We start from the raw sequence: 282,203 nt of genomic DNA, 5'->3' as shown, positions 1-282,203 counted from the left end.
TATGCGCAGAATCCCTAGCGATGATCAGGCCGGCGCACTTGTTTTTGGCTTGGAAATACTTCGTAGCCTCTAGGTGCAGCCTGCGAAGGATAGACGCAGTTTAAGGGTGTTATCCAGTGTCGTCCACTGCTGCTCCGTGCGAGTACCGGCGGATCGCTGACGTGCTGCTTTTAAATGCTGCGCTTGGGGGCCTGGCCTGCGCAGACCACTCGATGCGCAGTATCCCTCGGAAATAATCAGGCCGGGCACTTGTTTTTGGCTTGGAAATACTTCCGAACTTCTAGATGCAGCCTGAGAAGGATAGCAGACACAGTTTAAGCGTTTTCTCCAGTGTCGTCTACTGCTGCTGCGTGCGTGTGTTGGCGGATCGCTGACGTGCTGCTTTTAAGTGCTGCGCCTGGGAGCGTGGCCTGCGCAGTCCAATCGATGAGCAGAATCTCTGGGAGATGATCAGGCCGGGCACTTGTTTATGGCTTGGAAATTCTTCGGAACTTCTAGGTGCAGCCTGCGAATGATAGTAGACGACGTTTAAGCGTGTTCTTCAGTGTCGTCTACTGCTGCTGCGTGCGAGTGCCGGAGGATTGCTGACGTGCTGCTTTTAAATGCTGCGCCTGGAAGCCTGGCCTGCGCAGACCACTCGATGAGCAGAATCCCTGGGAGATGATCAGGCCGGGCAATTGTTTTTGGATTGGATATACTTCACAACTTCTAGGTGCAGCCTGCGAATGATAGTAGACGCAGTTTAAGCGAGTTGTCCAGTGCCGTCCACTGCTGATGCGTGCGAGTGCCGGTGGATCGCTGAAGTGCTGCTTTTAAATGCTGCGCCTGGGGGCCTGGCCTGCGCAGACCGCTCGATGCGCAGAATCCCTTGGAGGTGATCAGGCCGGCGCACTTGTTGTTGGCTTGGAAATGCTTCGAAACTTCTAGGTACAGCCTGGGAAGGATAGTAGACGCAGTTTAAGTGTGTTCTCCAGTGTCGTCCACTGCTGCTGGGTGCGAGTGCCGGCAGATCGCTGACGTGCTACTTTTAAATGCTGGGCCTGCGGGCCTGGCCTGCGCAGACCACTCAATGCGCAGAATCCCTTGGAGATGATCAGGCCGGGCACTTGTTTTTCGGCTTGGAAATACTTCGGAACTTCTAGGTGCAGCCTGCGAATTATAGTAGACGCCGTTTAACCGTGTTCTCTAGTGTCGTCCACTGCTGCTGCGTGCGAGTGCCGGCGGATCGCTGACGTGCTGCCTTTAAATGCTGCGCCTGGGTGCCTGGCCTGCGCAGACCACTCGATAAACAGCATTCTTGTGAGATGGTCAGGCCGGCGCACTTGTTTTTCGGTTTGGAAATACTTCGGAACTTCTAGGTGCAGCCTGCGAAGAAGAGTAGACGCTGTTTAAGGGTGTTCTCCAGTGTCGTCCACTGCTGCTACGTGCGAGTGCCGGCGGATCGCAGAAGTGGTGCTTTTAAATGCTGCGCCTGGGGGCCTGGCCTGCGCAGACCACTCTTTGCGCAGAATCCCTGCAGATGATCAGGAGGGCGCACTTGTTTTTGGCTTGGAAATACTTCGGAACTTCAGGTGCAGCCTGCGAAGGATAGTAGACGCAGTTTAGGCGTGTTTTCCAGAGTCGGCCACTGCTGCTGCGTGCGTGTGCCGGCGGATCGCTGAGGTGCTGCTTTTAAATGCTGCGCCTTGTGGCCTGGCCTGCGCAGACCACTCGAAGCGCAGAATACCTTGGAGATGATCAGGCCGGCGCACTTGTTTTTGGCTTGGAAATACTTCGGAACTTCTTGGTACAGCCTGCGAAGGATAGTAGACGCAGTTTAAGTGTGTTCTCCAGTGTCGTCCACTGCTGCTGGGTGCGAGTGCCGGAGGATTGCTGACGTGCTGCTTTTAAATGCTGCGCCTGGAAGCCTGGCCTGCGCAGACCACTCGATGAGCAGAATCCCTGGGAGATGATCAGGCCGGGCAATTGTTTTTGGATTGGAAATACGTCCGAACTTCTAGGTGCAGCCTGAGAAGGATAGCAGACACAGTTTAAGCGTTTTCTCCAGTGTCGTCTACTGCTGCTGCGTGCGTGTGCCGGCGGATAGCTGACGTGCTGCTTTTAAGTGCTGCGCCTGGGAGCGTGGCCTGCGCAGTCCACTCGATGAGCAGAATCTCTGGGAGATGATCAGGCCGGGCACTTGTTTATGGCTTGGAAATTCTTCGGAACTTCTAGGTGCAGCCTGCGAATGATAGTAGACGCAGTTTAAGCGTGTTGTAAAGTGACGTCCACTGCTGATGCGTGCGAGTGCCCGTGGGTCGCTGAAGTGCTGCTTTTAAATGCTGCGCCTGGGGGCCTGGCCTGCGCAGACCACTCGATGCGCAGAATCCCTTGGAGATGATCAGGCCGGGCACTTGTTTTTCGGCTTGGAAATACTTCGGAACTTCTAGGTGCAGCCTGCGAAGGATGGTAGACGCAGTTTAACCGTGTTCTCTAGTGTCGTCCACTGCTGCTGCGTGCGACGGATCACTGACGTGCTGCTTTTAAAGGCTGCCCCTGGGGGCATGGCCTGCGCAGACCACTGTATGCGCAGAGTCCCTAGAGATGATCAGGCCGGCGCACTTGATTTTGGCTTGAAAATACATCGTAACTTCTAGGTGCAGCCTGGGAAGGATAGAAGCAGTTTAAGGGTGTTCTCCAGTATCGTCCACTGCTGCTGCGTGCGAGAGCCGGCGGGTCGCTGAAGTTGTACTCTTAAATGCTGCGCCTGGGTGCCTGGCCTGCACAGACCACTCGATAAACAGCATTCTTGTGATATGGTCAGGCCGGCGCACTTGTTTTTGGCTTGGAAATACTTCAGAACTTCTAGGTGCAGCCTGCGAAGGATAGTAGGCGCAGTTTAAGGGTGTTCTCCAGTGTCGTCCACTGCTGCTACGTGCGAGTGCCGGTGGATTGCTGAAGTGCTGCTTTTTAATGCTGCTCTTGGGGGGCTGGCCTGCGCAGACCACTCGATGTGCAGAATCCCTTGGAGATGATCAGGCCGGCGCACTTGTTGTTGGCTTGGAAATGCTTCGGAACTTCTAGGTACAGCCTGCGAAGGATAGTAGACGCAGTTTAAGTGTGTTCTCCAGTGTCGTCCACTGCTGCTGGGTGCGAGTGCCGGCGGACCGCTGACGTGCTGCTTTTAAATGCTGCGCCTGGGGGCCTGGCCTGCGCAGACCACTCTATGCGCAGAATCCCTAGAGATGATCAGGCCGGCGCACTTGTTTTTGGATTGGAAATACTTCGTAACTTCTAGGTGCAGCCTGCGTAGGGTAGTAACCGCAGTTTAAGGATGTTCTCCAGTATCGTCCACTGCTGCTGCTTGCGAGTGCCGGCGGATCGCTGAAGTGGTACTCTTAAATGGTGCGCCTGGGTGCCTGGCCTGCGCAGACCACTCTATGCGCAGAATCCCTGGAGATGATCAGGCCGGTGCACTTGGTTTTGGCTTGGAAATACTTTGTTACTTCTAGGTGCAGCCTGCGTAGGGTAGTAACCGCAGTTTAAGGGTGTTCTCCAGTATCGTCCACCGCTGCTGCGTGCGAGTGCCGGCGGATCGCTGAAGTGGTGCTTTTAAATGCTGCGCCTGGGGGCCTGGCCTGCGCAGACCACTCTATGTGCGGAATCCCTGGAGATGATCAGGCCGGCGCACTTGTTTTTTGCTTGGAAATACTTCGGAACTTCTAGGTGCAGCCTGCGAAGAAGAGTAGACGCTGTTTAAGGGTATTCTCCAGTGTCGTCCACTGCTGCTACGTGCGAGTGCCGGCGGATCGCAGAAGTGGTGCTTTTAAATGCTGCGCCTGGGGGCCTGGCCTGCGCAGACCACTCTTTGCGTAGAATCCCTGCAGATGATCAGGAGGGCGCACTTGTTTTTGGCTTGGAAATACTTCGGAACTTCAGGTGCAGCCTGCGAAGGATAGTAGACGCAGTTTAAGCGTGTTTTCCAGAGTCGGCCACTGCTGCTGCGTGCGTCTGCCGGCGGATCGCTGAGGTGCTGCTTTTAAATGCTGCGCCTTGTGGCCTGGCCTGCGCAGACCACTCGAAGCGCAGAATACCTTGGAGATGATCATGCCGGCGCACTTGTTTTTGGCTTGGAAATACTTCAGAACTTCTTGGTACAGCCTGCGAAGGATAGTAGACGCAGTTTAAGTGTGTTCTCCAGTGTCGTCCACTGCTGCTGGGTGCGAGTGCCGGAGGATTGCTGACGTGCTGCTTTTAAATGCTGCGCCTGGAAGCCTGGCCTGCGCAGACCACTCGATGAGCAGAATCCCTGGGAGATGATCAGGCCGGGCAATTGTTTTTGGATTGGAAATACTTCCGAACTTCTAGGTGCAGCCTGAGAAGGATAGCAGACACAGTTTAAGCGTTTTCTCCAGTGTCGTCTACTGCTGCTGCGTGCGTGTGTCGGCGGATCGCTGACGTGCTGCTTTTAAGTGCTGCACCTGGGAGCGTGGCCTGCGCAGTCCACTCGATGAGCAGAATCTCTGGGAGATGATCAGGCCGGGCACTTGTTTATGGCTTGGAAATTCTTCGGAACTTCTAGGTGCAGCCTGCGAATGATAGTAGACCCAGTTTAAGCGTGTTCTTCAGTGTCGTCTACTGCTGCTGCGTGCGAGTGCCGGAGGATTGCTGACGTGCTGCTTTTAAATGCTGCGCCTGGAAGCCTGGCCTGCGAAGACCACTCGATGAGCAGAATCCCTGGGAGATGATCAGGCCGGGCAATTGTTTTTGGATTGGATATACTTCACAACTTCTAGGTGCAGCCTGCGAATGATAGTAGACGCAGTTTAAGCGAGTTGTCCAGTGCCGTCCACTGCTGATGCGTGCGAGTGCCGGTGGATCGCTGAAGTGCTGCTTTTAAATACTGCGCCTGGGGGCCTGGCCTGCGCAGACCACTCGATGCGCAGAATCCCTTGGAGGTGATCAGGCCGGCGCACTTGTTGTTTCTTGGAAATGCTTCGGAACTTCTAGGTACAGCCTGGGAAGGATAGAGACGCAGTTTAAGTGTGTTCTCCAGTGTCGTCCACTGCTGCTGGGTGCGAGTGCCGGCAGATCGCTGACGTGCTGCTTTTAAATGCTGGGCCTGCGGGCCTGGCCTGCGCAGACCACTCAATGCGCAGAATCCCTTGGAGATGATCAGGCCGGGCACTTGTTTTTCGGCTTGGAAATACTTCGGAACTTCTAGGTGCAGCCTGCGAAGGATGGTAGACGCAGTTTAACCGTGTTCTCTAGTGTCGTCCACTGCTGCTGCGTGCGAGTGCCGGCGGGTCGCTGAAGTAGTACTCTTAAATGCTGCGCCTGGGTGCCTGGCCTGCGCAGACCACTCGATAAACAGCATTCTTGTGAGATGGTCAGGCCGGCGCACTTGTTTTTGGCTTGGAAATACTTCAGAACTTCTAGGTGCAGCCTGCGAAGGATAGTAGGCGCAGTTTAAGGGTGTTCTCCAGTGTCATCCACTGCTGCTACGTGCGAGTGCCGGCGGATCGCAGTAGTGGTGCTTTTAAATGCTGCGCCTGGGGGCCTGGCCTGCGCAGACCACTCTTTGCGCAGAATCCCTGCAGATGATCAGGAGGGCGCACTTGTTTTTGGCTTGGAAATACTTTGGAACTTCAGGTGCAGCCTGCGAAGGATAGTAGACGCAGTTTAAGCGTGTTTTCCAGAGTCGGCCACTGCTGCTGCGTGCGTGTGCCGGCGGATCGCTGAGGTGCTGCTTTTAAATGCTGCGCCTTGTGGCCTGGCCTGCGCAGACCACTCGAAGCGCAGAATACCTTGGAGATGATCAGGCCGGCGCACTTGTTTTTGGCTTGGAAATACTTCAGAACTTCTTGGTGCAGCCTGCGAAGGATAGTAGACGCAGTTTAAGTGTGTTCTCCAGTGTCGTCCACTGCTGCTGGGTGCGAGTGCCGGAGGATTGCTGACGTGCTGCTTTTAAATGCTGCGCCTGGAAGCCTGGCCTGCGCAGACAACTCGATGAGCAGAATCCCTGGGAGATGATCAGGCCGGACAATTGTTTTTGGATTGGATATACTTCAGAACTTCTAGGTGCAGCCTGCGAATGATAGTAGACGCAGTTTAAGCGTGTTGTAAAGTGACGTCCACTGCTGTTGCGTGCGAGTGCCAGTGGATCGCTGAAGTGCTGCTTTTAAATGCTGCGCCTGGGGGCCTGGCCTGCGCATACCACTCGATGCGCAGAATCCCTTGGAGATGATCAGGCCGGCGCATTTGTTGTTGACTTGGAAATGCTTCGGATCTTCTAGGTACAGCCTGCGAAGGATAGTAGACGCAGTTTAAGTGTGTTCTCCAGTATCGTCCACTGCTGCTACGTGCGAGTGCCGGCGGATCGCTGAAGTGGTGCTTTTAAATGCTGCGCCTGGGGGCCTGGCCTGCGCAGACCACACGATGCGCAGAACCCCTTGGAGATGATCAGGCCGGCGCACTTGTTTTTGGCTTGGAAATACTTCGAAACTTCTAGGTACAGGCTGCGAAGGATAGTAGACGCAGTTTAAGTGTGTTCTCCAGTGTCGTCCACTGCTGCTGGGTGCGAGTGTCGGCGGATCGCTGACGTGCTGCTTTTAAATGCTACGCCTGGGAGCGTGGCCTGCGCAGACCACTCGATGAGCAGAATCTCTGGAAGATGATCAGGCCGGGCAATTGTTTATGGCTTGGAAATACTTCGGAAATTCTAGGTGCAGCCTGCTAATGATAGTAGACGCAGTTTAAGCGTGTTCTCAATTGTCGTCCACAGCTGCTACGTGCGAGTGTCGGCTAATCGCTAACGTGCTGGTTTTAAATGCTGCGCCTGGGGGCCTGGCCTGCGCAGACCACTCTATGCGCAGAATCCCTAGAGATGATCAGGCCGGCGCACTTGTTTTGGCTTGGAAATACTTCGTAACTTCTAGGTGCAGCCTGCGAAGGATAGACGCAGTTTAAGGGTGTTCTCCAGTATCGTCCACTGCTGCTGCGTGCGAGTGCCGGCGGATCGCTGAAGTGGTACTCTTAAATGCTGCGCCTGGGTGCCTGGCCTGCGCAGACCACTCGATAAACAGCATTCTTGTGAGATGGTCAGGCCGGCGCACTTGTTTATGGCTTGTAAATACTTCAGAACTTCTAGGTGCAGCCTGCGAAGGATAGTAGACGCAGTTTAAGGGTGTTCTCCAGTGTCGTCCACTGCTGCTACGTGCGAGTGCCGGCGGATCGCTGACGTGCTGCTTTTAAATGCTGCGCCTGGGGGCCTGGCCTGCGCAGACCACTCGATGCGCAGAATCCCTTGGAGATGATCAGGCCGGCGCACTTGTTGTTGGCTTGGAAATGCTTCAGAACTTCTAGGTACAGCCTGCGAAGGATAGTAGACGCAGTTTAAGTGTGTTCTCCAGTGTCGTCCACTGCTGCTGGGTGCGAGCGCCGGCGGATCGCTGACGTGCTGCTTTTAAATGCTGCGCCTGCGGGCCTGGCCTGCGCAGACCACTCGATGCGCAGAATCCCTTGGAGATGATCAGGCCGGGCACTTGTTTTTCGGCTTGGAAATACTTCGGAACTTCGAGGTGCAGCCTGCGAAGGATGGTAGACGCAGTTTAACCGTGTTCTCTAGTGTCGTCCACTGCTGCTGCGTGCGAGTGCCGGCGGATCGCTGACGTGCTGCTTTTAAATGCTGCGCCTGGGGGCCTGGCCTGCGCAGACCACTCTATGCGCAGAATCCCTAGAGATGATCAGGCCGGCGCACTTGTTTTTGTCTTGAAAACACTTCGTAAATTCTAGGTGCAGCCTGCGAAGGATAGACGCAGTTTAAGGGTGTTCTCCAGTATCTTTCACTTCTGCTGCGTGCGAGTGCCGGCGGATCGCAGTAGTGGTGCTTTTAAATGCTGCGCCTGGGGGCCTGGCCTGCGCAGACCACTCCTTGCGCAGAATCCCTGCAGATGATCAGGAGGGCGCACTTGTTTTTGGCTTGGAAATACTTCGGAACTTCAGGTGCAGCCTGCAAAGGATAGTAGACGCAGTTTAAGCGTGTTTTCCAGAGTCGGCCACTGCTGCTGCGTGCGTGTGCCGGCGGATCGCTGAGGTGCTGCTTTTAAATGCTGCGCCTTGTGGCCTGGCCTGCGCAGACCACTCGAAGCGCAGAATACCTTGGAGATGATCAGGCCGGCGCACTTGTTTTTGGCTTCGAAATACTTCAGAACTTCTTGGTACAGCCTGCGAAGGATAGTAGACGCAGTTTAAGTGTGTTCTCCAGTGTCGTCCACTGCTGCTGGGTGCGAGTGCCGGAGGATTGCTGACGTGCTGCTTTTAAATGCTGCGCCTGGAAGCCTGGCCTGCGCAAACCACTCGATGAGCAGAATCCCTGGGAGATGATCAGGCCGGGCAATTGTTTTTGGATTGGATATACTTCAGAACTTCTAGGTGCAGCCTGCGAATGATAGTAGACGCAGTTTAAGCGTGTTGTAAAGTGACGTCCACTGCTGTTGCGTGCGAGTGCCGGTGGATCGCTGAAGTGCTGCTTTTAAATGCTGCGCCTGGGGGCCTGGCCTGCGCATACCACTCGATGCGCAGAATCCCTTGGAGATGATCAGGCCGCCGCATTTGTTGTTGACCTGGAAATGCTTCGGAACTTCTAGGTACAGCCTGCGAAGGATAGTAGACGCAGTTTAAGTGTGTTCTCCAGTGTCGTCCACTGCTGCTGGGTGCGAGTGCCGGCGGGTCGCTGAAGTGGTACTCTTAAATGCTGCGCCTGGGTGCCTGGCCTGCACAGACCACTCGATAAACAGCATTCTTGTGAGATGGTCAGGCCGGCGCACTTGTTTTTGGCTTGGAAAGACTTCAGAACTTCTAGGTGCAGCCTGCGAAGGATAGTAGGCGCAGTTTAAGGGTGTTCTCCAGTGTCGTCCACTGCTGCTACGTGCGAGTGCCGGCGGATCGCTGAAGTGGTGCTTTTAAATGCTGCGCCTGGGGGCCTGGCCAGCGCAGACCACTCTATACGCAGAATCCCTGGAGATGATCAGGCCCGCGCACTTCTTTTTGGCTTGGAAATACTTCGGAATTTCTAGGTGCAGCCTGCGAAGGATAGTAGACGCAGTTTAAGGGTGTTCTCCAGTATCGTCTACTGCTGCTGCGTGCGAGTGCCTGCGGATCGCTGAAGTGGTTCTTTTAAATGCTGCGCCTGGGGGCCTGGGCTGCGCAGACCACTCTATGCGCAGAATCCCTGGAGATTATCAGGCCGGCGCACTTGTTTTTGGCTTGGAAATACTTCGGAACTTCTAGGTGCAGCCTGCGAAGGATAGACGCAGTTTAAGGGTGTTCTCCAGTATCGTCCACTGCTGCTGCGTGCGAGTGCCGGCGGATCGCTGAAGTGGTACTCTTAAATGCTGCGCCTGGGTGCCTGGCCTGCGCAGACCACTCGATAAACAGCATTCTTGTGAGATGGTCAGGCCGGCGCACTTGTTTATGGCTTGTAAATACTTCAGAACTTCTAGGTGCAGCCTGCGAAGGATAGTAGACGCAGTTTAAGGGTGTTCTCCAGTGTCGTCCACTGCTGCTACGTGCGAGTGCCGGCGGATCGCTGACGTGCTGCTTTTAAATGCTGCGCCTGGGGGCCTGGCCTGCGCAGACCACTCGATGCGCAGAATCCCTTGGAGATGATCAGGCCGGCGCACTTGTTGTTGGCTTGGAAATGCTTCAGAACTTCTAGGTACAGCCTGCGAAGGATAGTAGACGCAGTTTAAGTGTGTTCTCCAGTGTCGTCCACTGCTGCTGGGTGCGAGCGCCGGCGGATCGCTGACGTGCTGCTTTTAAATGCTGCGCCTGCGGGCCTGGCCTGCGCAGACCACTCGATGCGCAGAATCCCTTGGAGATGATCAGGCCGGGCACTTGTTTTTCGGCTTGGAAATACTTCGGAACTTCGAGGTGCAGCCTGCGAAGGATGGTAGACGCAGTTTAACCGTGTTCTCTAGTGTCGTCCACTGCTGCTGCGTGCGAGTGCCGGCGGATCGCTGACGTGCTGCTTTTAAATGCTGCGCCTGGGGGCCTGGCCTGCGCAGACCACTCTATGCGCAGAATCCCTAGAGATGATCAGGCCGGCGCACTTGTTTTTGTCTTGGAAACACTTCGTAACTTCTAGGTGCAGCCTGCGAAGGATAGACGCAGTTTAAGGGTGTTCTCCAGTATCGTCCACTTCTGCTGCGTGCGAGTGCCGGCGGATCGCAGTAGTGGTGCTTTTAAATGCTGCGCCTGGGGGCCTGGCCTGCGCAGACCACTCCTTGCGCAGAATCCCTGCAGATGATCAGGAGGGCGCACTTGTTTTTGGCTTGGAAATACTTCGGAACTTCAGGTGCAGCCTGCAAAGGATAGTAGACGCAGTTTAAGCGTGTTTTCCAGAGTCGGCCACTGCTGCTGCGTGCGTGTGCCGGCGGATCGCTGAGGTGCTGCTTTTAAATGCTGCGCCTTGTGGCCTGGCCTGCGCAGACCACTCGAAGCGCAGAATACCTTGGAGATGATCAGGCCGGCGCACTTGTTTTTGGCTTCGAAATACTTCAGAACTTCTTGGTACAGCCTGCGAAGGATAGTAGACGCAGTTTAAGTGTGTTCTCCAGTGTCGTCCACTGCTGCTGGGTGCGAGTGCCGGAGGATTGCTGACGTGCTGCTTTTAAATGCTGCGCCTGGAAGCCTGGCCTGCGCAAACCACTCGATGAGCAGAATCCCTGGGAGATGATCAGGCCGGGCAATTGTTTTTGGATTGGATATACTTCAGAACTTCTAGGTGCAGCCTGCGAATGATAGTAGACGCAGTTTAAGCGTGTTGTAAAGTGACGTCCACTGCTGTTGCGTGCGAGTGCCGGTGGATCGCTGAAGTGCTGCTTTTAAATGCTGCGCCTGGGGGCCTGGCCTGCGCATACCACTCGATGCGCAGAATCCCTTGGAGATGATCAGGCCGCCGCATTTGTTGTTGACCTGGAAATGCTTCGGAACTTCTAGGTACAGCCTGCGAAGGATAGTAGACGCAGTTTAAGTGTGTTCTCCAGTGTCGTCCACTGCTGCTGGGTGCGAGTGCCGGCGGGTCGCTGAAGTGGTACTCTTAAATGCTGCGCCTGGGTGCCTGGCCTGCACAGACCACTCGATAAACAGCATTCTTGTGAGATGGTCAGGCCGGCGCACTTGTTTTTGGCTTGAAAAGACTTCAGAACTTCTAGGTGCAGCCTGCGAAGGATAGTAGGCGCAGTTTAAGGGTGTTCTCCAGTGTCGTCCACTGCTGCTACGTGCGAGTGCCGGCGGATCGCTGAAGTGGTGCTTTTAAATGCTGCGCCTGGGGGCCTGGCCAGCGCAGACCACTCTATACGCAGAATCCCTGGAGATGATCAGGCCCGCGCACTTGTTTTTGGCTTGGAAATACTTCGGAATTTCTAGGTGCAGCCTGCGAAGGATAGTAGACGCAGTTTAAGGGTGTTCTCCAGTATCGTCTACTGCTGCTGCGTGCGAGTGCCTGCGGATCGCTGAAGTGGTTCTTTTAAATGCTGCGCCTGGGGGCCTGGGCTGCGCAGACCACTCTATGCGCAGAATCCCTGGAGATTATCAGGCCGGCGCACTTGTTTTTGGCTTGGAAATACTTCGGAACTTCTCGGTGCAGCCTGCGAAGGATAGTAGACGCAGTTTAAGGGTGTTCTCAAATGTCGTCCACTGCTGCTACGTGCGAGTGTCGGCGGATCGCTGAAGTGGTGCTTTTAAATGCTGCGCCTGGGGGCCTGGCCTGCGCAGACCAATCTATGCGCAGAATCCCTGGAGATGATCAGGCCGGCGCCCTTGTTTTTGGCATGGAAATACTTCGAAATTTCTAGGTGCAGCCTGCGAAGGATAGTAGACGCAGTTTAAGCGTGTTCTCCAGAGTCGGCCACTGCTGCTGAGTGCGAGTGCCGGCGGATCGCTGACGGGTTGCTTTTAAATGCGGCGCCTGGGGGTACTGGCCTGCGCAGACCACTCGATGCGCAGTATCCCTTGGAAATGATCAGGCCGGGCACTTGTTTCTGGCTTGGAAATACTTCCGAACTTCTAGGTACAGCCTGCGAAGGATAGTACACGCAGTTTAAGGATGTTATCCAGTGTCGTCCACTGCTGCTCCGTGCGAGTACCGGCGGATCGCTGACGTGCTGCTTTCAAATGCTGCGCTTGGGGGCCTGGCCTTCGCAGACCACTCGATGCGCAGTATCCCTTGAAAATGATCAGGCCGGGCACTTGTTTTTGGCTTGGAAATACTTCCGAACTTCTATGTGCAGCCTGAGAAGGATAGCAGACACAGTTTAAGCGTTTTCTCCAGTGTCGTCTACTGCTGCTGCGTGCGTGTGCCAGCGGATCGCTGACGTGCTGCTTTTAAGTGCTGCGCCTGGGAGCGTGGCCTGCGCTGTCCACTCTATACGCAGAATCCCTGGAGATGATCAGGCCCGCGCACTTGTTTTTGGCTTGGAAATACTTCGGAATTTCTAGGTGCAGCCTGCGAAGGATAGTAGACGCAGCTTAAGGGTGTTCTCCAGTATCGTCTACTGCTGCTGCGTGCGAGTGCCTGCGGATCGCTGAAGTGGTTCTTTTAAATGCTGCGCCTGGGGGCCTGGGCTGCGCAGACCACTCTATGCGCAGAATCCCTGGAGATTATCAGGCCGGCGCACTTGTTTTTGGCTTGGAAATACTTCGGAACTTCTCGGTGCAGCCTGCGAAGGATAGTAGACGCAGTTTAAGGGTGTTCTCCAGTGTCGTCCACTGCTGCTACGTGCTGCGCCTGGGGGCCTGGCCTGCGCAGACCACTCTATGCGCAGAATCCCTGGAGATGATCAGGCCGGCGCACTTGTTTTTGGCTTGGAAATACTTCGGAATTTCTAGGTGCAGCCTGCGAAGGATAGTAGACGCAGTTTAAGCGTGTTCTCCAGAGTCGGCCACTGCTGCTGAGTGCGAGTGCCGGCGGATCGCTGATGTGTTGCTTTTAAATGCGGCGCCTGGGGGCCTGGCCTTCGCAGACCACTCGATGCGCCGAATTCCTTGGAGATGATCAGGCTGGCGCACTTGTTTTTGGCTTGTAAATACTTCAGAACTTCTTGGTACAGCCTGCGAAGTATAGTAGGCGCAGTTTAAGCGTGTTCTCAAGTGTCGTCCACAGCTGCTGCGTGCGAGTGTCGGCGGATCGCTGACGTGCTGGTTTTAAATGCTGCGCCTGGGGGTTTGGTCTGCGCAGACCACTCAATGCGCAAAATCCATTGGAGATGATCAGGCCGGCGCACTTGTTTTTGGCTTGGAAATACTTCGGAACTTCTAGGTACAGCCTGCGAAGGATAGTACACGCAGTTTAAGGATGTTATCCAGTGTCGTCCACTGCTGCTGGGTGCGAGTGCCGGAGGATTGCTGACGTGCTGCTTTTAAATGCTGCGCCTGGAAGCCTGGCCTGCGCAGACCACTCGATGAGCAGAATCCCTGGGAGATGATCAGGCCGGGCAATTGTTTTTGGATTGGAAATACTTCCGAACTTCTAGGTGCAGCCTGAGAAGGATAGCAGACACAGTTTAAGCGTTTTCTCCAGTGTCGTCTACTGCTGCTGCGTGCGTGTGTCGGCGGATCGCTGACGTGCTGCTTTTAAGTGCTGCGCCTGGGAGCGTGGCCTGCGCAGTCCACTCGATGAGCAGAATCTCTGGGAGATGATCAGGCCGGGCACTTGTTTATGGCTTGGAAATTCTTCGGAACTTCTAGGTGCAGCCTGCGAATGATAGTAGACCCAGTTTAAGCGTGTTCTTCAGTGTCGTCTACTGCTGCTGCGTGCGAGTGCCGGAGGATTGCTGACGTGCTGCTTTTAAATGCTGCGCCTGGAAGCCTGGCCTGCGCAGACCACTCGATGAGCAGAATCCCTTGGAGGTGATCAGGCCGGCGCACTTGTTGTTGGCTTGGAAATGCTTCAGAACTTCTAGGTACAGCCTGGGAAGGATAGTAGACGCAGTTTAAGCGTGTTCTCCAGTGTCGTCCACTGCTGCTGGGTGCGAGTGCCGGCAGATCGCTGACGTGCTGCTTTTAAATGCTGGGCCTGCGGGCCTGGCCTGCGCAGACCACTCAATGCGCAGAATCCCTTGGAGATGATCAGGCCGGGCACTTGTTTTTCGGCTTGGAAATACTTCGGAACTTCTAGGTGCAGCCTGCGAAGGATGGTAGACGCAGTTTAACCGTGTTCTCTAGTGTCGTCCACTGCTGCTGCGTGCGAGTGCCGGCGGGTCGCTGAAGTAGTACTCTTAAATGCTGCGCCTGGGTGCCTGGCCTGCGCAGACCACTCGATAAACAGCATTCTTGTGAGATGGTCAGGCCCGCGCACTTGTTTTTGGCTTGGAAATACTTCAGAATTTCTAGGTGCAGCCTGCGAAGGATAGTAGACGCAGCTTAAGGGTGTTCTCCAGTATCGTCTACTGCTGCTGCGTGCGAGTGCCTGCGGATCGCTGAAGTGGTTCTTTTAAATGCTGCGCCTGGGGGCCTGGGCTGCGCAGACCACTCTATGCGCAGAATCCCTGGAGATTATCAGGCCGGCGCACTTGTTTTTGGCTTGGAAATACTTCGGAACTTCTCGGTGCAGCCTGCGAAGGATAGTAGACGCAGTTTAAGGGTGTTCTCCAGTGTCGTCCACTGCTGCTACGTGCGAGTGTCGGCGGATCGCTGAAGTGGTGCTTTTAAATGCTGCGCCTGGGGGCCTGGCCTGCGCAGACCAATCTATGCGCAGAATCCCTGGAGATGATCAGGCCGGCGCCCTTGTTTTTGGCATGGAAATACTTCGAAATTTCTAGGTGCAGCCTGCGAAGGATAGTAGACGCAGTTTAAGCGTGTTCTCCAGAGTCGGCCACTGCTGCTGAGTGCGAGTGCCGGCGGATCGCTGACGTGTTGCTTTTAAATGCGGCGCCTGGGGGTACTGGCCTGCGCAGACCACTCGATGCGCAGTATCCCTTGGAAATGATCAGGCCGGGCACTTGTTTCTGGCTTGGAAATACTTCCGAACTTCTAGGTACAGCCTGCGAAGGATAGTACACGCAGTTTAAGGATGTTATCCAGTGTCGTCCACTGCTGCTCCGTGCGAGTACCGGCGGATCGCTGACGTGCTGCTTTTAAATTCTGTGCTTGGGGGCCTGGCCTGCGCAGACCACTCGATGCGCAGTATCCCTTGGAAATGATCAGGCCGGGCACTTGTTTTTGGCTTGGAAATACTTCCGAACTTCTATGTGCAGCCTGAGAAGGATAGCAGACACAGTTTAAGCGTTTTCTCCAGTGTCGTCTACTGCTGCTGCGTGCGTGTGCCAGCGGATCGCTGACGTGCTGCTTTTAAGTGCTGCGCCTGGGAGCGTGGCCTGCGCTGTCCACTCGATGAGCAGAATCTCTGGGAGATGATCAAGCCGGGCACTTGTTTATGGCTTGGCAATTCTTCGGAACTTCTAGGTGCAGCCTGCGAATGATAGTAGACGCAGTTTAAACCTGTTCTTCAGTGTCGTCTACTGCTGCTGCGTGCGAGTGCCGGAGGATTGCTGACGTGCTGCTTTTAAATGCTGCGCCTGGAAGCCTGGCCTGCGCAGACCACTCGATGAGCAGAATCCCTGGGAGGTGATCAGGCCGGGCAATTGTTCTTGGATTGGATATACTTCACAACTTCTAGGTGCAGCCTGCGAATGATAGTAGACGCAGTTTAAGCGTGTTGTCCAGTGACGTCCACTGCTGATGCGTGCGAGTGCGGGTGGATCGCTGAAGTGCTGCTTTTAAATGCTGCGCCTGGGGGCCTGGCCTGCGCAGACCACTCTATGCGCAGAATCCCTGGAGATGATCAGGCCGGCGCACTTGTTTTTGGCTTGGAAATACTTCGGAATTTCTAGGTGCAGCCTGCGAAGGATAGTAGACGCAGTTTAAGCGTGTTCTCCAGAGTCGGCCACTGCTGCTGAGTGCGAGTGCCGGCGGATCGCTGATGTGTTGCTTTTAAATGCGGCGCCTGGGGGCCTGGCCTTCGCAGACCACTCGATGCGCCGAATTCCTTGGAGATGATCAGGCTGGCGCACTTGTTTTTGGCTTGTGAATACTTCAGAACTTCTTGGTACAGCCTGCGAAATATAGTAGGCGCAGTTTAAGCGTGTTCTCAAGTGTCGTCCACAGCTGCTGCGTGCGAGTGTCGGCGGATCGCTGACGTGCTGCTTTTAAATGCTGCGCCTGCGGGCCTGGCCTGCGCAGACCACTCGATGCGCAGAATTCCTTGGAGATGATCAGGCCGGGCACTTGTTTTTCGGCTTGGAAATACTTCGGAACTTCGAGGTGCAGCCTGCGAAGGATGGTAGACGCAGTTTAACCGTGTTCTCTAGTGTCGTCCACTGCTGCTGCGTGCGAGTGCCGGCGGATCGCTGACGTGCTGCTTTTAAATGCTGCGCCTGGGGGCCTGGCCTGCGCAGACCACTCTATGCGCAGAATCCCTAGAGATGATCAGGCCGGCGCACTTGTTTTTGTCTTGGAAACACTTCGTAACTTCTAGGTGCAGCCTGCGAAGGATAGACGCAGTTTAAGGGTGTTCTCCAGTATCGTCCACTGCTGCTGCGTGCGAGTGCCGGCGGATCGCAGTAGTGGTGCTTTTAAATGCTGCGCCTGGGGGCCTGGCCTTCGCAGACCACTCTTTGCGCAGAATCCCTGCAGATGATCAGGAGGGCGTACTTGTTTTTGGCTTGGAAATACTTCGGAACTTCAGGTGCAGCCTGCAAAGGATAGTAGACGCAGTTTAAGCGTGTTTTCCAGAGTCGGCCACTGCTGCTGCGTGCGTGTGCCGGCGGATCGCTGAGGTGCTGCTTTTAAATGCTGCGCCTTGTGGCCTGGCCTGCGCAGACCACTCGAAGCGCAGAATACCTTGGAGATGATCAGGCCGGCGCACTTGTTTTTGGCTTGGAAATACTTCAGAACTTCTTGGTACAGCCTGCGAAGGATAGTAGACGCAGTTTAAGTGTGTTCTCCAGTGTCGTCCACTGCTGCTGGGTGCGAGTGCCGGAGGATTGCTGACGTGCTGCTTTTAAATGCTGCGCCTGGAAGCCTGGCCTGCGCAGACCACTCGATGAGCAGAATCCCTGGGAGATGATCAGGCCGGGCAATTGTTTTTGGATTGGATATACTTCAGAACTTCTAGGTGCAGCCTGCGAATGATAGTAGACGCAGTTTAAGCGTGTTCTAAAGTGACGTCCACTGCTGTTGCGTGCGAGTGCCGGTGGATCGCTGAAGTGCTGCTTTTAAATGCTGCGCCTGGGGGCCTGGCCTGCGCATACCACTCGATGCGCAGAATCTTTTGGAGATGATCAGGCCGGCGCATTTGTTGTTGACCTGGAAATGCTTCGGAACTTCTAGGTACACCCTGCGAAGGATAGTAGACGCAGTTTAAGTGTGTTCTCCAGTGTCGTCCACTGCTGCTGGGTGCGAGTGCCGGCGGGTCGCTGAAGTGGTACTCTTAAATGCTGCGCCTGGGTGCCTGGCCTGCACAGACCACTCGATAAACAGCATTCTTGTGAGATGGTCAGGCCGGCGCACTTGTTTTTGGCTTGGAAATACTTCAGAACTTCTAGGTGCAGCCTGCGAAGGATAGTAGGCGCAGTTTAAGGGTGTTCTCCAGTGTCGTCCACTGCTGCTACGTGCGAGTGCCGGCGGATCGCTGAAGTGGTGCTTTTAAATGCTGCGCCTGGGGGCCTGGCCAGCGCAGACCACTCTATACGCAGAATCCCTGGAGATGATCAGGCCCGCGCACTTGTTTTTGGCTTGGAAATACTTCGGAATTTCTAGGTGCAGCCTGCGAAGGATAGTAGACGCAGCTTAAGGGTGTTCTCCAGTATCGTCTACTGCTGCTGCGTGCGAGTGCCTGCGGATCGCTGAAGTGGTTCTTTTAAATGCTGCGCCTGGGGGCCTGGGCTGCGCAGACCACTCTATGCGCAGAATCCCTGGAGATTATCAGGCCGGCGCACTTGTTTTTGGCTTGGAAATACTTCGGAACTTCTCGGTGCAGCCTGCGAAGGATAGTAGACGCAGTTTAAGGGTGTTCTCCAGTGTCGTCCACTGCTGCTACGTGCGAGTGTCGGCGGATCGCTGAAGTGGTGCTTTTAAATGCTGCGCCTGGGGGCCTGGCCTGCGCAGACCAATCTATGCGCAGAATCCCTGGAGATGATCAGGCCGGCGCCCTTGTTTTTGGCATGGAAATACTTCGAAATTTCTAGGTGCAGCCTGCGAAGGATAGTAGACGCAGTTTAAGCGTGTTCTCCAGAGTCGGCCACTGCTGCTGAGTGCGAGTGCCGGCGGATCGCTGACGTGTTGCTTTTAAATGCGGCGCTTGGGGGTACTGGCCTGCGCAGACCACTCGATGCGCAGTATCCCTTGGAAATGATCAGGCCGGGCACTTGTTTCTGGCTTGGAAATACTTCCGAACTTCTAGGTACAGCCTGCGAAGGATAGTAAACGCAGTTTAAGGATGTTATCCAGTGTCGTCCACTGCTGCTCCGTGCGAGTACCGGCGGATCGCTGACGTGCTGCTTTTAAATGCTGCGCTTGGGGGCCTGGCCTGCGCAGACCACTCGATGCGCAGTATCCCTTGGAAATGATCAGGCCGGGCACTTGTTTTTGGCTTGGAAATACTTCCGAACTTCTATGTGCAGCCTGAGAAGGATAGCAGACACAGTTTAAGCGTTTTCTCCAGTGTCGTCTACTGCTGCTGCGTGCGTGTGCCAGCGGATCGCTGACGTGCTGCTTTTAAGTGCTGCGCCTGGGAGCGTGGCCCGCGCTGTCCACTCGATGAGCAGAATCTCTGGGAGATGATCAAGCCGGGCACTTGTTTATGGCTTGGCAATTCTTCGGAACTTCTAGGTGCAGCCTGCGAATGATAGTAGACGCAGTTTAAACCTGTTCTTCAGTGTCGTCTACTGCTGCTGCGTGCGAGTGCCGGAGGATTGCTGACGTGCTGCTTTTAAATGCTGCGCCTGGAAGCCTGGCCTGCGCAGACCACTCGATGAGCAGAATCCCTGGGAGGTGATCAGGCCGGGCAATTGTTTTTGGATTGGATATACTTCACAACTTCTAGGTGCAGCCTGCGAATGATAGTAGACGCAGTTTAAGCGTGTTGTCCAGTGACGTCCACTGCTGCTCCGTGCGAGTACCGGCGGATCGCTGACGTGCTGCTTTCAAATGCTGCGCTTGGGGGCCTGGCCTTCGCAGACCACTCGATGCGCAGTATCCCTTGAAAATGATCAGGCCGGGCACTTGTTTTTGGCTTGGAAATACTTCCGAACTTCTATGTGCAGCCTGAGAAGGATAGCAGACACAGTTTAAGCGTTTTCTCCAGTGTCGTCTACTGCTGCTGCGTGCGTGTGCCAGCGGATCGCTGACGTGCTGCTTTTAAGTGCTGCGCCTGGGAGCGTGGCCTGCGCTGTCCACTCGATGAGCAGAATCTCTGGGAGATGATCAAGCCGGGCACTTGTTTATGGCTTGGCAATTCTTCGGAACTTCTAGGTGCAGCCTGCGAATGATAGTAGACGCAGTTTAAACCTGTTCTTCAGTGTCGTCTACTGCTGCTGCGTGCGAGTGCCGGAGGATTGCTGACGTGCTGCTTTTAAATGCTGCGCCTGGAAGCCTGGCCTGCGCAGACCACTCGATGAGCAGAATCCCTGGGAGGTGATCAGGCCGGGCAATTGTTTTTGGATTGGATATACTTCACAACTTCTAGGTGCAGCCTGCGAATGATAGTAGACGCAGTTTAAGCGTGTTGTCCAGTGACGTCCACTGCTGATGCGTGCGAGTGTCGGTGGATCGCTGAAGTGCTGCTTTTAAATGCTGCGCCTGGGGGCCTGGCCTGCGCAGACCACTCTATGCGCAGAATCCCTGGAGATGATCAGGCCGGCGCACTTGTTTTTGGCTTGGAAATACTTCGGAATTTCTAGGTGCAGCCTGCGAAGGATAGTAGACGCAGTTTAAGCGTGTTCTCCAGAGTCGGCCACTGCTGCTGAGTGCGAGTGCCGGCGGATCGCTGATGTGTTGCTTTTAAATGCGGCGCCTGGGGGCCTGGCCTTCGCAGACCACTCGATGCGCCGAATTCCTTGGAGATGATCAGGCTGGCGCACTTGTTTTTGGCTTGTAAATACTTCAGAACTTCTTGGTACAGCCTGCGAAGTATAGTAGGCGCAGTTTAAGCGTGTTCTCAAGTGTCGTCCACAGCTGCTGCGTGCGAGTGTCGGCGGATCGCTGACGTGCTGGTTTTAAATGCTGCGCCTGGGGGTTTGGTCTGCGCAGACCACTCAATGCGCAAAATCCATTGGAGATGATCAGGCCGGCGCACTTGTTTTTGGCTTGGAAATACTTCGGAACTTCTAGGTACAGCCTGCGAAGGATAGTACACGCAGTTTAAGGATGTTATCCAGTGTCGTCCACTGCTGCTGGGTGCGAGTGCCGGAGGATTGCTGACGTGCTGCTTTTAAATGCTGCGCCTGGAAGCCTGGCCTGCGCAGACCACTCGATGAGCAGAATCCCTGGGAGATGATCAGGCCGGGCAATTGTTTTTGGATTGGAAATACTTCCGAACTTCTAGGTGCAGCCTGAGAAGGATAGCAGACACAGTTTAAGCGTTTTCTCCAGTGTCGTCTACTGCTGCTGCGTGCGTGTGTCGGCGGATCGCTGACGTGCTGCTTTTAAGTGCTGCGCCTGGGAGCGTGGCCTGCGCAGTCCACTCGATGAGCAGAATCTCTGGGAGATGATCAGGCCGGGCACTTGTTTATGGCTTGGAAATTCTTCGGAACTTCTAGGTGCAGCCTGCGAATGATAGTAGACCCAGTTTAAGCGTGTTCTTCAGTGTCGTCTACTGCTGCTGCGTGCGAGTGCCGGAGGATTGCTGACGTGCTGCTTTTAAATGCTGCGCCTGGAAGCCTGGCCTGCGCAGACCACTCGATGAGCAGAATCCCTTGGAGGTGATCAGGCCGGCGCACTTGTTGTTGGCTTGGAAATGCTTCAGAACTTCTAGGTACAGCCTGGGAAGGATAGTAGACGCAGTTTAAGCGTGTTCTCCAGTGTCGTCCACTGCTGCTGGGTGCGAGTGCCGGCAGATCGCTGACGTGCTGCTTTTAAATGCTGGGCCTGCGGGCCTGGCCTGCGCAGACCACTCAATGCGCAGAATCCCTTGGAGATGATCAGGCCGGGCACTTGTTTTTCGGCTTGGAAATACTTCGGAACTTCTAGGTGCAGCCTGCGAAGGATGGTAGACGCAGTTTAACCGTGTTCTCTAGTGTCGTCCACTGCTGCTGCGTGCGAGTGCCGGCGGGTCGCTGAAGTAGTACTCTTAAATGCTGCGCCTGGGTGCCTGGCCTGCGCAGACCACTCGATAAACAGCATTCTTGTGAGATGGTCAGGCCCGCGCACTTGTTTTTGGCTTGGAAATACTTCAGAATTTCTAGGTGCAGCCTGCGAAGGATAGTAGACGCAGCTTAAGGGTGTTCTCCAGTATCGTCTACTGCTGCTGCGTGCGAGTGCCTGCGGATCGCTGAAGTGGTTCTTTTAAATGCTGCGCCTGGGGGCCTGGGCTGCGCAGACCACTCTATGCGCAGAATCCCTGGAGATTATCAGGCCGGCGCACTTGTTTTTGGCTTGGAAATACTTCGGAACTTCTCGGTGCAGCCTGCGAAGGATAGTAGACGCAGTTTAAGGGTGTTCTCCAGTGTCGTCCACTGCTGCTACGTGCGAGTGTCGGCGGATCGCTGAAGTGGTGCTTTTAAATGCTGCGCCTGGGGGCCTGGCCTGCGCAGACCAATCTATGCGCAGAATCCCTGGAGATGATCAGGCCGGCGCCCTTGTTTTTGGCATGGAAATACTTCGAAATTTCTAGGTGCAGCCTGCGAAGGATAGTAGACGCAGTTTAAGCGTGTTCTCCAGAGTCGGCCACTGCTGCTGAGTGCGAGTGCCGGCGGATCGCTGACGTGTTGCTTTTAAATGCGGCGCCTGGGGGTACTGGCCTGCGCAGACCACTCGATGCGCAGTATCCCTTGGAAATGATCAGGCCGGGCACTTGTTTCTGGCTTGGAAATACTTCCGAACTTCTAGGTACAGCCTGCGAAGGATAGTACACGCAGTTTAAGGATGTTATCCAGTGTCGTCCACTGCTGCTCCGTGCGAGTACCGGCGGATCGCTGACGTGCTGCTTTTAAATTCTGTGCTTGGGGGCCTGGCCTGCGCAGACCACTCGATGCGCAGTATCCCTTGGAAATGATCAGGCCGGGCACTTGTTTTTGGCTTGGAAATACTTCCGAACTTCTATGTGCAGCCTGAGAAGGATAGCAGACACAGTTTAAGCGTTTTCTCCAGTGTCGTCTACTGCTGCTGCGTGCGTGTGCCAGCGGATCGCTGACGTGCTGCTTTTAAGTGCTGCGCCTGGGAGCGTGGCCTGCGCTGTCCACTCGATGAGCAGAATCTCTGGGAGATGATCAAGCCGGGCACTTGTTTATGGCTTGGCAATTCTTCGGAACTTCTAGGTGCAGCCTGCGAATGATAGTAGACGCAGTTTAAACCTGTTCTTCAGTGTCGTCTACTGCTGCTGCGTGCGAGTGCCGGAGGATTGCTGACGTGCTGCTTTTAAATGCTGCGCCTGGAAGCCTGGCCTGCGCAGACCACTCGATGAGCAGAATCCCTGGGAGGTGATCAGGCCGGGCAATTGTTCTTGGATTGGATATACTTCACAACTTCTAGGTGCAGCCTGCGAATGATAGTAGACGCAGTTTAAGCGTGTTGTCCAGTGACGTCCACTGCTGATGCGTGCGAGTGCGGGTGGATCGCTGAAGTGCTGCTTTTAAATGCTGCGCCTGGGGGCCTGGCCTGCGCAGACCACTCTATGCGCAGAATCCCTGGAGATGATCAGGCCGGCGCACTTGTTTTTGGCTTGGAAATACTTCGGAATTTCTAGGTGCAGCCTGCGAAGGATAGTAGACGCAGTTTAAGCGTGTTCTCCAGAGTCGGCCACTGCTGCTGAGTGCGAGTGCCGGCGGATCGCTGATGTGTTGCTTTTAAATGCGGCGCCTGGGGGCCTGGCCTTCGCAGACCACTCGATGCGCCGAATTCCTTGGAGATGATCAGGCTGGCGCACTTGTTTTTGGCTTGTGAATACTTCAGAACTTCTTGGTACAGCCTGCGAAATATAGTAGGCGCAGTTTAAGCGTGTTCTCAAGTGTCGTCCACAGCTGCTGCGTGCGAGTGTCGGCGGATCGCTGACGTGCTGCTTTTAAATGCTGCGCCTGCGGGCCTGGCCTGCGCAGACCACTCGATGCGCAGAATTCCTTGGAGATGATCAGGCCGGGCACTTGTTTTTCGGCTTGGAAATACTTCGGAACTTCGAGGTGCAGCCTGCGAAGGATGGTAGACGCAGTTTAACCGTGTTCTCTAGTGTCGTCCACTGCTGCTGCGTGCGAGTGCCGGCGGATCGCTGACGTGCTGCTTTTAAATGCTGCGCCTGGGGGCCTGGCCTGCGCAGACCACTCTATGCGCAGAATCCCTAGAGATGATCAGGCCGGCGCACTTGTTTTTGTCTTGGAAACACTTCGTAACTTCTAGGTGCAGCCTGCGAAGGATAGACGCAGTTTAAGGGTGTTCTCCAGTATCGTCCACTGCTGCTGCGTGCGAGTGCCGGCGGATCGCAGTAGTGGTGCTTTTAAATGCTGCGCCTGGGGGCCTGGCCTTCGCAGACCACTCTTTGCGCAGAATCCCTGCAGATGATCAGGAGGGCGTACTTGTTTTTGGCTTGGAAATACTTCGGAACTTCAGGTGCAGCCTGCAAAGGATAGTAGACGCAGTTTAAGCGTGTTTTCCAGAGTCGGCCACTGCTGCTGCGTGCGTGTGCCGGCGGATCGCTGAGGTGCTGCTTTTAAATGCTGCGCCTTGTGGCCTGGCCTGCGCAGACCACTCGAAGCGCAGAATACCTTGGAGATGATCAGGCCGGCGCACTTGTTTTTGGCTTGGAAATACTTCAGAACTTCTTGGTACAGCCTGCGAAGGATAGTAGACGCAGTTTAAGTGTGTTCTCCAGTGTCGTCCACTGCTGCTGGGTGCGAGTGCCGGAGGATTGCTGACGTGCTGCTTTTAAATGCTGCGCCTGGAAGCCTGGCCTGCGCAGACCACTCGATGAGCAGAATCCCTGGGAGATGATCAGGCCGGGCAATTGTTTTTGGATTGGATATACTTCAGAACTTCTAGGTGCAGCCTGCGAATGATAGTAGACGCAGTTTAAGCGTGTTCTAAAGTGACGTCCACTGCTGTTGCGTGCGAGTGCCGGTGGATCGCTGAAGTGCTGCTTTTAAATGCTGCGCCTGGGGGCCTGGCCTGCGCATACCACTCGATGCGCAGAATCTTTTGGAGATGATCAGGCCGGCGCATTTGTTGTTGACCTGGAAATGCTTCGGAACTTCTAGGTACACCCTGCGAAGGATAGTAGACGCAGTTTAAGTGTGTTCTCCAGTGTCGTCCACTGCTGCTGGGTGCGAGTGCCGGCGGGTCGCTGAAGTGGTACTCTTAAATGCTGCGCCTGGGTGCCTGGCCTGCACAGACCACTCGATAAACAGCATTCTTGTGAGATGGTCAGGCCGGCGCACTTGTTTTTGGCTTGGAAATACTTCAGAACTTCTAGGTGCAGCCTGCGAAGGATAGTAGGCGCAGTTTAAGGGTGTTCTCCAGTGTCGTCCACTGCTGCTACGTGCGAGTGCCGGCGGATCGCTGAAGTGGTGCTTTTAAATGCTGCGCCTGGGGGCCTGGCCAGCGCAGACCACTCTATACGCAGAATCCCTGGAGATGATCAGGCCCGCGCACTTGTTTTTGGCTTGGAAATACTTCGGAATTTCTAGGTGCAGCCTGCGAAGGATAGTAGACGCAGCTTAAGGGTGTTCTCCAGTATCGTCTACTGCTGCTGCGTGCGAGTGCCTGCGGATCGCTGAAGTGGTTCTTTTAAATGCTGCGCCTGGGGGCCTGGGCTGCGCAGACCACTCTATGCGCAGAATCCCTGGAGATTATCAGGCCGGCGCACTTGTTTTTGGCTTGGAAATACTTCGGAACTTCTCGGTGCAGCCTGCGAAGGATAGTAGACGCAGTTTAAGGGTGTTCTCCAGTGTCGTCCACTGCTGCTACGTGCGAGTGTCGGCGGATCGCTGAAGTGGTGCTTTTAAATGCTGCGCCTGGGGGCCTGGCCTGCGCAGACCAATCTATGCGCAGAATCCCTGGAGATGATCAGGCCGGCGCCCTTGTTTTTGGCATGGAAATACTTCGAAATTTCTAGGTGCAGCCTGCGAAGGATAGTAGACGCAGTTTAAGCGTGTTCTCCAGAGTCGGCCACTGCTGCTGAGTGCGAGTGCCGGCGGATCGCTGACGTGTTGCTTTTAAATGCGGCGCTTGGGGGTACTGGCCTGCGCAGACCACTCGATGCGCAGTATCCCTTGGAAATGATCAGGCCGGGCACTTGTTTCTGGCTTGGAAATACTTCCGAACTTCTAGGTACAGCCTGCGAAGGATAGTAAACGCAGTTTAAGGATGTTATCCAGTGTCGTCCACTGCTGCTCCGTGCGAGTACCGGCGGATCGCTGACGTGCTGCTTTTAAATGCTGCGCTTGGGGGCCTGGCCTGCGCAGACCACTCGATGCGCAGTATCCCTTGGAAATGATCAGGCCGGGCACTTGTTTTTGGCTTGGAAATACTTCCGAACTTCTATGTGCAGCCTGAGAAGGATAGCAGACACAGTTTAAGCGTTTTCTCCAGTGTCGTCTACTGCTGCTGCGTGCGTGTGCCAGCGGATCGCTGACGTGCTGCTTTTAAGTGCTGCGCCTGGGAGCGTGGCCCGCGCTGTCCACTCGATGAGCAGAATCTCTGGGAGATGATCAAGCCGGGCACTTGTTTATGGCTTGGCAATTCTTCGGAACTTCTAGGTGCAGCCTGCGAATGATAGTAGACGCAGTTTAAACCTGTTCTTCAGTGTCGTCTACTGCTGCTGCGTGCGAGTGCCGGAGGATTGCTGACGTGCTGCTTTTAAATGCTGCGCCTGGAAGCCTGGCCTGCGCAGACCACTCGATGAGCAGAATCCCTGGGAGGTGATCAGGCCGGGCAATTGTTTTTGGATTGGATATACTTCACAACTTCTAGGTGCAGCCTGCGAATGATAGTAGACGCAGTTTAAGCGTGTTGTCCAGTGACGTCCACTGCTGATGCGTGCGAGTGCGGGTGGATCGCTGAAGTGCTGCTTTTAAATGCTGCGCCTGGGGGCCTGGCCTGCGCAGACCACTCTATGCGCAGAATCCCTGGAGATGATCAGGCCGGCGCACTTGTTTTTGGCTTGGAAATACTTCGGAATTTCTAGGTGCAGCCTGCGAAGGATAGTAGACGCAGTTTAAGCGTGTTCTCCAGAGTCGGCCACTGCTGCTGAGTGCGAGTGCCGGCGGATCGCTGATGTGTTGCTTTTAAATGCGGCGCCTGGGGGCCTGGCCTTCGCAGACCACTTGATGCGCCGAATTCCTTGGAGATAATCATTCTGGCGCACTTGTTTTTGGCTTGTAAATACTTCAGAACTTCTTGGTACAGCCTGCGAAGTATAGTAGGCGCAGTTTAAGCGTGTTCTCAAGTGTCGTCCACAGCTGCTGCGTGCGAGTGTCGGCGGATCGCTGACGTGCTGGTTTTAAATGCTGCGCCTGGGGGTTTGGTCTGCGCAGACCACTCAATGCGCAAAATCCATTGGAGATGATCAGGCCGGCGCACTTGTTTTTGGCTTGGAAATACTTCGGAACTTCTAGGTACAGCCTGCGAAGGATAGTACACGCAGTTTAAGGATGTTATCCAGTGTCGTCCACTGCTGCTCCATGCGAGTACCGGCGGATCGCTGACGTGCTGCTTTTAAATGCTGCGCTTGGGGGCCTGGCCTGCGCAGACCACTCGATGCGCAGTATCCCTTGGAAATGATCAGGCCGGGTACTTGTTTTTGGCTTGGAAATACTTCCGAACTTCTAGGTGCAGCCTGAGAAGGATAGCAGACACAGTTTAAGCGTTTTCTCCAGTGTCGTCTACTGCTGCTGCGTGCGTGTGCCGGCGGATCGCTGACGTGCTGCCTTTAAGTGCTGCGCCTGGGAGCGTGGCCTGCGCAGTCCACTCGATGAGCAGAATCTCTGGGAGATGATCAAGCCGGGCACTTGTTTATGGCTTGGAAATTCTTCGGAACTTCTAGGTGCAGCCTGCGAATGATAGTAGACGCAGTTTAAACCTGTTCTTCAGTGTCGTCTACTGCTGCTGCGTGCGAGTGCCGGAGGATTGCTGACGTGCTGCTTTTAAATGCTGCGCCTGGAAGCCTGGCCTGCGCAGACCACTCGATGAGCAGAATCCCTGGGAGGTGATCAGGCCGGGCAATTGTTTTTGGATTGGATATACTTCACAACTTCTAGGTGCAGCCTGCGAATGATAGTAGACGCAGTTTAAGCGTGTTGTCCAGTGACGTCCACTGCTGATGCGTGCGAGTGCCGGTGGATCGCTGAAGTGCTGCTTTTAAATGCTGCGCCTGGGGGCCTGGCCTGCGGAGACCACTAGATGCGCAGAATCTCTTGGAGATGATCAGGCCGGCGCACTTGTTGTTGGCTTGGAAATGCTTCGGAACTTCTAGGTACAGCCTGCGTAGGGTAGTAACCGCAGTTTAAGGGTGTTCTCCAGTATCGTCCACCGCTGCTGCGTGCGAGCGCCGGCGGATCACTGAAGTGGTGCTTTTAAATGCTGCGCCTGGGGGCCTGGCCTGCGCAGACCACTCTATGCGCAGAATCCCTGGAGATGATCAGGCCGGTGCACTTAGTTTTGGCTTGGAAATACTTTGTTACTTCTAGGTGCAGCCTGCGTAGGGTAGTAACCGCAGTTTAAGGGTGTTCTCCAGTATCGTCCACCGCTGCTGCGTGCGAGTGCCGGCGGATCACTGAAGTGGTGCTTTTAAATGCTGCGCCTGGGGGCCTGGCCTGCGCAGACCACTCTATGTGCAGAATCCCTGGAGATGATCAGGCCGGCGCACTTGTTTTTTGCTTGGAAATACTTCGGAACTTCTAGGTGCAGCCTGCGAAGAAGAGTAGACGCAGTTTAAGGGTGTTCTCCAGTGTCGTCCACTGCTGCTACGTGCGAGTGCCGGCGGATCGCAGTAGTGGTGCTTTTAAATGCTGCGCCTGGGGGCCTGGCCTGCGCAGACCACTCTTTGCGCAGAATCCCTGCAGATGATCAGGAGGGCGCACTTGTTTTTGGCTTGGAAATACTTCGGAACTTCAGGTGCAGCCTGCAAAGGATAGTAGACGCAGTTTAAGCGTGTTTTCCAGAGTCGGCCACTGCTGCTGCGTGCGTGTGCCGGCGGATCGCTGAGGTGCTGCTTTTAAATGCTGCGCCTGGAAGCCTGGCCTGCGCAGACCACTCGATGAGCAGAATCCCTGGGAGATGATCAGGCCGGCGCATTTGTTGTTGACCTGGAAATGCTTCGGAACTTCTAGGTACAGCCTGCGAAGGACAGTAGACGCAGTTTAAGTGTGTTCTCCAGTGTCGTCCACTGCTGCTGGGTGCGAGTGCCGGCGGGTCGCTGAAGTGGTACTCTTAAATGCTGCGCCTGGGTGCCTGGCCTGCGCAGACCACTCGATAAACAGCATTCTTGTGAGATGGTCAGGCCGGCGCACTTGTTTTTGGCTTGGAAATACTTCAGAACTTCTAGGTGCAGCCTGCGAAGGATAGTAGGCGCAGTTTAAGGGTGTTCTCCAGTGTCGTCCACTGCTGCTACGTGCGAGTGCCGGCGGATCGCTGAAGTGGTGCTTTTAAATGCTGCGCCTGGGGGCCTGGCCAGCGCAGACCACTCTATACGCAGAATCCCTGGAGATGATCAGGCCCGCGCACTTGTTTTTGGCTTGGAAATACTTCGGAATTTCTAGGTGCAGCCTGCGAAGGATAGTAGACGCAGTTTAAGCGTGTTCTCCAGAGTCGGCCACTGCTGCTGAGTGCGAGTGCCGGCGGATCGCTGACGTGTTGCTTTTAAATGCGGCGCCTGGGGGTACTGGCCTGCGCAGACCACTCGATGCGCAGTATCCCTTGGAAATGATCAGGCCGGGCACTTGTTTCTGGCTTGGAAATACTTCCGAACTTCTAGGTACAGCCTTCGAAGGATAGTACACGCAGTTTAAGGATGTTATCCAGTGTCGTCCACTGCTGCTCCGTGCGAGTACCGGCGGATCGCTGAAGTGCTGCTTTTAAATGCTGCGCTTGGGGGCCTGGCCTGCGCAGACCACTCGATGCGCAGTATCCCTTGGAAATGATCAGGCCGGGCACTTGTTTTTGGCTTGGAAATACTTCCGAACTTCTATGTGCAGCCTGAGAAGGATAGCAGACACAGTTTAAGCGTTTTCTCCAGTGTCGTCTACTGCTGCTGCGTGCGTGTGCCAGCGGATAGCTGACGTGCTGCTTTTAAGTGCTGCGCCTGGGAGCGTGGCCTGCGCTGTACACTCGATGAGCAGAATCTCAGGGAGATGATCAAGCCGGGCACTTGTTTATGGCTTGGCAATTCTTCGGAACTTCTAGGTGCAGCCTGCGAATGATAGTAGACGCAGTTTAAGGATGTTCTCCTGTGTCGTCTACTGCTGCTGCGTGCGTGTGCCGGCGGATTGCTGACGTACTGCTTTTAAATGCTGCGCCTGGGGCCTTGCCTGTGCAGACCACTTGATGAGCAGAATCCCTGGGAGATGATCAGGCCGGGCACTTTTTTTGGCTAGGAAATACTTCTGAACTTCTAGGTGCAGCCTGCGAAGGATAGTAGGCGCAGTTTAAGCGTGTTCTGCAATGTCGTCCACTGCTGCTGCGTGCGAGAGCCGGCGGATCGCTGACGTGCTGATTTTAAATGGTTCGCCTGGGGGCCTGGCCTGCGCAGACCACTCGATGCGCAGAATCATTTGGAGATGATCAGGCCGGCGCACATGTTTTCCGGCTTGGAAACACTTCGGGAACTTCTAGGTGCAGCCTGCGAAGGATAGTAGACGCAGTTTAAGCGCGTTCTCCAGTGTCGTCCACTGCTGCTGCGTGCGAGTGCCGACGGATCGCTGAAGTGGTGCTTTTAAATGCTGCACCCGGGGGCCTGGCCGGCGCAGACAACTCTATGCGCAGAATCCCTGGAGGTGATCAGGCCGGCGCACTTGTTTTTGGCTTAAAAATACTTCGCAACTTCTAGGTGCAGCCTGCGAAGGATAGTAGACGGCGTTTACGGGTGTTCTCCTGTGTCGTCTTCTGCTGCTGCGTGCGTGTGCCGGCGCATCGCTGACGTGCTGCTTTTAAATGCTGCGCCTGGAAGCGTGGCCTGCGCAGACCACTCGCTGAGCAGATTTCTTGTGAGATGGTCAGGCCAGAGCACTTGTTTTTGGCTTGGAAATACTTCAGAACATCTAGGTGCAGCCTGCGATGGATAGTAGGCGCAGTTTAAGCGTGTTCTCCAATGTCGTCCACTGCTGCTGCGTGCGAGAGCCGGCAGAACGCTAACGTGCTGATTTTAAATGGTTCGCCTGGGGGCCTGGCCTGCCGCGACCACTCGATGCACAGAATCCTTGTTAGATGATCAGGCCAGCGCACATGTTTTTCGGCTTGAAAATACTTCGGAACTTCTAGGTGCAGCCTGCGAAGGATGTAGTAGACGCCGTTTAACCGTGTTCTCTATTGTCGTCCACTGCTGCTGCGTGCGAGTGCCGGCGGATCGCTGACGTGCTGCTTTTAAATGCTGCGCCTTGGGGCCTGGCCTGCGCAGACCACTCGATGCGCAGAATTCCTTGGAGATGATCAGGCCGGCGCACTTGTTTTTCGCTTTGGAAATACTTCGGAACTGCTAGGTGCAGCCTGCGAAGGATAGTAGACGCAGTTAAACCGTGTTCTCTAGTGTCGTCCACTGCTGCTGCGTGCGAGTGCCGGCGGGTCGCTGACGTGCTGCTTTAAAATGCTGCGCCTGGGGGCCTGGCCTGCGCAGACCACTCCATGCGCAGAATCCTTAGGAGATGATCAGGCCGGCGCACATGTTTTCCGGCTTGGAAACACTTCGGAACTTCTAGGTGCAGCCTGCGAAGGATAGTAGACGCAGTTTAAGCGTGTTCTCCAGTGTCGTCCACTGCTGCTGCGTGCGAGTGCCGTCGGATCGCTGAAGTGGTGCTTTTAAATGCTGCGCCTGGGGCCTGGCCTGCGCAGACCACTCTATGCGCAGAATCCCTGGAGATGATCAGGCCGGCGCACTTGTTTTTGGCTTGGAAATACTTCGGAACTTCTAAGTGCAGCCTGCGAAGGATAGAAGACGCAGTTTAAGGGTGTTCTCCAGTATCGTCCACTGCTGCTGCGTGCGAGTGCCTGCGGATCGCTGAAGTGGTTCTTTTAAATGCTGCGCCTGGGGGCCTGGGCTGCGCAGACCACTCTATGCGCAGAATCCCTGGAGATTATCAGGCCGGCGCACTTGTTTTTGGCTTGGAAATACTTCGGAACTTCACGGTGCAGCCTGCGAAGGATAGTAGACGCAGTTTAAGGGTGTTCTCCAGTGTCGTCCACTGCTGCTACGTGCGAGTGTCGGCGGATCGCTGAAGTGGTGCTTTTAAATGCTGCGCCTGGGGGCCTGGCCTGCGCAGACCAATTTATGCGCAGAATCCCTGGAGATGATCAGGCCGGCGCCCTTGTTTTTGGCATGGAAATACTTCGAAATTTCTAGGTGCAGCCTGCGAAGGATAGTAGACGCAGTTTAAGCGTGTTCTCCAGAGTCGGCCACTGCTGCTGAGTGCGAGTGCCGGCGGATCGCTGACGTGTTGCTTTTAAATGCGGCGCCTGGGGGTACTGGCCTGCGCAGACCACTCGATGCGCAGTATCCCTTGGAAATGATCAGGCCGGGCACTTGTTTCTGGCTTGGAAATACTTCCGAACTTCTAGGTACAGCCTGCGAAGGATAGTACACGCAGTTTAAGGATGTTATCCAGTGTCGTCCACTGCTGCTCCGTGCGAGTACCGGCGGATCGCTGACGTGCTGCTTTTAAATGCTGCGCTTGGGGGCCTGGCCTGCGCAGACCACTCGATGCGCAGTATCCCTTGGAAATGATCAGGCCGGGCACTTGTTTTTGGCTTGGAAATACTTCCGAACTTCTATGTGCAGCCTGAGAAGGATAGCAGACACAGTTTAAGCGTTTTCTCCAGTGTCGTCTACTGCTGCTGCGTGCGTGTGCCAGCGGATCGCTGACGTGCTGCTTTTAAGTGCTGCGCCTGGGAGCGTGGCCTGCGCTGTACACTCGATGAGCAGAATCTCTGGGAGATGATCAAGCCGGGCACTTGTTTATGGCTTGGCAATTCTTCGGAACTTCTAGGTGCAGCCTGCGAATGATAGTAGACGCAGTTTAAGGATATCCTCCTGTGTCGTCTACTGCTGCTGCGTGCGTGTGCCGGCGGATTGCTGACGTACTGCTTTTAAATGCTGCGCCTGGGGCCTTGCCTGTGCAGACCACTTGATGAGCAGAATCCCTGGGAGATGATCAGGCCGGGCACTTTTTTTGGCTAGGAAATACTTCTGAACTTCTAGGTGCAGCCTGCGAAGGATAGTAGGCGCAGTTTAAGCGTGTTCTGCAATGTCGTCCACTGCTGCTGCGTGCGAGAGCCGGCGGATCGCTGACGTGCTGATTTTAAATGGTTCGCCTGGGGGCCTGGCCTGCGCAGACCACTCGATGCGCAGAATCATTTGGAGATGATCAGGCCGGCGCACATGTTTTCCGGCTTGGAAACACTTCGGGAACTTCTAGGTGCAGCCTGCGAAGGATAGTAAACGCAGTTTAAGCGCGTTCTCCAGTGTCGTCCACTGCTGCTGCGTGCGAGTGCCGACGGATCGCTGAAGTGGTGCTTTTAAATGCTGCACCCGGGGGCCTGGCCGGCGCAGACAACTCTATGCGCAGAATCCCTGGAGGTGATCAGGCCGGCGCACTTGTTTTAGGCTTAAAAATACTTCGCAACTTCTAGGTGCAGCCTGCGAAGGATAGTAGACGGCGTTTACGGGTGTTCTCCTGTGTCGTCTTCTGCTGCTGCGTGCGTGTGCCGGCGCATCGCTGACGTGCTGCTTTTAAATGCTGCGCCTGGAAGCGTGGCCTGCGCAGACCACTCGCTGAGCAGATTTCTTGTGAGATGGTCAGGCCGGAGCACTTGTTTTTGGCTTGGAAATACTTCAGAACATCTAGGTGCAGCCTGCGATGGATAGTAGGCGCAGTTTAAGCGTGTTCTCCAATGTCGTCCACTGCTGCTGCGTGCGAGAGCCGGCGGAACGCTAACGTGCTGATTTTAAATGGTTCGCCTGGGGGCCTGGCCTGCCGCGACCACTCGATGCACAGAATCCTTGTTAGATGATCAGGCCAGCGCACATGTTTTTCGGCTTGAAAATACTTCGGAACTTCTAGGTGCAGCCTGCGAAGGATGTAGTAGACGCCGTTTAACCGTGTTCTCTATTGTCGTCCACTGCTGCTGCGTGCGAGTGCCGGCGGATCGCTGACGTGCTGCTTTTAAATGCTGCACCTGGGGGCCTGGCCTGCGCAGACCACTCGATGCGCAGAATTCCTTGGAAATGATCAGGCCGGCGCACTTGTTTTTCGCTTTGGAAATACTTCGGAACTGCTAGGTGCAGCCTGCGAAGGATAGTAGACGCAGTTTAACCGTGTTCTCTAGTGTCGTCCACTGCTGCTGCGTGCGAGTGCCGGCGGGTCGCTGACGTGCTGCTTTAAAATGCTGCGCCTGGGGGCCTGGCCTGCGCAGACCACTCCATGCGCAGAATCCTTAGGAGATGATCAGGCCGGCGCACATGTTTTCCGGCTTGGAAACACTTCGGAACTTCTAGGTGCAGCCTGCGAAGGATAGTAGACGCAGTTTAAGCGTGTTCTCCAGTGTCGTCCACTGCTGCTGCGTGCGAGTGCCGTCGGATCGCTGAAGTGGTGCTTTTAAATGCTGCGCCTGGGGCCTGGCCTGCGCAGACCACTCTATGCGCAGAATCCCTGGAGATGATCAGGCCGGCGCACTTGTTTTTGGCTTGGAAATACTTCGGAACTTCTAAGTGCAGCCTGCGAAGGATAGAAGACGCAGTTTAAGGGTGTTCTCCTGTGTCGTCTACTGATGCTGCGTGCGTGTGCCAGAGATTGCTGAAGTGGTGCTTTTAAATGCTGCACCTGGGGGCCTGGCCGGCGCAGACCAATCTATGAGCAGAATCCTTGGGGATGATCAGGCCGGCGCACTTGATTTTGGCTTGGAAATACTTCGGAACTTCTAGGTGCAGCCTGCGAAGGATAGTAGACGCAGTTTAAGGGTGTTCTCCTGTGTCGTCTACTGCTGCTGCGTGCGTGTGCCGGCGGATTGCTGAAGTGGTGCTTTTAAATGCTGCACCTGGGGGCCTGGCCGGCGCAGACCACTCTATGAACAGAATCCTTGGGGATGATCAGGCCGGCGCACTTGTTTTTGGCTTGGAAATACTTCGGAACTTATAGGTGCGGCCTGCGAAGGATAGTAGACGCAGTTTAAGGGTGTTGTCCTGTGTCGTCTACTGCTGCTGCGTGCGTGTGCCGGCGCATTGCTGACGTGCTTCTTTTAAATGTTGCGCCTGGAAGCGTGGCCTGCGCATACCACTCGATGAGCAAAATCCAAGGGAGATGATCAGGACGAGCACTTATTTTTGGCTTGGATATACTTCAGAACTTCTAGGTGCAGCCTGCGAATGATAGTCGTCGCAGTTTAAGCGTGTTGTCCAGTGACGTCCACTGCTGATGCGTGCGAGTGCCGGCGGATCGCTGAAGTGGTGCTTTTAAAAGCTGCGCCTGGGGCCTGGCCTGCGCAGACCACTCTATGCGCAGATTCCCTGGAGATGATCGGGCCGGCGCACTTGTTTTTGGCTTCGAAATACTTCGGAACTTCTAAGTGCAGCCTGCGAAGGATAGAAGACGCAGTTTAAGGGTGTTATCCTGTGTCGTCTACTGATGCTGCGTGCGTGTGCCGGCGGATTGCTGAAGTGGTGCTTTTAAATGCTGCACCTGGGGGCCTGGCCGGCGCAGACCATTCTATGAGCAGAATCCTTGGGGATGATCAGGCCGGTGCACTTGATTTTGGCTTGGAAATACTTCGGAACTTCTAGGTGCAGCCTGCGAAGGATAGTAGACGCGGTTTAAGGGTGTTCTCCTGTGTCGTCTACTGCTGCTGCGTGCGTGTGCGGGCGGATTGCTGAAGTGGTGCTTTTAAATGCGGCACCTGGGGGCCTGGCCGGCGCAGACCACTCTATGAGCAGAATCCTTGGGGATGATCAGGCCGGCGCACTTGTTTTTGGCTTGGAAATACTTCGGAACTTCTAGGTGCGGCCTGCGAAGGATAGTAGACGCAGTTTAAGGGTGTTGTCCTGTGTCGTCTACGGCTGCTGCGTGCGTGTGCCGGCGCATTGCTGACGTGCTTCTTTTAAATGTTGCGCCTGGAAGCGTGGCCTGCGCATACCACTCGATGAGCAAAATCCAAGGGAGATGATCAGGGCGAGCACTTATTTTTGGCTTGGATATACTTCAGAACTTCTAGGTGCAGCCTGCGAATGATAGTCGTCGCAGTTTAAGCGTGTTGTCCAGTGACGTCCACTGCTGATGCGTGCGAGTGCCGGCGGATCGCTGACGTGCTTCTTTTAAATGCTGCGCCTGGGTGCCTGGCCTGCGCTGACCACTCTATGCGCAGAATCCTTAGGAGATGATCAGGCCGGCGCACATGTTTTCCGGGTTGGAAACACTTCGGAACTTCTAGGTGCAGCCTGCGAAGGATAGTAGACGCAGTTTAAGCGTGTTCTCCAGTGTCGTCCACTGCTGCTGCGTGCGAGTGCCGGCGGATCGCTGAAGTGGTGCTTTTAAAAGCTGCGCCTGGGGCCTGGCCTGCGCAGACCACTCTATGCGCAGAATCCCTGGAGATGATCGGGCCGGCGCACTTGTTTTTGGCTTGGAAATACTTCGGAACTTCTATGTACAGCCTGCGAAGGATAGAAGACGCAGTTTAAGGGTGTTCTCCTGTGTCGTCTACTGCTGCTGCGTGCGTGTGCCGGCGGATTGCTGAAGTGGTGCTTTTAAATGCTGCACCTGGGGGCCTGGCCGGCGCAGACCACTCTATGGGCAGAATCCTTGGAGATGATCAGGCCGGCGCACTTGTTTTTGGCTTGGAAATACTTCGGAACTTCTAAGTGCAGCCTGCGAAGGATAGTAGACGCAGTTTAAGGGTGTTCTCCTGTGTCGTCTACTGCTACTGCGTGCGTGTGCCGGCGCATTGCTGACGTGCTTCTTTTAAATGTTGCGCCTGGAAGCGTGGCCTGCGCAGACCACTCGATGAGCAGAATCCCTGGGAGATGATCAGGGCGAGCACTTGTTTTTGGCTTGGATATACTTCAGAACTTCTAGGTGCAGCCTGCGAATGATAGTCGTCGCAGTTTAAGCGTGTTGTCCAGTGACGTCCACTGCTGATGCGTGCGAGTGCCGGCGGATCGCTGACGTGCTTCTTTTAAATGCTGCGCCTGGGGGCCTGGCCTGCGCTGACCACTCTATGCGCAGAATCCTTAGGAGATGATCAGGCCGGTGCACATAATTTCCGGCTTGGAAACACTTTGGAACTTCTAGGTGCAGCCTGCGAAGGATAGTAGACGCAGTTTAAGCGTGTTCTCCAGTGTCGTCCACTGCGGCTGCGTGCGAGTGCCGGCGGATCGCTGAAGTGGTGCTTTTAAAAGCTGCGCCTGGGGCCTGGCCTGCGCAGACCACTCTATGCGCAGAATCCCTGGAGATGATCGGGCCGGCGCACTTGTTTTTGGCTTGGAAATACTTCGGAACTTCTAAGTGCAGCCTGCGAAGGATAGAAGACGCACTTTAAGGGTGTTCTCCTGTGTCGTCTACTGCTGCTGCGTGCGTGTGCCGGCGGATTGCTGAAGTGGTGCTTTTAAATGCCGCACCTGGGGGCGTGGCCTGCGCAGACCACTCTATGCGCAGAATCCCTGGAGATTATCAGGCCGGCGCACTTGTACCTGGCTTGGAAACACTTGTGAACTTCTAGGTGCAGCCTGCGAAGGATAGTAGACGCAGTTTAAGGATGTTCTCCTGTGTCGTCTACTGCTGCTGCGTGCGTGTGCCGGCGGATTGCTGACGTACTGCTTTTAAATGCTGCGCCTGGGGCCTTGCCTGTGCAGACCACTTGATGAGCAGAATCCCTGGGAGATGATCAGGCCGGGCACTTGTTTTTGGCTAGGAAATACTTCTGAACTTCTAGGTGCAGCCTGCGAAGGATAGTAGGCGCACTTTAAGCGTGTTCTGCAATCTCGTCCACTGCTGCTGCGTGCGAGAGCCGGCGGATAGTTGACGTGCTGATTTTAAATGGTTTGCCTGGGGGGCCTGGCCTGCGCAGACCACTCGATGCGCAGAATCATTTGGAGATGATCAAGCCGGCGCACATGTTTTCCGGCTTGGAAACCCTTCGGGAACTTCTAGGTGCACCCTGCGAAGGATAGTAGACGCAGTTTAAGCGCGTTCTCCAGTGTCGTCCACTGCTGCTGCGTGCGGGTGCCGACGGATCGCTGAAGTGGTGCTTTTAAATGCTGCACCTGGGGGCCTGGCCGGCGCAGACCACTCTATGCGCAGAATCGCTGGAGGTGATCAGGCCGGCGCACTAGTTTTTGGCTTAAAAATACTTCGCAACTTCTAGGTGCAGCCTGCGAAGGATAGTAGACGGCGTTTAAGGGTGTTCTCCTGTGTCGTCTTCTGCTGCTGCGTGCGTGTGCCGGCGCATCGCTGACGTGCTTGTTTTAAATGCTGCGCCTGGAAGCGTGGCCTTCGCAGACCACTCGATGAGCAGTATTCTTGTGAGATAGTCAGGCCGGCGCACTTGTTTTTGGCTTGGAAATACTTCAGAACTTCTAGGTGCAGCCTGCGAAGGATAGTAGACGCAGTTTAAGGGTGTTCTTCAGTATCGTCCACTGCTGCTGCCTGCGAGTCCCGGCGGATAGCTGACGTGCTGCCTTTAAATGCTGGGCCTGGGGGCCTGGCCTGCGCAGACCACTCGATGCGCAGAATCCCTTGGAGATGATCAGGCCGGCGCAGTTGTTTTTCGGCTTGGAAATACTTGGGAACTTCTAGGTGCAGCCTGAGAAGAATAGCAGACACAGTTTAAGCGTTTTCTCCAGTGTCGTCTACTGCTGCTACGTGCGAGTGCCGGTGGATCGCTGAAGTGGTGCTTTTAAATGCTGCGCCTGGGAGCCTGGCCTGCGCAGACCACTCTATGCGCGGAATCCCTGGAGATTATCAGGCCGGCGCACTTGTATTTGGTTTGGAAACACTCGTGAACTTCTAGGTGCATCCTGCGAAGGATAGTAGACGCAGTTTAAGGATGTTCTCCTGTGTCGTCTACTGCTGCTGCGTGCGTGTGCCGGCGGATTGCTGACGTACTGCTTTTAAATGCTGCGCCTGGGGCCTTGCCTGTGCAGACCACTTGATGAGCAGAATCCCTGGGAGATGATCAGGCCGGGCACTTGTTTTTGGCTTGGATATACTTTGTTACTTCTAGGTACTGCCTGCGAAGGATAGTAGACGCAGTTTAAGGGTGTTCTCCAGCGTCGTCCACTTCGGCTGGGTGCGAGTGCCGGCGGATCGCTGACGTGCTGCTTTTAAATGCTGCGCCTGGGGGCCTGGCCTGCGCAACCACTCGATGCGCAGAATCCCTTGGAGATGATCAGGCCGGGCACTTGTTTTTGGCTGGGAAATACTTCAGAACTTCTAGGTGCAGCCTGCGAAGGATAGTAGGCGCAGTTTAAGTGTGTTCTCCAATGTCGTCCACTGCTGCTGCGTGCGAGAGCCGGCGGATCGCTGACATGCTTATTTTAAATGGTGCGCCGGCCGGGGGCCTGGCCTGCCGCGACCACTCGATGCAAAGAACCCTTGTTAGATGATCAGGCTGGCGCACTTGTTTTTCGGCTTGGAAATACTTCTGAACTTCTAGGTGCAGCCTGCGAAGGATAGTAGACGCAGATTAACCGCGTTCTGTAGTGTCGTCCACTGCTGCTGCGTGCGAGTGCCGGTGGATCGCTGACGTGCTGCTTTTAAATGCTGCGCCTGGGGGCCTGGCCTGCGCAGACCACTCAATGCGCAGAGTCATTTGGAGATGATCAGGCCGGCGCACATGTTTTCCGGCTCGGAAACACTTCGGGAACTTCTAGGTGCTGCCTGCGAAGGATAGTAGACGCAGTTTAAGCGCGTTCTCCAGTGTCGTCCACTGCTGCTGCGTGCGAGTGCCGACGGATCGCTGAAGTGGTGCTTTTAAATGCTGCACCTGGGGGCCTGGCCGGCGCAGACCACTCTATGCGCAGAATCCCTGGAGGTGATCAGGCCGGCGCACTTGTTTATGGCTTGGAAATACCTCGGAACTTCTAAGTGCAGCCTGCGAAGGATAGAAGACACAGTTTATGGGTGTTCTCCTGTGTCGTCTACTGCTGCTGCGTGCGTGTGCCGGCGGATTGCTGAAGTGGTGCTTTTAAATGCTGCACCTGGGGGCCTGGCTGGCGCAGACCACTCTATGCGCAGAATCCCTGGAGATGATCAGGCCGGCGCACTTATTTTTGGCTTGGAAATACTTCGGAACTTCTAAGTGCAGCCTTCGAAGGATAGTAGACGCAGTTTAAGGGTGTTCTCCTGTGTCGCATACTGCTGCTGCGTGCTTGTTCCGGCGCATTGCTGACGTGCTTCTTTTAAATGCTGCGCCTGAAAGCGTGGCCTGCGCAGACCACTCGATGAGGAGAATCCCTGGGAGATGATCAGGGCGAGCACTTGTTTTTGGCTTGGAAATACTTCGGAACTTCTAGGTGCAGCCTGCGAAGGATAGTAGACGCAGTTTAACCGTGTTCTCTAGTGTCGTCCACTGCTGCTGCGTGCGAGTGCCGGCGTATCGCTGACGTGCTGCTTTTAAATGCTGCGCCTGGGGGCCTGTCCTGCGCTGACCACTCTATGCGCAGAATCCCTGGAGATGATCAGGCCGGCGCACTTGTTTTTGGCTTGGAAATACTTCAGAACTTCTAGGTGCAGCCTGCGAAGGATAGTAGGCGCAGTTTAAGCGTGTTCTCCAATGTTGTCCACTGCTGCTGCGTGCGAGAGCCGGCGGAACGCTAACGTGCTGATTTTAAATGGTGCGCCTGGGGGCCTGGCCTGCCGCGACCTCTCGATGCACAGAATCCTTGTTAGATGATCAGGCCAGCGCACTTGTTTTTCGGCTTGGAAATGCTTCGGAACTTCTAGGTGCAGCCTGCGAAGGATGTAGTAGACGCCGTTTAACCGTGTTCTCTAGTGTCGTCCACTGCTGCTGCATGCGAGTGCCGGCGGATCGCTGACGTGCTGCTCTTAAATGCTGCGCCTGGGGGCCTGGCCTGCGCAGACCACTCGATGCGCAGAATTCCTTGGAGATGATCAGGCCGGCGCACTTGTTTTTCGCTTTGGAAATACTTCGGAACTTCTAGGTGCAGCCTGCGAAGGATAGTAGACGCAGTTTAACCGTGTTCTCTAGTGTCGTCCACTGCTGCTGCGTGCGAGTGCCGGCGGTTCGCTGACGTGCTGCTTTAAAATGCTGCGCCTGGGGGCCTGGCCTGCGCAGACCACTCCATGCGCAGAATTCTTAGGAGATGATCAAGCCGGCGCACATGTTTTTCGGCTTGGAAACACTTCGGAACTTCTAGGTGCAGCCTGCGAAGGATAGAAGACGCGGTTTAAGCGTGTTCTCCAGTGTCGTCCACTGCTGCTGCGTTCGAGTGCCGGCGGATCGCTGAAGTGCTGCCTTTAAATGCTGCGCCTGGGGGCCTGGCCTGCGCATACCACTCATGCGCAGAATCTCTGGAGATGATCAGGCCGGCGCACTTGTTTTTCGCTTTGGAAATACTTCGGAACTTCTAGGTGCAGCCTGCGAAGGATAGTAGACGCAGTTTAAGGGTGTTCTTCAGTATCGTCCACTGCTGCTGCGTGCGAGTGCCGGCGGATCGCTGAAGTGGTACTCTTAAATGCTGCACCTGGGGGCCTGGCCTGCGCAGACCACTCTATGCGCAGAATCCCTGGAGATGATCAGGCCGGCGCACTTGTTTTTGGCTTGGAAATACTTCGGAACTTCTAAGTGCAGCCTTCGAAGGATAGTAGACGCAGTTTAAGGGTGTTCTCCTGTGTCGTATACTGCTGCTGCGTGCGTGTTCCGGCGCATTGCTGACGTGCTTCTTTTAAATGCTGCGCCTGAAAGCGTGGCCTGCGCAGACCACTCGATGAGGAGAATCCCTGGGAGATGATCAGGGCGAGCACTTGTTTTTGGCTTGGAAATACTTCGGAACTTCTAGGTGCAGCCTGCGAAGGATAGTAGACGCAGTTTAATCGTGTTCTCTAGTGTCGTCCACTGCTGCTGCGTGCGAGTGCCGGCGTATCGCTGACGTGCTGCTTTTAAATGCTGCGCCTGGGGGCCTGTCCTGCGCTGACCACTCTATGCGCAGAATCCCTGGAGATGATCAGGCCGGCGCAATTGTTTTTGGCTTGGAAATACTTCGTAACTTTTAGGTGCAGCCTGCGAAGGATAGTAGACGCAGTTTAAGGGTGTTCTCCAGTATCGTCCACTGCTGCTGCGTGCGAGTGCCGGCGGATCGCTGAAGTGGTACTCTTAAATGCTGCACCTGGGGGCCTGGCCTGCGCAGACCACTCTATGCGCAGAATCTCTGGAGATGATCAAGCCGGCGCACTTGTTTTTGGCTTGGAAATACTTCGGAACTTCTAGGTGCAGCCTGCGAAGGATAGTAGACGCAGTTTAAGCGTGTTCACCAGAGTCGGCCACTGCTGCTGCCTGCGAGTCCCGGCGGATAGCTGACGTGCTGCCTTTAAATGCTGCGCCTGGGGGCCTGGCCTGCGCATACCACTCATGCGCAGAATCTCTGGAGATGATCAGGCCGGCGCACTTGTTTTTCGCTTTGGAAATACTTCGGAACTTCTAGGTGCAGCCTGCGAAGGATAGTAGGCGCAGTTTAAGGATGTTCTCCTGTGTCGTCTACTGCTGCTGCGTGCGTGTGCCGGCGGATTGCTGACGTACTGCTTTTAAATGCTGCGCCTGGGGCCTTGCCTGTGCAGACCACTTGATGAGCAGAATCCCTGGGAAATGATCAGGCCGGGCACTTGTTTTTGGCTAGGAAATACTTCTGAACTTCTAGGTGGAGCCTGCGAAGGATAGTAGGCGCAGTTTAAGCGTGTTCTGCAATCTCGTCCACTGCTGCTGCGTGCGAGAGCCGGCGGATAGTTGACGTGCTGATTTTAAATGGTTTGCCTGGGGGCCTGGCCTGCGCAGACCACTCGATGCGCAGAATCATTTGGAGATGACCAAGCCGGCGCACATGTTTTCCGGCTTGGAAACCCTTCGGGAACTTCTAGGTGCACCCTGCGAAGGATAGTAGACGCAGTTTAAGCGCGTTCTCCAGTGTCGTCCACTGCTGCTGCGTGCGGGTGCCGACGGATCGCTGAAGTGGTGCTTTTAAAAGCTGCACCTGGGGGCCTGGCCGGCGCAGACCACTCTATGCGCAGAATCGCTGGAGGTGATCAGGCCGGCGCACTAGTTTTTGGCTTAAAAATACTTCGCAACTTCTAGGTGCAGCCTGCGAAGGATAGTAGACGGCGTTTAAGGGTGTTCTCCTGTGTCGTCTTCTGCTGCTGCGTGCGTGTGCCGGCGCATCGCTGACGTGCTTGTTTTAAATGCTGCGCCTGGAAGTGTGGCCTGCGCAGACCACTCGATGAGCAGTATTCTTGTGAGATAGTCAGGCCGGCGCACTTGTTTTTGGCTTGGAAATACTTCAGAACTTCTAGGTGCAGCCTGCGAAGGATAGTAGGCGCAGTTTAGGCGTGTTCTCCAATGTCGTCCACTGCTGCTGCGTGCGAGAGCCGGCGGAACGCTAACGTGCTGATTTTCAATGGTGCGCCTAGGGGCCTGGCCTGCCGCGACCACTCGATGCACAGAATCCTTGTTAGATGATCAGGCCGGCGCACTTGTTTTTGGCTTGGAAATACTTCGTAACTTCTAGGTGCAGCCTGCGAAGGATAGTAGACGCAGTTTAAGGGTGTTCTTCAGTATCGTCCACTGCTGCTGCGTGCGAGTGCCGGCGGATCGCTGAAGTGGTACTCTTAAATGCTGCACCTGGGGGCCTGGCCTGCGCAGACCACTCTATGCGCAGAATCCCTGGAGATGATGAGGCCGGCGCACTTGTTTTTGGCTTGGAAATACTTCGGAACTTCTAGGTGCAGCCTGCGAAGGATAGTAGACGCAGTTCAAGGGTGTTCTCCAGTGTCGTCCACTGCTGCTACGTGCGAGTGCCGGCGGATCGCTGAAGTGGTGCTTTTAAATGCTGCGCCTGGGGGCCTGGCCTGCGCAGACCACTCTATGCGCAGAATCCCTCGAGATGATCAAGCAGGCGCACTTGTTTTTGGCTTGGAAATACTTCGGAACTTCTAGGTGCAGCCTGCGAAGGATAGTAGACGCAGTTTAAGCGTGTTCACCAGAGTCGGCCACTGCTGCTGCCTGCGAGTCCCGGCGGATAGCTGACGTGCTGCCTTTAAATGCTGGGCCTGGGGGCCTGGCCTGCGCAGACCACTCGATGCGCAGAATCCCTTGGAGATGATCAGGCCGGCGCAGTTGTTTTTCGGCTTGGAAATACTTGGGAACTTCTAGGTGCAGCCTGAGAAGAATAGCAGACACACTTTAAGCGTTTTCTCCAGTGTCGTCTACTGCTGGTACGTGCGAGTGCTGAAGTGGTGCTTTTAAATGCTGCGCCTGGGAGCCTGGCCTGCGCAGACCACTCTATGCGCGGAATCCCTGGAGATTATCAGGCCGGCGCACTTGTATTTGGTTTGGAAACACTTGTGAACTTCTAGGTGCAGCCTGCGAAGGATAGTAGACGCAGTTTAAGGATGTTCTCCTGTGTCGTCTACTGCTGCTGCGTGCGTGTGCCGGCGGATTGCTGACGTACTGCTTTTAAATGCTGCGCCTGGGGCCTTGCCTGTGCAGACCACTTGATGAGCAGAATCCCTGGGAGATGATCAGGCCGGGCACTTGTTTTTGGCTTGGATATACTTTGTTACTTCTAGGTACTGCCTGCGAAGGATAGTAGACGCAGTTTAAGGGTGTTCTCCAGCGTCGTCCACTGCGGCTGGGTGCGAGTGCCGGCGGATCGCTGACGTGTTGCTTTTAAATGCTGCGCCTGGGGGCCTGGCCTGCGCAACCACTCGATGTGCAGAATCCCTTGGAGATGATCAGGCCGGGCACTTGTTTTTGGGTGGGAAATACTTCAGAACTTCTAGGTGCAGCCTGCGAAGGATAGTAGGCGCAGTTTAAGTGTGTTCTCTAATGTCGTCCACTGCTGCTGCGTGCGAGAGCCGGCGGATCGCTGACATGCTTATTTTAAATGGTGCGCCGGCCGGGGGCCTGGCCTGCCGCGACCACTCGATGCAAAGAACCCTTGTTAGATGATCAGGCTGGCGCACTTGTTTTTCGGCTTGGAAATACTTCTGAACTTCTAGGTGCAGCCTGCGAAGGATAGTAGACGCAGATTAACCGCGTTCTGTAGTGTCGTCCACTGCTGCTGCGTGCGAGTGCCGGTGGATCGCTGACGTGCTGCTTTTAAATGCTGCGCCTGGGGGCCTGGCCTGCGCAGACCACTCAATGCGCAGAGTCATTTGGAGATGATCAGGCCGGCGCACATGTTTTCCGGCTCGGAAACACTTCGGGAACTTCTAGGTGCTGCCTGCGAAGGATAGTAGACGCAGTTTAAGCGCGTTCTCCAGTGTCGTCCACTTCTGCTGCGTGCGAGTGCCGACGGATCGCTGAAGTGGTGCTTTTAAATGCTGCACCTGGGGGCCTGGCCGGCGCAGACCACTTGATGAGCAGAATCCCTGGGAGATGATCAGGCCGGGCACTTGTTTTTGGCTAGGAAATACTTCTGAACTTCTAGGTGCAGCCTGCGAAGGATAGTAGGCGCAGTTTAAGCGTGTTCTGCAATCTCGTCCACTGCTGCTGCGTGCGAGAGCCGGCGGATAGTTGACGTGCTGATTTTAAATGGTTTGCCTGGGGGCCTGGCCTGCGCAGACCACTCGATGCGCAGAATCATTTGGAGATGACCAAGCCGGCGCACATGTTTTCCGGCTTGGAAACCCTTCGGGAACTTCTAGGTGCACCCTGCGAAGGATAGTAGACGCAGTTTAAGCGCGTTCTCCAGTGTCGTCCACTGCTGCTGCGTGCGGGTGCCGACGGATCGCTGAAGTGGTGCTTTTAAATGCTGCACCTGGGGGCCTGGCCGGCGCAGACCACTCTATGCGCAGAATCGCTGGAGGTGATCAGGCCGGCGCACTAGTTTTTGGCTTAAAAATACTTCGCAACTTCTAGGTGCAGCCTGCGAAGGATAGTAGACGGCGTTTAAGGGTGTTCTCCTGTGTCGTCTTCTGCTGCTGCGTGCGTGTGCCGGCGCATCGCTGACGTGCTTGTTTTAAATGCTGCGCCTGGAAGCGTGGCCTGCGCAGACCACTCGATGAGCAGTATTCTTGTGAGATAGTCAGGCCGGCGCACTTGTTTTTGGCTTGGAAATACTTCAGAACTTCTAGGTGCAGCCTGCGAAGGATAGTAGGCGCAGTTTAAGCGTGTTCTCCAATGTCGTCCACTGCTGCTGCGTGCGAGAGCCGGCGGAACGCTAACGTGCTGATTTTCAATGGTGCGCCTAGGGGCCTGGCCTGCCGCGACCACTCGATGCACAGAATCCTTGTTAGATGATCAGGCCGGCGCACTTGTTTTTGGCTTGGAAATACTTCGTAACTTCTAGGTGCAGCCTGCGAAGGATAGTAGACGCAGTTTAAGGGTGTTCTTCAGTATCGTCCACTGCTGCTGCGTGCGAGTGCCGGCGGATCGCTGAAGTGGTACTCTTAAAAGCTGCACCTGGGGGCCTGGCCTGCGCAGACCACTCTATGCGCAGAATCCCTGGAGATGATGAGGCCGGCGCACTTGTTTTTGGCTTGGAAATACTTCGGAACTTCTAGGTGCAGCCTGCGAAGGATAGTAGACGCAGTTCAAGGGTGTTCTCCAGTGTCGTCCACTGCTGCTACGTGCGAGTGCCGGCGGATCGCTGAAGTGGTGCTTTTAAATGCTGCGCCTGGGGGCCTGGCCTGCGCAGACCACTCTATGCGCAGAATCCCTCGAGATGATCAAGCAGGCGCACTTGGTTTTGGCTTGGAAATACTTCGGAGCTTCTAGGTGCAGCCTGCGAAGGATAGTAGACGCAGTTTAAGCGTGTTCACTAGAGTCGGCCACTGCTGCTGCCTGCGAGTCCCGGCGGATAGCTGACGTGCTGCCTTTAAATGCTGGGCCTGGGGGCCTGGCCTGCGCAGACCACTCGATGCGCAGAATCCCTTGGAGCTGATCAGGCCGGCGCAGTTGTTTTTCGGCTTGGAAATACTTGGGAACTTCTAGGTGCAGCCTGAGAAGAATAGCAGACACACTTTAAGCGTTTTCTCCAGTGTCGTCTACTGCTGGTACGTGCGAGTGCTGAAGTGGTGCTTTTAAATGCTGCGCCTGGGAGCCTGGCCTGCGCAGACCACTCTATGCGCGGAATCCCTGGAGATTATCAGGCCGGCGCACTTGTATTTGGTTTGGAAACACTTGTGAACTTCTAGGTGCAGCCTGCGAAGGATAGTAGACGCAGTTTAAGGATGTTCTCCTGTGTCGTCTACTGCTGCTGTGTGCGTGTGCCGGCGGATTGCTGACGTACTGCTTTTAAATGCTGCGCCTGGGGCCTTGCCTGTGCAGACCACTTGATGAGCAGAATCCCTGGGAGATGATCAGGCCGGGCACTTGTTTTTGGCTTGGATATACTTTGTTACTTCTAGGTACTGCCTGCGAAGGATAGTAGACGCAGTTTAAGGGTGTTCTCCAGCGTCGTCCACTGCGGCTGGGTGCGAGTGCCGGCGGATCGCTGACGTGTTGCTTTTAAATGCTGCGCCTGGGGGCCTGGCCTGCGCAACCACTCGATGCGCAGAATTCCTTGGAGATGATCAGGCCGGGCACTTGTTTTTGGGTGGGAAATACTTCAGAACTTCTAGGTGCAGCCTGCGAAGGATAGTAGGCGCAGTTTAAGTGTGTTCTCTAATGTCGTCCACTGCTGCTGCGTGCGAGAGCCGGCGGATCGCTGACATGCTTATTTTAAATGGTGCGCCGGCCGGGGGCCTGGTCTGCCGCGACCACTCGATGCAAAGAACCCTTGTTAGATGATCAGGCTGGCGCACTTGTTTTTCGGCTTGGAAATACTTCTGAACTTCTAGGTGCAGCCTGCGAAGGATAGTAGACGCAGATTAACCGCGTTCTGTAGTGTCGTCCACTGCTGCTGCGTGCGAGTGCCGGTGGATCGCTGACGTGCTGCTTTTAAATGCTGCGCCTGGGGGCCTGGCCTGCGCAGACCACTCAATGCGCAGAGTCATTTGGAGATGATCAGGCCGGCGCACATGTTTTCCGGCTCGGAAACACTTCGGGAACTTCTAGGTGCTGCCTGCGAAGGATAGTAGACGCAGTTTAAGCACGTTCTCCAGTGTCGTCCACTGCTGCTGCGTGCGAGTGCCGACGGATCGCTGAAGTGGTGCTTTTAAATGCTGCACCTGGGGGCCTGGCCGGCGCAGACCACTCTATGCGCAGAATCCCTGGAGGTGATCAGGCCGGCGCACTTATTTATGGCTTGGAAATACTTCGGAACTTCTAAGTGCAGCCTGCGAAGGATAGAAGACACAGTTTAAGGGTGTTCTCCTGTGTCGTCTACTGCTGCTGCGTGCGTGTGCCGGCGGATTGCTGAAGTGGTGCTTTTAAATGCTGCACCTGGGGGCCTGGCTGGCGCAGACCACTCTATGCGCAGAATCCCTGGAGATGATCAGGCCGGCGCACTTGTTTTTGGCTTGGAAATACTTCGGAACTTCTAAGTGCAGCCTTCGAAGGATAGTAGACGCAGTTTAAGGGTGTTCTGTGTCGTATACTGCTGCTGCGTGCTTGTTCCGGCGCATTGCTGACGTGCTTCTTTTAAATGCTGCGCCTGAAAGCGTGGCCTGCGCAGACCACTCGATGAGGAGAATCCCTGGGAGATGATCAGGGCGAGCACTTGTTTTTGGCTTGGAAATACTTCGGAACTTCTAGGTGCAGCCTGCGAAGGATAGTAGACGCAGTTTAACCGTGTTCTCTAGTGTCGTCCACTGCTGCTGCGTGCGAGTGCCGGCGTATCGCTGACGTGCTGCTTTTAAATGCTGCGCCTGGGGGCCTGTCCTGCGCTGACCACTCTATGCGCAGAATCCCTGGAGATGATCAGGCCGGCGCACTTGTTTTTGGCTTGGAAATACTTCAGAACTTCTAGGTGCAGCCTGCGAAGGATAGTATGCGCAGTTTAAGCGTGTTCTCCAATGTCGTCCACTGCTGCTGCGTGCGAGAGCCGGCGGAACGCTAACGTGCTGATTTTAAATGGTGCGCCTGGGGGCCTGGCCTGCCGCGACCTCTCGATGCACAGAATCCTTGTTAGATGATCAGGCCAGCGCACTTGTTTTTCGGCTTGGAAATACTTCGGAACTTCTAGGTGCAGCCTGCGAAGGATGTAGTAGACGCCGTTTAACCGTGTTCTCTAGTGTCGTCCACTGCTGCTGCATGCGAGTGCCGGCGGATCGCTGACGTGCTGCTCTTAAATGCTGCGCCTGGGGGCCTGGCCTGCGCAGACCACTCCATGCGCAGAATCCTTAGGAGATGATCAGGCCGGCACACATGTTTTTCGGCTTGGAAACACTTCGGAACTTCTAGGTGCAGCCTGCGAAGGATAGTAGACGCGGTTTAAGCGTGTTCTCCAGTGTCGTCCACTGCTGCTGCGTGCGAGTGCCGGCGGATCGCTGAAGTGCTGCTTTTAAATGCTGCGCCTGGGGCCTGGCCTGCGCAGACCACTCTATGCGCAGAATCCCTGGAGATGATCAGGCCGGCGCACTTGTTTATGGCTTGGAAATACTTCGGAACTTCTAAGTGCAGCCTGCGAAGGATAGAAGACACAGTTTAAGGGTGTTCTCCTGTGTCGTCTACTGCTGCTGCGTGCGTGTGCCGGCGGATTGCTGAAGTGGTGCTTTTAAATGCTGCACCTCTGGGCCTGGCTGGCGCAGACCACTCTATGCGCAGAATCCCTGGAGATGATCAGGCCGGCGCACTTGTTTTTGGCTTGGAAATACTTCGGAACTTCTAAGTGCAGCCTTCGAAGGATAGTAGACGCAGTTTAAGGGTGTTCTCCTGTGTCGTATACTGCTGCTGCGTGCGTGTTCCGGCGCATTGCTGACGTTCTTCTTTTAAATGCTGCGCCTGAAAGCGTGGCCTGCGCAGACCACTCGATGAGGAGAATCCCTGGGAGATGATCAGGGCGAGCACTTGTTTTTGGCTTGGAAATACTTCGGAACTTCAAGGTGCAGCCTGCGAAGGATAGTAGACGCAGTTTAACCGTGTTCTCTAGTGTCGTCCACTGCTGCTGCGTGCGAGTGCCGGCGTATCGCTGACGTGCTGCTTTTAAATGCTGCGCCTGGGGGCCTGTCCTGCGCTGACCACTCTATGCGCAGAATCCCTGGAGATGATCAGGCCGGCGCACTTGTTTTTGGCTTGGAAATACTTTGTAACTTTTAGGTGCAGCCTGCGAAGGATAGTAGACGCAGTTTAAGGGTGTTCTCCAGTATCGTCCACTGCTGCTGCGTGCGAGTGCCGGCGGATCGCTGAAGTGGTACTCTTAAATGCTGCACCTGGGGGCCTGGCCTGCGCATACCACTCTATGCGCAGAATCTCTGGAGATGATCAAGCCGCCGCACTTGTTTTTGGCTTGGAAATACTTCGTAACTTCTAGGTGCAGCCTGCGAAGGATAGTAGACGCAGTTTAAGCGTGTTCACCAGAGTCGGCCACTGCTGCTGCCTGCGAGTCGCGGCGGATAGCTGACGTGCTGCCTTTAAATGCTGCGCCTGGGGGCCTGGCCTGCGCATACCACTCTATGCGCAGAATCTCTGGAGATGATCATGCCGGCGCACATATTTTTGGCTTGGAAATACTTCTGAACTTCTAGGTGCAGCCTGCGAAGGATAGTAGACGCGGTTTAAGCGTGTTCTCCAGTGTCGTCCAGTGCTGCTGCGTGCGAGTGCGGGCGGATCGCTGAAGTGGTGCTTTTAAATGGTGCGCCTGGGGGCCTGGCCTGCCGCGACGTCTCGATGCACAGAATCCTTGTTAGATGATCAGGCCAGCGCACTTGTTTTTCGGCTTGGAAATACTTCGGAACTTCTAGGTGCGGCCTGCGAAGGATGTAGTAGACGCCGTTTAACCGTGTTCTCTAGTGTCGTCCACTGCTGCTGCATGCGAGTGCCGGCGGATCGCTGACGTGGTGCTTTTAAATGCTGCGCCTGGGGGCCTGGCCTGCGCAGACCACTCGATGCGCAGAATTCCTTGGAGATGATCAGGCCGGCGCACTTGTTTTTCGCTTTGGAAATACTTCGGAACTTCTAGGTGCAGCCTGCGAAGGATAGTAGACGCAGTTTAACCGTGTTCTCTAGTGTAGTCCACTGCTGCTGCGTGCGAGTGCCGGCGGTTCGCTGACGTGCTGCTTTAAAATGCTGCGCCTGGGGGCCTGGCCTGCGCAGACCACTCCATGCGCAGAATCCTTAGGAGATGATCAGGCCGGCGCACATGTTTTTCGGCTTGGAAACACTTCGGAACTTATAGGTGCAGCCTGCGAAGGATAGTAGACGCGGTTTAAGCGTGTTCTCCAGTGTCGTCCACTGCTGCTGCGTGCGAGTGCAGGCGGATCGCTGAAGTGGTGCTTTTAAATGCTGCGCCTGGGGCCTGGCCTGCGCGGACCACTCTATGCGCAGAATCCCTGGAGATGATCAGGCCGGCGCACTTGTTTATGGCTTGGAAATACTTCGGAACTTCTAAGTGCAGCCTGCGAAGGATAGAAGACACAGTTTAAGGGTGTTCTCCTGTGTCGTCTACTGCTGCTGCGTGCGTGTGCCGGCGGATTGCTGAAGTGGTGCTTTTAAATGCTGCACCTGGGGGCCTGGCTGGCGCAGACCACTCTATGCGCAGAATCCCTGGAGATGATCAGGCCGGCGCACTTGTTTTTGGCTTGAAAATACTTCGGAACTTCTAAGTGCAGCCTTCGAAGGATAGTAGACGCAGTTTAATGGTGTTCTCCTGAGTCGTATACTGCTGCTGCGTGCGTGTTCCGGCGCATTGCTGACGTGCTTCTTTTAAATGCTGCGCCTGAAAGCGTGGCCTGCGTAGACCACTCGATGAGGAGAATCCCTGGGAGATGATCAGGGCGAGCACTTGTTTTTGGCTTGGAAATACTTCGGAACTTCTAGGTGCTGCCTGCGAAGGATAGTAGACGCAGTTTAAGCGCGTTCTCCAGTGTCGTCCACTGCTGCTGCGTGCGAGTGCCGACGGATCGCTGAAGTGGTGCTTTTAAACGCTGCACCTGGGGGCCTGGCCGGCGCAGACCACTCTATGCGCAGAATCCCTGGAGGTGATCAGGCCGGCGCACTTGTTTATGGCTTGGAAATACTTCGGAACTTCTAAGTGCAGCCTGCGAAGGATAGAAGACACAGTTTAAGGGTGTTCTCCTGTGTCGTCTACTGCTGCTGCGTGCGTGTGCCGGCGGATTGCTGAAGTGGTGCTTTTAAATGCTGCACCTGGGGGCCTGGCTGGCGCAGACCACTCTATGCGCAGAAACCCTGGAGATGATTAGGCCGGCGCACTTGTTTTTGGCTTGGAAATACTTCGGAACTTTTAGGTGCAGCCTGCGAAGGATAGTAGACGCGGTTTAAGCGTGTTCTCCAGTGTCGTCCAGTGCTGCTGCGTGCGAGTGCGGGCGGATCGCTGAAGTGGTGCTTTTAAATGGTGCGCCTGGGGGCCTGGCCTGCCGCGACGTCTCGATGCACAGAATCCTTGTTAGATGATCAGGCCAGCGCACTTGTTTTTCGGCTTGGAAATACTTCGGAACTTCTAGGTGCGGCCTGCGAAGGATGTAGTAGACGCCGTTTAACCGTGTTCTCTAGTGTCGTCCACTGCTGCTGCATGCGAGTGCCGGCGGATCGCTGACGTGCTGCTTTTAAATGCTGCGCCTGGGGGCCTGGCCTGCGCAGACCACTCGATGCGCAGAATTCCTTGGAGATGATCAGGCCGGCGCACTTGTTTTTCGCTTTGGAAATACTTCGGAACTTCTAGGTGCAGCCTGCGAAGGATAGTAGACGCAGTTTAACCGTGTTCTCTAGTGTAGTCCACTGCTGCTGCGTGCGAGTGCCGGCGGTTCGCTGACGTGCTGCTTTAAAATGCTGCGCCTGGGGGCCTGGCCTGCGCAGACCACTCCATGCGCAGAATCCTTAGGAGATGATCAGGCCGGCGCACATGTTTTTCGGCTTGGAAACACTTCGGAACTTCTAGGTGCAGCCTGCGAAGGATAGTAGACGCGGTTTAAGCGTGTTCTCCAGTGTCGTCCACTGCTGCTGCGTGCGAGTGCAGGCGGATCGCTGAAGTGGTGCTTTTAAATGCTGCGCCTGGGGCCTGGCCTGCGCGGACCACTCTATGCGCAGAATCCCTGGAGATGATCAGGCCGGCGCACTTGTTTATGGCTTGGAAATACTTCGGAACTTCTAAGTGCAGCCTGCGAAGGATAGAAGACACAGTTTAAGGGTGTTCTCCTGTGTCGTCTACTGCTGCTGCGTGCGTGTGCCGGCGGATTGCTGAAGTGGTGCTTTTAAATGCTGCACCTGGGGGCCTGGCTGGCGCAGACCACTCTATGCGCAGAATCCCTGGAGATGATCAGGCCGGCGCACTTGTTTTTGGCTTGGAAATACTTCGGAACTTCTAAGTGCAGCCTTCGAAGGATAGTAGACGCAGTTTAAGGGTGTTCTCCTGTGTCGTATACTGCTGCTGCGTGCTTGTTCCGGCGCATTGCTGACGTGCTTCTTTTAAATGCTGCGCCTGAAAGCGTGGCCTGCGCAGACCACTCGATGAGGAGAATCCCTGGGAGATGATCAGGGCGAGCACTTGTTTTTGGCTTGGAAATACTTCGGAACTTCTAGGTGCAGCCTGCGAAGGATAGTAGACGCAGTTTAACCGTGTTCTCTAGTGTCGTCCACTGCTGCTGCGTGCGAGTGCCGGCGTATCGCTGACGTGCTGCTTTTAAATGCTGCGCCTGGGGGCCTGTCCTGCGCTGACCACTCTATGCTCAGAATCCCTGGAGATGATCGGGCCGGCGCACTTGTTTTTGGCTTGGAAATACTTCGGAACTTCTAAGTGCAGCCTGCGAAGGATAGAAGACGCACTTTAAGGGTGTTCTCCTGTGTCGTCTACTGCTGCTGCGTGCGTGTGCCGGCGGATTGCTGAAGTGGTGCTTTTAAATGCCGCACCTGGGGGCCTGGCCTGCGCAGACCACTCTATGCGCAGAATCCCTGGAGATTATCAGGCCGGCGCACTTGTACCTGGCTTGGAAACACTTGTGAACTTCTAGGTGCAGCCTGCGAAGGATAGTAGACGCAGTTTAAGGATGTTCTCCTGTGTCGTCTACTGCTGCTGCGTGCGTGTGCCGGCGGATTGCTGACGTACTGCTTTTAAATGCTGCGCCTGGGGCCTTGCCTGTGCAGACCACTTGATGAGCAGGATCCCTGGGAGATGATCAGGCCGGGCACTTGTTTTTGGCTAGGAAATACTTCTAAACTTCTAGGTGCAGCCTGCGAAGGATAGTAGGCGCAGTTTAAGCGTGTTCTGCAATCTCGTCCACTGCTGCTGCGTGCGAGAGCCGGCGGATAGTTGACGTGCTGATTTTAAATGGTTTGCCTGGGGGCCTGGCCTGCGCAGCCCACTCGATGCGCAGAATCATTTGGAGATGATCAAGCCGGCGCACATGTTTTCCGGCTTGGAAACCCTTCGGGAACTTCTAGGTGCACCCTGCGAAGGATAGTAGACGCAGTTTAAGCGCGTTCTCCAGTGTCGTCCACTGCTGCTGCGTGCGGGTGCCGACGGATCGCTGAAGTGGTGCTTTTAAATGCTGCACCTGGGGGCCTGGCCGGCGCAGACCACTCTATGCGCAGAATCGCTGGAGGTGATCAGGCCGGCGCACTAGTTTTTGGCTTAAAAATACTTCGCAACTTCTAGGTGCAGCCTGCGAAGGATAGTAGACGGCGTTTAAGGGTGTTCTCCTGTGTCGTCTTCTGCTGCTGCGTGCGTGTGCCGGCGCGTCGCTGACGTGCTTGTTTTAAATGCTGCGCCTGGAAGCGTGGCCTTCGCAGACCACTCGATGAGCAGTATTCTTGTGAGATAGTCAGGCCGGCGCACTTGTTTTTGCCTTGGAAATACTTCAGAACTTCTAGGTGCAGCCTGCGAAGGATAGTAGGCGCAGTTTAAGCGTGTTCTCCAATGTCGTCCACTGCTGCTGCGTGCGAGAGCCGGCGGAACGCTAACGTGCTGATTTTCAATGGTGCGCCTAGGGGCCTGGCCTGCCGCGACCACTCGATGCACAGAATCTTTGTTAGATGATCAGGCCGGCGCACTTGTTTTTGGCTTGGAAATACTTCGTAACTTCTAGGTGCAGCCTGCGAAGGATAGTAGACGCAGTTTAAGGGTGTTCATCAGTATCGTCCACTGCTGCTGCGTGCGAGTGCCGGCGGATCGCTGAAGTGGTACTCTTAAATGCTGCACCTGGGGGCCTGGCCTGCGCAGACCACTCTATGCGCAGAATCCCTGGAGATGATGAGGCCGGCGCACTTGTTTTTGGCTTGGAAATACTTCGGAACTTCTAGGTGCAGCCTGCGAAGGATAGTAGACGCAGTTCAAGGGTGTTCTCCAGTGTCGTCCACTGCTGCTACGTGCGAGTGCCGGCGGATCGCTCAAGTGGTGCTTTTAAATGCTGCGCCTGGGGGCCTGGCCTGCGCAGACCACTCTATGCGCAGAATCCCTCGAGATGATCAAGCAGGCGCACTTGTTTTTGGCTTGGAAATACTTCGGAACTTCTAGGTGCAGCCTGCGAAGGATAGTAGACGCAGTTTAAGCGTGTTCACCAGAGTCGGCCACTGCTGCTGCCTGCGAGTCCCGGCGGATAGCTGACGTGCTGCCTTTAAATGCTGGGCCTGGGGGCCTGGCCTGCGCAGACCACTCGATGCGCAGAATCCCTTGGAGATGATCAGGCCGGCGCAGTTGTTTTTCGGCTTGGAAATACTTGGGAATTTATAGGTGCAGCCTGAGAAGAATAGCAGACACAGTTTAAGCGTTTTCTCCAGTGTCGTCTACTGCTGCTACGTGCGAGTGCCGGTGGATCGCTGAAGTGGTGCTTTTAAATGCTGCGCCTGGGAGCCTGGCCTGCGCAGACCACTCTATGCGCGGAATCCCTGGAGATTATCAGGCCGGCGCACTTGTATTTGGTTTGGAAACACTCGTGAACTTCTAGGTGCAGCCTGCGAAGGATAGTAGACGCAGTTTAAGGATGTTCTCCTGTGTCGTCTACTGCTGCTGCGTGCGTGTGCCGGCGGATCGCTGACGTGCTGCTTTTAAATGCTGCGCCTGGGGGCCTGGCCTGCGCAACCACTCGATGCGCAGAATCCCTTGGAGATGATCAGGCCGGGCACTTGTTTTTGGCTGGGAAATACTTCAGAACTTCTAGGTGCAGCCTGCAAAGGATAGTAGGCGCAGTTTAAGTGTGTTCTCCAATGTCGTCCACTGCTGCTGCGTGCGAGAGCCGGCGGATCGCTGACATGCTTATTTTAAATGGTGCGCCGGCCGGGGGCCTGGCCTGCCGCGACCACTCGATGCAAAGAACCCTTGTTAGATGATCAGGCTGGCGCACTTGTTTTTCGGCTTGGAAATACTTCTGAACTTCTAGGTGCAGCCTGCGAAGGATAGTAGACGCAGATTAACCGCGTTCTGTAGTGTCGTCCACTGCTGCTGCGTGCGAGTGCCGGTGGATCGCTGACGTGCTGCTTTTAAATGCTGCGCCTGGGGGCCTGGCCTGCGCAGACCACTCAATGCGCAGAGTCATTTGGAGATGATCAGGCCGGCGCACATGTTTTCCGGCTCGGAAACACTTCGGGAACTTCTAGGTGCTGCCTGCGAAGGATAGTAGACGCAGTTTAAGCGCGTTCTCCAGTGTCGTCCACTGCTGCTGCGTGCGAGTGCCGACGGATCGCTGAAGTGGTGCTTTTAAATGCTGCACCTGGGGGCCTGGCCGGCGCAGACCACTCTATGCGCAGAATCCCTGGAGGTGATCAGGCCGGCGCACTTGTTTATGGCTTGGAAATACCTCGGAACTTCTAAGTGCAGCCTGCGAAGGATAGAAGACACAGTTTATGGGTGTTCTCCTGTGTCGTCTACTGCTGCTGCGTGCGTGTGCCGGCGGATTGCTGAAGTGGTGCTTTTAAATGCTGCACCTGGGGGCCTGGCTGGCGCAGACCACTCTATGCGCAGAATCCCTGGAGATGATCAGGCCGGCGCACTTATTTTTGGCTTGGAAATACTTCGGAACTTCTAAGTGCAGCCTTCGAAGGATAGTAGACGCAGTTGAAGGGTGTTCTCCTGTGTCGTATACTGCTGCTGCGTGCTTGTTCCGGCGCATTGCTGACGTGCTTCTTTTTAATGCTGCGCCTGAAAGCGTGGCCTGCGCAGACCACTCGATGAGGAGAATCCCTGGGAGATGATCAGGGCGAGCACTTGTTTTTGGCTTGGAAATACTTCGGAACTTCTAGGTGCAGCCTGCGAAGGATAGTAGACGCAGTTTAACCGTGTTCTCTAGTGTCGTCCACTGCTGCTGCGTGCGAGTGCCGGCGTATCGCTGACGTGCTGCTTTTAAATGCTGCGCCTGGGGGCCTGTCCTGCGCTGACCACTCTATGCGCAGAATCCCTGGAGATGATCAGGCCGGCGCACTTGTTTTTGGCTTGGAAATACTTCAGAACTTCTAGGTGCAGCCTGCGAAGGATAGTAGGCGCAGTTTAAGCGTGTTCTCCAATGTTGTCCACTGCTGCTGCGTGCGAGAGCCGGCGGAACGCTAACGTGCTGATTTTAAATGGTGCGCCTGGGGGCCTGGCCTGCCGCGACCTCTCGATGCACAGAATCCTTGTTAGATGATCAGGCCAGCGCACTTGTTTTTCGGCTTGGAAATACTTCGGAACTTCTAGGTGCAGCCTGCGAAGGATGTAGTAGACGCCGTTTAACCGTGTTCTCTAGTGTCGTCCACTGCTGCTGCATGCGAGTGCCGGCGGATCGCTGACGTGCTGCTCTTAAATGCTGCGCCTGGGGGCCTGGCCTGCGCAGACCACTCGATGCGCAGAATTCCTTGGAGATGATCAGGCCGGCGCACTTGTTTTTCGCTTTGGAAATACTTCGGAACTTCTAGGTGCAGCCTGCGAAGGATAGTAGACGCAGTTTAACCGTGTTCTCTAGTGTCGTCCACTGCTGCTGCGTGCGAGTGCCGGCGGTTCGCTGACGTGCTGCTTTAAAATGCTGCGCCTGGGGGCCTGGCTGGCGCAGACCACTCTATGCGCAGAATCCCTGGAGATGATTAGGCCGGCGCACTTGTTTTTGGCTTGGAAATACTTCGGAACTTCGAAGTGCAGCCTTCGAAGGATAGTAGACGCAGTTTAAGGGTGTTCTCCTGTGTCGTATACTGCTGCTGCGTGCTTGTTCCGGCGCATTGCTGACGTGCTTCTTTTAAATGCTGCGCCTGAAAGCGTGGCCTGCGCAGACCACTCGATGAGGAGAATCCCTGGGAGATGATCAGGGCGAGCACTTGTTTTTGGCTTGGAAATACTTCGGAACTTCTAGGTGCAGCCTGCGAAGGATAGTAGACGCAGTTTAACCGTGTTCTCTAGTGTCGTCCACTGCTGCTGCGTGCGAGTGCCGGCGTATCGCTGACGTGCTGCTTTTAAATGCTGCGCCTGGGGGCCTTTCCTGCGCTGACCACTCTATGCGCAGAATCCCTGGAGATGATCGGGCCGGCGCACTTGTTTTTGGCTTGGAAATACTTCGGAACTTCTAAGTGCAGCCTGCGAAGGATAGAAGACGCACTTTAAGGGTGTTCTCCTGTGTCGTCTACTGCTGCTGCGTGCGTGTGCCGGCGGATTGCTGAAGTGGTGCTTTTAAATGCCGCACCTGGGGGCCTGGCCTGCGCAGACCACTCTATGCGCAGAATCCCTGGAGATTATCAGGCCGGCGCACTTGTACCTGGCTTGGAAACACTTGTGAACTTCTAGGTGCAGCCTGCGAAGGATAGTAGACGCAGTTTAAGGATGTTCTCCTGTGTCGTCTACTGCTGCTGCGTGCGTGTGCGGGCGGATTGCTGACGTACTGCTTTTAAATGCTGCGCCTGGGGCCTTGCCTGTGCAGACCACTTGATGAGCAGAATCCCTGGGAGATGATCAGGCCGGGCACTTGTTTTTGGCTAGGAAATACTTCTAAACTTCTAGGTGCAGCCTGCGAAGGATAGTAGGCGCAGTTTAAGCGTGTTCTGCAATCTCGTCCACCGCTGCTGCGTGCGAGAGCCGGCGGATAGTTGACGTGCTGATTTTAAATGGTTTGCCTGGGGGCCTGGCCTGCGCAGACCACTCGATGCGCAGAATCCCTTGGAGATGATCAGGCCGGCGCAGTTGTTTTTCGGCTTGGAAATACTTGGGAACTTCTAGGTGCAGCCTGAGAAGAATAGCAGACACAGTTTAAGCGTTTTCTCCAGTGTCGTCTACTGCTGCTACGTGCGAGTGCCGGTGGATCGCTGAAGTGGTGCTTTTAAATGCTGCGCCTGGGAGCCTGGCCTGCGCAGACCACTCTATGCGCGGAATCCCTGGAGATTATCAGGCCGGCGCACTTGTATTTGGTTTGGAAACACTCGTGAACTTCTAGGTGCAGCCTGCGAAGGATAGTAGACGCAGTTTAAGGATGTTCTCCTGTGTCGTCGACTGCTGCTGCGTGCGTGTGCCGGCGGATCGCTGACGTGCTGCTTTTAAATGCTGCGCCTGGGGGCCTGGCCTGCGCAACCACTCGATGCGCAGAATCCCTTGGAGATGATCAGTCCGGGCACTTGTTTTTGGCTGGGAAATACTTCAGAACTTCTAGGTGCAGCCTGCGAAGGATAGTAGGCGCAGTTTAAGTGTGTTCTCCAATGTCGTCCACTGCTGCTGCGTGCGAGAGCCGGCGGATCGCTGACATGCTTATTTTAAATGGTGCGCCGGCCGGGGGCCTGGCCTGCCGCGACCACTCGATGCAAAGAACCCTTGTTAGATGATCAGGCTGGCGCACTTGTTTTTCGGCTTGGAAATACTTCTGAACTTCTAGGTGCAGCCTGCGAAGGATAGTAGACGCAGATTAACCGCGTTCTGTAGTGTCGTCCACTGCTGCTGCGTGCGAGTGCCGGTGGATCGCTGACGTGCTGCTTTTAAATGCTGCGCCTGGGGGCCTGGCCTGCGCAGACCACTCAATGCGCAGAGTCATTTGGAGATGATCAGGCCGGCGCACATGTTTTCCGGCTCGGAAACACTTCGGGAACTTCTAGGTGCTGCCTGCGAAGGATAGTAGACGCAGTTTAAGCGCGTTCTCCAGTGTCGTCCACTGCTGCTGCGTGCGAGTGCCGACGGATCGCTGAAGTGGTGCTTTTAAATGCTGCACCTGGGGGCCTGGCCGGCGCAGACCACTCTATGCGCAGAATCCCTGGAGGTGATCAGGCCGGCGCACTTGTTTATGGCTTGGAAATACCTCGGAACTTCTAAGTGCAGCCTGCGAAGGATAGAAGACACAGTTTATGGGTGTTCTCCTGTGTCGTCTACTGCTGCTGCGTGCGTGTGCCGGCGGGTTGCTGAAGTGGTGCTTTTAAATGCTGCACCTGGGGGCCTGGCTGGCGCAGACCACTCTATGCGCAGAATCCCTGGAGATGATCAGGCCGGCGCACTTATTTTTGGCTTGGAAATACTTCGGAACTTCTAAGTGCAGCCTTCGAAGGATAGTAGACGCAGTTGAAGGGTGTTCTCCTGTGTCGTATACTGCTGCTGCGTGCTTGTTCCGGCGCATTGCTGACGTGCTTCTTTTAAATGCTGCGCCTGAAAGCGTGGCCTGCGCAGACCACTCGATGAGGAGAATCCCTGGGAGATGATCAGGGCGAGCACTTGTTTTTGGCTTGGAAATACTTCGGAACTTCTAGGTGCAGCCTGCGAAGGATAGTAGACGCAGTTTAACCGTGTTCTCTAGTGTCGTCCACTGCTGCTGCGTGCGAGTGCCGGCGTATCGCTGACGTGCTGCTTTTAAATGCTGCGCCTGGGGGCCTGTCCTGCGCTGACCACTCTATGCGCAGAATGCCTGGAGATGATCAGGCCGGCGCACTTGTTTTTGGCTTGGAAATACTTCAGAACTTCTAGGTGCAGCCTGCGAAGGATAGTAGGCGCAGTTTAAGCGTGTTCTCCAATGTTGTCTACTGCTGCTGCGTGCGAGAGCCGGCGGAACGCTAACGTGCTGATTTTAAATGGTGCGCCTGGGGGCGTGGCCTGCCGCGACCTCTCGATGCACAGAATCCTTGTTAGATGATCAGGCCAGCGCACTTGTTTTTCGGCTTGGAAATACTTCGGAACTTCTAGGTGCAGCCTGCGAAGGATGTAGTAGACGCCGTTTAACCGTGTTCTCTAGTGTCGTCCACTGCTGCTGCATGCGAGTGCCGGCGGATCGCTGACGTGCTGCTCTTAAATGCTGCGCCTGGGGGCCTGGCCTGCGCAGACCACTCGATGCGCAGAATTCCTTGGAGATGATCAGGCCGGCGCACTTGTTTTTCGCTTTGGAAATACTTCGGAACTTCTAGGTGCAGCCTGCGAAGGATAGTAGACGCAGTTTAACCGTGTTCTCTAGTGTCGTCCACTGCTGCTGCGTGCGAGTGCCGGCGGTTCGCTGACGTGCTGCTTTAAAATGCTGCGCCTGGGGGCCTGGCCTGCGCAGACCACTCCATGCGCAGAATCCTTAGGAGATGATCAGGCCGGCGCACATGTTTTTCGGCTTGGAAACACTTCGGAACTTCTAGGTGCAGCCTGCGAAGGATAGAAGACGCGGTTTAAGCGTGTTCTCCAGTGTCGTCCACTGCTGCTGCGTGCGAGTGCCGGCGGATCGCTGAAGTGCTGCTTTTAAATGCTGCGCCTGGGGCCTGGACTGCGCAGACCACTCTATGCGCAGAATCCCTGGAGATGATCAGGCCGGCGCACTTGTTTATGGCTTGGAAATACTTCGGAACTTCTAAGTGCAGCCTGCGAAGGATAGAAGACACAGTTTAAGGGTGTTCTCCTGTGTCGTCTACTGCTGCTGCGTGCGTGTGCCGGCGGATTGCTGAAGTGGTGCTTTTAAATGCTGCACCTGGGGGCCTGGCTGGCGCAGACCACTCTATGCGCAGAATCCCTGGAGATGATCAGGCCGGCGCACTTGTTTTTGGCTTGGAAATACTTCGGAACTTCTAAGTGCAGCCTTCGAAGGATAGTAGACGCAGTTTAAGGGTGTTCTCCTGTGTCGTATACTGCTGCTGCGTGCGTGTTCCGGCGCATTGCTGACGTGCTTCTTTTAAATGCTGCGCCTGAAAGCGTGGCCTGCGCAGACCACTCGATGAGGAGAATCCCTGGGAGATGATCAGGGCGAGCACTTGTTTTTGGCTTGGAAATACTTCGGAACTTCTAGGTGCAGCCTGCGAAGGATAGTAGACGCAGTTTAATCGTGTTCTCTAGTGTCGTCCACTGCTGCTGCGTGCGAGTGCCGGCGTATCGCTGACGTGCTGCTTTTAAATGCTGCGCCTGGGGGCCTGTCCTGCGCTGACCACTCTATGCGCAGAATCCCTGGAGATGATCAGGCCGGCGCACTTGTTTTTGGCTTGGAAATACTTCGTAACTTTTAGGTGCAGCCTGCGAAGGATAGTAGACGCAGTTTAAGGGTGTTCTCCAGTATCGTCCACTGCTGCTGCGTGCGAGTGCCGGCGGATCGCTGAAGTGGTACTCTTAAATGCTGCACCTGGGGGCCTGGCCTGCGCAGACCACTCTATGCGCAGAATCTCTGGAGATGATCAAGCCGCCGCACTTCTTTTTGGCTTGGAAATACTTCGGAACTTCTAGGTGCAGCCTGCGAAGGATAGTAGACGCAGTTTAAGCGTGTTCACCAGAGTCGGCCACTGCTGCTGCCTGCGAGTCCCGGCGGATAGCTGACGTGCTGCCTTTAAATGCTGCGCCTGGGGGCCTGGCCTGCGCATACCACTCATGCGCAGAATCTCTGGAGATGATCAGGCCGGCGCACTTGTTTTTCGCTTTGGAAATACTTCGGAACTTCTAGGTACAGCCTGCGAAGGATAGTAGGCGCAGTTTAAGGATGTTCTCCTGTGTCGTCTACTGCTGCTGCGTGCGTGTGCCGGCGGATTGCTGACGTACTGCTTTTAAATGCTGCGCCTGGGGCCTTGCCTGTGCAGACCACTTGATGAGCAGAATCCCTGGGAGATGATCAGGCCGGGCACTTGTTTTTGGCTAGGAAATACTTCTGAACTTCTAGGTGCAGCCTGCGAAGGATAGTAGGCGCAGTTTAAGCGTGTTCTGCAATCTCGTCCACTGCTGCTGCGTGCGAGAGCCGGCGGATAGTTGACGTGCTGATTTTAAATGGTTTGCCTGGGGGCCTGGCCTGCGCAGACCACTCGATGCGCAGAATCATTTGGAGATGATCAAGCCGGCGAACATGTTTTCCGGCTTGGAAACCCTTCGGGAACTTCTAGGTGCACCCTGCGAAGGATAGTAGACGCAGTTTAAGCGCGTTCTCCAGTGTCGTCCACTGCTGCTGCGTGCGGGTGCCGACGGATCGCTGAAGTGGTGCTTTTAAATGCTGCACCTGGGGGCCTGGCCGGCGCAGACCACTCTATGCGCAGAATCGCTGGAGGTGATCAGGCCGGCGCACTAGTTTTTGGCTTAAAAATACTTCGCAACTTCTAGGTGCAGCCTGCGAAGGATAGTAGACGGCGTTTAAGGGTGTTCTCCTGTGTCGTCTTCTGCTGCTGCGTGCGTGTGCCGGCGCATCGCTGACGTGCTTGTTTTAAATGGTGCGCCTGGAAGCGTGGCCTGCGCAGACCACTCGATGAGCAGTATTCTTGTGAGATAGTCAGGCCGGCGCACTTGTTTTTGGCTTGGAAATACTTCAGAACTTCTAGGTGCAGCCTGCGAAAGATAGTAGGCGCAGTTTAAGCGTGTTCTCCAATGTCGTCCACTGCTGCTGCGTGCGAGAGCCGGCGGAACGCTAACGTGCTGATTTTCAATGGTGCGCCTAGGGGCCTGGCCTGCCGCGACCACTCGATGCACAGAATCCTTGTTAGATGATCAGGCCGGCGCACTTGTTTTTGGCTTGGAAATACTTCGTAACTTCTAGGTGCAGCCTGCGAAGGATAGTAGACGCAGTTTAAGGGTGTTCTTCAGTATCGTCCACTGCTGCTGCGTGCGAGTGCCGGCGGATCGCTGAAGTGGTACTCTTAAATGCTGCACCTGGGGGCCTGGCCTGCGCAGACCACTCTATGCGCAGAATCCCTGGAGATGATGAGGCCGGCGCACTTGTTTTTGGCTTGGAAATACTTCGGAACTTCTAGGTGCAGCCTGCGAAGGATAGTAGACGCAGTTCAAGGGTGTTCTCCAGTGTCGTCCACTGCTGCTACGTGCGAGTGCCGGCGGATCGCTGAAGTGGTGCTTTTAAATGCTGCGCCTGGGGGCCTGGCCTGCGCAGACCACTCTATGCGCAGAATCCCTCGAGATGATCAAGCAGGCGCACTTGTTTTTGGCTTGGAAATACTTCGGAACTTCTAGGTGCAGCCTGCGAAGGATAGTAGACGCAGTTTAGGCGTGTTCACCAGAGTCGGCCACTGCTGCTGCCTGCGAGTCCCGGCGGATAGCTGACGTGCTGCCTTTAAATGCTGGGCCTGGGTGCCTGGCGTGCGCAGACCACTCGATGCGCAGAATCCCTTGGAGATGATCAGGCCGGCGCACATGTTTTCCGGCTCGGAAACACTTCGGGAACTTCTAGGTGCTGCCTGCGAAGGATAGTAGACGCAGTTTAAGCGCGTTCTCCAGTGTCGTCCACTGCTGCTGCGTGCGAGTGCCGACGGATCGCTGAAGTGGTGCTTTTAAATGCTGCACCTGGGGGCCTGGCCGGCGCAGACCACTCTATGCGCAGAATCCCTGGAGGTGATCAGGCCGGCGCACTTGTTTATGGCTTGGAAATACTTCGGAACTTCTAAGTGCAGCCTGCGAAGGATAGAAGACACAGTTTAAGGGTGTTCTCCAGTGTCGTCCACTGCTGCTGCGTGCGAGTGCCGGCGGATCGCTGAAGTGCTGCTTTTAAATGCTGCGCCTGGGGCCTGGCCTGCGCAGACCACTCTATGCGCAGAATCCCTGGAGATGATCAGGCCGGCGCACTTGTTTATGGCTTGGAAATACTTCGGAACTTCTAAGTGCAGCCTGCGAAGGATAGAAGACACAGTTTAAGGGTGTTCTCCTGTGTCGTCTACTGCTGGTGCGTGCGTGTGCCGGCGGATTGCTGAAGTGGTGCTTTTAAATGCTGCACCTCTGGGCCTGGCTGGCGCAGACCACTCTATGCGCAGAATCCCTGGAGATGATCAGGCCGGCGCACTTGTTTTTGGCTTGGAAATACTTCGGAACTTCTAAGTGCAGCCTTCGAAGGATAGTAGACGCAGTTTAAGGGTGTTCTCCTGTGTCGTATACTGCTGCTGCGTGCGTGTTCCGGCGCATTGCTGACGTTCTTCTTTTAAATGCTGCGCCTGAAAGCGTGGCCTGCGCAGACCACTCGATGAGGAGAATCCCTGGGAGATGATCAGGGCGAGCACTTGTTTTTGGCTTGGAAATACTTCGGAACTTCAAGGTGCAGCCTGCGAAGGATAGTAGACGCAGTTTAACCGTGTTCTCTAGTGTCGTCCACTGCTGCTGCGTGCGAGTGCCGGCGTATCGCTGACGTGCTGCTTTTAAATGCTGCGCCTGGGGGCCTGTCCTGCGCTGACCACTCTATGCGCAGAATCCCTGGAGATGATCAGGCCGGCGCACTTGTTTTTGGCTTGGAAATACTTCGTAACTTTTAGGTGCAGCCTGCGAAGGATAGTAGACGCAGTTTAAGGGTGTTCTCCAGTATCGTCCACTGCTGCTGCGTGCGAGTGCCGGCGGATCGCTGAAGTGGTACTCTTAAATGCTGCACCTGGGGGCCTGGCCTGCGCATACCACTCTATGCGCAGAATCTCTGGAGATGATCAAGCCGCCGCACTTGTTTTTGGCTTGGAAATACTTCGTAACTTCTAGGTGCAGCCTGCGAAGGATAGTAGACGCAGTTTAAGCGTGTTCACCAGAGTCGGCCACTGCTGCTGCCTGCGAGTCGCGGCGGATAGCTGACGTGCTGCCTTTAAATGCTGCGCCTGGGGGCCTGGCCTGCGCATACCACTCTATGCGCAGAATCTCTGGAGATGATCATGCCGGCGCACATATTTTTGGCTTGGAAATACTTCGGAACTTCTAAGTGCAGCCTGCGATGGATAGAAGACACAGTTTAAGGGTGTTCTCCTGTGTCGTCTACTGCTGCTGCGTGCGTGTGCCGGCGGATCGCTGAAGCGGGGCTTTTAAATGCTGCGCCTGGGGGCCTGGCCTGCGCAGACCACTCTATGCGCAGAATCCCTCGAGATGATCAAGCAGGCGCACTTGTTTTTGGCTTGGAAATACTTCGGAACTTCTAGGTGCAGCCTGCGAAGGATAGTAGACGCAGTTTAGGCGTGTTCACCAGAGTCGGCCACTGCTGCTGCCTGCGAGTCCCGGCGGATAGCTGACGTGCTGCCTTTAAATGCTGGGCCTGGGTGCCTGGCCTGCGCAGACCACTCGATGCGCAGAATCCCTTGGAGATGATCAGGCCGGCGCACATGTTTTCCGGCTCGGAAACACTTCGGGAACTTCTAGGTGCTGCCTGCGAAGGATAGTAGACGCAGTTTAAGCGCGTTCTCCAGTGTCGTCCACTGCTGCTGCGTGCGAGTGCCGACGGATCGCTGAAGTGGTGCTTTTAAATGCTGCACCTGGGGGCCTGGCCGGCGCAGACCACTCTATGCGCAGAATCCCTGGAGGTGATCAGGCCGGCGCACTTGTTTATGGCTTGGAAATACTTCGGAACTTCTAAGTGCAGCCTGCGAAGGATAGAAGACACAGTTTAAGGGTGTTCTCCAGTGTCGTCCACTGCTGCTGCGTGCGAGTGCCGGCGGATCGCTGAAGTGCTGCTTTTAAATGCTGCGCCTGGGGCCTGGCCTGCGCAGACCACTCTATGCGCAGAATCCCTGGAGATGATCAGGCCGGCGCACTTGTTTATGGCTTGGAAATACTTCGGAACTTCTAAGTGCAGCCTGCGAAGGATAGAAGACACAGTTTAAGGGTGTTCTCCTGTGTCGTCTACTGCTGCTGCGTGCGTGTGCCGGCGGATTGCTGAAGTGGTGCTTTTAAATGCTGCACCTCTGGGCCTGGCTGGCGCAGACCACTCTATGCGCAGAATCCCTGGAGATGATCAGGCCGGCGCACTTGTTTTTGGCTTGGAAATACTTCGGAACTTCTAAGTGCAGCCTTCGAAGGATAGTAGACGCAGTTTAAGGGTGTTCTCCTGTGTCGTATACTGCTGCTGCGTGCGTGTTCCGGCGCATTGCTGACGTTCTTCTTTTAAATGCTGCGCCTGAAAGCGTGGCCTGCGCAGACCACTCGATGAGGAGAATCCCTGGGAGATGATCAGGGCGAGCACTTGTTTTTGGCTTGGAAATACTTCGGAACTTCAAGGTGCAGCCTGCGAAGGATAGTAGACGCAGTTTAACCGTGTTCTCTAGTGTCGTCCACTGCTGCTGCGTGCGAGTGCCGGCGTATCGCTGACGTGCTGCTTTTAAATGCTGCGCCTGGGGGCCTGTCCTGCGCTGACCACTCTATGCGCAGAATCCCTGGAGATGATCAGGCCGGCGCACTTGTTTTTGGCTTGGAAATACTTCGTAACTTTTAGGTGCAGCCTGCGAAGGATAGTAGACGCAGTTTAAGGGTGTTCTCCAGTATCGTCCACTGCTGCTGCGTGCGAGTGCCGGCGGATCGCTGAAGTGGTACTCTTAAATGCTGCACCTGGGGGCCTGGCCTGCGCATACCACTCTATGCGCAGAATCTCTGGAGATGATCAAGCCGCCGCACTTGTTTTTGGCTTGGAAATACTTCGTAACTTCTAGGTGCAGCCTGCGAAGGATAGTAGACGCAGTTTAAGCGTGTTCACCAGAGTCGGCCACTGCTGCTGCCTGCGAGTCGCGGCGGATAGCTGACGTGCTGCCTTTAAATGCTGCGCCTGGGGGCCTGGCCTGCGCATACCACTCTATGCGCAGAATCTCTGGAGATGATCATGCCGGCGCACATATTTTTGGCTTGGAAATACTTCTGAACTTCTAGGTGCAGCCTGCGAAGGATAGTAGACGCGGTTTAAGCGTGTTCTCCAGTGTCGTCCAGTGCTGCTGCGTGCGAGTGCGGGCGGATCGCTGAAGTGGTGCTTTTAAATGGTGCGCCTGGGGGCCTGGCCTGCCGCGACGTCTCGATGCACAGAATCCTTGTTAGATGATCAGGCCAGCGCACTTGTTTTTCGGCTTGGAAATACTTCGGAACTTCTAGGTGCAGCCTGCGAAGGATGTAGTAGACGCCGTTTAACCGTGTTCTCTAGTGTCGTCCACTGCTGCTGCATGCGAGTGCCGGCGGATCGCTGACGTGCTGCTTTTAAATGCTGCGCCTGGGGGCCTGGCCTGCGCAGACCACTCGATGCGCAGAATTCCTTGGAGATGATCAGGCCGGCGCACTTGTTTTTCGCTTTGGAAATACTTGGGAACTTCTAGGTGCAGCCTGCGAAGGATAGTAGACGCAGTTTAACCGTGTTCTCTAGTGTCGTCCACTGCTGCTGCGTGCGAGTGCCGGCGGTTCGCTGACGTGCTGCTTTAAAATGCTGCGCCTGGGGGCCTGGCCTGCGCAGACCACTCCATGCGCAGAATCCTTAGGAGATGATCAGGCCGGCGCACATGTTTTTCGGCTTGGAAACACTTCGGAACTTCTAGGTGCAGCCTGCGAAGGATAGTAGACGCGGTTTAAGCGTGTTCTCCAGTGTCGTCCACTGCTGCTGCGTGCGAGTGCAGGCGGATCGCTGAAGTGGTGCTTTTAAATGCTGCGCCTGGGGCCTGGCCGGCGCAGACCACTCTATGCGCAGAATCCCTGGAGGTGATCAGGCCGGCGCACTTGTTTTTGGCTTGGAAATACTTCGGAACTTCTAAGTGCAGCCTTCGAAGGATAGTAGACGCAGTTTAAGGGTGTTCTCCTGTGTCGTATACTGCTGCTGCGTGCTTGTTCCGGCGCATTGCTGACGTGCTTCTTTTAAATGCTGCGCCTGAAAGCGTGGCCTGCGCAGACCACTCGATGAGGAGAATCCCTGGGAGATGATCAGGGCGAGCACTTGTTTTTGCTTGGAAATACTTCGGAACTTCTAGGTGCAGCCTGCGAAGGATAGTAGACGCAGTTTAACCGTGTTCTCTAGTGTCGTCCACTGCTGCTGCGTGCGAGTGCCGGCGTATCGCTGACGTGCTGCTTTTAAATGCTGCGCCTGGGGGCCTGTCCTGCGCTGACCACTCTATGCGCAGAATCCCTGGAGATGATCAGGCCGGCGCACTTGTTTTTGGCTTGGAAATACTTCAGAACTTCTAGGTGCAGCCTGCGAAGGATAGTAGGCGCAGTTTAAGCGTGTTCTCCAATGTCGTCCACTGCTGCTGCGTGCGAGAGCCGGCGGAACGCTAACGTGCTGATTTTAAATGGTGCGCCTGTGGGCCTGGCCTGCCGCGACCTCTCGATGCACAGAATCCTTGTTAGATGATCAGGCCAGCGCACTTGTTTTTCGGCTTGGAAATACTTCGGAACTTCTAGGTGCAGCCTGCGAAGGATAGTAGACGCAGTTTAACCGTGTTCTCTAGTGTCGTCCACTGCTGCTGCGTGCGAGTGCCGGCGGTTCGCTGACGTGCTGCTTTTAAATGCTGCGCCTGGGGGCCTGGCCTGCGCAGACCACTCGATGCGCAGAATTCCTTGGAGATGATCAGGCCGGCGCACTTGTTTTTCGCTTTGGAAATACTTCGGAACTTCTAGGTGCAGCCTGCGAAGGATAGTAGACGCAGTTTAACCGTGTTCTCTAGTGTCGTCCACTGCTGCTGCGTGCGAGTGCCGGCGGTTCGCTGACGTGCTGCTTTAAAATGCTGCGCCTGGGGGCCTGGCCTGCGCAGACCACTCCATGCGCAGAATCCTTAGGAGATGATCAGGCCGGCGCACATGTTTTTCGGCTTGGAAACACTTCGGAACTTCTAGGTGCAGCCTGCGAAGGATAGTAGACGCGGTTTAAGCGTGTTCTCCTGTGTCGTATACTGCTGCTGCGTGCGTGTTCCGGCGCATTGCTGACGTGCTTCTTTTAAATGCTGCGCCTGAAAGCGTGGCCTGCGTAGACCACTCGATGAGGAGAATCCCTGGGAGATGATCAGGGCGAGCACTTGTTTTTGGCTTGGAAATACTTCGGAACTTCTAGGTGCTGCCTGCGAAGGATAGTAGACGCAGTTTAAGCGCGTTCTCCAGTGTCGTCCACTGCTGCTGCGTGCGAGTGCAGGCGGATCGCTGACGTGCTGCTTTTAAATGCTGCGCCTGGGGGCCTGTCCTGCGCAGACCACTCCATGCGCAGAATCCTTAGGAGATGATCAGGCCGGCGCACATGTTTTTCGGCTTGGAAACACTTCGGAACTTCTAGGTGCAGCCTGCGAAGGATAGTAGACGCGGTTTAAGCGTGTTCTCCAGTGTCGTCCACTGCTGCTGCGTGCGAGTGCAGGCGGATCGCTGACGTGCTGCTTTTAAATGCGGCGCCTGGGGCCTGGCCTGCGCAGACCACTCTATGCGCAGAATCCCTGGAGATGATCAGGCCGGCGCACTTGTTTATGGCTTGGAAATACTTCGGAACTTCTAAGTGCAGCCTGCGATGGATAGAAGACACAGTTTAAGGGTGTTCTCCTGTGTCGTCTACTGCTGCTGCGTGCGTGTGCCGGCGGATCGCTGACGTGCTGCTTTTAAATGCTGCGCCTGGGGCCTGGCCTGCGCGGACCACTCTATGCGCAGAATCCCTGGAGATGATCAGGCCGGCGCACTTGTTTATGGCTTGGAAATACTTCGGAACTTCTAAGTGCAGCCTGCGAAGGATAGAAGACAGTTTAAGGGTGTTCTCCTGTGTCGTCTACTGCTGCTGCGTGCGTGTGCCGGCGGATTGCTGAAGTGGTGCTTTTAAATGCTGCACCTGGGGGCCTGGCTGGCGCAGACCACTCTATGCGCAGAATCCCTGGAGATGATCAGGCCGGCGCACTTGTTTTTGGCTTGGAAATACTTCGGAACTTCTAAGTGCAGCCTTCGAAGGATAGTAGACGCAGTTTAATGGTGTTCTCCTGTGTCGTATACTGCTGCTGCGTGCGTGTTCCGGCGCATTGCTGACGTGCTTCTTTTAAATGCTGCGCCTGAAAGCGTGGCCTGCGTAGACCACTCGATGAGGAGAATCCCTGGGAGATGATCAGGGCGAGCACTTGTTTTTGGCTTGGAAATACTTCGGAACTTCTAGGTGCTGCCTGCGAAGGATAGTAGACGCAGTTTAAGCGCGTTCTCCAGTGTCGTCCACTGCTGCTGCGTGCGAGTGCCGACGGATCGCTGAAGTGGTGCTTTTAAATGCTGCACCTGGGGGCCTGGCCGGCACAGACCACTCTATGCGCAGAATCCCTGGAGGTGATCAGGCCGGCGCACTTGTTTATATCTTGGAAATACTTCGGAACTTCTAAGTGCAGCCTGCGAAGGATAGAAGACACAGTTTAAGGGTGTTCTCCTGTGTCGTCTACTGCTGCTGCGTGCGAGTGCCGGCGTATCGCTGACGTGCTGCTTTTAAATGCTGCGCCTGGGGGCCTGTCCTGCGCTGACCACTCTATGCGCAGAATCCCTGGAGATGATCAGGCCGGCGCACTTGTTTTTGGCTTGGAAATACTTCAGAACTTCTAGGTGCAGCCTGCGAAGGATAGTAGGCGCAGTTTAAGCGTGTTCTCCAATGTCGTCCACTGCTGCTGCGTGCGAGAGCCGGCGGAACGCTAACGTGCTGATTTTAAATGGTGCGCCTGGGGGCCTGGCCTGCCGCGACCTCTCGATGCACAGAATCCTTGTTAGATGATCAGGCCAGCGCACTTGTTTTTCGGCTTGGAAATACTTCGGAACTTCTAGGTGCAGCCTGCGAAGGATGTAGTAGACGCCGTTTAACCGTGTTCTCTAGTGTCGTCCACTGCTGCTGCATGCGAGTGCCGGCGGATCGCTGACGTGCTGCTCTTAAATGCTGCGCCTGGGGGCCTGGCCTGCGCAGACCACTCGATGCGCAGAATTCCTTGGAGATGATCAGGCCGGCGCACTTGTTTTTCGCTTTGGAAATACTTCGGAACTTCTAGGTGCAGCCTGCGAAGGATAGTAGACGCAGTTTAACCGTGTTCTCTAGTGTCGTCCACTGCTGCTGCGTGCGAGTGCCGGCGGTTCGCTGACGTGCTGCTTTAAAATGCTGCGCCTGGGGGCCTGGCCTGCGCAGACCACTCCATGCGCAGAATCCTTAGGAGATGATCAGGCCGGCGCACATGTTTTTCGGCTCGGAAACACTTCGGAACTTCTAGGTGCAGCCTGCGAAGGATAGTAGACGCGGTTTAAGCGTGTTCTCCAGTGTCGTCCACTGCTGCTGCGTGCGAGTGCCGGCGGATCGCTGAAGTGCTGCTTTTAAATGCTGCGCCTGGGGCCTGGACTGCGCAGACCACTCTATGCGCAGAATCCCTGGAGATGATCAGGCCGGCGCACTCGTTTATGGCTTGGAAATACTTCGGAACTTCTAAGTGCAGCCTGCAAAGGATAGAAGACACAGTTTAAGGGTGTTCTCCTGAGTCGTCTACTGCTGCTGCGTGCGTGTGCCGGCGGATTGCTGAAGTGGTGCTTTTAAATGCTGCACCTGGGGGCCTGGCTGGCCCAGACCACTCTATGCGCAGAATCCCTGGAGATGATCAGGCCGGCGCACTTGTTTTTGGCTTGGAAATACATCGGAACTTCTAAGTGCAGCCTTCGAAGGATAGTAGACGCAGTTTAAGGGTGTTCTCCTGTGTCGTATACTGCTGCTGCGTGCGTGTTCCGGCGCATTGCTGACGTGCTTCTTTTAAATGCTGCGCCTGAAAGCGTGGCCTGCGCAGACCACTCGATGAGGAGAATCCCTGGGAGATGATCAGGGCGAGCACTTGTTTTTGGCTTGGAAATACTTCGGAACTTCAAGGTGCAGCCTGCGAAGGATAGTAGACGCAGTTTAACCGTGTTCTCTAGTGTCGTCCACTGCTGCTGCGTGCGAGTGCCGGCGTATCGCTGACGTGCTGCTTTTAAATGCTGCGCCTGGGGGCCTGTCCTGCGCTGACCACTCTATGCGCAGAATCCCTGGAGATGATCAGGCCGGCGCACTTGTTTTTGGCTTGGAAATACTTCAGAACTTCTAGGTGCAGCCTGCGAAGGATAGTAGGCGCAGTTTAAGCGTGTTCTCCAATGTCGTCCACTGCTGCTGCGTGCGAGAGCCGGCGGAACGCTAACGTGCTGATTTTAAATGGTGCGCCTGGGGGCCTGGCCTGCCGCGACCTCTCGATGCACAGAATCCTTGTTAGATGATCAGGCCAGCGCACTTGTTTTTCGGCTTGGAAATACTTCGGAACTTCTAGGTGCAGCCTGCGAAGGATGTAGTAGACGCCGTTTAACCGTGTTCTCTAGTGTCGTCCACTGCTGCTGCATGCGAGTGCCGGCGGATCGCTGACGTGCTGCTCTTAAATGCTGCGCCTGGGGGCCTGGCCTGCGCAGACCACTCGATGCGCAGAATTCCTTGGAGATGATCAGGCCGGCGCACTTGTTTTTCGCTTTGGAAATACTTCGGAACTTCTAGGTGCAGCCTGCGAAGGATAGTAGACGCAGTTTAACCGTGTTCTCTAGTGTCGTCCACTGCTGCTGCGTGCGAGTGCCGGCGGTTCGCTGACGTGCTGCTTTAAAATGCTGCGCCTGGGGGCCTGGCCTGCGCAGACCACTCCATGCGCAGAATCCTTAGGAGATGATCAGGCCGGCGCACATGTTTTTCGGCTCGGAAACACTTCGGAACTTCTAGGTGCAGCCTGCGAAGGATAGTAGACGCGGTTTAAGCGTGTTCTCCAGTGTCGTCCACTGCTGCTGCGTGCGAGTGCCGGCGGATCGCTGAAGTGCTGCTTTTAAATGCTGCGCCTGGGGCCTGGACTGCGCAGACCACTCTATGCGCAGAATCCCTGGAGATGATCAGGCCGGCGCACTCGTTTATGGCTTGGAAATACTTCGGAACTTCTAAGTGCAGCCTGCAAAGGATAGAAGACACAGTTTAAGGGTGTTCTCCTGAGTCGTCTACTGCTGCTGCGTGCGTGTGCCGGCGGATTGCTGAAGTGGTGCTTTTAAATGCTGCACCTGGGGGCCTGGCTGGCCCAGACCACTCTATGCGCAGAATCCCTGGAGATGATCAGGCCGGCGCACTTGTTTTTGGCTTGGAAATACATCGGAACTTCTAAGTGCAGCCTTCGAAGGATAGTAGACGCAGTTTAAGGGTGTTCTCCTGTGTCGTATACTGCTGCTGCGTGCGTGTTCCGGCGCATTGCTGACGTGCTTCTTTTAAATGCTGCGCCTGAAAGCGTGGCCTGCGCAGACCACTCGATGAGGAGAATCCCTGGGAGATGATCAGGGCGAGCACTTGTTTTTGGCTTGGAAATACTTCGGAACTTCAAGGTGCAGCCTGCGAAGGATAGTAGACGCAGTTTAACCGTGTTCTCTAGTGTCGTCCACTGCTGCTGCGTGCGAGTGCCGGCGTATCGCTGACGTGCTGCTTTTAAATGCTGCGCCTGGGGGCCTGTCCTGCGCTGACCACTCTATGCGCAGAATCCCTGGAGATGATCAGGCCGGCGCACTTGTTTTTGGCTTGGAAATACTTCGTAACTTTTAGGTGCAGCCTGCGAAGGATAGTAGACGCAGTTTAAGGGTGTTCTCCAGTATCGTCCACTGCTGCTGCGTGCGAGTGCCGGCGGATCGCTGAAGTCGTACTCTTAAATGCTGCACCTGGGGGCCTGGCCTGCGCAGACCACTCTATGCGCAGAATCTCTGGAGATGATCAAGCCGGCGCACTTGTTTTTGGCTTCGAAATACTTCGGAACTTCTAGGTGCAGCCTGCGAAGGATAGTAGACGCAGTTTAAGCGTGTTCACCAGAGTCGGCCACTGCTGCTGCCTGCGAGTCCCGGCGGATAGCTGACGTGCTGCCTTAAAATGCTGCGCCTGGGGGCCTGGCCTGCGCAGACCACTCTATGCGCAGAATCCCTGGAGATGATCAGGCCGGCGCACTTGTTTTTGGCTTGGAAATACTTCGGAACTTCTAAGTGCAGCCTTCGAAGGATAGTAGACGCAGTTTAGGGTGTTCTCCTGTGTCGTATACTGCTGCTGCGTGCTTGTTCCGGCGCATTGCTGACGTGCTTCTTTTAAATGCTGCGCCTGAAAGCATGGCCTGCGCAGACCACTCGATGAGGAGAATCCCTGGGAGATGATCAGGGCGAGCACTTGTTTTTGGCTTGGAAATACTTCGGAACATCTAGGTGCAGCCTGCGAAGGATAGTAGACGCAGTTTAACCGTGTTCTCTAGTGTCGTCCACTGCTGCTGCGTGCGAGTGCCGGCGTATCGCTGACGTGCTGCTTTTAAATGCTGCGCCTGGGGGCCTGTCCTGCGCTGACCACTCTATGCGCAGAATCCCTGGAGATGATCAGGCCGGCGCACTTGTTTTTGGCTTGGAAATACTTCAGAACTTCTAGGTGCAGCCTGCGAAGGATAGTAGGCGCAGTTTAAGCGTGTTCTCCAATGTCGTCCACTGCTGCTGCGTGCGAGAGCCGGCGGAACGCTAACGTTCTGATTTTAAATGGTGCGCCTGGGGGCCTGGCCTGCCGCGACCTCTCGATGCACAGAATCCTTGTTAGATGATCAGGCCAGCGCACTTGTTTTTCGGCTTGGAAATACTTCGGAACTTCTAGGTGCAGCCTGCGAAGGATGTAGTAGACGCCGTTTAACCGTGTTCTCTAGTGTCGTCCATTGCTGCTGCATGCGAGTGCCGGCGGATCGCTGACGTGCTGCTCCTAAATGCTGCGCCTGGGGGCCTGGCCTGCGCAGGCCACTCGATGCGCAGAATTCCTTGGAGATGATCAGGCCGGCGCACTTGTTTTTCGCTTTGGAAATACTTCGGAACTTCTAGGTGCAGCCTGCGAAGGATAGTAGACGCAGTTTAACCGTGTTCTCTAGTGTCGTCCACTGCTGCTGCGTGCGAGTGCCGGCGGTTCGCTGACGTGCTGCTTTAAAATGCTGCGCCTGGGGGCCTGGCCTGCGCAGACCACTCCATGCGCAGAATCCTTAGGAGATGATCAGGCCGGCGCACATGTTTTTCGGCTCGGAAACACTTCGGAACTTCTAGGTGCAGCCACCGAAGGATAGTAGACGCGGTTTAAGCGTGTTCTCCAGTGTCGTCCACTGCTGCTGCGTGCGAGTGCCGGCGGATCGCTGAAGTGCTGCTTTTAAATGCTGCGCCTGGGGCCTGGACTGCGCAGACCACTCTATGCGCAGAATCCCTGGAGATGATCAGGCCGGCGCACTTGTTTATGGCTTGGAAATACTTCGGAACTTCTAAGTGCAGCCTGCGAAGGATAGAAGACACAGTTTAAGGGTGTTCTCCTGTGTCGTCTACTGCTGCTGCGTGCGTGTGCCGGCGGATTGCTGAAGTGGTGCTTTTAAATGCTGCACCTGGGGGCCTGGCTGGCGCAGACCACTCTATGCGCAGAATCCCTGGAGATGATCAGGCCGGCGCACTTGTTTTTGGCTTGGAAATACTTCGGAACTTCTAAGTGCAGCCTTCGAAGGATAGTAGACGCAGTTTAAGGGTGTTCTCCTGTGTCGTATACTGCTGCTGCGTGCGTGTTCCGGCGCATTGCTGACGTGCATCTTTTAAATGCTGCGCCTGAAAGCGTGGCCTGCGCAGACCACTCGATGAGGAGAATCCCTGGCAGATGATCAGGACGAGCACTTGTTTTTGGCTTGGAAATACTTCGGAACTTCTAGGTGCAGCCTGCGAAGGATAGTAGACGCAGTTTAACCGTGTTCTCTAGTGTCGTCCACTGCTGCTGCGTGCGAGTGCCGGCGTATCGCTGACGTGCTGCTTTTAAATGCTGCGCCTGGGGGCCTGTCCTGCGCTGACCACTCTATGCGCAGAATCCCTGGAGATGATCAGGCCGGCGCACTTGTTTTTGTCTTGGAAATACTTCGTAACTTTTAGGTGCAGCCTGCGAAGGATAGTAGACGCAGTTTAAGGGTGTTCTCCAGTATCGTCCACTGCTGCTGCGTGCGAGTGCCGGTGGATCGCTGAAGTGGTACTCTTAAATGCTGCACCTGGGGGCCTGGCCTGCGCAGACCACTCTATGCGCAGAATCTCTGGAGATGATCAAGCCGGCGCACTTGTTTTTGGCTTGGAAATACTTCGGAACTTCTAGGTGCAGCCTGCGAAGGATAGTAGACGCAGTTTAAGCGTGTTCACCAGAGTCGGCCACTGCTGCTGCCTGCGAGTCCCGGCGGATAGCTGACGTGCTGCCTTAAAATGCTGCGCCTGGGGGCCTGGCCTGCGCAGACCACTCTATGCGCAGAATCTCTGGAGATGATCAAGCCGGCGCACTTGTTTTTGGCTTGGAAATACTTCGGAACTTCTAGGTGCAGCCTGCGAAGGATAGTAGACGCAGTTTAAGCGTGTTCAAAAGAGTCGGCCACTGCTGCTGCCTGCGAGTCCCGGCGGATAGATGACGTGCTGCCTTAAAATGCTGCGCCTGGGGGCCTGGCCTGCGCATACCACTCTATGCGCAGAATCTCTGGAGATGATCAGGCCAGCGCACTTGTTTTTGGCTTGGAAATACTTCGGAACTTCTAAGTGCAGCCTTCGAAGGATAGTAGACGCAGTTTAAGGGTGTTCTCCTGTGTCGTATACTGCTGCTGCGTGCTTGTTCCGGCGCATTGCTGACGTGCTTCTTTTAAATGCTGCGCCTGAAAGCATGGCCTGCGCAGACCACTCGATGAGGAGAATCCCTGGGAGATGATCAGGGCGAGCACTTGTTTTTGGCTTGGAAATACTTCGGAACATCTAGGTGCAGCCTGCGAAGGATAGTAGACGCAGTTTAACCGTGTTCTCTAGTGTCGTCCACTGCTGCTGCGTGCGAGTGCCGGCGTATCGCTGACGTGCTGCTTTTAAATGCTGCGCCTGGGGGCCTGTCCTGCGCTGACCACTCTATGCGCAGAATCCCTGGAGATGATCAGGCCGGCGCACTTGTTTTTGGCTTGGAAATACTTCAGAACTTCTAGGTGCAGCCTGCGAAGGATAGTAGGCGCAGTTTAAGCGTGTTCTCCAATGTCGTCCACTGCTGCTGCGTGCGAGAGCCGGCGGAACGCTAACGTTCTGATTTTAAATGGTGCGCCTGGGGGCCTGGCCTGCCGCGACCTCTCGATGCACAGAATCCTTGTTAGATGATCAGGCCAGCGCACTTGTTTTTCGGCTTGGAAATACTTCGGAACTTCTAGGTGCAGCCTGCGAAGGATGTAGTAGACGCCGTTTAACCGTGTTCTCTAGTGTCGTCCATTGCTGCTGCATGCGAGTGCCGGCGGATCGCTGACGTGCTGCTCCTAAATGCTGCGCCTGGGGGCCTGGCCTGCGCAGGCCACTCGATGCGCAGAATTCCTTGGAGATGATCAGGCCGGCGCACTTGTTTTTCGCTTTGGAAATACTTCGGAACTTCTAGGTGCAGCCTGCGAAGGATAGTAGACGCAGTTTAACCGTGTTCTCTAGTGTCGTCCACTGCTGCTGCGTGCGAGTGCCGGCGGTTCGCTGACGTGCTGCTTTAAAATGCTGCGCCTGGGGGCCTGGCCTGCGCAGACCACTCCATGCGCAGAATCCTTAGGAGATGATCAGGCCGGCGCACATGTTTTTCGGCTCGGAAACACTTCGGAACTTCTAGGTGCAGCCACCGAAGGATAGTAGACGCGGTTTAAGCGTGTTCTCCAGTGTCGTCCACTGCTGCTGCGTGCGAGTGCCGGCGGATCGCTGAAGTGCTGCTTTTAAATGCTGCACCTGGGGCCTGGACTGCGCAGACCACTCTATGCGCAGAATCCCTGGAGATGATCAGGCCGGCGCACTTGTTTATGGCTTGGAAATACTTCGGAACTTCTAAGTGCAGCCTGCGAAGGATAGAAGACACAGTTTAAGGGTGTTCTCCTGTGTCGTCTACTGCTGCTGCGTGCGTGTGCCGGCGGATTGCTGAAGTGGTGCTTTTAAATGCTGCACCTGGGGGCCTGGCTGGCGCAGACCACTCTATGCGCAGAATCCCTGGAGATGATCAGGCCGGCGCACTTGTTTTTGGCTTGGAAATACTTCGGAACTTCTAAGTGCAGCCTTCGAAGGATAGTAGACGCAGTTTAAGGGTGTTCTCCTGTGTCGTATACTGCTGCTGCGTGCGTGTTCCGGCGCATTGCTGACGTGCATCTTTTAAATGCTGCGCCTGAAAGCGTGGCCTGCGCAGACCACTCGATGAGGAGAATCCCTGGCAGATGATCAGGGCGAGCACTTGTTTTTGGCTTGGAAATACTTCGGAACTTCTAGGTGCAGCCTGCGAAGGATAGTAGACGCAGTTTAACCGTGTTCTCTAGTGTCGTCCACTGCTGCTGCGTGCGAGTGCCGGCGTATCGCTGACGTGCTGCTTTTAAATGCTGCGCCTGGGGGCCTGTCCTGCGCTGACCACTCTATGCGCAGAATCCCTGGAGATGATCAGGCCGGCGCACTTGTTTTTGGCTTGGAAATACTTCGTAACTTTTAGGTGCAGCCTGCGAAGGATAGTAGACGCAGTTTAAGGGTGTTCTCCAGTATCGTCCACTGCTGCTGCGTGCGAGTGCCGGCGGATCGCTGAAGTGGTACTCTTAAATGCTGCACCTGGGGGCCTGGCCTGCGCAGACCACTCTATGCGCAGAATCTCTGGAGATGATCAAGCCGGCGCACTTGTTTTTGGCTTGAAAATACTTCGGAACTTCTAGGTGCAGCCTGCGAAGGATAGTAGACGCAGTTTAAGCGTGTTCACCAGAGTCGGCCACTGCTGCTGCCTGCGAGTCCCGGCGGATAGCTGACGTGCTGCCTTAAAATGCTGCGCCTGGGGGCCTGGCCTGCGCAGACCACTCTCTGCGCAGAATCTCTGGAGATGATCAAGCCGGCGCACTTGTTTTTGGCTTGGAAATACTTCGGAACTTCTAGGTGCAGCCTGCGAAGGATAGTAGACGCAGTTTAAGCGTGTTCAAAAGAGTCGGCCACTGCTGCTGCCTGCGAGTCCCGGCGGATAGATGACGTGCTGCCTTAAAATGCTGCGCCTGGGGGCCTGGCCTGCGCATACCACTCTATGCGCAGAATCTCTGGAGATGATCAGGCCAGCGCACTTGTTTTTGGCTTGGAAATACTTCGTAACTTTTAGGTGCAGCCTGTGAAGGATAGTAGACGCAGTTTAAGGGTGTTCTCCAGTATCGTCCACTGCTGCTGCGTGCGAGTGCCGGCGGATCGCTGAAGTGGTACTCTTAAATGCTGCACCTGGGGGCCTGGCCTGCGCAGACCACTCTATGCGCAGAATCTCTGGAGATGATCAAGCCGGCGCACTTGTTTTCGGCTTGGAAATACTTCGGAACTTCTAGGCGCAGCCTGCGAAGGATAGTAGACGCAGTTTAACCGTGTTCTCTAGTGTCGTCCACTGCTGCTGCGTGCGAGTGCCGGCGGTTCGCTGACGTGCTGCTTTAAAATGCTGCGCCTGGGGGCCTGGCCTGCGCAGACCACTCCATGCGCAGAATCCTTAGGAGATGATCAGGCCGGCACACATGTTTTTCGGCTTGGAAACACTTCGGAACTTCTAGGTGCAGCCTGCGAAGGATAGTAGACGCGGTTTAAGCGTGTTCTCCAGTGTCGTCCACTGCTGCTGCGTGCGAGTGCCGGCGGATCGCTGAAGTGGTGCTTTTAAATGCTGCGCCTGGGGCCTGGCCTGCGCAGACCACTCTATGCGCAGAATCCCTGGAGATGATCAGGCCGGCGCACTTGTTTATGGCTTGGAAATACTTCGGAACTTCTAAGTGCAGCCTGCGAAGGACAGAAGACACAGTTTAAGGGTGTTCTCCTGTGTCGTCTACTGCTGCTGCGTGCGTGTGCCGGCGGATTGTTGAAGTGGTGCTTTTAAATGCTGCACCTGGGGGCCTGGCTGGCGCAGACCACTCTATGCGCAGAATCCCTGGAGATGATCAGGCCGGCGCACTTGTTTTTGGCTTGGAAATACTTCGGAACTTCTAAGTGCAGCCTTCGAAGGATAGTAGACGCAGTTTAAGGGTGTTCTCCTGTGTCGTATACTGCTGCTGCGTGCGTGTTCCGGCGCATTGCTGACGTGCTTCTTTTAAATGCTGCGCCTGAAAGCGTGGCCTGCGCAGACCACTCGATGAGGAGAATCCCTGGGAGATGATCAGGGCGAGCACTTGTTTTTGGCTTGGAAATACTTCGGAATTTCAAGGTGCAGCCTGCGAAGGATAGTAGACGCAGTTTAACCGTGTTCTCTAGTGTCGTCCACTGCTGCTGCGTGCGAGTGCCGGCGTATCGCTGACGTGCTGCTTTTAAATGCTGCGCCTGGGGGCCTGTCCTGCGCTGACCACTCTATGCGCAGAATCCCTGGAGATGATCAGGCCGGCGCACTTGTTTTTGGCTTGGAAATACTTCGTAACTTTTAGGTGCAGCCTGCGAAGGATAGTAGACGCAGTTTAAGGGTGTTCTCCAGTATCGTCCACTGCTGCTGCGTGCGAGTGCCGGCGGATCGCTGAAGTGGTACTCTTAAATGCTGCACCTGGGGGCCTGGCCTGCGCATACCACTCTATGCGCAGAATCTCTGGAGATGATCAAGCCGCCGCACTTGTTTTTGGCTTGGAAATACTTCGTAACTTCTAGGTGCAGCCTGCGAAGGATAGTAGACGCAGTTTAAGCGTGTTCACCAGAGTCGGCCACTGCTGCTGCCTGCGAGTCCCGGCGGATAGCTGACGTGCTGCCTTTAAATGCTGCGCCTGGGGGCCTGGCCTGCGCATACCACTCTATGCGCAGAATCTCTGGAGATGATCATGCCGGCGCACATATTTTTGGCTTGGAAATACTTCTGAACTTCTAGGTGCAGCCTGCGAAGGATAGTAGACGCGGTTTAAGCGTGTTCTCCAGTGTCGTCCAGTGCTGCTGCGTGCGAGTGCGGGCGGATTGCTGAAGTGGTGCTTTTAAATGCTGCACCTGGGGGCCTGGCCGGCGCAGACCACTCTATGAGCAGAATCCTTGGGGATGATCAGGCCGGCGCACTTGTTTTTGGCTTGGAAATACTTCGGAACTTCTAGGTGCGGCCTGCGAAGGATAGTAGACGCAGTTTAAGGGTGTTGTCCTGTGTCGTCTACGGCTGCTGCGTGCGTGTGCCGGCGCATTGCTGACGTGCTTCTTTTAAATGTTGCGCCTGGAAGCGTGGCCTGCGCATACCACTCGATGAGCAAAATCCAAGGGAGATGATCAGGGCGAGCACTTATTTTTGGCTTGGATATACTTCAGAACTTCTAGGTGCAGCCTGCGAATGATAGTCGTCGCAGTTTAAGCGTGTTGTCCAGTGACGTCCACTGCTGATGCGTGCGAGTGCCGGCGGATCGCTGACGTGCTTCTTTAAATGCTGCGCCTGGGTGCCTGGCCTGCGCTGACCACTCTATGCGCAGAATCCTTAGGAGATGACCAGGCCGGCGCACATGTTTTCCGGCTTGGAAACACTTCGGAACTTCTAGGTGCAGCCTGCGAAGGATAGTAGACGCAGTTTAAGCGTGTTCTCCAGTGTCGTCCACTGCTGCTGCGTGCGAGTGCCGGCGGATCGCTGAAGTGGTGCTTTTAAAAGCTGCGCCTGGGGCCTGGCCTGCGCAGACCACTCTATGCGCAGAATCCCTGGAGATGATCGGGCCGGCGCACTTGTTTTTGGCTTGGAAATACTTCGGAACTTCTAGGTGCAGCCTGCGAAGGATAGAAGACGCAGTTTAAGGATGTTCTCCTGTGTCGTCTACTGCTGCTGCGTGCGTGTGCCGGCGGATTGCTGAAGAGGTGCTTTTAAATGCTGCACCTGGGGGCCTGGCCGGCGCAGACCACTCTATGGGCAGAATCCTTGGAGATGATCAGGCCGGCGCACTTGTTTTTGGCTTGGAAATACTTCGGAACTTCTAGGTGCAGCCTGCGAAGGATAGTAGACGCAGTTTAAGGGTGTTCTCCTGTGTCGTCTACTGCTGCTGCGTGCGTGTGCCTGCGGATTGCTGACGTACTGCTTTTAAATGCTGCGCCTGGGGCCTTGCCTGTGCAGACCACTTGATGAGCAGAATCCCTGGGAGATGATCAGGCCGGGCACTTGTTTTTGGCTAGGAAATACTTCTGATCTTCTAGGTGCAGCCTGCGAAGGATAGTAGGCGCAGTTTAGGCGTGTTCTGCAATCTCGTCCACTGCTGCTGCGTGCGAGAGCCGGCGGATAGTTGACGTGCTGATTTTAAATGGTTTGCCTGGGGGCCTGGCCTGCGCAGACCACTCGATGCGCAGAATCATTTGGAGATGATCAAGCCGGCGCACATGTTTTCCGGCTTGGAAACCCTTCGGGAACTTCTAGGTGCACCCTGCGAAGGATAGTAGACGCAGTTTAAGCGCGTTCTCCAGTGTCGTCCACTGCTGCTGCGTGCGGGTGCCGACGGATCGCTGAAGTGGTGCTTTTAAATGCTGCACCTGGGGGCCTGGCCGGCGCAGACCACTCTATGCGCAGAATCGCTGGAGGTGATCAGGCCGGCGCACTAGTTTTTGGCTTAAAAATACTTCGCAACTTCTAGGTGCAGCCTGCGAAGGATAGTAGACGGCGTTTAGGGTGTTCTCCTGTGTCGTCTTCTGCTGCTGCGTGCGTGTGCCGGCGCATCGCTGACGTGCTTGTTTTAAATGCTGCGCCTGGAAGCGTGGCCTGCGCAGACCACTCGATGAGCAGTATTCTTGTGAGATAGTCAGGCCGGCGCACTTGTTTTTGGCTTGGAAATACTTCAGAACTTCTAGGTGCAGCCTGCGAAGGATAGTAGGCGCAGTTTAAGCGTGTTCTCCAATGTCGTCCACTGCTGCTGCGTGCGAGAGCCGGCGGAACGCTAACGTGCTGATTTTCAATGGTGCGCCTAGGGGCCTGGCCTGCCGCGACCACTCGATGCACAGAATCCTTGTTAGATGATCAGGCCGGCGCACTTGTTTTTGGCTTGGAAATACTTCGTAACTTCTAGGTGCAGCCTGCGAAGGATAGTAGACGCAGTTTAAGGGTGTTCTTCAGTATCGTCCACTGCTGCTGCGTGCGAGTGCCGGCGGATCGCTGAAGTGGTACTCTTAAATGCTGCACCTGGGGGCCTGGCCTGCGCAGACCACTCTCTGCGCAGAATCCCTGGAGATGATGAGGCCGGCGCACTTGTTTTTGGCTTGGAAATACTTCGGAACTTCTAGGTGCAGCCAGCGAAGGATAGTAGACGCAGTTCAAGGGTGTTCTCCAGTGTCGTCCACTGCTGCTACGTGCGAGTGCCGGCGGATCGCTCAAGTGGTGCTTTTAAATGCTGCGCCTGGGGGCCTGGCCTGCGCAGACCACTCTATGCGCAGAATCCCTCGAGATGATCAAGCAGGCGCACTTGTTTTTGGCTTGGAAATACTTGGGAACTTCTAGGTGCAGCCTGAGAAGAATAGCAGACACAGTTTAAGCGTTTTCTCCAGTGTCGTCTACTGCTGCTACGTGCGAGTGCCGGTGGATCGCTGAAGTGGTGCTTTTAAATGCTGCGCCTGGGAGCCTGGCCTGCGCAGACCACTCTATGCGCGGAATCCCTGGAGATTATCAGGCCGGCGCACTTGTATTTGGTTTGGAAACACTTGTGCACTTCTAGGTGCAGCCTGCGAAGGATAGTAGACGCAGTTTAAGGATGTTCTCCTGTGTCGTCTACTGCTGCTGCGTGCGTGTGCCGGCGGATTGCTGACGTACTGCTTTTAAATTCTGCGCCTGGGGCCTTGCCTGTGCAGACCACTTGATGAGCAGAATCCCTGGGAGATGATCAGGCCGGGCACTTGTTTTTGGCTTGGATATACTTTGTTACTTCTAGGTACTGCCTGCGAAGGATAGTAGACGCAGTTTAAGGGTGTTCTCTAGTGTCGTCCACTGCTGCTGCGTGCGAGTGCCGGCGTATCGCTGACGTGCTGCTTTTAAATGCTGCGCCTGGGGGCCTGGCCTGCGCAGACCACTCGATGCGCAGAATTCCTTGGAGATGATCAGGCTGGCGCACTTGTTTTTCGCTTTGGAAATACTTCGGAACTTCTAGGTGCAGCCTGCGAAGGATAGTAGACGCAGTTTAACCGTGTTCTCTAGTGTCGTCCACTGCTGCTGCGTGCGAGTGCCGACGGATCGCTGAAGTGGTGCTTTTAAATGCTGCACCTGGGGGCCTGGCCGGCGCAGACCACTCTATGCGCAGAATCCCTGCTGGTGATCAGGCCGGCGCACTTGTTTATGGCTTGGAAATACTTCGGAACTTCTAAGTGCAGCCTGCGAAGGATAGAAGACACAGTTTAAGGGATGTTCTCCTGTGTCGTCTACTGCTGCTGCGTGCGTGTGCCGGCGGATTGCTGAAGTGGTGCTTTTAAATGCTGCACCTGGGGGCCTGGCTGGCGCAGACCACTCTATGCGCAGAATCCCTGGAGATGATCAGGCCGGCGCACTTGTTTTTGGCTTGGAAATACTTCGGAACTTCTAAGTGCAGCCTTCGAAGGATAGTAGACGCAGTTTAAGGGTGTTCTCCTGTGTCGTATACTGCTGCTGCGTGCTTGTTCCGGCGCATTGCTGACGTGCTTCTTTTAAATGCTGCGCCTGAAAGCGTGGCCTGCGCAGACCACTCGATGAGGAGAATCCCTGGGAGATGATCAGGGCGAGCACTTGTTTTTGGCTTGGAAATACTTCGGAACTTCTAGGTGCAGCCTGCGAAGGATAGTAGACGCAGTTTAACCGTGTTCTCTAGTGTCGTCCACTGCTGCTGCGTGCGAGTGCCGGCATATCGCTGACGTGCTGCTTTTAAATGCTGCGCCTGGGGGCCTGTCCTGCGCTGACCACTCTATGCGCAGAATCCCTGGATATGATCAGGCCGGCGCACTTGTTTTTGGCTTGGAAATACTTCAGAACTTCTAGGTGCAGCCTGCGAAGGATAGTAGGCGCAGTTTAAGCGTGTTCTCCAATGTCGTCCACTGCTGCTGCGTGCGAGAGCCGGCGGAACGCTAACGTGCTGATTTTAAATGGTGCGCCTGTGGGCCTGGCCTGCCGCGACCTCTCGATGCACAGAATCATTGTTAGATGATCAGGCCAGCGCACTTGTTTTTCGGCTTGGAAATACTTCGGAACTTCTAGGTGCAGCCTGCGAAGGATAGTAGACGCAGTTTAACCGTGTTCTCTAGTGTCGTCCACTGCTGCTGCGTGCGAGTGCCGGCGGTTCGCTGACGTGCTTCTTTTAAATGCTGCGCCTGAAAGCGTGGCCTGCGCAGACCACTCGATGAGGAGAATCCCTGGGAGATGATCAGGGCGAGCACTTGTTTTTGGCTTGGAAATACTTCGGAACTTCTAGGTGCAGCCTGCGAAGGATAGTAGACGCAGTTTAACCGTGTTCTCTAGTGTCGTCCATTGCTGCTGCGTGCGAGTGCCGGCGTATCGCTGACGTGCTGATTTTAAATGGTGCGCCTGGGGGCCTGGCCTGCCGCGACCTCTCGATGCACAGAATCCTTGTTAGATGATCAGGCCAGCGCACTTGTTTTTCGGGTTGGAAATACTTCGGAACTTCTAGGTGCAGCCTGCGTAGGATGTAGTAGACGCCGTTTAACCGTGTTCTCTAGTGTCGTCCACTGCTGCTGCATGCGAGTGCCGGCGGATCGCTGACGTGCTGCTTTTAAATGCTGCGCCTGGGGGCCTGGCCTGCGCAGACCACTCGATGCGCAGAATTCCTTGGAGATGATCAGGCCGGCGCACTTGTTTTTCGCTTTGGAAATACTTCGGAACTTCTAGGTGCAGCCTGCGAAGGATAGTAGACGCAGTTTAACCGTGTTCTCTAGTGTCGTCCACTGCTGCTGCGTGCGAGTGCCGGCGGTTCGCTGACGTGCTGCTTTAAAATGCTGCGCCTGGGGGCCTGGCCTGCGCAGACCACTCCATGCGCAGAATCCTTAGGAGATGATCAGGCCGGCGCACATGTTTTTCAGCTTGGAAACACTTCGGAACTTCTAGGTGCAGCCTGCGAAGGATAGTAGACGCGGTTTAAGCGTGTTCTCCAGTGTCGTCCACTGCTGCTGCGTGCGAGTGCAGGCGGATCGCTGAAGTGGTGCTTTTAAATGCTGCGCCTGGGGCCTGGCCTGCGCGGACCACTCTATGCGCAGAATCCCTGGAGATGATCAGGCCGGCGCACTTGTTTATGGCTTGGAAATACTACGGAACTTCTAAGTGCAGCCTGCGAAGGATAGAAGACACAGTTTAAGGGTGTTCTCCTGTGTCGTCTACTGCTGCTGCGTGCGTGTGCCGGCGGATTGCTGAAGTGGTGCTATTAAATGCTGCACCTGGGGGCCTGGCTGGCGCAGACCACTCTATGCGCAGAATCCCTGGAGATGATCAGGCCGGCGCACTTGTTTTTGGCTTGGAAATACTTCGGAACTTCTAAGTGCAGCCTTCGAAGGATAGTAGACGCAGTTTAATGGTGTTCTCCTGTGTCGTATACTGCTGCTGCGTGCGTGTTCCGGCGCATTGCTGACGTGCTTCTTTTAAATGCTGCGCCTGAAAGCGTGGCCTGCGTAGACCACTCGATGAGGAGAATCCCTGGGAGATGATCAGGGCGAGCACTTGTTTTTGGCTTGGAAATACTTCGGAACTTCTAGGTGCTGCCTGCGAAGGATAGTAGACGCAGTTTAAGCGCGTTCTCCAGTGTCGTCCACTGCTGCTGCGTGCGAGTGCAGGCGGATCGCTGACGTGCTGCTTTTAAATGCTGCGCCTGGGGGCCTGGCCTGCGCAGACCACTCCATGCGCAGAATCCTTAGGAGATGATCAGGCCGGCGCACATGTTTTTCGGCTTGGAAACACTTCGGAACTTCTAGGTGCAGCCTGCGAAGGATAGTAGACGCGGTTTAAGCGTGTTCTCCAGTGTCGTCCACTGCTGCTGCGTGCGAGTGCAGGCGGATCGCTGACGTGCTGCTTTTAAATGCTGCGCCTGGGGCCTGGCCTGCGCAGACCACTCTATGCGCAGAATCCCTGGAGATGATCAGGCCGGCGCACTTGTTTATGGCTTGGAAATACTTCGGAACTTCTAAGTGCAGCCTGCGAAGGATAGAAGACACAGTTTAAGGGTGTTCTCCTGTGTCGTCTACTGCTGCTGCGTGCGTGTGCCGGCGGATTGCTGAAGTGGTGCTTTTAAATGCTGCACCTGGGGGCCTGGCTGGCGCAGACCACTCTATGCGCAGAATCCCTGGAGATGATCAGGCCGGCGCACTTGTTTTTGGCTTGGAAATACTTCGGAACTTCTAAGTGCAGCCTTCGAAGGATAGTAGACGCAGTTTAATGGTGTTCTCCTGTGTCGTATACTGTTGCTGCGTGCGTGTTCCGGCGCATTGCTGACGTGCTTCTTTTAAATGCTGCGCCTGAAAGCGTGGCCTGCGTAGACCACTCGATGAGGAGAATCCCTGGGAGATGATCAGGGCGAGCACTTGTTTTTGGCTTGGAAATACTTCGGAACTTCTAGGTGCTGCCTGCGAAGGATAGTAGACGCAGTTTAAGCGCGTTCTCCAGTGTCGTCCACTGCTGCTGCGTGCGAGTGCCGACGGATCGCTGAAGTGGTGCTTTTAAATGCTGCACCTGGGGGCCTGGCCGGCGCAGACCACTCTATGCGCAGAATTCCTGGAGGTGATCAGGCCGGCGCACTTGTTTATGGCTTGGAAATACTTCGGAACTTCTAAGTGCAGCCTGCGAAGGATAGAAGACACAGTTTAAGGGTGTTCTCCTGTGTCGTCTACTGCTGCTGCGTGCTTGTTCCGGCGCATTGCTGACGTGCTTCTTTTAAATGCTGCGCCTGAAAGCGTGGCCTGCGCGGACCACTCGATGAGGAGAATCCCTGGGAGATGATCAGGGCGAGCACTTATTTTTGGCTTGGAAATACTTCGGAACTTCTAGGTGCAGCCTGCGAAGGAGAGTAGACGCAGTTTAACCGTGTTCTCTAGTGTCGTCCACTGCTGCTGCGTGCGAGTGCCGGCGTATCGCTGACGTGCTGCTTTTAAATGCTGCGCCTGGGGGCCTGTCCTGCGCTGACCACTCTATGCGCAGAATCCCTGGAGATGATCAGGCCGGCGCACTTGTTTTTGGCTTGGAAATACTTCAGAACTTCTAGGTGCAGCCTGCGAAGGATAGTAGGCGCAGTTTAAGCGTGTTCTCCAATGTCGTCCACTGCTGCTGCGTGCGAGAGCCGGCGGAACGCTAACGTGCTGATTTTAAATGGTGCGCCTGGGGGCCTGGCCTGCCGCGACCTCTCGATGCACAGAATCCTTGTTAGATGATCAGGCCAGCGCACTTGTTTTTCGGCTTGGAAATACTTCGGAACTTCTAGGTGCAGCCTGCGAAGGATGTAGTAGACGCCGTTTAACCGTGTTCTCTAGTGTCGTCCACTGCTGCTGCATGCGAGTGCCGGCGGATCGCTGACGTGCTGCTCTTAAATGCTGCGCCTGGGGGCCTGGCCTGCGCAGACCACTCGATGCGCAGAATTCCTTGGAGATGATCAGGCCGGCGCACTTGTTTTTCGCTTTGGAAATACTTCGGAACTTCTAGGTGCAACCTGCGAAGGATAGTAGACGCAGTTTAACCGTGTTCTCTAGTGTCGTCCACTGCTGCTGCGTGCGAGTGCCGGCGGTTCGCTGACGTGCTGCTTTAAAATGCTGCGCCTGGGGGCCTGGCCTGCGCAGACCACTCCATGCGCAGAATCCTTAGGAGATGATCAGGCCGGCGCACATGTTTTTCGGCTCGGAAACACTTCGGAACTTCTAGGTGCAGCCTGCGAAGGATAGTAGACGCGGTTTAAGCGTGTTCTCCAGTGTCGTCCACTGGTGCTGCGTGCGAGTGCCGGCGGATCGCTGAAGTGCTGCTTTTAAATGCTGCGCCTGGGGCCTGGACTGCGCAGACCACTCTATGCGCAGAATCCCTGAAGATGATCAGGCCGGCGCACTTGTTTATGGCTTGGAAATACTTCGGAACTTCTAAGTGCAGCCTGCGAAGGATAGAAGACACAGTTTAAGGGTGTTCTCCTGTGTCGTCTACTGCTGCTGCGTGCGTGTGCCGGCGGATTGCTGAAGTGGTGCTTTTAAATGCTGCACCTGGGGGCCTGGCTGGCGCAGACCACTCTATGCGCAGAATCCCTGGAGATGATCAGGCCGGCGCACTTGTTTTTGGCTTGGAAATACTTCGGAACTTCTAAGTGCAGCCTTCGAAGGATAGTAGACGCAGTTTAAGGGTGTTCTCCTGTGTCGTATACTGCTGCTGCGTGCGTGTTCCGGCGCATTGCTGACGTGCTTCTTTTAAATGCTGCGCCTGAAAGCGTGGCCTGCGCAGACCACTCGATGAGGAGAATCCCTGGGAGATGATCAGGGCGAGCACTTGTTTTTGGCTTGGAAATACTTCGGAACTTCTAGGTGCAGCCTGCGAAGGATAGTAGACGCAGTTTAACCGTGTTCTCTAGTGTCGTCCACTGCTGCTGCGTGCGAGTGCTGGCGTATCGCTGACGTGCTGCTTTTAAATGCTGCGCCTGGGGGCCTGTCCTGCGCTGACCACTGTATGCGCAGAATCCCTGGAGATGATCAGGCCGGCGCACTTGTTTTTGGCTTGGAAATACTTCGTAACTTTTAGGTGCAGCCTGCGAAGGATAGTAGACGCAGATTAAGGGTGTTCTCCAGTATCGTCCACTGCTGCTGCGTGCGAGTGCCGGCGGATTGCTGAAGTGGTACTCTTAAATGCTGCACCTGGGGGCCTGGCCTGCGCAGACCACTCTATGCGCAGAATCTCTGGAGATGATCAAGCCGGCGCACTTGTTTTTGGCTTGGAAATACTTCGGAACTTCTAGGTGCAGCCTGCGAAGGATAGTAGACGCAGTTTAAGCGCGTTCACCAGAGTCGGCCACTGCTGCTGCCTGCGAGTCCCGGCGGATAGCTGACGTGCTGCCTTAAAATGCTGCGCCTGGGGGCCTGGCCTGCGCAGACCACTCTATGCGCAGAATCTCTGGAGATGATCAAGCCGGCGCACTTGTTTTTGGCTTGGAAATACTTCGGAACTTCTAGGTGCAGCCTGCGAAGGATAGTAGACGCAGTTTAAGCGTGTTCACCAGAGTCGGCCACTGCTGCTGCCTGCGAGTCCCGGCGGATAGCTGACGTGCTGCCTTAAAATGCTGCGCCTGGGGGCCTGGCCTGCGCATACCACTCTATGCGCAGAATCTCTGAAGATGATCAGGCCAGCGCACTTGTTTTTGGCTTGGAAATACTTCGTAACTTTTAGGTGCAGCCTGCGAAGGATAGTAGACGCAGTTTAAGCGTGTTCACCAGAGTCGGCCACTGCTGCTGCCTGCGAGTCCCGGCGGATAGCTGACGTGCTGCCTTAAAATGCTGCGCCTGGGGGCCTGGCCTGCGCAGACCACTCTATGCGCAGAATCCCTGGAGATGATCAGGCCGGCGCACTTGTTTTTGGCTTGGAAATACTTCGGAACTTCTAAGTGCAGCCTTCGAAGGATAGTAGACGCAGTTTAAGGGTGTTCTCCTGTGTCGTATACTGCTGCTGCGTGCTTGTTCCGGCGCATTGCTGACGTGCTTCTTTTAAATGCTGCGCCTGAAAGCGTGGCCTGCGCAGACCACTCGATGAGGAGAATCCCTGGGAGATGATCAGGGCGAGCACTTGTTTTTGGCTTGGAAATACTTCGGAACTTCTAGGTGCAGCCTGCGAAGGATAGTAGACGCAGTTTAACCGTGTTCTCTAGTGTCGTCCACTGCTGCTGCGTGCGAGTGCCGGCGTATCGCTGACGTGCTGCTTTTAAATGCTGCGCCTGGGGGCCTTTCCTGCGCTGACCACTCTATGCGCAGAATCCCTGGAGATGATCAGGCCGGCGCACTTGTTTTTGGCTTGGAAATACTTCAGAACTTCTAGGTGCAGCCTGCGAAGGATAGTAGGCGCAGTTTAAGCGTGTTCTCCAGTGTCGTCCACTGCTGCTGCGTGCGAGAGCCGGCGGAACGCTAACGTGCTGATTTTAAATGGTGCGCCTGGGGGCCTGGCCTGCCGCGACCTCTCGATGCACAGAATCCTTGTTAGATGATCAGGCCAGCGCACTTGTTTTTCGGCTTGGAAATACTTCGCAACTTCTAGGTGCAGCCTGCGAAGGATGTAGTAGACGCCGTTTAACCGTGTTCTCTAGTGTCGTCCACTGCTGCTGCATGCGAGTGCCGGCGGATCGCTGACGTGCTGCTCTTAAATGCTGCGCCTGGGGGCCTGGCCTGCGCAGACCACTCCATGCGCAGAATCCTTAGGAGATGATCAGGCCGGCGCACATGTTTTTCGGCTCGGAAACACTTCGGAACTTCTAGGTGCAGCCTGCGAAGGATAGTAGACGCAGTTTAAGGGTGTTCTCCAGTATAGTCCACTGCTGCTGCGTGCGAGTGCCGGCGGATCGCTGAAGTGGTACTCTTAAATGCTGCACCTGGGGGCCTGCCTGCGCATACCACTCTATGCGCAGAATCTCTGGAGATGATCAAGCCGCCGCACTTGTTTTTGGCTTGGAAATACTTCGTAACTTCTAGGTGCAGCCTGCGAAGGATAGTAGACGCAGTTTAAGCGTGTTCACCAGAGTCGGCCACTGCTGCTGCCTGCGAGTCCCGGCGGATAGCTGACGTGCTGCCTTTAAATGCTGCGCCTGGGGGCCTGGCCTGCGCATACCACTCTATGCGCAGAATCTCTGGAGATGATCATGCCGGCGCACATATTTTTGGCTTGGAAATAGTTCTGAACTTCTAGGTGCAGCCTGCGAAGGATAGTAGACGCGGTTTAAGCGTGTTCTCCAGTGTCGTCCAGTGCTGCTGCGTGCGAGTGCGGGCGGATCGCTGAAGTGGTGCTTTTAAATGCTGCGCCTGGGGCCTGGCCTGCGCAGACCACTCTATGCGCAGAATCCCTGGAGATGATCAGGCCGGCGCACTTGTTTATGGCTTGGAAATACTTCGGAACTTCTAAGTGCAGCCTGCGAAGGATAGAAGACGCAGTTTAAGGGTGTTCTCCTGTGTCGTCTACTGCTGCTGCGTGCGTGTGCCGGCGGATTGCTGAAATGGTGCTTTTAAATGCTGCACCTGGGGGCCTGGCCGGCGCAGACCACTCTATGCGCAGAATCTCTGGAGATGATCAAGCCGGCGCACTTGTTTTTGGCTTGGAAATATTTCGGAAATTCTAGGTGCAGCCTGCGAAGGATAGTAGACGCAATTTAAGTGTGTTCTCCAGTGTCGTCCACTGCTGCTGCGTGCGAGTGCAGGCGGATCGCTGACGTGCTGCTTTTAAATGCTGCGCCTGGGGCCTGGCCTGCGCAGACCACTCTATGCGCAGAATCCCTGGAGATGATCAGGCCGGCGCACTTGTTTATGGCTTGGAAATACTTCGGAACTTCTAAGTGCAGCCTGCGAAGGATAGAAGACACAGTTTAAGGGTGTTCTCCTGTGTCGTCTACTGCTGCTGCGTGCGTGTGCCGGCGGATTGCTGAAGTGGTGCTTTTAAATGCTGCACCTGGGGGCCTGGCTGGCGCAGACCACTCTATGCGCAGAATCCCTGGAGATGATCAGGCCGGCGCACTTGTTTTTGGCTTGGAAATACTTCGGAACTTCTAAGTGCAGCCTTCGAAGGATAGTAGACGCAGTTTAATGGTGTTCTCCTGTGTCGTATACTGTTGCTGCGTGCGTGTTCCGGCGCATTGCTGACGTGCTTCTTTTAAATGCTGCGCCTGAAAGCGTGGCCTGCGTAGACCACTCGATGAGGAGAATCCCTGGGAGATGATCAGGGCGAGCACTTGTTTTTGGCTTGGAAATACTTCGGAACTTCTAGGTGCTGCCTGCGAAGGATAGTAGACGCAGTTTAAGCGCGTTCTCCAGTGTCGTCCACTGCTGCTGCGTGCGAGTGCCGACGGATCGCTGAAGTGGTGCTTTTAAATGCTGCACCTGGGGGCCTGGCCGGCGCAGACCACTCTATGCGCAGAATTCCTGGAGGTGATCAGGCCGGCGCACTTGTTTATGGCTTGGAAATACTTCGGAACTTCTAAGTGCAGCCTGCGAAGGATAGAAGACACAGTTTAAGGGTGTTCTCCTGTGTCGTCTACTGCTGCTGCGTGCTTGTTCCGGCGCATTGCTGACGTGCTTCTTTTAAATGCTGCGCCTGAAAGCGTGGCCTGCGCGGACCACTCGATGAGGAGAATCCCTGGGAGATGATCAGGGCGAGCACTTATTTTTGGCTTGGAAATACTTCGGAACTTCTAGGTGCAGCCTGCGAAGGAGAGTAGACGCAGTTTAACCGTGTTCTCTAGTGTCGTCCACTGCTGCTGCGTGCGAGTGCCGGCGTATCGCTGACGTGCTTCTTTTAAGTGCTGCGCCTGGGGGCCTGTCCTGCGCTGACCACTCTATGCGCAGAATCCCTGGAGATGATCAGGCCGGCGCACTTGTTTTTGGCTTGGAAATACTTCAGAACTTCTAGGTGCAGCCTGCGAAGGATAGTAGGCGCAGTTTAAGCGTGTTCTCCAATGTCGTCCACTGCTGCTGCGTGCGAGAGCCGGCGGAACGCTAACGTGCTGATTTTAAATGGTGCGCCTGGGGGCCTGGCCTGCCGCGACCTCTCGATGCACAGAATCCTTGTTAGATGATCAGGCCAGCGCACTTGTTTTTCGGCTTGGAAATACTTCGGAACTTCTAGGTGCAGCCTGCGAAGGATGTAGTAGACGCCGTTTAACCGTGTTCTCTAGTGTCGTCCACTGCTGCTGCATGCGAGTGCCGGCGGATCGCTGACGTGCTGCTCTTAAATGCTGCGCCTGGGGGCCTGGCCTGCGCAGACCACTCGATGCGCAGAATTCCTTGGAGATGATCAGGCCGGCGCACTTGTTTTTCGCTTTGGAAATACTTCGGAACTTCTAGGTGCAGCCTGCGAAGGATAGTAGACGCAGTTTAACCGTGTTCTCTAGTGTCGTCCACTGCTGCTGCGTGCGAGTGCCGGCGGTTCGCTGACGTGCTGCTTTAAAATGCTGCGCCTGGGGGCCTGGCCTGCGCAGACCACTCCATGCGCAGAATCCTTAGGAGATGATCAGGCCGGCGCACATGTTTTTCGGCTCGGAAACACTTCGGAACTTCTAGGTGCAGCCTGCGAAGGATAGTAGACGCGGTTTAAGCGTGTTCTCCAGTGTCGTCCACTGCTGCTGCGTGCGAGTGCCGGCGGATCGCTGAAGTGCTGCTTTTAAATGCTGCGCCTGGGGCCTGGACTGCGCAGACCACTCTATGCGCAGAATCCCTGGAGATGATCAGGCCGGCGCACTTGTTTATGGCTTGGAAATACTTCGGAACTTCTAAGTGCAGCCTGCGAAGGATAGAAGACACAGTTTAAGGGTGTTCTCCTGTGTCGTCTACTGCTGCTGCGTGCGTGTGCCGGCGGATTGCTGAAGTGGTGCTTTTAAATGCTGCACCTGGGGGCCTGGCTGGCGCAGACCACTCTATGCGCAGAATCCCTGGAGATGATCAGGCCGGCGCACTTGTTTTTGGCTTGGAAATACTTCGGAACTTCTAAGTGCAGCCTTCGAAGGATAGTAGACGCAGTTTAAGCGCGTTCTCCAGTGTCGTCCACTGCTGCTGCGTGCGAGTGCCGACGGATCGCTGAAGTGGTGCTTTTAAATGCTGCACCTGGGGCCCTGGCCGGCGCAGACCACTCTATGCGCAGAATTCCTGGAGGTGATCAGGCCGGCGCACTTGTTTATGGCTTGGAAATACTTCGGAACTTCTAAGTGCAGCCTGCGAAGGATAGAAGACACAGTTTAAGGGTGTTCTCCTGTGTCGTCTACTGCTGCTGCGTGCTTGTTCCGGCGCATTGCTGACGTGCTTCTTTTAAATGCTGCGCCTGAAAGCGTGGCCTGCGCGGACCACTCGATGAGGAGAATCCCTGGGAGATGATCAGGGCGAGCACTTATTTTTGGCTTGGAAATACTTCGGAACTTCTAGGTGCAGCCTGCGAAGGAGAGTAGACGCAGTTTAACCGTGTTCTCTAGTGTCGTCCACTGCTGCTGCGTGCGAGTGCCGGCGTATCGCTGACGTGCTGCTTTTAAATGCTGCGCCTGGGGGCCTGTCCTGCGCTGACCACTCTATGCGCAGAATCCCTGGAGATGATCAGGCCGGCGCACTTGTTTTTGGCTTGGAAATACTTCAGAACTTCTAGGTGCAGCCTGCGAAGGATAGTAGGCGCAGTTTAAGCGTGTTCTCCAATGTCGTCCACTGCTGCTGCGTGCGAGAGCCGGCGGAACGCTAACGTGCTGATTTTAAATGGTGCGCCTGGGGGCCTGGCCTGCCGCGACCTCTCGATGCACAGAATCCTTGTTAGATGATCAGGCCAGCGCACTTGTTTTTCGGCTTGGAAATACTTCGGAACTTCTAGGTGCAGCCTGCGAAGGATGTAGTAGACGCCGTTTAACCGTGTTCTCTAGTGTCGTCCACTGCTGCTGCATGCGAGTGCCGGCGGATCGCTGACGTGCTGCTCTTAAATGCTGCGCCTGGGGGCCTGGCCTGCGCAGACCACTCGATGCGCAGAATTCCTTGGAGATGATCAGGCCGGCGCACTTGTTTTTCGCTTTGGAAATACTTCGGAACTTCTAGGTGCAGCCTGCGAAGGATAGTAGACGCAGTTTAACCGTGTTCTCTAGTGTCGTCCACTGCTGCTGCGTGCGAGTGCCGGCGGTTCGCTGACGTGCTGCTTTAAAATGCTGCGCCTGGGGGCCTGGCCTGCGCAGACCACTCCATGCGCAGAATCCTTAGGAGATGATCAGGCCGGCGCACATGTTTTTCGGCTCGGAAACACTTCGGAACTTCTAGGTGCAGCCTGCGAAGGATAGTAGACGCGGTTTAAGCGTGTTCTCCAGTGTCGTCCACTGGTGCTGCGTGCGAGTGCCGGCGGATCGCTGAAGTGCTGCTTTTAAATGCTGCGCCTGGGGCCTGGACTGCGCAGACCACTCTATGCGCAGAATCCCTGAAGATGATCAGGCCGGCGCACTTGTTTATGGCTTGGAAATACTTCGGAACTTCTAAGTGCAGCCTGCGAAGGATAGAAGACACAGTTTAAGGGTGTTCTCCTGTGTCGTCTACTGCTGCTGCGTGCGTGTGCCGGCGGATTGCTGAAGTGGCGCTTTTAAATGCTGCACCTGGGGGCCTGGCTGGCGCAGACCACTCTATGCGCAGAATCCCTGGAGATGATCAGGCCGGCGCACTTGTTTTTGGCTTGGAAATACTTCGGAACTTCTAAGTGCAGCCTTCGAAGGATAGTAGACGCAGTTTAAGGGTGTTCTCCTGTGTCGTATACTGCTGCTGCGTGCGTGTTCCGGCGCATTGCTGACGTGCTTCTTTTAAATGCTGCGCCTGAAAGCGTGGCCTGCGCAGACCACTCGATGAGGAGAATCCCTGGGAGATGATCAGGGCGAGCACTTGTTTTTGGCTTGGAAATACTTCGGAACTTCTAGGTGCAGCCTGCGAAGGATAGTAGACGCAGTTTAACCGTGTTCTCTAGTGTCGTCCACTGCTGCTGCGTGCGAGTGCCGGCGTATCGCTGACGTGCTGCTTTTAAATGCTGCGCCTGGGGGCCTGTCCTGCGCTGACCACTGTATGCGCAGAATCCCTGGAGATGATCAGGCCGGCGCACTTGTTTTTGGCTTGGAAATACTTCGTAACTTTTAGGTGCAGCCTGCGAAGGATAGTAGACGCAGATTAAGGGTGTTCTCCAGTATCGTCCACTGCTGCTGCGTGCGAGTGCCGGCGGATTGCTGAAGTGGTACTCTTAAATGCTGCACCTGGGGGCCTGGCCTGCGCAGACCACTCTATGCGCAGAATCTCTGGAGATGATCAAGCCGGCGCACTTGTTTTTGGCTTGGAAATACTTCGGAACTTCTAGGTGCAGCCTGCGAAGGATAGTAGACGCAGTTTAAGCGCGTTCACCAGAGTCGGCCACTGCTGCTGCCTGCGAGTCCCGGCGGATAGCTGACGTGCTGCCTTAAAATGCTGCGCCTGGGGGCCTGGCCTGCGCAGACCACTCTATGCGCAGAATCTCTGGAGATGATCAAGCCGGCGCACTTGTTTTTGGCTTGGAAATACTTCGGAACTTCTAGGTGCAGCCTGCGAAGGATAGTAGACGCAGTTTAAGCGTGTTCACCAGAGTCGGCCACTGCTGCTGCCTGCGAGTCCCGGCGGATAGCTGACGTGCTGCCTTAAAATGCTGCGCCTGGGGGCCTGGCCTGCGCATACCACTCTATGCGCAGAATCTCTGAAGATGATCAGGCCAGCGCACTTGTTTTTGGCTTGGAAATACTTCGTAACTTTTAGGTGCAGCCTGCGAAGGATAGTAGACGCAGTTTAAGCGTGTTCACCAGAGTCGGCCACTGCTGCTGCCTGCGAGTCCCGGCGGATAGCTGACGTGCTGCCTTAAAATGCTGCGCCTGGGGGCCTGGCCTGCGCAGACCACTCTATGCGCAGAATCCCTGGAGATGATCAGGCCGGCGCACTTGTTTTTGGCTTGGAAATACTTCGGAACTTCTAAGTGCAGCCTTCGAAGGATAGTAGACGCAGTTTAAGGGTGTTCTCCTGTGTCGTATACTGCTGCTGCGTGCTTGTTCCGGCGCATTGCTGACGTGCTTCTTTTAAATGCTGCGCCTGAAAGCGTGGCCTGCGCAGACCACTCGATGAGGAGAATCCCTGGGAGATGATCAGGGCGAGCACTTGTTTTTGGCTTGGAAATACTTCGGAACTTCTAGGTGCAGCCTGCGAAGGATAGTAGACGCAGTTTAACCGTGTTCTCTAGTGTCGTCCACTGCTGCTGCGTGCGAGTGCCGGCGTATCGCTGACGTGCTGCTTTTAAATGCTGCGCCTGGGGGCCTGTCCTGCGCTGACCACTCTATGCGCAGAATCCCTGGAGATGATCAGGCCGGCGCACTTGTTTTTGGCTTGGAAATACTTCAGAACTTCTAGGTGCAGCCTGCGAAGGATAGTAGGCGCAGTTTAAGCGTGTTCTCCAGTGTCGTCCACTGCTGCTGCGTGCGAGAGCCGGCGGAACGCTAACGTGCTGATTTTAAATGGTGCGCCTGGGGGCCTGGCCTGCCGCGACCTCTCGATGCACAGAATCCTTGTTAGATGATCAGGCCAGCGCACTTGTTTTTCGGCTTGGAAATACTTCGCAACTTCTAGGTGCAGCCTGCGAAGGATTTAGTAGACGCCGTTTAACCGTGTTCTCTAGTGTCGTCCACTGCTGCTGCATGCGAGTGCCGGCGGATCGCTGACGTGCTGCTCTTAAATGCTGCGCCTGGGGGCCTGGCCTGCGCAGACCACTCCATGCGCAGAATCCTTAGGAGATGATCAGGCCGGCGCACATGTTTTTCGGCTCGGAAACACTTCGGAACTTCTAGGTGCAGCCTGCGAAGGATAGTAGACGCAGTTTAAGGGTGTTCTCCAGTATAGTCCACTGCTGCTGCGTGCGAGTGCCGGCGGATCGCTGAAGTGGTACTCTTAAATGCTGCACCTGGGGGCCTGCCTGCGCATACCACTCTATGCGCAGAATCTCTGGAGATGATCAAGCCGCCGCACTTGTTTTTGGCTTGGAAATACTTCGTAACTTCTAGGTGCAGCCTGCGAAGGATAGTAGACGCAGTTTAAGCGTGTTCACCAGAGTCGGCCACTGCTGCTGCCTGCGAGTCCCGGCGGATAGCTGACGTGCTGCCTTTAAATGCTGCGCCTGGGGGCCTGGCCTGCGCATACCACTCTATGCGCAGAATCTCTGGAGATGATCATGCCGGCGCACATATTTTTGGCTTGGAAATACTTCTGAACTTCTAGGTGCAGCCTGCGAAGGATAGTAGACGCGGTTTAAGCGTGTTCTCCAGTGTCGTCCAGTGCTGCTGCGTGCGAGTGCGGGCGGATCGCTGAAGTGGTGCTTTTAAATGCTGCGCCTGGGGCCTGGCCTGCGCAGACCACTCTATGCGCAGAATCCCTGGAGATGATCAGGCCGGCGCACTTGTTTATGGCTTGGAAATACTTCGGAACTTCTAAGTGCAGCCTGCGAAGGATAGAAGACGCAGTTTAAGGGTGTTCTCCTGTGTCGTCTACTGCTGCTGCGTGCGTGTGCCGGCGGATTGCTGAAATGGTGCTTTTAAATGCTGCACCTGGGGGCCTGGCCGGCGCAGACCACTCTATGCGCAGAATCTCTGGAGATGATCAAGCCGGCGCACTTGTTTTTGGCTTGGAAATACTTCGGAACTTCTAGGTGCAGCCTGCAAAGGATAGTAGACGCGGTTTAAGCGTGTTCTCCAGTGTCGTCCACTGCTGCTGCGTGCGAGAGCCGGCGGAACGCTAACGTGCTGATTTTAAATGGTGCGCCTGGGGGCCTGGCCTGCCGCGACCTCTCGATGCACAGAATCCTTGTTAGATGATCAGGCCAGCGCACTTGTTTTTCGGCTTGGAAATACTTCGGAACTTCTAGGTGCAGCCTGCGAAGGATGTAGTAGACGCCGTTTAACCGTGTTCTCTAGTGTCGTCCACTGCTGCTGCATGCGAGTGCCGGCGGATCGCTGACGTGCTGCTTTTAAATGCTGCGCCTGGGGGCCTGGCCTGCGCAGACCACTCGATGTGCAGAATTCCTTGGAGATGATCAGGCCGGCGCACTTGTTTTTCGCTTTGGAAATACTTCGGAACTTCTAGGTGCAGCCTGCGAAGGATAGTAGACGCAGTTTAACCGTGTTCTCTAGTGTCGTCCACTGCTGCTGCGTGCGAGTGCCGGCGGTTCGCTGACGTGCTGCTTTAAAATGCTGCGCCTGGGGGCCTGGCCTGCGCAGACCACTCCATGCGCAGAATCCTTAGGAGATGATCAGGCCGGCGCACATGTTTTTCGGCTTGGAAACACTTCGGAACTTCTAGGTGCAGCCTGCGAAGGATAGTAGACGCAGTTTAACCGTGTTCTCTAGTGTCGTCCACTGCTGCTGCGTGCGAGTGCCGGCGGTTCGCTGACGTGCTGCTTTAAAATGCTGCGCCTGGGGGCCTGGCCTGCGCAGACCACTCCATGCGCAGAATCCTTAGGAGATGATCAGGCCGGCACACATGTTTTTCGGCTTGGAAACACTTCGGAACTTCTAGGTGCAGCCTGCGAAGGATAGTAGACGCGGTTTAAGCGTGTTCTCCAGTGTCGTCCACTGCTGCTGCGTGCGAGTGCCGGCGGATCGCTGAAGTGGTGCTTTTAAATGCTGCGCCTGGGGCCTGGCCTGCGCAGACCACTCTATGCGCAGAATCCCTGGAGATGATCAGGCCGGCGCACTTGTTTATGGCTTGGAAATACTTCGGAACTTCTAAGTGCAGCCTGCGAAGGATAGAAGACACAGTTTAAGGGTGTTCTCCTGTGTCGTCTACTGCTGCTGCGTGCGGGTGCCGGCGGATTGCTGAAGTGGTGCTTTTAAATGCTGCACCTGGGGGCCTGGCTGGCGCAGACCACTCTATGCGCAGAATCCCTGGAGATGATCAGGCCGGCGCACTTGTTTTTGGCTTGGAAATACTTCGGAACTTCTAAGTGCAGCCTTCGAAGGATAGTAGACGCAGTTTAAGGGTGTTCTCCTGTGTCGTATACTGCTGCTGCGTGCGTGTTCCGGCGCATTGCTGACGTGCTTCTTTTAAATGCTGCGCCTGAAAGCGTGGCCTGCGCAGACCACTCGATGAGGAGAATCCCTGGGAGATGATCTGGGCGAGCACTTGTTTTTGGCTTGGAAATACTTCGGAACTTCAAGGTGTAGCCTGCGAAGGATAGTAGACGCAGTTTAACTGTGTTCTCTAGTGTCGTCCACTGCTGCTGCGTGCGAGTGCCGGCGTATCGCTGACGTGCTGCTTTTAAATGCTGCGCCTGGGGGCCTGTCCTGCGCTGACCACTCTATGCGCAGAATCCCTGGAGATGATCAGGCCGGCGCACTTGTTTTTGGCTTGGAAATACTTCGTAACTTTTAGGTGCAGCCTGCGAAGGATAGTAGACGCAGTTTAAGGGTGTTCTCCAGTATCGTCCACTGCTGCTGCGTGCGAGTGCCGGCGGATCGCTGAAGTGGTACTCTTAAATGCTGCACCTGGGGGCCTGGCCTGCGCATACCACTCTATGCGCAGAATCTCTGGAGATGATCAAGCCGCCGCACTTGTTTTTGGCTTGGAAATACTTCGTAACTTCTAGGTGCAGCCTGCGAAGGATAGTAGACGCAGTTTAAGCGTGTTCACCAGAGTCGGCCACTGCTGCTGCCTGCGAGTCCCGGCGGATAGCTGACGTGCTGCCTTTAAATGCTGCGCCTGGGGGCCTGGCCTGCGCATACCACTCTATGCGCAGAATCTCTGGAGATGGTCATGCCGGCGCACATATTTTTGGCTTGGAAATACTTCTGAACTTCTAGGTGCAGCCTGCGAAGGATAGTAGACGCGGTTTAAGCGTGTTCTCCAGTGTCGTCCAGTGCTGCTGCGTGCGAGTGCGGGCGGATCGCTGAAGTGGTGCTTTTAAATGCTGCGCCTGGGGCCTGGCCTGCGCAGACCACTCTATGCGCCGAATCCCTGGAGATGATCAGGCCGGCGCACTTGTTTATGGCTTGGAAATACTTCGGAACTTCTAAGTGCAGCCTGCGAAGGATAGTAGACGCAGTTTAACTGTGTTCTCTAGTGTCGTCCACTGCTGCTGCGTGCGAGTGCCGGCGTATCGCTGACGTGCTGCTTTTAAATGCTGCGCCTGGGGGCCTGTCCTGCGCTGACCACTCTATGCGCAGAATCCCTGGAGATGATCAGGCCGGCGCACTTGTTTTTGGCTTGGAAATACTTCGTAACATTTAGGTGCAGCCTGCGAAGGATAGTAGACGCAGTTTAAGGGTGTTCTCCAGTATCGTCCACTGCTGCTGCGTGCGAGTGCCGGCGGATCGCTGAAGTGGTACTCTTAAATGCTGCACCTGGGGGCCTGGCCTGCGCATACCACTCTATGCGCAGAATCTCTGGAGATGATCAAGCCGCCGCACTTGTTTTTGGCTTGGAAATACTTCGTAACTTCTAGGTGCAGCCTGCGAAGGATAGTAGACGCAGTTTAAGCGTGTTCACCAGAGTCGGCCACTGCTGCTGCCTGCGAGTCCCGGCGGATAGCTGACGTGCTGCCTTTAAATGCTGCGCCTGGGGGCCTGGCCTGCGCATACCACTCTATGCGCAGAATCTCTGGAGATGATCATGCCGGCGCACATATTTTTGGCTTGGAAATACATCTGAACTTCTAGGTGCAGCCTGCGAAGGATAGTAGACGCGGTTTAAGCGTGTTCTCCAGTGTCGTCCAGTGCTGCTGCGTGTGAGTGCGGGCGGATCGCTGAAGTGGTGCTTTTAAATGCTGCGCCTGGGGCCTGGCCTGCGCAGACCACTCTATGCGCAGAATCCCTGGAGATGATCAGGCCGGCGCACTTGTTTATGGCTTGGAAATACTTCGGAACTTCTAAGTGCAGCCTGCGAAGGATAGAAGACGCAGTTTAAGGGTGTTCTCCTGTGTCGTCTACTGCTGCTGCGTGCGTGTGCCGGCGGATTGCTGAAATGGTGCTTTTAAATGCTGCACCTGGGGGCCTGGCCGGCGCAGACCACTCTATGCGCAGAATCTCTGGAGATGATCAAGCCGGCGCACTTGTTTTTGGCTTGGAAATACTTCGGAACTTCTAGGTGCAGCCTGCGAAGGATAGTAGACGCGGTTTAAGCGTGTTCTCCAGTGTCGTCCACTGCTGCTGCGTGCGAGAGCCGGCGGAACGCTAACGTGCTGATTTTAAATGGTGCGCCTGGGGGCCTGGCCTGCCGCGACCTCTCGATGCACAGAATCCTTGTTAGATGATCAGGCCAGCGCACTTGTTTTTCGGCTTGGAAATACTTCGGAACTTCTAGGTGCAGCCTGCGAAGGATGTAGTAGACGCCGTTTAACCGTGTTCTCTAGTGTCGTCCACTGCTGCTGCATGCGAGTGCCGGCGGATCGCTGACGTGCGGCTTTTAAATGCTGCGCCTGGGGGCCTGGCCTGCGCAGACCACTCGATGCGCAGAATTCCTTGGAGATGATCAGGCCGGCGCACTTGTTTTTCGCTTTGGAAATACTTCGGAACTTCTAGGTGCAGCCTGCGAAGGATAGTAGACGCAGTTTAACCGTGTTCTCTAGTGTCGTCCACTGCTGCTGCGTGCGAGTGCCGGCGGTTCGCTGACGTGCTGCTTTAAAATGCTGCGCCTGGGGGCCTGGCCTGCGCAGACCACTCCATGCGCAGAATCTTTAGGAGATGATCAGGCCGGCGCACATGTTTTTCGGCTTGGAAACACTTCGGAACTTCTAGGTGCAGCCTGCGAAGGATAGTAGACGCGGTTTAAGCGTGTTCTCCAGTGTCGTCCACTGCTGCTGCGTGCGAGTGCAGGCGGATCGCTGAAGTGGTGCTTTTAAATGCTGCGCCTGGGGCCTGGCCTGCGCGGACCACTCTATGCGCAGAATCCCTGGAGATGATCAGGCCGGCGCACTTGTTTATGGCTTGGAAATACTTCGGAACTTCTAAGTGCAGCCTGCGAAGGATAGAAGACACAGTTTAAGGGTGTTCTCCTGTGTCGTCTACTGCTGCTGCGTGCGTGTGCCGGCGGATTGCTGAAGTGGTGCTTTTAAATGCTGCACCTGGGGGCCTGGCTGGCGCAGACCACTCTATGCGCAGAATCCCTGGAGATGATCAGGCCGGCGCACTTGTTTTTGGCTTGGAAATACTTCGGAACTTCTAAGTGCAGCCTGCGAAGGATAGAAGACGCAGTTTAAGGGTGTTCTCCTGTGTCGTCTACTGCTGCTGCGTGCGTGTGCCGGCGGATTGCTGAAATGGTGCTTTTAAATGCTGCACCTGGGGGCCTGGCCGGCGCAGACCACTCTATGCGCAGAATCTCTGGAGATGATCAAGCCGGCGCACTTGTTTTTGGCTTGGAAATACTTCGGAACTTCTAGGTGCAGCCTGCAAAGGATAGTAGACGCGGTTTAAGCGTGTTCTCCAGTGTCGTCCACTGCTGCTGCGTGCGAGAGCCGGCGGAACGCTAACGTGCTGATTTTAAATGGTGCGCCTGGGGGCCTGGCCTGCCGCGACCTCTCGATGCACAGAATCCTTGTTAGATGATCAGGCCAGCGCACTTGATTTTCGGCTTGGAAATACTTCGGAACTTCTAGGTACAGCCTGCGAAGGATGTAGTAGACGCCGTTTAACCGTGTTCTCTAGTGTCGTCCACTGCTGCTGCATGCGAGTGCCGGCGGATCGCTGACGTGCTGCTTTTAAATGCTGCGCCTGGGGGCCTGGCCTGCGCAGACCACTCGATGTGCAGAATTCCTTGGAGATGATCAGGCCGGCGCACTTGTTTTTCGCTTTGGAAATACTTCGGAACTTCTAGGTGCAGCCTGCGAAGGATAGTAGACGCAGTTTAACCGTGTTCTCTAGTGTCGTCCACTGCTGCTGCATGCGAGTGCCGGCGGTTCGCTGACGTGCTGCTTTAAAATGCTGCGCCTGGGGGCCTGGCCTGCGCAGACCACTCCATGCGCAGAATCCTTAGGAGATGATCAGGCCGGCGCACATGTTTTTCGGCTTGGAAACACTTCGGAACTTCTAGGTGCAGCCTGCGAAGGATAGTAGACGCAGTTTAACCGTGTTCTCTAGTGTCGTCCACTGCTGCTGCGTGCGAGTGCCGGCGGTTCGCTGACGTGCTGCTTTAAAATGCTGCGCCTGGGGGCCTGGCCTGCGCAGACCACTCCATGCGCAGAATCCTTAGGAGATGATCAGGCCGGCACACATGTTTTTCGGCTTGGAAACACTTCGGAACTTCTAGGTGCAGCCTGCGAAGGATAGTAGACGCGGTTTAAGCGTGTTCTCCAGTGTCGTCCACTGCTGCTGCGTGCGAGTGCCGGCGGATCGCTGAAGTGGTGCTTTTAAATGCTGCGCCTGGGGCCTGGCCTGCGCAGACCACTCTATGCGCAGAATCCCTGGAGATGATCAGGCCGGCGCACTTGTTTATGGCTTGGAAATACTTCGGAACTTCTAAGTGCAGCCTGCGAAGGATAGAAGACACAGTTTAATGGTGTTCTCCTGTGTCGTCTACTGCTGCTGCGTGCGTGTGCCGGCGGATTGCTGAAGTGGTGCTTTTAAATGCTGCACCTGGGGGCCTGGCTGGCGCAGACCACTCTATGCGCAGAATCCCTGGAGATGATCAGGCCGGCGCACTTGTTTTTTTCTTGGAAATACTTCGGAACTTCTAAGTGCAGCCTTCGAAGGATAGTAGACGCAGTTTAAGGGTGTTCTCCTGTGTCGTATACTGCTGCTGCGTGCGTGTTCCGGCGCATTGCTGACGTGCTTCTTTTAAATGCTGCGCCTGAAAGCGTGGCCTGCGCAGACCACTCGATGAGGAGAATCCCTGGGAGATGATCTGGGCGAGCACTTGTTTTTGGCTTGGAAATACTTCGGAACTTCAAGGTGCAGCCTGCGAAGGATAGTAGACGCAGTTTAACCGTGTTCTCTAGTGTCGTCCACTGCTGCTGCGTGCGAGTGCCGGCGTATCGCTGACGTGCTGCTTTTAAATGCTGCGCCTGGGGGCCTGTCCTGCGCTGACCACTCTATGCGCAGAATCCCTGGAGATGATCAGGCCGGCGCACTTGTTTTTGGCTTGGAAATACTTCGTAACTTTTAGGTGCAGCCTGCGAAGGATAGTAGACGCAGTTTAAGGGTGTTCTCCAGTATCGTCCACTGCTGCTGCGTGCGAGTGCCGGCGGATCGCTGAAGTGGTACTCTTAAATGCTGCACCTGGGGGCCTGGCCTGCGCATACCACTCTATGCGCAGAATCTCTGGAGATGATCAAGCCGCCGCACTTGTTTTTGGCTTGGAAATACTTCGTAACTTCTAGGTGCAGCCTGCGAAGGATAGTAGACGCAGTTTAAGCGTGTTCACCAGAGTCGGCCACTGCTGCTGCCTGCGAGTCCCGGCGGATAGCTGACGTGCTGCCTTTAAATGCTGCGCCTGGGGGCCTGGCCTGCGCATACCACTCTATGCGCAGAATCTCTGGAGATGATCATGCCGGCGCACATATTTTTGGCTTGGAAATACTTCTGAACTTCTAGGTGCAGCCTGCGAAGGATAGTAGACGCGGTTTAAGCGTGTTCTCCAGTGTCGTCCAGTGCTGCTGCGTGCGAGTGCGGGCGGATCGCTGAAGTGGTGCTTTTAAATGCTGCGCCTGGGGCCTGGCCTGCGCAGACCACTCTATGCGCAGAATCCCTGGAGATGATCAGGCCGGCGCACTTGTTTATGGCTTGGAAATACTTCGGAACTTCTAAGTGCAGCCTGCGAAGGATAGAAGACGCAGTTTAAGGGTGTTCTCCTGTGTCGTCTACTGCTGCTGCGTGCGTGTGCCGGCGGATTGCTGAAATGGTGCTTTTAAATGCTGCACCTGGGGGCCTGGCCGGCGCAGACCACTCTATGCGCAGAATCTCTGGAGATGATCAAGCCGGCGCACTTGTTTTTGGCTTGGAAATACTTCGGAACTTCTAGGTGCAGCCTGCGAAGGATAGTAGACGCGGTTTAAGCGTGTTCTCCAGTGTCGTCCACTGCTGCTGCGTGCGAGAGCCGGCGGAACGCTAACGTGCTGATTTTAAATGGTGCGCCTGGGGGCCTGGCCTGCCGCGACCTCTCGATGCACAGAAACCTTGTTAGATGATCAGGCCAGCGCACTTGTTTTTCGGCTTGGAAATACTTCGGAACTTCTAGGTGCAGCCTGCGAAGGATGTAGTAGACGCCGTTTAACCGTGTTCTCTAGTGTCGTCCACTGCTTCTGCATGCGAGTGCCGGCGGATCGCTGACGTGCTGCTTTTAAATGCTGGGCCTGGGGGCCTGGCCTGCGCAGACCACTCGATGCGCAGAATTCCTTGGAGATGATCAGGCCGGCGCACTTGTTTTTCGCTTTGGAAATACTTCGGAACTTCTAGGTGCAGCCTGCGAAGGATAGTAGACGCAGTTTAACCGTGTTCTCTAGTGTCGTCCACTGCTGCTGCGTGCGAGTGCCGGCGGTTCGCTGACGTGCTGCTTTAAAATGCTGCGCCTGGGGGCCTGGCCTGCGCAGACCACTCCATGCGCAAAATCCTTAGGAGATGATCAGGCCGGCGCACATGTTTTTCGGCTTGGAAACACTTCGGAACTTCTAGGTGCAGCCTGCGAAGGATAGTAGACGCGGTTTAAGCGTGTTCTCCAGTGTCGTCCACTGCTGCTGCGTGCGAGTGCAGGCGGATCGCTGAAGTGGTGCTTTTAAATGCTGCGCCTGGGGCCTGGCCTGCGCGGACCACTCTATGCGCAGAATCCCTGGAGATGATCAGGCCGGCGCACTTGTTTATGGCTTGGAAATACTTCGGAACTTCTAAGTGCAGCCTGCGAAGGATAGAAGACACAGTTTAAGGGTGTTCTCCTGTGTCGTCTACTGCTGCTGCGTGCGTGTGCCGGCGGATTGCTGAAGTGGTGCTTTTAAATGCTGCACCTGGGGGCCTGGCTGGCGCAGACCACTCTATGCGCAGAATCCCTGGAGATGATCAGGCCGGCGCACTTGTTTTTGGCTTGGAAATACTTCGGAACTTCTAAGTGCAGCCTTCGAAGGATAGTAGACGCAGTTTAATGGTGTTCTCCTGTGTCGTATACTGCTGCTGCGTGCGTGTTCCGGCGCATTGCTGACGTGCTTCTTTTAAATGCTGCGCCTGAAAGCGTGGCCTGCGTAGACCACTCGATGAGGAGAATCCCTGGGAAATGATCAGGGCGAGCACTTGTTTTTGGCTTGGAAATACTTCGGAACTTCTAGGTGCAGCCTGCGAAGGATAGTAGACGCAGTTTAACCGTGTTCTCTAGTGTCGTCCACTGCTGCTGCGTGCGAGTGCCGGCGTATCGCTGACGTGCTGCTTTTAAATGCTGCGCCTGGGGGCCTGTCCTGCGCTGACCACTCTATGCGCAGAATCCCTGGAGATGATCAGGCCGGCGCACTTGTTTTTGGCTTGGAAATACTTCGTAACTTTTAGGTGCAGCCTGCGAAGGATAGTAGACGCAGTTTAAGGGTGTTCTCCAGTATCGTCCACTGCTGCTGCGTGCGAGTGCCGGCGGATCGCTGAAGTGGTACTCTTAAATGCTGCACCTGGGGGCCTGGCCTGCGCAGACCACTCTATGCGCAGAATCTCTGGAGATGATCAAGCCGGCGAACTTGTTTTTGGCTTGGAAATACTTCGTAACTTCTAGGTGCAGCCTGCGAAGGATAGTAGACGCAGTTTAAGCGTGTTCACCAGAGTCGGCCACTGCTGCTGCCTGCGAGTCCCGGCGGATAGCTGACGTGCTGCCTTTATATGCTGCGCCTGGGGGCCTGGCCTGCGCATACCACTCTATGCGCAGAATCTCTGGAGATGATCATGCCGGCGCACATGTTTTTGGCTTGGAAATACTTCGGAACTTCTAGGTGCAGCCTGCGAAGGATAGAAGACGCGGTTTAAGCGTGTTCTCCAGTGTCGTCCACTGCTGCTGCGTGCGAGTGCGGGCGGATCGCTGAAGTGGTGCTTTTAAATGCTGCGCCAGGGCCTGGCCTGCGCAGACCACTCTATGCGCAGAATCCCTGGAGATGATCAGGCCGGCGCACTTGTTTATGGCTTGGAAATACTTCGGAACTTCTAAGTGCAGCCTGCGAAGGATAGAAGACGCAGTTTAAGGGTGTTCTCCTGTGTCGTCTACTGCTGCTGCGTGCGTGTGCTGGCGGATTGCTGAAATGGTGCTTTTAAATGCTGCACCTGGGGGCCTGGCCGGCGCAGACCACTATATGCGCAGAATCTCTGGAGATGATCAAGCCGGCGCACTTGTTTTTGGCTTGGAAATACTTCGGAACTTCTAGGTGCAGCCTGCGAAGGATAGTAGACGCGGTTTAAGCGTGTTCTCCAGTGTCGTCCACTGCTGCTGCGTGCGAGTGCCGGCGGATCGCTGAAGTGGTGCTTTTAAATGCTGCGCCTGGGGCCTGGCCTGCGCAGACCACTCTATGCGCAGAATCCCTGGAGATGATCAGGCCGGCGCACTTGTTTATGGCTTGGAAATACTTCGGAACTTCTAAGTGCAGCCTTCGAAGGATAGAAGACGCAGTTTAAGGGTGTTCTCCTGTGTCGTCTACTGCTGCTGCGTGCGTGTGCCGGCGGATTGCTGAAATGGTGCTTTTAAATGCTGCTCCTTGGGGCCTGGCCGGCGCAGACCACTCTATGCGCAGAATCCCTGGAGATGATCAGGCCGGCGCACTTGTTTATGGCTTGGAAATACTTCGGAACTTCTAAGTGCAGCCTGCGAAGGATAGTAGACGCAGTTTAAGGGTGTTCTCTTGTGTCGTCTTCTGCTGCTGCGTGCCTGTGCCGGCGCGTGCTGACGTGCTTCTTTTAAATGCTGCGCCTGAGAGCGTGGCCTGCGCAGACCACTGGATGAGGAGAATCCCTGGGAGATGATCAGGGCGAGCACTTGTTTTTGGCTTGGAAATACTTCGGAACTTCTAAGTGCAGCCTGCGAAGGATAGTAGACGCAGTTTAAGCGTGTTCTCTAGTGTCGTCCACTGCTGCTGCGTGCGAGTGCCGGCGTATCGCTGACGTGCTGCTTTTAAATGCTGCGCATGGGGGCCTGTCCTGCGCTGACCACTCTATGCGCAGAATCCCTGGAGATGATCAGGCCGGCGCACTTGTTTTTGGCTTGGAAATACTTCGTAACTTCTAGGTGCAGCCTGCGAAGGATAGTAGACGCAGTTTAAGGGTGTTCTCTAGTGTCGTCCACTGCTGCTGCGTGCGAGTGCCGGCGTATCGCTGACGTGCTGCTTTTAAATGCTGCGCCTGGGGGCCTGTCCTGCGCTGACCACTCTATGCGCAGAATCCCTGGAGATGATCAGGCCGGCGCACTTGTTTTTGCCACAGAAATACTTCGGAACTTCTAGGTGCAGCCTGCGAAGGATAGTAGACGCAGTTTAAGCGTGTTCACCAGTGTCGGCCACTGCTGCTGCCTGCGAGTCCCGGCGGATAGCTGACGTGCTGCCTTTAAATGCTGCGCCTGGGGGCCTGGCCTGCGCATACCACTCGATGCGCAGAATCCCTTGGAGATGATCAGGCCGGCGCAGTTGTTTTTCGGCTTGGAAATACTTCGGAACTTATAGGTGCAGCCTGAGAAGGATAGCAGACACAGTTTAAGCGTGTTCTCCAGTGTCGTCTACTGCTGCTGCGTGCGTGTGCCGGCGGATCGCTGACATGCTGCTTTTAAGTGCTGCGCCTGGGAGCGTGGCCTGCTCAGACCACTCGATGAGCAGAATCTCTGGGAAATGATCAGGCCGGGCACTTGTTTATGGCTTGGAAATACTTCGGAACTTCTAGGTACAGCCTGCGAAGGATAGTAGACGCAGTTTAAGCGTGTTCTCCAGTTTCGTCCACAGCTGCTGCGTGCGAGTGTCGGCGGATCGCTGACGTGCTGGTTTTAAATGCTGCGCCTCGGTGCCTGGACTGCGCAGACCACTCGATAAACAGAATTCTTGTGAGATGGTGAGGCCGGCGCATTTGTTTTTGGCTTGGAAATACTTCGTTACTTCTAGGTGCAGCCTGTGAAGGATAGTAGACGCAGTGTTAGGGTGTTCTCCAGTATCGTCCACTGCTGCTGCGTGCGAGTGCCAGCAGATCGCTGAAGTGGTGCTTTTAAATGCTGCGCCTGGGGGCCTGGCCTGCGCAGACCACTCTGTGCGCAGAATTCCTGGAGATGATCAGGCCGGCGCACTTGTTTTTGGCTTGGAAATACTTCGGAACTTCTAGGTGCAGCCTGCGAAGGATAGTAGATGCAGTTTAAGGGTGTTCTCCAGTGTCGTCCACTGCTGCTACGTGCGAGTGCCGGTGGATCGCTGAAGTGGTGCTTTTAAATGCTGCACCTGGGGGCCTGGCCTGCGCAGACCACTCTATGCGCAGAACTCCTGGAGATGATCAGGCCGGCGCACTTGTTTTTGGCTTGGAAATACATTGTTACTTCTAGGTGCAGCCTGCGAAGGATAGTAGACGCAGTTTAAGGGTGTTCTACAGTATCATCCACTGCTGCTACGTGCGAGTGCCGGCGGATCGCTGAAGTGGTGCTTTTAAATGCTGCGCCTGGGGGCCTGGCCTGCGCAGACCACTCTGTGCGCAGAATCCCTGGAGATGATCAGGCCGGCGCACTTGTTTTTGGCTTGGAAATACTTCGGAACTTCTAGGTGCAGCCTGCGAAGGATAGTAGGCGCAGTTTAAGCATGTTCTGCAATGTCGTCCACTGCTGCTGCGTGCGAGAGCCGACGGATCGCTGAAGTGGTGCTTTTAAATGCGGCACCTGGGGGCCTGGCATGCGCAGACCACTCGATGCGCAGAATCCCTTGGAGATGATCAGGCCGGCGCAATTGTTTTTCGGTATGGAAATAATTCGAAACTTCTAGGTGCAGCATGTAGAAGATAGTAGACGCAGTTTAAGGATGTTCTCCAGTGTCGACCACTGCTGCTCCGTGCGAGTGCCGGCGGATCGCTGACGTGCTGCTTTCAAATGATGCGCTTGGGGGCCTGGCCTGCGCAGACCACTCGATGCGCAGAATCCCTTGGAAATGATCAGGCCGGGCACTTGTTTTTGGCTTGGAAACACTTGTGAACTTCTAGGTGCAGCCTGCGAAGGATAGTAGACGCAGTTTAAGGGTGTTCTCCAGTATCGTCCACTGCTGCTGCGTGCGAGAGCCGACGGATCGCTGAAGTGGTGCTTTTAAATGCTGCACCTGGGGGCCTGGCCTGCGCAGAGCACTCGATAAACAGAATTCTTGTAAGATGGTCAGGCCAGCACACATGTTTTTGGCTGGGAAATACTTCAGAACTTCTAGGTGCAGCCTGCGAAAGATAGTAGGCGCAGTTTAAGTGTGTTCTCTAATGTCGTCTACTGCTGCTGCGTGCGAGAGCCGGCGGATCGTTGACATGCTTATCTTAAATGGTGCGCCGGCCGGGGGCCTGGCCTGCCGCGACCACTCGATGCAAAGAATCCTTGTTAGATGATCAGGCTGGCGCACTTGTTTTTCGGCTTGGAAATACTTCTGAACTTCTAGGTGCAGCCTGCGAAAGATAGTAGACGCAGATTAACCGCGTTCTGTATTGTCGTCCACTGCTGCTGCGTGCGAGTGCCGGCGGATCGCTGACGTGCTGCTTTTAAATGCTGCGCCTGGGGCCTGGCCTGCGCAGACCATTCGATGCGCAGAATCATTTGGAGATGATCAGGCCGGCGCACATATTTTCCGGCTCGGAAACACTTCGGAACTTCTAGGTGCAGCCTGCGAAGGGTAGTAGACGCAGTTTAAGCGTGTTCTCCAGTGTCGTCCACTGCTGCTGCGTGCGAGTGCCGGCGGATCGCTGAAGTGGTGCTTTTAAATGCTGCGCCTGGGAGCCTGGCCTGCGCAGACCACTCTATGCGCAGAATCCCTGGAGATTATCAGGCCGGCGCACTTGTATTTGGCTTGGAAATACTTCTGAACTTCTAGGTGCAGCCTGCGAAGGATAGTAGGCGCAGTTTAAGCGTGTTCTGCAATGTCGTCCACTGCTGCTGCGTGCGAGAGCCGGCGGATCGCTGACGTGCTGATTTTAAATGGTTCGCCTGGGGGCCTGGCCTGCGCAGACCACTCGATGCGCAGAATCATTTGGAGATGATCAGGCCGGCGCACATGTTTTCCGGCTTGGAAACACTTCGGGAACTTCTAGGTGCAGCCTGCGAAGGATAGTAGACGCAGTTTAAGCGCGTTCTCCAGTGTCGTCCACTGCTGCTGCGTGCGAGTGCCGACGGATCGCTGAAGTGGTGCTTTTAAATGCTGCACCTGGGGGCCTGGCCGGCGCAGACAACTCTATGCGCAGAATCCCTGGAGGTGATCAGGCCGGCGCACTTGTTTTTGGCTTAAAAATACTTCGCAACTTCTAGGTGCAGCCTGCGACGGATAGTAGACGGCGTTTACGGGTGTTCTCCTGTGTGGTCTTCTGCTGCTGCGTGCGTGTGCCGGCGCATCGCTGACGTGCTGCTTTTAAATGCTGCGCCTGGAAGCGTGGCCTGCGCAGACCACTCGCTGAGCAGATTTCTTGTGAGATGGTCAGGCCGGCGCACTTGTTTTTGGCTTGGAAATACTTCAGAACATCTAGGTGGAGCCTGCGAAGGATAGTAGGCGCAGTTTGAGCGTGTTCTCCAATGTCGTCCACTGCTGCTGCGTGCGAGAGCCGGCGGAACGCTAACGTGCTGATTTTAAATGGTTCGCCTGGGGGCCTGGCCTGCCGCGACCACTCGATGCACAGAATCCTTGTTAGATGATCAGGCCAGCGCACATGTTTTTCGGCTTGAAAATACTTCGGAACTTCTAGGTGCAGCCTGCGAAGGATGTAGTAGACGCCGTTTAACCGTGTTCTCTAGTGTCGTCCACTGCTGCTGCGTGCGAGTGCCGGCGGATCGCTGACGTGCTGCTTTTAAATGCTGCCCCTGGGGGCGTGACCTGCGCAGACCACTCGATGCGCAGAATTCCTTGGAGATGATCAGGCCGGCGCACTTGTTTTTCGGCTTGAAAATACTTCGGAACTTCTAGGTGCAGCCTGCGATGGATAGTAGACGCAGTTTAACCGTGTTCTCTAGTGTTGTCCACTGCTGCTGCGTGCGAGTGCCGGCGGGTCGCTGACGTGCTGCTTTAAAATGCTGCGCCTGGGAGCCTGGCCTGCGCAGACCACTCTATGCGCAGAATCCCTGGAGATTATCAGGCCGGCGCACTTGTATTTGGCTTGGAAACACTTGTGAACTTCTAGGTGCAGCCTGCGAAGGATAGTAGATGCAGTTTAAGGATGTTCTCCTGTGTCGTCTACTGCTGCTGCGTGCGTGTGCCGGCGGATTGCTGACGTACTGCTTTTAAATGCTGCGCCTGGGGGCCTGGCCTGCGCAGACCACTGGATGCGCAGAATCATTTGGAGATGATCAGGCCGGAGCACATGTTTTCCGGCTTGGAAACACTTCGGGAACTTCTAGGTGCAGCCTGCGAAGGATAGTAGACGCAGTTTAGGCGCGTTCTCCAGTGTCGTCCACTGCTGCTGCGTGCGAGTGCCGACGGATCGCTGAAGTGGTGCTTTTAAATGCTGCACCTGGGGGCCTGGCCGGCGCAGACAACTCTATGCGCAGAATCCCTGGAGGTGATCAGGCCGGCGCACTTGTTTTTGGCTTAAAAATACTTCGCAACTTCTAGGTGCAGCCTGCGACGGATAGTAGACGGCGTTTACGGGTGTTCTCCAGTGTCGTCTTCTGCTGCTGCGTGCGTGTGCCGGCGCATCGCTGACGTGCTGCTTTTAAATGGTGCGCCTGTAAGCGTGGCCTGCGCAGACCACTCGCTGAGCAGATTTCTTGTGAGATGGTCAGGCCGGCGCACTTGTTTTTGGCTTGGAAATACTTCAGAACATCTAGGTGCAGCCTGCGAAGGATAGTAGGCGCAGTTTAAGCGTGTTCTTCAATGTCGTCCACTGCTGCTGCGTGCGAGAGCCGGCGGAACGCTAACGTGCTGATTTTAAATGGTTCGCCTGGGGGCCTGGCCTGCCGCGACCACTCGATGCACAGAATCCTTGTTAGATGATCAGGCCAGCGCACATGTTTTTCGGCTTGAAAATACTTCGGAACTTCTAGGTGCAGCCTGCGAAGGATGTAGTAGACACCGTTTAACCGTGTTCTCTAGTGTCGTCCACTGCTGCTGCGTGCGAGTGCCGGCGGATCGCTGACGTGCTGCTTTTAAATGCTGCGCCTGGGGGCGTGACCTGCGCAGACCACTCGATGCGCAGAATTCCTTGGAGATGATCAGGCCGGCGCACTTGTTTTTCGGCTTGAAAATACTTCGGAACTTCTAGGTGCAGCCTGCGATGGATAGTAGACGCAGTTTAACCGTGTTCTCTAGTGTTGTCCACTGCTGCTGCGTGCGAGTGCCGGCGGGTCGCTGACGTGCTGCTTTAAAATGCTGCGCCTGGGAGCCTGGCCTGCGCAGACCACTCTATGCGCAGAATCTCTGGAGATTATCAGGCCGGCGCACTTGTATTTGGCTTGGAAACACTTGTGAACGTCTAGGTGCAGCCTGCGAAGGATAGTAGACGCAGTTTAAGGATGTTCTCCTGTGTCGTCTACTGCTGCTGCGTGCGTGTGCCGGCGGATTGCTGACGTACTGCTTTTAAATGCTGCGCCTGGGGGCCTGGCCTGCGCAGACCACTCGATGCGCAGAATCATTTGGAGATGATCAGGCCGGCGCACATGTTTTCCGGCTTGGAAACACTTCGGGAACTTCTAGGTGCAGCCTGCGAAGGATAGTAGACGCAGTTTAAGCGCGTTCTCCAGTGTCGTCCACTGCTGCTGCGTGCGAGTGCCGACGGATCGCTGAAGTGGTGCTTTTAAATGCTGCACCTGGGGGCCTGGCCGGCGCAGACAACTCTATGCGCAGAATCCCTGGAGGTGATCAGGCCGGCGCACTTGTTTTTGGCTTAAAAATACTTCGCAACTTCTAGGTGCAGCCTGCGACGGATAGTAGACGGCGTTTACGGGTGTTCTCCAGTGTCGTCTTCTGCTGCTGCGTGCGTGTGCCGGCGCATCGCTGACGTGCTGCTTTTAAATGGTGCGCCTGTAAGCGTGGCCTGCGCAGACCACTCGCTGAGCAGATTTCTTGTGAGATGGTCAGGCCGGCGCACTTGTTTTTGGCTTGGAAATACTTCAGAACATCTAGGTGCAGCCTGCGAAGGATAGTAGGCGCAGTTTAAGCGTGTTCTCCAATGTCGTCCACTGCTGCTGCGTGCGAGAGCCGGCGGAACGCTAACGTGCTGATTTTAAATTGTTCGCCTGGGGGCCTGGCCTGCCGCGACCACTCGATGCACAGAATCCTTATTAGATGATCAGGCCAGCGCACATGTTTTTCGGCTTGAAAATACTTCGGAACTTCTAGGTGCAGCCTGCGAAGGATGTAGTAGACGCCGTTTAACCGTGTTCTCTAGTGTCGTCCACTGCTGCTGCGTGCGAGTGCCGGCGGATCGCTGACGTGCTGCTTTTAAATGCTGCGCCTGGGGGCGTGTCCTGCGCAGACCACTCGATGCGCAGAATTCCTTGGAGATGATCAGGCCGGCGCACTTGTTTTTCGGCTTGAAAATACTTCGGAACTTCTAGGTGCAGCTTGCGATGGATAGTAGACGCAGTTTAACCGTGTTCTCTAGTGTTGTCCACTGCTGCTGCGTGCGAGTGCCGGCGGGTCGCTGACGTGCTGCTTTAAAATGCTGCGCCTGGGGGCCTGGCCTGCGCAGACCACTCCATGCGCAGAATCCTTAGGAGATGATCAGGCCGGCGCACATGTTTTCCGGCTTGGAAACACTTCGGAACTTCTAGGTGCAGCCTGCGAAGGATAGTTGACGCAGTTTAAGCGTGTTCTGCAGTGTCGTCCACTGCTGCTGCGTGCGAGTGCCGTCGGATCGCTGAAGTGGTGCTTTTAAATGCTGCGCCTGGGGCCTGGCCTGCGCAGACCACTCTATGCGCAGAATCCCTGGAGATGATCAGGCCGGCGCACTTGTTTTTGGCTTGGAAATACTTCGGAACTTCTAAGTGCAGCCTGCGAAGGATAGAAGACGCAGTTTAAGGGTGTTCTCTTGTGTCGTCTACTGCTGCTGCGTGCGTGTGCCGGCGGATTGCTGAAGTGGTGCTTTTAAATGCTGCACCTGGGGGCCTGGCCGGCGCAGACCACTCTATGAGCAGAATCCTTGGGGATGATCAGGCCGGCGCACTTGTTTTTGGCTTGGAAATACTTCGGAACTTCTAGGTGCAGCCTGCGAAGGATAGTAGACGCAGTTTAAGGGTGTTGTCCTGTGTCGTCTACTGCTGCTGCATGCGTGTGCCGGCGGATTGCTGAAGTGGTGCTTTTAAATGCTGCACCTGGGGGCCTGGCCGGCGCAGACCACTCTATGAGCAGAATCCTTGGGGATGATCAGGCCGGCGCACTTGTTTTTGGCTTGGAAATACTTCGGAACTTCTAGGTGCAGCCTGCGAAGGATAGTAGACGCAGTTTAAGGGTGTTGTCCTGTGTCGTCTACTGCTGCTGCGTGCGTGTGCCGGCGCATTGCTGACATGCTTCTTTTAAATGTTGCGCCTGGAAGCGTGGCCTGCGCATACCACTCGATGAGCAAAATCCAAGGGAGATGATCAGGGCGAGCACTTATTTTTGGCTTGGATATACTTCAGAACTTCTAGGAGCAGCCTGCGAATGATAGTCGTCGCAGTTTAAGCGTGTTGTCCAGTGACGTCCACTGCTGATGCGTGCGAGTGCCGGCGGATCGCTGACGTGCTTCTTTTAAATGCTGCGCCTGGGGGCCTGGCCTGCGCTGACCACTCTATGCGCAGAATCCTTAGGAGATGATCAGGCCGGCGCACATGTTTTCCGGCTTGGAAACACTTCGGAACTTCTAGGTGCAGCCTGCGAAGGATAGTAGACGCAGTTTAAGCGTGTTCTCCAGTGTCGTCCACTGCTGCTGCGTGCGAGTGCCGGCGGATCGCTGAAGTGGTGCTTTTAAAAGCTGCGCCTGGGGCCTGGCCTGCGCAGACCACTCTATGGGCAGAATCCTTGGAGATGATCAGGCCGGCGCACTTGTTTTTGGCTTGGAAATACTTCGGAACTTCTAGGTGCAGCCTGCGAAGGATAGTAGACGCAGTTTAAGGGTGTTCTCCTGTGTCGTCTACTGCTGCTGCGTGCGTGTGCCGGCGCATTGCTGACGTGCTTCTTTTAAATGTTGCGCCTGGAAGCGTGGCCTGCGCAGACCACTCGATGAGCAGAATCCCTGGGAGATGATCAGGGCGAGCACTTGTTTTTGGCTTGGATATACTTCAGAACTTCTAGGTGCAGCCTGCGAATGATAGCCGTCGCAGTTTAAGCGTGTTGTCCAGTGACGTCCACTGCTGATGCGTGCGAGTGCCGGCGGATCGCTGACGTGCTTCTTTTAAATGCTGCGCCTGGGGGCCTGGCCTGCGCTGACCACTCTATGCGCAGAATCCTTAGGAGATGATCAGGCCGGCGCTCATGTTTTCCGGCTTGGAAACACTTCGGAACTTCTAGGTGCAGCCTGCGAAGGATAGTAGACGCAGTTTAAGCGTGTTCTCCAGTGTCGTCCACTGCTGCTGCGTGCGAGTGCCGGCGGATCGCTGAAGTGGTGCTTTTAAAAGCTGCGCCTGGGGCCTGGCCTGCGCAGACCACTCTATGCGCAGAATCCCTGGAGATGATCGGGCCGGCGCACTTGTTTTTGGCTTGGAAATACTTCGGAACTTCTAAGTGCAGCCTGCGAAGGATAGAAGACGCAGTTTAAGGGTGTTCTCCTGTGTCGTCTACTGCTGCTGCGTGCGAGTGCCGGCGGATTGCTGAAGTGGTGCCTTTAAATGCTGCGCCTGGGGCCTTGCCTGTGCAGACCACTTGATGAGCAGAATCCTTGGGAGATGATCAGGCCGGGCACTTGTTTTTGGCTAGGAAATACTTCTGAACTTCTAGGTGCAGCCTGCGAAGGATAGTAGGCGCAGTTTAAGCGTGTTCTGCAATGTCGTCCACTGCTGCTGCGTGCGAGAGCCGGCGGATCGCTGACGTGCTGATTTTAAATGGTTCGCCTGGGGGCCTGGCCTGCGCAGACAACTCGATGCGCAGAATCATTTGGAGATGATCAAGCCGGCGCACATGTTTTCCGGCTTGGAAACCCTTCGGGAACTTCTAGGTGCACCCTGCGAAGGATAGTAGACGCAGTTTAAGCGCGTTCTCCAGTGTCGTCCACTGCTGCTGCGTGCGGGTGCCGACGGATCGCTGAAGTGGTGCTTTTAAATGCTGCACCTGGGGGCCTGGCCGGCGCAGACCACTCTATGCGCAGAATCGCTGGTGGTGATCAGGCCGGCGCACTAGTTTTTGGCTTAAAAATACTTCGCAACTTCTATGTGCAGCCTGCGAAGGATAGTAGACGGCGTTTAAGGGTGTTCTCCTGTGTCGGCTTCTGCTGCTGCGTGCGTGTTCCGGCGCATCGCTGACGTGCTTGTTTTAAATGCTGCGCCTGGAAGCGTGGCCTGCGCAGACCACTCGATGAGAAATATTCTTGTGAGATAGTCAGGCCAGCGCACTTGTTTTTGGCTTGGAAATACTTCGTAACTTATAGGTGCAGCCTGCGAAGGATAGTAGACGCAGTTTAAGGGTGTTCTTCAGTATCGTGCACTGCTGCTGCGTGCGAGTGCCGGCGGATCGCTGAAGTGGTATTCTTAAATGCTGCACCTGGGGGCCTGGCCTGCGCAGACCACTCTATGCGCAGAATCCCTGGAGATGATGAGGCCGGCGCACTTGTTTTTGGCTTGGAAATACTTCGGAACTTCTAGGTGCAGCCCGCGAAGGATAGTAGACGCAGTTCAAGGGTGTTCTCCAGTGTCGTCCACTGCTGCTACGTGCGAGTGCCGGCGGATCGCTGAAGTGGTGATTGTAAATGCTGCGCCTGGGGGCCTGGCCTGCGCAGTCCACTCTATGCGCAGAATCCCTCGAGATGATCAAGCAGGCGCACTTGTTTTTGGCTTGGAAATACTTCGGAACTTCTAGGTGCAGCCTGCGAAGGATAGTAGACGCAGTTTAAGCGTGTTCACCAGAGTCGGCCACTGCTGCTGCCTGCGAGTCCCGGCGGATAGCTGACGTGCTGCCGTTAAATTCTGGGCCTGGGGGCCTGGCCTGCGCAGACCACTCGATGCACAGAATCCCTTGGAGATGATCAGGCCGGTGCAGTTGTTTTTCGGCTTGGAAATACTTCGGAACTTCTAGGTGCAGCCTGAGAAGGATAGCAGACACAGTTTAAGCGTTTTCTCCAGTGTCGTCTATTGCTGCTACGTGCGAGTGCCGGTGGATCGCTGAAGTGGTGCTTTTAAATGCTGCGCCTGGGAGCCTGGCCTGCGCAGACCACTCTATGCGCGGAATCCCTGGAGATTATCAGGACGGCGCACTTGTATTTGGTTTGGAAACACTTGTGAACTTCTAGGTGCAGCCTGCGAAGGATAGTAGACGCAGTTTAAGGATGTTCTCCTGTGTCGTCTACTGCTGCTGCGTGCGTGTGCCGGCGGATTGCTGACGTACTGCTTTTAAATGCTGCGCCTGGGGCCTTGCCTGTGCAGACCACTTGATGAGCAGAATCCCTGGGAGATGATCAGGCCGGGCACTTGTTTTTGGCTTGGATATACTTTGTTACTTCTAGGTGCAGCCTGCGAAGGATAGTAGACGCAGTTTAAGGGTGTTCTACAGTACCGTCCACTGCTGCTACGTGCGAGTGCCGGCGGATCGCTGAAGTGGTGCTTTTAAATGCTGCGCCTGGGGGCCTGGCCTGCGCAGACCACTCTATGCGCAGAATCCCTGGAGATGATCAGGCCGGCGCACTTGTTTTTGGCTTGGAAATACTTCAGAACTTCTAGGTGCAGCCTGCGAATGATAGTAGATGCAGTTTAAGCGTGTTGTCCAGTGACGTCCACTGCTGATGCGTGCGAGTGCCGGTGGATCGCTGAAGTGCTGCTTTTAAATGCTGCGCCTCTGGGCCTGGCCTGCGCAGACCACTCGATGCGCAGAATCTCTTGGAGATGATCAGCCCGGCACACTTGTAGTTGGCTTGAAAATGCTTCGGAACCTCTAGGTACTGCCTGCGAAGGATAGTAGACGCAGTTTAAGGGTGTTCTCCAATGTCGTCCACTGCTGCTGCGTGCGAGAGCCGGCGGATCGCTGACATGCTTATTTTAAATGGTGCGCCGGCCGGGGGCCTGGCCTGCCGCGACCACTCGATGCAAAGAACCCTTGTTAGATGATCAGGCTGGCGCACTTGTTTTTCGGCTTGGAAATACTTCTGAACTTCTAGGTGCAGCCTGCGAAGGATAGTAGACGCAGATTAACCGCGTTCTGTAGTGTCGTCCACTGCTGCTGCGTGCGAGTGCCGGTGGATCGCTGACGTGCTGCTTGTAAATGCTGCGCCTGGGGGCCTGGCCGGCGCAGACCACTCTATGCGCAGAATCCCTGGAGGTGATCAGGCTGGCGCACTTGTTTTTCGCTTAAAAATACTTCGCAACTTCTAGGTACTGCCTGCGAAGGATAGTAGACGCAGTTTAAGGGTGTTCTCCAATGTCGTCCACTGCTGCTGCGTGCGAGAGCCGGCGGATCGCTGACATGCTTATTTTAAATGGTGCGCCGGCCGGGGGCCTGGCCTGCCGCGACCACTCGATGCAAAGAACCCTTGTTAGATGATCAGGCTGGCGCACTTGTTTTTCGGCTTGGAAATACTTCTGAACTTCTAGGTGCAGCCTGCGAAGGATAGTAGACGCAGATTAACCGCGTTCTGTAGTGTCGTCCACTGCTGCTGCGTGCGAGTGCCGGTGGATCGCTGACGTGCTGCTTGTAAATGCTGCGCCTGGGGGCCTGGCCGGCGCAGACCACTCTATGCGCAGAATCCCAGGAGGTGATCAGGCTGGCGCACTTGTTTTTCGCTTAAAAATACTTCGCAACTTCTAGGTGCAGCCTGCGAAGGATAGTAGACGGCGTTTAATGGTGTTCTCCTGTGTCGTCTTCTGCTGCTGCGTGCGTGTGCCGGCGCATCGCTGACGTGCTGCTTTTAAATGCTGCGCCTGGAAGCGTGGCCTGCGCAGACCACTCGATGAGCAGAATTCTTGTGAGATGGTCAGGCCGGCGCACTTGTTTTTGGCTTGGAAATACTTCAGAACTTCTAGGTGCAGCCTGCGAAGGATAGTAGGCGCAGTTTAAGCGTGTTCTCCAATGTCGTCCACTGCTGCTGCGTGCGAGAGCCGGCGGAACGCTAACGTGCTGATTTTAAATGGTGCGCCTGGGGGCCTGGCCTGCCGCGACCTCTCGATGCACAGAATCCTTGTTAGATGATCAGGCCAGCGCACTTGTTTTTCGGCTTGGAAATACTTCGGAACTTCTAGGTGCAGCCTGCGAAGGATAGTAGACGCAGTTTAACCGTGTTCTCTAGTGTCGTCCACTGCTGCTGCGTGCGAGTGCCGGCGGTTCGCTGACGTGCTGCTTTAAAATGCTGCGCCTGGGGGCCTGGCCTGCGCAGACCACTCCATGCGCAGAATCCTTAGGAGATGATCAGGCTGGCGCACATGTTTTTCGGCTTGGAAACACTTCGGAACTTCTAGGTGCAGCCTGCGAAGGATAGTAGACGCGGTTTAAGCGTGTTCTCCAGTGTCGTCCACTGCTGCTGCGTGCGAGTGCCGGCGGATCGCTGAAGTGGTGCTTTTAAATGCTGCGCCTGGGGCCTGGCCTGCGCAGACCACTCTATGCGCAGAATCCCTGGAGATGATCAGGCCGGCGCACTTGTTTGTGGCTTGGAAATACTTCGGAACTTCTAAGTGCAGCCTGCGAAGGATAGAAGACACAGTTTAAGGGTGTTCTCCTGTGTCGTCTACTGCTGCTGCGTGCGTGTGCCGACGGATTGCTGAAGTGGTGCTTTTAAATGCTGCACCTGGGGGCCTGGCTGGCGCAGACCACTCTATGCGCAGAATCCCTGGAGATGATCAGGCCGGCGCACTTGTTTTTGGCTTGGAAATACTTCGGAACTTCTAAGTGCAGCCTTCGAAGGATAGTAGACGCAGTTTAAGGGTGTTCTCCTGTGTCGTATACTGCTGCTGCGTGCGTGTTCCGGCGCATTGCTGACGTGCTTCTTTTAAATGCTGCGCCTGAAAGCGTGGCCTGCGCAGACCACTCGATGAGGAGAATCCCTGGGAGATGATCAGGGCGAGCACTTGTTTTTGGCTTGGAAATACTTCGGAACTTCTAGGTGCAGCCTGCGAAGGATAGTAGACGCAGTTTAACCCTGTTCTCTAGGGTCGTCCACTGCTGCTGCGTGCGAGTGCCGGCGTATCGCTGACGTGCTGCTTTTAAATGCTGCGCCTGGGGGCCTGTCCTGCGCTGACCACTCTATGCGCAGAATCCCTGGAGATGATCAGGCCGGCGCACTTGTTTTTGGCTTGGAAATACTTCGTAACTTCTAGGTGCAGCCTGCGAAGGATAGTAGACGCAGTTTAAGGGTGTTCTCCAGTATCGTCCACTGCTGCTGCGTGCGAGTGCCGGCGGATCGCTGAAGTGGTACTCTTAAATGCTGCACCTGGGGGCCTGGCCTGCGCAGACCACTCTATGCGCAGAATCTCAGGAGATGATCAAGCCGGCGCACTTGTTTTTGGCTTGGAAATACTTCGGAACTTCTAGGTGCAGCCTGTGAAGGATAAGAGACGCAGTTTAAGCGTGTTCACCAGAGTCGGCCACTGCTGCTGCCTGCGAATCCCGGCGGATAGCTGACGTGCTGCCTTTAAATGCTGCGCCTGGGGGCCTGGCCTGCGCATACCACTCTATGCGCAGAATCTCTGGAGATGATCAGGGCGAGCACTTGTTTTTGGCTTGGATATACTTCAGAACTTCTAGGTGCAGCCTGCGAATGATAGCCGTCGCAGTTTAAGCGTGTTGTCCAGTGACGTCCACTGCTGATGCGTGCGAGTGCCGGCGGATCGCTGACGTGCTTCTTTTAAATGCTGCGCCTGGGGGCCTGGCCTGCGCTGACCACTCTATGCGCAGAATCCTTAGGAGATGATCAGGCCGGCGCTCATGTTTTCCGGCTTGGAAACACTTCGGAACTTCTAGGTGCAGCCTGCGAAGGATAGTAGACGCAGTTTAAGCGTGTTCTCCAGTGTCGTCCACTGCTGCTGCGTGCGAGTGCCGGCGGATCGCTGAAGTGGTGCTTTTAAAAGCTGCGCCTGGGGCCTGGCCTGCGCAGACCACTCAATGCGCAGAATCCCTGGAGATGATCGGGCCGGCGCACTTGTTTTTGGCTTGGAAATACTTCGGAACTTCTAAGTGCAGCCTGCGAAGGATAGAAGACGCAGTTTAAGGGTGTTCTCCTGTGTCGTCTACTGCTGCTGCGTGCGAGTGCCGGCGGATTGCTGAAGTGGTGCCTTTAAATGCTGCGCCTGGGGCCTTGCCTGTGCAGACCACTTGATGAGCAGAATCCTTGGGAGATGATCAGGCCGGGCACTTGTTTTTGGCTAGGAAATACTTCTGAACTTCTAGGTGCAGCCTGCGAAGGATAGTAGGCGCAGTTTAAGCGTGTTCTGCAATGTCGTCCACTGCTGCTGCGTGCGAGAGCCGGCGGATCGCTGACGTGCTGATTTTAAATGGTTCGCCTGGGGGCCTGGCCTGCGCAGACAACTCGATGCGCAGAATCATTTGGAGATGATCAAGCCGGCGCACATGTTTTCCGGCTTGGAAACCCTTCGGGAACTTCTAGGTGCACCCTGCGAAGGATAGTAGACGCAGTTTAAGCGCGTTCTCCAGTGTCGTCCACTGCTGCTGCGTGCGGGTGCCGACGGATCGCTGAAGTGGTGCTTTTAAATGCTGCACCTGGGGGCCTGGCCGGCGCAGACCACTCTATGCGCAGAATCCCTGGAGATGATCAGGCCGGCGCACTTGTTTTTGGCTTGGAAATACTTCAGAACTTCTAGGTGCAGCCTGCGAATGATAGTAGATGCAGTTTAAGCGTGTTGTCCAGTGACGTCCACTGCTGATGCGTGCGAGTGCCGGTGGATCGCTGAAGTGCTGCTTTTAAATGCTGCGCCTCTGGGCCTGGCCTGCGCAGACCACTCGATGCGCAGAATCTCTTGGAGATGATCAGCCCGGCACACTTGTAGTTGGCTTGAAAATGCTTCGGAACTTCTAGGTACTGCCTGCGAAGGATAGTAGACGCAGTTTAAGGGTGTTCTCCAATGTCGTCCACTGCTGCTGCGTGCGAGAGCCGGCGGATCGCTGACATGCTTATTTTAAATGGTGCGCCGGCCGGGGGCCTGGCCTGCCGCGACCACTCGATGCAAAGAACCCTTGTTAGATGATCAGGCTGGCGCACTTGTTTTTCGGCTTGGAAATACTTCTGAACTTCTAGGTGCAGCCTGCGAAGGATAGTAGACGCAGATTAACCGCGTTCTGTAGTGTCGTCCACTGCTGCTGCGTGCGAGTGCCGGTGGATCGCTGACGTGCTGCTTGTAAATGCTGCGCCTGGGGGCCTGGCCGGCGCAGACCACTCTATGCGCAGAATCCCTGGAGGTGATCAGGCTGGCGCACTTGTTTTTCGCTTAAAAATACTTCGCAACTTCTAGGTACTGCCTGCGAAGGATAGTAGACGCAGTTTAAGGGTGTTCTCCAATGTCGTCCACTGCTGCTGCGTGCGAGAGCCGGCGGATCGCTGACATGCTTATTTTAAATGGTGCGCCGGCCGGGGGCCTGGCCTGCCGCGACCACTCGATGCAAAGAACCCTTGTTAGATGATCAGGCTGGCGCACTTGTTTTTCGGCTTGGAAATACTTCTGAACTTCTAGGTGCAGCCTGCGAAGGATAGTAGACGCAGATTAACCGCGTTCTGTAGTGTCGTCCACTGCTGCTGCGTGCGAGTGCCGGTGGATCGCTGACGTGCTGCTTGTAAATGCTGCGCCTGGGGGCCTGGCCGGCGCAGACCACTCTATGCGCAGAATCCCAGGAGGTGATCAGGCTGGCGCACTTGTTTTTCGCTTAAAAATACTTCGCAACTTCTAGGTGCAGCCTGCGAAGGATAGTAGACGGCGTTTAATGGTGTTCTCCTGTGTCGTCTTCTGCTGCTGCGTGCGTGTGCCGGCGCATCGCTGACGTGCTGCTTTTAAATGCTGCGCCTGGAAGCGTGGCCTGCGCAGACCACTCGATGAGCAGAATTCTTGTGAGATGGTCAGGCCGGCGCACTTGTTTTTGGCTTGGAAATACTTCAGAACTTCTAGGTGCAGCCTGCGAAGGATAGTAGGCGCAGTTTAAGCGTGTTCTCCAATGTCGTCCACTGCTGCTGCGTGCGAGAGCCGGCGGAACGCTAACGTGCTGATTTTAAATGGTGCGCCTGGGGGCCTGGCCTGCCGCGACCTCTCGATGCACAGAATCCTTGTTAGATGATCAGGCCAGCGCACTTGTTTTTCGGCTTGGAAATACTTCGGAACTTCTAGGTGCAGCCTGCGAAGGATAGTAGACGCAGTTTAACCGTGTTCTCTAGTGTCGTCCACTGCTGCTGCGTGCGAGTGCCGGCGGTTCGCTGACGTGCTGCTTTAAAATGCTGCGCCTGGGGGCCTGGCCTGCGCAGACCACTCCATGCGCAGAATCCTTAGGAGATGATCAGGCTGGCGCACATGTTTTTCGGCTTGGAAACACTTCGGAACTTCTAGGTGCAGCCTGCGAAGGATAGTAGACGCGGTTTAAGCGTGTTCTCCAGTGTCGTCCACTGCTGCTGCGTGCGAGTGCCGGCGGATCGCTGAAGTGGTGCTTTTAAATGCTGCGCCTGGGGCCTGGCCTGCGCAGACCACTCTATGCGCAGAATCCCTGGAGATGATCAGGCCGGCGCACTTGTTTGTGGCTTGGAAATACTTCGGAACTTCTAAGTGCAGCCTGCGAAGGATAGAAGACACAGTTTAAGGGTGTTCTCCTGTGTCGTCTACTGCTGCTGCGTGCGTGTGCCGACGGATTGCTGAAGTGGTGCTTTTAAATGCTGCACCTGGGGGCCTGGCTGGCGCAGACCACTCTATGCGCAGAATCCCTGGAGATGATCAGGCCGGCGCACTTGTTTTTGGCTTGGAAATACTTCGGAACTTCTAAGTGCAGCCTTCGAAGGATAGTAGACGCAGTTTAAGGGTGTTCTCCTGTGTCGTATACTGCTGCTGCGTGCGTGTTCCGGCGCATTGCTGACGTGCTTCTTTTAAATGCTGCGCCTGAAAGCGTGGCCTGCGCAGACCACTCGATGAGGAGAATCCCTGGGAGATGATCAGGGCGAGCACTTGTTTTTGGCTTGGAAATACTTCGGAACTTCTAGGTGCAGCCTGCGAAGGATAGTAGACGCAGTTTAACCCTGTTCTCTAGGGTCGTCCACTGCTGCTGCGTGCGAGTGCCGGCGTATCGCTGACGTGCTGCTTTTAAATGCTGCGCCTGGGGGCCTGTCCTGCGCTGACCACTCTATGCGCAGAATCCCTGGAGATGATCAGGCCGGCGCACTTGTTTTTGGCTTGGAAATACTTCGTAACTTCTAGGTGCAGCCTGCGAAGGATAGTAGACGCAGTTTAAGGGTGTTCTCCAGTATCGTCCACTGCTGCTGCGTGCGAGTGCCGGCGGATCGCTGAAGTGGTACTCTTAAATGCTGCACCTGGGGGCCTGGCCTGCGCAGACCACTCTATGCGCAGAATCTCAGGAGATGATCAAGCCGGCGCACTTGTTTTTGGCTTGGAAATACTTCGGAACTTCTAGGTGCAGCCTGTGAAGGATAAGAGACGCAGTTTAAGCGTGTTCACCAGAGTCGGCCACTGCTGCTGCCTGCGAATCCCGGCGGATAGCTGACGTGCTGCCTTTAAATGCTGCGCCTGGGGGCCTGGCCTGCGCATACCACTCTATGCGCAGAATCTCTGGAGATGATCAGGGCGAGCACTTGTTTTTGGCTTGGATATACTTCAGAACTTCTAGGTGCAGCCTGCGAATGATAGCCGTCGCAGTTTAAGCGTGTTGTCCAGTGACGTCCACTGCTGATGCGTGCGAGTGCCGGCGGATCGCTGACGTGCTTCTTTTAAATGCTGCGCCTGGGGGCCTGGCCTGCGCTGACCACTCTATGCGCAGAATCCTTAGGAGATGATCAGGCCGGCGCTCATGTTTTCCGGCTTGGAAACACTTCGGAACTTCTAGGTGCAGCCTGCGAAGGATAGTAGACGCAGTTTAAGCGTGTTCTCCAGTGTCGTCCACTGCTGCTGCGTGCGAGTGCCGGCGGATCGCTGAAGTGGTGCTTTTAAAAGCTGCGCCTGGGGCCTGGCCTGCGCAGACCACTCAATGCGCAGAATCCCTGGAGATGATCGGGCCGGCGCACTTGTTTTTGGCTTGGAAATACTTCGGAACTTCTAAGTGCAGCCTGCGAAGGATAGAAGACGCAGTTTAAGGGTGTTCTCCTGTGTCGTCTACTGCTGCTGCGTGCGAGTGCCGGCGGATTGCTGAAGTGGTGCCTTTAAATGCTGCGCCTGGGGCCTTGCCTGTGCAGACCACTTGATGAGCAGAATCCTTGGGAGATGATCAGGCCGGGCACTTGTTTTTGGCTAGGAAATACTTCTGAACTTCTAGGTGCAGCCTGCGAAGGATAGTAGGCGCAGTTTAAGCGTGTTCTGCAATGTCGTCCACTGCTGCTGCGTGCGAGAGCCGGCGGATCGCTGACGTGCTGATTTTAAATGGTTCGCCTGGGGGCCTGGCCTGCGCAGACACCTCGATGCGCAGAATCATTTGGAGATGATCAAGCCGGCGCACATGTTTTCCGGCTTGGAAACCCTTCGGGAACTTCTAGGTGCACCCTGCGAAGGATAGTAGACGCAGTTTAAGCGCGTTCTCCAGTGTCGTCCACTGCTGCTGCGTGCGGGTGCCGACGGATCGCTGAAGTGGTGCTTTTAAATGCTGCACCTGGGGGCCTGGCCGGCGCAGACCACTCTATGCGCAGAATCGCTGGTGGTGATCAGGCCGGCGCACTAGTTTTTGGCTTAAAAATACTTCGAAACTTCTATGTGCAGCCTGCGAAGGATAGTAGACGGCGTTTAAGGGTGTTCTCCTGTGTCGGCTTCTGCTGCTGCGTGCGTGTTCCGGCGCATCGCTGACGTGCTTGTTTTAAATGCTGCGCCTGGAAGCGTGGCCTGCGCAGACCACTCGATGAGAAATATTCTTGTGAGATAGTCAGGCCAGCGCACTTGTTTTTGGCTTGGAAATACTTCGTAACTTATAGGTGCAGCCTGCGAGGGATAGTAGACGCAGTTTAAGGGTGTTCTTCAGTATCGTCCACTGCTGCTGCGTGCGAGTGCCGGCGGATCGCTGAAGTGGTATTCTTAAATGCTGCACCTGGGGGCCTGGCCTGCGCAGACCACTCTATGCGCAGAATCCCTGGAGATGATGAGGCCGGCGCACTTGTTTTTGGCTTGGAAATACTTCGGAACTTCTAGGTGCAGCCCGCGAAGGATAGTAGACGCAGTTCAAGGGTGTTCTCCAGTGTCGTCCACTGCTGCTACGTGCGAGTGCCGGCGGATCGCTGAAGTGGTGATTTTAAATGCTGCGCCTGGGGGCCTGGCCTGCGCAGTCCACTCTATGCGCAGAATCCCTCGAGATGATCAAGCAGGCGCACTTGTTTTTGGCTTGGAAATACTTCGGAACTTCTAGGTGCAGCCTGCGAAGGATAGTAGACGCAGTTTAAGCGTGTTCACCAGAGTCGGCCACTGCTGCTGCCTGCGAGTCCCGGCGGATAGCTGACGTGCTGCCGTTAAATGCTGGGCCTGGGGGCCTGGCCTGCGCAGACCACTCGATGCGCAGAATCCCTTGGAGATGATCAGGCCGGTGCAGTTGTTTTTCGGCTTGGAAATACTTCGGAACTTCTAGGTGCAGCCTGAGAAGGATAGCAGACACAGTTTAAGCGTTTTCTCCAGTGTCGTCTATTGCTGCTACGAGCGAGTGCCGGTGGATCGCTGAAGTGGTGCTTTTAAATGCTGCGCCTGGGAGCCTGGCCTGCGCAGACCACTCTATGCGCGGAATCCCTGGAGATTATCAGGACGGCGCACTTGTATTTGGTTTGGAAACACTTGTGAACTTCTAGGTGCAGCCTGCGAAGGATAGTAGACGCAGTTTAAGGATGTTCTCCTGTGTCGTCTACTGCTGCTGCGTGCGTGTGCCGGCGGATTGCTGACGTACTGCTTTTAAATGCTGCGCCTGGGGCCTTGCCTGTGCAGACCACTTGATGAGCAGAATCCCTGGGAGATGATCAGGCCGGGCACTTGTTTTTGGCTTGGATATACTTTGTTACCTCTAGGTGCAGCCTGCGAAGGATAGTAGACGCAGTTTAAGGGTGTTCTACAGTACCGTCCACTGCTGCTACGTGCGAGTGCCGGCGGATCGCTGAAGTGGTGCTTTTAAATGCTGCGCCTGGGGGCCTGGCCTGCGCAGACCACTCTATGCGCAGAATCCCTGGAGATGATCAGGCCGGCGCACTTGTTTTTGGCTTGGAAATACTTCAGAACTTCTAGGTGCAGCCTGCGAATGATAGTAGATGCAGTTTAAGCTTGTTGTCCAGTGACGTCCACTGCTGATGCGTGCGAGTGCCGGTGGATCGCTGAAGTGCTGCTTTTAAATGCTGCGCCTCTGGGCCTGGCCTGCGCAGACCACTCGATGCGCAGAATCTCTTGGAGATGATAAGCCCGGCACACTTGTAGTTGGCTTGGAAATGCTTCGGAACTTCTAAGTACTGCCTGCGAAGGATAGTAGACGAAGTTTAAGGGTGTTCTCCAATGTCGTCCACTGCTGCTGCGTGCGAGAGCCGGCGGATCGCTGACATGCTTATTTTAAATGGTGCGCCGGCCGGGGGCCTGGCCTGCCGCGACCACTCGATGCAAAGAACCCTTGTTAGATGATCAGGCTGGCGCACTTGTTTTTCGGCTTGGAAATACTTCTGAACTTCTAGGTGCAGCCTGCGAAGGATAGTAGACGCAGATTAACCGCGTTCTGTAGTGTCGTCCACTGCTGCTGCGTGCGAGTGCCGGTGGATCGCTGACGTGCTGCTTGTAAATGCTGCGCCTGGGGGCCTGGCCGGCGCAGACCACTCTATGCGCAGAATCCCTGGAGGTGATCAGGCTGGCGCACTTGTTTTTCGCTTAAAAATACTTCGCAACTTCTAGGTGCAGCCTGCGAAGGATAGTAGACGGCGTTTAATGGTGTTCTCCTGTGTCGTCTTCTGCTGCTGCGTGCGTTTTGCCGGCGCATCGCTGACGTGCTGCTTTTAAATGCTGCGCCTGGAAGCGTGGCCTGCGCAGACCACTCGATGAGCAGAATTCTTGTGAGATGGTCAGGCCGGCGCACTTGTTTTTGGCTTGGAAATACTTCAGAACTTCTAGGTGCAGCCTGCGAAGGATAGTAGGCGCAGTTTAAGCGTGTTCTCCAATGTCGTCCACTGCTGCTGCGTGCGAGAGCCGGCGGAACGCTAACGTGCTGATTTTAAATGGTGCGCCTGGGGGCCTGGCCTGCCGCGACCTCTCGATGCACAGAATCCTTGTTAGATGATCAGGCCAGCGCACTTGTTTTTCGGCTTGGAAATACTTCGGAACTTCTAGGTGCAGCCTGCGAAGGATAGTAGACGCAGTTTAACCGTGTTCTCTAGTGTCGTCCACTGCTGCTGCGTGCGAGTGCCGGCGGTTCGCTGACGTGCTGCTTTAAAATGCTGCGCCTGGGGGCCTGGCCTGCGCAGACCACTCCATGCGCAGAATCCTTAGGAGATGATCAGGCTGGCGCACATGTTTTTCGGCTTGGAAACACTTCGGAACTTCTAGGTGCAGCCTGCGAAGGATAGTAGACGCGGTTTAAGCGTGTTCTCCAGTGTCGTCCACTGCTGCTGCGTGCGAGTGCCGGCGGATCGCTGAAGTGGTGCTTTTAAATGCTGCGCCTGGGGCCTGGCCTGCGCAGACCACTCTATGCGCAGAATCCCTGGAGATGATCAGGCCGGCGCACTTGTTTATGGCTTGGAAATACTTCGGAACTTCTAAGTGCAGCCTGCGAAGGATAGAAGACACAGTTTAAGGGTGTTCTCCTGTGTCGTCTACTGCTGCTGCGTGCGTGTGCCGGCGGATTGCTGAAGTGGTGCTTTTAAATGCTGCACCTGGGGGCCTGGCTGGCGCAGACCACTCTATGCGCAGAATCCCTGGAGATGATCAAGCCGGCGCACTTGTTTTTGGCTTGGAAATACTTCGGAACTTCTAAGTGCAGCCTTCGAAGGATAGTAGACGCAGTTTAAGGGTGTTCTCCTGTGTCGTATACTGCTGCTGCGTGCGTGTTCCGGCGCATTGCTGACGTGCTTCTTTTAAATGCTGCGCCTGAAAGCGTGGCCTGCGCAGACCGCTCGATGAGGAGAATCCCTGGGAGATGATCAGGGCGAGCACTTGTTTTTGGCTTGGAAATACTTCGGAACTTCTAGGTGCAGCCTGCGAAGGATAGTAGACGCAGTTTAACCGTGTTCTCTAGTGTCGTCCACTGCTGCTGCGTGCGAGTGCCGGCGTATCGCTGACGTGCTGCTTTTAAATGCTGCGCCTGGGGGCCTGTCCTGCGCTGACCACTCTATGCGCAGAATCCCTGGAGATGATCAGGCCGGCGCACTTGTTTTTGGCTTGGAAATACTTCGTAACTTCTAGGTGCAGCCTGCGAAGGATAGTAGACGCAGTTTAAGGGTGTTCTCCAGTATCGTCCACTGCTGCTGCGTGCGAGTGCCGGCGGATCGCTGAAGTGGTACTCTTAAATGCTGCACCTGGGGGCCTGGCCTGCGCAGACCACTCTATGCGCAGAATCTCTGGAGATGATCAAGCCGGCGCACTTGTTTTTGGCTTGGAAATACTTCGGAACTTCTAGGTGCAGCCTGTGAAGGATAAGAGACGCAGTTTAAGCGTGTTCACCAGAGTCGGCCACTGCTGCTGCCTGCGAGTCCCGGCGGATAGCTGACGTGCTGCCTTTAAATGCTGCGCCTGGGGGCCTGGCCTGCGCATACCACTCTATGCGCAGAATCTCTGGAGATGATCAAGCCGGCGCACTTGTTTTTGGCTTGGAAATACTTCGGAACTTCTAGGTGCAGCCTGCGAAGGATAGTAGACGCGGTTTAAGCGTGTTCTCCAGTGTCGTCCACTGCTGCTGCGTGCGAGTGCCGGCGGATCGCTGAAGTGGTGCTTTTAAATGCTGCGCCTGGGGGCCTGGCCTGCGCAGACCACTCTCTGCGCAGAATCCCTGGAGATGATCAGGCCGGCGCACTTGTTTTTGGCTTGGAAATTCTTCGGAACTTCTAGGTGCAGCCTGCGAAGGATAGTAGACGCAGTTTAAGGGTGTTCTACAGTATCGTCCACTGCTGCTACGTGCGAGTGCCGGCGGATCGCTGAAGTGCTGCTTTTAAATGATGCGCCTCTGGGCCTGGCCTGCGCAGACCACTCGATAAACAGAATTCTTGTAAGATGGGCAAGCCAGCGCACTTGTTTTTGGCTGGGAAATACTTCAGAACGTCTAGGTGCAGCCTGCGAAGGATAGTAGGCGCAGTTTAAGTGTGTTCTCCAATTTCTTCCACTGCTGCTGCGTGCGAGAGCCGGCGGATCGCTGACATGCTTATTTTAAATGGTGCGCCGGCCGGGGGCCTGGCCTGCCGCGACCACTCGATGCAAAGAATCCTTGTTAGATGATCAGGCTGGCGCACTTGTTTTTCGGCTTGGAAATACTTCTGAACTTCTAGGTGCAGCCTGCGAAGGATAGTAGACGCAGATTAACCGCATTCTGTAGTGTCGTCCACTGCTGCTGCGTGCGAGTGCCGGCGGATCGCTGACGTGCTGCTTTTAAATGCTGCGCCTGGGGGCCTGGCCTGCGCAGACCACTCGATGCGCAGAATCATATGGAGATGATCAGGCCGGCGCACTGGTTTTCCGGCTCGGAAACACTTCGGAACTTCTAGGTGCAGCCTGCGAAGGGTAGTAGAAGCAGTTTAAGCGTGTTCTCCAATGTCGTCCACTGCTGCTGCGTGCGAGAGCCGGCGGAACGCTAACGTGCTGATTTTAAATGGTGCGCCTGGGGGCCTGGCCTGCGCAGACCACTCTATGCGCAGAATCCCTGGAAATCATCAGGCCGGCGCACTTGTTTATGGCTTGGAAATACTTCGGAACTTCTAAGTGCAGCCTGCGAAGGATAGAAGACGCAGTTTAAGGGTGTTCTCCTGTGTCGTCTACTGCTGCTGCGTGCGTGTGCCGGCGGATTGCTGAAATGGTGCTTTTAAATGCTGCGCCTGGGGGCCTGGCCTGCGCAGACCACTCGATGCGCAGAATTCCTTGGAGATGATCAGGCCGGCGCACTTGTTTTTCGCTTTGGAAATACTTCGGAACTTCTAGGTGCAGCCTGCGAAGGATAGTAGACGCAGTATAACCGTGTTCTCTAGTGTCGTCCACTGCTGCTGCGTGCGTGTGCCGGCGCATTTCTGACGTGCTTCTTTTAAATGCTGCGCCTGAAAGCGTGGCCTGCGCAGACCACTCGATGAGGAGAATCCCTGGGAGATGATCAGGGCGAGCACTTGTTTTTGGCTTGGAAATACTTCGGAACTTCTAAGTGCAGCCTGCGAAGGATAGTAGACGCGGTTTAAGCGTGTTCTCCAGTGTCGTCCACTGCTGCTGCGTGCGAGTGCCGGCGAATCGCTGAAGTGGTGCTTTTAAATGCTGCGCCTGGGGCCTGGCCTGCGCAGACCACTCTATGCGCAGAATCCCTGGAGATGATCAGGCCAGCGCACTTGTTTATGGCTTGGAAATACTTCGGAACTTCTAAGTGCAGCCTGCGAAGGATAGAAGACACAGTTTAAGGGTGTTCTCCTGTGTCGTCCACTGCTGCTGCGTGCGTGTGCCAGCGGATTACTGAAGTGGTGCTTTTAAATGCTGCACCTGGGGGCCTGGCTGGCGCAGACCACTCTATGCTCAGAATCCCTGGAGATGATCAGGCCGGCGCACTTGTTTTTGGCTTGGAAATACTTCGGAACTTCTAGGTGCAGCCTGCGAAGGATAGTAGACGCAGTGTAAGGGTGTTCTCCAGTATCGTCCACTGCTGCTGCGTGCGAGTGCCGGCGGATCGCTGAAGTGGTACTCTTAAATGCTGCACCTGGGGGCCTGGCCTGCGCAGACCACTCTATGCGCAGAATCTCTGGAGATGATCAAGCCGGCGCACTTGTTTTTGGCTTGGAAATACTTCGGAACTTCTAGGTGCAGCCTGCGAAGGATAGTAGACGCGGTTTAAGCGTGTTCTCCAGTGTCGTCCACTGCTGCTGCGTGCGAGTGCCGGCGGATCGCTGAAGTGGTGCTTTTAAATGCTGCGCCTGGGGGCCTGGCCGGCGCAGACCACTCTATGCGCAGAATCCTTGGAGATGACCAGGCCGGTGCACTTGTTTTTGGCTTGGAAATACTTCGGAACTTCTAGGTGCAGCCTGCGAAGGATAGTAGACGCCGTTTAAGGGTGTTCTCCTGTGTCGTCTTCTGCTGCTGCGTGCGTGTGCCGGCGCATTTCTGACGTGCTTCTTTAAATGCTGCGCCTGAAAGCGTGGCCTGCGCAGACCACTCGATGAGGAGAATCCCTGGGAGATGATCAGGGCGAGCACTTGTTTTTGGCTTGGAAATACTTCGGAACTTCTAGGTGCAGCCTGCGAAGGATAGTAGACGCAGTTTAACCGTGTTCTCTAGTGTCGTCCACTGCTGCTGCGTGCGAGTGCCGGCGTATCGCTGACGTGCTGCTTTTAAATGCTGCGCCTGGGGGCCTGTCCTGCGCTCACCACTCTATGCGCAGAATCCCTGGAGATGATCAGGCCGGCGCACTTGTTTTTGGCTTGGAAATACTTCGTAACTTCTAGGTGCAGCCTGCGAAGGATAGTAGACGCAGTTTAAGGGTGTTCTCCAGTATCGTCCACTGCTGCTGCCTGCGAGTCCCGGCGGATAGCTGACGTGCTGCCTTTAAATGCTGCGCCTGGGGGCCTGGCCTGCGCATACCACTCGATGCGCAGAATCCCTTGGAGATGATCAGGCCGGCGCAGTTGTTTTTCGGCTTGGAAATACTTCGGAACTTCTAGGTGCAGCCTGAGAAGGATAGCAGACACAGTTTAAGCGTGTTCTCCAGTGTCGTCTACTGCTGCTGCGTGCGTGTGCCGGCGGATCGCTGACGTGCTGCTTTTAAGTGCTGCGCCTGGGAGCGTGGCCTGCTCAGACCACTCGATGAGCAGAATCTCTGGGAAATGATCAGGCCGGGCACTTGTTTATGGCTTGGAAATACTTCGGAACTTCTAGGTACAGCCTGCAAAGGATAGTAGACGCAGTTTAAGCGTGTTCTCCAGTTTCGTCCACAGCTGCTGCGTGCGAGTGTCGGCGGATCGCTGACGTGCTGGTTTTAAATGCTCCGCCTCGGTGCCTGGACTGCGCAGACCACTCGATAAACAGAATTCTTGTGAGACGGTGAGGCCGGCGCACTTGTTTTTGGCTTGGAAATACTTCGTTACTTCTAGGTGCAGCCTGTGAAGGATAGTAGACGCAGTGTAAGGGTGTTCTCCAGTATCGTCCACTGCTGCTGCGTGCGAGTGCCAGCGGATCGCTGAAGTGGTGCTTTTAAATGCTGCGCCTGGGGGCCTGGCCTGCGCAGACCAATCTGTGCGCAGAATTCCTGGAGATGATCAGGCCGGCGCACTTGTTTTTGGCTTGGAAATACTTCGGAACTTCTAGGTGCAGCCTGCGAAGGATAGTAGATGCAGTTTAAGGGTGTTCTCCAGTGTCGTCCACTGCTGCTACGTGCGAGTGCCGGTGGATCGCTGAAGTGGTGCTTTTAAATGCTGCGCCTGGGGGCCTGGCCTGCGCAGACCACTCTATGCGCAGAACCCCTGGAGATGATCAGGCCGGCGCACTTGTTTTTGGCTTGGAAATACATTGTTACTTCTAGGTGCAACCTGCGAAGGATAGTAGACGCAGTTTAAGGGTGTTCTACAGTATCATCCACTGCTGCTACGTGCGAGTGCCGGCGGATCGCTGAAGTGGTGCTTTTAAATGCTGCGCCTGGGGGCCTGGCCTGCGCAGACCACTCTATGCGCAGAATTCCTGGAGATGATCAGGCCGGCGCACTTGTTTTTGGCTTGGAAATACTTCGGAACTTCTAAGTGCAGCCTGCGAAGGATAGAAGACGCAGTTTAAGGGTGTTCTCCTGTGTCGTCTACTGCTGCTGCGTGCGTGTGCCGGCGGAATGCTGAAGTGGTGCTTTTAAATGCTGCACCTGGGGGCCTGGCCGGCGCAGACCACTCTATGCGCAGAATCCCTGGAGATGATCAGGCCGGCGCACTTGTTTTTGACTTGGAAATACTTCGGAACTTTTAAGTGAAGCCTTCGAAGGATAGTAGACGCAGTTTAAGGGTGTTCTCCTGTGTCGTATACTGCTGCTGCGTGCGTGTGCCGGCGCATTGCTGACGTGCTTCATTTAAATGCTGCGCCTGGACGCGTGGCCTGCGCAGACCACTCTATGCGCAGAACCCCTGGAGATGATCAGGCCGGCGCACTTGTTTTTGGCTTGGAAATACATTGTTACTTCTAGGTGCAACCTGCGAAGGATAGTAGACGCAGTTTAAGCGTGTTCTCCAGTGTCGTCTACTGCTGCTGCGTGCGTGTGCCGGCGGATCGCTGACGTGCTGCTTTTAAGTGGTGCGCCTGGGAGCGTGGCCTGCGCAGACCACCCGATGAGCAGAATCTCTGGGAGATGATCAGGCCGGGCACTTGTTTATGGCTTGGAAATACTTCGGAACTTCTAGGTGCAGCCTGCGAATGATAGTAGACGCAGTTTAAGCGTGATCTTCAGTGTCATGTACTGCTGCTGCGTGCGAGTGCCGGAGGATTGCTGATGTGCTGCTTTTAAATGCTGCACCTGGGGGCCTGGCCTGCGCAGACCACTCTATGCGCAGAATCCCTGGAGATGGTCACGCCGGCGCAGTTGTTTTTGGCTTGGAAATACTTCGGAACTTCTAGGTGCAGCCTGCGAAGGATAGTAGACGCAGTTTAAGGGTATTCTCCAGTGTCGTCCACTGCTGTACGTGCGAGTGCCGGTTGATCGCTGAAGTGGTGCTTTTAAATGCTGCGCCTGGGGGCCTGGCCTGCGCGACCACTCTATGCGCAGAATCAATGGAGTTGATCAGGCCGGCGCACTTGTTTTTGGCTTGGAAATACTTTGTTACTTCTAGGTGCAGCCTGCGAAGGATAGTAGACGCAGTTTAAATGTGTTCTCCAGTATCGTCCACTGCTGCTACGTGCGGGTGCCGGCGGATCGCTGAAGTGGTGCTTTTATATGCTGCGCCTGGGAGCCTGGCCTGCGCAGACCACTCTATGCGCAGAATCCCTGGAGATGATCAGGCCGGCGCACTTGTTTTTGGCCTGGAAATACTTCGGAACTTCTAAGTGCAGCCTTCGAAGGATAGTAGACGCAGTTTAAGCGTGTTCTTCTGTGTCGTATACTGCTGCTGCGTGTGTGTGCCGGCGCATTGCTGACGTGCTTCATTTAAATGCTGCGCCTGGAAGTGTGGCCTGCGCAGACCACTCGATGCGCAGAATCCCTTGGAGATGATCAGGCCGGCGCAGTTGTTTTTCGGCTTGGAAATACTTCGGAACTTCTAGGTGCAGCCTGAGAAGGATAGTAGACGCAGTTTAAGGATGTTCTCCAGTGTCGTCCACTGCTGCGGCGTGCGAGTGCCGGCGGATCGCTGACGTGCTGCTTTTAAATGCTGCGCCTGGAAGCCTGTCCTGCGCAGACCACTGGATGCGCAGAATCCCTTGGAGATGATCAGGCCGGGTACTTGTTTTTGGCTTAGAAATACTTCGGAACTCCTATGTGCAGCCTGAGAAGGATAGTAGACACAGTTTAAGCGTGTTCTCCAGTAGCGTCTACTGCTGCTGCGTGCGTGTGCCGGCGGATCGCTGACGTGCTGCTTTTGTGCTGCGCCTGGGGCCTTGCCTGCGCAGACCACTTGATGAGCAGAATTCCTGGGCGATGATCCGGCCGGGCACTTGTTTTTGGCTTGGACATACTTCGGAACTTCTAGGTGCAGCCTGCGAATGATAGAAGACGCAGTTTAAGGGTGTTCTCCTGTGTCATCTACTGCTGCTACGTGCGTGTGCCGGTGGATTGCTGAAGTGGTGCTTTTAAATGCTGCACCTGGGGGCCTGGCCTGCGCAGACCACTCTTTGCGCAGAATCCCTGGAGATGATCAGGCCGGGCACTTGTTTTTGGCTTGGAAATACTTCATAACTTCTAATTGCAGCCTGCGAATGATAGTAGACGCAGTTTAAGCGTGTTCTCCAGTGTCGTCCACTGCTGATGCATGCGAGTTCCGGCGGATCGCTGAAGTGCTGCTTTTAAATGATGCGCCTCTGGGTCTGGCCTGCGCAGACCACTCGATGCGCAGAATCATTTGGAGATGATCAGGCCGGCGCACATGTTTTCCGGCTTGTAAATACTTCGGAACTTCTATGTGCAGGCTGCAAAGGATAGTAGACGCAGTTTAAGGATGTTCTCCTGTGTCGTCTACTGCTGCTGCGTGCGTGTTCCGGCGGATTGCTGACGTGCTGGTTTTAAATGCTGTGCCTGGTAGCCTGGCCTGCGCAGACCACTCGATGAGCAGACTCCCTGGGAGATGATCAGGCCGGGCACTTTTTTTGGCTAGGATATACTTCAGAACTTCTAAGTGCAGCCTGCGAATGATAGTAGACGCAGTTTAAGGATGTTCTCCAGTGTCGTCCACTGCTGCGGCGTGCGAGTGCCGGCGGATAGCTGACGTGCTGCTTTTAAATGCTGCGCCTGGAAGCCTGTCCTGCGCAGACCACTCGATGCGCAGAATCCCTTGGAGATGATCAATCCGGGTACATGTTTTTGGCTTAGAAATACTTCGGAACTCCTATGTGCAGCCTGAGAAGGATAGTAGACACAGTTTAAGCGTGTTCTCCAGTAGCGTCTACTGCTGCTGCGTGCGTGTGCCGGCGGATCGCTGACGTGCTGCTTTTAAGTGCTGCGCCTGGGGCCTTGCCTGCGCAGACAACTTGATGAGCAGAATTCCTGGGCGATGATCCGGCCGGGCACTTGTTTTTGGCTTGGACATACTTCGGAACTTCTAGGTGCAGCCTGCGAATGATAGTAGACGCAGTTTAAGCGTGTTCTTCAGTGTCGTCTACTGCTGCTGCGTGCGTGTGCCGGCGGATCGCTGACGTGCTGCTTTTAAGTGCTGCGCCTGGGAGCGTGGCCTGCGCAGACCACCCGATGAGCAGAATCTCTGGGAGATGATCAGGCCGGGCACTTGTTTATGGCTTGGAAATACTTCGGAACTTCTAGGTGCAGCCTGCGAATGATAGTAGACGCAGTTTAAGCGTGATCTTCAGTGTCATGTACTGCTGCTGCGTGCGAGTGCCGGAGGATTGCTGATGTGCTGCTTTTAAATTCTGCGCCTGGAAGCCTGGCTTGCGCTGACCACTCGATGAGCAGAATCTCTGGGAGATGATCAGGCCGGGCAATTGTTTTTGGATTGGATATACTTCAGAACTTCTAGGTGCAGCCTGCGAATGATAGTAGACGCAGTTTAAGCGTGTTGTCCAGTGACGTCCACTGCTGATGCGTGCGAGTGCCGGTGGATTGCTGAAGTGCTGCTTTTAAATGCTGCACCTGGGGGCCTGGCCTGCGCAGACCACTCTATGCGCAGAATCCCTGGAGATGGTCACGCCGGCACAGTTGTTTTTGGCTTGGAAATACTTCGGAACTTCTAGGTGCAGCCTGCGAAGGATAGTAGACGCAGTTTAAGGGTATTCTCCAGTGTCGTCCACTGCTGTACGTGCGAGTGCCGGTTGATCGCTGAAGTGGTGCTTTTAAATGCTGCGCCTGGGGGCCTGGCCTGCGCGACCACTCTATGCGCAGAATCAATGGAGTTGATCAGGCCGGCGCACTTGTTTTTGGCTTGGAAATACTTTGTTACTTCTAGGTGCAGCCTGCGAAGGATAGTAGACGCAGTTTAAATGTGTTCTCCAGTATCGTCCACTGCTGCTACGTGCGGGTGCCGGCGGATCGCTGAAGTGGTGCTTTTATATGCTGCGCCTGGGAGCCTGGCCTGCGCAGACCACTCTATGCGCAGAATCCCTGGAGATGATCAGGCCGGCGCACTTGTTTTTGGCTTGGAAATACTTCGGAACTTCTAAGTGCAGCCTTCGAAGGATAGTAGACGCAGTTTAAGCGTGTTCTCCTGTGTCGTATACTGCTGCTGCGTGCGTGTGCCGGCGCATTGCTGACGTGCTTCATTTAAATGCTGCGCCTGGAAGTGTGGCCTGCGCAGACCACTCGATGCGCAGAATCCCTTGGAGATGGTCAGGCCGGCGCAGTTGTTTTTCGGCTTGGAAATACTTCGGAACTTCTAGGTGCAGCCTGAGAAGGATAGCAGACACAGTTTAAGCGTGTTCTCCAGTGTCGTCTACTGCTGCTGCGTGCGTGTGCCGGCGGATCGCTGACGTGCTGCTTTTAAATGCTGCACCTGGGGGCCTGCCTGCGCAGACCACTCTATGCGCAGAATCCCTGGAGATGATCAGGCCGGGCACTTGTTTTTGGCTTGGAAATACTTCATAACTTCTAATTGCAGCCTGCGAATGATAGTAGACGCAGTTTAAGCGTGTTCTCCAGTATCGTCCACTGCTGATGCGTGCGAGTTCCGGCGGATCGCTGAAGTGCTGCTTTTAAATGATGCGCCTCTGGGCCTGGCCTGCGCAGACCACTCGATGCGCAGAATCATTTGGAGATGATCAGGCCGGCGCACATGTTTTCCGGCTCGGAAACACTTCGGAACTTCTAGGTGCAGCCTGCGATGGATAGTAGACGCAGTTTAAGCGTGTTCTCTAGTGCCGTCCACTGCTGATGCGTGCGAGTTCCGGCGGATCGCTGAAGTGCTGGTTTTAAATGCTGTGCCTGGTAGCCTGGCCTGCGCAGACCACTCGATGAGCAGACTCCCTGGGAGATGATCAGGCCGGGCACTTTTTTTGGCTAGGATATACTTCAGAACTTCTAAGTGCAGCCTGCGAATGATAGTAGACACAGTTTAAGGATGTTCTCCAGTGTCGTCAACTGCTGCGGCGTGCGAGTGCCGGCGGATCGCTGACGTGCTGCTTTTAAATGCTGCGCCTGGAAGCCTGTCCTGCGCAGACCACTGGATGCGCAGAATCCCTTGGAGATGATCAGGCCGGGTACTTGTTTTTGGCTTAGAAATACTTCGGAACTCCTATGTGCAGCCTGAGAAGGATAGTAGACACAGTTTAAGCGTGTTCTCCAGTAGCGTCTACTGCTGCTACGTGCGTGTGCCGGCGGATCGCTGACGTGCTGCTTTTAAGTGCTGCGCCTGGGGCCTTGCCTGCGCAGACCACTTGATGAGCAGAATTCCTGGGCGATGATCCGGCCGGGCACTTGTTTTTGGCTTGGACATACTTCAGAACTTCTGGGTGCAGCCTGCGAATGATAGTAGACGCAGTTTAAGCGTGATCTTCAGTGTCGTGTACTGCTGCTGCGTGCGAGTGCCGGAGGATTGCTGATGTGCTGCTTTTAAATTCTGCGCCTGGAAGCCTGGCCTGCGCAGACCACTCCATGCGCAGAATCCCTTGGAGATGATCAGGCCGGCGCACTTGTTTTTCGGTTTGGAAATACTTAGGAACTTCTAGGTGCAGCCTGCGAAGGATAGTAGACGCAGTTTAACCGTGTTCTTTAGTGTCGTCCACTGCTGCTGCGTGCGAGTGCCGGCGGGTCGCTGACGCGCTGCTTTAAAATGCTGCGCATGGGGGCCTGGCCTGCGCAGACCATTCCATGCGCAGAATCCTTGGGAGATGATCAGGCCGGCGCACATGTTTTCCGGCTTGGAAACACTTCGGAACTTCTATGTGCAGCCTGCGAAGGATAGTACACGCAGTTTAAGCGTGTTCTCCAGTGTCGTCCACTGCTGCTGCGTGCGAGTGCCGGCGGATCGCTGAAGTGGTGCTTTTAAATGCTGCGCCTGGGGCCTTGCCTGCGCAGACCACTCTATGCGCAGAATCCCTGGAGATGATCAGGCCGGCGCACTTGTTTTTTGCTTGGAAATACTTCGGAACTTCTAAGTGCAGCCTGCGAAGGATAGAAGACGCAGTTTGAGGGTGTTCTCCTGTGTCATCTACTGCTGCTACGTGCGTGTGCCGGCGGATTGCTGAAGTGGTGCTTTTAAATGCTGCACCTGGGGGCCTGGCCTGCGCAGACCACTCTTTGCGCAGAATCCCTGGAGATGATCAGGCCGGACACTTGTTTTTGGCTTGGAAATACTTCATAACTTCTAATTGCAGCCTGCGAATGATAGTAGACGCAGTTTAAGCGTGTTCTCCAGTGTCGTCCACTGCTGATGCATGCGAGTTCCGGCGGATCGCTGAAGTGCTGCTTTTAAATGATGCGCCTCTGGGCCTGGCCTGCGCAGACCACTCGATGCGCAGAATCATTTGGAGATGATCAGGCCGGCGCACATGTTTTCCGGCTTGGAAATACTTCGGAACTTCTATGTGCAGGCTGCAAAGGATAGTAGACGCAGTTTAAGGATGTTCTCCTGTGTCGTCTACTGCTGCTGCGTGCGTGTTCCGGCGGATTGCTGACGTGCTGGTTTTAAATGCTGTGCCTGGTAGCCTGGCTTGCGCAGACCACTCGATGAGCAGAATCTCTGGGAGATGATCAGGCCGGGCAATTGTTTTTGGATTGGATATACTTCAGAACTCCTAGGTGCAGCCTGCGAATGATAGTATACGCAGTTTAAGCGTGTTGTCCAGTGATGTCCACTGCTGATGCGTGCGAGTGCCGGTGGATTGCTGAAGTGCTGCTTTTAAATGCTGCACCTGGGGGCCTGGCCTGCGCAGACAACTCGATGCGCAGAATCCCTTGGAGATGATCAGGCCGGGCACTTGTTTTTCGGCTTGGAAATACCTCGGAACTTCAAGGTGCAGCCTGCGAAGGATAGTAGACGCAGTTTAACCGTGTTCTCTAGTGTCGTCCACTGCTGCTGCGTGCGAGTGCCGGCGGATCGCTGACGTGCTGCTTTTAAATGCTGCGCCTAGGGGGCCTGGCCTGCGCAGACCACTCTATGCGCAGAATCCCTGGAGATCATCAGGCCGGCGCACTTGTTTTTGGCTTGGAAATACTTCTTAACTTCTAGGTGCAGCCTTCGATGGATTGACGCAGTTTAAGGGTGTTCTCCAGTGTCGTCCACAGCTGCTGCGCGCGAGTTTCGGCGGATCGCTGACGTGCTGGTTTTAAATGCTGCGCCTCGGGGCCTGGCCTGCGCAGTCCACTCTATGCGCAGAATTCCTGGAGATGGTCACGCCGGCGCAGTTGTTTTTGCCTTGGAAATACTTCGGAACTTCTAGGTGCAGCCTGCGAAGGATAGTAGACGCAGTTTATGGGTATTCTCCAGTGTCGCCCACTGCTGCTACGTGCGAGTGCCGGTGGATCGCTGAAGTTGTGCTTTTAAATGCTGCGCCTGGGGGCCTGGCCTGCGCGGCCACTCTATGCGCAGAATCAATGGAGATGATCAGGCCGGCGCACTTGTTTTTGGCTTGGAAATACTTTGTTACTTCTAGGTGCAGCCTGCGAAGGATAGTAGACGCAGTTTAAGCGTGTTCTCCAGTGTCGTCCACTGCTGATGCGTGCGAGTTCCGGCGGATCGCTGAAGTGCTGCTTTTAAATGATGCGCCTCTGGGCCTGGCCTGCGCAGACCACTCGATGCGCAGAATCATTTGGAGATGATCAGGCCGGCGCACTTGTTTTTGGCTTGGAAATACTTCGTAACTTCTAGGTGCAGCCTGCGAAGGATAGTAGACGCAGTGTAAAGGTGTTCTTCAGTATCGTCCACTGCAGCTACGTGCGAGTGCCGCCGGATCGCTGAAGTGGTGCTTTTAAATGCTGCGCCTCGGGGCCTGGCCAGCGCAGACCACTCTATGCGCAGAATTCCTTGGAGATGATCAGGCCGGCGTTTTTGTTTTTCGGTTTGGAAATACTTCAGAACTTCTAGGCACAGCCTGCGAATGATAGTAGACGCAGTTTAAGCGTGTTCTCCAGTGACGTCTACTGCTGATGTGTGCGAGTGCCGGCGGATCGCTGAAGTGCTGCTTTTAAATGATGCGCCTCTAGGCCTGGCCTGCGCAGACCACTCGATAAACAGAATTCCTGTAAGATGGTCCGGCCAGCGCACTTTGTTTTGGCTGGGAAATACTTAAGAACTTCTAGGTGCAGCCTGCGAAGGATAGTAGGCGCCGTTTAAGCGTGTTCTCCAGATTAGGCCACTGCTGCGGCGTTTGGGTCCCGGCGGATAGCTGACGTGCTGCCTTTAAATGCTGCGCCTGGGGGCCTGCCCTGTGCAGACCACTCGATGCGCAGAATCCCTTGGAGATGGTCAGGCTGGCGCACTTGTTTTTCGGTTTGGAAATACTTCGGAACTTCTATGTGCAGCTTGCGAAGGATAGTAGACGCAGTTTAACCGTGTTCTCTAGTGTCGTCCACTGCTGCTGCGTGCGAGTGCCGGCGGGTCGCTGACGTGCTGCTTTTAAATGCTGCGCCTGGGGGCCTGGCCTGCGCAGACCACTCCATGCGCAGACTCCTTAGGAGATGATCAGGCCGGCGCACAAGTTTTCCGGCTAGGAAACACTTCGGAACTTCTAGGTGCAGCCTGCGAAGGATAGTAGACGCAGTTTAAGCGTGTCCTCCAGTGTCGTCCACTGCTGCTGCGTACGAGTGCCGGCGGATTGCTGAAGTGGTGCTTTTAAATGCTGCACCTGGGGGCCTGGCCTGCGCAGACCACTCTATGCGCAGAATCCCTGGAGATGATCAGGCCGGGCACTTGTTTTTGGCTTGGAAATACTTCATAACTTCTAGGTGCAGCCTGGGAATGATAGTAGACGCAGTTTAAGCGTGTCCTCCAGTGTCGTCCACTGCTGATGCGTGCAAGTTCCGGCGGATCGCTGAAGTGCTGCTTTTAAATGATGCGCCTTTGGGCCTGGCCTGCGCAGACCACTCGATGCGCAGAATCATTTGGAGATGATCAGGCCGGCGCACATGTTTTCCGGCTCGGAAACACTTCGGAACTTCTAGGTGCAGCCTGCGAAGGATAGTAGACGCAGTTTAAGCGTGTTCTCCAGTGTCGTCCACTGCTGATGCGAGCGAGTGCCGGCGGATCGCTGAAGTGGTGCTTTTAAATGCTGCGCCTGGGGGCCTGGCCTGCGCTGACCACTCTATGCGCAGAATCCCTGGAGATGATCAGGCCGGCGCGCTTGTTTTTGGCTTGGAAATACTTCGGAACTTCTAGGTGCAGGCTGCAAAGGATAGTAGACGCAGTTTAAGGATGTTTTCCTGTGTCGTCTACTGCTGCTGCGTGCGTGTGCCGGCGGATTGCTGACGTGCTGGTTTTAAATGCTGTGCCTGGTAGCCTGGCCTGCGCAGACCACTCGATGAGCAGACTCCCTGGGAGATGATCAGGCCTGGCACTTTTTTTGGCTAGGGTATACTTCAGAACTTCTAAGTGCAGCCTGCGAATGATAGTAGACGCAGTTTAAGGATGTTCTCCAGTGTCGTCCACTGCTGCTGCGTGCGAGTGCCGGCGGATCGCTGACGTGCTGCTTTTAAATGCTGCGCCTGGAAGCCTGTCCTGCTCAGACCACTCGATGCGCAGAATCCCTTGGAGATGAACAGGCCGGGTACTTGTTTTTGGCTTGGAAATACCTCGGAACTTCTATGTGCAGCCTGAGAAGGATAGTAGACACAGTTTAAGCGTGTTCTCCAGTGGCGTCTACTGCTGCTGCGTGCGTGTGCCGGCGGATCGCTGACGTGCTGCTTTTAAGTGCTGCGCCTGGGGCCTTTCCTGCGCAGACCACTTGATGAGCAGAATTCCTGGGCGATAATCCGGCCGGGCACTTGTTTTTGGCTTGGACATACATCGGAACTTCTAGGTGCAGCCTGCGAATGATAGTAGACGCAGTTTAAGCGTGTTCTTCAGTGTCGTCTACTGCTGCGGCGTGCGTGTGCCGGCGGGTTGCTGACGTGCTGCTTATAAATGCTGCGCCTGGAAGCCTGGCCTGCGCAGTCCAGTTAATGAGCAGAATCCCTGGGAGATGATCAGGCCGGGCACTTGTTTTTGGCTCGGATATACTTCAGAACTTCTAGATGCAGCCTGCGAATGATAGTAGACGCAGTTTAAGCGTGTTGCCCAGTGGCGTCCACTGCTGATGCGTGCGAGTGCCGGCGGATCGCTGACGTGCTGCTTTTAAATGCTGCGCCTCGGGGCCTGGCCAGCGCAGACCACTCGATGCGCAGAAACCCTTGTAGATGATCAGGCCGGCGCACTTGTTTTTGGCCTGGAAATACTTCAGAACTTCTAGGTGCAGCCTGCGAAGGATTGTAGGCGCAGTTTAAGCGTGTTCTCCAATGTCGTCCACTGCTGCTGCGTGCGAGAGCCGGCGTGTCGCTGACGTGCTGCTTTAAAATGCTGCGCCTGGGGGCCTGGCCTGCGCAGACCACTCCATGCGCAGAATCCCTTGGAGATGATCATGCCGGCGCACTTGTTTTTCGGTTTGGAAATACTTAGGAACTTCTAGGTGCAGCCTGCGAAGTATAGTAGACGCAGTTTAACCGTGTTCTCTAGTGTCGTCCACTGCTGCTGCGTGCGAGTGCCGGCGGGTCGCTGACGCGCTGCTTTGAAATGCTACGCCTGGGGGCCTGGCCTGCGCAGAACACTCGATGCGCAGAATCATTTGGAGATGATCAGGCCGGCGCACATGTTTTCCGGCTTGGAAATACTTCGGAACTTCTATGTGCAGGCTGCAAAGGATAGTAGACGCAGTTTAAGGATGTTCTCCTGTGTCGTCTACTGCTGCTGCGTGCGTGTTCCGGCGGATTGCTGACGTGCTGGTTTTAAATGCTGTGCCTGGTAGCCTGGCTTGCGCAGACCACTCGATGAGCAGAATCTCTGGGAGATGATCAGGCCGGGCAATTGTTTTTGGATTGGATATACTTCAGAACTCCTAGGTGCAGCCTGCGAATGATAGTATACGCAGTTTAAGCGTGTTGTCCAGTGATGTCCACTGCTGATGCGTGCGAGTGCCGGTGGATTGCTGAAGTGCTGCTTTTAAATGCTGCACCTGGGGGCCTGGCCTGCGCAGACAACTCGATGCGCAGAATCCCTTGGAGATGATCAGGCCGGGCACTTGTTTTTCGGCTTGGAAATACCTCGGAACTTCTAGGTGCAGCCTGCGAAGGATAGTAGACGCAGTTTAACCGTGTTCTCTAGTGTCGTCCACTGCTGCTGCGTGCGAGTGCCGGCGGATCGCTGACGTGCTGCTTTTAAATGCTGCGCCTAGGGGGCCTGGCCTGCGCAGACCACTCTATGCGCAGAATCCCTGGAGATCATCAGGCCGGCGCACTTGTTTTTGGCTTGGAAATACTTCTTAACTTCTAGGTGCAGCCTGCGATGGATTGACGCAGTTTAAGGGTGTTCTCCAGTGTCGTCCACAGCTGCTGCGCGCGAGTTTCGGCGGATCGCTGACGTGCTGGTTTTAAATGCTGCGCCTCGGGGCCTGGCCTGCGCAGTCCACTCTATGCGCAGAATTCCTGGAGATGGTCACGCCGGCGCAGTTGTTTTTGCCTTGGAAATACTTCGGAACTTCTAGGTGCAGCCTGCGAAGGATAGTAGACGCAGTTTATGGGTATTCTCCAGTGTCGCCCACTGCTGCTACGTGCGAGTGCCGGTGGATCGCTGAAGTTGTGCTTTTAAATGCTGCGCCTGGGGGCCTGGCCTGCGCGGCCACTCTATGCGCAGAATCAATGGAGATGATCAGGCCGGCGCACTTGTTTTTGGCTTGGAAATACTTTGTTACTTCTAGGTGCAGCCTGCGAAGGATAGTAGACGCAGTTTAAGCGTGTTCTCCAGTGTCGTCCACTGCTGATGCGTGCGAGTTCCGGCGGATCGCTGAAGTGCTGCTTTTAAATGATGCGCCTCTGGGCCTGGCCTGCGCAGACCACTCGATGCGCAGAATCATTTGGAGATGATCAGGCCGGCGCACTTGTTTTTGGCTTGGAAATACTTCGTAACTTCTAGGTGCAGCCTGCGAAGGATAGTAGACGCAGTGTAAAGGTGTTCTTCAGTATCGTCCACTGCAGCTACGTGCGAGTGCCGCCGGATCGCTGAAGTGGTGCTTTTAAATGCTGCGCCTCGGGGCCTGGCCAGCGCAGACCACTCTATGCGCAGAATTCCTTGGAGATGATCAGGCCGGCGTTTTTGTTTTTCGGTTTGGAAATACTTCAGAACTTCTAGGCACAGCCTGCGAATGATAGTAGACGCAGTTTAAGCGTGTTCTCCAGTGACGTCTACTGCTGATGTGTGCGAGTGCCGGCGGATCGCTGAAGTGCTGCTTTTAAATGATGCGCCTCTAGGCCTGGCCTGCGCAGACCACTCGATAAACAGAATTCCTGTAAGATGGTCCGGCCAGCGCACTTTGTTTTGGCTGGGAAATACTTAAGAACTTCTAGGTGCAGCCTGCGAAGGATAGTAGGCGCCGTTTAAGCGTGTTCTCCAGATTAGGCCACTGCTGCGGCGTTTGGGTCCCGGCGGATAGCTGACGTGCTGCCTTTAAATGCTGCGCCTGGGGGCCTGCCCTGTGCAGACCATTCGATGCGCAGAATCCCTTGGAGATGGTCAGGCTGGCGCACTTGTTTTTCGGTTTGGAAATACTTCGGAACTTCTATGTGCAGCTTGCGAAGGATAGTAGACGCAGTTTAACCGTGTTCTCTAGTGTCGTCCACTGCTGCTGCGTGCGAGTGCCGGCGGGTCGCTGACGTGCTGCTTTTAAATGCTGCGCCTGGGGGCCTGGCCTGCGCAGACCACTCCATGCGCAGACTCCTTAGGAGATGATCAGGCCGGCGCACAAGTTTTCCGGCTAGGAAACACTTCGGAACTTCTAGGTGCAGCCTGCGAAGGATAGTAGACGCAGTTTAAGCGTGTCCTCCAGTGTCGTCCACTGCTGCTGCGTACGAGTGCCGGCGGATTGCTGAAGTGGTGCTTTTAAATGCTGCACCTGGGGGCCTGGCCTGCGCAGACCACTCTATGCGCAGAATCCCTGGAGATGATCAGGCCGGGCACTTGTTTTTGGCTTGGAAATACTTCATAACTTCTAGGTGCAGCCTGGGAATGATAGTAGACGCAGTTTAAGCGTGTCCTCCAGTGTCGTCCACTGCTGATGCGTGCAAGTTCCGGCGGATCGCTGAAGTGCTGCTTTTAAATGATGCGCCTTTGGGCCTGGCCTGCGCAGACCACTCGATGCGCAGAATCATTTGGAGATGATCAGGCCGGCGCACATGTTTTCCGGCTCGGAAACACTTCGGAACTTCTAGGTGCAGCCTGCGAAGGATAGTAGACGCAGTTTAAGCGTGTTCTCCAGTGTCGTCCACTGCTGATGCGAGCGAGTGCCGGCGGATCGCTGAAGTGGTGCTTTTAAATGCTGCGCCTGGGGGCCTGGCCTGCGCTGACCACTCTATGCGCAGAATCCCTGGAGATGATCAGGCCGGCGCGCTTGTTTTTGGCTTGGAAATACTTCGGAACTTCTAGGTGCAGGCTGCAAAGGATAGTAGACGCAGTTTAAGGATGTTTTCCTGTGTCGTCTACTGCTGCTGCGTGCGTGTGCCGGCGGATTGCTGACGTGCTGGTTTTAAATGCTGTGCCTGGTAGCCTGGCCTGCGCAGACCACTCGATGAGCAGACTCCCTGGGAGATGATCAGGCCTGGCACTTTTTTTGGCTAGGGTATACTTCAGAACTTCTAAGTGCAGCCTGCGAATGATAGTAGACGCAGTTTAAGGATGTTCTCCAGTGTCGTCCACTGCTGCTGCGTGCGAGTGCCGGCGGATCGCTGACGTGCTGCTTTTAAATGCTGCGCCTGGAAGCCTGTCCTGCTCAGACCACTCGATGCGCAGAATCCCTTGGAGATGAACAGGCCGGGTACTTGTTTTTGGCTTGGAAATACCTCGGAACTTCTATGTGCAGCCTGAGAAGGATAGTAGACACAGTTTAAGCGTGTTCTCCAGTGGCGTCTACTGCTGCTGCGTGCGTGTGCCGGCGGATCGCTGACGTGCTGCTTTTAAGTGCTGCGCCTGGGGCCTTTCCTGCGCAGACCACTTGATGAGCAGAATTCCTGGGCGATAATCCGGCCGGGCACTTGTTTTTGGCTTGGACATACATCGGAACTTCTAGGTGCAGCCTGCGAATGATAGTAGACGCAGTTTAAGCGTGTTCTTCAGTGTCGTCTACTGCTGCGGCGTGCGTGTGCCGGCGGGTTGCTGACGTGCTGCTTATAAATGCTGCGCCTGGAAGCCTGGCCTGCGCAGTCCAGTTAATGAGCAGAATCCCTGGGAGATGATCAGGCCGGGCACTTGTTTTTGGCTCGGATATACTTCAGAACTTCTAGATGCAGCCTGCGAATGATAGTAGACGCAGTTTAAGCGTGTTGCCCAGTGGCGTCCACTGCTGATGCGTGCGAGTGCCGGCGGATCGCTGACGTGCTGCTTTTAAATGCTGCGCCTCGGGGCCTGGCCAGCGCAGACCACTCGATGCGCAGAAACCCTTGTAGATGATCAGGCCGGCGCACTTGTTTTTGGCCTGGAAATACTTCAGAACTTCTAGGTGCAGCCTGCGAAGGATTGTAGGCGCAGTTTAAGCGTGTTCTCCAATGTCGTCCACTGCTGCTGCGTGCGAGAGCCGGCGTGTCGCTGACGTGCTGCTTTAAAATGCTGCGCCTGGGGGCCTGGCCTGCGCAGACCACTCCATGCGCAGAATCCCTTGGAGATGATCATGCCGGCGCACTTGTTTTTCGGTTTGGAAATACTTAGGAACTTCTAGGTGCAGCCTGCGAAGTATAGTAGACGCAGTTTAACCGTGTTCTCTAGTGTCGTCCACTGCTGCTGCGTGCGAGTGCCGGCGGGTCGCTGACGCGCTGCTTTGAAATGCTACGCCTGGGGGCCTGGCCTGCGCAGAACACTCGATGCGCAGAATCATTTGGAGATGATCAGGCCGGCGCACATGTTTTCCGGCTTGGAAATACTTCGGAACTTCTATGTGCAGGCTGCAAAGGATAGTAGACGCAGTTTAAGGATGTTCTCCTGTGTCGTCTACTGCTGCTGCGTGCGTGTTCCGGCGGATTGCTGACGTGCTGGTTTTAAATGCTGTGCCTGGTAGCCTGGCTTGCGCAGACCACTCGATGAGCAGAATCTCTGGGAGATGATCAGGCCGGGCAATTGTTTTTGGATTGGATATACTTCAGAACTCCTAGGTGCAGCCTGCGAATGATAGTATACGCAGTTTAAGCGTGTTGTCCAGTGATGTCCACTGCTGATGCGTGCGAGTGCCGGTGGATTGCTGAAGTGCTGCTTTTAAATGCTGCACCTGGGGGCCTGGCCTGCGCAGACAACTCGATGCGCAGAATCCCTTGGAGATGATCAGGCCGGGCACTTGTTTTTCGGCTTGGAAATACCTCGGAACTTCTAGGTGCAGCCTGCGAAGGATAGTAGACGCAGTTTAACCGTGTTCTCTAGTGTCGTCCACTGCTGCTGCGTGCGAGTGCCGGCGGATCGCTGACGTGCTGCTTTTAAATGCTGCGCCTAGGGGGCCTGGCCTGCGCAGACCACTCTATGCGCAGAATCCCTGGAGATCATCAGGCCGGCGCACTTGTTTTTGGCTTGGAAATACTTCTTAACTTCTAGGTGCAGCCTGCGATGGATTGACGCAGTTTAAGGGTGTTCTCCAGTGTCGTCCACAGCTGCTGCGCGCGAGTTTCGGCGGATCGCTGACGTGCTGGTTTTAAATGCTGCGCCTCGGGGCCTGGCCTGCGCAGTCCACTCTATGCGCAGAATTCCTGGAGATGGTCACGCCGGCGCAGTTGTTTTTGCCTTGGAAATACTTCGGAACTTCTAGGTGCAGCCTGCGAAGGATAGTAGACGCAGTTTATGGGTATTCTCCAGTGTCGCCCACTGCTGCTACGTGCGAGTGCCGGTGGATCGCTGAAGTTGTGCTTTTAAATGCTGCGCCTGGGGGCCTGGCCTGCGCGGCCACTCTATGCGCAGAATCAATGGAGATGATCAGGCCGGCGCACTTGTTTTTGGCTTGGAAATACTTTGTTACTTCTAGGTGCAGCCTGCGAAGGATAGTAGACGCAGTTTAAGCGTGTTCTCCAGTGTCGTCCACTGCTGATGCGTGCGAGTTCCGGCGGATCGCTGAAGTGCTGCTTTTAAATGATGCGCCTCTGGGCCTGGCCTGCGCAGACCACTCGATGCGCAGAATCATTTGGAGATGATCAGGCCGGCGCACTTGTTTTTGGCTTGGAAATACTTCGTAACTTCTAGGTGCAGCCTGCGAAGGATAGTAGACGCAGTGTAAAGGTGTTCTTCAGTATCGTCCACTGCAGCTACGTGCGAGTGCCGCCGGATCGCTGAAGTGGTGCTTTTAAATGCTGCGCCTCGGGGCCTGGCCAGCGCAGACCACTCTATGCGCAGAATTCCTTGGAGATGATCAGGCCGGCGTTTTTGTTTTTCGGTTTGGAAATACTTCAGAACTTCTAGGCACAGCCTGCGAATGATAGTAGACGCAGTTTAAGCGTGTTCTCCAGTGACGTCTACTGCTGATGTGTGCGAGTGCCGGCGGATCGCTGAAGTGCTGCTTTTAAATGATGCGCCTCTAGGCCTGGCCTGCGCAGACCACTCGATAAACAGAATTCCTGTAAGATGGTCCGGCCAGCGCACTTTGTTTTGGCTGGGAAATACTTAAGAACTTCTAGGTGCAGCCTGCGAAGGATAGTAGGCGCCGTTTAAGCGTGTTCTCCAGATTAGGCCACTGCTGCGGCGTTTGGGTCCCGGCGGATAGCTGACGTGCTGCCTTTAAATGCTGCGCCTGGGGGCCTGCCCTGTGCAGACCATTCGATGCGCAGAATCCCTTGGAGATGGTCAGGCTGGCGCACTTGTTTTTCGGTTTGGAAATACTTCGGAACTTCTATGTGCAGCCTGCGAAGGATAGTAGACGCAGTTTAACCGTGTTCTCTAGTGTCGTCCACTGCTGCTGCGTGCGAGTGCCGGCGGGTCGCTGACGTGCTGCTTTTAAATGCTGCGCCTGGGGGCCTGGCCTGCGCAGACCACTCCATGCGCAGACTCCTTAGGAGATGATCAGGCCGGCGCACAAGTTTTCCGGCTAGGAAACACTTCGGAACTTCTAGGTGCAGCGTGCGAAGGATAGTAGACGCAGTTTAAGCGTGTCCTCCAGTGTCGTCCACTGCTGCTGCGTACGAGTGCCGGCGGATTGCTGAAGTGGTGCTTTTAAATGCTGCACCTGGGGGCCTGGCCTGCGCAGACCACTCGATGCGCAGAATCATTTGGAGATGATCAGGCCGGCGCACATGTTTTCCGGCTCGGAAACACTTCGGAACTTCTAGGTGCAGCCTGCGAAGGATAGTAGACGCAGTTTAAGCGTGTTCTCCAGTGTCGTCCACTGCTGATGCGAGCGAGTGCCGGCGGATCGCTGAAGTGGTGCTTTTAAATGCTGCGCCTGGGGGCCTGGCCTGCGCTGACCACTCTATGCGCAGAATCCCTGGAGATGATCAGGCCGGCGCGCTTGTTTTTGGCTTGGAAATACTTCGGAACTTCTAGGTGCAGGCTGCAAAGGATAGTAGACGCAGTTTAAGGATGTTTTCCTGTGTCGTCTACTGCTGCTGCGTGCGTGTGCCGGCGGATTGCTGACGTGCTGGTTTTAAATGCTGTGCCTGGTAGCCTGGCCTGCGCAGACCACTCGATGAGCAGACTCCCTGGGAGATGATCAGGCCTGGCACTTTTTTTGGCTAGGGTATACTTCAGAACTTCTAAGTGCAGCCTGCGAATGATAGTAGACGCAGTTTAAGGATGTTCTCCAGTGTCGTCCACTGCTGCTGCGTGCGAGTGCCGGCGGATCGCTGACGTGCTGCTTTTAAATGCTGCGCCTGGAAGCCTGTCCTGCTCAGACCACTCGATGCGCAGAATCCCTTGGAGATGAACAGGCCGGGTACTTGTTTTTGGCTTGGAAATACCTCGGAACTTCTATGTGCAGCCTGAGAAGGATAGTAGACACAGTTTAAGCGTGTTCTCCAGTGGCGTCTACTGCTGCTGCGTGCGTGTGCCGGCGGATCGCTGACGTGCTGCTTTTAAGTGCTGCGCCTGGGGCCTTTCCTGCGCAGACCACTTGATGAGCAGAATTCCTGGGCGATAATCCGGCCGGGCACTTGTTTTTGGCTTGGACATACATCGGAACTTCTAGGTGCAGCCTGCGAATGATAGTAGACGCAGTTTAAGCGTGTTCTTCAGTGTCGTCTACTGCTGCGGCGTGCGTGTGCCGGCGGGTTGCTGACGTGCTGCTTATAAATGCTGCGCCTGGAAGAATGGCCTGCGCAGTCCAGTTAATGAGCAGAATCCCTGGGAGATGATCAGGCCGGGCACTTGTTTTTGGCTCGGATATACTTCAGAACTTCTAGGTGCAGCCTGCGAAGGATTGTAGGCGCAGTTTAAGCGTGTTCTCCAATGTCGTCCACTGCTGCTGCGTGCGAGAGCCGGCGTGTCGCTGACGTGCTGCTTTTAAATGCTGCGCCTCGGGGCCTGGCCAGCGCAGACCACTCGATGCGCAGAAACCCTTGTAGATGATCAGGCCGGCGCACTTGTTTTTCGGTTTGGAAATACTTAGGAACTTCTAGGTGCAGCCTGCGAAGGATAGTAGACGCAGTTTAACCGTGTTCTCTAGTGTCGTCCACTGCTGCTGCGTGCGAGTGCCGGCGGGTCGCTGACGCGCTGCTTTGAAATGCTACGCCTGGGGGCCTGGCCTGCGCAGACCACTCGATGCGCAGAATCATTTGGAGATGATCAGGCCGGCGCACATGTTTTCCGGCTTGGAAACACTTCGGAACTTCTATGTGCAGCCTGCGAAGGATAGTAGATGCAGTTTAAGCGTGTTCTCCAGTGTCGTCCACTGCTGCTGCGTGCGAGTGCCGGCGGATCGCTGAAGTGGTGCTTTTAAATGCTGTGCCTGGTAGCCTGGCCTGCGCAGACCACTCGATGAGCAGACTCCCTGGGAGATGATCAGGCCGGGCACTTTTTTTGGCTAGGATATACTTCAGAACTTCTAAGTGCAGCCTGCGAATGATAGTAGACACAGTTTAAGGATGTTCTCCAGTGTCGTCCACTGCTGCGGCGTGCGAGTGCCGGCGGATCGCTGACGTGCTGCTTTTAAATGCTGCGCCTGGAAGCCTGTCCTGCGCAGACCACTGGATGCGCAGAATCCCTTGGAGATGATCAGGCCGGGTACTTGTTTTTGGCTTAGAAATACTTCGGAACTCCTATGTGCAGCCTGAGAAGGATAGTAGACACAGTTTAAGCGTGTTCTCCAGTAGCGTCTACTGCTGCTGCGTGCGTGTGCCGGCGGATCGCTGACGTGCTGCTTTTAAGTGCTGCGCCTGGGGCCTTGCCTGCGCAGACCACTTGATGAGCAGAATTCCTGGGCGATGATCCGGCCGGGCACTTGTTTTTGGCTTGGACATACTTCGGAACTTCTAGGTGCAGCCTGCGAATGATAGTAGACGCAGTTTAAGCGTGATCTTCAGTGTCGTGTACTGCTGCTGCGTGCTAGTGCCGGAGGATTGCTGATGTGCTGCTTTTAAATTCTGCGCCTGGAAGCCTGGCCTGCGCAGACCACTCCATGCGCAGAATCCCTTGGAGATGATCAGGCCGGCGCACTTGTTTTTCGGTTTGGAAATACTTAGGAACTTCTAGGTGCAGCCTGCGAAGGATAGTAGACGCAGTTTAACCGTGTTCTGTAGTGTCGTCCACTGCTGCTGCGTGCGAGTGCCGGCGGGTCGCTGACGCGCTGCTTTAAAATGCTGCGCATGGGGGCCTGGCCTGCGCAGACCATTCCATGCGCAGAATCCTTGGGTGATGATCACGCCGGCGCACATGTCTTCCGGCTTGGAAACACTTCGGAACTTCTATGTGCAGCCTGCGAAGAATAGTAGACGCAGTTTAAGCGTGTTCTCCAGTGTCGTCCACTGCTGCTGCGTGAGAGTGCCGGCGGATCGCTGAAGTGGTGCTTTTAAATGCTGCGCCTGGGGCCTTGCCTGCGCAGACCACTCTATGCGCAGAATCCCTGGAGATGATCAGGCCGGCGCACTTGTTTTTTGCTTGGAAATACTTCGGAACTTCTAAGTGCAGCCTGCGAAGGATAGAAGACGCAGTTTGAGGGTGTTCTCCTGTGTCATCTACTGCTGCTACGTGCGTGTGCCGGCGGATTGCTGAAGTGGTGCTTTTAAATGCTGCACCTGGGGGCCTGGCCTGCGCAGACCACTCTTTGCGCAGAATCCCTGGAGATGATCAGGCCGGGCACTTGTTTTTGGCTTGGAAATACTTCATAACTTCTAATTGCAGCCTGCGAATGATAGTAGACGCAGTTTAAGCGTGTTCTCCAGTGTCGTCCACTGCTGATGCATGCGAGTTCCGGCGGATCGCTGAAGTGCTGCTTTTAAATGATGCGCCTCTGGGCCTGGCCTGCGCAGACCACTCGATGCGCAGAATCATTTGGAGATGATCAGGCCGGCGCACATGTTTTCCGGCTTGGAAATACTTCGGAACTTCTATGTGCAGGCTGCAAAGGATAGTAGACGCAGTTTAAGGATGTTCTCCTGTGTCGTCTACTGCTGCTGCGTGCGTGTTCCGGCGGATTGCTGACGTGCTGGTTTTAAATGCTGTGCCTGGTAGCCTGGCCTGCGCAGACCACTCGATGAGCAGACTCCCTGGGAGATGACCAGGCCGGGCACTTTTTTTGGCTAGGATATACTTCAGAACTTCTAAGTGCAGCCTGCGAATGATAGTAGACGCAGTTTAAGGATGTTCTCCAGTGTCGTCCACTGCTGCGGCGTGCGAGTGCCGGCGGATAGCTGACGTGCTGCTTTTAAATGCTGCGCCTGGAAGCCTGTCCTGCGCAGACCACTCGATGCGCAGAATCCCTTGGAGATGATCAGGCCGGGTACATGTTTTTGGCTTAGAAATACTTCGGAACTCCTATGTGCAGCCTGAGTAGGATAGTAGACACAGTTTAAGCGTGTTCTCCAGTAGCGTCTACTGCTGCTGCGTGCGTGTGCCGGCGGATGGCTGACGTGCTGCTTTTAAGTGCTGCGCCTGGGAGCGTGGCCTGCGCAGACCACTCGATGAGCAGAATCTCTGGCAGATGATCAGGCCGGGCACTTGTTTATGGCTTGGAAATACTTCGGAACTTCTAGGCGCAGCCTGCGAATGATAGTAGACGCAGTTTAAGCGTGATCTTCAGTGTCGTGTACTGCTGCTGCGTGCGAGTGCCGGAGGATTGCTGATGTGCTGCTTTTAAATTCTGCGCCTGGAAGCCTGGCTTGCGCAGACCACTCGATGAGCAGAATCTCTGGGAGATGATCAGGCCGGGCAATTGTTTTTGGATTGGATATACTTCAGAACTCCTAGGTGCAGCCTGCGAATGATAGTATACGAAGTTTAAGCGTGTTGTCCAGTGACGTCCACTGCTGATGCGTGCGAGTGCCGGTGGATTGCTGAAGTGCTGCTTTTAAATGCTGCACCTGGGGGCCTGGCCTGCGCAGACAACTCGATGCGCAGAATCCCTTGGAGATGATCAGGCCGGGCACTTGTTTTTCGGCTTGGAAATACCTCGGAACTTCTAGGTGCAGCCTGCGAAGGATAGTAGACGCAGTTTAACCGTGTTCTCTAGTGTCGTCCACTGCTGCTGCGTGCGAGTGCCGGCGGATCGCTGACGTGCTGCTTTTAAATGCTGCGCCTAGGGGGCCTGGCCTGCGCAGACCACTCTATGCGCAGAATCCCTGGAGATCATCAGGCCGGCGCACTTGTTTTTGGCTTGGAAATACTTCTTAACTTCTAGGTGCAGCCTGCGATGGATTGACGCAGTTTAAGGGTGTTCTCCAGTGTCGTCCACCGCGGCTGCGCGCGAGTTTCGGCGGATCGCTGACGTGCTGGTTTTAAATGCTGCGCCTCGGGGCCTGGCCTGCGCAGTCCACTCTATGCGCAGAATTCCTGGTGATGGTCACGCCGGCGCAGTTGTTTTTGCCTTGGAAATACTTCGGAACTTCTAGGTGCAGCCTGCGAAGGATAGTAGACGCAGTTTAAGGGTATTCTCCAGTGTCGCCCACTGCTGCTACGTGCGAGTGCCGGTGGATCGCTGAAGTTGTGCTTTTAAATGCTGCGCCTGGGGGCCTGGCCTGCGCGGCCACTCTATGCGCAGAATCAATGGAGATGATGAGGCCGGCGCACTTGTTTTTGGCTTGGAAATACTTTGTTACTTCTAGGTGCAGCCTGCGAAGGATAGTAGACGCAGTTTAAATGTGTTCTCCAGTATCGTCCACTGCTGCTACGTGCGAGTGCCGGCGGATCGCTGAAGTGGTGCTTTTAAATGCTGCGCCTGGGAGCCTGGCCTGCGCAGACCACTCTATGCACAGAATCGCTGGAGATGATCAGGCCGGCGCACTTGTTTTTGGCTTGGAAATACTTCGTAACTTCTAGGTGCAGCCTGCGAAGGATAGTAGACGCAGTGTAAAGGTGTTCTTCAGTATCGTCCACTGCAGCTACGTGCGAGTGCCGCCGGATCGCTGAAGTGGTGCTTTTAAATGCTGCGCCTCGGGGCCTGGCCAGCGCAGACCACTCTATGCGCAGAATTCCTTGGAGATGATCAGGCCGGCGTTTTTGTTTTTCGGTTTGGAAATACTTCAGAACTTCTAGGCACAGCCTGCGAATGATAGTAGACGCAGTTTAAGCGTGTTCTCCAGTGACGTCTACTGCTGATGTGTGCGAGTGCCGGCGGATCGCTGAAGTGCTGCTTTTAAATGATGCGCCTCTAGGCCTGGCCTGCGCAGACCACTCGATAAACAGAATTCCTGTAAGATGGTCCGGCCAGCGCACTTTGTTTTGGCTGGGAAATATGTTGTATCCCGTACCGTTGGGGAACTGCCCGGTCCGACTGCCCGGAGCAGCCGGAGCACCACCACGTCAAGCACCCGCCACGTACATACTTCGACCAACTCCCCTTTATTCCAGTTCAATGATGAATATATATACAGATGTGCGAGTCAGCTGACCAGATAGGGCGCATGCCTAGCGCCACCTAGTTTATACAAACATAACTACAGAATACAATACCACATTATTCCCCCTCAAAAGAGTTAGCAACTAACACTGGAAAAACACAATAAACACTCAATGTCTTTCATAGTCTTTAAACCACACTGGTGGTCTTCTTTGTCTCGTCGAATGCCTCAGTCCTGGAACGTCCCTTTCAACTGGCGTCTGAACAGATGGCTGCTGGGGTGGGTCGTGGTTCTCCTGCTGTGGTTCGCCAAGTGGTTTTGCTGATTCAGGCGAACAACTTTTCGGAACTGTAGGTGGTGGAACTGGTTGGGGGCAAGGTACCAGCCGACTCCGATTCCATGTGCGGCCATCATTGAGCTTGTAGGTATCTTGACCACATTGGTCCACAATGGTGAATGGACTCGAGTAGCTCAGAGCGCCCTTAGGCACGTGACCAGGCAACTTGACTCTCACCGGTTGACCTGTTGTTAATGGAGAGTCCTTTGCAGCTCGTCGACGGTCAGTGTAAGTCTTACTTGCTTGTTGCCTTTGTGCTACTCTGCTGTGGATGGACTTCATCGCTGCCTGCGGATCTTGAAAAAACTCTTTACCTGGCGCTCCTACAAGATCAAGTTTTGTTCTGGGATGACGGCCGTGAAGAAGGACGGAAGGCTTCACTCCTGTGGTCGCATGCGGTGTGAAACGGTAGACTCCCAGGTATTCGGTGATAGCTTCCTTCAAAGGCCGATGTTCTTGTGCGCAGACTTGAACGTACTCTTTGAGTACTCGATTAAACCTCTCTACCTGCCCGTTAGCTTGCGGATGATAGACTGCCGAATACGTATGAGCGATGCCACGTTCTTTGAGGAAACTGTCAAACTCCAAGGCTGTAAACTGAGCACCATGATCACTCACAATCTCGTCTGGATATCCTTCCCTGCTGAAGATGCTTCGCAGAAAGGAGATGACTGTTGCAGTTGTCACCCTTGCTGAGAAACAAACCTCAGGCCACTTGCTGTAGTAATCGATGGCTGTAATGGCAAAACGGCAATCTGCCGGCACTTCGGAAAAAGGGCCCACAATATCGATGCCTAGCTTCTGCCATGGTGCAGATGGGAATGCAACTGGCTGCAGAGGTGGTGTCACGGGTTTTGCAGACTTGTCAACAGATTGGCATACCGCGCAGGATGCAATGAATTGTTCTACTTGCTTGCACATAGCAGGCCACCAGTATTGCTCACGTAGTCGCTGCTTTGTCCTCGTTATTCCCGGATGAGACTCGTGGGCTGCGTCAAGAAGCCGTGCTACGAGGGACGAAGGTACTACAAATTTGTCACCACGAAGCAGGAGGTCTCCAACGACTGAGAGCTCAGTTTGCACCCGGTAGAACGGAACTGCTTCGGCAGGCAACATCTTCACTGCGGGCCATGCCGATGTCACCCACTTTATAACCTGCTGCAGCAACGGGTCCTGCATCGTTTCAATGACAAACTCTTCATGAGTAATGCATGTTGAGACAACACAAACAGTCTCTTCTTCCTCTTCCTCCACACGACCTGGAAGGGGCATCCTTGAAAGAGCATCAGCAACAGTATTCTTGTCACCCTTGTGAAATTCAATCGTGAAGTTGTATGCCAACAGCCTGGCGTGCCACCTCGCAATCCGGAACGGTCGGCGACCTACTCCCTTTGTACTAAGGAGTGTGACCAGAGCCTGGTGATCGGTGCGTAATATGAATGAACGACCCCAAAGGTACACTCTCCAATATTCGCATGCCCACAAGCAAGCAAGGGCTTCCAATTCCCCTACAGAATACTTCTGTTCCTGTGAAGTAAGCCTGCGAGAAGCAAAAGCAATCGTCACCAGTTCATCATTCCTTGTCTGTTGCAACACTGCTCCCAAGCCAATGGATGAGGCATCCGTAGTGACAATAATGTCACCCGCAGGATCAAATAGCTGTAAACATCTTGTGGCCAGGGAACATTTCAGTTGCTCGACACAAGCTTGTCTTGCAGGGTTCCATGTGAATGTGGCATTCTTACGTAGCAACTCTCGAAGAGGCTCGACAACCACCGCATAGTCAGGTATAAATTTGGCGTAGTAGCCTACCATGCCCAAGAATGAGCGCAGAGTACCGACATTTGTTGGGGCTGGCACAGCCTTGATGGCGTCAATGTTACTTTGTAAAGGGCGTATTCCCTTGTGACTGATCCTGTGACCAAGGAAGTCGACTTCTTGCACATTAAAAATGCATTTGTCATTCAACTTCAATCCAGCCTTTGCAATCAAGTGCAAAACTTGTTTCAAATTCTTGAAGTGCTCTTCACGTGTGCTTCCGTACACAATGACATCATCTATGTAGCACAAAGTGTTTTTGCAGTTCTGCAAAATAGTGGCCATCATTTTCTGAAACGCAGACGGTGCTGATGCAAGACCGAAACAGACGCGCTTGAATCTGTACAGTCCACTATCGGTTATGAAGGTAGTCAGTTCCCTGCTTTCAGGGCTTAGCAGAACTTGGTGATATGCAGCTGCTAAATCAATCTTTGAAAAGTAATTTGCGCCATGAAGTTTGTGCAATATTTCTTCCGTGTGCGGCAGTGGAAATTTGTCAACGACAATCGCTTTGTTTGGTTCGCGCAGATCGACACAAATTCTTATCTTGCCGTTTTTCTTTGCTACTACTACGATTGGAGACACCCATTCAGACGTGTCAATCTTTTCTATGACATCTTCTTGCTCAAGGCGCTGCAGCTCTTCGCGTACTCGGTCTCGCATTGAAAATGGCAAACGCCGCAACTTAGCAACAACAGGCGTGATTCCTTCTCTTATCTTGACCTTATGGACAAAATTTGTTGCAAGCCCTAACTTGCCATCAAACAAGTGCGGAAACTGGCAAAACAGTTCACGGTCAAGGCCTTCTGGCGCTTGCGTAATATGGGTGCATTGCAATGACGTACCGTTGATTTGCAGACGCAGCGTTTCGACAGCGTCGATGCCGAGAATGTCAGTACCGTCCTTGACGACGTAGAAGAGAATGTCGGCCTGCCGATCCTGGAAGATGACTGGCGCCGTGAAACACCCCTCGATGGTTATTCTGCGGCGAGAGAAATCGTAGAGTGACGCTGATGTTGGCTGCAAAGGGAAGCGTTTCAACCTTGAATACGTGGCGTTCGACAGAATGGAGACAGCAGAACCCGTGTCTACGAGGAAACGTATAGGAACATCTTGTACGAAGACTTCTGTGTGTATCCCTCCTTTGCACTGCCGGTCGAGAAGCAACACGTTGAGATCGCCGGATGCACTGCAGGTGTCGACTTCTCGGACAGCAAGGGCCCTTTCGTCAGGCATGCCGCTTCTACAGACACGCTGAAAATGTCCTCGTTTGCCACATTTGCTGCAAGTTTTACCCCGCGCCTTGCATGTCTTGGAATCTGCAAGATGCCCTGAAGACCCGCAACGGAAACAGGACTTCGGCTGCTGCGAACGCGGTAACTGCGTTTCTGAGCGGCATGGCATCCGATGTTTTTCGACCTTTTGAACGCTCGCAGCCGATGACTGCAGCTCAAGTGAGTATTTCGTGGCTTCTTCGATACTGTTTGCAATAGCCAGTGCGCGTTCAAGAGTGAGCGAAGTGCCTTCAAGCAGTAAGCGTTCCCGAAGAACAGGGTTGCACGTTTTCGCTACAAGTTGGTCACGAATAAAATCGTCAGCCTGCTTACCGAAGTCGCAACTTAATGCCAGCTCACGCAATGCCGTGACGAACGCTGTTGCAGTCTCCCCGGGCAGTTGGGTGCGTTGTCCGAACCGATGCCGCTCCACGACGACGTTCGTTTTAGAAGTGAAGTAAGCGTCCAACGTAGCCACCGCTGCATCGTACTCGTCGCTCGTACCGCTTCCTTCCTTTCCTTCTGTAGGCGGCGTCGACGATTTCTCCTCCGGCAACGCGTAGTACAAGCGTTGGCCTTCCACACCCAAACAGTGTAGCAGCAAAGCTTTACGGCGCGCAGGTGGGTGAGCGTCGCTCCCGGACGCCAGGAGATAGTTCTTGAAAAGGCGGTGCCACTGCGTCCAAGGAATGGCGGGCTTCCCGGGCGTCGGCAGGAACTCGGGCGGTTGATGCAGGCTCATTGCTTCCGCGTTCGGTTACTTCACCACTCGTCGCCAACTATTGTATCCCGTACCGTTGGGGAACTGCCCGGTCCGACTGCCCGGAGCAGCCGGAGCACCACCACGTCAAGCACCCGCCACGTACATACTTCGACCAACTCCCCTTTATTCCAGTTCAATGATGAATATATATACAGATGTGCGAGTCAGCTGACCAGATAGGGCGCATGCCTAGCGCCACCTAGTTTATACAAACATAACTACAGAATACAATACCACAAAATACTTAAGAACTTCTAGGTGCAGCCTGCGAAGGATAGTAGGCGCCGTTTAAGCGTGTTCTCCAGATTAGGCCACTGCTGCGGCGTGCGGGTCCCGGCGGATAGCTGACGTGCTGCCTTTAAATGCTGCGCCTGGGGGCCTGCCCTGTGCAGACCACTCGATGCGCAGAATCCCTTGGAGATGGTCAGGATGGCGCACTTGTTTTTCGGTTTGGAAATACTTCGGAACTTCTATGTGCAGCCTGCGAAGGATAGTAGACGCAGTTTAACCGTGTTCTCTAGTGTCGTCCACTGCTGCTGCGTGCGAGTGCCGGCGGGTCGCTGACGTGCTGCTTTTAAATGCTGCGCCTGGGGGCCTGGCCTGCGCAGACCACTCCATGCGCAGACTCCTTAGGAGATGATCAGGCCGGCGCACAAGTTTTCCGGCTTGGAAACACTTCGGAACTTCTAGGTGCAGCCTGCGAAGGATAGTAGACGCAGTTTAAGCGTGTCCTCCAGTGTCGTCCACTGCTGCTGCGTACGAGTGCCGGCGGATTGCTGAAGTGGTGCTTTTAAATGCTGCACCTGGGGGCCTGGCCTGCGCAGACCACTCTATGCGCAGAATCCCTGGAGATGATCAGGCCGGGCACTTGTTTTTGGCTTGGAAATACATCATAACTTCTAGGTGCAGCCTGCGAATGATAGTAGACGCAGTTTAAGCGTGTCCTTCAGTGTCGTCCAGTGCTGATGCGTGCGAGTTCCGGCGGATCGCTGAAGTGCTGCTTTTAAATGATGCGCCTCTGGGCCTGGCCTGCGCAGACCACTCGATGCGCAGAATCATTTGGAGATGATCAGGCCGGCGCACATGTTTTCCGGCTCGGAAACACTTCGGAACTTCAAGGTGCAGCCTGCGAAGGATAGTAGACGCAGTTTAAGCGTGTTCTCCAGTGTCGTCCACTGCTGATGCGAGCGAGTGCCGGCGGATCGCTGAAGTGGTGCTTTTAAATGCTGCGCCTGGGGGCCTGGCCTGCGCTGACCACTCTATGCGCAGAATCCCTGGAGATGATCAGGCCGGCGCGCTTGTTTTTGGCTTGGAAATACTTCGGAACTTCTAGGTGCAGGCTGCAAAGGATAGTAGACGCAGTTTAAGGATGTTTTCCTGTGTCGTCTACTGCTGCTGCGTGCGTGTGCCGGCGGATTGCTGACGTGCTGGTTTTAAATGCTGTGCCTGGTAGCCTGGCCAGCGCAGACCACTCGATGAGCAGACTCCCTGGGAGATGATCAGGCCTGGCACTTTTTTTGGCTAGGGTATACTTCAGAACTTCTAAGTGCAGCCTGCGAATGATAGTAGACGCAGTTTAAGGATGTTCTCCAGTGTCGTCCACTGCTGCTGCGTGCGAGTGCCGGCGGATCGCTGACGTGCTGCTTTTAAATGCTGCGCCTGGAAGCCTGTCCTGCGCAGACCACTCGATGCGCAGAATCCCTTGGAGATGATCAGGCCGGGTACTTGTTTTTGGCTTGGAAATACCTCGGAACTTCTATGTGCAGCCTGAGAAGGATAGTAGACACAGTTTAAGCGTGTTCTCCAGTGGCGTCTACTGCTGCTGCGTGCGTGTGCCGGCGGATCGCTGACGTGCTGCTTTTAAGTGCTGCGCCTGGGGCCTTTCCTGCGCAGACCACTTGATGAGCAGAATTCCTGGGCGATGATCCGGCCGGGCACTTGTTTTTGGCTTGGACATACATCGGAACTTCTAGGTGCAGCCTGCGAATGATAGTAGACGCAGTTTAAGCGTGTTCTTCAGTGTCGTCTACTGCTGCGGCGTGCGTGTGCCGGCGGGTTGCTGACGTGCTGCTTATAAATGCTGCGCCTGGAAGCCTGGCCTGCGCAGTCCAGTTAATGAGCAGAATCCCTGGGAGATGATCAGGCCGGGCACTTGTTTTTGGCTCGGATATACTTCAGAACTTCTAGATGCAGCCTGCGAATGATAGTAGACGCAGTTTAAGCGTGTTGCCCAGTGACGTCCACTGCTGATGCGTGCGAGTGCCGGCGGATCGCTGACGTGCTGCTTTTAAATGCTGCGCCTCGGGGCCTGGCCAGCGCAGACCACTCGATGCGCAGAAACCCTTGTAGATGATCAGGCCGGCGCAATTGTTTTTGGCCTGGAAATACTTCAGAACTTCTAGGTGCAGCCTGAGAAGGATTGTAGGCGCAGTTTAAGCGTGTTCTCCAATGTCGTCCACTGCTGCTGCGTGCGAGAGCCGGCGTGTCGCTGACGTGCTGCTTTAAACTGCTGCGCCTGGGGGCCTGGCCTGCGCAGACCACTCCATGCGCAGAATCCCTTGCAGATGATCATGCCGGCGCACTTGTTTTTCGGTTTGGAAATACTTAGGAACTTCTAGGTGCAGCCTGCGAAGGATAGTAGACGCAGTTTAACCGTGTTCTCTAGTGTCGTCCACTGCTGCTGCGTGCGAGTGCCGGCGGGTCGCTGACGCGCTGCTTTAAAATGCTGCGCCTGGGGGCCTGGCCTGCGCAGACCATTCCATGCGCAGAATCCTTGGGAGATGATCAGGCCGGCGCACATGTTTTCCGGCTTGGAAATACTTCAGAACTTCTATGTGCAGCCTGCGAATGATAGTAGACGCAGTTTAAGCGTGTTCTCCAGTGACGTCCACTGCTGATGCGTGCGAGTTCCGGCGGATCGCTGAAGTGCTGCTTTTAAATGATGCGCCTCTGGGCCTGGCCTGCGCAGACCACTCGATAATCAAAATTCTTGTAAGATGGTCAGGCCAGCGCACTTGTTTTTGGCTTAGAAATACTTCTGAACTTCTAGGTGCAGCCTGCGAAGGATATTAGGCTCAGTTTAAGCGTGTTCTCAAATGTCGTCCACTTCTGCTGCGTGCGAGTGCCGCCGGATCGCTGACGTGCTGTTTTTAAATGCTGCGCCTGGGGGCCTGGCCTGCGCAGACCACTCGATGCGCAGAATCCCTGGAGATGATCAGGCCGGCGCACTTGTTTTTGGCTTGGAAATACTTCGGAACTTCTAGGTGCAGCCTGCGAAGGATAGTAGGCGGCGTTTAAGGGTGTTCTCCTGTGTCGTCTTCTGCTGCTGCGTGCGTGTGCCGGCGCATCGCTGACGTGCTGCTTTTAAATGGTGCGCCTGGGGGCCTGGCCTGCGCAGACCACTCCATGCGCAGAATCCCTTGGAGATGATCAGGCAGGCGCACTTGTTTTTGGCTTGGAAATACTTCGGAACTTCTAGGTGCAGCCTGCGAAGAATAGTAGAGGCAGTTTAAGGGTGTTCTCCTGTGTCGTCTACTGCTGCTGCGTGCATGTGCCGGCGGATTGCTGAAGTGGTGCTTTTAAATGCTGCACCTGGGGGCCTGCCGGCGCAGACCACTCTATGCGCAGAATCCCTGGAGATGATCAGGCCGGCGCACTTGTTTTTGGCTTGGAAATACTTCGGAACTTCTAGGTGCAGCCTCCGAAGGATAGTAGACGCAGTTTAAGGGTGTTCTCCTGTGTCTTCTACTGCTGCTGCGTGCGTGTGCCGGCGGATCGCTGACGTGCTGCTTTTAAATGGTGCGCCTGGGGGCCTGGCTTGCGCAGACCACTCGATAAGCAAAATTCTTGTGAGATGGTCAGGCCGGCGCACTTGTTTTTGGCTTGGAAATACTTCTGAACTTCTAGGTGCAGCCTGCGAAGGATAGTAGGCGCAGTTTAAGCATGTTCTCCAATGTCGTCCACTGCTGCTGCGTGCGATAGCCGGCGGATCGCTGAAGTTGTGCTTTTAAATGCTGCGCCTGGGGGCCTGACCTGCGCGACCACTCTATGCGCAGAATCAATGGAGATGATCAGGCCGGCGCACTTGTTTTTGGCTTGGAAATACTTCGGAACTTCTAGGTGCAGCCTCCGAAGGATAGTAGACGCAGTTTAAGGGTGTTCTCCTGTGTCGTCTACTGCTGCTGCGTGCGTGTGCCTGTGGATCGCTGACGTGCTGCTTTTAAATGCTGCGCCTGGGGGCCTGGCTTGCGCAGACCACTCGATAAGCAAAATTCTGGTGAGATGGTCAGGCCGGCGCACTTGTTTTTGGCTTGGAAATACTTCAGAACTTCTAGGTGCAGCCTGCGAAGAATAGTAGAGGCAGTTTAAGGGTGTTCTCCTGTGTCGTCTACTGCTGCTGCGTGCGTGTGCCGGCGGATTGCTGAAGTGGTGCTTTTAAATGCTGCACCTGGGGGCCTGGCCGGCGCAGACCACTCGATAAGCAAAATTCTTGTGAGATGGTCAGGCCGGCGCACTTGTTTTTGGCTTGGAAATACTTCAGAACTTCTAGGTGCAGCCTGCGAAGGATAGTAGGCGCAGTTTAAGCATGTTCTCCAATGTCGTCCACTGCTGCTGCGTGCGATAGCCGGCGGATCGCTGAAGTTGTGCTTTTAAATGCAGCGCCTGGGGGCCTGCCCTGCGCGACCACTCTATGCGCAGAATCCCTGGAGATGATCAGGCCGGCGCACTTGTTTTTGGCTTGGAAATACTTCGGAACTTCTAGGTGCAGCCTCCGAAGGATAGTAGACGCAGTTTAAGGGTGTTCTCCTGTGTCGTCTACTGCTGCTGCGTGCGTGTGCCGGCGGATCGCTGACCTGCTGCTTTTAAATGCTGTGCCTGGGGGCCTGGCTTGCGCAGACCACTCGATAAGCAAAATTCTTGTGAGATGGTCAGGCCTGCGCACTTGTTTTTGGCTTGGAAATACTTCAGAACTTCTAGGTGCAGCCTGCGAAGGATAGTAGGCGCAGTTTAAGCATGTTCTCCAATGTCGTCCACTGCTGCTGCGTGCGATAGCCGGCGGATCGCTGAAGTTGTGCTTTTAAATGCAGCGCCTGGGGGCCTGCCCTGCGCGACCACTCTATGCGCAGAATCCCTGGAGATGATCAGGCCGGCGCACTTGTTTTTGGCTTGGAAATACTTCGGAACTTCTAGGTGCAGCCTCCGAAGGATAGTACACGCAGTTTAAGGGTGTTCTCCTGTGTCGTCTACTGCTGCTGCGTGCGAATGCCGGCGGGTCGCTGACGTGCTGCTTTAAAATGCTGCGCCTGGGGGCCTGGCCTGCGCAGACCACTCCATGCGCAGAATCCCTGGAGATGATCAGGCCGGCGCACTTGTTTTTCGGTTTGGAATACTTCGGAACTTCTATGTGCAGCCTGCGAAGGATAGTAGACGCAGTTTAACCGTGTTCTCTAGTGTTGTCCACTGCTGCTGCGTGCGAGTGCCGGCGCGTCGCTGACGTGCTGCTTTTAAATGCTGCGCCTAGGGGCCTGGCCTGCGCAGACCCCACTCCATGCGCAGAATCCTTAGGAGATGATCACGCCGGCGCACATGTTTTCCGGCTTGGAAACACTGCGGAACTTCTAGGTGCAGCCTGCGAAGGATAGTAGACGCAGTTTAAGCGTGTCCTCCAGTGTCGTCCACTGCTGCTGCGTGCGTGTGCCGGCGGATCGCTGACGTGCTGCTTTTAAATGCTGCGCCTGGGGGCCTGGCTTGCGCAGACCACTCGATAAGCAAAATTCTTGTTAGATGATCAGTCCGGCGCACTTGTTTTTCGGCTTGGAAATACATCGGAACTTCTAGGTGCAGCCTGCGAAGGATAGTAGACGCCGTGTAACCGTGTTCTATAGTGTAGTCCACTGCTGCTGCGTGCGCGTGCCGGCGTATCGCTGACGTGCTGCTTTTAAATTCTGCGCCTGGGGGCCTGGTCTGCGCAGACCACTCGATGCACAGAATCCTTGGGAGATGATCAGGCCGGCGCACTTGTTTTTGGCTTGGAAATACTTCGGAACTTCTAGGTGCAGCCTGCGAAGGATAGTAGGCGGCGTTTAAGGGTGTTCTCCTGTGTCGTCTTCTGCTGCTGCGTTCGTGTGCCGGCGCATCGCTGACGTGCTGCTTTTAAATGGTGCGCCTGGGGGCCTGGCCTGCGCAGACCACTCTATGCGCAGAATCCCTTGGAGATGATCAGGCCGGCGCACTTGTTTTTCGGTTTGGAAATACTTTGGAACTTTTAGGTGCAGCCTCCGAAGGATAGTAGACGCAGTTTAAGGGTGTTCTCCTGTGTCGTCTACTGCTGCTGCGTGCGTGTGCCGGCGGATCGCTGACGTGCTGCTTTTAAATGCTGCGCCTGGGGGCCTGGCTTGCGCAGACCACTCGATAAGCAAAATTCTTGTTAGATGATCAGGCCGGCGCACTTGTTTTTCGGCTTGGAAATACATCGGAACTTCTAGGTGCAGCCTGCGAAGGATAGTAGACGCCGTGTAACCGTGTTCTATAGTGTAGTCCACTGCTGCTGCGTGCGCGTGCCGGCGGATCGCTGACGTGCTGCTTTTAAATTCTGCGCCTGGGGGCCTGGTCTGCGCAGACCACTCGATGCACAGAATCCTTGGGAGATGATCATCCAGGCGCACTTGTTTTTCGGCTTGGAAATACTTCGGAACTTCTAGGTGCAGCCTGCGAAGGATAGTAGGCGCCGTTTAAGCGTGTTCTCCAGATTAGGCCACTGCTGCTGCGTACGTGTGCCGGCGGATCGCTGACGTGCTGCTTTTAAATACTGCGCCTGGTGGCGTGGCCGGCGCAGACCACTCTATGCGCAGAATCCCTGGAGATGATCAGGCCGGGCACTTGTTTTTGGCTTGGAAATACTTCAGAACTTCTATGTGCAGCCTGCGAATGATAGTAGACGCAGTATAAGCGTGTTCTCCAGTGACGTCCACTTCTGATGCGTGCGAGTTCCGGCGGATCGCTGAAGTGCTGCTTTTAAATGATGCGCCTCTGGGCCTGGCCTGCGCAGACCACTCGATAATCAGAATTCTTGTAAGATGGTCAGGCCAGCGCACTTGTTTTTGGCTTAGAAATACTTCTGAACTTCTAGGTGCAGCCTGCGAAGGATATTAGGCTCAGTTTAAGCGTGTTCTCAAATGTCGTCCACTTCTGCTGCGTGCGAGTGCCGCCGGATCACTGACGTGCTGTTTTTAAATGCTGCGCCTGGGGGCCTGGCCTGCGCAGACCACTCGATGCGCAGAATCCCTGGAGATGATCAGGCCGGCGCACTTGTTTTTGGCTTGGAAATACATCAGAACTTCTAGGTGCAGCCTGCGAAGGATAGTAGGCGGAGTTTAAGCATGTTCTCCAATGTCGTCCACTGCTGCTGCGTGCGAGAGCCGGCGGATCGCTGACGTGCTGATATTAAATGGTGCGCCTGGGGGCCTGGCCTGCCGCGACCACTCGATGCATAGAATCCTTGTTAGAGGATCAGGCCGGCGCACTTGTTTTTCGGCTTGGAAATACTTCGGAACTTCTAGGTGCAGCCTGCGAATTATAGTAGACGCCGTTTAACCGTGTTCTCTAGTGTCGTCCACTGCTGCTGCGTGCGAGTGCCGGCGGATCGCTGACGTGCTGCCTTTAAATGCTGCGCCTGGGGGCCTGGCCTGTGCAGACCACTCGATGCGCAGAATCTCTTCGAGATGGTCTGGCTGGCGCACTTGTTTTTCGGTTTGGAAATACTTCGGAACTTCTATGTGCAGCCTGCGAAGGATAGTAGACGCAGTTTAACCGTGTTCTCTAGTGTCGTCCACTGCTGCTGCGTGCGAGTGCCGGCGGGTCGCTGACGTGCTGCTTTTAAATGCTGCGCCTGGGGCCTTGCCTGCGCAGACCACTTGATGAGCAGAATCCCTGGCAGATGATCCGGCCGGGCACTTGTTCTTGGCTTGGACATACTTCGGAACATCTAGGTGCAGCCTACGAATGATAGTAGACGCAGTTTAAGCGTGTTCTTCAGTGTCGTCTACTGCTGCGGCGTGCGTGTGCCGGCGGGTTGCTGACGTGCTGCTTATAAATGCTGCGCCTGGAAGCCTGGCGTGCGCACACCACTCGACGAGCAGAATCCCAGGGAGATGATCAGGCCGGGCACTTGTTTTTGGATTGGAAATACTTCGGAACTTCTAGGTGCAGCCTGCGAATGATAGTAGACGCAGTTTAAGCGTGTTCTTCAGTGTCGTCTACTGCTGCGGCGTGCGTGTGCCGGCGGGTTGCTGACGTGCTGCTTAGATGCTGCGCCTGGAAGCCTGGCCTGCGCAGTCCACCTAATGAGCAGAATTCCTGGGAGATGATCAGGCCGGGCACTTCTTTTTGGCTCGGATATGCTTCAGAACTTCTAGATGCAGCCTGCGAATGATAGTAGACGCAGTTTAAGCGTGTTGCCCAGTGACGTCCACTGCTGATGCGTGCGAGTGCCGGTGGATCGCTGACGTGCTGCTTTTAAATGCTGCGCCTCTGGGCCTGGCCTGCGCAGACCACTCGATAATCAGAATTCTTGTAAGATGGTCAGGCCAGCGCACTTGTTTTTGGCTTAGAAATACTTCTGAACTTCTAGGTGCAGCCTGCGAAGGATATTAGGCTCAGTTTAAGCGTGTTCTCAAATGTCGTCCACTTCTGCTGCGTGCGAGTGCCGCCGGATCACTGACGTGCTGTTTTTAAATGCTGCGCCTGGGGGCCTGGCCTGCGCAGACCACTCGATGCGCAGAATCCCTGGAGATGATCAGGCCGGCGCACTTGTTTTTGGCTTGGAAATACATCAGAACTTCTAGGTGCAGCCTGCGAAGGATAGTAGGCGGAGTTTAAGCATGTTCTCCAATGTCGTCCACTGCTGCTGCGTGCGAGAGCCGGCGGATCGCTGACGTGCTGATATTAAATGGTGCGCCTGGGGGCCTGGCCTGCCGCGACCACTCGATGCATAGAATCCTTGTTAGAGGATCAGGCCGGCGCACTTGTTTTTCGGCTTGGAAATACTTCGGAACTTCTAGGTGCAGCCTGCGAATTATAGTAGACGCCGTTTAACCGTGTTCTCTAGTGTCGTCCACTGCTGCTGCGTGCGAGTGCCGGCGGATCGCTGACGTGCTGCCTTTAAATGCTGCGCCTGGGGGCCTGGCCTGTGCAGACCACTCGATGCGCAGAATCCCTTCGAGATGGTCTGGCTGGCGCACTTGTTTTTCGGTTTGGAAATACTTCGGAACTTCTATGTGCAGCCTGCGAAGGATAGTAGACGCAGTTTAACCGTGTTCTCTAGTGTCGTCCACTGCTGCTGCGTGCGAGTGCCGGCGGGTCGCTGACGTGCTGCTTTTAAATGCTGCGCCTGGGGCCTTGCCTGCGCAGACCACTTGATGAGCAGAATCCCTGGCAGATGATCTGGCCGGGCACTTGTTCTTGGCTTGGACATACTTCGGAACATCTAGGTGCAGCCTACGAATGATAGTAGACGCAGTTTAAGCGTGTTCTTCAGTGTCGTCTACTGCTGCGGCGTGCGTGTGCCGGCGGGTTGCTGACGTGCTGCTTATAAATGCTGCGCCTGGAAGCCTGGCGTGCGCACACCACTCGACGAGCAGAATCCCAGGGAGATGATCAGGCCGGGCACTTGTTTTTGGATTGGAAATACTTCGGAACTTCTAGGTGCAGCCTGCGAATGATAGTAGACGCAGTTTAAGCGTGTTCTTCAGTGTCGTCTACTGCTGCGGCGTGCGTGTGCCGGCGGGTTGCTGACGTGCTGCTTAGATGCTGCGCCTGGAAGCCTGGCCTGCGCAGTCCACCTAATGAGCAGAATTCCTGGGAGATGATCAGGCCGGGCACTTCTTTTTGGCTCGGATATGCTTCAGAACTTCTAGATGCAGCCTGCGAATGATAGTAGACGCAGTTTAAGCGTGTTGCCCAGTGACGTCCACTGCTGATGCGTGCGAGTGCCGGTGGATCGCTGACGTGCTGCTTTTAAATGCTGCGCCTCTGGGCCTGGCCTGCGCAGACCACTCGATAATCAGAATTCTTGTAAGATGGTCAGGCCAGCGCACTTGTTTTTGGCTTAGAAATACTTCTGAACTTCTAGGTGCAGCCTGCGAAGGATATTAGGCTCAGTTTAAGCGTGTTCTCAAATGTCGTCCACTTCTGCTGCGTGCGAGTGCCGCCGGATCACTGACGTGCTGTTTTTAAATGCTGCGCCTGGGGGCCTGGCCTGCGCAGACCACTCGATGCGCAGAATCCCTGGAGATGATCAGGCCGGCGCACTTGTTTTTGGCTTGGAAATACATCAGAACTTCTAGGTGCAGCCTGCGAAGGATAGTAGGCGGAGTTTAAGCATGTTCTCCAATGTCGTCCACTGCTGCTGCGTGCGAGAGCCGGCGGATCGCTGACGTGCTGATATTAAATGGTGCGCCTGGGGGCCTGGCCTGCCGCGACCACTCGATGCATAGAATCCTTGTTAGAGGATCAGGCCGGCGCACTTGTTTTTCGGCTTGGAAATACTTCGGAACTTCTAGGTGCAGCCTGCGAATTATAGTAGACGCCGTTTAACCGTGTTCTCTAGTGTCGTCCACTGCTGCTGCGTGCGAGTGCCGGCGGATCGCTGACGTGCTGCCTTTAAATGCTGCGCCTGGGGGCCTGGCCTGTGCAGACCACTCGATGCGCAGAATCCCTTCGAGATGGTCTGGCTGGCGCACTTGTTTTTCGGTTTGGAAATACTTCGGAACTTCTATGTGCAGCCTGCGAAGGATAGTAGACGCAGTTTAACCGTGTTCTCTAGTGTCGTCCACTGCTGCTGCGTGCGAGTGCCGGCGGGTCGCTGACGTGCTGCTTTTAAATGCTGCGCCTGGGGCCTTGCCTGCGCAGACCACTTGATGAGCAGAATCCCTGGCAGATGATCTGGCCGGGCACTTGTTCTTGGCTTGGACATACTTCGGAACATCTAGGTGCAGCCTACGAATGATAGTAGACGCAGTTTAAGCGTGTTCTTCAGTGTCGTCTACTGCTGCGGCGTGCGTGTGCCGGCGGGTTGCTGACGTGCTGCTTATAAATGCTGCGCCTGGAAGCCTGGCGTGCGCACACCACTCGACGAGCAGAATCCCAGGGAGATGATCAGGCCGGGCACTTGTTTTTGGATTGGAAATACTTCGGAACTTCTAGGTGCAGCCTGCGAATGATAGTAGACGCAGTTTAAGCGTGTTCTTCAGTGTCGTCTACTGCTGCGGCGTGCGTGTGCCGGCGGGTTGCTGACGTGCTGCTTAGATGCTGCGCCTGGAAGCCTGGCCTGCGCAGTCCACTTAATGAGCAGAATTCCTGGGAGATGATCAGGCCGGGCACTTCTTTTTGGCTCGGATATGCTTCAGAACTTCTAGATGCAGCCTGCGAATGATAGTAGACGCAGTTTAAGCGTGTTGCCCAGTGACGTCCACTGCTGATGCGTGCGAGTGCCGGTGGATCGCTGACGTGCTGCTTTTAAATGCTGCGCCTGGGGGCTGGCCAGCGCAGACCACTCGATGCGCAGAAACCCTTGTAGATGATCAGGCCGGCACACTTGTTTTTGGCCTGAAAATACTTCAGAACTTCTAGGTGCAGCCTGCGAAGGATAGTAGGCGCAGTTTAAGCGTGTTCTCCAATGTCGTCCACTGCTGCTGCGTTCTAGAGCCGGCGGGTCGCTGACGTGCTGCTTTAAAATGCTGCGCCTGGGGGCCTGGCCTGCGCAGACCACTCCATGCGCAGAATCCCTTGGAGATGATCAGGCCGGCGCACTTGTTTTTCGGTTTGGAAATACTTAGGAACTTCTAGGTGCAGCCTGCGAAGGATAGTAGACGCAGTTTAACCGTGTTCTCTAGTGTCGTCCACTGCTGCTGCGTGCGAGTGCCGGCGGGTCGCTGATGTGCTGCTTTAAAATGCTGCGCCTGGGGGCCTGGCCTGCGCAGACCACTCCATGCGCAGAATCCTTAGGAGATCATCAGGCCGGCGGACATGTTTTCCGGCTTGGAAACACTTCGGAACTTCTAGGTGCAGCCTGCGAAGGATAGTAGACGCAGTTTAAGCGTGTTCTCCAGTGTCGTCCACTGCTGCTGCGTGCGAGTGCCGGCGGATCGCTGAAGTGGTGCTTTTAAATGCTGCGCCTGGGGCCTTGCCTGCACAGACCACTCTATGCGCAGAATTCCTGGAGATGATCAGGCCGGCGCACTTGTTTTTGGCCTGGAAATACTTCAGAACTTCTAGGTGCAGCCTGAGAAGGATTGTAGGCGCAGTTTAAGCGTGTTCTCCAATGTCGTCCACTGCTGCTGCGTGCGAGAGCCGGCGTGTCGCTGACGTGCTGCTTTAAAATGCTGCGCCTGGGGGCCTGGCCTGCGCAGACCACTCCATGCGCAGAATCCTTGGGAGATGATCAGGCCGGCGCACATGTTTTCCGGCTTGGAAATACTTCAGAACTTCTATGTGCAGCCTGCGAATGATAGTAGACGCAGTTTAAGCGTGTTCTCCAGTGACGTCCACTGCTGATGCGTGCGAGTTCCGGCGGATCGCTGAAGTGCTGCTTTTAAATGATGCGCCTCTGGGCCTGGCCTGCGCAGACCACTCGATAATCAAAATTCTTGTAAGATGGTCAGGCCAGCGCACTTGTTTTTGGCTTAGAAATACTTCTGAACTTCTAGGTGCAGCCTGCGAAGGATATTAGGCTCAGTTTAAGCGTGTTCTCAAATGTCGTCCACTTCTGCTGCGTGCGAGTGCCGCCGGATCGCTGACGTGCTGTTTTTAAATGCTGCGCCTGGGGGCCTGGCCTGCGCAGACCACTCGATGCGCAGAATCCCTGGAGATGATCAGGCCGGCGCACTTGTTTTTGGATTGGAAATACTTCGGAACTTCTAGGTGCAGCCTGCGAAGGATAGTAGGCGGCGTTTAAGGGTGTTCTCCTGTGTCGTCTTCTGCTGCTGCGTGCGTGTGCCGGCGCATCGCTGACGTGCTGCTTTTAAATGGTGCGCCTGGGGGCCTGGCCTGCGCAGACCACTCCATGCGCAGAATCCCTTGGAGATGATTAGGCCGGCGCACTTGTTTTTGGCTTGGAAATACTTCGGAACTTCTAGGTGCAGCCTGCGAAGAATAGTAGAGGCAGTTTAAGGGTGTTCTCCTGTGTCGTCTACTGCTGCTGCGTGCGTGTGCCGGCGGATTGCTGAAGTGGTGCTTTTAAATGCTGCACCTGGGGGCCTGCCGGCGCAGACCACTCTATGCGCAGAATCCCTGGAGATGATCAGGCCGGCGCACTTGTTTTTCGCTTGGAAATACTTCGGAACTTCTAGGTGCAGCCTCCGAAGGATAGTAGACGCAGTTTAAGGGTGTTCTCCTGTGTCTTCTACTGCTGCTGCGTGCGTGTGCCGGCGGATCGCTGACGTGCTGCTTTTAAATGCTGCGCCTGGGGGCCTGGCTTGCGCAGACCACTCGATAAGCAAACTTCTTGTGAGATGGTCAGGCCGGCGCACTTGTTTTTGGCTTGGAAATACTTCAGAACTTCTAGGTGCAGCCTGCGAAGGATAGTAGGCGCAGTTTAAGCATGTTCTCCAATGTCGTCCACTGCTGCTGCGTGCGATAGCCGGCGGATCGCTGAAGTTGTGCTTTTAAATGCTGCGCCTGGGGGCCTGGCCTGCGCGACCACTCTATGCGCAGAATCAATGGAGATGATCAGGCCGGCGCACTTGTTTTTGGCTTGGAAATACTTCGGAACTTCTAGGTGCAGCCTCCGAAGGATAGTAGACGCAGTTTAAGGGTGTTCTCCTGTGTCGTCTACTGCTGCTGCGTGCGTGTGCCGGTGGATCGCTGACGTGCTGCTTTTAAATGCTGCGCCTGGGGGCCTGGCTTGCGGAGACCACTCGATAAGCAAAATTCTTGTGAGATGGTCAGGCCGGCGCACTTGTTTTTGGCTTAGAAATACTTCAGAACTTCTAGGTGCAGCCTGCGAAGGATAGTAGGCGCAGTTTAAGCATGTTCTCCAATGTCGTCCACTGCTGCTACGTGCGAGTGCCGGTGGATCGCTGAAGTTGTGCTTTTAAATGCTGCGCCTGGGGGCCTGGCCTGCGCGACCACTCTATGCGCAGAATCAATGGAGATGATCAGGCCGGCGCACTTGTTTTTGGCTTGGAAATACTTTGTTACTTCTAGGTGCAGCCTGCGAAGGATAGTAGGCGCAGTTTAAGCATGTTCTCCAATGTCGTCCACTGCTGCTGCGTGCGATAGCCGGCGGATCGCTGAAGTTGTGCTTTTAAATGCAGCGCCTGGGGGCCTGCCCTGCGCGACCACTCTATGCGCAGAATCCCTGGAGATGATCAGGCCGGCGCACTTGTTTTTGGCTTGGAAATACTTCGGAACTTCTAGGTGCAGCCTCCGAAGGATAGTAGACGCAGTTTAAGGGTGTTCTCCTGTGTCGTCTACTGCTGCTGCGTGCGTGTGCCGGCGGATCGCTGACCTGCTGCTTTTAAATGCTGTGCCTGGGGGCCTGGCTTGCGCAGACCACTCGATAAGCAAAATTCTTGTGAGATGGTCAGGCCTGCGCACTTGTTTTTGGCTTGGAAATACTTCAGAACTTCTAGGTGCAGCCTGCGAAGGATAGTAAGCGCAGTTTAAGCATGATCTCCAATGTCGTCCACTGCTGCTGCGTGCGATAGCCGGCGGATCGCTGAAGTTGTGCTTTTAAATGCAGCGCCTGGGGGCCTGCCCTGCGCGACCACTCTATGCGCAGAATCCCTGGAGATGATCAGGCCGGCGCACTTGTTTTTGGCTTGGAAATACTTCGGAACTTCTAGGTGCAGCCTCCGAAGGATAGTACACGCAGTTTAAGGGTGTTCTCCTGTGTCGTCTACTGCTGCTGCGTGCGAATGCCGGCGGGTCGCTGACGTGCTGCTTTAAAATGCTGCGCCTGGGGGCCTGGCCTGCGCAGACCACTCCATGCGCAGAATCCCTGGAGATGATCAGGCCGGCGCACTTGTTTTTCGGTTTGGAATACTTCGGAACTTCTATGTGCAGCCTGCGAAGGATAGTAGACGCAGTTTAACCGTGTTCTCTAGTGTTGTCCACTGCTGCTGCGTGCGAGTGCCGGCGCGTCGCTGACGTGCTGCTTTTAAATGCTGCGCCTAGGGGCCTGGCCTGCGCAGACCCCACTCCATGCGCAGAATCCTTAGGAGATGATCACGCCGGCGCACATGTTTTCCGGCTTGGAAACACTGCGGAACTTCTAGGTGCAGCCTGCGAAGGATAGTAGACGCAGTTTAAGCGTGTCCTCCAGTGTCGTCCACTGCTGCTGCGTGCGTGTGCCGGCGGATCGCTGACGTGCTGCTTTTAAATGCTGCGCCTGGGGGCCTGGCTTGCGCAGACCACTCGATAAGCAAAATTCTTGTTAGATGATCAGTCCGGCGCACTTGTTTTTCGGCTTGGAAATACATCGGAACTTCTAGGTGCAGCCTGCGAAGGATAGTAGACGCCGTGTAACCGTGTTCTATAGTGTAGTCCACTGCTGCTGCGTGCGCGTGCCGGCGTATCGCTGACGTGCTGCTTTTAAATTCTGCGCCTGGGGGCCTGGTCTGCGCAGACCACTCGATGCACAGAATCCTTGGGAGATGATCAGGCCGGCGCACTTGTTTTTGGCTTGGAAATACTTCGGAACTTCTAGGTGCAGCCTGCGAAGGATAGTAGGCGGCGTTTAAGGGTGTTCTCCTGTGTCGTCTTCTGCTGCTGCGTTCGTGTGCCGGCGCATCGCTGACGTGCTGCTTTTAAATGGTGCGCCTGGGGGCCTGGCCTGCGCAGACCACTCTATGCGCAGAATCCCTTGGAGATGATCAGGCCGGCGCACTTGTTTTTCGGTTTGGAAATACTTTGGAACTTTTAGGTGCAGCCTCCGAAGGATAGTAGACGCAGTTTAAGGGTGTTCTCCTGTGTCGTCTACTGCTGCTGCGTGCGTGTGCCGGCGGATCGCTGACGTGCTGCTTTTAAATGCTGCGCCTGGGGGCCTGGCTTGCGCAGACCACTCGATAAGCAAAATTCTTGTTAGATGATCAGGCCGGCGCACTTGTTTTTCGGCTTGGAAATACATCGGAACTTCTAGGTGCAGCCTGCGAAGGATAGTAGACGCCGTGTAACCGTGTTCTATAGTGTAGTCCACTGCTGCTGCGTGCGCGTGCCGGCGGATCGCTGACGTGCTGCTTTTAAATTCTGCGCCTGGGGGCCTGGTCTGCGCAGACCACTCGATGCACAGAATCCTTGGGAGATGATCATCCAGGCGCACTTGTTTTTCGGCTTGGAAATACTTCGGAACTTCTAGGTGCAGCCTGCGAAGGATAGTAGGCGCCGTTTAAGCGTGTTCTCCAGATTAGGCCACTGCTGCTGCGTACGTGTGCCGGCGGATCGCTGACGTGCTGCTTTTAAATACTGCGCCTGGTGGCGTGGCCGGCGCAGACCACTCTATGCGCAGAATCCCTGGAGATGATCAGGCCGGGCACTTGTTTTTGGCTTGGAAATACTTCAGAACTTCTATGTGCAGCCTGCGAATGATAGTAGACGCCGTTTAACCGTGTTCTCTAGTGTCGTCCACTGCTGATGCGTGCGAGTTCCGGCGGATCGCTGAAGTGCTGCTTTTAAATGATGCGCCTCTGGGCCTGGCCTGCGCAGACCACTCGATAATCAGAATTCTTGTAAGATGGTCAGGCCAGCGCACTTGTTTTTGGCTTAGAAATACTTCTGAACTTCTAGGTGCAGCCTGCGAAGGATATTAGGCTCAGTTTAAGCGTGTTCTCAAATGTCGTCCACTTCTGCTGCGTGCGAGTGCCGCCGGATCACTGACGTGCTGTTTTTAAATGCTGCGCCTGGGGGCCTGGCCTGCGCAGACCACTCGATGCGCAGAATCCCTGGAGATGATCAGGCCGGCGCACTTGTTTTTGGCTTGGAAATACATCAGAACTTCTAGGTGCAGCCTGCGAAGGATAGTAGGCGGAGTTTAAGCATGTTCTCCAATGTCGTCCACTGCTGCTGCGTGCGAGAGCCGGCGGATCGCTGACGTGCTGATATTAAATGGTGCGCCTGGGGGCCTGGCCTGCCGCGACCACTCGATGCATAGAATCCTTGTTAGAGGATCAGGCCGGCGCACTTGTTTTTCGGCTTGGAAATACTTCGGAACTTCTAGGTGCAGCCTGCGAATTATAGTAGACGCCGTTTAACCGTGTTCTCTAGTGTCGTCCACTGCTGCTGCGTGCGAGTGCCGGCGGATCGCTGACGTGCTGCCTTTAAATGCTGCGCCTGGGGGCCTGGCCTGTGCAGACCACTCGATGCGCAGAATCTCTTCGAGATGGTCTGGCTGGCGCACTTGTTTTTCGGTTTGGAAATACTTCGGAACTTCTATGTGCAGCCTGCGAAGGATAGTAGACGCAGTTTAACCGTGTTCTCTAGTGTCGTCCACTGCTGCTGCGTGCGAGTGCCGGCGGGTCGCTGACGTGCTGCTTTTAAATGCTGCGCCTGGGGCCTTGCCTGCGCAGACCACTTGATGAGCAGAATCCCTGGCAGATGATCCGGCCGGGCACTTGTTCTTGGCTTGGACATACTTCGGAACATCTAGGTGCAGCCTACGAATGATAGTAGACGCAGTTTAAGCGTGTTCTTCAGTGTCGTCTACTGCTGCGGCGTGCGTGTGCCGGCGGGTTGCTGACGTGCTGCTTATAAATGCTGCGCCTGGAAGCCTGGCGTGCGCACACCACTCGACGAGCAGAATCCCAGGGAGATGATCAGGCCGGGCACTTGTTTTTGGATTGGAAATACTTCGGAACTTCTAGGTGCAGCCTGCGAATGATAGTAGACGCAGTTTAAGCGTGTTCTTCAGTGTCGTCTACTGCTGCGGCGTGCGTGTGCCGGCGGGTTGCTGACGTGCTGCTTAGATGCTGCGCCTGGAAGCCTGGCCTGCGCAGTCCACCTAATGAGCAGAATTCCTGGGAGATGATCAGGCCGGGCACTTCTTTTTGGCTCGGATATGCTTCAGAACTTCTAGATGCAGCCTGCGAATGATAGTAGACGCAGTTTAAGCGTGTTGCCCAGTGACGTCCACTGCTGATGCGTGCGAGTGCCGGTGGATAGCTGACGTGCTGCTTTTAAATGCTGCGCCTCTGGGCCTGGCCTGCGCAGACCACTCGATAATCAGAATTCTTGTAAGATGGTCAGGCCAGCGCACTTGTTTTTGGCTTAGAAATACTTCTGAACTTCTAGGTGCAGCCTGCGAAGGATATTAGGCTCAGTTTAAGCGTGTTCTCAAATGTCGTCCACTTCTGCTGCGTGCGAGTGCCGCCGGATCACTGACGTGCTGTTTTTAAATGCTGCGCCTGGGGGCCTGGCCTGCGCAGACCACTCGATGCGCAGAATCCCTGGAGATGATCAGGCCGGCGCACTAGTTTTTGGCTTGGAAATACATCAGAACTTCTAGGTGCAGCCTGCGAAGGATAGTAGGCGGAGTTTAAGCATGTTCTCCAATGTCGTCCACTGCTGCTGCGTGCGAATGCCGGCGGGTCGCTGACGTGCTGCTTTAAAATGCTGCGCCTGGGGGCCTGGCCTGCGCAGACCACTCCATGCGCAGAATCCCTGGAGATGATCAGGCCGGCGCACTTGTTTTTCGGTTTGGAATACTTCGGAACTTCTATGTGCAGCCTGCGAAGGATAGTAGACGCAGTTTAACCGTGTTCTCTAGTGTTGTCCACTGCTGCTGCGTGCGAGTGCCGGCGCGTCGCTGACGTGCTGCTTTTAAATGCTGCGCCTAGGGGCCTGGCCTGCGCAGACCCCACTCCATGCGCAGAATCCTTAGGAGATGATCACGCCGGCGCACATGTTTTCCGGCTTGGAAACACTGCGGAACTTCTAGGTGCAGCCTGCGAAGGATAGTAGACGCAGTTTAAGCGTGTCCTCCAGTGTCGTCCACTGCTGCTGCGTGCGTGTGCCGGCGGATCGCTGACGTGCTGCTTTTAAATGCTGCGCCTGGGGGCCTGGCTTGCGCAGACCACTCGATAAGCAAAATTCTTGTTAGATGATCAGTCCGGCGCACTTGTTTTTCGGCTTGGAAATACATCGGAACTTCTAGGTGCAGCCTGCGAAGGATAGTAGACGCCGTGTAACCGTGTTCTATAGTGTAGTCCACTGCTGCTGCGTGCGCGTGCCGGCGTATCGCTGACGTGCTGCTTTTAAATTCTGCGCCTGGGGGCCTGGTCTGCGCAGACCACTCGATGCACAGAATCCTTGGGAGATGATCAGGCCGGCGCACTTGTTTTTGGCTTGGAAATACTTCGGAACTTCTAGGTGCAGCCTGCGAAGGATAGTAGGCGGCGTTTAAGGGTGTTCTCCTGTGTCGTCTTCTGCTGCTGCGTTCGTGTGCCGGCGCATCGCTGACGTGCTGCTTTTAAATGGTGCGCCTGGGGGCCTGGCCTGCGCAGACCACTCTATGCGCAGAATCCCTTGGAGATGATCAGGCCGGCGCACTTGTTTTTCGGTTTGGAAATACTTTGGAACTTTTAGGTGCAGCCTCCGAAGGATAGTAGACGCAGTTTAAGGGTGTTCTCCTGTGTCGTCTACTGCTGCTGCGTGCGTGTGCCGGCGGATCGCTGACGTGCTGCTTTTAAATGCTGCGCCTGGGGGCCTGGCTTGCGCAGACCACTCGATAAGCAAAATTCTTGTTAGATGATCAGGCCGGCGCACTTGTTTTTCGGCTTGGAAATACATCGGAACTTCTAGGTGCAGCCTGCGAAGGATAGTAGACGCCGTGTAACCGTGTTCTATAGTGTAGTCCACTGCTGCTGCGTGCGCGTGCCGGCGGATCGCTGACGTGCTGCTTTTAAATTCTGCGCCTGGGGGCCTGGTCTGCGCAGACCACTCGATGCACAGAATCCTTGGGAGATGATCATCCAGGCGCACTTGTTTTTCGGCTTGGAAATACTTCGGAACTTCTAGGTGCAGCCTGCGAAGGATAGTAGGCGCCGTTTAAGCGTGTTCTCCAGATTAGGCCACTGCTGCTGCGTACGTGTGCCGGCGGATCGCTGACGTGCTGCTTTTAAATACTGCGCCTGGTGGCGTGGCCGGCGCAGACCACTCTATGCGCAGAATCCCTGGAGATGATCAGGCCGGGCACTTGTTTTTGGCTTGGAAATACTTCAGAACTTCTATGTGCAGCCTGCGAATGATAGTAGACGCAGTATAAGCGTGTTCTCCAGTGACGTCCACTTCTGATGCGTGCGAGTTCCGGCGGATCGCTGAAGTGCTGCTTTTAAATGATGCGCCTCTGGGCCTGGCCTGCGCAGACCACTCGATAATCAGAATTCTTGTAAGATGGTCAGGCCAGCGCACTTGTTTTTGGCTTAGAAATACTTCTGAACTTCTAGGTGCAGCCTGCGAAGGATATTAGGCTCAGTTTAAGCGTGTTCTCAAATGTCGTCCACTTCTGCTGCGTGCGAGTGCCGCCGGATCACTGACGTGCTGTTTTTAAATGCTGCGCCTGGGGGCCTGGCCTGCGCAGACCACTCGATGCGCAGAATCCCTGGAGATGATCAGGCCGGCGCACTTGTTTTTGGCTTGGAAATACATCAGAACTTCTAGGTGCAGCCTGCGAAGGATAGTAGGCGGAGTTTAAGCATGTTCTCCAATGTCGTCCACTGCTGCTGCGTGCGAGAGCCGGCGGATCGCTGACGTGCTGATAATAAATGGTGCGCCTGGGGGCCTGGCCTGCCGCGACCACTCGATGCATAGAATCCTTGTTAGAGGATCAGGCCGGCGCACTTGTTTTTCGGCTTGGAAATACTTCGGAACTTCTAGGTGCAGCCTGCGAATTATAGTAGACGCCGTTTAACCGTGTTCTCTAGTGTCGTCCACTGCTGCTGCGTGCGAGTGCCGGCGGATCGCTGACGTGCTGCCTTTAAATGCTGCGCCTGGGGGCCTGGCCTGTGCAGACCACTCGATGCGCAGAATCTCTTCGAGATGGTCTGGCTGGCGCACTTGTTTTTCGGTTTGGAAATACTTCGGAACTTCTATGTGCAGCCTGCGAAGGATAGTAGACGCAGTTTAACCGTGTTCTCTAGTGTCGTCCACTGCTGCTGCGTGCGAGTGCCGGCGGGTCGCTGACGTGCTGCTTTTAAATGCTGCGCCTGGGGCCTTGCCTGCGCAGACCACTTGATGAGCAGAATCCCTGGCAGATGATCCGGCCGGGCACTTGTTCTTGGCTTGGACATACTTCGGAACATCTAGGTGCAGCCTACGAATGATAGTAGACGCAGTTTAAGCGTGTTCTTCAGTGTCGTCTACTGCTGCGGCGTGCGTGTGCCGGCGGGTTGCTGACGTGCTGCTTATAAATGCTGCGCCTGGAAGCCTGGCGTGCGCACACCACTCGACGAGCAGAATCCCAGGGAGATGATCAGGCCGGGCACTTGTTTTTGAATTGGAAATACTTCGGAACTTCTAGGTGCAGCCTGCGAATGATAGTAGACGCAGTTTAAGCGTGTTCTTCAGTGTCGTCTACTGCTGCGGCGTGCGTGTGCCGGCGGGTTGCTGACGTGCTGCTTAGATGCTGCGCCTGGAAGCCTGGCCTGCGCAGTCCACCTAATGAGCAGAATTCCTGGGAGATGATCAGGCCGGGCACTTATTTTTGGCTCGGATATGCTTCAGAACTTCTAGATGCAGCCTGCGAATGATAGTAGACGCAGTTTAAGCGTGTTGCCCAGTGACGTCCACTGCTGATGCGTGCGAGTGCCGGTGGATCGCTGACGTGCTGCTTTTAAATGCTGCGCCTCTGGGCCTGGCCTGCGCAGACCACTCGATAATCAGAATTCTTGTAAGATGGTCAGGCCAGCGCACTTGTTTTTGGCTTAGAAATACTTCTGAACTTCTAGGTGCAGCCTGCGAAGGATATTAGGCTCAGTTTAAGCGTGTTCTCAAATGTCGTCCACTTCTGCTGCGTGCGAGTGCCGCCGGATCACTGACGTGCTGTTTTTAAATGCTGCGCCTGGGGGCCTGGCCTGCGCAGACCACTCGATGCGCAGAATCCCTGGAGATGATCAGGCCGGCGCACTTGTTTTTGGCTTGGAAATACATCAGAACTTCTAGGTGCAGCCTGCGAAGGATAGTAGGCGGAGTTTAAGCATGTTCTCCAATGTCGTCCACTGCTGCTGCGTGCGAGAGCCGGCGGATCGCTGACGTGCTGATATTAAATGGTGCGCCTGGGGGCCTGGCCTGCCGCGACCACTCGATGCATAGAATCCTTGTTAGAGGATCAGGCCGGCGCACTTGTTTTTCGGCTTGGAAATACTTCGGAACTTCTAGGTGCAGCCTGCGAATTATAGTAGACGCCGTTTAACCGTGTTCTCTAGTGTCGTCCACTGCTGCTGCGTGCGAGTGCCGGCGGATCGCTGACGTGCTGCCTTTAAATGCTGCGCCTGGGGGCCTGGCCTGTGCAGACCACTCGATGCGCAGAATCCCTTCGAGATGGTCTGGCTGGCGCACTTGTTTTTCGGTTTGGAAATACTTCGGAACTTCTATGTGCAGCCTGCGAAGGATAGTAGACGCAGTTTAACCGTGTTCTCTAGTGTCGTCCACTGCTGCTGCGTGCGAGTGCCGGCGGGTCGCTGACGTGCTGCTTTTAAATGCTGCGCCTGGGGCCTTGCCTGCGCAGTCCACTTAATGAGCAGAATTCCTGGGAGATGATCAGGCCGGGCACTTCTTTTTGGCTCGGATATGCTTCAGAACTTCTAGATGCAGCCTGCGAATGATAGTAGACGCAGTTTAAGCGTGTTGCCCAGTGACGTCCACTGCTGATGCGTGCGAGTGCCGGTGGATCGCTGACGTGCTGCTTTTAAATGCTGCGCCTGGGGGCTGGCCAGCGCAGACCACTCGATGCGCAGAAACCCTTGTAGATGATCAGGCCGGCACACTTGTTTTTGGCCTGAAAATACTTCAGAACTTCTAGGTGCAGCCTGCGAAGGATAGTAGGCGCAGTTTAAGCGTGTTCTCCAATGTCGTCCACTGCTGCTGCGTGCTAGAGCCGGCGGGTCGCTGACGTGCTGCTTTAAAATGCTGCGCCTGGGGGCCTGGCCTGCGCAGACCACTCCATGCGCAGAATCCCTTGGAGATGATCAGGCCGGCGCACTTGTTTTTCGGTTTGGAAATACTTAGGAACTTCTAGGTGCAGCCTGCGAAGGATAGTAGACGCAGTTTAACCGTGTTCTCTAGTGTCGTCCACTGCTGCTGCGTGCGAGTGCCGGCGGGTCGCTGATGTGCTGCTTTAAAATGCTGCGCCTGGGGGCCTGGCCTGCGCAGACCACTCCATGCGCAGAATCCTTAGGAGATCATCAGGCCGGCGGACATGTTTTCCGGCTTGGAAACACTTCGGAACTTCTAGGTGCAGCCTGCGAAGGATAGTAGACGCAGTTTAAGCGTGTTCTCCAGTGTCGTCCACTGCTGCTGCGTGCGAGTGCCGGCGGATCGCTGAAGTGGTGCTTTTAAATGCTGCGCCTGGGGCCTTGCCTGCACAGACCACTCTATGCGCAGAATTCCTGGAGATGATCAGGCCGGCGCACTTGTTTTTGGCCTGGAAATACTTCAGAACTTCTAGGTGCAGCCTGAGAAGGATTGTAGGCGCAGTTTAAGCGTGTTCTCCAATGTCGTCCACTGCTGCTGCGTGCGAGAGCCGGCGTGTCGCTGACGTGCTGCTTTAAAATGCTGCGCCTGGGGGCCTGGCCTGCGCAGACCACTCCATGCGCAGAATCCTTGGGAGATGATCAGGCCGGCGCACATGTTTTCCGGCTTGGAAATACTTCAGAACTTCTATGTGCAGCCTGCGAATGATAGTAGACGCAGTTTAAGCGTGTTCTCCAGTGACGTCCACTGCTGATGCGTGCGAGTTCCGGCGGATCGCTGAAGTGCTGCTTTTAAATGATGCGCCTCTGGGCCTGGCCTGCGCAGACCACTCGATAATCAAAATTCTTGTAAGATGGTCAGGCCAGCGCACTTGTTTTTGGCTTAGAAATACTTCTGAACTTCTAGGTGCAGCCCGCGAAGGATATTAGGCTCAGTTTAAGCGTGTTCTCAAATGTCGTCCACTTCTGCTGCGTGCGAGTGCCGCCGGATCGCTGACGTGCTGTTTTTAAATGCTGCGCCTGGGGGCCTGGCCTGCGCAGACCACTCGATGCGCAGAATCCCTGGAGATGATCAGGCCGGCGCACTTGTTTTTGGATTGGAAATACTTCGGAACTTCTAGGTGCAGCCTGCGAAGGATAGTAGGCGGCGTTTAAGGGTGTTCTCCTGTGTCGTCTTCTGCTGCTGCGTGCGTGTGCCGGCGCATCGCTGACGTGCTGCTTTTAAATGGTGCGCCTGGGGGCCTGGCCTGCGCAGACCACTCCATGCGCAGAATCCCTTGGAGATGATTAGGCCGGCGCACTTGTTTTTGGCTTGGAAATACTTCGGAACTTCTAGGTGCAGCCTGCGAAGAATAGTAGAGGCAGTTTAAGGGTGTTCTCCTGTGTCGTCTACTGCTGCTGCGTGCGTGTGCCGGCGGATTGCTGAAGTGGTGCTTTTAAATGCTGCACCTGGGGGCCTGCCGGCGCAGACCACTCTATGCGCAGAATCCCTGGAGATGATCAGGCCGGCGCACTTGTTTTTCGCTTGGAAATACTTCGGAACTTCTAGGTGCAGCCTCCGAAGGATAGTAGACGCAGTTTAAGGGTGTTCTCCTGTGTCTTCTACTGCTGCTGCGTGCGTGTGCCGGCGGATCGCTGACGTGCTGCTTTTAAATGCTGCGCCTGGGGGCCTGGCTTGCGCAGACCACTCGATAAGCAAAATTCTTGTGAGATGGTCAGGCCGGCGCACTTGTTTTTGGCTTGGAAATACTTCAGAACTTCTAGGTGCAGCCTGCGAAGGATAGTAGGCGCAGTTTAAGCATGTTCTCCAATGTCGTCCACTGCTGCTGCGTGCGATAGCCGGCGGATCGCTGAAGTTGTGCTTTTAAATGCTGCGCCTGGGGGCCTGGCCTGCGCGACCACTCTAAGCGCAGAATCAATGGAGATGATCAGGCCGGCGCACTTGTTTTTGGCTTGGAAATACTTCGGAACTTCTAGGTGCAGCCTCCGAAGGATAGTAGACGCAGTTTAAGGGTGTTCTCCTGTGTCGTCTACTGCTGCTGCGTGCGTGTGCCGGTGGATCGCTGACGTGCTGCTTTTAAATGCTGCGCCTGGGGGCCTGGCTTGCGGAGACCACTCGATAAGCAAAATTCTTGTGAGATGGTCAGGCCGGCGCACTTGTTTTTGGCTTAGAAATACTTCAGAACTTCTAGGTGCAGCCTGCGAAGGATAGTAGGCGCAGTTTAAGCATGTTCTCCAATGTCGTCCACTGCTGCTGCGTGCGAGTGCCGGCGGGTCGCTGACGTGCTGCTTTAAAATGCTGCGCCTGGGGGCCTGGCCTGCGCAGACCACTCCATGCGCAGAATCCTTAGGAGATGGTCAGGCCGGCGCACTTGTTTTTGGCTTGGAAATACTTCAGAACTTCTAGGTGCAGCCTGCGAAGGATAGTAGGCGCAGTTTAAGCATGTTCTCCAATGTCGGCCACTGCTGCTGCGTGCGATATCCGGCGGATCGCTGAAGTTGTGCTTTTAAATGCAGCGCCTGGGGGCCTGCCCTGCGCGACCACTCTATGCGCAGAATCCCTGGAGATGATCAGGCCGGCGCACTTGTTTTTGGCTTGGAAATACTTCGGAACTTCTAAGTGCAGCCTCCGAAGGATAGTAGACGCAGTTTAAGGGTGTTCTCCTGTGTCGTCTACTGCTGCTGCGTGCGTGTGCCGGCGGATCGCTGACCTGCTGCTTTTAAATGCTGCGCCTGGGGGCCTGGCTTGCGCAGACCACTCGATAAGCAAAATTCTTGTGAGATGGTCAGGCCGGCGCACTTGTTTTTGGCTTGGAAATACTTCAGAATTTCTAGGTGCAGCCTGCGAAGGATAGTAGGCGCAGTTTAAGCATGTTCTCCAATGTCGTCCACTGCTGCTGCGTGCGATAGCCGGCGGATCGCTGAAGTTGTGCTTTTAAATGCAGCGCCTGGGGGCCTGCCCTGCGCGACCACTCTATGCGCAGAATCCCTGGAGATGATCAGGCCGGCGCACTTGTTTTTGGCTTGGAAATACTTCGGAACTTCTAGGTGCAGCCTCCGAAGGATAGTAGACGCAGTTTAAGGGTGTTCTCCTGTGTCGTCTACTGCTGCTGCGTGCGAATGCCGGCGGGTCGCTGACGTGCTGCTTTAAAATGCTGCGCCTGGGGGCCTGGCCTGCGCAGACCACTCCATGCGCAGAATCCCTGGAGATGATCAGGCCGGCGCACTTGTTTTTCGGTTTGGAATACTTCGGAACTTCTATGTGCAGCCTGCGAAGGATAGTAGACGCAGTTTAACCGTGTTCTCTAGTGTTGTCCACTGCTGCTGCGTGCGAGTGCCGGCGCGTCGCTGACGTGCTGCTTTTAAATGCTGCGCCTAGGGGCCTGGCCTGCGCAGACCCCACTCCATGCGCAGAATCCTTAGGAGATGATCACGCCGGCGCACATGTTTTCCGGCTTGGAAACACTGCGGAACTTCTAGGTGCAGCCTGCGAAGGATAGTAGACGCAGTTTAAGCGTGTCCTCCAGTGTCGTCCACTGCTGCTGCGTACGTGTGCCGGCGGATCGCTGACGTGCTGCTTTTAAATACTGCGCCTGGTGGCGTGGCCTGCGCAGACCACTCTATGCGCAGAATCCCTGGAGATGATCAGGCCGGGCACTTGTTTTTGGCTTGGAAATACTTCAGAACTTCTATGTGCAGCCTGCGAATGATAGTAGACGCAGTATAAGCGTGTTCTCCAGTGACGTCCACTGCTGCTGCGTGCGAGTGCCGCCGGATCACTGACGTGCTGTTTTTAAATGCTGCGCCTGGGGGCCTGGCCTGCGCAGACCACTCGATGCGCAGAATCCCTGGAGATGATCAGGCCGGCGCACTTGTTTTTGGCTTGGAAATACTTCGGAACTTCTAGGTGCAGCCTGCGAAGGATAGTAGGCGGCGTTTAAGGGTGTTCTCCTGTGTCGTCTTCTGCTGCTGCGTGCGTGTGCCGGCGCATCGCTGACGTGCTGCTTTTAAATGGTGCGCCTGGGGGCCTGGCCTGCGCAGACCACTCTATGCGCAGAATCCCTTGGAGATGATCAGGCCGGCGCACTTGTTTTTCGGTTTGGAAATACTTCGGAACTTCTAGGTGCAGCCTGCGAAGGATAGTAGACGCAGTTTAACCGTGTTCTGTAGTGTCGTCCACTGCTGCTGCGTGCGAATGCCGGCGGGTCGCTGACGTGCTGCTTTAAAATGCTGCGCCTGGGGGCCTGGCCTGCGCAGACCACTCCATGCGCAGAATAACTGGAGATGATCAGGCCGGCGCACTTGTTTTTGGCTTGGAAATACTTCGGAACTTTTAGGTGCAGCCTCCGAAGGATAGTAGACGCAGTTTAAGGGTGTTCTCCTGTGTCGTCTACTGCTGCTGCGTGCGTGTGCCGGCGGATCGCTGACGTGCTGCTTTTAAATGCTGCGCCTGGGGGCCTGCTTGCGCAGACCACTCGATAAGCAAAATTCTTGTTAGATGATCAGGCCGGCGCACTTGTTTTTCGGCTTGGAAATACATCGGAACTTCTAGGTGCAGCCTGCGAAGGATAGTAGACGCCGTGTAACCGTGTTCTATAGTGTAGTCCACTGCTGCTGCGTGCGCGTGCCGGCGGATCGCTGACGTGCTGCTTTTAAATTCTGCGCCTGGGGGCCTGGTCTGCGCAGACCACTCGATGCACAGAATCCTTGGGAGATGATCATCCAGGCGCACTTGTTTTTCGGCTTGGAAATACTTCGGAACTTCTAGGTGCAGCCTGCGAAGGATAGTAGGCGCCGTTTAAGCGTGTTCTCCAGATTAGGCCACTGCTGCTGCGTACGTGTGCCGGCGGATCGCTGACGTGCTGCTTTTAAATACTGCGCCTGGTGGCGTGGCCGGCGCAGACCACTCTATGCGCAGAATCCCTGGAGATGATCAGGCCGGGCACTTGTTTTTGGCTTGGAAATACTTCAGAACTTCTATGTGCAGCCTGCGAATGATAGTAGACGCAGTATAAGCGTGTTCTCCAGTGACGTCCACTTCTGATGCGTGCGAGTTCCGGCGGATCGCTGACCTGCTGCTTTTAAATGCTGCGCCTGGGGGCCTGGCTTGCGCAGACCACTCGATAAGCAAAATTCTTGTGAGATGGTCAGGCCGGCGCACTTGTTTTTGGCTTGGAAATACTTCAGAACTTCTAGGTGCAGCCTGCGAAGGATAGTAGGCGCTGTTTAAGCATGTTCTCCAATGTCGTCCACTGCTGCTGCGTGCGATAGCCGGCGGATCGCTGAAGTTGTGCTTTTAAATGCAGCGCCTGGGGGCCTGCCCTGCGCGACCACTCTATGCGCAGAATCCCTGGAGATGATCAGGCCGGCGCACTTGTTTTTGGCTTGGAAATACTTCGGAACTTCTAGGTGCAGCCTCCGAAGGATAGTAGACGCAGTTTAAGGGTGTTCTCCTGTGTCGTCTACTGCTGCTGCGTGCGAATGCCGGCGGGTCGCTGACGTGCTGCTTTAAAATGCTGCGCCTGGGGGCCTGGCCTGCGCAGACCACTCCATGCGCAGAATCCCTGGAGATGATCAGGCCGGCGCACTTGTTTTTCGGTTTGGAATACTTCGGAACTTCTATGTGCAGCCTGCGAAGGATAGTAGACGCAGTTTAACCGTGTTCTCTAGTGTTGTCCACTGCTGCTGCGTGCGAGTGCCGGCGCATCGCTGACGTGCTGCTTTTAAATGCTGCGCCTAGGGGCCTGGCCTGCGCAGACCCCACTCCATGCGCAGAATCCTTAGGAGATGATCAGGCCGGCGCACATGTTTTCCGGCTTGGAAACACTGCGGAACTTCTATGTGCAGCCTGCGAATGATAGTAGACGCAGTATAAGCGTGTTCTCCAGTGACGTCCACTGCTGCTGCGTGCGAGTGCCGCCGGATCACTGACGTGCTGTTTTTAAATGCTGCGCCTGGGGGCCTGGCCTGCGCAGACCACTCGATGCGCAGAATCCCTGGAGATGATCAGGCCGGCGCACTTGTTTTTGGCTTGGATATACTTCGGAACTTCTAGGTGCAGCCTGCGAAGGATAGTAGGCGGCGTTTAAGGGTGTTCTCCTGTGTCGTCTTCTGCTGCTGCGTGCGTGTGCCGGCGCATCGCTGACGTGCTGCTTTTAAATGGTGCGCCTGGGGGCCTGGCCTGCGCAGACCACTCTATGCGCAGAATCCCTTGGAGATGATCAGGCCGGCGCACTTGTTTTTCGGTATGGAAATACTTCGGAACTTCTAGGTGCAGCCTGCGAAGGATAGTAGACGCAGTTTAACCGTGTTCTGTAGTGTCGTCCACTGCTGCTGCGTGCGAATGCCGGCGGGTCGCTGACGTGCTGCTTTAAAATGCTGCGCCTGGGGGCCTGGCCTGCGCAGACCACTCCATGCGCAGAATCCCTGGAGATGATCAGGCCGGCGCACTTGTTTTTGGCTTGGAAATACTTCGGAACTTTTAGGTGCAGCCTCCGAAGGATAGTAGACGCAGTTTAAGGGTGTTCTCCTGTGTCGTCTACTGCTGCTGCGTGCGTGTGCCGGCGGATCGCTGACGTGCTGCTTTTAAATGCTGCGCCTGGGGGCCTGCTTGCGCAGACCACTCGATAAGCAAAATTCTTGTTAGATGATCAGGCCGGCGCACTTGTTTTTCGGCTTGGAAATACATCGGAACTTCTAGGTGCAGCCTGCGAAGGATAGTAGACGCCGTGTAACCGTGTTTTATAGTGTAGTTCACTGCTGCTGCGTGCGCGTGCCGGCGGATCGCTGACGTGCTGCTTTTAAATTCTGCGCCTGGGGGCCTGGTCTGCGCAGACCACTCGATGCACAGAATCCTTGGGAGATGATCATCCAGGCGCACTTGTTTTTCGGCTTGGAAATACTTCGAAACTTCTAGGTGCAGCCTGCGAAGGATAGTAGGCGCCGTTTAAGCGTGTTCTCCAGATTAGGCCACTGCTGCTGCGTACGTGTGCCGGCGTATCGCTGACGTGCTGCTTTTAAATACTGCGCCTGGTGGCGTGGCCGGCGCAGACCACTCTATGCGCAGAATCCCTGGAGATGATCAGGCCGGGCACTTGTTTTTGGCTTGGAAATACTTCAGAACTTCTATGTGCAGCCTGCGAATGATAGTAGACGCAGTATAAGCGTGTTCTCCAGTGACGTCCACTTCTGATGCGTGCGAGTTCCGGCGGATCGCTGAAGTGCTGCTTTTAAATGATGCGCCTCTGGGCCTGGCCTGCGCAGACCACTCGATAATCAGAATTCTTGTAAGATGGTCAGGCCAGCGCACTTGTTTTTGGCTTAGAAATACTTCTGAACTTCTAGGTGCAGCCTGCGAAGGATATTAGGCTCAGTTTAAGCGTGTTCTCAAATGTCGTCCACTTCTGCTGCGTGCGAGTGCCGCCGGATCACTGACGTGCTGTTTTTAAATGCTGCGCCTGGGGGCCTGGCCTGCGCAGACCACTCGATGCGCAGAATCCCTGGAGATGATCAGGCCGGCGCACTTGTTTTTGGCTTGGAAATACATCAGAACTTCTAGGTGCAGTCTGCGAAGGATAGTAGGCGGAGTTTAAGCATGTTCTCCAATGTCGTCCACTGCTGCTGCGTGCGAGAGCCGGCGGATCGCTGACGTGCTGATATTAAATGGTGCGCCTGGGGGCCTGGCCTGCCGCGACCACTCGATGCATAGAATCCTTGTTAGAGGATCAGGCCGGCGCACTTGTTTTTCGGCTTGGAAATACTTCGGAACTTCTAGGTGCAGCCTGCGAATTATAGTAGACGCCGTTTAACCGTGTTCTCTAGTGTCGTCCACTGCTGCTGCGTGCGAGTGCCGGCGGATCGCTGACTTGCTGCCTTTAAATGCTGCGCCTGGGGGCCTGGCCTGTGCAGACCACTCGATGCGCAGAATCCCTTCGAGATGGTCTGGCTGGCGCACTTGTTTTTCGGTTTGGAAATACTTCGGAACTTCTATGTGCAGCCTGCGAAGGATAGTAGACGCAGTTTAACCGTGTTCTCTAGTGTCGTCCACTGCTGCTGCGTGCGAGTGCCGGCGGGTCGCTGACGTGCTGCTTTTAAATGCTGCGCCTGAAGCCTTGCCTGCGCAGACCACTTGATGAGCAGAATCCCTGGGAGATGATCCGGCCGGGCACTTGTTCTTGGCTTGGACATACTTCGGAACTTCTAGGTGCAGCCTACGAATGATAGTAGACGCAGTTTAAGCGTGTTCTTCAGTGTCGTCTACTGCTGCGGCGTGCGTGTGCCGGCGGGTTGCTGACGTGCTGCTTATAAATGCTGCGCCTGGAAGCCTGGCGTGCGCACACCACTCGACGAGCAGAATCTCAGGGAGATGATCAGGCCGGGCACTTGTTTTTGGATTGGAAATACTTCGGAACTTCTAGGTGCAGCCTGCGAATGATAGTAGACGCAGTTTAAGCGTGTTCTTCAGTGTCGTCTACTGCTGCGGCGTGCGTGTGCCGGCGGGTTGCTGACGTGCTGCTTAGATGCTGCGCCTGGAAGCCTGGCCTGCGCAGTCCACCTAATGAGCAGAATTCCTGGGAGATGATCAGGCCGGGCACTTCTTTTTGGCTCGGATATGCTTCAGAACTTCTAGATGCAGCCTGCGAATGATAGTAGACGCAGTTTAAGCGTGTTGCCCAGTGACGTCCACTGCTGATGCGTGCGAGTGCCGGTGGATCGCTGACGTGCTGCTTTTAAATGCTGCGCCTGGGGGCTGGCCAGCGCAGACCACTCGATGCGCAGAAACCCTTGTAGATGATCAGGCCGGCACACTTGTTTTTGGCCTGAAAATACTTCAGAACTTCTAGGTGCAGCCTGCGAAGGATAGTAGGCGCAGTTTAAGCGTGTTCTCCAATGTCGTCCACTGCTGCTGCGTGCGAGAGCCGGCGGGTCGCTGACGTGCTGCTTTAAAATGCTGCGCCTGGGGGCCTTGCCTGCGCAGACCACTCCATGCGCAGAATCCCTTGGAGATGATCAGGCCGGCGCACTTGTTTTTCGGTTTGGAAATACTTAGGAACTTCTAGGTGCAGCCTGCGAAGGATAGTAGACGCAGTTTAACCGTGTTCTCTAGTGTCGTCCACTGCTGCTGCGTGCGAGTGCCGGCGGGTCGCTGATGTGCTGCTTTAAAATGCTGCGCCTGGGGGCCTGGCCTGCGCAGACCACTCGATGCACAGAATCCTTGGGAGATGATCATCCAGGCGCACTTGTTTTTCGGCTTGGAAATACTTCGGAACTTCTAGGTGCAGCCTGCGAAGGATAGTAGGCGCCGTTTAAGCGTGTTCTCCAGATTAGGCCACTGCTGCTGCGTACGTGTGCCGGCGGATCGCTGACGTGCTGCTTTTAAATACTGCGCCTGGTGGCGTGGCCGGCGCAGACCACTCTATGCGCAGAATCCCTGGAGATGATCAGGCCGGGCACTTGTTTTTGGCTTGGAAATACTTCAGAACTTCTATGTGCAGCCTGCGAATGATAGTAGACGCAGTATAAGCGTGTTCTCCAGTGACGTCCACTTCTGATGCGTGCGAGTTCCGGCGGATCGCTGAAGTGCTGCTTTTAAATGATGCGCCTCTGGGCCTGGCCTGCGCAGACCACTCGATAATCAGAATTCTTGTAAGATGGTCAGGCCAGCGCACTTGTTTTTGGCTTAGAAATACTTCTGAACTTCTAGGTGCAGCCTGCGAAGGATATTAGGCTCAGTTTAAGCGTGTTCTCAAATGTCGTCCACTTCTGCTGCGTGCGAGTGCCGCCGGATCGCTGACGTGCTGTTTTTAAATGCTGCGCCTGGGGGCCTGGCCTGCGCAGACCACTCGATGCGCAGAATCCCTGGAGATGATCAGGCCGGCGCACTTGTTTTTGGCTTGGAAATACTTCGGAACTTCTAGGTGCAGCCTGCGAAGAATAGTAGAGGCAGTTTAAGGGTGTTCTCCTGTGTCGTCTACTGCTGCTGCGTGCGTGTGCCGGCGGATTGCTGAAGTGGTGCTTTTAAATGCTGCACCTGGGGGCCTGCCGGCGCAGACCACTCTATGCGCAGAATCCCTGGAGATGATCAGGCCGGCGCACTTGTTTTTCGCTTGGAAATACTTCGGAACTTCTAGGTGCAGCCTCCGAAGGATAGTAGACGCAGTTTAAGGGTGTTCTCCTGTGTCTTCTACTGCTGCTGCGTGCGTGTGCCGGCGGATCGCTGACGTGCTGCTTTTAAATGCTGCGCCTGGGGGCCTGGCTTGCGCAGACCACTCGATAAGCAAAATTCTTGTGAGATGGTCAGGCCGGCGCACTTGTTTTTGGCTTGGAAATACTTCAGAACTTCTAGGTGCAGCCTGCGAAGGATAGTAGGCGCAGTTTAAGCATGTTCTCCAATGTCGTCCACTGCTGCTGCGTGCGATAGCCGGCGGATCGCTGAAGTTGTGCTTTTAAATGCTGCGCCTGGGGGCCTGGCTTGCGCAGACCACTCGATAAGCAAAATTCTTGTGAGATGGTCAGGCCGGCGCACTTGTTTTTGGCTTGGAAATACTTCAGAACTTCTAGGTGCAGCCTGCGAAGGATAGTAGGCGCAGTTTAAGCATGTTCTCCAATGTCGTCCACTGCTGCTGCGTGCGATAGCCGGCGGATCGCTGAAGTTGTGCTTTTAAATGCTGCGCCTGGGGGCCTGGCCTGCGCGACCACTCTAAGCGCAGAATCAATGGAGATGATCAGGCCGGCGCACTTGTTTTTGGCTTGGAAATACTTCGGAACTTCTAGGTGCAGCCTCCGAAGGATAGTAGACGCAGTTTAAGGGTGTTCTCCTGTGTCGTCTACTGCTGCTGCGTGCGTGTGCCGGTGGATCGCTGACGTGCTGCTTTTAAATGCTGCGCCTGGGGGCCTGGCTTGCGGAGACCACTCGATAAGCAAAATTCTTGTGAGATGGTCAGGCCGGCGCACTTGTTTTTGGCTTAGAAATACTTCAGAACTTCTAGGTGCAGCCTGCGAAGGATAGTAGGCGCAGTTTAAGCATGTTCTCCAATGTCGTCCACTGCTGCTACGTGCGAGTGCCGGTGGATCGCTGAAGTTGTGCTTTTAAATGCTGCGCCTGGGGGCCTGGCCTGCGCGACCACTCTATGCGCAGAATCAATGGAGATGATCAGGCCGGCGCACTTGTTTTTGGCTTGGAAATACTTTGTTACTTCTAGGTGCAGCCTGCGAAGGATAGTAGACGCAGTTTAAGCGTGTTGTCCAGTGACGTCCACTGCTGATGCGTTCGAGTGCCGGCGGATCGCTGAAGTGCTGCTTTTAAATGCAGCGCTTGGGGGCCTGGCCTGCGCAGACCACTCTATCCGCAGAATCCCTGGAGATGATCAGACCGGCGCACTTGTTTTCGGCTTGGAAATACTTCGGAACTTCTAGGTGCAGTCTGCGAAGGATAGTAGACGCAGTTTAACCGTGTTCTGTAGTGTCGTCCACTGCTGCTGCGTGCGAGTGCCGGCGGGTCGCTGACGTGCTGCTTTAAAATGCTGCGCCTGGGGGCCTGGCCTGCGCAGACCACTCCATGCGCAGAATCCTTAGGAGATGGTCAGGCCGGCGCACTTGTTTTTGGCTTGGAAATACTTCAGAACTTCTAGGTGCAGCCTGCGAAGGATAGTAGGCGCAGTTTAAGCATGTTCTCCAATGTCGGCCACTGCTGCTGCGTGCGATATCCGGCGGATCGCTGAAGTTGTGCTTTTAAATGCAGCGCCTGGGGGCCTGCCCTGCGCGACCACTCTATGCGCAGAATCCCTGGAGATGATCAGGCCGGCGCACTTGTTTTTGGCTTGGAAATACTTCGGAACTTCTAAGTGCAGCCTCCGAAGGATAGTAGACGCAGTTTAAGGGTGTTCTCCTGTGTCGTCTACTGCTGCTGCGTGCGTGTGCCGGCGGATCGCTGACCTGCTGCTTTTAAATGCTGCGCCTGGGGGCCTGGCTTGCGCAGACCACTCGATAAGCAAAATTCTTGTGAGATGGTCAGGCCGGCGCACTTGTTTTTGGCTTGGAAATACTTCAGAATTTCTAGGTGCAGCCTGCGAAGGATAGTAGGCGCAGTTTAAGCATGTTCTCCAATGTCGTCCACTGCTGCTGCGTGCGATAGCCGGCGGATCGCTGAAGTTGTGCTTTTAAATGCAGCGCCTGGGGGCCTGCCCTGCGCGACCACTCTATGCGCAGAATCCCTGGAGATGATCAGGCCGGCGCACTTGTTTTTGGCTTGGAAATACTTCGGAACTTCTAGGTGCAGCCTCCGAAGGATAGTAGACGCAGTTTAAGGGTGTTCTCCTGTGTCGTCTACTGCTGCTGCGTGCGAATGCCGGCGGGTCGCTGACGTGCTGCTTTAAAATGCTGCGCCTGGGGGCCTGGCCTGCGCAGACCACTCCATGCGCAGAATCCCTGGAGATGATCAGGCCGGCGCACTTGTTTTTCGGTTTGGAATACTTCGGAACTTCTATGTGCAGCCTGCGAAGGATAGTAGACGCAGTTTAACCGTGTTCTCTAGTGTTGTCCACTGCTGCTGCGTGCGAGTGCCGGCGCGTCGCTGACGTGCTGCTTTTAAATGCTGCGCCTAGGGGCCTGGCCTGCGCAGACCCCACTCCATGCGCAGAATCCTTAGGAGATGATCACGCCGGCGCACATGTTTTCCGGCTTGGAAACACTGCGGAACTTCTAGGTGCAGCCTGCGAAGGATAGTAGACGCAGTTTAAGCGTGTCCTCCAGTGTCGTCCACTGCTGCTGCGTACGTGTGCCGGCGGATCACTGACGTGCTGCTTTTAAATACTGCGCCTGGTGGCGTGGCCTGCGCAGACCACTCTATGCGCAGAATCCCTGGAGATGATCAGGCCGGGCACTTGTTTTTGGCTTGGAAATACTTCAGAACTTCTATGTGCAGCCTGCGAATGATAGTAGACGCAGTATAAGCGTGTTCTCCAGTGACGTCCACTGCTGCTGCGTGCGAGTGCCGCCGGATCACTGACGTGCTGTTTTTAAATGCTGCGCCTGGGGGCCTGGCCTGCGCAGACCACTCGATGCGCAGAATCCCTGGAGATGATCAGGCCGGCGCACTTGTTTTTGGCTTGGAAATACTTCGGAACTTCTAGGTGCAGCCTGCGAAGGATAGTAGGCGGCGTTTAAGGGTGTTCTCCTGTGTCGTCTTCTGCTGCTGCGTGCGTGTGCCGGCGCATCGCTGACGTGCTGCTTTTAAATGGTGCGCCTGGGGGCCTGGCCTGCGCAGACCACTCTATGCGCAGAATCCCTTGGAGATGATCAGGCCGGCGCACTTGTTTTTCGGTTTGGAAATACTTCGGAACTTCTAGGTGCAGCCTGCGAAGGATAGTAGACGCAGTTTAACCGTGTTCTGTAGTGTCGTCCACTGCTGCTGCGTGCGAATGCCGGCGGGTCGCTGACGTGCTGCTTTAAAATGCTGCGCCTGGGGGCCTGGCCTGCGCAGACCACTCCATGCGCAGAATCCCTGGAGATGATCAGGCCGGCGCACTTGTTTTTGGCTTGGAAATACTTCGGAACTTTTAGGTGCAGCCTCCGAAGGATAGTAGACGCAGTTTAAGGGTGTTCTCCTGTGTCGTCTACTGCTGCTGCGTGCGTGTGCCGGCGGATCGCTGACGTGCTGCTTTTAAATGCTGCGCCTGGGGGCCTGCTTGCGCAGACCACTCGATAAGCAAAATTCTTGTTAGATGATCAGGCCGGCGCACTTGTTTTTCGGCTTGGAAATACATCGGAACTTCTAGGTGCAGCCTGCGAAGGATAGTAGACGCCGTGTAACCGTGTTCTATAGTGTAGTCCACTGCTGCTGCGTGCGCGTGCCGGCGGATCGCTGACGTGCTGCTTTTAAATTCTGCGCCTGGGGGCCTGGTCTGCGCAGACCACTCGATGCACAGAATCCTTGGGAGATGATCATCCAGGCGCACTTGTTTTTCGGCTTGGAAATACTTCGGAACTTCTAGGTGCAGCCTGCGAAGGATAGTAGGCGCCGTTTAAGCGTGTTCTCCAGATTAGGCCACTGCTGCTGCGTACGTGTGCCGGCGGATCGCTGACGTGCTGCTTTTAAATACTGCGCCTGGTGGCGTGGCCGGCGCAGACCACTCTATGCGCAGAATCCCTGGAGATGATCAGGCCGGGCACTTGTTTTTGGCTTGGAAATACTTCAGAACTTCTATGTGCAGCCTGCGAATGATAGTAGACGCAGTATAAGCGTGTTCTCCAGTGACGTCCACTTCTGATGCGTGCGAGTTCCGGCGGATCGCTGACCTGCTGCTTTTAAATGCTGCGCCTGGGGGCCTGGCTTGCGCAGACCACTCGATAAGCAAAATTCTTGTGAGATGGTCAGGCCGGCGCACATGTTTTCCGGCTTGGAAACACTGCGGAACTTCTATGTGCAGCCTGCGAATGATAGTAGACGCAGTATAAGCGTGTTCTCCAGTGACGTCCACTGCTGCTGCGTGCGAGTGCCGCCGGATCACTGACGTGCTGTTTTTAAATGCTGCGCCTGGGGGCCTGGCCTGCGCAGACCACTCGATGCGCAGAATCCCTGGAGATGATCAGGCCGGCGCACTTGTTTTTGGCTTGGATATACTTCGGAACTTCTAGGTGCAGCCTGCGAAGGATAGTAGGCGGCGTTTAAGGGTGTTCTCCTGTGTCGTCTTCTGCTGCTGCGTGCGTGTGCCGGCGCATCGCTGACGTGCTGCTTTTAAATGGTGCGCCTGGGGGCCTGGCCTGCGCAGACCACTCTATGCGCAGAATCCCTTGGAGATGATCAGGCCGGCGCACTTGTTTTTCGGTATGGAAATACTTCGGAACTTCTAGGTGCAGCCTGCGAAGGATAGTAGACGCAGTTTAACCGTGTTCTGTAGTGTCGTCCACTGCTGCTGCGTGCGAATGCCGGCGGGTCGCTGACGTGCTGCTTTAAAATGCTGCGCCTGGGGGCCTGGCCTGCGCAGACCACTCCATGCGCAGAATCCCTGGAGATGATCAGGCCGGCGCACTTGTTTTTGGCTTGGAAATACTTCGGAACTTTTAGGTGCAGCCTCCGAAGGATAGTAGACGCAGTTTAAGGGTGTTCTCCTGTGTCGTCTACTGCTGCTGCGTGCGTGTGCCGGCGGATCGCTGACGTGCTGCTTTTAAATGCTGCGCCTGGGGGCCTGCTTGCGCAGACCACTCGATAAGCAAAATTCTTGTTAGATGATCAGGCCGGCGCACTTGTTTTTCGGCTTGGAAATACATCGGAACTTCTAGGTGCAGCCTGCGAAGGATAGTAGACGCCGTGTAACCGTGTTTTATAGTGTAGTTCACTGCTGCTGCGTGCGCGTGCCGGCGGATCGCTGACGTGCTGCTTTTAAATTCTGCGCCTGGGGGCCTGGTCTGCGCAGACCACTCGATGCACAGAATCCTTGGGAGATGATCATCCAGGCGCACTTGTTTTTCGGCTTGGAAATACTTCGAAACTTCTAGGTGCAGCCTGCGAAGGATAGTAGGCGCCGTTTAAGCGTGTTCTCCAGATTAGGCCACTGCTGCTGCGTACGTGTGCCGGCGGATCGCTGACGTGCTGCTTTTAAATACTGCGCCTGGTGGCGTGGCCGGCGCAGACCACTCTATGCGCAGAATCCCTGGAGATGATCAGGCCGGGCACTTGTTTTTGGCTTGGAAATACTTCAGAACTTCTATGTGCAGCCTGCGAATGATAGTAGACGCAGTATAAGCGTGTTCTCCAGTGACGTCCACTTCTGATGCGTGCGAGTTCCGGCGGATCGCTGAAGTGCTGCTTTTAAATGATGCGCCTCTGGGCCTGGCCTGCGCAGACCACTCGATAATCAGAATTCTTGTAAGATGGTCAGGCCAGCGCACTTGTTTTTGGCTTAGAAATACTTCTGAACTTCTAGGTGCAGCCTGCGAAGGATATTAGGCTCAGTTTAAGCGTGTTCTCAAATGTCGTCCACTTCTGCTGCGTGCGAGTGCCGCCGGATCACTGACGTGCTGTTTTTAAATGCTGCGCCTGGGGGCCTGGCCTGCGCAGACCACTCGATGCGCAGAATCCCTGGAGATGATCAGGCCGGCGCACTTGTTTTTGGCTTGGAAATACATCAGAACTTCTAGGTGCAGTCTGCGAAGGATAGTAGGCGGAGTTTAAGCATGTTCTCCAATGTCGTCCACTGCTGCTGCGTGCGAGAGCCGGCGGATCGCTGACGTGCTGATATTAAATGGTGCGCCTGGGGGCCTGGCCTGCCGCGACCACTCGATGCATAGAATCCTTGTTAGAGGATCAGGCCGGCGCACTTGTTTTTCGGCTTGGAAATACTTCGGAACTTCTAGGTGCAGCCTGCGAATTATAGTAGACGCCGTTTAACCGTGTTCTCTAGTGTCGTCCACTGCTGCTGCGTGCGAGTGCCGGCGGATCGCTGACTTGCTGCCTTTAAATGCTGCGCCTGGGGGCCTGGCCTGTGCAGACCACTCGATGCGCAGAATCCCTTCGAGATGGTCTGGCTGGCGCACTTGTTTTTCGGTTTGGAAATACTTCGGAACTTCTATGTGCAGCCTGCGAAGGATAGTAGACGCAGTTTAACCGTGTTCTCTAGTGTCGTCCACTGCTGCTGCGTGCGAGTGCCGGCGGGTCGCTGACGTGCTGCTTTTAAATGCTGCGCCTGAAGCCTTGCCTGCGCAGACCACTTGATGAGCAGAATCCCTGGGAGATGATCCGGCCGGGCACTTGTTCTTGGCTTGGACATACTTCGGAACTTCTAGGTGCAGCCTACGAATGATAGTAGACGCAGTTTAAGCGTGTTCTTCAGTGTCGTCTACTGCTGCGGCGTGCGTGTGCCGGCGGGTTGCTGACGTGCTGCTTATAAATGCTGCGCCTGGAAGCCTGGCGTGCGCACACCACTCGACGAGCAGAATCCCAGGGAGATGATCAGGCCGGGCACTTGTTTTTGGATTGGAAATACTTCGGAACTTCTAGGTGCAGCCTGCGAATGATAGTAGACGCAGTTTAAGCGTGTTCTTCAGTGTCGTCTACTGCTGCGGCGTGCGTGTGCCGGCGGGTTGCTGACGTGCTGCTTAGATGCTGCGCCTGGAAGCCTGGCCTGCGCAGTCCACCTAATGAGCAGAATTCCTGGGAGATGATCAGGCCGGGCACTTCTTTTTGGCTCGGATATGCTTCAGAACTTCTAGATGCAGCCTGCGAATGATAGTAGACGCAGTTTAAGCGTGTTGCCCAGTGACGTCCACTGCTGATGCGTGCGAGTGCCGGTGGATCGCTGACGTGCTGCTTTTAAATGCTGCGCCTGGGGGCTGGCCAGCGCAGACCACTCGATGCGCAGAAACCCTTGTAGATGATCAGGCCGGCACACTTGTTTTTGGCCTGAAAATACTTCAGAACTTCTAGGTGCAGCCTGCGAAGGATAGTAGGCGCAGTTTAAGCGTGTTCTCCAATGTCGTCCACTGCTGCTGCGTGCGAGAGCCGGCGGGTCGCTGACGTGCTGCTTTAAAATGCTGCGCCTGGGGGCCTTGCCTGCGCAGACCACTCCATGCGCAGAATCCCTTGGAGATGATCAGGCCGGCGCACTTGTTTTTCGGTTTGGAAATACTTAGGAACTTCTAGGTGCAGCCTGCGAAGGATAGTAGACGCAGTTTAACCGTGTTCTCTAGTGTCGTCCACTGCTGCTGCGTGCGAGTGCCGGCGGGTCGCTGATGTGCTGCTTTAAAATGCTGCGCCTGGGGGCCTGGCCTGCGCAGACCACTCGATGCACAGAATCCTTGGGAGATGATCATCCAGGCGCACTTGTTTTTCGGCTTGGAAATACTTCGGAACTTCTAGGTGCAGCCTGCGAAGGATAGTAGGCGCCGTTTAAGCGTGTTCTCCAGATTAGGCCACTGCTGCTGCGTACGTGTGCCGGCGGATCGCTGACGTGCTGCTTTTAAATACTGCGCCTGGTGGCGTGGCCGGCGCAGACCACTCTATGCGCAGAATCCCTGGAGATGATCAGGCCGGGCACTTGTTTTTGGCTTGGAAATACTTCAGAACTTCTATGTGCAGCCTGCGAATGATAGTAGACGCAGTATAAGCGTGTTCTCCAGTGACGTCCACTTCTGATGCGTGCGAGTTCCGGCGGATCGCTGAAGTGCTGCTTTTAAATGATGCGCCTCTGGGCCTGGCCTGCGCAGACCACTCGATAATCAGAATTCTTGTAAGATGGTCAGGCCAGCGCACTTGTTTTTGGCTTAGAAATACTTCTGAACTTCTAGGTGCAGCCTGCGAAGGATATTAGGCTCAGTTTAAGCGTGTTCTCAAATGTCGTCCACTTCTGCTGCGTGCGAGTGCCGCCGGATCACTGACGTGCTGTTTTTAAATGCTGCGCCTGGGGGCCTGGCCTGCGCAGACCACTCGATGCGCAGAATCCCTGGAGATGATCAGGCCGGCGCACTTGTTTTTGGCTTGGAAATACATCAGAACTTCTAGGTGCAGTCTGCGAAGGATAGTAGGCGGAGTTTAAGCATGTTCTCCAATGTCGTCCACTGCTGCTGCGTGCGAGAGCCGGCGGATCGCTGACGTGCTGATATTAAATGGTGCGCCTGGGGGCCTGGCCTGCCGCGACCACTCGATGCATAGAATCCTTGTTAGAGGATCAGGCCGGCGCACTTGTTTTTCGGCTTGGAAATACTTCGGAACTTCTAGGTGCAGCCTGCGAATTATAGTAGACGCCGTTTAACCGTGTTCTCTAGTGTCGTCCACTGCTGCTGCGTGCGAGTGCCGGCGGATCGCTGACGTGCTGCCTTTAAATGCTGCGCCTGGGGGCCTGGCCTGTGCAGACCACTCGATGCGCAGAATTCCTTCGAGATGGTCTGGCTGGCGCACTTGTTTTTCGGTTTGGAAATACTTCGGAACTTCTATGTGCAGCCTGCGAAGGATAGTAGACGCAGTTTAACCGTGTTCTCTAGTGTCGTCCACTGCTGCTGCGTGCGAGTGCCGGCGGGTCGCTGACGTGCTGCTTTTAAATTCTGCGCCTGGGGGCCTGGTCTGCGCAGACCACTCGATGCACAGAATCCTTGGGAGATGATCATCCAGGCGCACTTGTTTTTCGGCTTGGAAATACTTCGAAACTTCTAGGTGCAGCCTGCGAAGGATAGTAGGCGCCGTTTTAGCGTGTTCTCCAGATTAGGCCACTGCTGCTGCGTACGTGTGCCGGCGGATCGCTGACGTGCTGCTTTTAAATACTGCGCCTGGTGGCGTGGCCGGCGCAGACCACTCTATGCGCAGAATCCCTGGAGATCATCAGGCCGGGCACTTGTTTTTGGCTTGGAAATACTTCAGAACTTCTCTGTGCAGCCTGCGAATGATAGTAGACGCAGTATAAGCGTGTTCTCCAGTGACGTCCACTTCTGATGCGTGCGAGTTCCGGCGGATCGCTGACCTGCTGCTTTTAAATGCTGCGCCTGGGGGCCTGGCTTGCGCAGACCACTCGATAAGCAAAATTCTTGTGAGATGGTCAGGCCGGCGCACTTGTTTTTGGCTTGGAAATACTTCAGAACTTCTAGGTGCAGCCTGCGAAGGATAGTAGGCGCAGTTTAAGCATGTTCTCCAATGTCGTCCACTGCTGCTGCGTGCGATAGCCGGCGGATCGCTGAAGTTGTGCTTTTAAATGCTGCGCCTGGGGGCCTGGCTTGCGCAGACCACTCGATAAGCAAAATTCTTGTGAGATGGTCAGGCCGGCGCACTTGTTTTTGGCTTGGAAATACTTCAGAACTTCTAGGTGCAGCCTGCGAAGGATAGTAGGCGCAGTTTAAGCATGTTCTCCAATGTCGTCCACTGCTGCTGCGTGCGATAGCCGGCGGATCGCTGAAGTTGTGCTTTTAAATGCTGCGCCTGGGGGCCTGGCCTGCGCGACCACTCTAAGCGCAGAATCAATGGAGATGATCAGGCCGGCGCACTTGTTTTTGGCTTGGAAATACTTCGGAACTTCTAGGTGCAGCCTCCGAAGGATAGTAGACGCAGTTTAAGGGTGTTCTCCTGTGTCGTCTACTGCTGCTGCGTGCGTGTGCCGGTGGATCGCTGACGTGCTGCTTTTAAATGCTGCGCCTGGGGGCCTGGCTTGCGGAGACCACTCGATAAGCAAAATTCTTGTGAGATGGTCAGGCCGGCGCACTTGTTTTTGGCTTAGAAATACTTCAGAACTTCTAGGTGCAGCCTGCGAAGGATAGTAGGCGCAGTTTAAGCATGTTCTCCAATGTCGTCCACTGCTGCTACGTGCGAGTGCCGGTGGATCGCTGAAGTTGTGCTTTTAAATGCTGCGCCTGGGGGCCTGGCCTGCGCGACCACTCTATGCGCAGAATCAATAAAGATGATCAGGCCGGCGCACTTGTTTTTGGCTTGGAAATACTTTGTTACTTCTAGGTGCAGCCTGCGAAGGATAGTAGACGCAGTTTAAGCGTGTTGTCCAGTGACGTCCACTGCTGATGCGTTCGAGTGCCGGCGGATCGCTGAAGTGCTGCTTTTAAATGCAGCGCTTGGGGGCCTGGCCTGCGCAGACCACTCTATCCGCAGAATCCCTGGAGATGATCAGACCGGCGCACTTGTTTTCGGCTTGGAAATACTTCGGAACTTCTAGGTGCAGTCTGCGAAGGATAGTAGACGCAGTTTAACCGTGTTCTGTAGTGTCGTCCACTGCTGCTGCGTGCGAGTGCCGGCGGGTCGCTGACGTGCTGCTTTAAAATGCTGCGCCTGGGGGCCTGGCCTGCGCAGACCACTCCATGCGCAGAATCCTTAGGAGATGGTCAGGCCGGCGCACTTGTTTTTGGCTTGGAAATACTTCAGAACTTCTAGGTGCAGCCTGCGAAGGATAGTAGGCGCAGTTTAAGCATGTTCTCCAATGTCGGCCACTGCTGCTGCGTGCGATATCCGGCGGATCGCTGAAGTTGTGCTTTTAAATGCAGCGCCTGGGGGCCTGCCCTGCGCGACCACTCTATGCGCAGAATCCCTGGAGATGATCAGGCCGGCGCACTTGTTTTTGGCTTGGAAATACTTCGGAACTTCTAGGTGCAGCCTCCGAAGGATAGTAGACGCAGTTTAAGGGTGTTCTCCTGTGTCGTCTACTGCTGCTGCGTGCGAATGCCGGCGGGTCGCTGACGTGCTGCTTTAAAATGCTGCGCCTGGGGGCCTGGCCTGCGCAGACCACTCCATGCGCAGAATCCCTGGAGATGATCAGGCCGGCGCACTTGTTTTTCGGTTTGGAAATACTTCGGAACTTCTAGGTGCAGCCTGCGAAGGATAGTAGACGCAGTTTAACCGTGTTCTGTAGTGTCGTCCACTGCTGCTGCGTGCGAATGCCGGCGGGTCGCTGACGTGCTGCTTTAAAATGCTGCGCCTGGGGGCCTGGCCTGCGCAGACCACTCCATGCGCAGAATCCCTGGAGATGATCAGGCCGGCGCACTTGTTTTTGGCTTGGAAATACTTCGGAACTTTTAGGTGCAGCCTCCGAAGGATAGTAGACGCAGTTTAAGGGTGTTCTCCTGTGTCGTCTACTGCTGCTGCGTGCGTGTGCCGGCGGATCGCTGACGTGCTGCTTTTAAATGCTGCGCCTGGGGGCCTGCTTGCGCAGACCACTCGATAAGCAAAATTCTTGTTAGATGATCAGGCCGGCGCACTTGTTTTTCGGCTTGGAAATACATCGGAACTTCTAGGTGCAGCCTGCGAAGGATAGTAGACGCCGTGTAACCGTGTTCTATAGTGTAGTCCACTGCTGCTGCGTGCGCGTGCCGGCGGATCGCTGACGTGCTGCTTTTAAATTCTGCGCCTGGGGGCCTGGTCTGCGCAGACCACTCGATGCACAGAATCCTTGGGAGATGATCATCCAGGCGCACTTGTTTTTCGGCTTGGAAATACTTCGGAACTTCTAGGTGCAGCCTGCGAAGGATAGTAGGCGCCGTTTAAGCGTGTTCTCCAGATTAGGCCACTGCTGCTGCGTACGTGTGCCGGCGGATCGCTGACGTGCTGCTTTTAAATACTGCGCCTGGTGGCGTGGCCGGCGCAGACCACTCTATGCGCAGAATCCCTGGAGATGATCAGGCCGGGCACTTGTTTTTGGCTTGGAAATACTTCAGAACTTCTATGTGCAGCCTGCGAATGATAGTAGACGCAGTATAAGCGTGTTCTCCAGTGACGTCCACTTCTGATGCGTGCGAGTTCCGGCGGATCGCTGACCTGCTGCTTTTAAATGCTGCGCCTGGGGGCCTGGCTTGCGCAGACCACTCGATAAGCAAAATTCTTGTGAGATGGTCAGGCCGGCGCACTTGTTTTTGGCTTGGAAATACTTCAGAACTTCTAGGTGCAGCCTGCGAAGGATAGTAGGCGCTGTTTAAGCATGTTCTCCAATGTCGTCCACTGCTGCTGCGTGCGATAGCCGGCGGATCGCTGAAGTTGTGCTTTTAAATGCAGCGCCTGGGGGCCTGCCCTGCGCAGACCACTCCATGCGCAGAATCCCTGGAGATGATCAGGCCGCCGCACTTGTTTTTGGCTTGGAAATACTTCGGAACTTCTAGGTGCAGCCTCCGAAGGATAGTAGACGCAGTTTAAGGGTGTTCTCCTGTGTCGTCTACTGCTGCTGCGTGCGAATGCCGGCGGGTCGCTGACGTGCTGCTTTAAAATGCTGCGCCTGGGGGCCTGGCCTGCGCAGACCACTCCATGCGCAGAATCCCTGGAGATGATCAGGCCGGCGCACTTGTTTTTCGGTTTGGAATACTTCGGAACTTCTATGTGCAGCCTGCGAAGGATAGTAGACGCAGTATAAGCGTGTTCTCCAGTGACGTCCACTGCTGCTGCGTGCGAGTGCCGGCGCATCGCTGACGTGCTGCTTTTAAATGCTGCGCCTAGGGGCCTGGCCTGCGCAGACCCCACTCCATGCGCAGAATCCTTAGGAGATGATCAGGCCGGCGCACATGTTTTCCGGCTTGGAAACACTGCGGAACTTCTATGTGCAGCCTGCGAATGATAGTAGACGCAGTATAAGCGTGTTCTCCAGTGACGTCCACTGCTGCTGCGTGCGAGTGCCGCCGGATCACTGACGTGCTGTTTTTAAATGCTGCGCCTGGGGGCCTGGCCTGCGCAGACCACTCGATGCGCAGAATCCCTGGAGATGATCAGGCCGGCGCACTTGTTTTTGGCTTGGATATACTTCGGAACTTCTAGGTGCAGCCTGCGAAGGATAGTAGGCGGCGTTTAAGGGTGTTCTCCTGTGTCGTCTTCTGCTGCTGCGTGCGTGTGCCGGCGCATCGCTGACGTGCTGCTTTTAAATGGTGCGCCTGGGGGCCTGGCCTGCGCAGACCACTCTATGCGCAGAATCCCTTGGAGATGATCAGGCCGGCGCACTTGTTTTTCGGTATGGAAATACTTCGGAACTTCTAGGTGCAGCCTGCGAAGGATAGTAGACGCAGTTTAACCGTGTTCTGTAGTGTCGTCCACTGCTGCTGCGTGCGAATGCCGGCGGGTCGCTGACGTGCTGCTTTAAAATGCTGCGCCTGGGGGCCTGGCCTGCGCAGACCACTCCATGCGCAGAATCCCTGGAGATGATCAGGCCGGCGCACTTGTTTTTGGCTTGGAAATACTTCGGAACTTTTAGGTGCAGCCTCCGAAGGATAGTAGACGCAGTTTAAGGGTGTTCTCCTGTGTCGTCTACTGCTGCTGCGTGCGTGTGCCGGCGGATCGCTGACGTGCTGCTTTTAAATGCTGCGCCTGGGGGCCTGCTTGCGCAGACCACTCGATAAGCAAAATTCTTGTTAGATGATCAGGCCGGCGCACTTGTTTTTCGGCTTGGAAATACATCGGAACTTCTAGGTGCAGCCTGCGAAGGATAGTAGACGCCGTGTAACCGTGTTTTATAGTGTAGTTCACTGCTGCTGCGTGCGCGTGCCGGCGGATCGCTGACGTGCTGCTTTTAAATTCTGCGCCTGGGGGCCTGGTCTGCGCAGACCACTCGATGCACAGAATCCTTGGGAGATGATCATCCAGGCGCACTTGTTTTTCGGCTTGGAAATACTTCGAAACTTCTAGGTGCAGCCTGCGAAGGATAGTAGGCGCCGTTTAAGCGTGTTCTCCAGATTAGGCCACTGCTGCTGCGTACGTGTGCCGGCGGATCGCTGACGTGCTGCTTTTAAATACTGCGCCTGGTGGCGTGGCCGGCGCAGACCACTCTATGCGCAGAATCCCTGGAGATGATCAGGCCGGGCACTTGTTTTTGGCTTGGAAATACTTCAGAACTTCTATGTGCAGCCTGCGAATGATAGTAGACGCAGTATAAGCGTGTTCTCCAGTGACGTCCACTTCTGATGCGTGCGAGTTCCGGCGGATCGCTGAAGTGCTGCTTTTAAATGATGCGCCTCTGGGCCTGGCCTGCGCAGACCACTCGATAATCAGAATTCTTGTAAGATGGTCAGGCCAGCGCACTTGTTTTTGGCTTAGAAATACTTCTGAACTTCTAGGTGCAGCCTGCGAAGGATATTAGGCTCAGTTTAAGCGTGTTCTCAAATGTCGTCCACTTCTGCTGCGTGCGAGTGCCACCGGATCACTGACGTGCTGTTTTTAAATGCTGCGCCTGGGGGCCTGGCCTGCGCAGACCACTCGATGCGCAGAATCCCTGGAGATGATCAGGCCGGCGCACTTGTTTTTGGCTTGGAAATACATCAGAACTTCTAGGTGCAGTCTGCGAAGGATAGTAGGCGGAGTTTAAGCATGTTCTCCAATGTCGTCCACTGCTGCTGCGTGCGAGAGCCGGCGGATCGCTGACGTGCTGATATTAAATGGTGCGCCTGGGGGCCTGGCCTGCCGCGACCACTCGATGCATAGAATCCTTGTTAGAGGATCAGGCCGGCGCACTTGTTTTTCGGCTTGGAAATACTTCGGAACTTCTAGGTGCAGCCTGCGAATTATAGTAGACGCCGTTTAACCGTGTTCTCTAGTGTCGTCCACTGCTGCTGCGTGCGAGTGCCGGCGGATCGCTGACTTGCTGCCTTTAAATGCTGCGCCTGGGGGCCTGGCCTGTGCAGACCACTCGATGCGCAGAATCCCTTCGAGATGGTCTGGCTGGCGCACTTGTTTTTCGGTTTGGAAATACTTCGGAACTTCTATGTGCAGCCTGCGAAGGATAGTAGACGCAGTTTAACCGTGTTCTCTAGTGTCGTCCACTGCTGCTGCGTGCGAGTGCCGGCGGGTCGCTGACGTGCTGCTTTTAAATGCTGCGCCTGAAGCCTTGCCTGCGCAGACCACTTGATGAGCAGAATCCCTGGGAGATGATCCGGCCGGGCACTTGTTCTTGGCTTGGACATACTTCGGAACTTCTAGGTGCAGCCTACGAATGATAGTAGACGCAGTTTAAGCGTGTTCTTCAGTGTCGTCTACTGCTGCGGCGTGCGTGTGCCGGCGGGTTGCTGACGTGCTGCTTATAAATGCTGCGCCTGGAAGCCTGGCGTGCGCACACCACTCGACGAGCAGAATCCCAGGGAGATGATCAGGCCGGGCACTTGTTTTTGGATTGGAAATACTTCGGAACTTCTAGGTGCAGCCTGCGAATGATAGTAGACGCAGTTTAAGCGTGTTCTTCAGTGTCGTCTACTGCTGCGGCGTGCGTGTGCCGGCGGGTTGCTGACGTGCTGCTTAGATGCTGCGCCTGGAAGCCTGGCCTGCGCAGTCCACCTAATGAGCAGAATTCCTGGGAGATGATCAGGCCGGGCACTTCTTTTTGGCTCGGATATGCTTCAGAACTTCTAGATGCAGCCTGCGAATGATAGTAGACGCAGTTTAAGCGTGTTGCCCAGTGACGTCCACTGCTGATGCGTGCGAGTGCCGGTGGATCGCTGACGTGCTGCTTTTAAATGCTGCGCCTGGGGGCTGGCCAGCGCAGACCACTCGATGCGCAGAAACCCTTGTAGATGATCAGGCCGGCACACTTGTTTTTGGCCTGAAAATACTTCAGAACTTCTAGGTGCAGCCTGCGAAGGATAGTAGGCGCAGTTTAAGCGTGTTCTCCAATGTCGTCCACTGCTGCTGCGTGCGAGAGCCGGCGGGTCGCTGACGTGCTGCTTTAAAATGCTGCGCCTGGGGGCCTTGCCTGCGCAGACCACTCCATGCGCAGAATCCCTTGGAGATGATCAGGCCGGCGCACTTGTTTTTCGGTTTGGAAATACTTAGGAACTTCTAGGTGCAGCCTGCGAAGGATAGTAGACGCAGTTTAACCGTGTTCTCTAGTGTCGTCCACTGCTGCTGCGTGCGAGTGCCGGCGGGTCGCTGATGTGCTGCTTTAAAATGCTGCGCCTGGGGGCCTGGCCTGCGCAGACCACTCGATGCACAGAATCCTTGGGAGATGATCATCCAGGAGCACTTGTTTTTCGGCTTGGAAATACTTCGGAACTTCTAGGTGCAGCCTGCGAAGGATAGTAGGCGCCGTTTAAGCGTGTTCTCCAGATTAGGCCACTGCTGCTGCGTACGTGTGCCGGCGGATCGCTGACGTGCTGCTTTTAAATACTGCGCCTGGTGGCGTGGCCGGCGCAGACCACTCTATGCGCAGAATCCCTGGAGATGATCAGGCCGGGCACTTGTTTTTGGCTTGGAAATACTTCAGAACTTCTATGTGCAGCCTGCGAATGATAGTAGACGCAGTATAAGCGTGTTCTCCAGTGACGTCCACTTCTGATGCGTGCGAGTTCCGGCGGATCGCTGAAGTGCTGCTTTTAAATGATGCGCCTCTGGGCCTGGCCTGCGCAGACCACTCGATAATCAGAATTCTTGTAAGATGGTCAGGCCAGCGCACTTGTTTTTGGCTTAGAAATACTTCTGAACTTCTAGGTGCAGCCTGCGAAGGATATTAGGCTCAGTTTAAGCGTGTTCTCAAATGTCGTCCACTTCTGCTGCGTGCGAGTGCCGCCGGATCACTGACGTGCTGTTTTTAAATGCTGCGCCTGGGGGCCTGGCCTGCGCAGACCACTCGATGCGCAGAATCCCTGGAGATGATCAGGCCGGCGCACTTGTTTTTGGCTTGGAAATACATCAGAACTTCTAGGTGCAGTCTGCGAAGGATAGTAGGCGGAGTTTAAGCATGTTCTCCAATGTCGTCCACTGCTGCTGCGTGCGAGAGCCGGCGGATCGCTGACGTGCTGATATTAAATGGTGCGCCTGGGGGCCTGGCCTGCCGCGACCACTCGATGCATAGAATCCTTGTTAGAGGATCAGGCCGGCGCACTTGTTTTTCGGCTTGGAAATACTTCGGAACTTCTAGGTGCAGCCTGCGAATTATAGTAGACGCCGTTTAACCGTGTTCTCTAGTGTCGTCCACTGCTGCTGCGTGCGAGTGCCGGCGGATCGCTGACGTGCTGCCTTTAAATGCTGCGCCTGGGGGCCTGGCCTGTGCGGACCACTCGATGCGCAGAATTCCTTCGAGATGGTCTGGCTGGCGCACTTGTTTTTCGGTTTGGAAATACTTCGGAACTTCTATGTGCAGCCTGCGAAGGATAGTAGACGCAGTTTAACCGTGTTCTCTAGTGTCGTCCACTGCTGCTGCGTGCGAGTGCCGGCGGGTCGCTGACGTGCTGCTTTTAAATTCTGCGCCTGGGGGCCTGGTCTGCGCAGACCACTCGATGCACAGAATCCTTGGGAGATGATCATCCAGGCGCACTTGTTTTTCGGCTTGGAAATACTTCGAAACTTCTAGGTGCAGCCTGCGAAGGATAGTAGGCGCCGTTTAAGCGTGTTCTCCAGATTAGGCCACTGCTGCTGCGTACGTGTGCCGGCGGATCGCTGACGTGCTGCTTTTAAATACTGCGCCTGGTGGCGTGGCCGGCGCAGACCACTCTATGCGCAGAATCCCTGGAGATCATCAGGCCGGGCACTTGTTTTTGGCTTGGAAATACTTCAGAACTTCTCTGTGCAGCCTGCGAATGATAGTAGACGCAGTATAAGCGTGTTCTCCAGTGACGTCCACTTCTGATGCGTGCGAGTTCCGGCGGATCGCTGACCTGCTGCTTTTAAATGCTGCGCCTGGGGGCCTGGCTTGCGCAGACCACTCGATAAGCAAAATTCTTGTGAGATGGTCAGGCCGGCGCACTTGTTTTTGGCTTGGAAATACTTCAGAACTTCTAGGTGCAGCCTGCGAAGGATAGTAGGCGCAGTTTAAGCATGTTCTCCAATATCGTCCACTGCTGCTGCGTGCGATAGCCGGCGGATCGCTGAAGTTGTGCTTTTAAATGCTGCGCCTGGGGGCCTGGCTTGCGCAGACCACTCGATAAGCAAAATTCTTGTGAGATGGTCAGGCCGGCGCACTTGTTTTTGGCTTGGAAATACTTCAGAACTTCTAGGTGCAGCCTGCGAAGGATAGTAGGCGCAGTTTAAGCATGTTCTCCAATGTCGTCCACTGCTGCTGCGTGCGATAGCCGGCGGATCGCTGAAGTTGTGCTTTTAAATGCTGCGCCTGGGGGCCTGGCCTGCGCGACCACTCTAAGCGCAGAATCAATGGAGATGATCAGGCCGGCGCACTTGTTTTTGGCTTGGAAATACTTCGGAACTTCTAGGTGCAGCCTCCGAAGGATAGTAGACGCAGTTTAAGGGTGTTCTCCTGTGTCGTCTACTGCTGCTGCGTGCGTGTGCCGGTGGATCGCTGACGTGCTGCTTTTAAATGCTGCGCCTGGGGGCCTGGCTTGCGGAGACCACTCGATAAGCAAAATTCTTGTGAGATGGTCAGGCCGGCGCACTTGTTTTTGGCTTAGAAATACTTCAGAACTTCTAGGTGCAGCCTGCGAAGGATAGTAGGCGCAGTTTAAGCATGTTCTCCAATGTCGTCCACTGCTGCTACGTGCGAGTGCCGGTGGATCGCTGAAGTTGTGCTTTTAAATGCTGCGCCTGGGGGCCTGGCCTGCGCGACCACTCTATGCGCAGAATCAATGAAGATGATCAGGCCGGCGCACTTGTTTTTGGCTTGGAAATACTTTGTTACTTCTAGGTGCAGCCTGCGAAGGATAGTAGACGCAGTTTAAGCGTGTTGTCCAGTGACGTCCACTGCTGATGCGTTCGAGTGCCGGCGGATCGCTGAAGTGCTGCTTTTAAATGCAGCGCTTGGGGGCCTGGCCTGCGCAGACCACTCTATCCGCAGAATCCCTGGAGATGATCAGACCGGCGCACTTGTTTTCGGCTTGGAAATACTTCGGAACTTCTAGGTGCAGTCTGCGAAGGATAGTAGACGCAGTTTAACCGTGTTCTGTAGTGTCGTCCACTGCTGCTGCGTGCGAGTGCCGGCGGGTCGCTGACGTGCTGCTTTAAAATGCTGCGCCTGGGGGCCTGGCCTGCGCAGACCACTCCATGCGCAGAATCCTTAGGAGATGGTCAGGCCGGCGCACTTGTTTTTGGCTTGGAAATACTTCAGAACTTCTAGGTGCAGCCTGCGAAGGATAGTAGGCGCAGTTTAAGCATGTTCTCCAATGTCGGCCACTGCTGCTGCGTGCGATATCCGGCGGATCGCTGAAGTTGTGCTTTTAAATGCAGCGCCTGGGGGCCTGCCCTGCGCGACCACTCTATGCGCAGAATCCCTGGAGATGATCAGGCCGGCGCACTTGTTTTTGGCTTGGAAATACTTCGGAACTTCTAGGTGCAGCCTCCGAAGGATAGTAGACGCAGTTTAAGGGTGTTCTCCTGTGTCGTCTACTGCTGCTGCGTGCGAATGCCGGCGGGTCGCTGACGTGCTGCTTTAAAATGCTGCGCCTGGGGGCCTGGCCTGCGCAGACCACTCCATGCGCAGAATCCCTGGAGATGATCAGGCCGGCGCACTTGTTTTTCGGTTTGGAATACTTCGGAACTTCTATGTGCAGCCTGCGAAGGATAGTAGACGCAGTTTAACCGTGTTCTCTAGTGTTGTCCACTGCTGCTGCGTGCGAGTGCCGGCGCGTCGCTGACGTGCTGCTTTTAAATGCTGCGCCTAGGGGCCTGGCCTGCGCAGACCCCACTCCATGCGCAGAATCCTTAGGAGATGATCACGCCGGCGCACATGTTTTCCGGCTTGGAAACACTGCGGAACTTCTAGGTGCAGCCTGCGAAGGATAGTAGACGCAGTTTAAGCGTGTCCTCCAGTGTCGTCCACTGCTGCTGCGTACGTGTGCCGGCGGATCGCTGACGTGCTGCTTTTAAATACTGCGCCTGGTGGCGTGGCCTGCGCAGACCACTCTATGCGCAGAATCCCTGGAGATGATCAGGCCGGGCACTTGTTTTTGGCTTGGAAATACTTCAGAACTTCTATGTGCAGCCTGCGAATGATAGTAGACGCAGTATAAGCGTGTTCTCCAGTGACGTCCACTGCTGCTGCGTGCGAGTGCCGCCGGATCACTGACGTGCTGTTTTTAAATGCTGCGCCTGGGGGCCTGGCCTGCGCAGACCACTCGATGCGCAGAATCCCTGGAGATGATCAGGCCGGCGCACTTGTTTTTGGCTTGGAAATACTTCGGAACTTCTAGGTGCAGCCTGCGAAGGATAGTAGGCGGCGTTTAAGGGTGTTCTCCTGTGTCGTCTTCTGCTGCTGCGTGCGTGTGCCGGCGCATCGCTGACGTGCTGCTTTTAAATGGTGCGCCTGGGGGCCTGGCCTGCGCAGACCACTCTATGCGCAGAATCCCTTGGAGATGATCAGGCCGGCGCACTTGTTTTTCGGTTTGGAAATACTTCGGAACTTCTAGGTGCAGCCTGCGAAGGATAGTAGACGCAGTTTAACCGTGTTCTGTAGTGTCGTCCACTGCTGCTGCGTGCGAATGCCGGCGGGTCGCTGACGTGCTGCTTTTAAATGCAGCGCCTGGGGGCCTGCCCTGCGCGACCACTCTATGCGCAGAATCCCTGGAGATGATCAGGCCGGCGCACTTGTTTTTGGCTTGGAAATACTTCGGAACTTCTAGGTGCAGCCTCCGAAGGATAGTAGACGCAGTTTAAGGGTGTTCTCCTGTGTCGTCTACTGCTGCTGCATGCGAATGCCGGCGGGTCGCTGACGTGCTGCTTTAAAATGCTGCGCCTGGGGGCCTGGCCTGCGCAGACCACTCCATGCGCAGAATCCCTGGAGATGATCAGGCCGGCGCACTTGTTTTTCGGTTTGGAATACTTCGGAACTTCTATGTGCAGCCTGCGAAGGATAGTAGACGCAGTTTAACCGTGTTCTCTAGTGTTGTCCACTGCTGCTGCGTGCGAGTGCCGGCGCATCGCTGACGTGCTGCTTTTAAATGCTGCGCCTAGGGGCCTGGCCTGCGCAGACCCCACTCCATGCGCAGAATCCTTAGGAGATGATCAGGCCGGCGCACATGTTTTCCGGCTTGGAAACACTGCGGAACTTCTATGTGCAGCCTGCGAATGATAGTAGACGCTGTATAAGCGTGTTCTCCAGTGACGTCCACTGCTGCTGCGTGCGAGTGCCGCCGGATCACTGACGTGCTGTTTTTAAATGCTGCGCCTGGGGGCCTGGCCTGCGCAGACCACTCGATGCGCAGAATCCCTGGAGATGATCAGGCCAGCGCACTTGTTTTTGGCTTGGATATACTTCGGAACTTCTAGGTGCAGCCTGCGAAGGATAGTAGGCGGCGTTTAAGGGTGTTCTCCTGTGTCGTCTTCTGCTGCTGCGTGCGTGTGCCGGCGCATCGCTGACGTGCTGCTTTTAAATGGTGCGCCTGGGGGCCTGGCCTGCGCAGACCACTCTATGCGCAGAATCCCTTGGAGATGATCAGGCCGGCGCACTTGTTTTTCGGTATGGAAATACTTCGGAACTTCTAGGTGCAGCCTGCGAAGGATAGTAGACGCAGTTTAACCGTGTTCTGTAGTGTCGTCCACTGCTGCTGCGTGCGAATGCCGGCGGGTCGCTGACGTGCTGCTTTAAAATGCTGCGCCTGGGGGCCTGGCCTGCGCAGACCACTCCATGCGCAGAATCCCTGGAGATGATCAGGCCGGCGCACTTGTTTTTGGCTTGGAAATACTTCGGAACTTTTAGGTGCAGCCTCCGAAGGATAGTAGACGCAGTTTAAGGGTGTTCTCCTGTGTCGTCTACTGCTGCTGCGTGCGTGTGCCGGCGGATCGCTGACGTGCTGCTTTTAAATGCTGCGCCTGGGGGCCTGCTTGCGCAGACCACTCGATAAGCAAAATTCTTGTTAGATGATCAGGCCGGCGCACTTGTTTTTCGGCTTGGAAATACATCGGAACTTCTAGGTGCAGCCTGCGAAGGATAGTAGACGCAGTTTAACCGTGTTCTCTAGTGTTGTCCACTGCTGCTGCGTGCGAGTGCCGGCGCATCGCTGACGTGCTGCTTTTAAATGCTGCGCCTAGGGGCCTGGCCTGCGCAGACCCCACTCCATGCGCAGAATCCTTAGGAGATGATCAGGCCGGCGCACATGTTTTCCGGCTTGGAAACACTGCGGAAGTTCTATGTGCAGCCTGCGAATGATAGTAGACGCAGTATAAGCGTGTTCTCCAGTGACGTCCACTGCTGCTGCGTGCGAGTGCCGCCGGATCACTGACGTGCTGTTTTTAAATGCTGCGCCTGGGGGCCTGGCCTGCGCAGACCACTCGATGCGCAGAATCCCTGGAGATGATCAGGCCGGCGCACTTGTTTTTGGCTTGGATATACTTCGGAACTTCTAGGTGCAGCCTGCGAAGGATAGTAGGCGGCGTTTAAGGGTGTTCTCCTGTGTCGTCTTCTGCTGCTGCGTGCGTGTGCCGGCGCATCGCTGACGTGCTGCTTTTAAATGGTGCGCCTGGGGGCCTGGCCTGCGCAGACCACTCTATGCGCAGAATCCCTTGGAGATGATCAGGCCGGCGCACTTGTTTTTCGGTATGGAAATACTTCGGAACTTCTAGGTGCAGCCTGCGAAGGATAGTAGACGCAGTTTAACCGTGTTCTGTAGTGTCGTCCACTGCTGCTGCGTGCGAATGCCGGCGGGTCGCTGACGTGCTGCTTTAAAATGCTGCGCCTGGGGGCCTGGCCTGCGCAGACCACTCCATGCGCAGAATCCCTGGAGATGATCAGGCCGGCGCACTTGTTTTTGGCTTGGAAATACTTCGGAACTTTTAGGTGCAGCCTCCGAAGGATAGTAGACGCAGTTTAAGGGTGTTCTCCTGTGTCGTCTACTGCTGCTGCGTGCGTGTGCCGGCGGATCGCTGACGTGCTGCTTTTAAATGCTGCGCCTGGGGGCCTGCTTGCGCAGACCACTCGATAAGCAAAATTCTTGTTAGATGATCAGGCCGGCGCACTTGTTTTTCGGCTTGGAAATACATCGGAACTTCTAGGTGCAGCCTGCGAAGGATAGTAGACGCCGTGTAACCGTGTTTTATAGTGTAGTTCACTGCTGCTGCGTGCGCGTGCCGGCGGATCGCTGACGTGCTGCTTTTAAATTCTGCGCCTGGGGGCCTGGTCTGCGCAGACCACTCGATGCACAGAATCCTTGGGAGATGATCATCCAGGCGCACTTGTTTTTCGGCTTGGAAATACTTCGAAACTTCTAGGTGCAGCCTGCGAAGGATAGTAGGCGCCGTTTAAGCGTGTTCTCCAGATTAGGCCACTGCTGCTGCGTACGTGTGCCGGCGGATCGCTGACGTGCTGCTTTTAAATACTGCGCCTGGTGGCGTGGCCGGCGCAGACCACTCTATGCGCAGAATCCCTGGAGATGATCAGGCCGGGCACTTGTTTTTGGCTTGGAAATACTTCAGAACTTCTATGTGCAGCCTGCGAATGATAGTAGACGCAGTATAAGCGTGTTCTCCAGTGACGTCCACTTCTGATGCGTGCGAGTTCCGGCGGATCGCTGAAGTGCTGCTTTTAAATGATGCGCCTCTGGGCCTGGCCTGCGCAGACCACTCGATAATCAGAATTCTTGTAAGATGGTCAGGCCAGCGCACTTGTTTTTGGCTTAGAAATACTTCTGAACTTCTAGGTGCAGCCTGCGAAGGATATTAGGCTCAGTTTAAGCGTGTTCTCAAATGTCGTCCACTTCTGCTGCGTGCGAGTGCCGCCGGATCACTGACGTGCTGTTTTTAAATGCTGCGCCTGGGGGCCTGGCCTGCGCAGACCACTCGATGCGCAGAATCCCTGGAGATGATCAGGCCGGCGCACTTGTTTTTGGCTTGGAAATACATCAGAACTTCTAGGTGCAGTCTGCGAAGGATAGTAGGCGGAGTTTAAGCATGTTCTCCAATGTCGTCCACTGCTGCTGCGTGCGAGAGCCGGCGGATCGCTGACGTGCTGATATTAAATGGTGCGCCTGGGGGCCTGGCCTGCCGCGACCACTCGATGCATAGAATCCTTGTTAGAGGATCAGGCCGGCGCACTTGTTTTTCGGCTTGGAAATACTTCGGAACTTCTAGGTGCAGCCTGCGAATTATAGTAGACGCCGTTTAACCGTGTTCTCTAGTGTCGTCCACTGCTGCTGCGTGCGAGTGCCGGCGGATCGCTGACGTGCTGCCTTTAAATGCTGCGCCTGGGGGCCTGGCCTGTGCAGACCACTCGATGCGCAGAATTCCTTCGAGATGGTCTGGCTGGCGCACTTGTTTTTCGGTTTGGAAATACTTCGGAACTTCTATGTGCAGCCTGCGAAGGATAGTAGACGCAGTTTAACCGTGTTCTCTAGTGTCGTCCACTGCTGCTGCGTGCGAGTGCCGGCGGGTCGCTGACGTGCTGCTTTTAAATGCTGCGCCTGAAGCCTTGCCTGCGCAGACCACTTGATGAGCAGAATCCCTGGGAGATGATCCGGCCGGGCACTTGTTCTTGGCTTGGACATACTTCGGAACTTCTAGGTGCAGCCAACGAATGATAGTAGACGCAGTTTAAGCGTGTTCTTCAGTGTCGTCTACTGCTGCGGCGTGCGTGTGCCGGCGGGTTGCTGACGTGCTGCTTATAAATGCTGCGCCTGGAAGCCTGGCGTGCGCACACCACTCGACGAGCAGAATCCCAGGGAGATGATCAGGCCGGGCACTTGTTTTTGGATTGGAAATACTTCGGAACTTCTAGGTGCAGCCTGCGAATGATAGTAGACGCAGTTTAAGCGTGTTCTTCAGTGTCGTCTACTGCTGCGGCGTGCGTGTGCCGGCGGGTTGCTGACGTGCTGCTTAGATGCTGCGCCTGGAAGCCTGGCCTGCGCAGTCCACTTAAAGTGCAGAATTCCTGGGAGATGATCAGGCCGGGCACTTCTTTTTGGCTCGGATATGCTTCAGAACTTCTAGATGCAGCCTGCGAATGATAGTAGACGCAGTTTAAGCGTGTTGCCCAGTGACGTCCACTGCTGATGCGTGCGAGTGCCGGTGGATCGCTGACGTGCTTCTTTTAAATGCTGCGCCTGGGGGCTGGCCAGCGCAGACCACTCGATGCGCAGAAACCCTTGTAGATGATCAGGCCGGCACACTTGTTTTTGGCCTGAAAATACTTCAGAACTTCTAGGTGCAGCCTGCGAAGGATAGTAGGCGCAGTTTAAGCGTGTTCTCCAATGTCGTCCACTGCTGCTGCGTGCGAGAGCCGGCGGGTCGCTGACGTGCTGCTTTAAAATGCTGCGCCTGGGGGCCTGGCCTGCGCAGACCACTCCATGCGCAGAATCCCTTGGAGATGATCAGGCCGGCGCACTTGTTTTTCGGTTTGGAAATACTTAGGAACTTCTAGGTGCAGCCTGCGAAGGATAGTAGACGCAGTTTAACCGTGTTCTCTAGTGTCGTCCACTGCTGCTGCGTGCGAGTGCCGGCGGGTCGCTGATGTGCTGCTTTAAAATGCTGCGCCTGGGGGCCTGGCCTGCGCAGACCACTCCATGCGCAGAATCCTTAGGAGATCATCAGGCCGGCGCACATGTTTTCCGGCTTGGAAACACTTCGGAACTTCTAGGTGCAGCCTGCGAAGAATAGTAGACGCAGTTTAAGCGTGTTCTCCAGTGTCGTCCACTGCTGCAGCGTGCGAGTGCCGGCGGATCGCTGAAGTGGTGCTTTTAAGTGCTGCGCCTGGGGCCTGGCCTGCGCAGACCACTCTATGCGCAGAATCCCTGGAGATGATCAGGCCGGCGCACTTGTTTTTGGCTTGGAAATACTTCGGAACTACTAGGTGCAGCCTTCGAAGGATAGTAGACGCAGTTTAAGCGTGTTTTCCAGAGTCGGCCACTGTTGCTGCGTGCGAGTCCCGGCGGATAGCTGACGTGCTGCCTTTAAATGCTGCGCCTGGGGGCCTGGCCTGCGCAGACCAATCGATGCGCAGAATCCCTTGGAGATGATCAGGCACGCGCAGTTGTTTTTCGGCTTGGAAATACTTCGGAACTTCTAGGTGCAGCCTGCGAAGGATAGTAGGCGCTGTTTAAGCGTGTTCTCCAGATTAGGCCACTGCTGATGCGTGCGAGTTCCGGCGGATCGCTGAAGTGCTGCTTTTAAATGATGCGCCTCTGGGCCTGGCCTGCGCAGACCACTCGATAATCAGAATTCTTGTAAGATGGTCAGGCCAGCGCACTTGTTTTTGCCTTGGAAATACTTCAGAACTTCTAGGTGCAGCCTGCGAAGGATATTAGGCTCAGTGTAAGCGTGTTCTCAAATGTCGTCCACTGCTGCTGCGTGCGAGTGCCGCCGGATCGCTGACGTGCTGCTTTTAAATGCTGCGCCTGGGGGCCTGGCCTGCGCAGACCACTCGATGCGCAGAATCAGTTGGAGATGATCAGGCCGGCGCACATGTTTTCCGGCTTGGAAACACTTCGGAACTTCTAGGTGCAGCCTGCGAAGGATTGTAGACACAGTTTAACCGTGTTCTCCAGTGTCGTCCACTGCTGATGCATGCGAGTGCCGGCGGATCGCTGAAGTGGTGCTTTTAAATGCTGCGCCTGGGGGCCTGGCCTGCGCTGACCACTCTATGCGCAGAATCCCTGGAGATGATCAGGCCGGCGCACTTGATTTTGGTTTGGAAATACTTCGGAACTTCTAGGTGCAGGCTGCAAAGGATAGTAGACGCAGTTTAAGGATGTTCTCCTGTGTCGTCTACAGCTGCTGCGTGCGTGTGCCGGCGGATTGCTGACATGCTGCTTTTAAATGCTGCGCCTGGTAGCCTGGCCTGCGCAGACCACTCGATGAGCAGACTCCCTGGGAGATGATCAGGCCGGGCACTTTTTTGGCTAGGATATGCTTCAGAACTTCCAAGTGCAGCCTGCGAATGATAGTAGACGCAGTTTAAGGATGTTCTCCAGTGTCGTCCACTGCTGCTGCGTGCGAGTGCCGGCGGATCGCTGACGTGCTGCTTTTAAATGCTGCGCCTGGAAGCCTGGCCTGCGCAGACCACTCGATACGCAGAATCCCTTGGAGATGATCAGGCCGGGTACTTGTTTTTGGCTTGGATATACTTCGGAACTTCTATGTGCAGCCTGAGAAGGATAGTAGACACAGTTTAAGCGTGTTCTCCAGTGTCGTCTACTGCTGCTGCGTGCGTGTGCCGGCGGATCGCTGACGTGCTGCTTTTAAGTGCTGCGCCTGGGGCCTTGCCTGCGCAGACCACTTGATGAGCAGAATCCCTGGGAGATGTTCAGGCCGGGCACTTGTTTTTGGCTTGGATATACTTCAGAACTTCTAGATGCAGCCTGCGAATGATAGTAGACGCAGTTTAAGCGTGTTTCCCAGTGACGTCTACTGCTGATGCGTGCGAGTGCCGGCGGATCGCTGACGTGCTGCTTTAAAATGCTGCGCCTGGGGGCCTGGCCTGCGCAGACCACTCCATGCGCAGAATCCCTTGGAGATGATCAGGGCGAGCACTTGTTTTCGGCTTGGAAATACTTCGGAACTTCTAGGTGCAGCCTACGAATGATAGTAGACGCAGTTTAAGCGTGTTCTTCAGTGTCGTCTACTGCTGCGGCGTGCGTGTGCCGGCGGGTTGCTGACGTGCTGCTTATAAATGCTGCGCCTGGAAGCCTGGCGTGCGCACACCACTCGACGAGCAGAATCCCAGGGAGATGATCAGGCCGGGCACTTGTTTTTGGATTGGAAATACTTCGGAACTTCTAGGTGCAGCCTGCGAATGATAGTAGACGCAGTTTAAGCGTGTTCTTCAGTGTCGTCTACTGCTGCGGCGTGCGTGTGCCGGCGGGTTGCTGACGTGCTGCTTAGATGCTGCGCCTGGAAGCCTGGCCTGCGCAGTCCACCTAATGAGCAGAATTCCTGGGAGATGATCAGGCCGGGCACTTCTTTTTGGCTCGGATATGCTTCAGAACTTCTAGATGCAGCCTGCGAATGATAGTAGACGCAGTTTAAGCGTGTTGCCCAGTGACGTCCACTGCTGATGCGTGCGAGTGCCGGTGGATCGCTGACGTGCTGCTTTTAAATGCTGCGCCTGGGGGCTGGCCAGCGCAGACCACTCGATGCGCAGAAACCCTTGTAGATGATCAGGCCGGCACACTTGTTTTTGGCCTGAAAATACTTCAGAACTTCTAGGTGCAGCCTGCGAAGGATAGTAGGCGCAGTTTAAGCGTGTTCTCCAATGTCGTCCACTGCTGCTGCGTGCGAGAGCCGGCGGGTCGCTGACGTGCTGCTTTAAAATGCTGCGCCTGGGGGCCTTGCCTGCGCAGACCACTCCATGCGCAGAATCCCTTGGAGATGATCAGGCCGGCGCACTTGTTTTTCGGTTTGGAAATACTTAGGAACTTCTAGGTGCAGCCTGCGAAGGATAGTAGACGCAGTTTAACCGTGTTCTCTAGTGTCGTCCACTGCTGCTGCGTGCGAGTGCCGGCGGGTCGCTGATGTGCTGCTTTAAAATGCTGCGCCTGGGGGCCTGGCCTGCGCAGACCACTCCATGCGCAGAATCCTTAGGAGATCATCAGGCCGGCGCACATGTTTTCCGGCTTGGAAACACTTCGGAACTTCTAGGTGCAGCCTGCGAAGAATAGTAGACGCAGTTTAAGCGTGTTCTCCAGTGTCGTCCACTGCTGCAGCGTGCGAGTGCCGGCGGATCGCTGAAGTGGTGCTTTTAAGTGCTGCGCCTGGGGCCTGGCCTGCGCAGACCACTCTATGCGCAGAATCCCTGGAGATGATCAGGCCGGCGCACTTGTTTTTGGCTTGGAAATACTTCGGAACTACTAGGTGCAGCCTTCGAAGGATAGTAGACGCAGTTTAAGCGTGTTTTCCAGAGTCGGCCACTGTTGCTGCGTGCGAGTCCCGGCGGATAGCTGACGTGCTGCCTTTAAATGCTGCGCCTGGGGGCCTGGCCTGCGCAGACCAATCGATGCGCAGAATCCCTTGGAGATGATCAGGCACGCGCAGTTGTTTTTCGGCTTGGAAATACTTCGGAACTTCTAGGTGCAGCCTGCGAAGGATAGTAGGCGCAGTTTAAGCGTGTTCTCCAGATTAGGCCACTGCTGATGCGTGCGAGTTCCGGCGGATCGCTGAAGTGCTGCTTTTAAATGATGCGCCTCTGGGCCTGGCCTGCGCAGACCACTCGATAATCAGAATTCTTGTAAGATGGTCAGGCCAGCGCACTTGTTTTTGCCTTGGAAATACTTCAGAACTTCTAGGTGCAGCCTGCGAAGGATATTAGGCTCAGTGTAAGCGTGTTCTCAAATGTCGTCCACTGCTGCTGCGTGCGAGTGCCGCCGGATCGCTGACGTGCTGCTTTTAAATGCTGCGCCTGGGGGCCTGGCCTGCGCAGACCACTCGATGCGCAGAATCAGTTGGAGATGATCAGGCCGGCGCACATGTTTTCCGGCTTGGAAACACTTCGGAACTTCTAGGTGCAGCCTGCGAAGGATTGTAGACACAGTTTAAGCGTGTTCTCCAGTGTCGTCCACTGCTGATGCATGCGAGTGCCGGCGGATCGCTGAAGTGGTGCTTTTAAATGCTGCGCCTGGGGGCCTGGCCTGCGCTGACCACTCTATGCGCAGAATCCCTGGAGATGATCAGGCCGGCGCACTTGATTTTGGTTTGGAAATACTTCGGAACTTCTAGGTGCAGGCTGCAAAGGATAGTAGACGCAGTTTAAGGATGTTCTCCTGTGTCGTCTACAGCTGCTGCGTGCGTGTGCCGGCGGATTGCTGACATGCTGCTTTTAAATGCTGCGCCTGGTAGCCTGGCCTGCGCAGACCACTCGATGAGCAGACTCCCTGGGAGATGATCAGGCCGGGCACTTTTTTGGCTAGGATATGCTTCAGAACTTCCAAGTGCAGCCTGCGAATGATAGTAGACGCAGTTTAAGGATGTTCTCCAGTGTCGTCCACTGCTGCTGCGTGCGAGTGCCGGCGGATCGCTGACGTGCTGCTTTTAAATGCTGCGCCTGGAAGCCTGGCCTGCGCAGACCACTCGATACGCAGAATCCCTTGGAGATGATCAGGCCGGGTACTTGTTTTTGGCTTGGATATACTTCGGAACTTCTATGTGCAGCCTGAGAAGGATAGTAGACACAGTTTAAGCGTGTTCTCCAGTGTCGTCTACTGCTGCTGCGTGCGTGTGCCGGCGGATCGCTGACGTGCTGCTTTTAAGTGCTGCGCCTGGGGCCTTGCCTGCGCAGACCACTTGATGAGCAGAATCCCTGGGAGATGTTCAGGCCGGGCACTTGTTTTTGGCTTGGATATACTTCAGAACTTCTAGATGCAGCCTGCGAATGATAGTAGACGCAGTTTAAGCGTGTTTCCCAGGGACGTCTACTGCTGATGCGTGCGAGTGCCGGCGGATCGCTGACGTGCTGCTTTAAAATGCTGCGCCTGGGGGCCTGGCCTGCGCAGACCACTCCATGCGCAGAATCCCTTGGAGATGATCAGGGCGAGCACTTGTTTTCGGCTTGGAAATACTTCGGAACTTCTAGGTGCAGCCTACGAATGATAGTAGACGCAGTTTAAGCGTGTTCTTCAGTGTCGTCTACTGCTGCGGCGTGCGTGTGCCGGCGGGTTGCTGACGTGCTGCTTATAAATGCTGCGCCTGGAAGCCTGGCGTGCGCACACCACTCGACGAGCAGAATCCCAGGGAGATGATCAGGCCGGGCACTTGTTTTTGGATTGGAAATACTTCGGAACTTCTAGGTGCAGCCTGCGAATGATAGTAGACGCAGTTTAAGCGTGTTCTTCAGTGTCGTCTACTGCTGCGGCGTGCGTGTGCCGGCGGGTTGCTGACGTGCTGCTTAGATGCTGCGCCTGGAAGCCTGGCCTGCGCAGTCCACCTAATGAGCAGAATTCCTGGGAGATGATCAGGCCGGGCACTTCTTTTTGGCTCGGATATGCTTCAGAACTTCTAGATGCAGCCTGCGAATGATAGTAGACGCAGTTTAAGCGTGTTGCCCAGTGACGTCCACTGCTGATGCGTGCGAGTGCCGGTGGATCGCTGACGTGCTGCTTTTAAATGCTGCGCCTGGGGGCTGGCCAGCGCAGACCACTCGATGCGCAGAAACCCTTGTAGATGATCAGGCCGGCACACTTGTTTTTGGCCTGAAAATACTTCAGAACTTCTAGGTGCAGCCTGCGAAGGATAGTAGGCGCAGTTTAAGCGTGTTCTCCAATGTCGTCCACTGCTGCTGCGTGCGAGAGCCGGCGGGTCGCTGACGTGCTGCTTTAAAATGCTGCGCCTGGGGGCCTTGCCTGCGCAGACCACTCCATGCGCAGAATCCCTTGGAGATGATCAGGCCGGCGCACTTGTTTTTCGGTTTGGAAATACTTAGGAACTTCTAGGTGCAGCCTGCGAAGGATAGTAGACGCAGTTTAACCGTGTTCTCTAGTGTCGTCCACTGCTGCTGCGTGCGAGTGCCGGCGGGTCGCTGATGTGCTGCTTTAAAATGCTGCGCCTGGGGGCCTGGCCTGCGCAGACCACTCGATGCACAGAATCCTTGGGAGATGATCATCCAGGCGCACTTGTTTTTCGGCTTGGAAATACTTCGGAACTTCTAGGTGCAGCCTGCGAAGGATAGTAGGCGCCGTTTAAGCGTGTTCTCCAGATTAGGCCACTGCTGCTGCGTACGTGTGCCGGCGGATCGCTGACGTGCTGCTTTTAAATACTGCGCCTGGTGGCGTGGCCGGCGCAGACCACTCTATGCGCAGAATCCCTGGAGATGATCAGGCCGGGCACTTGTTTTTGGCTTGGAAATACTTCAGAACTTCTATGTGCAGCCTGCGAATGATAGTAGACGCAGTATAAGCGTGTTCTCCAGTGACGTCCACTTCTGATGCGTGCGAGTTCCGGCGGATCGCTGAAGTGCTGCTTTTAAATGATGCGCCTCTGGGCCTGGCCTGCGCAGACCACTCGATAATCAGAATTCTTGTAAGATGGTCAGGCCAGCGCACTTGTTTTTGGCTTAGAAATACTTCTGAACTTCTAGGTGCAGCCTGCGAAGGATATTAGGCTCAGTTTAAGCGTGTTCTCAAATGTCGTCCACTTCTGCTGCGTGCGAGTGCCGCCGGATCACTGACGTGCTGTTTTTAAATGCTGCGCCTGGGGGCCTGGCCTGCGCAGACCACTCGATGCGCAGAATCCCTGGAGATGATCAGGCCGGCGCACTTGTTTTTGGCTTGGAAATACATCAGAACTTCTAGGTGCAGTCTGCGAAGGATAGTAGGCGGAGTTTAAGCATGTTCTCCAATGTCGTCCACTGCTGCTGCGTGCGAGAGCCGGCGGATCGCTGACGTGCTGATATTAAATGGTGCGCCTGGGGGCCTGGCCTGCCGCGACCACTCGATGCATAGAATCCTTGTTAGAGGATCAGGCCGGCGCACTTGTTTTTCGGCTTGGAAATACTTCGGAACTTCTAGGTGCAGCCTGCGAATTATAGTAGACGCCGTTTAACCGTGTTCTCTAGTGTCGTCCACTGCTGCTGCGTGCGAGTGCCGGCGGATCGCTGACGTGCTGCCTTTAAATGCTGCGCCTGGGGGCCTGGCCTGTGCAGACCACTCGATGCGCAGAATTCCTTCGAGATGGTCTGGCTGGCGCACTTGTTTTTCGGTTTGGAAATACTTCGGAACTTCTATGTGCAGCCTGCGAAGGATAGTAGACGCAGTTTAACCGTGTTCTCTAGTGTCGTCCACTGCTGCTGCGTGCGAGTGCCGGCGGGTCGCTGACGTGCTGCTTTTAAATGCTGCGCCTGAAGCCTTGCCTGCGCAGACCACTTGATGAGCAGAATCCCTGGGAGATGATCCGGCCGGCCACTTGTTCTTGGCTTGGACATACTTCGGAACTTCTAGGTGCAGCCTACGAATGATAGTAGACGCAGTTTAAGCGTGTTCTTCAGTGTCGTCTACTGCTGCGGCGTGCGTGTGCCGGCGGGTTGCTGACGTGCTGCTTATAAATGCTGCGCCTGGAAGCCTGGCGTGCGCACACCACTCGACGAGCAGAATCCCAGGGAGATGATCAGGCCGGGCACTTGTTTTTGGATTGGAAATACTTCGGAACTTCTAGGTGCAGCCTGCGAATGATAGTAGACGCAGTTTAAGCGTGTTCTTCAGTGTCGTCTACTGCTGCGGCGTGCGTGTGCCGGCGGGTTGCTGACGTGCTGCTTAGATGCTGCGCCTGGAAGCCTGGCCTGCGCAGTCCACTTAAAGTGCAGAATTCCTGGGAGATGATCAGGCAGGGCACTTCTTTTTGGCTCGGATATGCTTCAGAACTTCTAGATGCAGCCTGCGAATGATAGTAGACGCAGTTTAAGCGTGTTGCCCAGTGACGTCCACTGCTGATGCGTGCGAGTGCCGGTGGATCGCTGACGTGCTTCTTTTAAATGCTGCGCCTGGGGGCTGGCCAGCGCAGACCACTCGATCCGCAGAAACCCTTGTAGATGATCAGGCCGGCACACTTGTTTTTGGCCTGAAAATACTTCAGAACTTCTAGGTGCAGCCTGCGAAGGATAGTAGGCGCAGTTTAAGCGTGTTCTCCAATGTCGTCCACTGCTGCTGCGTGCGAGAGCCGGCGGGTCGCTGACGTGCTGCTTTAAAATGCTGCGCCTGGGGGCCTGGCCTGCGCAGACCACTCCATGCGCAGAATCCCTTGGAGATGATCAGGCCGGCGCACTTGTTTTTCGGTTTGGAAATACTTAGGAACTTCTAGGTGCAGCCTGCGAAGGATAGTAGACGCAGTTTAACCGTGTTCTCTAGTGTCGTCCACTGCTGCTGCGTGCGAGTGCCGGCGGGTCGCTGATGTGCTGCTTTAAAATGCTGCGCCTGGGGGCCTGGCCTGCGCAGACCACTCCATGCGCAGAATCCTTAGGAGATCATCAGGCCGGCGCACATGTTTTCCGGCTTGGAAACACTTCGGAACTTCTAGGTGCAGCCTGCGAAGGATAGTAGACGCAGTTTAAGCGTGTTCTCCAGTGTCGTCCACTGCTGCAGCGTGCGAGTGCCGGCGGATCGCTGAAGTGGTGCTTTTAAGTGCTGCGCCTGGGGCCTGGCCTGCGCAGACCACTCTATGCGCAGAATCCCTGGAGATGATCAGGCCGGCGCACTTGTTTTTGGCTTGGAAATACTTCGGAACTACTAGGTGCAGCCTTCGAAGGATAGTAGACGCAGTTTAAGCGTGTTTTCCAGAGTCGGCCACTGTTGCTGCGTGCGAGTCCCGGCGGATAGCTGACGTGCTGCCTTTAAATGCTGCGCCTGGGGGCCTGGCCTGCGCAGACCAATCGATGCGCAGAATCCCTTGGAGATGATCAGGCACGCGCAGTTGTTTTTCGGCTTGGAAATACTTCGGAACTTCTAGGTGCAGCCTGCGAAGGATAGTAGGCGCAGTTTAAGCGTGTTCTCCAGATTAGGCCACTGCTGATGCGTGCGAGTTCCGGCGGATCGCTGAAGTGCTGCTTTTAAATGATGCGCCTCTGGGCCTGGCCTGCGCAGACCACTCGATAATCAGAATTCTTGTAAGATGGTCAGGCCAGCGCACTTGTTTTTGCCTTGGAAATACTTCAGAACTTCTAGGTGCAGCCTGCGAAGGATATTAGGCTCAGTGTAAGCGTGTTCTCAAATGTCGTCCACTGCTGCTGCGTGCGAGTGCCGCCGGATCGCTGACGTGCTGCTTTTAAATGCTGCGCCTGGGGGCCTGGCCTCCGCAGACCACTCGATGCGCAGAATCAGTTGGAGATGATCAGGCCGGCGCACATGTTTTCCGGCTTGGAAACACTTCGGAACTTCTAGGTGCAGCCTGCGAAGGATTGTAGACACAGTTTAAGCGTGTTCTCCAGTGTCGTCCACTGCTGATGCATGCGAGTGCCGGCGGATCGCTGAAGTGGTGCTTTTAAATGCTGCGCCTGGGGGCCTGGCCTGCGCTGACCACTCTATGCGCAGAATCCCTGGAGATGATCAGGCCGGCGCACTTGATTTTGGTTTGGAAATACTTCGGAACTTCTAGGTGCAGGCTGCAAAGGATAGTAGACGCAGTTTAAGGATGTTCTCCTGTGTCGTCTACAGCTGCTGCGTGCGTGTGCCGGCGGATTGCTGACATGCTGCTTTTAAATGCTGCGCCTGGTAGCCTGGCCTGCGCAGACCACTCGATGAGCAGACTCCCTGGGAGATGATCAGGCCGGGCACTTTTTTGGCTAGGATATGCTTCAGAACTTCCAAGTGCAGCCTGCGAATGATAGTAGACGCAGTTTAAGGATGTTCTCCAGTGTCGTCCACTGCTGCTGCGTGCGAGTGCCGGCGGATCGCTGACGTGCTGCTTTTAAATGCTGCGCCTGGAAGCCTGGCCTGCGCAGACCACTCGATACGCAGAATCCCTTGGAGATGATCAGGCCGGGTACTTGTTTTTGGCTTGGATATACTTCGGAACTTCTATGTGCAGCCTGAGAAGGATAGTAGACACAGTTTAAGCGTGTTCTCCAGTGTCGTCTACTGCTGCTGCGTGCGTGTGCCGGCGGATCGCTGACGTGCTGCTTTTAAGTGCTGCGCCTGGGGCCTTGCCTGCGCAGACCACTTGATGAGCAGAATCCCTGGGAGATGTTCAGGCCGGGCACTTGTTTTTGGCTTGGATATACTTCAGAACTTCTAGATGCAGCCTGCGAATGATAGTAGACGCAGTTTAAGCGTGTTTCCCAGTGACGTCTACTGCTGATGCGTGCGAGTGCCGGCGGATCGCTGACGTGCTGCTTTAAAATGCTGCGCCTGGGGGCCTGGCCTGCGCAGACCACACCATGCGCAGAATCCCTTGGAGATGATCAGGGCGAGCACTTGTTTTCGGCTTGGAAATACTTCGGAACTTCTAGGTGCAGCCTGCTAAGGATAATCGACGCAGTTTAACCGTGTTCTCCAATGTCGTCCAAAGCTGCTGCGTGCGAGTGCCGGCGGATCGCTGACGTGCTGATTTTATATGGTGCGCCTGGGGGCCTGGCCTGCCGCGACCACTCGATGCACAGAATCTTTGTTAGATGATCAGGCCGGCGCACTTGTTTTTCGGCTTGGAAATACTTCGGAACTTCTAGGTACAGCCTGCGAAGGATAGAAGACGCCGTTTAACAGTGTTCCCTAGTGTCGTCCACTGCTGCTGCGTGCGAGTACCGGCGGGTCGCTGACGTGCTGCTTTTAAATGCTGCGCCTGGGGGCCTCGCCTGCGCAGACCACTCCATGCACAGAATCCTTAAGAGATAATCAGGCCGGCGCACATGTTTTCCGGTTTGGAAACACTTCGGAACTTCTAGGTCCAGCCTGCGAAGAATAGTAGACGCAGTTTAAGCGTGTCCTCCAGTGTGGTCCACTGCTGCTGCGTACGTGTGCCGGCGGAACGCTGATGTGCTGCTTTTAAATGCTGCGCCTGGTGGCGTGGCCTGCGCAGACCACTCTATGCGCAGAATACCTGGAGATGATCAGGCCGGGCACTTGTTTTTGGCTTGGAAATACTTCAGAACTTCTAGGTGCACCCTGCGAATGATAGTAGACGCAGTTTAAGCGTGTTCTCCAGTGACGTCCACTGATGATGCGTGCGGGTTCCGGCGGATCGCTGACGTGCTGCTTTTAAATGCTGCGCCTGGGGGCCTGACCTGCGCAGACCACTCGATAAACAAAATTCTTGTGAGATGGTCAGGCCGGCGCACTTGATTTTGGCTTGGAAATACTTCAGAACTTCTAGGTGCAGCCTGCGAAGGATAGTAGGCGCAGTTAAAGCATGTTCTCCAACGTCGTCCACTGCTGCTGCATGCGAGAGCCGGCGAATCGCTGACGTGCTGATTTTAAATGGTGCGCCTGGGGGCCTGGCCTGCCGCGACCACTCGATGCATAGAATCCTTGTTAGATGACCAGGCCGGCGCACTTGTTTTTGGCTTGGAAATACATCAGAACTTCTAGGTGCAGTCTGCGAAGGATAGTAGGCGGAGTTTAAGCATGTTCTCCAATGTCGTCCACTGCTGCTGCGTGCGAGAGCCGGCGGATCGCTGACGTGCTGATATTAAATGGTGCGCCTGGGGGCCTGGCCTGCCGCGACCACTCGATGCATAGAATCCTTGTTAGAGGATCAGGCCGGCGCACTTGTTTTTCGGCTTGGAAATACTTCGGAACTTCTAGGTGCAGCCTGCGAAGGATAGTAGGCGCCGTTTAAGCGTGTTCTCCAGATTAGGCCACTGCTGCTGCGTACGTGTGCCGGCGGATCGCTGACGTGCTGCTTTTAAATACTGCGCCTGGTGGCGTGGCCGGCGCAGACCACTCTATGCGCAGAATCCCTGGAGATGATCAGGCCGGGCACTTGTTTTTGGCTTGGAAATACTTCAGAACTTCTATGTGCAGCCTGCGAATGATAGTAGACGCAGTATAAGCGTGTTCTCCAGTGACGTCCACTTCTGATGCGTGCGAGTTCCGGCGGATCGCTGAAGTGCTGCTTTTAAATGATGCGCCTCTGGGCCTGGCCTGCGCAGACCACTCGATAATCAGAATTCTTGTAAGATGGTCAGGCCAGCGCACTTGTTTTTGGCTTAGAAATACTTCTGAACTTCTAGGTGCAGCCTGCGAAGGATATTAGGCTCAGTTTAAGCGTGTTCTCAAATGTCGTCCACTTCTGCTGCGTGCGAGTGCCGCCGGATCACTGACGTGCTGTTTTTAAATGCTGCGCCTGGGGGCCTGGCCTGCGCAGACCACTCGATGCGCAGAATCCCTGGAGATGATCAGGCCGGCGCACTTGTTTTTGGCTTGGAAATACATCAGAACTTCTAGGTGCAGTCTGCGAAGGATAGTAGGCGGAGTTTAAGCATGTTCTCCAATGTCGTCCACTGCTGCTGCGTGCGAGAGCCGGCGGATCGCTGACGTGCTGATATTAAATGGTGCGCCTGGGGGCCTGGCCTGCCGCGACCACTCGATGCATAGAATCCTTGTTAGAGGATCAGGCCGGCGCACTTGTTTTTCGGCTTGGAAATACTTCGGAACTTCTAGGTGCAGCCTGCGAATTATAGTAGACGCCGTTTAACCGTGTTCTCTAGTGTCGTCCACTGCTGCTGCGTGCGAGTGCCGGCGGATCGCTGACGTGCTGCCTTTAAATGCTGCGCCTGGGGGCCTGGCCTGTGCAGACCACTCGATGCGCAGAATTCCTTCGAGATGGTCTGGCTGGCGCACTTGTTTTTCGGTTTGGAAATACTTCGGAACTTCTATGTGCAGCCTGCGAAGGATAGTAGACGCAGTTTAACCGTGTTCTCTAGTGTCGTCCACTGCTGCTGCGTGCGAGTGCCGGCGGGTCGCTGACGTGCTGCTTTTAAATGCTGCGCCTGAAGCCTTGCCTGCGCAGACCACTTGATGAGCAGAATCCCTGGGAGATGATCCGGCCGGCCACTTGTTCTTGGCTTGGACATACTTCGGAACTTCTAGGTGCAGCCTACGAATGATAGTAGACGCAGTTTAAGCGTGTTCTTCAGTGTCGTCTACTGCTGCGGCGTGCGTGTGCCGGCGGGTTGCTGACGTGCTGCTTATAAATGCTGCGCCTGGAAGCCTGGCGTGCGCACACCACTCGACGAGCAGAATCCCAGGGAGATGATCAGGCCGGGCACTTGTTTTTGGATTGGAAATACTTCGGAACTTCTAGGTGCAGCCTGCGAATGATAGTAGACGCAGTTTAAGCGTGTTCTTCAGTGTCGTCTACTGCTGCGGCGTGCGTGTGCCGGCGGGTTGCTGACGTGCTGCTTAGATGCTGCGCCTGGAAGCCTGGCCTGCGCAGTCCACTTAAAGTGCAGAATTCCTGGGAGATGATCAGGCAGGGCACTTCTTTTTGGCTCGGATATGCTTCAGAACTTCTAGATGCAGCCTGCGAATGATAGTAGACGCAGTTTAAGCGTGTTGCCCAGTGACGTCCACTGCTGATGCGTGCGAGTGCCGGTGGATCGCTGACGTGCTTCTTTTAAATGCTGCGCCTGGGGGCTGGCCAGCGCAGACCACTCGATCCGCAGAAACCCTTGTAGATGATCAGGCCGGCACACTTGTTTTTGGCCTGAAAATACTTCAGAACTTCTAGGTGCAGCCTGCGAAGGATAGTAGGCGCAGTTTAAGCGTGTTCTCCAATGTCGTCCACTGCTGCTGCGTGCGAGAGCCGGCGGGTCGCTGACGTGCTGCTTTAAAATGCTGCGCCTGGGGGCCTGGCCTGCGCAGACCACTCCATGCGCAGAATCCCTTGGAGATGATCAGGCCGGCGCACTTGTTTTTCGGTTTGGAAATACTTAGGAACTTCTAGGTGCAGCCTGCGAAGGATAGTAGACGCAGTTTAACCGTGTTCTCTAGTGTCGTCCACTGCTGCTGCGTGCGAGTGCCGGCGGGTCGCTGATGTGCTGCTTTAAAATGCTGCGCCTGGGGGCCTGGCCTGCGCAGACCACTCCATGCGCAGAATCCTTAGGAGATCATCAGGCCGGCGCACATGTTTTCCGGCTTGGAAACACTTCGGAACTTCTAGGTGCAGCCTGCGAAGGATAGTAGACGCAGTTTAAGCGTGTTCTCCAGTGTCGTCCACTGCTGCAGCGTGCGAGTGCCGGCGGATCGCTGAAGTGGTGCTTTTAAGTGCTGCGCCTGGGGCCTGGCCTGCGCAGACCACTCTATGCGCAGAATCCCTGGAGATGATCAGGCCGGCGCACTTGTTTTTGGCTTGGAAATACTTCGGAACTACTAGGTGCAGCCTTCGAAGGATAGTAGACGCAGTTTAAGCGTGTTTTCCAGAGTCGGCCACTGTTGCTGCGTGCGAGTCCCGGCGGATAGCTGACGTGCTGCCTTTAAATGCTGCGCCTGGGGGCCTGGCCTGCGCAGACCAATCGATGCGCAGAATCCCTTGGAGATGATCAGGCACGCGCAGTTGTTTTTCGGCTTGGAAATACTTCGGAACTTCTAGGTGCAGCCTGCGAAGGATAGTAGGCGCAGTTTAAGCGTGTTCTCCAGATTAGGCCACTGCTGATGCGTGCGAGTTCCGGCGGATCGCTGAAGTGCTGCTTTTAAATGATGCGCCTCTGGGCCTGGCCTGCGCAGACCACTCGATAATCAGAATTCTTGTAAGATGGTCAGGCCAGCGCACTTGTTTTTGCCTTGGAAATACTTCAGAACTTCTAGGTGCAGCCTGCGAAGGATATTAGGCTCAGTGTAAGCGTGTTCTCAAATGTCGTCCACTGCTGCTGCGTGCGAGTGCCGCCGGATCGCTGACGTGCTGCTTTTAAATGCTGCGCCTGGGGGCCTGGCCTCCGCAGACCACTCGATGCGCAGAATCAGTTGGAGATGATCAGGCCGGCGCACATGTTTTCCGGCTTGGAAACACTTCGGAACTTCTAGGTGCAGCCTGCGAAGGATTGTAGACACAGTTTAAGCGTGTTCTCCAGTGTCGTCCACTGCTGATGCATGCGAGTGCCGGCGGATCGCTGAAGTGGTGCTTTTAAATGCTGCGCCTGGGGGCCTGGCCTGCGCTGACCACTCTATGCGCAGAATCCCTGGAGATGATCAGGCCGGCGCACTTGATTTTGGTTTGGAAATACTTCGGAACTTCTAGGTGCAGGCTGCAAAGGATAGTAGACGCAGTTTAAGGATGTTCTCCTGTGTCGTCTACAGCTGCTGCGTGCGTGTGCCGGCGGATTGCTGACATGCTGCTTTTAAATGCTGCGCCTGGTAGCCTGGCCTGCGCAGACCACTCGATGAGCAGACTCCCTGGGAGATGATCAGGCCGGGCACTTTTTTGGCTAGGATATGCTTCAGAACTTCCAAGTGCAGCCTGCGAATGATAGTAGACGCAGTTTAAGGATGTTCTCCAGTGTCGTCCACTGCTGCTGCGTGCGAGTGCCGGCGGATCGCTGACGTGCTGCTTTTAAATGCTGCGCCTGGAAGCCTGGCCTGCGCAGACCACTCGATACGCAGAATCCCTTGGAGATGATCAGGCCGGGTACTTGTTTTTGGCTTGGATATACTTCGGAACTTCTATGTGCAGCCTGAGAAGGATAGTAGACACAGTTTAAGCGTGTTCTCCAGTGTCGTCTACTGCTGCTGCGTGCGTGTGCCGGCGGATCGCTGACGTGCTGCTTTTAAGTGCTGCGCCTGGGGCCTTGCCTGCGCAGACCACTTGATGAGCAGAATCCCTGGGAGATGTTCAGGCCGGGCACTTGTTTTTGGCTTGGATATACTTCAGAACTTCTAGATGCAGCCTGCGAATGATAGTAGACGCAGTTTAAGCGTGTTTCCCAGTGACGTCTACTGCTGATGCGTGCGAGTGCCGGCGGATCGCTGACGTGCTGCTTTAAAATGCTGCGCCTGGGGGCCTGGCCTGCGCAGACCACACCATGCGCAGAATCCCTTGGAGATGATCAGGGCGAGCACTTGTTTTCGGCTTGGAAATACTTCGGAACTTCTAGGTGCAGCCTGCTAAGGATAATCGACGCAGTTTAACCGTGTTCTCCAATGTCGTCCAAAGCTGCTGCGTGCGAGTGCCGGCGGATCGCTGACGTGCTGATTTTATATGGTGCGCCTGGGGGCCTGGCCTGCCGCGACCACTCGATGCACAGAATCTTTGTTAGATGATCAGGCCGGCGCACTTGTTTTTCGGCTTGGAAATACTTCGGAACTTCTAGGTACAGCCTGCGAAGGATAGAAGACGCCGTTTAACAGTGTTCCCTAGTGTCGTCCACTGCTGCTGCGTGCGAGTACCGGCGGGTCGCTGACGTGCTGCTTTTAAATGCTGCGCCTGGGGGCCTCGCCTGCGCAGACCACTCCATGCACAGAATCCTTAAGAGATAATCAGGCCGGCGCACATGTTTTCCGGTTTGGAAACACTTCGGAACTTCTAGGTCCAGCCTGCGAAGAATAGTAGACGCAGTTTAAGCGTGTCCTCCAGTGTGGTCCACTGCTGCTGCGTACGTGTGCCGGCGGAACGCTGATGTGCTGCTTTTAAATGCTGCGCCTGGTGGCGTGGCCTGCGCAGACCACTCTATGCGCAGAATACCTGGAGATGATCAGGCCGGGCACTTGTTTTTGGCTTGGAAATACTTCAGAACTTCTAGGTGCACCCTGCGAATGATAGTAGACGCAGTTTAAGCGTGTTCTCCAGTGACGTCCACTGATGATGCGTGCGGGTTCCGGCGGATCGCTGACGTGCTGCTTTTAAATGCTGCGCCTGGGGGCCTGACCTGCGCAGACCACTCGATAAACAAAATTCTTGTGAGATGGTCAGGCCGGCGCACTTGATTTTGGCTTGGAAATACTTCAGAACTTCTAGGTGCAGCCTGCGAAGGATAGTAGGCGCAGTTAAAGCATGTTCTCCAACGTCGTCCACTGCTGCTGCATGCGAGAGCCGGCGAATCGCTGACGTGCTGATTTTAAATGGTGCGCCTGGGGGCCTGGCCTGCCGCGACCACTCGATGCATAGAATCCTTGTTAGATGACCAGGCCGGCGCACTTGTTTTTCGGCCTGGAAATACTTCGGAACTTCTAGGTGCAGCCTGCGAAGTATAGTAGACGTAGTTTAAGCATGTTCTCCAGAGTCGGCCACTGCTGCTGCGTGCGAGTCCCGGTGGATAGCTGACGTGCTGCCTTTAAAGGCTGCGCCTGGGGGCCTGGCCTGCGCAGATCACTCGATGCGCAGAATCCCTTGGAGATGATCAGGCCGGCGCACTTGTTTTTTGGCTTGGAAATACTTCGGCACTTCAATGTGCAGCCTGCGAAGGATAGTAGACGCAGTTTAAGGGTATTCTCCAGAATCGACCAGTGGTGCTGAGTGCGAGTGCCGGCGGATCGCTGACGTGCTGCTTTTAAATGCTGCGCCTGGGGGCCTGGCCTGTGCAGACCACTCGATAAACAAACTTCTTGTGAGATGGTCAGGCCGACGCACTTGTTTTTGGCATGGAAATACTTCAGAACTTCTAGGTGCAGCATGCGAAGGATAGTAGGCGCAGTTTAAGCGTGTTCTCCAAAGTCGTCCACTGCTGCTGCGTGCGAGAGCCGGCGGATCGCAGACATGCTGATTTTAAATGGTGCGCCTGGATGCCTTGCCGGCCGCGACAACTCGATGCACAGAATCCTTGTTAGATGATCAGGCCGGCGCACTTGTTTTTCGGCTTGGAAATACTTCGGAACTTCTAGGTGCAGCCTGCGAAGGATTGTAGACGCAGTTTAACCGTGTTCTCTAGTGTCGTCCACTGCTGCTGCGTACGAGTGCCGGCGGGTCGCTAACGTGCTGCTTTTAAATGCTGCGCCTGGGGGCCTCACCTGCGCAGACCATTCCATGCGCAGAATCCTTAGGAGATGATCAGGCCGGCGCACATTTTTTCCGGCTTGGAAACACTTCGGAACTTCTAGGTCCAGCCTGCGAAGGATAGTAGGCGCAGTTTAAGCGTGTCCTCCAGCGTGGTCCACTGCTGCTGCGTACGTGTGCCGGCGGAACGCTGATGTGCTGCTTTTAAATGCTGCGTCTGGTGGCCTGGCCTGCGCAGACCACTCTATGCGCAGAATCCCTGGAAATGATCAGGTCGGCGCACTTGTTTTTGGCTTGGAAATACTTCGGAACTTCTAGGTGCAGCCTGCGAAGGATAGTAGACGCAGTTTAAGGGTGTTCTCCTGTGTCGTCCAAAGCTGCTGCGTGCGTGTGCCGGCGCATTGCTGATGTGGTGCTTTTTAATGCTGCACCTGGGGGCCTGGCCGGCGCAGACCACTCTATGCGCAGAATCTTTGGAGATGATCAGGCCGGCGCACTTGTTTTTGGCTTGGAAATACTTCGGAACTTTTAGGTGCAGCCTGCGAAGGATAGCCGACGCAGTTTAAGGGTGTTCTCCTGTGTCGTCTACTGCTGCTGCGTGCGTGTGCCGGCGCATTGCTCACGTGCTTCTTTTAAATGCTGCGCCTGGAAGCGTGGCCTAAGCATACCACTCGATGAGCAGAATCCCTGGGAGATGATCAGGGCGAGCACTTGTTTTTGGCTTGGATATACTTCAGAACTTCAAGGTGCAGCCTGCGAATGATAGTAGACGCAGTTTAAGCGTGTTGTCTAGTGACGTCCACTGCTGATGCGTTCGAGTGCCGGCGGATCGCTGAAGTGATGCTTTTAAATGCAGCGCTTGGGGGCCTGGCCTGCGCAGACCACTCGATGCGCAGAAACCCTTGTAGATGATCAGGCCGGCACACTTGTTTTTGGCCTGAAAATACTTCAGAACTTCTAGGTGCAGCCTGCGAAGGATAGTAGGCGCAGTTTAAGCGTGTTCTCCAATGTCGTCCACTGCTGCTGCGTGCGAGAGCCGGCGGGTCGCTGACGTGCTGCTTTAAAATGCTGCGCCTGGGGGCCTTGCCTGCGCAGACCACTCCATGCGCAGAATCCCTTGGAGATGATCAGGCCGGCGCACTTGTTTTTCGGTTTGGAAATACTTAGGAACTTCTAGGTGCAGCCTGCGAAGGATAGTAGACGCAGTTTAACCGTGTTCTCTAGTGTCGTCCACTGCTGCTGCGTGCGAGTGCCGGCGGGTCGCTGATGTGCTGCTTTAAAATGCTGCGCCTGGGGGCCTGGCCTGCGCAGACCACTCGATGCACAGAATCCTTGGGAGATGATCATCCAGGCGCACTTGTTTTTCGGCTTGGAAATACTTCGGAACTTCTAGGTGCAGCCTGCGAAGGATAGTAGGCGCCGTTTAAGCGTGTTCTCCAGATTAGGCCACTGCTGCTGCGTACGTGTGCCGGCGGATCGCTGACGTGCTGCTTTTAAATACTGCGCCTGGTGGCGTGGCCGGCGCAGACCACTCTATGCGCAGAATCCCTGGAGATGATCAGGCCGGGCACTTGTTTTTGGCTTGGAAATACTTCAGAACTTCTATGTGCAGCCTGCGAATGATAGTACACGCAGTATAAGCGTGTTCTCCAGTGACGTCCACTTCTGATGCGTGCGAGTTCCGGCGGATCGCTGAAGTGCTGCTTTTAAATGATGCGCCTCTGGGCCTGGCCTGCGCAGACCACTCGATGCGCAGAATCCCTGGAGATGATCAGGCCGGCGCACTTGTTTTTGGCTTGGAAATACATCAGAACTTCTAGGTGCAGTCTGCGAAGGATAGTAGGCGGAGTTTAAGCATGTTCTCCAATGTCGTCCACTGCTGCTGCGTGCGAGAGCCGGCGGATCGCTGACGTGCTGATATTAAATGGTGCGCCTGGGGGCCTGGCCTGCCGCGACCACTCGATGCATAGAATCCTTGTTAGAGGATCAGGCCGGCGCACTTGTTTTTCGGCTTGGAAATACTTCGGAACTTCTAGGTGCAGCCTGCGAATTATAGTAGACGCCGTTTAACCGTGTTCTCTAGTGTCGTCCACTGCTGCTGCGTGCGAGTGCCGGCGGATCGCTGACGTGCTGCCTTTAAATGCTGCGCCTGGGGGCCTGGCCTGTGCAGACCACTCGATGCGCAGAATTCCTTCGAGATGGTCTGGCTGGCGCACTTGTTTTTTGGTTTGGAAATACTTCGGAACTTCTATGTGCAGCCTGCGAAGGATAGTAGACGCAGTTTAACCGTGTTCTCTAGTGTCGTCCACTGCTGCTGCGTGCGAGTGCCGGCGGGTCGCTGACGTGCTGCTTTTAAATGCTGCGCCTGAAGCCTTGCCTGCGCAGACCACTTGATGAGCAGAATCCCTGGGAGATGATCCGGCCGGGCACTTGTTCTTGGCTTGGACATACTTCGGAACTTCTAGGTGCAGCCTACGAATGATAGTAGACGCAGTTTAAGCGTGTTCTTCAGTGTCGTCTAATGCTGCGGCGTGCGTGTGCCGGCGGGTTGCTGACGTGCTGCTTATAAATGCTGCGCCTGGAAGCCTGGCGTGCGCACACCACTCGACGAGCAGAATCCCAGGGAGATGATCAGGCCGGGCACTTGTTTTTGGATTGGAAATACTTCGGAACTTCTAGGTGCAGCCTGCGAATGATAGTAGACGCAGTTTAAGCGTGTTCTTCAGTGTCGTCTACTGCTGCGGCGTGCGTGTGCCGGCGGGTTGCTGACGTGCTGCTTAGATGCTGCGCCTGGAAGCCTGGCCTGCGCAGTCCACTTAATGAGCAGAATTCCTGGGAGATGATCAGGCCGGGCACTTCTTTTTGGCTCGGATATGCTTCAGAACTTCTAGATGCAGCCTGCGAATGATAGTAGACGCAGTTTAAGCGTGTTGCCCAGTGACGTCCACTGCTGATGCGTGCGAGTGCCGGTGGATCGCTGACGTGCTTCTTTTAAATGCTGCGCCTGGGGGCTGGCCAGCGCAGACCACTCGATGCGCAGAAACCCTTGTAGATGATCAGGCCGGCACACTTGTTTTTGGCCTGAAAATACTTCAGAACTTCTAGGTGCAGCCTGCGAAGGATAGTAGGCGCAGTTTAAGCGTGTTCTCCAATGTCGTCCACTGCTGCTGCGTGCGAGAGCCGGCGGGTCGCTGACGTGCTGCTTTAAAATGCTGCGCCTGGGGGCCTGGCCTGCGCAGACCACTCCATGCGCAGAATCCCTTGGAGATGATCAGGCCGGCGCACTTGTTTTTCGGTTTGGAAATACTTAGGAACTTCTAGGTGCAGCCTGCGAAGGATAGTAGACGCAGTTTAACCGTGTTCTCTAGTGTCGTCCACTGCTGCTGCGTGCGAGTGCCGGCGGGTCGCTGATGTGCTGCTTTAAAATGCTGCGCCTGGGGGCCTGGCCTGCGCAGACCACTCCATGCGCAGAATCCTTAGGAGATCATCAGGCCGGCGCACATGTTTTCCGGCTTGGAAACACTTCGGAACTTCTAGGTGCAGCCTGCGAAGGATAGTAGACGCAGTTTAAGCGTGTTCTCCAGTGTCGTCCACTGCTGCAGCGTGCGAGTGCCGGCGGATCGCTGAAGTGGTGCTTTTAAGTGCTGCGCCTGGGGCCTGGCCTGCGCAGACCACTCTATGCGCAGAATCCCTGGAGATGATCAGGCCGGCGCACTTGTTTTTGGCTTGGAAATACTTCGGAACTACTAGGTGCAGCCTTCGAAGGATAGTAGACGCAGTTTAAGCGTGTTTTCCAGAGTCGGCCACTGTTGCTGCGTGCGAGTCCCGGCGGATAGCTGACGTGCTGCCTTTAAATGCTGCGCCTGGGGGCCTGGCCTGCGCAGACCACTCGATGCGCAGAATCAGTTGGAGATGATCAGGCCGGCGCACATGTTTTCCGGCTTGGAAACACTTCGGAACTTCTAGGTGCAGCCTGCGAAGGATTGTAGACACAGTTTAAGCGTGTTCTCCAGTGTCGTCCACTGCTGATGCATGCGAGTGCCGGCGGATCGCTGAAGTGGTGCTTTTAAATGCTGCGCCTGGGGGCCTGGCCTGCGCTGACCACTCTATGCGCAGAATCCCTGGAGATGATCAGGCCGGCGCACTTGATTTTGGTTTGGAAATGCTTCGGAACTTCTAGGTGCAGGCTGCAAAGGATAGTAGACGCAGTTTAAGGATGTTCTCCTGTGTCGTCTACAGCTGCTGCGTGCGTGTGCCGGCGGATTGCTGACATGCTGCTTTTAAATGCTGCGCCTGGTAGCCTGGCCTGCGCAGACCACTCGATGAGCAGACTCCCTGGGAGATGATCAGGCCGGGCACTTTTTTGGCTAGGATATGCTTCAGAACTTCCAAGTGCAGCCTGCGAATGATAGTAGACGCAGTTTAAGGATGTTCTCTAGTGTCGTCCACTGCTGCTGCGTGCGAGTGCCGGCGGATCGCTGACGTGCTGCTTTTAAATGCTGCGCCTGGAAGCCTGGCCTGCGCAGACCACTCGATACGCAGAATCCCTTGGAGATGATCAGGCCGGGTACTTGTTTTTGGCTTGGATATACTTCGGAACTTCTATGTGCAGCCTGAGAAGGATAGTAGACACAGTTTAAGCGTGTTCTCCAGTGTCGTCTACTGCTGCTGCGTGCGTGTGCCGGCGGATCGCTGACGTGCTGCTTTTAAGTGCTGCGCCTGGGGCCTTGCCTGCGCAGACCACTTGATGAGCAGAATCCCTGGGAGATGTTCAGGCCGGGCACTTGTTTTTGGCTTGGATATACTTCAGAACTTCTAGATGCAGCCTGCGAATGATAGTAGACGCAGTTTAAGCGTGTTTCCCAGTGACGTCTACTGCTGATGCGTGCGAGTGCCGGCGGATCGCTGACGTGCTGCTTTAAAATGCTGCGCCTGGGGGCCTGGCCTGCGCAGACCACTCCATGCGCAGAATCCCTTGGAGATGATCAGGGCGAGCACTTGTTTTCGGCTTGGAAATACTTCGGAACTTCTAGGTGCAGCCTGCGAAGGATAATCGACGCAGTTTAACCGTGTTCTCCAATGTCGTCCAAAGCTGCTGCGTGCGAGTGCCGGCGGATCGCTGACGTGCTGATTTTATATGGTGCGCCTGGGGGCCTGGCCTGCCGCGACCACTCGATGCACAGAATCTTTGTTAGATGATCAGGCCGGCGCACTTGTTTTTCGGCTTGGAAATACTTCGGAACTTCTAGGTGCAGCCTGCGAAGGATAGAAGACGCCGTTTAACAGTGTTCCCTAGTGTCGTCCACTGCTGCTGCGTGCGAGTACCGGCGGGTCGCTGACGTGCTGCTTTTAAATGCTGCGCCTGGGGGCCTCGCCTGCGCAGACCACTCCATGCACAGAATCCTTAAGAGATAATCAGGCCGGCGCACATGTTTTCCGGTTTGGAAACACTTCGGAACTTCTAGGTCCAGCCTGCGAAGAATAGTAGACGCAGTTTAAGCGTGTCCTCCAGTGTGGTCCACTGCTGCTGCGTACGTGTGCCGGCGGAACGCTGATGTGCTGCTTTTAAATGCTGCGCCTGGTGGCGTGGCCTGCGCAGACCACTCTATGCGCAGAATACCTGGAGATGATCAGGCCGGGCACTTGTTTTTGGCTTGGAAATACTTCAGAACTTCTAGGTGCACCGTGCGAATGATAGTAGACGCAGTTTAAGCGTGTTCTCCAGTGACGTCCAATGATGATGCGTGCGGGTTCCGGCGGATCGTTGAAGTGCTGCTTCAAAATGCTGCGCCTTGGGGCCTGGCCTGCGCAGACCACTCTATGCGCAGAATCCCTGGAGATGATCAGGCCGGGCACTTGTTTTTGGCTTGGAAATACTTCAGAACTTCTAGGTGCACCCTGCGAATGATAGTAGACGCAGTTTAAGCGTGTTCTCCAGTGACGTCCACTGATGATGCGTGCGGGTTCCGGCGGATCGCTGACGTGCTGCTTTTAAATGCTGCGCCTGGGGGCCTGACCTGCGCAGACCACTCGATAAACAAAATTCTTGTGAGATGGTCAGGCCGGCGCACTTGATTTTGGCTTGGAAATACTTCAGAACTTCTAGGTGCAGCCTGCGAAGGATAGTAGGCGCAGTTAAAGCATGTTCTCCAACGTCGTCCACTGCTGCTGCATGCGAGAGCCGGCGAATCGCTGACGTGCTGATTTTAAATGGTGCGCCTGGGGGCCTGGCCTGCCGCGACCACTCGATGCATAGAATCCTTGTTAGATGACCAGGCCGGCGCACTTGTTTTTCGGCCTGGAAATACTTCGGAACTTCTAGGTGCAGCCTGCGAAGTATAGTAGACGTAGTTTAAGCATGTTCTCCAGAGTCGGCCACTGCTGCTGCGTGCGAGTCCCGGTGGATAGCTGACGTGCTGCCTTTAAAGGCTGCGCCTGGGGGCCTGGCCTGCGCAGATCACTCGATGCACAGAATCCTTGTTAGATGATCAGGCCGGCGCACTTGTTTTTCGGCTTGGAAATACTTCGGAACTTCTAGGTGCAGCCTGCGAAGGATTGTAGACGCAGTTTAACCGTGTTCTCTAGTGTCGTCCACTGCTGCTGCGTACGAGTGCCGGCGGGTCGCTAACGTGCTGCTTTTAAATGCTGCGCCTGGGGGCCTCACCTGCGCAGACCACTCCATGCGCAGAATCCTTAGGAGATGATCAGGCCGGCGCACATTTTTTCCGGCTTGGAAACACTTCGGAACTTCTAGGTCCAGCCTGCGAAGGATAGTAGGCGCAGTTTAGGCGTGTCCTCCAGCGTGGTCCACTGCTGCTGCGTACGTGTGCCGGCGGAACGCTGATGTGCTGCTTTTATATGCTGCGTCTGGTGGCCTGGCCTGCGCAGACCACTCTATGCGCAGAATCCCTGGAAATGATCAGGTCGGCGCACTTGTTTTTGGCTTGGAAATACTTCGGAACTTCTAGGTGCAGCCTGCGAAGGATAGTAGACGCAGTTTAAGGGTGTTCTCCTGTGTCGTCCAAAGCTGCTGCGTGCGTGTGCCGGCGCATTGCTGATGTGGTGCTTTTAAATGCTGCACCTGGGGGCCTGGCCGGCGCAGACCACTCTATGCGCAGAATCTTTGGAGATGATCAGGCCGGCGCACTTGTTTTTGGCTTGGAAATACTTCGGAACTTTTAGGTGCAGCCTGCGAAGGATAGCCGACGCAGTTTAAGGGTGTTCTCCTGTGTCGTCTACTGCTGCTGCGTGCGTGTGCCGGCGCATTGCTCACGTGCTTCTTTTAAATGCTGCGCCTGGAAGCGTGGCCTAAGCATACCACTCGATGAGCAGAATCCCTGGGAGATGATCAGGGCGAGCACTTGTTTTTGGCTTGGATATACTTCAGAACTTCAAGGTGCAGCCTGCGAATGATAGTAGACGCAGTTTAAGCGTGTTGTCTAGTGACGTCCACTGCTGATGCGTTCGAGTGCCGGCGGATCGCTGAAGTGATGCTTTTAAATGCAGCGCTTGGGGGCCTGGCCTGCGCAGACCACTCTATGCGCAGAATCCCTGGAGATGACCAGACCGGCGCACTTGTTTTCGGCTTGGAAATACTTCGGAACTTCTAGGTGCAGCCTGCGAAGGATAGTAGACGCAGTTTAACCGTGTTCTCTAGTGTCGTCCAAAGCTGCTGCGTGCGAGTGCCGGCGGATCGCTGACGTGCTGCTATTAAATGCTGCGCCTGGGGGCCTGGCCTGCGCAGACCGCTCGATAAACAAAATTTATGTGAGGTGGTCAGGCCGGCGCACTTGTTTTTGGCTCGGAAATACTTCAGGACTTCTAGGTGCAGCCTGCGAAGGATAGTAGGCGCAGTTCAAGCGTGTTCTCCAATGTCGTACACTGCTGCTGCGTGCGAGAGCCGGCGGATCGCTGACGTGCTGATTTTAAATGGTGCGCCTGGGGGCCTGGCCTGCCGCGACCACTCGATGCACAGAATCCTTGTTAGATGATCAGGCCGGCGCACTTGTTTTTCGGCTTGGAAATACTTCGGAACTTCTAGGTGCAGCCTGCGAAGGATAGAAGACGTCGTTTAAGTGTTTCCTAGTGTCGTCCACTGCTGCTGCGTGCGAGTACCGGCGGATCGCTGACGTGCTGCTTTTAAATGCTGCGCCTGGGGGCCTGGTCTGCGCAGACCACACGATGCACAGAATCCTTGGGAGATGATCATCCAGGCGCACTTGTTTATCGGCTTGGAAATACTTCGGAACTTCTACGTGGAGCCTGCGAAGGATAGAAGACGCAGTTTAACCGTGTTCTCTAGTGTTGTCCACTGTTGCTGCGTACGAGTGCCGGCGGGTCGCTGACGTGCTGCTTTTAAATGCTGCGCCTGGGGGCCTCGCCTGCGCAGACCACTCCATGCGCAGAATCCTTAGGAGTTGATCAGGCCGGCGCACATGTTTTTCGGTTTGGAAACACTTCGGAACTTCTAGGTCCAGCCTGCGAAGAATAGTAGACGCAGTTTAAGCGTGTCCTCCAGTGTGGTCCACTGCTGCTGCGTATGTGTGCCGGCGGAACGCTGATGTGCTGCTTTTAAATGCTGCGCCTGGTGGCGTGGCCTGCGCAGACCACTCTATGCGCAGAATCCCCGGAGATGATCAGGCCGGGCACTTGTTTTTGACTTGGAAATACTTCAGAACTTCTAGGTGCACCCTGCGAATGATAGTAGACGCAATTTAAGCGTGTTCTCCAGTGACGTCCACTGATGATGCGTGCGGGTTCCGGCGGATCGTTGAAGTGCTGCTTTTGAATGATGCGCCTCTGGGCGTGGCCTGCGCAGACCACTCCATAAACAGAATTCTTGTAAGATGGTCAGGCCAGCGCACTTGTTTTTGGCTCGGAAATACCCCAGAACTTCTAGGTGCAGCCTGCGAAGGATAGTAGGCGCAGTTTAAGCGTGTTCTCCAATGTCGTCCACTGCTGCTGCGTGCGAGAGCCGGCGGGTCGCTGACGTGCTGCTTTAAAATGCTGCGCCTGGGGGCCTGGCCTGCGCAGACCACTCCATGCGCAGAATCCCTTGGAGATGATCAGGGCGAGCACTTGTTTTCGGCTTGGAAATACTTCGGAACTTCTAGGTGCAGCCTGCGAAGGATAGTAGGCGCAGTTTAACCGTGTTCTCCAATGTCGTCCACTGCTGCTGCGTGCGAGAGCCGGCGGATCGCTGACGTGCTGATTTTAAATGGTGCGCCTGGGGGCCTGGCCTGCCGCGACCACTCGATGCATAGAATCCTTGTTAGATGATGAGGCCGGCGCACTTGTTTTTCGGCTTGGAAATACTTCGGAACTTCTAGGTGCAGCCTGCGAAAGATAGTAGACGCCGTTTAACCGTGTTCTCTAGTGTCGTCCACTGCTGCTGCGTGCGAGTGCCGGCGGATCGCTGACGTGCTGCTTTTAAATGCTGCGCCTGGGGGCCTGGTCTGCGCAGACCACTCGATGCACAGAATCCCTTGGAGATGATCATCCAGGCGCACTTGTTTTCGGCTTGGAAATACTTCGGAACTTCTAGGTGCCGCCTGCGAAGGATAGTAGGCGCAGTTTAGGCGTGTTCAACAGATTAGGCCAATGCTGCGGCGTGCGAGTCCCGGCGGATAGCTGACGTGCTGCCTTTAAATGCTGCGCCTGGGGGCCTGGCCTGTGCAGACCAGTCGATGCGCAGAATCCCTTGGAGATGATCAGCCTGGCGCACTTGTTTTTCGGTTTGGAAATACTTCGGAACTTCTATGTGCAGCCTGCGAAGGATAGTAGACGCAGTTTAAGCGTGTTCTCAAATGTCGTCCACTGCTGCTGCGTGCGAGTGCCGCCGGATCGCTGACGTGCTGCTTTTAAATGCTGCGCCTGGGGGCCTGGCCTGCGCAGACCACTCGATGCGAAGAATTATTTGGAGATGATCAGGCCGGCGCACATGTTTTCCGGCTTGGAAACACTTCGGAACTTCTAGGTGCAGCCTGCGAAGGATAGTAGAAACAGTTTAAGCGTGTTCTCCAGTGTCGTCCACTGCTGCTGCGTGCGTGTGCCGGCGGATTGCTGACATGCTGCTTTTAAATGCTGCGCCTGGTAGCCTGGCCTGCGCAGACCACTCGATGAGCAGACTCCCTGGGAGATGATCAGGCCGGGCACTTTTTTTTCTAGGATATGCTTCAGAACTTCTAAGTGCAGCCTGCGAAGGATAGTAGACACAGTTTAAGCGTGTCCTCCAGTGTGGTCCACTGCTGCTGCGTGCGTGTGCCGGCGGAACGCTGATGTGCTGCTTTTAAATGCTGCGCCTGGTGGCGTGGCCTGCGCAGACCACTCTATGCGCAGAATCCCCGGAGATGATCAGGCCGGGCACTTGTTTTTGGCTTGGAAATACTTCAGAACTTCTAGGTGCACCCTGCGAATGATAGTAGACGCAGTTTAAGCGTGTTCTCCAGTGACGTCCACTGATGATGCGTGCGGGTTCCGGCGGATCGTTGAAGTGCTGCTTTTGAATGATGCGTCTCTGGGCGTGGCCTGCGCAGACCACTCCATAAACAGAAGTATTGTAAGATGCTCAGGCCAGCACACTCGTTTTTGGCTCGGAAATACCTCAGAACTTCTAGGTGCAGCCTGCGAAGGATAGTAGGCGCAGTTTAAGCGTGTTCTCCAATGTCGTCCACTGCTGCTGAGTGCGAGAGCCGGCGGGTCGCTGACGTGCTGCTTTAAAATGCTGCGCCTGGGGGCCTGGCCTGCGAAGACCACTCCATGCGCAGAATCCCTTGGAGATGATCAGGGCGAGCAATTTTTTTCGGCTTGAAAATACTTCGGAACTTCTAGGTGCAGCCTGCGAAGGATAATAGACGCAGTTTAACCGTGTTCTCCAATGTCGTCCACTGCTGCTGCGTGCGAGAGCCGGCGGATCGCTGACGTGCTGATTTTAAATGGTGCGCCTGGGGGCCTGGCCTGCGCAGACCACTCCATGCGCAGAATCCCTTGGAGATAATCAGGGCGAGCACTTGTTTTCGGCTTGGAAATACTTCGGAACTTCTAGGTGCAGCCTGCGAAGGATAATAGACGCAGTTTAACCGTGTTCTCCAATGTCGTCCACTACTGCTGCTTGCGAGAGCCGGCGGATCGCTGACGTGCTGATTTTAAATGGTGCGCCTGGGGGCCTGGCCTGCCGCGACCACTCGATGGGTAGAATCCTTGTTAGATGATGAGGCCGGCGCACTTGTTTTTCGGCTTGGAAATACTTCGGAACTTCTAGGTGCAGCCTGCGAAGGATAGTAGACGCCGTTTAACCGTGTTCTCTAGTGTCGTCCACTGCTACGGCGTGCGAGTCCCGGCGGATAGCTGACGTGCTGCCTTTAAATGCTGCGCCTGGGGGCCTGGCCTGTGCAGACCACTCGATGCGAAGAATCCCTTGGAGATGATCAGGCTGGCGCACTTGTTTTTCGGTTTGGAAATACTTCGGAACTTCTATGTGCAGCCTGCGAAGGATAGTAGACGCAGTTTAAACGTGTTCTCTAGAGTCGTCCACTGCTACTGCGTGCGAGTGCCGGCGGGTCGCTGACGTGCTGCTTTTAAATGCTGCGCCTGGGGGCCTGGCCTGCGCAGACCCCACTCTATGCGCAGAATCCCTGGAGATGATCAGGCCGGGCACTTGTTTTTGGCTTGGAAATACTTCAGAACTTCTATGTGCAGCCTGCGAATGATAGTAGACGCAGTTTAAGCGTGTTCTCCAGTGACGTCCACTGCTGATGCGTGCGAGTTCCGGCGGATCGCTGAAGTGCTGCTTTTCAATGATGCGCCTCGGGGCCTGGCCTGCGCAGACCACTCGATAATCAGAATTCTTGTAAGATGGTCAGGCCAGCGCACTTGTTTTTGGCTTGGAAATACTTCAGAACTTCTAGGTGCAGCCTGCGAAGGATATTAGGCTCAGTTTAAGCGTGTTCTCAAATGTCGTCCCCTGCTGCTGCGTGCGAGTGCCGCCGGATCGCTGACGTGCTGCTTTTAAATGCTGCGCCTTGGGGCCTGGCCTGCGCAGACCACTCGATGCGCAGAATTATTTGGAGATGATCAGGCCGGCGCACATGTTTTCCGGCTTGGAAACACTTCGGAACTTCTAGGTGTAGCCTGCGAAGGATAGTAGACACAGTTTAAGCGTGTTCTCCAGTGTCGTCCACTGCTGCTGCGTGCGTGTGCCGGCGGATTGCTGACATGCTGCTTTTAAATGCTGCGCCTGGTAGCCTGGCCTGCGCAGACCACTCGATGAGCACACTCCCTGGGAGATGATCAGGCTGGGCACTTTTTGGCTAGGATATGCTTCAGAACTTCTAAGTGCAGCCTGCGAATGATAGTAGATGCAGTTTAAGGATGTTCTCCAGTGTCGTCCACTGCTGCTGCGTGCGAGTGGCGGCAGATCGCTGACGTGCTGCTTTTAAATGCTGCGCCTGGAAGCCTGGCCTGCGCAGACCACTCGATGCGCAGAATCCCTTGGAGATGATCAGGCCGGGTACTTGTTTTTGGCTTGGAAATACTTCGGAACTTCTATGTGCAGCCTGAGAAGGATAGTAGACACAGTTTAAGCGTGTTCTCCAGTGTCGTCTACTTCTGCTGCGTGCGTGTGCCGGCGGATCGCTGACGTGCTGCTTTTAAGTGCTGCGCCTGGGGGCCTGGCCTGCGCAGACCACTCTATGCGCAGAATCCCTGGAGATGATCAGGCCGGGCACTTGTTTTTGGCTTGGAAATACTTCAGAACTTCTAGGTGCACCCTGCTAATGATAGTAGACGCAGTTTAAGCGTGTTCTCCAGTGACGTCCACTGATGATGCGTGCGGGTTCCGGCGGATCGTTGAAGTGCTGCTTTTGAATGATGCGCCTCTGGGCCTGGCCTGCGCAGACCACTCCATAAACAGAATTCTTGTAAGATGGTCATGCCAGCGCACTTGTTTTTGGCTCGGAAATACCTCAGAACGTCTAGGTGCAGCCTGCGAAGGATAGTAGGCGCAGTTTAAGCGTGTTCTCCAATGTCGTCCACTGCTGCTGCGTGCGAGAGCCGGCGGGTCGCTGACGTGCTGATTTAAAATGTTGCGCCTGGGGGCCTGGCCTGCGCAGACCACTCCATGCGCAGAATACCTTGAAGATGATCAGGGCGAGCACTTGTTTTCGGTTTGAAAATACTTCGGAACTTCTAGGTGCAGCCTGCGAAGGATAATAGACGCAGTTTAACCGTGTTCTCTAGTGTCGTCCAAAGCTGCTGCGTGCGAGTGCCGGCGGATCGCTGACGTGCTGCTTTTAAATGCTGCGCCTGGGGGCCTGGCCTGCGCAGACCGCTCGATAAACAAAATTTTTGTGAGGTGGTCAGGCCGGCGCACTTGTTTTTGGCTTGGAAATACTTCAGAACTTCTAGGTGCAGCCTGCGAAGGATAGTAGGCGCAGTTTAAGCGTGTTCTCCAGATTAGGCCACTGCTGCGGCGTGCGAGTCTCGGCGGATAGCTGACGTGCTGCCTTTAAATGCTGCGCCTGGGGGCCTGGACTGTGCAGACCACTCGATGCGCAGAATCCCTTGGAGATGATCAGGCTGGCGCACTTGTTTTTCGGTTTGGAAATACTTCGGAACTTCTATGTGCAGCCTGCGAAGGATAGTAGACGCAGTTTAAACGTGTTCTCTAGAGCCGTCCACTGCTGCTGCGTGCGAGTGCCGGCGGGTCGCTGACGTGCTGCTTTTAAATGCTGCGCCTGGGGGCCTGGCCTGCGCAGACCCCACTCCATGCGCAGAATCCTTAGGAGATGATCAGGCCGGCGCACATGTTTTCCGGCTTGGAAACACTGCGGAACTTCTAGGTGCAGCCTGCGAAGGATAGTAGACGCAGTTTAAGCGTGTCCTCCAGTGTCGTGCACTGCTGCTGCGTACGTGTGCCGGCGGATCGCTGACGTGCTGCTTTTAAATGCTGCGCCTGGTGGCGTGGCCTGCGCAGACCACTCTATGCGCAGAATCCCTGGAGATGATCAGGCCGGGCACTTGTTTTTGGCTTGGAAATACTTCAGAACTTCTATGTGCAGCCTGCGAATGATAGTAGACGCAGTTTAAGCGTGTTCTTCAGTGTCGTCTACTGCTGCGGCGTGCGTGTGCCGGCGGGTTGCTGACGTGCTGCTTATAAATGCAGCGCCTGGAAGCCTGGCCTGCGCAGACCACTCGATGAGCAGAATCCCTGGGAGATGATCAGGCCGGGCACTTGTTTTTGGCTTGGAAATACTTCAGAACTTCTAGGTGCAGCCTGCGAATGATAGTAGACGCAGTTTAAGCGTGTTCTCAAATGTCGTCCACTGCTGCTGCGTGCGAGTGCCGCCGGATCGCTGACGTGCTGCTTTTAAATGCTGCGCCTGGGGGCCTGGCCTGCGCAGACCACTCGATGCGCAGAATTATTTGGAGATGATCAGGCCGGCGCACATGTTTTCCGGCTTGGAAACACTTCGGAACTTCTAGGTGCAGCCTGCGAAGGATATTAGACACAGTTTAAGCGTGTTCTCCAGTGTCGTCCACTGCTGCTGCGTGCGTGTGCCGGCGGATGGCTGACATGCTGCTTTTAAATGCTGCGCCTGGTAGCCTGGCATGCGCAGACCACTCGATGAGCAGACTCCCTGGGAGATGATCAGGCCGGGCACTTTTTTGGCTAGGATATGCTTCAGAACTTCTAAGTGCAGCCTGCGAATGATAGTAGACGCAGTTTAAGGATGTTCTCCAGTGTCGTCCACTGCTGCTGCGTGCGAGAGCCGGCGGGTCGCTGACGTGCTGATTTAAAATGCTGCGCCTGGGGGCCTGGCCTGCGCAGACCACTCCATGCGCAGAATACCTTGGAGATGATCAGGGCGAGCACTTGTTTTCGGTTTGGAAATACTTCGGAACTTCTAGGTGCAGCCTGCGAAGGATAATAGACGCAGTTTAACCGTGTTCTCTAGTGTCGTCCAAAGCTGCTGCGTGCGAGTGCCGGCGGATCGCTGACGTGCTGCTTTTAAATGCTGCGCCTGGGGGCCTGGCCTGCGCAGACCGCTCGATAAACAAAATTTTTGTGAGGTGGTCAGGCCGGCGCACTTGTTTTTGGCTTGGAAATACTTCAGAACTTCTAGGTGAAGCCTGCGAAGGATAGTAGGCGCAGTTTAAGCGTGTTCTCCAGATTAGGCCACTGCTGCGGCGTGCGAGTCTTGGCGGATAGCTGACGTGCTGCTTTTAAATGCTGCGCCTGGTTGCCTGGCCTGCGCAGACCACTCGATGCGCAGAATTATTTGGAGATGATCAGGCCGGCGCACATGTTTTCCGGCTTGGAAACACTTCGGAACTTCTAGGTGCAGCCTGCGAAGGATATTAGACACAGTTTAAGCGTGTTCTCCAGTGTCGTCCACTGCTGCTGCGTGCGTGTGCCGGCGGATTGCTGACATGCTGCTTTTAAATGCTGCGCCTGGTAGCCTGGCCTGCGCAGACCACTCGATGAGCAGACTCCCTGGGAGATGATCAGGCCGGGCACTTTTTTGGCTAGGATATGCTTCAGAACTTCTAAGTGCAGCCTGCGAATGATAGTAGACGCAGTTTAAGGATGTTCTCCAGTGTCGTCCACTGCTGCTGCGTGCGAGTGCCGGCGGATCGCTGACGTGCTGCTTTTAAATGCTGCGCCTGGAAGCCTGGCCTGCGCAGACCACTCGATGCGCAGAATCCCTTGGAGATGATCAGGCCGGGTACTTGTTTTTGGCTTGGAAATGCTTCGGAACTTCTAGGTGCAGCCTGCGAATGATAGTAGACGCAGTTTAAGCGTGTTCTTCAGTGTCGTCTACTGTTGCGGCGTGCGTGTGCCGGCGGGTTGCTGACGTGGCTGCTTATAAATGCTGCGCCTGGAAGCCTGGCCTGCGCAGACCACTTAATGAGCAGAATCCCTGGGAGATGATCAGGCCGGGCACTTGTTTTTGGCTTGGATATACTTCAGAACTTCTAGATGCAGCCTGCGAATGATAGTAGACGCAGTTTAAGGATGTTCTCCAGTGTCGTCCAAAGCTGCTGCGTGCGAGTGCCGGCGGATCGCAGACGTGCTGCTTTTAAATGCTGCGCCTGGGGACCTGGCCTGCGCAGACCACTCGATAAACAAAATTCTTGTGAGATGGTCAGGCCGGCGCACTTGTTTTTGGCTTGGAAATGCTTCAGAACTTCTAGGTGCTGCCTGCGAAGGATAGTAGACGCAGTTTAAGCGTGTTGCCTAGTGACGTCTACTGCTGATGCGTGCGAGTGCCGGCGGATCGCTGACGTGCTGCTTTAAAATGCTGCGCCTGGGGGCCTGGCCTGCGCAGACCACTCCATGCGCAGAATCCCTTGGAGATGATCAGGCCAGCGCACTTGTTTTTGGCTTGGAAATACTTCGGAACTTCTAAGTGCAGCCTGCGAAGGATAGAAGACGCAGTTTAAGGATGTTCTCCTGTGTCGTCTACTGCTGCTGCGTGCGTGTGCCGGCGGATTGCTGAAGTGGTGCTTTTAAATGCTGCACCTGGGGGCCTGGCCGGCGCAGACCACTCCATGCGCAGAATCCCTTGGAGATGATCAGGCCAGCGCACTTGTTTTTGGCTTGGAAATACTTCGGAACTTCTAAGTGCAGCCTGCGAAGGATAGAAGACGCAGTTTAAGGATGTTCTCCTGTGTCGTCTACTGCTGCTGCGTGCGTGTGCCGGCAGATTGCTGAAGTGCTGCTTTTAAATGCTGCGCTTGGGGGCCTCGCCTGCGCAGACTACTCTATGCGCAGAATCCCTGGAGATGATCAGGCCGGCGCACTTGTTTTCGGCTGGGAAATACTTCGGAACTTCTATGTGCAGCCTGCGAAGGATAGTAGACGCAGTTTAACCGTGTTCTCTAGTGTCGTCCAAAGCTGCTGCGTGCGAGAGCCGGCGGATCGCTGACGTGCTGATTATAAATGGTGCGCCTGGGGGCCTGGCCTGCCGCGACCACTCGATGCATAGAATCCTTGTTAGATGATCAGGCCGGCGCACTTGTTTTTCGGCTTGGAAATACTTCGGAACTTCAAAGTGCAGCCTGCGAAGGATAGTAGACGCAGTTTAAGGGTATTCTCCAGAATCGACCAGTGGTGCTGAGTGCGAGTGCCAGCGGATCGCTGACGTGCTGCTTTTAAATGCTGCGCCTGGGTGCCTGGCCTGGGCAGACCACTCGATAAACAAAATTCTTGTGAGATGGTCAGGCCGGCGCACTTGTTTTTGGCTTGGAAATACTACAGAACTTCTAGGTGCAGCATGCGAAGTATAGTAGACGTAGTTTAAGTATGTTCTCCAAAGTCGTCCACTGCTGCTGCGTGCGAGAGCCGGCGGATCGCAGACGTGCTGATTTTAAATGGTGCGCCTGGATGCCTTGCCTGCCGCGACCACTCGATGCACAGAATCCTTGTTAGATGATCAGGCCGGCGCACTTGTTTTTCGGCTTGGAAATACTTCGGAACTTCTAGGTGCAGCCTGCGAAGTATAGTAGACGTAGTTTAAGCATGTTCTCCAGAGTCGGCCGCTACTGCTGCGTGCGAGTCCCGGCGGATACCTGACGTGCTGCCTTTAAAGGCTACGCCTGGGGGCCTGGCGTGCGCAGATCACTCGATGCGCAGAATCCCTTGGAGATGATCAGGCCGGCGCACTTGTTTTTCGGTTTGGAAATACTTCGGAACTTCTATGTGCAGCCTGCGAAGGATAGTAGACGCAGTTTAAGCGTGTTCTCAAATGTCGTCCACTGCTGCTGCGTGCGAGTGCCGCCGGATCGCTGACGTGCTGCTTTTAAATGCTGCGCCTGGGGGCCTGGCCTGCGCAGACCACTCGATGCGCAGAAATATTTGGAGATGATCAGGCCGGCGCACATGTTTTCCGGCTTGGAAACACTTCGGAACTTCTAGGTGCAGCCTGCGAAGGATAGTAGACACAGTTTAAGCGTGTTCTCCAGTGTCGTCCACTGCTGCTGCGTGCGTGTGCCGGCGGATTGCTGACATGCTGCTTTTAAATGCTGCGCCTGGTAGCCTGGCCTGCGCAGACCACTCGATGAGCAGACTCCGTGGGAGATGATCAGGCCGGGCACTTTTTTGGCTAGGATATGCTTCATAACTTCTAAGTGCAGCCTGCGAAGGATAGTAGACACAGTTTAAGCGTGTCCTCCAGTGTGGTCCACTGCTGCTGCGTGCGTGTGCCGGCGGAACGCTGATGTGCTGCTTTTAAATGCTGCGCCTGGTGGCGTGGCCTGCGCAGACCACTCTATGCGCAGAATCCCCGGAGATGATCAGGCCGGGCACTTGTTTTTGGCTTGGAAATACTTCAGAACTTCTAGGTGCACCCTGCGAATGATAGTAGACGCAGTTTAAGCGTGTTCTCCAGTGACGTCCACTGATGATGCGTGCGGGTTCCGGCGGATCGTTGAAGTGCTGCTTTTGAATGATGCGCCTCTGGGCGTGGCCTGCGCAGACCACTTCATAAACAGAAGTATTGTAAGATGCTCAGGCCAGCACACTCGTTTTTGGCTCGGAAATACCTCAGAACTTCTAGGTGCAGCCTGCGAAGGATAGTAGGCGCAGTTTAAGCGTGTTCTCCAATGTCGTCCACTGCTGCTGCGTGCGAGAGCCGGCGGGTCGCTGACGTGCTGCTTTAAAATGCTGCGCCTGGGGGCCTGGCCTGCGAAGACCACTCCATGCGCAGAATCCCTTGGAGATGATCAGGGCGAGCACTTGTTTTCGGCTTGGAAATACTTCGGAACTTCTGGGTGCAGCCTGCGAAGGATAATAGACGCAGTTTAACCGTGTTCTCCAATGTCGTCCACTGCTGCTGCGTGCGAGAGCCGGCGGATCGCTGACGTGCTGATTTTAAATGGTGCGCCTGGGGGCCTGGCCTGCGCAGACCACTCCATGCGCAGAATCCCTTGGAGATAATCAGGGCGAGCACTTGTTTTCGGCTTGGAAATACTTCGGAACTTCTAGGTGCAGCCTGCGAAGGATAGTAGACGCCGTTTAACCGTGTTCTCTAGTGTCGTCCACTGCTGCGGCGTGCGAGTCCCGGCGGATAGCTGACGTGCTGCCTTTAAATGCTGCGCCTGGGGGCCTGGCCTGTGCAGACCACTCGATGCGCAGAATTCCTTCGAGATGGTCTGGCTGGCGCACTTGTTTTTCGGTTTGGAAATACTTCGGAACTTCTATGTGCAGCCTGCGAAGGATAGTAGACGCAGTTTAACCGTGTTCTCTAGTGTCGTCCACTGCTGCTGCGTGCGAGTGCCGGCGGGTCGCTGACGTGCTGCTTTTAAATTCTGCGCCTGGGGGCCTGGTCTGCGCAGACCACTCGATGCACAGAATCCTTGGGAGATGATCAGGCCGGCGCACATGTTTTCCGGCTTGGAAACACTTCGGAACTTCTAGGTGCAGCCTGCGAAGGATAGTAGACGCCGTTTAACCGTGTTCTCTAGTGTCGTCCACTGCTGCGGCGTGCGAGTCCCGGCGGATAGCTGACGTGCTGCCTTTAAATGCTGCGCCTGGGGGCCTGGCCTGTGCAGACCACTCGATGCGAAGAATCCCTTGGAGATGATCAGGCTGGCGCACTTGTTTTTCGGTTTGGAAATACTTCGGAACTTCTATGTGCAGCCTGCGAAGGATAGTAGACGCAGTTTAAACGTGTTCTCTAGAGTCGTCCACTGCTACTGCGTGCGAGTGCCGGCGGGTCGCTGACGAGCTGCTTTTAAATGCTGCGCCTGGGGGCCTGGCCTGCGCAGACCCCACTCTATGCGCAGAATCCCTGGAGATGATCAGGCCGGGCACTTGTTTTTGGCATGGAAATACTTCAGAACTTCTATGTGCAGCCTGCGAATGATAGTAGACGCAGTTTAAGCGTGTTCTCCAGTGACGTCCACTGCTGATGCGTGCGAGTTCCGGCGGATCGCTGAAGTGCTGCTTTTCAATGATGCGCCTCGGGGCCTGGCCTGCGCAGACCACTCGATAATCAGAATTCTTGTAAGATGGTCAGGCCAGCGCACTTGTTTTTGGCTTGGAAATACTTCAGAACTTCTAGGTGCAGCCTGCGAAGGATATTAGGCTCAGTTTAAGCGTGTTCTCAAATGTCGTCCACTGCTGCTGCGTGCGAGTGCCGCCGGATCGCTGACGTGCTGCTTTTAAATGCTGCGCCTTGGGGCCTGGCCTGCGCAGACCACTCGATGCGCAGAATTATTTGGAGATGATCAGGCCGGCGCACATGTTTTCCGGCTTGGAAACACTTCGGAACTTCTAGGTGCAGCCTGCGAAGGATAGTAGACACAGTTTAAGCGTGTTCTCCAGTGTCGTCCACTGCTGCTGCGTGCGTGTGCCGGCGGATTGCTGACATGCTGCTTTTAAATGCTGCGCCTGGTAGCCTGGCCTGCGCAGACCACTCGATGAGCAGACTCCCTGGGAGATGATCAGGCTGGGCACTTTTTGGGTAGGATATGCTTCAGAACTTCTAAGTGCAGCCTGCGAATGATAGTAGATGCAGTTTAAGGATGTTCTCCAGTGTCGTCCACTGCTGCTGCGTGCGAGTGGCGGCAGATCGCTGACGTGCTGCTTTTAAATGCTGCGCCTGGAAGCCTGGCCTGCGCAGACCACTCGATGCGCAGAATCCCTTGGAGATGATCAGGCCGGGTACTTGTTTTTGGCTTGGAAATACTTCGGAACTTCTATGTGCAGCCTGAGAAGGATAGTAGACACAGTTTAGGCGTGTTCTCCAGTGTCGTCTACTTCTGCTGCGTGCGTGTGCCGGCGGATCGCTGACGTGCTGCTTTTAAGTGCTGCGCCTGGGGGCCTGGCCTGCGCAGACCACTCTATGCGCAGAATCCCTGGAGATGATCAGGCCGGGCACTTGTTTTTGGCTTGGAAATACTTCAGAACTTCTAGGTGCACCCTGCTAATGATAGTAGACGCAGTTTAAGCGTGTTCTCCAGTGACGTCCACTGATGATGCGTGCGGGTTCCGGCGGATCGTTGAAGTGCTGCTTTTGAATGATGCGCCTCTGGGCCTGGCCTGCGCAGACCACTCCATAAACAGAATTCTTGTAAGATGGTCATGCCAGCGCACTTGTTTTTGGCTCGGAAATACCTCAGAACGTCTAGGTGCAGCCTGCGAAGGATAGTAGGCGCAGTTTAAGCGTGTTCTCCAATGTCGTCCACTGCTGCTGCGTGCGAGAGCCGGCGGGTCGCTGACGTGCTGATTTAAAATGCTGCGCCTGGGGGCCTGGCCTGCGCAGACCACTCCATGCGCAGAATACCTTGGAGATGATCAGGGCGAGTACTTGTTTTCGGTTTGAAAATACTTCGGAACTTCTAGGTGCAGCCTGCGAAGGATAATAGACGCAGTTTAACCGTGTTCTCTAGTGTCGTCCAAAGCTGCTGCGTGCGAGTGCCGGCGGATCGCTGACGTGCTGCTTTTAAATGCTGCGCCTGGGGGCCTGGCCTGCGCAGACCGCTCGATAAACAAAATTTTTGTGAGGTGGTCAGGCCGGCGCACTTGTTTTTGGCTTGCAAATACTTCAGAACTTCTAGGTGCAGCCTGCGAAGGATAGTAGGCGCAGTTTAAGCGTGTTCTCCAGATTAGGCCACTGCTGCGGCGTGCGAGTCTCGGCGGATAGCTGACGTGCTGCCTTTAAATGCTGCGCCTGGGGGCCTGGCCTGCGCAGACCCCACTCCATGCGCAGAATCCTTAGGAGATGATCAGGCCGGCGCACATGTTTTCCGGCTTGGAAACACTGCGGAACTTCTAGGTGCAGCCTGCGAAGGATAGTAGACGCAGTTTAAGCGTGTCCTCCAGTGTCGTGCACTGCTGCTGCGTACGTGTGCCGGCGGATCGCTGACGTGCTGCATTTAAATGCTGCGCCTGGTGGCGTGGCCTGCGCAGACCACTCTATGCGCAGAATCCCTGGAGATGATCAGGCCGGGCACTTGTTTTTGGCTTGGAAATACTTCAGAACTTCTATGCGCAGCCTGCGAATGATAGTAGACGCAGTTTAAGAGTGTTCTTCAGTGTCGTCTACTGCTGCGGCGTGCGTGTGCCGGCGGGTTGCTGACGTGCTGCTTATAAATGCAGCGCCTGGAAGCCTGGCCTGCGCAGACCACTCGATGAGCAGAATCCCTGGGAGATGATCAGGCCGGGCACTTGTTTTTGGCTTGGAAATACTTCAGAACTTCTAGGTGCAGCCTGCGAATGATAGTAGACGCAGTTTAAGCGTGTTCTCAAATGTCGTCCACTGCTGCTGCGTGCGAGTGCCGCCGGATCGCTGACGTGCTGCTTTTAAATGCTGCGCCTGGGGGCCTGGCCTGCGCAGACCACTCGATGCGCAGAATTATTTGGAGATGATCAGGCCGGCGCACATGTTTTCCGGCTTGGAAACACTTCGGAACTTCTAGGTGCAGCCTGCGAAGGATATTAGACACAGTTTAAGCGTGTTCTCCAGTGTCGTCCACTGCTGCTGCGTGCGTGTGCCGGCGGATTGCTGACATGCTGCTTTTAAATGCTGCGCCTGGTAGCCTGGCCTGCGCAGACCACTCGATGAGCAGACTCCCTGGGAGATGATCAGGCCGGGCACTTTTTTGGCTAGGATATGCTTCAGAACTTCTAAGTGCAGCCTGCGAATGATAGTAGACGCAGTTTAAGGATGTTCTCCAGTGTCGTCCACTGCTGCTGCGTGCGAGTGCCGGCGGATCGCTGACGTGCTGCTTTTAAATGCTGCGCCTGGAAGCCTGGCCTGCGCAGACCACTCGATGCGCAGAATCCCTTGGAGATGATCAGGCCGGGTACTTGTTTTTGGCTTGGAAATACTTCGGAACTTCTATGTGTAGCCTGAGAAGGGTAGTAGACACAGTTTAAGCGTGTTATCCATTGTCGTCCACTGCTGCTGCGTGCGAGAGCCGGCGGGTCGCTGACGTGCTGATTTAAAATGCTGCGCCTGGGGGCCTGGCCTGCGCAGACCACTCCATGCGCAGAATACCTTGGAGATGATCAGGGCGAGCACTTGTTTTCGGTTTGGAAATACTTCGGAACTTCTAGGTGCAGCCTGCGAAGGATAATAGACGCAGTTTAACCGTGTTCTCTAGTGTTGTCCAAAGCTGCTGCGTGCGAGTGCCGGCGGATCGCTGACGTGCTGCTTTTAAATGCTGCGCCTGGGGTCTGGCCTGCGCAGACCGCTCGATAAACAAAATTTTTGTGAGGTGGTCAGGCCGGCGCACTTGTTTTTGGCTTGGAAATACTTCAGAACTTCTAGGTGCAGCCTGCGAAGGATAGTAGGCGCAGTTTAAGCGTGTTCTCCAGATTAGGCCACTGCTGCGGCGTGCGAGTCTTGGCGGATAGCTGACGTGCTGCTTTTAAATGCTGCGCCTGGTTGCCTGGCCTGCGCAGACCACTCGATGCGCAGAATTATTTGGAGATGATCAGGCCGGCGCACATGTTTTCCGGCGTGGAAACACTTCGGAACTTCTAGGTGCAGCCTGCGAAGGATATTAGACACAGTTTAAGCGTGTTCTCCAGTGTCGTCCACTGCTGCTGCGTGCGTGTGCCGGCGGATTGCTGACATGCTGCTTTTAAATGCTGCGCCTGGTAGCCTGGCCTGCGCAGACCACTCAAAGAGCAGACTCCCTGGGAGATGATCAGGCCGGGCACTTGTTTGGCTAGGATATGCTTCAGAACTTCTAAGTGCAGCCTGCGAATGATAGTAGACGCAGTTTAAGGATGTTCTCCAGTGTCGTCCACTGCTGCTGCGTGCGAGTGCCGGCGGATCGCAGACGTGCTGCTTTTAAATGCTGCGCCTGGGGACCTGGCCTGCGCAGACCACTCGATAAACAAAATTCTTGTGAGATGGTCAGGCCGGCGCACTTGTTTTTGGCTTGGAAATGCTTCAGAACTTCTAGGTGCTGCCTGCGAAGGATAGTAGACGCAGTTTAAGCGTGTTGCCTAGTGACGTCTACTGCTGATGCGTGCGAGTGCCGGCGGATCGCTGACGTGCTGCTTTAAAATGCTGCGCCTGGGGGCCTGGCCTGCGCAGACCACTCCATGCGCAGAATCCCTTGGAGATGATCAGGCCAGCGCACTTGTTTTTGGCTTGAAAATACTTCGGAACTTCTAAGTGCAGCCTGCGAAGGATAGAAGACGCAGTTTAAGGATGTTCTCCTGTGTCGTCTACTGCTGCTGCGTGCGTGTGCCGGCGGATTGCTGAAGTGGTGCTTTTAAATGCTGCACCTGGGGGCCTGGCCGGCGCAGACCACTCCATGCGCAGAATCCCTTGGAGATGATCAGGCCAGCGCACTTGTTTTTGGCTTGGAAATACTTCGGAACTTCTAAGTGCAGCCTGCGAAGGATAGAAGACGCAGTTTAAGGATGTTCTCCTGTGTCGTCTACTGCTGCTGCGTGCGTGTGCCGGCAGATTGCTGAAGTGCTGCTTTTAAATGCTGCGCTTGGGGGCCTGGCCTGCGCAGACCACTCTATGCGCAGAATCCCTGGAGATGATCAGGCCGGCGCACTTGTTTTCGGCTGGGAAATACTTCGGAACTTCTATGTGCAGCCTGCGAAGGATAGTAGACGCAGTTTAACCGTGTTCTCTAGTGTCTTCCAAAGCTGCTGCGTGCGAGAGCCGGCGGATCGCTGACGTGCTGATTTTAAATGGTGCGCCTGGGGGCCTGGCCTGCCGCGACCACTCGATGCATAGAATCCTTGTTAGATGATCAGGCCGGCGCACTTGTTTTTCGGCTTGGAAATACTTCGGAACTTCTAGCTGCAGCTTGCGAAGTATAGTAGACGTAGTTTAAGTATGTTCTCCAGAGTCGGCCACTGCTGCTGCGTGCGAGTCCCGGCGGATAGCTGACGTGCTGCCTTTAAATGCTGCGCCTGGGGGCCTGGCCTGCGCAGATCACTCGATGCGCAGAATCCCTTGGAGATGATCAGGCCGGCGCACTTGTTTTTCGGCTTGGAAATACTTCGGAACTTCAAAGTGCAGCCTGCGAAGGATAGTAGACGCAGTTTAAGGGTATTCTCCAGAATCGACCAGTGGTGCTGAGTGCGAGTGCCAGCGGATCGCTGACGTGCTGCTTTTAAATGCTGCGCCTGGGTGCCTGGCCTGGGCAGACCACTCGATAAACAAAATTCTTGTGAGATGGTCAGGCCGGCGCACTTGTTTTTGGCTTGGAAATACTTCAGAACTTCTAGGTGCAGCATGCGAAGTATAGTAGACGTAGTTTAAGTATGTTCTCCAAAGTCGTCCACTGCTGCTGCGTGCGAGAGCCGGCGGATCGCAGACGTGCTGATTTTAAATGGTGCGCCTGGATGCCTTGCCTGCCGCGACCACTCGATGCACAGAATCCTTGTTAGATGATCAGGCCGGCGCACTTGTTTTTCGGCTTGGAAATACTTCGGAACTTCTAGGTGCAGCCTGCGAAGTATAGTAGACGTAGTTTAAGCATGTTCTCCAGAGTCGGCCGCTACTGCTGCGTGCGAGTCCCGGCGGATAGCTGACGTGCTGCCTTTAAAGGCTACGCCTGGGGGCCTGGCCTGCGCAGATCACTCGATGCGCAGAATCCCTTGGAGATGATCAGGCCGGCGCACTTGTTTTTTGGCTTGGAAATACTTCGGAACTTCAATGTGCAGCCTGCGAAAGATAGTAGGCGCAGTTTAAGGGTATTCTCCAGAATCGACCTGTGGTGCTGAGTGCGAGTGCCTGCGGATCGCTGACGTGCTGCTTTTAAATGCTGCGCCTGGGGGCCTGGCCGGGGCAGACCACTCTATGCGCAGAATCCCTGGAGATGATCAGGCCGGCGCACTTGTTTTTGGCTTGGAAATACTTCGGAACATCTAAGTGCAGCCGGCGAAGGATAGAAGACGCAGTTTAAGGGTGTTCTCCTGTGTCGTCTACTGCTGCTGCGTGCGTGTGCCGGCGGATTGCTGATGTGGTGCTTTTAATTGCTGTACCTTGGGGCCTGGCCGGCGCAGACCACTCTATGCGCAGAATCCCTGTAATGATCAGGCCGGCGCACTTGTTTTTGGCTTGGATATACTTCAGAACTTCTAGGTGCAGCCTGCCTACGATAGTAGACGCAGTTTAAGCGTGTTCTCCAAAGTCGTCCACTGCTGCTGCGTGCGAGAGCCGGCGGATCGCAGACGTGCTGATTTTAAATGGTGCGCCTTGATGCCTTGCCTGCCGCGACCACTCGATGCTCAGAATCCTTGTTAGATGATCAGGCCGGCGCACTTGTTTTTCGGCTTGGAAAAACTTCGGAACTTCTAGGTGCAGCCTGCGAAGGATAGTAGACGCAGTTTAACCGTGTTCTCTAGTGTCGTCCACTGCTGCTGCGTACGAGTGCCGGTGGGTCGCTGACGTGCTGCTTTTAAATGCTGCGCCTGGGGGCCTCGCCTGCGCAGACCACTCCACGCGCAGAATCCTTAGGAGATGATCAGGCCGGCGCACATTTTTTCCGGCTTGGAAACACTTCGGAACTTCTAGGTCCAGCCTGCGAAGGATAGTAGACGCAGTTTAAGCGTGTCCTCCAGTGTGGTCAACTGCTGCTGCGGACGTGTGCCGGCGGAACGCTGATGTGCTCCTTTTAAATGCTGCGCCTGGTGGCGTGGCCTGCGCAGACCACTCTATGCGCAGAATCCCTGTAGATGATCAGGCCGGGCACTTGTTTTTGGCTTGGAAATACTTCAGAACTTCTAGGTGCACCCTGCGATTGAAAGTAGACGCAGTTTAAGCGTGTTCTCCAGTGACGTCCACTGCTGATGCGTGCGGGTTCCGGCGGATCGTTGAAGTGCTGCTTTTTAATGATGCGCCTCTGGGCCTGGCCTGCGCAGACCACTCCATGCGCAGAATCCCTTGGAGATGATAAGGCCGGCGCACTTGTTTTTCGGTTTGGAAATACTTCGGAACTTCTAGGCGCAGCCTGCGAAGGATAGTAGACGCAGTTTAACCGTGATCTCTAGTGTCGTCCACTGCTGCTGCGTGCGAGTGCCGGCGGATCGCTGAAGTGCTGCTTTTAAATGCTGCGCTTGGGGGCCTGGCCTGCGCAGACCACTCTATGCGCAGAATCCCTGGAGATGATCAGGCCGGCGCACTTGTTTTCGGCTTGGAAATACTTCGGAACTTCTAGGTGCAGCCTGCGAAGGCTAGTAGACGCAGTTTAACCGTGTTCTCCAGAGTCAGCCACTGCTGCTGCGTGCGAGTCCCGGCGAATAGCTGACGTGCTGCCTTTAAAGGCTGCGCCTGGGGGCCTGGCCTGCGCAGATCAGTCGATGCGCAGAATCCCTTGGAGATGATCAGGCCGGTGCACTTGTTTTTGGGCTTGGAAATACTTCGGAACTTCAATGTGCAGCCTGCGAAGGATAGTAGACGCAGTTTAAGGGTATTCTCCAGAATCGACCAGTGGTGCTGAGTGCGAGTGCCGGCGGATTGCTGACGTGCTGCTTTTAAATGCTGCGCCTGGGGGCCTGGCCTGGGTAGACCACTCGATAAACAAAATTCTTATGAGATGGTCAGGCCGGCGCACTTGTTTTTGGCTTGGAAATACTTCAGAACTTCTAGGTGCAGCATGCGAAGGATAGTAGGCGCAGTTTAAGCGTGTTCTCCAAAGTCGTCCACTGCTGCTGCGTGCGAAAGCAGGCGGATCGCAGACGTGCAGATTTTAAATGGTGCGCCTGGATGCCTTGCCTGCCGCGACCACTCGATGCACAGAATCCTTGTTAGATGATCAGGCCGGCGCACTTGTTTTTCGGCTTGGAAATACTTCGGAACTTCTAGGTGCAGCCTGCGAAGGATAGTAGACGCAGTTTAACCGTGTTCTCTAGTGTCGTCCACTGCTGCTGCGTACGAGTGCCGGCGGGTCGCTGACGTGCTGCCTTTAAAGGCTGCGCCTGGGGGCCTGGCCTGCGCAGATCACTCGATGCGCAGAATCCCTTGGAGATGATCAGGCCGGCGCACTTGTTTTTTGGCTTGGAAATACTTCGGAACTTCAATGTGCAGCCTGCGAAGGATAGTAGACGCAGTTTAGGGTATTCTCCAGAATTGACCAGTGGTGCTGAGTGCGAGTGCCGGCGGATCGCTGACGTGCTGCTTTTAAATGCTGCGCCAGGGGCCTGGCCTGGGCAGACCACTCGATAAACAAAATTCTTGTGAGATGGTCAGGCCGGCGCACTTGTTTTTGGCATGGAAATACTTCAGAACTTCTAGGTGCAGCATGCGAAGGATAGTACGCGCAGTTTAAGCGTGTTCTCCAAAGTCGTCCACTGCTGCTGCGTGCGAGAGCCGGCGGATCGCAGACGTGCTGATTTTAAATGGTGCGCCTGGTTGCCTTGCCTGCCGCGACCACTCGATGCACAGAATCCTCGTTAGATGATCGGGCCGGCGCACTTGTTTTTCGGCTTGGAAATACTTCGGAACTTCTAGGTGCAGCCTGCGAAGGATAGTAGACGCAGTTTAACCGTGTTCTCTAGTGTCGTCCACTGCTGCTGCGTACAGTGCCGGCGGGTCGCTGATGTGCTGCTTTTAAATGCTGCTCCTGGGGGCCTCGCTTGCGCAGACCACTCCATGCGCAGAATCCTTAGGAGATGATCAGGCCGGCGCACATTTTTTCCGGCTTGGAAACACTTCAGAACTTCTAGGTCCAGCCTGCGAAGGATAGTAGACGCAGTTTAAGCGTGTCCTCCAGTGTGGTCCACTGCTGCTGCGTACGTGTGCAGGCGGATTGCTGATGTGGTGCTTTTAAATGCTGCACCTGGGGGCCTGGCCGGCGCAGACCACTCCATGCGCAGAATCCCTGGAGATGATCAGGCCGGCGCACTTGTTTTTGGCTTGGAAATACTTCGGAACTTCTAGGTGCAGCCTGCGAAGGATAGTAGACGCAGTTTAAGGGTGTTCTCCTGTGTCGTCTACTGCTGCTGCGTGCGTGTGCCGGCGGATTGCTGATGTGGTGCTTTTAAATGCTGCACCTGGGGGCCGGGCCGGCGCAGACCACTCTATGCGCAGAATCCCTGGAGATGATCAGGCCGGCGCACTTGTTTTTGGCTTGGAAATATTTCGGAACTTCTAGGTGCAGCCAGCGAAGGATAGTAGACGCAGTTTAAGGGTTTTCTCCTGTGTCGTCTACTGCTGCTGCGTGCGCGTGCCGGCGCATTGCTGACGTGATTCTTTTAAATGCTGCGCCTGGAAGCGTGGCCTGCGCAGACCACTCGATGAGCAGAATCCCTGGGAGATGATCAGGGCGAGGACTTGTTTTTGGCTTGGATATACTTCAGAACTTCTAGGTGCAGCCTGCGAATGATAGTAGACGCAGTTTAAGCGTGTTGTCCAGTGACGTCCACTGCTGCTGCGTGCGAGAGCCGGCGGATCGCTGACGTGCTGATTTTAAATGGTGCGCCTGGGGGCCTGGCCTGCCGCGACCACTCGATGAATAGAATCCTTGTTAGATGATCAGGCCGGCGCACTTGTTTTTCGGCTTGGAAATACTTCGGAACTTTTAGGTGCAGCCTGCGAAGTATAGTAGACGTAGTTTAAGCATGTTCTCCAGAGTCGGCCCCTGCTGCTGCGTGCGAGTCCCGGCGGATAGCTGACGTGCTGTCTTTAAAGGCTGCGCCTGGGGGCCTGGCCTGCGCAGATCACTCGATGCGCAGAATCCCTTGGAGATGATCAGGCCGGCGCACTTGTTTTTTGGCTTGGAAATACTTCGGAACTTCAATGTGCAGCCTGCGAAGGATAGTAGACACAGTTTAAGGGTTTTCTCCAGAATCGACCAGTGGTGCTGAGTGCGAGTGCCGGCGGATCGCTGACGTGCTGCTTTTAAATGCTGCGCCTGGGGGCCTGGCCTGGGCAGACCACTCGATAAACAAAATTCTTGTGAGATGGTCAGGCCGGCGCACTTGTTTTTGGCTTGGAAATACTTCAGAACTTCTAGGTGCAGCATGCGAAGGATAGTAGGCGCAGTTTAAGCGTGTTCTCCAAAGTCGTCCACTGCTGCTGCGTGCGAGAGCCAGCGGATCGCAGACGTGCTGATTTTAAATGGTGCGCCTGGATGCTTTGTCTGCCGCGACCACTCGATGCACAGAATCCTTGTTAGATGATCAGGCCGGGCACTTGTTTTTGGCTTGGAAATACTTCGGAACTTCTAGGTGCAGCCTGCGAAGGATAGTAGACACAGTTTAACCGTGTTCTCTAGTGTCGTCTACTGCTGCTGCGTTCGTGTGCCGCGGATTGCTGACGGGCTGGTTTTAAATGCTGCGCCTGGCAGCCTGCCTGCGCAGACCACTCGATGAGCAGAATCCCTGGGAGATGATCAGGCCGGGCACTTTTTTGGCTAGGATATACTTCAGAACTTCTAAGTGCAGCCTGCGAATGAGAGTAGACGTAGTTTAAGTATGTTCTCCAGTGTCGTCCACTGCTGCTGCGTGCGAGTGCCGGCGGATCGCTGACGTGCTGCTTTTAAATGCTGCGCCTGGAAGCCTGGCCTGCGCAGACCACTCGATGCGCAGAATCCCTTGGAGATGATCAGGCCGGGCACTTGTTTTTGGCTTGGAAATACTTCGGAACTTCTATGTGCAGCCTGAGAAGGATAGTAGACACAGTTTAAGCGTGTTCTCCAGTGTCGTCTACTGCTGCGGCGTGCGTGTGCCGGGGGATTGCTCTGCTTATAAATGCTGCGCCTGGAAGCCTGGCCTGCGCAGACCACTCGATGCGCAGAATCCCTTGGAGATGATCAGGCCGGCGCACTTGTTTTTGGCTTGGAAATGCTTCAGAACTTCTAGGTGCAGCCTGCGAAGGATAGTAGACGCAGTTTAAGCGTGTTTTCCAGTGTCGTCTACTGCTGCTGCGTGCGTGTGCCGGCGGATTGCTGATGTGGTGCTTTTAAATGCTGCACCTGGGGGCCTGGCCTGCGCAGACCACTCTATGCGCAGAATCCCTGGAGATCATCAGGCCGGCGCACTTGTTTTTGGCTTGGAAATACTTCGGAACTTCTAAGTGCAGCCGGCGAAGGATAGAAGACGCAGTTTAAGGGTGTTCTCCTGTGTCGTCTACTGCTGCTGCGTGCGCGTGCCGGCGCATTGCTGACGTGATTCTTTTAAATGCTGCGCCTGGAAGCGTGGCCTGCGCAGACCACTCGATGAGCAGAATCCCTGGGAGATGATCAGGGCGAGCACTTGTTTTTGGCTTGGATATACTTCGGAACTTCTAGGTGCAGCCTGCGAAGGATAGTAGACGCAGTTTAACCGTGTTCTCTAGTGTCGTCCAAAGCTGCTGCGTGCGAGTGCCGGCGTATCGCTGACGTGCTGCTTTTAAATGCTGCGCCAGGGGCCCTGGCCTGCGCAGACCACTCGATGCGCAGAATCATTTGGAGATGATCAGGCCGGCGCACATGTTTTCCGGCTTGGAAACACTTCGGAACTTCAAGGTGCAGCCTGCGAAGGATAGTAGACGCAGTTTAAGCGTGTTCTCCAGTGTCGTCCACTGCTGCTGCGTGCGAGTGCCGGCGGATCGCCGAAGTGGTGCTTTTAAATGCTGCGCCTGGGGGCCTGGCCTGCGCAGGCCACTTTATGCGCAGAATCCCTGGAGATGATCAGGCCGGCGCACTTGTTTTTGGCTTGGAAATACTTCGGAACTTCTAGGTGCAGCCTGCGAAGGATAGTAGACGCAGTTTAAGGGTGTTCTCCTGTGTCGTCTACTGCTGCTGCGTGCGTGTGCCGGCGGATTGCTGATGTGGTGCTTTTAAATGCTGCACCTGGGGGCCGGGCCGGCGCAGACCACTCTATGCGCAGAATCCCTGGAGATGATCAGGCCGGCGCACTTGTTTTTGGCTTGGAAATATTTCGGAACTTCTAGGTGCAGCCTGCGAAGGATAGTAGACGCAGTTTAAGGGTTTTCTCCTGTGTCGTCTACTGCTGCTGCGTGCGCGTGCCGGCGCATTGCTGACGTGATTCTTTTAAATGCTGCGCCTGGAAGCGTGGCCTGCGCAGACCACTCGATGAGCAGAATCCCTGGGAGATGATCAGGGCGAGGACTTGTTTTTGGCTTGGATATACTTCAGAACTTCTAGGTGCAGCCTGCGAATGATAGTAGACGCAGTTTAAGCGTGTTGTCCAGTGACGTCCACTGCTGCTGCGTGCGAGAGCCGGCGGATCGCTGACGTGCTGATTTTAAATGGTGCGCCTGGGGGCCTGGCCTGCCGCGACCACTCGATGAATAGAATCCTTGTTAGATGATCAGGCCGGCGCACTTGTTTTTCGGCTTGGAAATACTTCGGAACTTCTAGGTGCAGCCTGCGAAGTATAGTAGACGTAGTTTAAGCATGTTCTCCAGAGTCGGCCCCTGCTGCTGCGTGCGAGTCCCGGCGGATAGCTGACGTGCTGTCTTTAAAGGCTGCGCCTGGGGGCCTGGCCTGCGCAGATCACTCGATGCGCAGAATCCCTTGGAGATGATCAGGCCGGCGCACTTGTTTTTTGGCTTGGAAATACTTCGGAACTTCAATGTGCAGCCTGCGAAGGATAGTAGACACAGTTTAAGGGTTTTCTCCAGAATCGACCAGTGGTGCTGAGTGCGAGTGCCGGCGGATCGCTGACGTGCTGCTTTTAAATGCTGCGCCTGGGGGCCTGGCCTGGGCAGACCACTCGATAAACAAAATTCTTGTGAGATGGTCAGGCCGGCGCACTTGTTTTTGGCTTGGAAATACTTCAGAACTTCTAGGTGCAGCATGCGAAGGATAGTAGGCGCAGTTTAAGCGTGTTCTCCAAAGTCGTCCACTGCTGCTGCGTGCGAGAGCCAGCGGATCGCAGACGTGCTGATTTTAAATGGTGCGCCTGGATGCTTTGTCTGCCGCGACCACTCGATGCACAGAATCCTTGTTAGATGATCAGGCCGGGCACTTGTTTTTGGCTTGGAAATACTTCGGAACTTCTAGGTGCAGCCTGCGAAGGATAGTAGACACAGTTTAACCGTGTTCTCTAGTGTCGTCTACTGCTGCTGCGTTCGTGTGCCGCGGATTGCTGACGGGCTGGTTTTAAATGCTGCGCCTGGCAGCCTGCCTGCGCAGACCACTCGATGAGCAGAATCCCTGGGAGATGATCAGGCCGGGCACTTTTTTGGCTAGGATATACTTCAGAACTTCTAAGTGCAGCCTGCGAATGAGAGTAGACGTAGTTTAAGTATGTTCTCCAGTGTCGTCCACTGCTGCTGCGTGCGAGTGCCGGCGGATCGCTGACGTGCTGCTTTTAAATGCTGCGCCTGGAAGCCTGGCCGGCGCAGACCACTCGATGCGCAGAATCCCTTGGAGATGATCAGGCCGGGCACTTGTTTTTGGCTTGGAAATACTTCGGAACTTCTATGTGCAGCCTGAGAAGGATAGTAGACACAGTTTAAGCGTGTTCTCCAGTGTCGTCTACTGCTGCGGCGTGCGTGTGCCGGGGGATTGCTCTGCTTATAAATGCTGCGCCTGGAAGCCTGGCCTGCGCAGACCACTCGATGCGCAGAATCCCTTGGAGATGATCAGGCCGGCGCACTTGTTTTTGGCTTGGAAATGCTTCAGAACTTCTAGGTGCAGCCTGCGAAGGATAGTAGACGCAGTTTAAGCGTGTTTTCCAGTGTCGTCTACTGCTGCTGCGTGCGTGTGCCGGCGGATTGCTGATGTGGTGCTTTTAAATGCTGCACCTGGGGGCCTGGCCTGCGCAGACCACTCTATGCGCAGAATCCCTGGAGATCATCAGGCCGGCGCACTTGTTTTTGGCTTGGAAATACTTCGGAACTTCTAAGTGCAGCCGGCGAAGGATAGAAGACGCAGTTTAAGGGTGTTCTCCTGTGTCGTCTACTGCTGCTGCGTGTGTGTGCCGGCGGATTGCTGATGTGGTGCTTTTAAATGCTGCACCTGGGGGCCTGGCCGGCGCAGACCACTCTATGCGCAGAATCCCTGGAGATGATCAGGCCGGCGCACTTGTTTTTGGCTTGGAAATACTTCGGAACTTCTAGGTGCAGCCTGCGAAGGATAGTAGACGCAGTTAAAGGGTGTTCTCCTGTGTCGTCTACTGCTGCTGCGTGCGCGTGCCGGCGCATTGCTGACGTGATTCTTTTAAATGCTGCGCCTGGAAGCGTGGCCTGCGCAGACCACTCGATGAGCAGAATCCCTGGGAGATGATCAGGGCGAGCACTTGTTTTTGGCTTGGATATACTTCGGAACTTCTAGGTGCAGCCTGCGAAGGATAGTAGACGCAGTTTAACCGTGTTCTCTAGTGTCGTCCAAAGCTGCTGCGTGCGAGTGCCGGCGTATCGCTGACGTGCTGCTTTTAAATGCTGCGCCAGGGGCCCTGGCCTGCGCAGACCACTCGATGCGCAGAATCATTTGGAGATGATCAGGCCGGCGCACATGTTTTCCGGCTTGGAAACACTTCGGAACTTCAAGGTGCAGCCTGCGAAGGATAGTAGACGCAGTTTAAGCGTGTTCTCCAGTGTCGTCCACTGCTGCTGCGTGCGAGTGCCGGCGGATCGCCGAAGTGGTGCTTTTAAATGCTGCGCCTGGGGGCCTGGCCTGCGCAGGCCACTTTATGCGCAGAATCCCTGGAGATGATCAGGCCGGCGCACTTGTTTTTGGCTTGGAAATACTTCGAAACTTCTAGGTGCAGCCTGCGAAGGATAGTAGACGCAGTTTAAGGATGTTCTCCTGTGTTGTCTACTGCTGCTGTGTTCGTGTGCCGGCGGATTGCTGACGGGCTGCTTTTAAATGCTGCGCCTGGCAGCCTGGCCTGAGCAGACCACTCGATTAGCAGAATCCCTGGGAGATGATCAGGCCGGGCACTTTTTTTGGATAGGATATACTTCAGAACTTCTAAGTGCAGCCTGCGAATGAGAGTAGACGTAGTTTAAGGATGTTTAAGGTGGACTCGGTGGCTGTGCAAGCGTGCACACCACTAATCCGTTTGTCTACATCATGCAGGTGTTCGCCTTCGTCGCTAATGCCCTGCTTCCGGCGTTGTTGGCCCTTCCCCCAGCAACCACGTCATCCACTGCAGTTTACTGCAGTGACGATCGCATCTTCGCATGGCCCCAACCCGACGTCATCACTTCATCATGCCCGGCAGCGCCTCCCCCTGGATACCATTTCCCCGGCCCATCCTGGAAAGCCTCATCACCAGCAACGTCAGCCACGGGATATATAAGCAGCGATCGACCGCCTTCGCCGCTTTGTGGGCTCGGTGGCTGTGCAAGCGTGCACACCACTAATCCGTTTGTCTACATCATGCAGGTGTTCGCCTTCGTCGCTAATGCCCTGCTTCCGGCGTTGTTGGCCCTTCCCCCAGCAAGCACGTCATCCACTGCAGTTTACTGCAGTGACGATCGCATCTTCGCATGGCCCCAACCCGACGTCATCACTTCATCATGCCCGGCAGCGCCTCCCCCTGGATACCATTTCCCCGGCCCATCCTGGAAAGCCTCATCACCAGCAACATCAGCCACGGGATATATAAGCAGCGATCGACCGCCTTCGCCGCTTTGTGGGCTCGGTGGCTGTGCAAGCGTGCACACCACTAATCCGTTTGTCTACATCATGCAGGATAGTTATCCGCATTCCTTGTATGCTAAAGGAAGTAGCAATTATTTCCTAGTGCAGCTGCCGAGCCCGCAATGCTGCATTTTTCTTGTGCTTGAATGCGCTTATGTTGTTCGCTGCTTGCTGATCTTGGCAGGCGATATTGAAACTAACCCAGGACCTAACAATCTCGAGGCTGTATTCGCAGAACTAAAAAAGTTATCCGCCGGTCAAACTCAACTAATCTCCGAAGTGCAAGGTCTCAAAAACCAGCTTATATCCACTGACGGTGCTATAGCTGGTTTAAGTAAGCGCATGACCGATCTTGAGACACATTTGGAAGCCATGACAGCCATAAAATCTGAGTTAGAAATTATAAAATCTGAAAATACTCGGCTATCTCGTCAGATTGAAACCCTTGAGACCCGCATTGACGATAGTGAAAATAGATCTCGCCGTAACAACCTCATATTTTATGGAATTCCGGATTCTAACCACCCCGAAACGTTTGCGGACTCTGAGGGAGAGGTCATTCGTCACTGCGCTCAACACTTGAGCTTAACCATTCATCCTGAGGAAGTAGAGCGTGCCCACCGACTCGGCCGCCATGAACCCAACCGCTCTCGACCAATAATAGTCAAATTTATTTTGTACAAAATAAAAGACACAATACTCTCTAACGGCCGCAAATTTAAAGGAACGAAATTCAGTGTCGGCGAAGACTTCTCCCACAGAGTTCGTAGCGCCCGCAAGCAGCTAGTCACCTTTGCTAAAGCTAATTCCGACAAATTTGCCCTACGCTACAAAACCTTGCATATCGGTCCCAGGCGCTACATTTTTGATGAGATCTCGCAAACTGTGAAAGAAATAACAAATGCTACACCACAATCAGATTAGCAATCATCTCTTCGCAAACAACTAAAAACCCGCCCCAAAAATATTCCCCTGTCCGCTGTGTTCACCAACATACGTAGTTTCCTTTCCAAGCGCGAACTTATTTCCAATATTGTCTTGTCATCTAGCAGCAATCTACTGATACTAACCGAAACCTGGTTGAACAGTGCCATCGCAGATAGCGAAGTACTAACTGACTTGCCAGACTTCCAAGTCTTTCGGAAAGACCGCCAGGACTCACGAGGAGGGTGAGTACTGATAGCGGTGAGCCAGCAGTTATCAATGTCGATAATTGACGACTCGTCCGACCTGGAAATCTTATGGCTCCACTGCCACGCTGTACCACACACGATATTACTCGGTGTCTGTTTTAGGGCTCCACATAACTCTCGTGATTTTTCCTGTCAGCTTAATAATTCCGTAAGTAAACTTATCACGAAGCACCCTAACGCACACATCTTCCTCTTTGGCGACTTTAATTTTCCTAATATTGATTGGCAGCACCAGCCCGCACCGACAACTAATAATGGCGAAGCAAGGTAATTTCTAGATTTCTGCTACAATTTTAACCTTACTCAAGTAATATCCAAACCTACGCGCGTAACACAAAACTGTGCGAACATTTTAGACCTATTACTGACTAATTGCCCAGATAGCGTTCAGCCCATTACGTACCTCCTTGAGATTAGTGATCACAAAACTATGCATGTCAACATCGACCTTAAAGCAATTAGGCGCCCAAAATACAATAACACAATCCGCCTTTACAACAAAGGTAATTATGATATAATGAATGCCGAACTGACAACGTTTTTTGTAAGTTTTTCCTCAAGTTTTCATTCACGAAGTATTCATGAGAACTGGCTAGCATTTAAGAATAAACTTGATGCCCTAGTCAATGAATTTATTCCCCAAATAACTTTCCACGCTAATCCACACAAACCATGGTTTACTAAAAGTCTTAAAAGGTTGGAAAATAAAAAGAAACGCCTGTTCCGCTCAGCAAGAGCCCATGGAGCGCAAAGCGCATGGGCGAAGTACCGCGCTGCGGAAAAATCGTATCAATCTGCTATCCATAACGCCAAGCACAACTTTTTTCATCAAGACCTTCCTAATATGCTCAGCGATAACCCCAGGAAGTTCTGGCAAGCCGTTAACACTCATCATGAACACGCGATTACCCTCAAAGACGAATCAGGCATGGCTATGACCGACTCTGAGTGCGCTACTTTATTCAACGCAGCGTTCTCATCCGTCTTTACTAATGAAACCGATACGCAACTTCATACATCTAATTTACTCTTTGAGCATGCTATGCCGGTAGTCGCATTTTTGCTCACTGGGTATTGCGTCCTTAATTAGAAACATGGAAATCTCATCTTCATCTGGTGTAGACAATATTACCTCGAAGCTTCTAAAGAACACTAATGATATTTGTGCCGAGTTCTTATGCTTACTTTTTACCCAGTCACTCTCAACAGGACAACTACCGGACGATTGGAAAACTGGAAAGGTCGTTCCAGTCTACAAATCAGGTAACAAAGATTCGCCGTTAAATTACCGACCCATTTCTCTTACTAGTGTGCCCTGCAAACTAATGGAACACGTCATCTCGACTCGAACTTGTTTTTGGCTTGGAAATACTTCAGAACTTCTAGGTGCAGCCTGCGAAGGATAGTAGGCGCAGTTTAAGCATGTTCGCCAATGTCGTCCACTGCTGCTGCGTGCGAGAGCCGGCGGATCGCTGACGTGCTGATTTTAAATGGTGCGCCTGGGGGCCTGGCCTGCCGCGACCACTCGATGCATAGAATCCTTGTTAGATAATCAGGCCGGCGCACTTGTTTTTCGCCTTGGAAATACTTCGGAACTTCTAGGTGCAGCCTGCGAAGTATAGTAAACGTCGTTTAGGCATGTTCTCCAGAGTCGGCCACTGCTGCTGCGTGCGAGTCCCGGCGGATAGCTGACGTGCTGCCTTTAAAGGCTGCGCCTGGGGGCCTGGCCTGCGCAGATCACTCGATGCGCAGAACCCCTTGTAGATGATCAGGCCGGCGCAATTGTTTTTTGGCTTGGAAATACTTCGGAACTTCAATGTGCAGCCTGCGAAGGATAGTAGACGAGTTTAAGGGTATTCTCCAGAATCGACCAGTGGTGCTGAGTGCGAGTGCCGGCGGATCGCTGACGTGCTGCTTTTAAATGCTGCGCCTGGGGGCCTGGCCTGGGCAGACCAATCGATAAACAAAATTCTTGTGAGATGGTCAGGCCGGCGCACTTGTTTTTGGCTTGGAAATACTTCAGAGCTTCTAGGTGCAGCATGCGAAGGATAGTAGGCGCAGTTTAAGCGTGTTCTCCAAAGTCGTCCACTGCTGCTGCGTGCGAGAGCCGGCGGATCGCAGACGTGCTGATTTTAAATGGTGCGCCTGGATGCCTTGCCTGCCGCGACCACTCGATGCACAGAATCCTTGTTAGATGATCAGGCCGGCCACTTGTTTTTGGCTTGGAAATACTTCGGAACTTCTATGTGCAGCCTGAGAAGGATAGTAGACGCCGTTTAACAGTGTTCTCTAGTGTCGTCCACTGCTGCTGCGTGCGAGTACCGGCGGATCGCTGACCTGCTGCTTTTAAATGCTGCGCCTGGGGGCCTGGTCTGCGCAGACCACTCGATGCACAGAATCCTTGGGAGATGATCATCCAGGCGCAATTGTTTATCGGCTTGGAGATACTTCGGAACTTCTAGGTGCAGCCTGCGAAGGATAGTAGACGCAGTTTAACCGTGTTCTCTAGTGTCGTCTACTGCTGCTGCGTTCGTGTGCCGGCGGATTGCTGACGGGCTGCTTTTAAATGATGCGCCTGGCAGCCTGGCCTACGCAGACCACTCGATGAGCAGAATCCCTGGGAGATGATCAGGCCGGGCACTTTTTTTGGCTAGGATATACTTCAGAACTTCTAAGTGCAGCCTGCGAATGAGAGTAGACGTAGTTTAAGGATGCTCTCCAGTGTCGTCCACTGCTGCTGCGTGCGAGTGCCGGCGGATCGCTGACGTGCTGCTTTTAAATGCTGTGCCTGGAAGCCTGGCCTGCGCAGACCACTCGATACGCAGAATCCCTTGGAGATGATCAGGCCGGGCACTTGTTTTTGGCTTGGAAATACTTTGGAACTTCTATGTGCAGCCTGAGAAGGATAGTAGACACAGTTTAAGCCTGTTTTCCAGTGTCGTCTACTGCTGCGGCGTGCGTGTGCCGGCGGATCGCTCTGCTTATAAATGCTGCGCCTGGAAGCCTGGCCTGCGCAGACCACTCGATGCGCAGAATCCCTTGGAGATGATCAGGCCGGAGCACTTGTTTTTGGCTTGGAAATGCTTCAGAACTTCTAGGTGCAGCCTGCGAAGGATAGTAGACGCAGTTTAAGCGTGTTTTCCAGTGTCGTCCACTGCTGCTGCGTGCGAGTGCCGGCGGATCGCTGAAGTTGTGCTTTTAAATGCTGCGCCTGGGGCCTGGCCTGCGCAGACCACTCTATGCGCAGAATCCCTGGAGATGATCAGGCCGGCGCACTTGTTTTTGGCTTGGAAATACTTCGGAACTTCTAAGTGCAGCCGGCGAAGGATAGAAGACGCAGTTTAAGGGTGTTCTCCTGTGTCAACTACTGTTGCTGCGTGCGTGTGCCGGCGGATTGCTGATGTGGTGCTTTTAAATGCTGCACCTGGGGGCCTGGCCGGCGCAGACCACTCTATGCGCAGAATCCCTGGAGATGATCAGGTCGGCGCACTTGTTTTTGGCTTGGAAATACTTCTGAACTTCTAGGTGCAGCCTGCGAAGGATAGTAGACGCAGTTTAAGGGTGTTCTCCTGTGTCGTCTACTGCTGCTGCGTGCGTGTGCCGGCGCATTGCTGACGTGCTTCTTTTAAATGCTGCGCCTGGAAGCGTGGCCTGCGCAGACCACTCGATGAGCAGAATCCCTGGGAGATGATCAGGGCGAGCACTTTTTTTTGGCTTGGATATAATTCAGAACTTCTAGGTGCAGCCTGCGAAGGATAGTAGACGCAGTTTAAGCGTGTTCTCAAATGTCGTCCACTGCTGCTGCGTGCGAGTGCCGCCGGATCGCTGACGTGCTGCTTTTAAATGCTGCGCCTGGGGGCCTGGCCTGCGCAGACCGCTCGATGCGCAGAATCCCTTGGAGATGATCAGGCCGGCGGACTTGTTTTTTGGATTGGAAATACTTCGGAACTTCAATGTGCAGCCTGCGAAGGATAGTAGACG

Source organism: Amblyomma americanum, chromosome 6 (genome assembly GCF_052857255.1).
Source record: "Amblyomma americanum isolate KBUSLIRL-KWMA chromosome 6, ASM5285725v1, whole genome shotgun sequence".
NCBI classification, from domain to species: Eukaryota; Metazoa; Arthropoda; class Arachnida; order Ixodida; family Ixodidae; genus Amblyomma; species Amblyomma americanum.
The sequence above is the reverse complement of the archived record's forward strand: the minus strand, read 5'-3'. Positions refer to the sequence as shown.